The sequence below is a fragment of the Episyrphus balteatus genome, chromosome 2, assembly GCF_945859705.1.
Source record: "Episyrphus balteatus chromosome 2, idEpiBalt1.1, whole genome shotgun sequence".
Taxonomy (NCBI): Eukaryota; Metazoa; Arthropoda; class Insecta; order Diptera; family Syrphidae; genus Episyrphus; species Episyrphus balteatus.
The window spans coordinates 81,353,510-81,597,302 of NC_079135.1; the positions used below are offsets into that span (position 1 = coordinate 81,353,510).

A 243,793-nucleotide genomic window follows, 5' to 3' on the forward strand; every position below is an offset into this window, starting at 1 on the left:
AACATCTTTAAATCAAAGTTGTTTCAACTTTGAAAAAAAAGCATCAATTTATTAAAAAAAAAAAAAAGAAAATATTGGCTGCCGCTGGGCATCGAACCTACAACTCTTGGGTCTCTAGGCGAATGCTTTACCAACGTGCTATCTCACTGTTTAAAATAATGATTGCATTTACAACAAAAGCTGAAGTCCGAAAAAATGAAAAAAATTTCTTACGTTGTTTCAATTTTAATTTAAAGATATTTCATGTTAGTTTTTTCAACATTAAATCAACGTTGAACATATTACATTTTACGTTGCGTTTTTTTCCTCAGTGTACTGGGCTTGATTTTTGTATAGACCTTCGTTACGGCGTTGTAATGAAGATGTGAAAAATCGACATTGATATCGCGCCGGGCGTTAGAAGTTATAGAGGTCAAAAGGTCACGACAGTGACCTGTTGCTCGGAGGTCAATAGGGGTCTATAGAAAAACTGTTCGTCATAAAATTATCTACAAATTATGTCATATGCATTTTTCTGTAAAATCAACCGTTTTCGGAATAGAGCGATTTCAACTATTTACACTTTTTCAGAAACCGAAAGGTTTAATGTTAAGATCGAAATGAGGAAAATCGCATTGTGGTCATTTTGATCAGTTTTGCACCACTGTGATGATGTGGTGTAAACACCGCAAATCAAAAACAAGAAAACCAAACAGAAAACGAATTAAAAAGGTTGTTTGAAGTATGAATGAAGTGGGGGTGAATTTACGTTATTCTGCATAGGTACATTGAATAACATAGGTATGTACAATGTACATGTACATACATACTATGTATTTGTATGTTTATAGTTGGAAATTCCCTTCATTTATTATTTCAATTTTTTTTTCCTTATTAATTTCTTTGTTGGTGAGTGGAGTATTTTGACGAGGGACAAGGTCAAGAGCATAGATCATTATACAAATGAAATATTATCATATTTTATTTATGTATATAAACATACCTATCTACTGGTATACATATGTATAGAAATCATCAAAATTATTGATGTAATACTTTGTTAGAAAAAGGGTTCAATAGCATTTTTTTTTTTTATAGATAGGCAAATGCGGCGTTCGTTTTATTTGAATAAGATAATAAAGTGAAATATTAGGCTATTGATTATGTCGAAAAAAACAGGGTAATAAGGAACTAAGACGTTCACGGGTTTTTATTGCAGGAATCGTTCAATGGGTTATAAAAGAAGATAAAACCGCGGAGTGCTATTAAATGAGAGGGTGGAAACTGAAGATAGGGGTGCAAAAGCCCCCTTTTTGTTTTTTTCAATATACCTCGTAAACCAAGCAAAATTTTCATATATTGTATATACAACTTTTTGTAGAGAATTAAATTTCCAATTGGAATAATGTTTTTTAAAAATTGAAAAAAAAAAAATTCCATACCAAAATAGTCGAAACAATCATAAAAAAAATATCAAAAAAATCGATTTTTTGAGTTTTTTTGCTTTTTTAGTTGTACATTTTTTTTGGGTTGAGATAGACATAAACGTTGCTTCAAAGAAAAAAAGAAGATTAAATTTCCTTCAAAACCCTGTACTCACTAAATTTTTTCATTGAAAATTAACCGAAGTATGGCCATTTTAATCTATCTTTTTTTCGCATTTTTAGTTTTACTCAAGTAAAACAGAAACATTTGAGGGGAAAGTACGATAACTTAAGCACCAAGAACTGATAATGAGATTTTGTAGAAGGGTTAAATACAATCATTGTTTACTATGGGAGGGAGGGTCAATGTCCCCCCGTTTTGGAGGGAGGGGCAATTTTCTAAAAAAAATTCTTAAAATTAAAAAAAATTATTAAAAAACAACGGCAACACTTACAGTTTTGATTGATACTTTTTTCAAAAGCTAGAATTATTAAAATGGCCATACTTCGGTCAATTTTCAATGAAAAAATTTAGTGAGTACAGCATTTAGTAGGAAATTTAATATTCTTTTTTTCTTTGGAGCAATGTTTATGCCTATCTCAACCCAAAAAAAATGTACAACTAAAAAAGCAAAAAAAACTCAAAAAATCGTTTTTTTTTGATATTTTTTTTATGATTGTTTCGACTATTTTGGTATGGAAATTTTTTTTTCAATTTTTAAAAAACATTATTCCAATTGGAAATTTAATTCTCTACAAAAAGTTGTATATACAATATATCAAAATTTTGCTTGGTTTACGAGGTATATTGAAAAAAACCAAAAAGGGGGCTTTTGCACCCCTATCTTCAGTTTCCACCCTCTCATTTAATAGCACTCCGCGGTTTTATCTTCTTTTATAACCCATTGAACGATTTCTGCAATAAAAACCCGTGAACGTCTTAGTTCCTTTCTAAACTACATAATCAATAGCCTATATGTAGGTATAGGTACACAACTATGGACTGCAAACATTTTTGTTTAAGTTACAGGCAATCAACAACTCTTATAAGTTAGGTCTATATGCCTAGGTACGGGTACGCAGTACGTACTTTGGCCCTTTAAAAAATTTTAATGAAAGACATAGTGCGAATGAAAACGAAATATTCAGAGAAATCGTTTGCGTGGAAATTTCAGTAGGTAATAGGTAAGGTACGTACGTACTCATACATTTGACAGCTTTTTGTCTCAAATAAATAAATAAATAAATTGAATTTGAAGTTAAAGTAAAGCGAAGTATTATTTCATTTTATTATATTCTAATTACACTGGTCAACAAAATTGAACTTTTTTTTGCCACAAGAACCAAAATATGCTTTTCTAGAGGTTTTTGACGTGCTGAGCTCGAATCTGATGTCAGAAAAATTTGATTGGCCTCCGTTTTTGAGATATTACCGTTATAAAATGCTAAAAAATGTCATTTTGGCTGTTTTCGAGCTTCTAAGTTTTTGTGGGGTAATTCATTATAAACAAATTTGTACCAGTGATTATAAGAACAGATATTCTTCTTTCAAAAACTGTTGAAATTTTCCCGATATCTCTTTTATTGCCCGAGATATCTTAAGTTTCAGTTAGTAAGCCAAAGAGAAACTAAATTTAATCTAAAGTTTAAGTCCCTGGGCATACAATTTTTGCCACAAGAACCAAAATATTTTTTTCTAGAGGTTTTTGGGTCGCTAAACTCGAATCTACAATCAGAAAAATTCTTTTAGCTTCCGTTCTTGAAATATAACCGTTATAAAAAAAAACAATAGAATTTTTCTGATTGTGGATTCGAGTTCAGCAACCCAAAAACCTCTAGAAAAGTATATTTTGGTTCTTGTGGCAAAAAAAGTTTAATTTGGTTGGCCAGTGCTGCTTCTGAGTCAAAGACCGGTACTTAATTTTTTAATATCTCGGGCAGTAAAAGAGATATCGGAAATATTTAAACATTTTTTGGAAGAATAAAACCAGTTCTTATAGACACCTTTATAAATTTTTTAAAAATGAATTACACCACATAAAAACATAACCTCGAAAACAGCCATAATGACGTTTTTCGTCATTTTCTAACGGTAATATTTCAAAAACAGAGGCCAATAAATATTTTCTGACTTCAAATTTGAGTTCAGCACATCAAAAACATATAGAAAATTATATTTTGGTTCTTGTGGCAAAAACCTTGTTGACCAGTGTTGTACATAATCTTTCTTCACAGACAAATACAATCGTGTACAAAGACAATTTTCATACATCATAGGTTCTTATCCTGGTATGAAAGAACTTTGCCCAAGACGCAGTAGGTATACCTACATAATATGTTTGTATCGAACTAATGCGAACTAAACCTTAGTCTTGCCTTTCTTTTCTTAAATTTCTTTTTCTGGCGTTTATACCTATCAGATTTCAGATAGAAAATTTACCTAGGTAGGTACTTCTTGATTGATACAAATTTTATAGTTATATTTACATAATGTATACATTAACTAATCCAGCGATTATATACATCGAATTCGGAATTATAATTACAAACGCGAGTACCTACATTAGGTATGTATACGAAAAAAGTTTTGTTTAAGACTTTTGATAAAAGTCTTAATTTGTATCTGTTTGGAAATATAAATGGTCTCAAGCTGTGCCAGACTTTGGGCAAGTCTTTTCCCTTTTTTTCATCAAAAAAAGTTTTGCTACCCTTTTTTATTTTAGTTTTTCCCTTTTTTATTCACTATTAAAATACCTACATTATATGTATGTAAATTGTGACAAATAAATGTCTCACCCACTTCAACGGGGCATCAAAATTATAGGTTTTAGTAAATGGTTTAATGAGCAACTCATTTTCCTAATAGATTTTGTGATGTGTCTACTACTGGACCAAAGATGACCCGAAATTCGCCAGCTGCGTATCCAGAATGGAGGATTTGGGGACTGAACCCCCTTCCCACAATTTATTTTTATAAATGTGTTAACAGTTAAAAAAAAATAATGAAAGTTTCTGCTTTTGATTTAACTCTTAGAATTTCTATTTTAGTTTTAAGGTTTTCTCTTTATTGTCTTATTTTAATTGAAATTAAAAGAATAGTTAAGGTTGAGATCCTTTAGAGACTTTTTGGAGAGTTGATGCTATTTGATTTGATATAATACGAGTAAATACCTCTACTCCAATACGATGAAAAGTTATAAGTAAAATGGAAGGAGCATGCCCAGAACAATTATTTAACCTGAACTTTATGAGCTCCAGTTTCCTTTACATCGCTTATACATAAGTAGTATGAGAACGTCTGAATCTTTTCTTCAACAATCGGATAGGTGGTTTAAGATGAGTAAAGTCGCATTTCGACAGATTTTAGGAAAAAAGGACATCGAACTCCCCATTAATTGATTTATAAGCCGCTTACGACCTCTAAAGAGCTCTAGATGACTTAAATATTTCGGTATATCCCTGTAAAGGTCGGAAGGGAACTAAACGATACCTCTGATGTCGAAATTTGCCAATCCTTAACGAATTTGCATTTGATGGAAAAACTTAAGTAGACTGTTTTTCTCAGAGCCCAGTCAGGATGTACACAAAATTAAGCTGAAATGGAAAAAATTAGATCGTGCAATTTTTTTTCATAGGATGGTAGGGGATCACTGAGAGCTTAAAAACAGTTTTTCGGGAAAATCGACCTTGTGCTTAAGGATTAAAGGTAAACCACGTTTTAGTGAATAACTCCGCCATTTTTGATTTTTGACAGAAATTATATATATAAAACTAAGCTGCCCCACTCAGCTTAAACTTTATACCCGCTTTGATTATAGATTTTTAGATCAACGCAATATGGGAGTGTTTTTATATGTTTTTGGGGATGATAAATCTAGCTGCAATGTTAGTTTTTGCAAATTCCTGAAATTTTATAAACAAAAGGAACTATCTCAAAATAGGTAAGTGTCGTTTTAAACGAAATTAGTAAATATTATAATTGATGTCTAGCAAGACAATTAAATCTTTGAATTTTTCAAATCGGTTCATTAATGCCTGAGATATGACCAATTGGTTATAATAAAAGCTTAAAAGAGAGAGTGAGTTATAAACAATTGGTCATATCCCAGTCATTAATGAACTGATTTGAAAAATTCAAAGATTTAATTGTCTTGCTAGACATCAATTATAATATTTACTAATTTATTTTAAAACGACACTTACCGATTTTGAGATAGTTCCTTTTGTTTATAAAATTTTAGGAATTTGCAAAAACTAACATTGCAGCTAGATTTATCATCTCCAAAAAACATATAAAAACACTCCCATATTGCGTTGATCTTAAAATCTATAATCAAAGCGGGTATAAAGTTAAAGCTGAGTAGGGGTATAGTTTTTTCAAATTAACTCCGAAAATATGGGTCATATAGAAAAATTTATTAAGATAAAAGTTATAGAAAATAAAATTTTCGACAGGTTTTATACATATAATTTCTGTCAAAAATAAAAAATGGCCGAGTTATTCACTAAAACGTGGTTTACCTTTAATCCAAGATGGCGGCTTAAGCACAAGGTCGATTTTCCCGAAAAACTGGTTTTAAGCTCTCAGTGATCCCCTCTACCATCCTATGAAAAAAATTGCACGATCTAATTTTTTCCATTTGAAATGTTTAATTCGACTGGGCTATCAACTTTAATTCAATTTTAAAGTTCAAGTGACCTCAACTCCAAAGCGTTTCGCCAGGTACGATAGTTAAATAAAAAGAAATTTTATAATTAAAAATAAGTAAAAATAATTTCTATTATTTTTTCTTCATTTCTTCTCAACTTTATTCAGGAAAATTTTTATAATGTTGGTTAGTTTCTCCCTTATTTTTGTTCAATTTTGCTTATCAAGATTTCCGATGCTTCACTTCATACCAGCGTTGCCAGAATAATCTTGCCAGAAAAATCTTGGAGCCAAAAATAGCCGCTTTCAAAAATAGTCCAAAAAAACGTGAATCAATTTTTGTGGTATGAGATTTTTGGTTTTTTTTTTTAGTTTTCTGATAACTTTTGCTTATCAGACTTCAAGTACCTATAAATTTATTTGATTTTCATTTTTTTGATATATTCTGATTTTTATGCTCGTTAAAGGGTGTTAAATTAAATTTGTACTTATAATGAAAAATGTATGCAAATTAGTTGTCTCTGTTCAAATCTTTGGTGGATTTTTGTTGTAAAATCCTTTGATTTCAAAGGAGCCTTAAATCGCCATGTTCAAAATTAAAAGAGCCAAATTACGATAAATCGTAAATCAAAATTTTAAGGAGCGATTCAAATGTTCAAGGAGCCTGTTTGGCGATAAATAGCCGGCTCTGGCAACACTGCTTCATACTACCTTTAAAGGCTTGGCCACATTGGAGGGTATGCGGTAGCGGTACGGGTAGCGGTGAGGGTACTTGTATGAAAAAAATTCCAAACTGACACATCAACGTTCAGGTGTGGAATTTTTTTAGTACAAATATCGTTACCGCTATACCGCATACCCTCCGGTGTGGCCAAGCCTACCTCTTTGAAATGTTTAATTTTTTTTTAGAACTTTTTAAAATCAATCATATAGGTAAGTAATTTTTTAAAAAATGGTATAGGTATTCTCTCTTTTATTTTACTATAAAAATAGTAAATTTCAAGACATAAAAATAAGTACCTACTAAGTTAAAAGGATTTGGTAACACATTAGCTTTTAAACTTTCATACAATTCCCAAATTGGATTTGCTTGTTTGTACGTGACGGTGGTTTCTTCTGTTTAAATCACAAAATAAGAAAGGAGCTCATTTTTTTAGTTTTTCGAAGATGAAGGGTATCTTCTACAAATGCAATGTGCATTTGCAGCCTATATAGGAATTAGGAACAATCAACCACAGTCTGAAAATTTGAAAATTAATGAGTTATTTTTGATTGCGTATACGTATCGAAAGATTGATCTGTTTGAGACCTTGGAGTGCGGGAAAAGCTCATTTTCATTCAATTAGTTATATTATGTGGCCTTTTTTTTTGGTGTTGCTTATTCTAAATAACAGCCATCTAGCCTAAAATGGACTCTATTAAGAACTCTAATTTTATTTTATAATTTCTTACATTATTTTGACAGGGGGTGAGGTTCCCTACCTGAGATTTCAGTCGACCAGATTTCCATTTAATAGAAATTGGCCGGATACTGGCCGGGAATTTGTATCTACCTAAGTCTAGATAGGTACCCATTTATTCCCAATATGAATTGAATAAAATAGGTAGGTACCTAGGTTGAGGTTCATAGGTATATGAAGCAAGGAATTTTGCATGAAAAATGTAAAAATATGTATAATGTATAGTTATATGTAGGTAGGTTATCCACTACGTAGGGTAAAGGCACTAGTATCCGGACAGTTAAGGTACTTTTGAACTTTGACGTCGAATAGTTTTATTGTTTTTCAAGCTTTAGCAAATATTTTAGTAGTTTCTTAAAGTTTGGCATTTTTGTAATTATGTTACATTCACATAATTTTTAAATAAAACATTTTAGTATTTAAAAATAAAAATAATAAAAAAAAGTTCGATTTGCACTAGTGTCCGGACGCAAAATTTAGTTTCCGGACAAATTTATTTTAGTATCCGGACACGATAATTTTATATGAATTTATGGTTCTTTTTTCGTTTTTATGAATTAAAACATCTTTTGTTTTTGAAAAAAATATGAACATATAACTTTAATATCCAAAAAAGTTTATTAAAAAAATTAATTGTTGAAAAAAAACTGTTTGGTAGGTACTTTTTAAGGTTAAAATTGTTTTTAATAAAAGTTATCACTAATCAATTAACAAAAAGGACACACTAACAGCATATATTTGTTAAAAGAATTAATAATAATTAATTTCAGTTTAAAAAAATCCTATAGATAGGTAGGTACTTTTTTCATTGGGTACCTACAAAACAAACGAAAAATTGTTCTTATAATAAGGGTAACAATCCACTTTTCTTGGCAAACTTTTCGTTAAAACTATTATAAATAAGGACTTAGGTACGTTTATGTTAAAACGAGGTTCTTGGGATGAAATTGAAACTTCGTTCGGAATCGAAGGAATTGTCAAAATTGGTAGGCTTGGAGATAGATTGAAGCGCGGAACGAATATTTCCAGAATTCATAATTACTGAAGGGGTCCTCATTTCTCAATAACATCACATTGTTACCACCATATCCATATTTTTCATTTTTGCTTCATTTAAAAGTGGTGAAAAATTCAGTTTGGAAGTGCTTGGCCTACATTTTTTGCACCCTTATCATGAACTGTTATCTCCCAATCAGATTAGGGGGATTTAAAGACACTAACGTCAGCCGACAGGATGATGTGGGTTGTCTTCGGTGGCAATGCGTACAAAATAACTAGATTTTTGGAAAAAAATTCACTCAACTTTAGTGTTAAATGTGACTTATGTCCATCACAGGATTTTCCACTTTGTCATCAAGCAAGCGTTTGTGTCCGCAGTTTGCAACATAATCAAAAAAGGTTTCGCTCCTCATCCAGTAGTGGTCTGATAAATATTTATGTAGCCTAAGGAGGCTATACAGAGCAAATAACGAAGGGATAACTTTACTTCTGGTATATTTAACTTTATTTCTGGTACATTTTACTAATTTCTAATATATTTAACTATATTATGATTAAATATACCAGAAGTTATGTTTTTTTCCGTGATATAATTTTGCTAGTATTTGGGTAGAGACAAAAGCTGGGGTCGAATTACGGCACATGCTCGTTAACGTATGGGAGCTATGTGTCCCTCTTTTTTTTCTACTAATTAAATAGAGACAGAAATAGTCAAAATATTAACGTAGGTATGATCGTAATCGTGTGCCGTGATTCAACCCCTGGTTTCATCGCCATTTAATATCATACTCGAGTTATAAATGGAAATATGTTCCTGACCAACACTTTTCAAATAATTTTAGAGCTATTCAAACCATTTTAAAATGCTTTCTTGTCTAAAAACTGCTGTTCCTTGCCTACTAATGTTTTCAGCTTCTCTCAAAGCTAGAATTGGATTTATATAAATCCTTGTATCCTCTATGGTCTTTGATATGTTTTTTTTAAATTCATTCCTTATACCTAAGATAACAAATTTAAAAGTACAAAAACACTTAAAATTATATTAAAAACAAGGGTGTCCGGAAACTGAATTTAGTTTTTCAGTATCCGGCCACACATATTTTAACTAAGGAAACCCTGTCCGAATACTGAAACTTTGAGAGAAAAATGCAATTCTCTTGCATTAAAACCCAAAATATGTTCCAAACTACAATTTTAGAGCCTAAAAAAAAATTTTCAGTATCCGGACACTGTGTCCGGGAACTAAAAAAAGCCTTAAATTTTAGTTTTAGTATCCGGACACTAAAAAATATAATTAAAAAAAAAACTTTTTCACTATTTTATTAATAAATTATCAAAATGTATCATATTTACTCAAAACTAACAATTTCCTTTTATAATAAAATCAATAAACAGGTCTCAATTTTCTTAGTTTTTGCAAATGCTTCCCCTATTTTTTTCTTACACAAAATCATTTTCAAAACCTCACCCCTGATGTCGAACACTTAACTGAAGTATATCTCTTAAACCATTCAGGGGATCTGCTTGAAACTTTGCATTTATATGTGAAATACATCAGAGAAAGTATATTTGTGCTTTTATTCGAACTTATTAGGATGATTTACAAAAAAATCACAAAGTGTCCGGATACTAACACTGTCCGGATACTGGTGCCTTTACCCTACGTATCGAAAGATTGGTCTGTTTGAGACCTTTGAGTGCGGAAAAAAGCTCATTTTCATTCAATTAGTTATATTATGTGGCCTTTTTTTTGTGTTGCTTATTCTAAATAACAGCCATCTAGCCTTAAATGGACTCTATCAAGAACTTTTATTTTATTTTATAATTCGATTGAAATATTTTCTTACATTATTTTGACAGGGCGTGAGGTTCCCTACCTGAGATTTCAGTCGACCAAATTTCCATTTAATAGAAATTGGCCAGATACTGGCCGGGAATTTGTATCTACCTACAAGTCTAGATAGGTACCCATTTATTCCCAATATGAATTGAATAAAATAGGTACCTAGGTTGAGGTTCCTAGGTAGGTTGTAGGTATGAAGCAAGGAATTTTGCATGAAAAATGTAAAAATATGTATGTAGGTATAGGTAGGTTATCTACTACGTAGTTCGTAGTGCTTTCTTATTCCTACTTTTTTATTTATTGCATCCTAAATTAAGCAAAATATTCTAATAGGTAGGTATCAACGTTTATACCTAGATAACTATACCCATATTGAAGACCAAGGTAGCCGAAGTAGAAATTAAATGAAAAGGTACCTAACCCAATTCTTTTTAAAAAATTTGCAATTTCAAATAACGACGTCATCCGATCACTGCACTTTTCTGTACTATTCACTACAATCACACCAAAAAAAAATACAATTTTACCGTACCCTACCCTACCCACCTTACCTTACCTACCTGCAATAAAAAAACTACAAACTTGCACAATTCAGTCAGTCTACCTACCTACCTATCTACCTTTAATTATTTCTCTACATTGCTTCCCATTTTCCTAACATAAAATGCAAACATCAATGTTCTTGTTTTGTTTTTTTTTTTTTGTTTTTTTTTTTATAATGTCCTACACATATAGCTAATGTAGTACAACTATATTTGTATAAATGTATGTATGTAAGTATAAATCATTAAAAGCATGGTTTCTTCTTCTTAACAACTCTAAAAACGACGACTAGGTACAAAAAAAAAATACACACTCTTTTCCCCTTTGTTAGTGATGTATCTATATGTGTGTATAAGTAGGTAGGCAAAAAAAAAAACCCAGGCACAAAACTTGGTGGAGTGAAGTGCACGCAATCTTCTTCTATCTTCATCTTCAAAAAAACATACATACATTTCTCCCAACAACTGTTACTATAGAAAAAAAAAAAAATATAAGACTCGAAATAAATAAATAAAAAAAAAATTATAATTTTCACGCACACTAAATCCAGAAGAAGAAATAGTAAATAAAAAAAAAAGAAAACGAATGAGAGAGAATGGCAAAACAGACCGCCGCCGCCCGTTTACCCGTCCAGCAAAAAAAAAAAAAAAAAATAACCAAAGAAAATAAAGTTTCATTATGCGCCATTTTTATATTCCTTTCTCTTTTTATTATTCTATTTTGATAAGTCCATCTCACTCATCCAAACTTAATTCCAATTTTTTTTTTCGTTTTTTATGTCGAATACTTTATTTTAACCGATTCCATCTGTCCGCCTCATGTTGCTGCTGTTTCTTCTCTTTCGTCTTAAATTTTTTGTGTTCGCCAAAATAAAAATATAAATGAACTTTGTTGGGTCATTTATAAATAACAAATCATGTATGTTGGTAACATTGTTTTTTAGGTACACACCAATGAAAATTTATAGGCAAATTCAGATTTTTTCAAAGGAAAAAAAAATTATATTTTGCAAGTTTTTTTTTTTATTATTTATTCTATTCTTTCCTTCCCTGTCCATCTCCTGTCAATTTCGTGCATGTTGATAATTTTCTTGCTATTGCTTCTAGTTTTGCCAGTTCTTTGTTCTTTCACCACATTTCTTTCTTTTCTGGATTTAAATTCTAGGGTAATTGTGTTAGTATGTGTGTATGTATGATGATGGTGTAGAAGGAATTTTTTGCTTTTTTACCACACTAAACGGGATATACGGGTTATTTTTGTTCTCAACTCGTCCATCGTATAAAATTTCCCCTCCCTGCATGAGAGCTACACCAACATAAAATTGTCAATAGCAATGTTGCCATATTTGTCTAGAAAAAAATCATTTTTATTCCTCTCTCCATTTCAACAACGTCATGTGATGTTGATAACACAAAATATCAAATATAAAACGTCAAATGCAAATTTTACACATGTCATGTCTTGACTGAAAAATTATCATTTATAATGGTCAATAATAAATTGATCAAGTAGAATATTTAATTCCCCAAAACAAACCAGACGACACACATCACAAATAAAAAAAAAAAGAATAGAAAAAAAAAATATGAAAACTGACAACACATCGTGGTGAATTTCTTCATATTTCTCAGCATGAAGAAGAAGAATCCAAACACACACCAACATAAATTACACACTACTCTGAAGAAATATACACCACTTTTCTCGTATATATCTGATTATGCTGGGCTAAGTGTATGGTGTATATTCACTCTCTGCTTTAGTTGTATGTGTTGTGTAGCCGCGTATTGTCGTCGTCGTCGTGTCGTTGAAAAAAAAAAAAAACCACCAAAGACGTCAGCACCAGGGCAACCAATACCATATACACGTACTCCATCTATGGTGAATTTTTCGTTAAAATAAATTTTTAGCAAGATATAGATTCTCTTCGGCCGTGCGTTTTGTAATCCGGGTGAAAAAAATTCAATTTTTTGCGTTTAAATGTTTAAATTTATTGCAAAAAGGTAACTTAATTTATGCAATAAATATACGTCGATAATCCAATGCAAAAATTCACTAATTATCCCAATTAAATGAGATGAAAATTGATCAAAAATCATTGTTCTCTACAAAAAAAAAAAATTACTCTTTTTTTTTTCTTGCTACTGCTTAATTATTATCGTCTCGTATACTTTCTGTGTGTCCTTCGTTTTCTCTCGATGAGGAATTATATATTTTTATGTCCCCAAAACCATTTCTGTGATTCTTTTCTAAAATCGTAGTTAATTTTTTTTATACAAATATCCTCTTAAACTTAATTAATTGCTTTAAATTTTTTTTATGTTCTAAGAGCATTTTTTAAAGAGGATAAAGAGTTAAATCCCTGCAAATGGGAAGATAAAACGCAGAAAGATGGTTAAAGTTAGAAAAAAAGGGTGTTTCTCGTCGTGTTGAAAGTGTGTGGTGTATATTCGAAGATGTATGTGCATGGAAAAATCGGGCTTTTTCATCATTTGCAATGTGTTTTGTGTGGAAAAAAGAAAGAATAAAAAAAAAAAACCAAGAAAAGTGCGTTTTTTTTTTTTTTGTTTGTTAAAAGATTGTAGTGCTTTCAATTTTTTGCAACAAATCTAGTTTCTTTAATTTTTACAAAAGTTTTTTTTTGTGAGCAAAAAAAAAAGCAGTTGAGGAATTTTCTTTCGTTTCTGGATTTTTTTTGTTGTTGTTTCTTCTAAGCAGAAAAAATCGATTTTTTTCTTAATTTTCTTTCGTTTTGAAAATCAAGTGTTTTTGGGGAGGGTTTTTTTGTTCGAAAGTTTTGCTTGAAAAAATAATTCTGGTTCTAATAAATTGTAAGAAAATCGTGGTTTTCTTATTCAAGTCGTAAATTTTGATATAAAAATCGATATTTTGTTTTTTTTTTTCCTTTTGAGTGCGACCTCACCTTAAATTACATAAAAAAGTGCAATTCTCTTCCCTTTCTTTAGATCAAAGAGCCTTTCGAGGAAAAAGAGACTAAATTTCTAATCAATACAAATTGAAGTTAAGTTTTTCTTTTATTTTTTTTTTCAAAACATCTTTATTGTGTTAAAATAAAAAATTAAGAATTTAAATTAAAAAAAAAGTTAACATCTATTTGATTTGGGTGAGGTCACGATTCTTTTTTCGGGTGTAAATTTTTTTTTTGTATTTTGCTTCTACGTCGAATAAATGAAAAACTTTATAAAACAAAAATTTCAAAACCAACAACAACAAATTGGATACCAGAATTTGGAATATATTTTTTTCTATTTAATTGGTAAGTAAAATAAAAAAGTTTCTTTTTTAAACTTTGGTTAATAAATAAATTAGGATAAAAATTAAATAGGTGTGACTTTTATATTGAATTTCTTTTTTTGGGTGTTGTTTTTTTTTTTTTTTTTTTTTTTTTTGTGATATATTGTGTCCAAGTGGTGGGTCGAACTTGTATGTTACATAAGGGTTGGGGCAATATCGATTTTCATTGGGGTGTGCTTTATTATAAACGAAAACATACGACGACAGTGACTTGTGAAATTATTGATTTTTTTTTTTGGATGAAAATTTATAATTAATTTTTCAAACTTTATTGTTTGAATTTGTATAAATGTAGGATTTGAATTTATGGAAATTATAGAGGAGAGATTTATTTAGCATTTTTTTCTTAGTTTTATTGGATTGGACTCTTTTCATTTGGTTGAATTTTGTACACGTCATTTTATAGGAGTTTTTGATTTAGTTACATTTTTTTTTTCTTTTTATGGGTCATTTTATTTATTTACGTGAAACTGTGAATCCTTAACCCATGACAATAAGGGAATTAAAGCATTTGGAATATTGTTTTTTTTTTTCTTGTATCGATAAAATGCTTTTATAGCAAGATTTTTTTCTTTAAAATAAAGGCAATGGTGTGGAATAGTGAATTTAATTGTGTAATGCGTAGGTACTTACTTAATTTAATCTTTTTTCAAGTGCATTTTTCTATACTACGATGTTAGTAATTGAGATAGTCAACTAATTATGATTATTTTTTGGAAGGCTTACAATTAAAAAGTATCAGCGTAAAGGCTAAACTATATTGACCTAAAAAGTGATAAAGTACAAAAGTGAACATTTTCAAACTGATTTTGTGATTAATTCCCGAAATTGAAATATTACAAAAATGATTCAGAAAGCTCAATTTTTGGTCTAAAAAATTTGTATCCCTACTCTTTTTTACAAACAAATTGTCCTAGCGAGAAAAAAATATTTCCACTTTTTGACTTTTTCAAAAACTGGCAAATGCTTTATTTTTTTTCTAAAATCCTAACGGGATCCATATCTACCCTTGTTTTTTTTTTTTTTTTTAAGTTTTCATAAGAAGTGTCAAATGTGATTTACCTATTTTTGAAAAAAAAAGAAGTGGAAGTGATTTATGAAAACTTGTGCTTTTTTTTTTAAATGTTCATTTATCGTGAAACAAGAAATCGATACATAGCTAAGTGCCTATTAGAGAAAGTTTTGTGAAAATTTGAGAAAATTTATAATAGCCTACCCTTTCCTGCAATCAAGTTCCAATTTTGAGATAAAAAGAGGTCTTTTAATGTGCATGGAAATGGAACTTGACCAGAAAATTGACAAGAATTGTTCAAAAAAAAAAAAATAGTTTTACAACTAAAAATTATTTTATTAAATATTAAATTTATGTTTAAGTGAGTTGGAGGCAAAAAGAAAATAAATTAGACTTGAATTTGAACACTTTCTTCAGCAAAAGCATACCTATGTATGTACCTAGAACTCGAAAAAAAAAATCAATTTGCATCTCCTGTAGTGGGAACTTAGATATTTCTGCTTTCGAATGAATCAAGAAAAAAAAAAAATATTTCGATTGCCAGAATAGAGCCTAAAGAGAGCTTTCTTTTGATGTCTCATACGATGGATTTGGAGATTTTTTTTTTTGAAAATTCCTTTTTTTTTAGACAAGGATAATTACCTACCTAACTATCAAAAATCTTTAAAAAAAAGTTGTAATTTTTTTTTTTAGCTGAATGCATATGCCTGTTCACTGCAGGGCCGTAGATAGCCAGGGGGGCATTGAGGGGCAATGCTCTACCTTAAATTTTAAATGACCCACCTTAAAAATGCCCTACCTTGAAAAATACTATATATCCAAAAATACCCTACCATCAAAAATGCAGTACCCTCAAAAATGATCTAACTTTAAAAATTTCCTTCCTTAAAAATGCCCTACCTTAAAACATGCCCGAACTATGAAAATGTCCTTCTTACAAAAAACGCTTTAGCTCTTAAATGCCCTAACTTCAATAAGGCTGCACTTAAGAAAATGTTCTTTCTTCAAAAAAGCTCTAGCTTTAAAAATGCCCAACTTATAAAAATGCCGTTCCTTCAAAATTGATCTTGCTTTAAAAGTTCCCTGCCTCAAAATTGCACTACCTTCAAAATGTCATATTTGTGAAAATGTTCGACCTTCAAAAATGCCCCTCTTTTAAAAATGCCTTACTTATTAAATTAAATACATCTAATTATAATACATCTAATAACTGAAGATATCTCAGACAATAAAAAAAAATTTTGGAAAGATTTGAACAGTTTTTGTCAGAAGACATTTTTTTTTTTTTAAACTGGTACTTTAAAACATAACCTCAAAAACAGTAAAAACGCCTTTTTTGCATTATCCCAACGCAGAGTTAATATTTCAAAAAAGAAAAAAGTGACTAGGTAAATATTTTGACTTCGGATTCGAGTTCAGCACAAAAGTCTCAGATAAAAAATAATAAAAGTTTAATGATGTTAACTTTCCCAATAACAAAGCATTCTTTTATATTGGAAAAATGCTAATTTTTAATTGATTTTTAAGGTCTAAAAATTCCGCAGATTTTTACTAAAAAGGGTTTAAATTGGCCATATATTGTGCTTTATTTGGATTTCAAGAAAAAAAAAAAATGAAACTAAATTAGGCACTGTGTAAAAAAATAAATTTTGTTCGACCTTCGTAAAGCAATTGCTAAAATCCTAGTAGTGTCAATTTTCAACTGAATTGAGTATAGAAAAAGATATTAAGGAATACTGTTTTTAACTACATTTTTTCAACTTTTTTATCGATTAAAGTTATATACACTATTAAAAAAAATGTATTTTTTAATTTTTATATCATATAATTTATACACACTATAATTATTTTTAAATTCAACGAGGTACTTTTTATGAAAATAGGTTGAGAACTAACTGAGAAAAAAAAAAATATTAAACGATTATCTACTAATGACCTACCTGATAAGACTGTTGCCCTACCTTAAATTCAACTCTGGCTACGAGCCTGGTTCACTGTGATGTCATATCTGAAAACCAAAACTTGTTTTGGAACTTTGATCCGAAAAATAGTATGCCTTTTTTTTTAGTGTTACACTAGCAGTTATAAATTTTTATTTTAATTCATTTGCTTAAAAATTTTACAAAAAAAAAGCTTTGTCCATATTGCAAAATAAAATAGGTACATACCTTACTGCATGAAAAATAGGATTTTGCATTAAAAAAAATGCATTGAGAATAAAATTTCGAATTTTTTTAGAATTTGGCCTTATATTAGCTTTAATACCTACTATTTTAAGTTGAAATGTAGAGTAAATTAGTCAAAATTGAATGAAATTAGACGAAAAAAAAAAGTTAATGCACACATTTATTATAAGTACCCTACCTAGGTACCTTACTATCATATTCTTTTGCAATAAAATTCTTTTTAATGCAAAAAAGTTTTATTTAAAATAGGTTTCTACATTTTTTTAAACACAAATAGGTAACTATTTTTTTTAATGCAAAATACCTAATACACAATTAGTTATGGTTTTCTAATTTTAAAAGTGTTTCAAAGTTCTAAAAGTTTAAATTTAAATTTGTATCAATTACCAATTAAATTTTAAAAAAATGCCAAGTAAACAATCAAACACAATCATTGTGCCAAATTGTAATTTCTACGATAATACGAAGTTCTCCATAATTTTGATGATCTCCCAGTGAGCTCCGTGAAGCCAGAACTACAACCTAAACATTTTTGAACCAAATTTGTCTTTTTTTTTTCCTTTTTTGTCCACCCAAAATTTTTGTTTGTCCAGCCTTCAAAAAAATTTTAGGTCGACAAGTTTGGTTCAAAAATTTTAGGGTTGTGGTTTTAGGCTTCACGGAACGAGTTTGAAATTTCTGAAGTCTATGGTATAGAAGCTTTTTTTTTTGTTTTAATCTCCTAATATTACTTTAAATTTGGGGTAGTAGAACAATTCTGATAAATAAAATAAATAAAAATAAAATAAACAATTTTAAAGAAGGTTGGACGGACATGCGGTTTTTAGGTATGTAGGTAATAGAAAAATTATAAATATATGTGTCCTGTTTAGGACCAAGATTAAGAATAACGGTAGGTTACGGAAAAAATAAAAAAGCTCACTTTTCTATAAAACGGCTCGAACGATTTTGATTTTAACGTCTCAACAAAAAATCAATTTTTCTCAGGAGATCAGGCTTCAGGGGTTCCCTATCGTTTTGAGGCACAATATACCTTAAAGGTCGCAGTGCAACTTCCCCCCACATATATTCATTCATTATCGTTTTACTTACACTTATTGGAAGAAAAAAGTTCTTTTAAAACTATTGCCTGTTTATAATGCATAGGGGTACTCTTAACATAAAACTGAACTCAAAAGTAAAAGCCTCCTGCGCATTTCCATGAAAATTGAAAATTTCTCGAAAAAAGACCTCCGACTTTAGCCTCAAATATCTCTGATATTTTAAAAGGTATAATTCTAAAAAACACTTCAGTGAACTTTACTTACCTTGGCCCATATCTGATAATTTTTAGTTATTTCTATTTTCACTTAATACGAAGGAAAAAATTATATCCATGATTAACCACTAAAACTGGATGAAATCAATGGTATCAAACTTTGCACTTTGATGCCTCACTTTTTCAGCTGTTGTGCTTAAATTCATGATATAAAGCTTAGAAATAGATAGGGAAGAAACATATACCTACTCACGAAATAAAACAAAAAAAAAACATAAAAGTTATAATTTAAGAAATGGACTTTTGGGCATCCCTCCCACATAGTAGGCCCCAGTGTGTGACGTTCTACATGAAAATTTCAAATTGAATCCGGGAGAGGAAGAAAGTCAAATAAAAATCTAAAAAATTTAGGGAATTTGTTTCTCAAAATTTCCAACCGAATGGCGGCTATCCAAATGCATGTCCGGAATAAGAATCACCCTAATAATATGTTTCCACCTACCCTAAATTCCCAGATTTAGCTACATACATAGATTTATTCTATGAGACTAGGTGAAAATCTTGGATTTAGGGTAGGTGAACCCAAATCCGAAAGTAGACTTAGAATAAATCTCAAGATTACGATACAATCATTTTTTACAATGGCAGGGGGTGGTTTATCTCTCTCCGTTTGGACGGGACGGGAGGGTAGGGGCAATTTTATAAAATATGACGAAAAATAAAAAAAAAAAATAGATAGGTATTAAAAAACAACGCAACACTTACAGTTATAGGTCGTTTCAAATCAAAAGTCCCATGGAAAATTGAGCAAAAATAAAAAAAACTCATTCGCTTACTGGAAGGAAGCATTTATGAGGCGGCTGAACTTTTTCTAAAATTACGATAAAATAATGAAGAACAGTTCTTGATATGAATATTTTAATTAATTGATCCGTCTGTGAGATTCTCTGGGATAGCCTCAGAAAGCGAAGGCAAGTCTCACGGACTTGCATCACTCCATATCCGCTAACAATACCAAAAAACATACAATTATTTAATTTTATCATTTGAAGGCAGTTTGGATAACTTTGCCAAAGATATTGTTATAGGACTAGGTGAAGATGGACCAGAAATGTCCAGTTTATATGATAGCAATTCATAACTTAAAATTCTATTCACATCTTTTCATTTGTATAATTGGGCAGTAAATATCTTATTTTTATTTTTCAATTATTTTGGAGTCGTCACCATAGAAATCAATAATAAACAAATTCAGATTTTTCGTTTGCTTATTTTTTTCTCGAGCATTTCTTTCATTCAAACAAGCATGATTTGTTGCTATTTTTGAGTTGATTTGTCGCAATGAGCCATTAAAATTGAGTTTTTTGTTTATTTGTTCTCAATTTTATTGGAAGAGAGAAAATAAACTCTGAGTCAGGACTTTTGATTTGAAACGACCTATATGATGAATGATACCATTTTCAAAAGCTGGAATTGTACACTTATTTCCAATTTTTAAATAAAATTATTTCAATTTATTTGTTTTCGAAATACATAGTCAACTTCAAAGTAAAAATTTCGAAAAAAAACACTTTTTGTATCAAGACTGTGAATTTAAATATTAAATTAATCGACGAAGTAAATTGCCTTAATTAATTCCTTATCAAATACTGAAAACCATGTGCTTCCATGACTTCTAGTTTTTGAGAAAATTGAAAATTAAAAAACTACCTTTTTATCAGATTTGTATATTTTTCGTGTTTACATAAACAAAATTGACCCTCCCGCCTAAACGGGGGGATATAAACCCCCCTCCCATAGTAAAAAATGATTGTATTGAATTCCTCTACAAAAAACTCCATTTTTGTCGCCTAAGTTATCTATCGTACTTGTGCAAATTTTTGTGCACGTTCGCATCTTTATTTATTTTATTTTAACTTATTTATATTTTTGAATTATACAAAAAAAAATTTTCTTTTGTAATAATTTTTTGAAATCTAATTTTTAAATATTTTGGTTAAAAAGTAACAAAAAAGATAAAGCTAATACTATTTAGACCTACGTATTAGGAAGCTTAAGGAATCTTTGATTCTAAGCTTCAAATCCCTAAGGATGTTCCCCCTGATGGATATTTTTCTAAAATTTTCCATTTTGACTTTACCTCGGACATTGGCACAGTAATAATTCGCGGAAATATTATTCAAACCTAAAAAGCCATAAACTTATCGTCAATAAAACACAAATAAACATGTACTACACCCTTTGCTTAAAAGTACAAAGAACCCCTTTTTAAATTTATTGCACTTTATATTTAATGTTGTTTCTAGGAAAATTTATTGTTTTTGTTCTTATCTAAAAAAGATTACTTACTTATCAGTTTGATACAAAAATTTATTTAGAAAAAGATATTTTTAGCTTGTATACCCAGACATCTAACTTGAAATAACAAATTAAAGAAAACTTCAATGACGTAACGAAATAAAATTATAAAATAAATGTTCAAAAACATTTGCATGGTATCACGCTTGAACTCCACACTTTTCGTGATCATGGGTTATCGGCAAATACCTACCAAAGAAAAAAAAAAAAAAAAAAATGGGCCATAGAATGTCAGGAAATAGTTATTTAAAAAAAATACAAGTTCGTGTATAATTAATCATTTTGTAGTAAGCACGTTTGATTGTTAATTTGTTTTTCTTTTTTTTTTTTGTCTTCTATTTTGTTGGTATTTGTTTGATTAGCTATGTGAATATTTGTTTTGACTTTTGTAAATTTTGTGAAGGGCAATTCTTTGATGATGTAAATTTAATATAATTCTGCTACCTCATTGTTTTCTTGTAATAAAAATATCACGGTCATGGTCTAACTTGATAAAGATTTAATAGACTCTTTTGTTTACAAAAAAAAAAAACTTAGTTTAACCAAAATTTGAATAAATTAGTCATTAAAAATGCATTATTACTCAGTAAAATTAATTTCTCTTGGAAAATAACTATTGTCATAGATTGTGATTCCTTTTCAACATTTCAAGTTCTTGTTTTTGGATATATTTTTATGAAATATTTATAACGGGATATTATGCATAAAAAATAGTAAATGCTTTAACTTGAAAAATTGTAAAGTATGAACTTTCTCATCCACATTTTGTGCATATCGAACCTAGTTTATACTTATTAATTTCCTATTGCTAGTATTTATTTTTTTTTATGCATACAGGGCAGGATCTTGAGGATGATGATCTCGTTGCAGAAACTGTGCAGTGCAAGCGCAGCGCAGTGAGTTGGCTAGCAAAATTAACTCCCACTTGGTGGAAATTCAGAAAACAGGCCCAATAGACCAGCTTTTGTATTTTGTGCACATTCAAATCATGCAACGATCCTTTTCATGTTTTCAAATCCATAATATTTTCAATTGGTGCCGAGTATTATAGTATTAAATAACTGATTTATTCGTTGGTACATCAAGCAAACTATCACTCTTTTCAAGTTCGTTGAGTATTTAAAAAATTGTTGAACTAAATTGAATTAGAATCTCTGAATTAGGAACATGTGTCTAAAGTACATACATATTAGTTGTGGTCCATTGGAGGTGGTAGTCAACTAATAGTAGATGTTTTGGTTAATCTAGTACTATCATCTACTCATGGTCTTCTTCCCGAGTAGATCCGATTTCTATTGAATTCGTTGAAAGTGAGTTTCATTGAAAATCGCTACTAAAGTACTAGTAGTACTTTGCCATCTCCCAAAAGAACAGGGATATTATTAAGGTAAGATCTCTGCTCATATCTTAGAACATACATTTTTAATGAATTATAAGGTGCTTTTATGTTACTTACATGAAAAAAATGTTTAACAATTTTTTTTTCAACCTTTTCTTCTCATAATAAAAATTATTTCAAATCACTTGTAAGAGAAAAATATTCATTTTAAATTTTATCCCAAAGGCTTTAGTTCGATAATTACTGTTTAAGGCAATAAGGAGGCAGAAAATTGCCAAAACTCCATTTTTTTCCAGTTTTTACATCGAACATACAAATTAAAAAACTTTAAATGTAAAATTTTGAACGTGAACAAAATAACGAATATTTTTTTAAACAAAAACATGGCAAAAAACTGTTTTACTATTTACAAAAACTAAAATAATCATTTTTATCAAAAAAAAAAAAAAAAAAAACAAAACCGACTTCAATGGATCAAAACTGGGGTTTATGGTTTTTCTCATAGTTTCTATAGCCAGAATTGAACGAATTTGAAATGGAACCACACTGCACCAGCTTTTAATACAAAAAGAATTATCAAATTTGGTTCACTCAGTCCAAAGTTATGAGGTAACAAACATAACACAAAAAAAAAAAATACAGTCGGTAAAAAAATAAAATTTAAATAAAATAAAAACAAGTGCAAAATAAATTAAAAAAAAAAAATTAAAAAATTTTCAAAAATTAAAAAAAAAATATTTAAATTTTTTTTAAACAGATTTTACTACAAATTCAGTTTTTGTAAATTTCAATTCTTTTTTTCTTCAAAGTTTTATTTGAAACCCGTTTTTTCCTTGAAAGCAGATTTTTGTTTCAAACTTGGATATACATAAATTACTATGAGAATTAAAAAAAAAATTATTGATTTTATAATTATTATTTTTTTTAATTAAAAATTCGTATAAAATAAAAAATCAACAAAAATAAAACTAAAAAAAATTTTTTATTAATAAAAAAAATCAAAAACAAAAAAAAAAAACTGGAAAAAGTTGCTGTTTAGTAACAGTTACAGTATTTTTTGGAGACATCATTAGTCTTAAATCTTCTTATAAAATGAAGTTGTTTTGACGAATGGTTGCAGAAAAATTAATTATTAAACTAAAAATAAAAAAACAGGTCAATTTAATTGTTCATAACATCTTATTTTTAATTTTAATATTTTATGCTCTTATCGTTTTGTGGTTAAACATTAAAATATACATAGATTCCAAAATGATATTTCAAGGATATTTCAAAATAACCAATTCTGTTTTCATGAGCTTTAGGTTATTGTTTTTTTTAGAAAATGTTATTGAATTTCAAAAAAATATGGACTATTTTTAAATGTTTTTTTTTTTTTTTTTTTGTAAATCCAGAATTTTCAATTACGTTAAAAAAAAACTCCTTAATTTGAAATTTGAGGGTAAAAAATTAAATTTTTGAGGGTTTTGGCTATTGTACATCTTTTTTTACTTCCTATTTTTAAGGGTTGACAAAACAAAACTGTTGATAAAGAAACGTGGAGAGTCGAACAACATTTGTCCCGTTCATTTAGAGTTCGCTTCACGGAGCTAGATGAAGTTGAAAACGTTTAACTATTTTCATAAAAAATAAAAAAAACTCTGAGCGAATAAATGGTGCAATTTAAAGAAATTCAACCATTTCCTTTCATAAGCTTCAATATTATAGTTGAAATAGCTAACTAATATACATTAGGCCAAATAGTCAGAAGGAAAGAAATATAATCAATTCGAAGAATATAATAAATAAAATACACGACTGGATCGCACGTACTTGCTCTTGCAGTTCAAAGCACTTTTGTGTAATATTACGTATGCAAAGTTTTATCAAAATCGTTGGAGCCGTTATTGAGAAAATTGCAATAACTCATTAATGATGCACGGGAAGAGCCGACATCAGCGATTTAAAAAAAATGTAAATACCATATTTCCATTATGCGTATTTTTTGAGAAAAAACTAAAAACGCAGTTAATTTAGAACTATGTACAGCAGTTGTTAAATTTAATCAAAATCATTTTCGAGAATATTGCAGTAAATCGAAAATTTTTGTATGGGAGGTAGGAGGTATACGTTCTAAGCGATATATTTAAAAAAAAAACAACCTTGGAAATTACCAAAAAAAAAAACATCCATACCTAATTTCAAAGAAACCCGTACACCCGTTTAAGCTTCAGATTCATGTACAGCTTTTTGTAACGAAGCACAAAGGGACGGACGTCATGACGAAATTCACTTTTTTGGACTTCTCCATATCGTACAAAAAAAAAAAGTTGAGATTTTTCCATGATATTACGATGATAGAGAATGCCAAAAAAGGTGGGTCCCGGAAGTCCGTCTGTCTGTCAGTCTGTCTGTCTGTAAACGAAGCTACAGCCTAAACGTCATATATCGATTTTAGTAAAAATGAATTTGCTCGAAAACTTCTCCAACGATTTTGTTAAAAAAATTCAAATGTAAGTTTTAAGACAAGGTCTATGTTTTATTGAAAACATTTTTTTTTTGAAAATCATTATTAACGGTACCTGCCATAGAACCGTTTTTTTTAAATCCGATTTACTCCGAAACTTCTTATTTTATTTCAACGAAACAAATTTTTTATAAAAAACATTTATATAACTTTATTATAAGCCAAAAATAAAATTTTGAAAAAAAAAATTTTTGGATTTTAAAAAAATATTTGAATTTTTTTTTGAAAAATCAAATTTTTGAAAACGGGACATTGAATTTTTTTGAAATCTTGTTGTTAGATGTTGATCAGTGATTTCTACAAAATGGCATACCAAATTTATTTTAAAACTTTTTTCCAAAAAATTATTTATAAAAAATTTGTTTTTTTAAAAAACGGCTCTAACGATTTTGAAAAGTTTTTTTTTTCTAAAAATGCATGTTAATATATCAATCAAAACTGCATACTTGTTTTGGAGGGCAATTTCATTTCAGATTTTATTTTATTTTTTTTTTTAAACGAATTTTATTTTTTTTTAAACGAATTTAATTTTTTTTTTAAACGAATTTTATTTTTTTTCCAAATTTCTATATAAAAAGTCTTACAAATTTAAGCAACTTTAACTCTAAGAGCAAGTTCGTGCGACCCAGTCGTGCATTTTATTTCTTTTTAATGCAGACATTTTTTTGTATTCAATACATTTTTTTTATGGATTTTTTTTTTAATAATATAAATATATATAAAGAATATTTTTGTTTGCAATAGGTACCTACCTTATATTTTTTGAATGGAAAAATATCGGTTTGCATTGTTTTTGTTAATGCAATTTTTATATTTGCAGATTATGTATCGCTTCTTATTTAGAGAATAGAAGTTATGTTATCTTCCGCAGTGAGTTGTCAGCACAATTTTATGTAAATTCTGGTGTTCCACAAGGAATCCACTTAGGCCCGTTATTGTTCACTTCACGATGTGACCCGATTATTTAAATCTCTTAGTCATCAGTCAACGATGTAAAAATCCTTACAAAAATATATTCAATTAATGACTATAAAGCATATATTTGATAGGACTTTCACTCAGTTCCAGAATGATAGTTAGGTATGCCTTAAAAACATTGTCCAGCTAGATATCGCACGTTTCATCTACATGGTGGATTCGAAGTATATATTTGAAAGATGTACTTTAGGTAGGTAGAACAAATTTCCACAAAAACTAGGTATGTTTTACTTTTTACCAATTTGAAAAGTCAAACTTTTACGGCCATATTATTCACTAGTTTAAAAAAATAAATCTGGATGTAAAATTGTCAAATGTCAAAAATAAATCCAAATCCAAAATATGTAGTTACCCCGATTTTAACTATGAAAATAGTTAAAAATGAGTATTTTTCTCTCTGTGTGATAGTGAATACCTATTATGGATTTGGATTTATTTTTGACATTTCAATTTCTTTACATCCAGATGTATTTTTTAAACTAGTGAATAATATGGCCGTTAAAAATATTTCTGATAGAGCTCTGAAAAGTTAGCTACTTAAAATACCTTAACGGGGGCTTTTTCTATGTCATCGGATTCCTACCTTTATCAGGTGTTTTTTTTTTACAATTTTGCTATTTTTTTTTTAAGTAGGCAGGTAGCTATGGGCTACATTTCTCAATGGATATTGATCCATCTCCAAATATAGGGACAGGTATTACATGCCTATTACATACTTATCTTACACTTCTATAATACCCACCTAGAATCTTCACTTCTTTTCTTTGCTTCCTGAAAATAATTTGAAAAAAAAACTATGCCTACCTACATTTTGCGCATTAATCCAACCTAAGTTGAAATCTATACAAGTAGGTACCTAGGTTGTCTGAATTCAATACCGTTATCATTTTCATCATAATTCCTTCCCTCTTCTCTGTACGTATAACTACTTGGCTACTCCTCGTATAGATATACCTACATATTTATTTATTTTATATTTAACTTTTTTTTTATTATTATTAAAGATAAATCCTGTTATCAATTATCAATGTTCAAACAGCCATTCACCGTGAGTACACACAAAGTCACATTATATACATATACCAACTCATATAAACCAACGTGTATACGGATTGAGTTCAGCTGGTACATGCCACATTTTTTTTTTTATTTTGCTTTTTTTTTTTTTGTATAAATTCTGTCTACTTAATGCGATACGAACATGACACAAATCAAATGAAAAAAAAAAAAAAAAAAATAACTAGATTGCTGAATTATAAAATATATATCTACGTACCTATATTGTATACTATATACAAACAAACATACATATCTACCTACGTACGTCGTCGGTCGGTCGGTCGATTATAATATGATGTATAAATGTATGTAAATTGTAGGTAGGTGTGTTGCTGCAGCAGCAGCTCTGGCTCTGTGTTCTGTGTATTCTTATTTAATACTCTGTGTGTTGTGTATATTCGTTTTCATCGAACAGAATGGAGAATGCTACGTTGCCAGTTTTTGATTATATCAGCTTTAGCCAGGAGCAGGAGAGCACAAGAAACGGGGAAAAGCACGAAATGGCGTGTTGTCACATTTCATGTCTCTCTAATCTTTAGAAAAAGAAATTGTAGGAATCATGGTGTAGCAGCTTTTTTTTAATTCTGCCTATGTACTTTATTCGACCTAGGTATGTACTTGAGTGTATAATGTATTATGTGTGTATGTACATTAAGTACTATCTGCCGGTATTTTTTTTTTTTTGTTTAGTTTAGTTTTTTTTGTATGTGAAATAAGGGAAGACTGTGAATGATGCACATGTTTTGGTGGTCGGAAAAGTTTTGCAGGGTTGGGCATAACAAAAAAAAAAAAAAAATAATAATAATAATAAAATATGATTAGATATTGATTGTTCAATTCAATGCTGTTGTTCTCATTTTTGGAAATAGGTAGCTTATTTTCGTTTCGAATTGACTAGAAAAGCATCTACTTAGTTAGTATAGATGCTGCTATGCGGCTTCAGTTTCAGCTGCAGCCCTTTAATTGGAATTTTGATCTTTTTAAAGAAAGAAGATTGGTTGGAAATAGGAAATATTATAATGATACCTACATACAGCTATGGACAAAGAAATAGCACACTTTTGATTGTTTGGGTCATCGTCATGTATGAATATCTAATTAACTGGCGAGAAATATGGTTCCTCGGTATTCTAATGTAATATTAAGACAAAAAAATTTATCAATTCTGCCATCCACCTAACCAATAGGTCCTTACCATGCCAGGAAAATGCGCCCCAGACCATCAAATCCTATCCTCTTAGTTTCATCGTCTTGAGATAATACTTTGGCTTGTCCTTTGAACATTTTAGGCGATGGACAAATGTTTTGTCATCGGTTCCAATGCGGTTAACCTTTATTTCATCACTCCAAAAGACTCTCATTCAAAACTGCATGTTTTTATTCAGATGTTTTTTAGCTAATGTTAGGTGATCTTTCATGTGAATTTTTATATCATTGGAGTTTTCTAGCTTACCTGTCTATACAACTCAGCATTATTAAGTATCCCTTCTTAAAAGTCAGCTTGACACTTTTTTCACCGAATTCTATATTTACTTCGGGCAAAATCGTGCGAGATGACTTAAAAGGCCCACATTTGCGTTTTTTTGTGATCGCTCTATCCACTCGTATGGAAGTTTTGCGGGGAAGAAGTTAACGCAATTTAATTTCAGAGTTTAAATTTCTATTTGCTCTTATCTCTTATCTCAGTGGTAGGAAGCAGATAGTGAAAATAGGTGACTTGGTTTCTTATTCTATAATTGTGCACTCAGGTGTTCCAGAAGGCAGTCATCTTGGCCCGCCATTGTTCGATCTTTTTATAAATGATGCCCCATCTGTGTTATCTGTATCCGAAATGTTAATGTTTGCAGACGATATCAAGTTATTTAAAGTCATTGACACTTTGAATGATTGTCTCGAATTTCAGCAAGATTTATATTCGTTTGAGCGTTGGTGTAAACTTAATGATCTAATGCTCAACTTTTCTAAGTGTTCAGTTATGACGTTTTCTCGGAAACTTAGTCCCATAATTTTAGATTATAATATTAATGGAAGTTCCTTACGCAGGGTAAATGAATCAAAAGACTTGGGTGTTATTTTCGATGACAAGCTTACTTTTGAATCTCATGTTACTTACATCGTGTCGAAAGCAAACTCTATGCTTGGCTTTCTCAAACGAAATTCGTCGGATTTCAAAGATCCATATACACTTAAAGCTATATATTGTTCTATTGTTCGTCCAATTTTGGAATATAATTGTATTATCTGTAACCCAACTTCAAAAAAATTATCAGATAGGATTGAAAAAATTCAGAAAAACTTTTTGAGATATTCTTTGAGAACATTTCAGTTGTCTGGACAAACTCATTTGAATTATCAAAGTAGATGCTTGTTACTCGGAAAACAAACTCTTGAGTCACGGCGTAGAATGTATAGTGTTGTCCGTGATATACTTTGTAGTGATATAGATTGTGAGGATCTAATTTCATTCATAAATATCTACGCACCATCTAGACCACTAAGGATAAGGCAGTTTATTTTTGAAATACCTCATTCTACTAATTATGGACAGCGGGAACCAATTTCTCACTGTTGTAGATTATTTAATATGTATTATGAAGATCTTGATTTGTTTATGCCTAGATATCAATTTAAAACCATTCTTTTAAATATGATCCCAAACCACTTATAAGAATATTTTTGAATTACATAATTCTATTTATGTTTTGTTTAATTTACCTTATAATACATAATGTACATTATAATTTTATATTAAATCTAAGCAAAATCTGTGGATGAAATATCGTAGATTTGAATAAATAAATAAATAAATAAATAAATGGCTTTATCCATCATTTATACGAAAAATTTAGAGTTTAAGCTAATTGAGAAGGATTTTTCCCTTGACTATGAAGATCAAAAGTAATTCTCCCTTTTTTCGCAGTTTAATAATTTTTTCTGCCTATTTTTTTTTTTCAAAAATACTTGTTAATTAAATAGTAGCAATAAAATGAATGCATTTTCGTCTATAACTTTTGAACGCGGAATAAAAACTTAACGGTTAAACAAATGTGTGCTATTTCTGTGTCCACTAGCGAAAGAGACAGAAAAAGCATTATATTACTAGTGCAAATAAATATAGAAAATAACGGTATTTTTAAGATATTTTTGTCTCCATCACTTTATTTCGACAATATACCACAAAAAAAAAATTATCAAAAATGCTTCCTAATATCTAAAATTCGATTCGCATGATTTTTCTCAATAGTGTGCTATTTCTCTGTCCATGGCTGTAGTTAATATGTATATGTAGGTAGGAAGGTTACTAGGTACCTATAGGTAAAAAGTATTTTTACAAACGTTCTTTTCCAATGTTGGTAAGGTAAGGTAATGCATTTACGTGTTTCAAGCACGTATAAAACTTACAGACTTGTTTAGGCTCCAATTTGTAAGAAAATGGACAGAACTTAACATTGAAATTAGTGCATCTTCTGTTGCAAGTCATTATTTCGGTGTGTTTGTTAAAAAAATCTGTGACAACTGAATTTATCGCGGGAAACTATAAATTACCAAATATGAAAACACAAAAATATAATTATACTACATACTTAAAATTTACCACAAATGGAAAAAAAAATGAAAAAATGCACTAAAAAAAATAGACGCATTTTGAAGAATTCACTTTAAACCGCGGATTGACGGATACAGCTAGGTCATACCTATTTAAGTAGATACAAAGATTACACTGCCCAACACACAAAAATTTTCCAGACCGTTGTTTATCATTTCTTACTAAGTTTAAGGTGCTGATTCCAAAAACGACATTAATTTTTTTCTAGCAGCTCTAGTTTTTAAATTATTCATATACAAAAATTCATAGGAATTCATACAATTTTTTTTTTTGTTAGGTAGGTAAATATTTTTTTATAAAAAAAAATTTTTTTGTATTTTTATTTTACTTAGGTACTGAACCGAAATACATTACATTCAAAACAAAATTTTCCAACAAAACTTTTAAAACGCTTGTAATAAAAAAATCTAAAAAAAAATAGTATGAAATTAATGAAATTATGTTAAATGTGAAAAACTAAAATATTTCAAAAAATAGAGCCCCTAGAATAAAATGAATGTGATTTTTAGCCCAAATACATTGAGTTTAATATACATTTTTTTGGAAAAATAAGAAAATCTTAAAAATTAGTCTGAATATTTCCCGAAATGTGAAAAATTAAATATTTCAAAAACTAGAGCTGCTAGAAAGAAACCAATATTATTTTTGAGCTTACTGAATCCAAATCTATAAAATTTGATATAAATCTGTCTGGAAAATTTTAAAAAGTTGAAAATTGTTTGCCAGTTTTATCAATGAAAGTACCTATTCAATGTATTCCTATAAAATAAAGCAACAAAAAAAAAAAATCCAAAAGTCAGTCACCATTAAGTAAGTAGGTACACATAAAAATATGTATCTAATAATTTAGAAATTAATAACCTTTAATAAGGCAATTACATTTGGAGATACTCATGTATTGAACTATTCAATGAATTTGATTCCAAGGAATTTTTTATAGAACGTGTAAGCCCCTACAAGAATATAGGTACCTTGCTAATTTGAAAATAATGAATTTTCAGTGAATAAGAAAATTTTGAAAAGTAAAAAATGTTTTTAATATGTCTTGCGCGTTTGATTATTATAATTTTACAATTTATTACAAAATTAAGAACAAAAACCGAATTTTGAAGGATTTTCTCGATGTTTGGACCTGAAATATCTATTAAACGGTTAGATAAACGAAAAAAGTGTACAAGGCCTTTTTTGTATAGCGTTCAATTTCCTACAAGAATATGTAAAGAAATTTGCTAAAAAGTCGATTTAAAAAAAAAATGATTTTTTTTTAGTAGAAGCTTGATGTCTAGCAATCGATTTTTCGGAGTACCAAATCAAAAAAAAATTTTCGATTTTTTTTTGACCCACCCTAGTATACATATGTACATATTACATATTATGTACTAAGCAAAATTTTTAATATTTAAGTAATCAGCTTTTAGGCTTCATATTCTTAGTGTCTAACCAGAGGCAAAGCAGAAGAATAGATTTATTAACATTGATATACACCTACACACAAAAGGTAATTCAATGTGTTCGTTGATATTAAAAAAAAATTATTTTAAGTTATTTTGTGGGGATAAGAATAAGTATGTAGGTATCATCATAAGTATTGCAATTAAGTCAAGCAAAGTCAATTCAATTCGCATTAATATGAACTTTGAGAATCTTTTTCTCAGGAACTAAAGGATTTTTTGAAATAAATGTTTCACAGATCAATATCTATATGTCCAGAATTTCTTTCTCTCATTTTATTTGATATAAAACCCTTCATTTTTAAGACCTTAAAACATCCAACCTATAGGGAAATGGACTTGATTATTATTCTGAACTCCTCATATATTTCTTGTGGCGACAGATCAAGAAAAAATTAAAAATTGGTATTTAGACATTTGACTTTCAAAAAGATCCCATGTGAAAACAAAAATAACCAAACAAAACCAACCAAAACTAACTTCTTTTCCAAAATAAAATCTTACATTATCAGTTATTACATGGTTCACGAAATCGGTCAAAGCGTTGACTCTCTGACGTCACCAAAAATATTATCTTCAGTATGCCAACGCGCCGACATATCAAAACTAAAAATTGTGTGTCAGCGCGAGTGTCATCGCACCCGGTAACACGTTTACAGTGTTTTTTGTGGACGATCACACTTCAACACACTTTTGGGAAAGATATTTAACCCTCTGTAGGCACACGGCACACCTCTTTTTTGTGACGTGATGGGCACACGGGTGCGAATTCGGTTTATACTTTTCATGTCGCTAGAACTTTTTTCGGTCTCAATATTTTATAGAGAATCGTATATGAAATTGATGTAGAATTTTGCGAGGAATTCGAATATTGTATTCACATTTCCGAAAAAAATATTTTTACCCCTATAAAGAGACTTCTTTGTGACCACTTTTTTGAAAAATCGTAATTTTTGTATTTTTGTCCTGAAAAATTCGCACCCGTGTGCCAACAGAGGGTTAAATGACGTCATTTTTATGACTGAGTGAACGCGTTGACTGATTTCTTTAATCGTGTAATCCTAGCTTTAGTCATATTTAAGTTTCTTTTTAGTAAAAATATTCTTTAACTTATTTCCTTCATCTTGTTACCCCTTATTCTTGCTTCACTGAAAACGAAAATAAAAATTTCAATGATGCATTTAAATGATGGCTATATCTGGCCCTTTACTCCAAAAAATTGCGGTCAAAGTGAAACAGGTGCACGTGCGAAAAATAGTGGTTTAAGAGTCTTTACTATTGCTCTTTCATATTTCGAGTCCAGCATAAGTCTGAATATCAAACAGCCAAAAATGGCGTTGCCTAACACTCAACTTGAAATTGGAAAATATTAAAACTTTCAAGGTACGGGAAATTCAAAAGTAAACTCAATTTTAACAATGATTGACAGTGACCGCTGCATGGTCAGTAGATTTTCTGACAACCATATCATAATCCATGCCTGTCTGCATACACATACATACAACTTTATCTTATCAGATCACTACCTATCCTGGTGTCTCATTGAATTTCGTTCATAAAACATTTTTATTCAACAATAATGAAGGCTTTTATTTTGTCATTAAATTTTCAACCGTCACTGTCATTTGAAAATTAAAGAAAAAAAAAAAGAGACATGTCAGTCATTCACACCGAGCGCCTTGGCCCCGCACAACTTGCAAAAACATTTGCACACTTTCACATGACAACGTGCCGTACCATGTTCTGGCATCTATTGCTATAATTTCCCGTTCACGTTTTCTTTAATGTTAAACTTTGTTTTTTTTTTCCTTTATTTATTTTTTTTTTTCATTATTATTATTTCATGTCATGCCATGCCCCGACGACTACGACGACGACGGCAGCCATTTTGTTGAGCTTTTTTCAGCAGTGTGTGTTGTGTATCTGTGTGCAATGAAACTGCTGAGCTATGGGATTTTCTTTTTCGTCTCGTGTTTTTTTTTTTTTTTTGTATTTTTCTTTTTTTTTTTATTTATTTCACGTTTTTCTTTTGCCTTCATTTAGGTGGGTTGATAGTGTAGGTAGGTTGATCATTTTTTGTTTGTATCGAATTTTGTATTCCTTGCATTTTTTATTGCCCACAAAATGTTAAATTGAATGATTGGCATGACAGTGTCGGTCGAAATAGTCTTATACAAATGATGGGTTATTATACCTATTTTGAATTTTCTTCAACCTTTAATTTTTTTTTTTTACAGGAAGCTGAGAGGGTGTTTACTGGAATATATTATACTGTCTATATACTTAATTTTGGTCAATAGTACTTTTTTTGAAGGTACATAATGTACTACAGGATTGAAAATGTAGGTGAACTCTTAAGAAAGAGCAAAGATATAAAAAGTATTATAACAATAATAATATATTGAAACTGGAGTTTTCGAGTGCGCCTTGCATTTAGGAAATATTCAAAAACCAAAATTTGCTCTGAATAATTCAAAATCTCCAAAAATTATAAAAAAAAATTAAATTGCAATCGTTTGTTCACCCTCCTCAGAAAATATTAGAAAATATTTAAAAAAAGTTTCAAATATGTAGCTACATTTTTATTAAAGACCTTTTCTTTATAAAATCTTAAAAAAAAAAAAAAACAGTTTGAACTTTTTTGAATTCTGAAATTTAAAAAAATTATTTTTGCAGATTTTGAGGATTTTTGAAATTTTAAGTGCGTATTTTGGGTTTTGAATGTGTATTTCCGAAACGATGATTTTAGATGTGTACCAAGAACTAGAGGCAAAAAAGCTATTGCAAACGTTTATCTCTAAATTTAAGCGTTTTAGACGATTTGTTCAGACTTCTTAAAAAAATAATTTGCTCTTATATTATTTTGAAGGGTGGGTAAACGAAAATTACAAAATTTTGAGGTTGTAGTTCTGGCTTCATGAATCTTACAAATTAAAATATGATTTTTCAATTCTAAGGAATAATCAAAAATTTTCAAAATGTTTTTAAGAGTCATCTGAGAAAAGAAAGTGCAGGTAAAAATGAATGAGAATATTTGACTATGTCAGTGAAATAATCTTGAGGTCTGTTCGTTGTTTTCCCGCTCCAGGGCACTCTGAGTCATGTCAATCAATTGTCATAAAAATCAGAGTTTCTCGGGTTTTATTTTACATCCAACACCCCAGAGCTTTAGTTTCATCAGCTGATTTCTGTTTTGACATTTTTTTCTCAATTTAGTTTCTTATTTCATGAATTTCGTGAAAAATCTCATATTTACCACACAAATTTTGTATCCACAAACGATAAATCACTTTTCGCACTCTAAATAATTTTTTTTCTTAAATGACAACAGCTGATTTGATTTTGATAACTCTGAATTCCGCGCTCTGACAAAATACCCAGAGATGTTCAGGGTGCGTTCAGAGCGAACAGCGAACTTAGAGAAAATAACTCTGGTTGAAAAAGTAGCTACAAAAAACGCTTGACGTCGAATTCGGAGCGACCCAGAGTGCCCTAGAGCTCACAACGAACAAACCTATGGAAATACTTGATTTTAATGGAGCGATCTGTAATACCTGGGAAACCCGTGATTTTAGCAGAGGGATCTGTGAATTTCCTGCACGTGGCTTTAACGTGCAACGTAAGCCCTTCTAACGTTTTATTAATTTAAGACGGGGAAGTCACGGAAAGTCTTTTTTAAAACTTAAAGCTAGTTTAATTCAATTTTTTTTAATGTATACAAAATCGATATTTCAGGGTATGGCAAAATTTTCTTTAAGTTTTTACTTAAAATACAATTTTTTTTAAAGAACGTTTTCGAATATAGATTCAAGACTAAAGGCAAACAAATTGAACAATTTACCTTTTACGTTTTTTTTTTAACAAACAATACAATTTTTTGAATTTGGATAAGGACAACATCTTTTTTCAACAAAATATTTTTATCTTAAAATTGATGTCCAGATTTTTTGTTCACATTTCACAAAAAGCAACAATAAAAATGGACAATAAATAAAGTTCTTCAAACTTGAAAAATCTTTTGCTCAGAATTCGCTATTATTTAATGTCGAAATAAATACATTGTTTCCGTGTGGAATCTTCTTCACATGGGGTTGACACCATTCTTTTTATTAAATTGCAAAAAGAACATAACCTTGAATATAAACAGCATCATTGCATTCAGAAAACTTAAGTTTAAAATTAAATTAATGACAAAAAAAAAATTAAAACATCTTTAACACAATGTTAAGTAAAATGTTTTTCATTATAATTATTTTTTTTTCTTATAACGAGTGTGTGTTTCAATTTTCTTTTTTTTTTATCTCATTTAACATTTTTAATTCAACATCTGCACTAATTGACTTGCCATGACGTCAGTTTAAGTTTGCCAACACAAAATCCCACACCGCTTCAATTCATCATCCAGCAACAATCAATCAACCAAGTGTAATAAGTTAAAAAAGAAACAACACCAACACTAACAACAATAACAGCGAACAAAAAAAAAATAACAGAAAGAATTAATACTTTCAAGAAATAAATTGCAAACAACGGGTTAGTTCAAGACTTGAAAATAAACAACAACTTCCAAACAAAAAAAAAATAATGAGGAAAGTAAAATGGATAAATTACTTTGTAGAAGGCGTCAATTGAGATGTGCATTGCAAAGTTAATACCTAACACTCACATACAAAAACACTCTGAATCACTTGATTGGAATTAAAGTTAAATATACTTTTTAAAGCTTTTTCAAAACAAACTTATATATTTTCTATATAAAAATTCCCATTGATAAAAATAAGGTTTATTTCCTGGAAAGATATAACAAGAAAAACATATTTGGCCGGATAAGGGTTAATGAAAGTTCTAAGAAAAAGTAACTCCAATAAAAACGATAAGGCATATACATATAAAAAAAGTCAACGTTTTTGAGTGACGCAGAGTGTTCATTTACTTAACGTATTTAAACATAAGAGAAATAACAAACAAAAAATACACAAAATACATCTGTATCTAATGTTTGCAAAAAAACTGGAAAAAAAGAATTCGAATTGCACTTAGTCATCATGTGGCTTAACTTTTTTCTATTTATTTTTTATCAATTCAACTCTGTTATGTAGAAACACGAAACGAAAAATAATATAAAAAAAAAAATAGATAAATAAATAAAACGACAATGAATGCCCATTAAGGTGGTCTTTGGCGCGATTTTTTTTTTGTGTCAGACAGTTTGTAGTACGACCAGAGCCGGAAGAACCATTCATTTAAAATGAGTGATCGCCTTGGTGGTTGGTGCTTGCAGGGCGACTCCGTGCCGAACTTGTGATTTTGTTCCAAATATTCTAAGAAATTAAACTGAATTTTATTAATGTAAACGCCTGATTTATTGCAAACATTAAATTAAATTTTACTTTTTGCAAATGACAACATTGAATGGCGCCGGAAGAATAAAAACAATATTTAAGGCGCCAAATTCAGTCAAGGCGGCACTGAATACAATCTGATTTTCACCATGAAGTTAAATATCTTGTCATGTGTGTTCTCCAATTTACAAGCAAAAATGAACAACAACAAGAAAATAAAAAAAGTCTGTAGATTGAGATAATATTTTTTGTAAAGCTTTGCTCATGCAGAATAACGAACAGTTTCTTAGAATATTGTATTAACGAGCACCATTCAACTTGTGAGTGATTCTTCTAAACAGCAAATTTTAAGTGCTAGCAAAGATTTGGAGTAGGTAGACATAATGTACGCCTGTCTAATTTGAACAACAAAGAATTGATTTGGTGTTGAACCAACATCATCTCCTCAAAAAATTTAGGTATACATAACTGATATACTGGACAACACTGATTTTTGTTTTATCTGGAGTTTTATTTTTTTTGTCGATGATTCTTTTCAAGTTTATTTAAGTTTACTAAAAAACGAAGAAAAAAATTTCTAATAACACCGTACCAGTTTAAAAAAAAAAATTTTAAGACGTCTACACCTTTGACTGTTTTCCCCTATTTTGGACATGAGAAATCGATTGGCATTATTAGTTTTTCGAGTTATCGGTACGACTCACGGTGGGCAGGAGGCATCGACAGGTATGAGAAAAATGTCGACAAAAACTACAAGTTGGGTTGTATTTGTTGATGATTATACGTGCAAAATCCGTTGGAATTGAAATCCTAGCTGCTCCTTTTCAAAAGTTATTCATATTTTTGTATTTCTAATCGGGACAATTGGGAATAAAAATCTTAGGGAGAGTACGATAACTTAGGCGACAAGAATTGATAACGGTATTTTGTAGAGGAGTTTAATACAATAATTTTTTACTACAGAAGGGGGGGTCCATCTCCCCCCGTTTAGGCGGCAGGGGCAATTTTCTTAAATATCATGTTAAATACAAAAAAAAATTATTAAAAAACAATGGCAACACTTACAGTTATGAATGATACCTTTTTCAAGATACAGAATTGTACACTTGATTCTAATTTTTAAATCAAATTATTGCAATTAATTTTTCTTGAAATAATCAACTTCAAAGTCAAAATTTGGGAAAAAAGTTGAAAAAAAAACACATTAAATACTATTTTTACCAAGAATGCGAATTTAAATACGAAATAAATCAATGAAATAAACTGCCTCAATTAATTTATAATCAAATTCTGAAAATTATATGCTTCTATGCCTTCTAGTTTTTGAGAAAATTGAAAATTAAAAAACTACCTTTTATCAGATTTGTATTTTTTAGCTGTTAACGTGTTTACATAAACATAATGCTTGCAGTATGCCCCCTTGCAACCCCCTGCTTGAGCTCACTTCCTGAAAACCCGCGAAGCAAGCCAGTCATGATACTTTTAAGTTAAAAAGCTGTTCATATTGGTGAAAATAGTTAAGAAAATGAAAATCTGATAAAAAGATAATTTTCTTATTTTCAATTTTCTCGTAAATTATAAGGCACAGAAATATATGGTTTTCAGTATTTGATAAGAAATTAATTGAGGCAGTTTATTTTTTTGATTTATTTCATATTTAAATTTACAGTCTTGGTAAAAATAGTATTTAATGTGTTTTTTTGTCAACTTTTTTCCCAAATTTTGACTTTGAAGTTGATTATTTCGAGAACAATTAATTGCAATAATTTGATTTAAAAATTAGAATCAAGTGTACAATTCCGTATCTTGAAAAAGGTATCATTCATAACTGTAAGTGTTGCCATTGTTTTTTAATAATTTTTTTTTTGTATTTAACATGATATTTTAGAAAATTGCCCCTCCCGCCTAAACGGGGGGAGATGGACCCCCCCTCCTGTAGTAAAAAATTATTGTATTAAACTCTTCTACAAAATACCGTTATCAATTCTTGTCGCCTAAGTTATCGTACTCTCCCTAAGATTTTTATTCCCAATTGTCCCGATTAGAAATACAAAAATATGAATAACTTTTGAAAAGGAGCAGCTAGGATTTCAATTCCAACGGATTTTGCACGTATAATCATCAACAAATACAACCCAACTTGTAGTTTTTGTCGACATTTTTCTCATACCTATCGATGCTTCCTGCCCACCGTGGACTTCGAATAGAATCTTTTTCGGAAGTTTTTTTTCAATCATTTTCAGCACTTTGCATGGTTTAAATCATTTTTCATCCAAAAACAATGTTTATATGCTCAAACGTTATAATAAAAAGCTATATTAAATCAGTTATTTTATAATGACAATATGAACAATTTGGAAGAATTTATTTGACAATTTAGTAACTTTTTTTTTTTTGAAAAAATTCAAAAAATTCCGATTTTGATGTTTTTGGTTTCTTAAACGTCGATTATTAAAAATACATTAATCTCTATGGGTTAAAAATTGCCGGTGGCACTACTTGAGTGTACTACAGTTTTTTACATACTTATTCCTTAATTTAAACACTTAAAAAATTAATAAATTCTATTTTTTCTGTACAAAAATTATTATAATTGTTGTGTAAAACATATGCCATTAAATATTTTTCCAAAGCCAACGCCAACAGTTTTTTAACTAAACAGTATCTACCTTGTGGAACTAGGTCCCTTAGTGGTTTCAGTTACCCTAGAATTAGTTACCTTCACTAAGGATTTCTGCAGTTTTTCACTTATAAGCATCTCCAAAGTGCGTTATTTGTGAAATTCATTGCTCGAAAACTACCAGGCCTGTTTATTATTTACTTTCATTAGGTATTCTTACTTTGAAAAGACGTGATATCTTTATTGTCATTGCAAGAACCCCGCGGTGCAAGAAAATAGTAGCTTATAGCCTACAAAACCCAATTCCGAACTCGTGGTATCAATACGCTCTCAAGCTAAGATTTTGGTACAGCCTCAGGTCTTTTTCTGAGCTAAAAGGTGACATAGAAGGAACTATTTAAATTTATTTCTATAAATGTCTAAATCGATGTTAAAACTGTAATGGCACTTAAAATCTTTTGCAAAGACCAGAAAACATGCAAAAAATTCATCTACGTTACGATGGAAAGCCCCTGCAATGCTTCGTTATCGTCATAGTTCTTAATTTGTTTTTCTTTTCTTAGAATTATTTAAATTTTTTTTTCAGAAATCGTGTTTATTTTAATGAGGTCATGGAGATCTCGTTGAAGACGTCAATAATATAAGCGGACCTAATGCCACCTTAAAAGTTCTCAAAAATGTGACATTGCTTGTCTCAACAACATATTTTTTTTTTTTTTATTAATAAAGCAGTTCGATTGTTAAAGTTTGTATGTATTTATTTTGATCAAAACCAGAATCATTTCTAAAACTCTAAACCAAGACACACAATAATATTATATTGTTTATTCAGAATATTTTAATCCCCAAAAACCTGACACTCCAGATATCGTTTCGTAGATAATAATTTATTTAAATGAGTTGTCTTACTTTTTAAAAATTCCAACAGCCACTGGCTGACATTGAACCGCAAAAAAAAAAATAAAATACAAAAAAAAAAAACTCGAGTTACTCACCTCTGCGTTGACGATTCCATTAACCTTTTATCTTTTGTTTGACCTTAGCTTGAGTTTTCAAGTTCGGCATAGTGGCACTCCGTTCAATAATTTTGTTTGTTCAATTATATTCTCATTTTTTTTATATATAGTAGGTACGTGTGGATATATTTATGTACATTTTTGTATATAGTATAAAAAGTAATAAAATTTGTATGTACCTTTGTATACGAAAAAAAATATATGAATATTATGCCTCTTTGTGTTCACCTTATACAATGGATATTGTTTATACACATATTTTTAACAGAAAGCTAAGTTTGTTTATTTTAAAAATAAGTACCGTCAACAGCAGTATGGTAAGGTGGTGGTTGGTGGTAAGAGAGAGCAGCAGCTAGAGCTCGCGCTTACAAATTAATTTCGATTAATTATTCTCAAGGTGGTTAAACAAAAATTTGTTTTTAGCATGCAGCAGACCACCTATGTTTTGTGCGTATCAATAACAGTGCTGTCGTTTTGAAAAGAAAGAACTTTTTTTTTGTAGGGTAAAAGGTTATGTTTTCAGGTAGATAATACGATTATGCTGCTATTAAAAGTGACATCAACTTGTTTCCATTTTTGCTTCTATTTCTATCATTAATAAATAATATGTAGGTACAATTAATTAATAAAAACGAAAAATATTTAAAAGCACCTAAACGCAGAAAAGTATCAAAATGTGACCATAAAGTAGGTAGCTCTGTAGACAGCACTGTTTAAGCATTCTTCTTTGAAATTGGATAAAATGGAAATGTGTGCGCTAAGTGCGGACTTTTTTTTTTATCGACCTTAGTAATGCTTTCCAACTAAACAAAACAAAAAATGAAAAAAAAAGACGGTAGATACCCACTTGTAGAATGCTTAATTGAAATTCTTTATTTCATGCACGTCTCACTAAGATATTTTAAAACGCTTTGATAGAAGAATATACATACTTAAAAGCAAGTGCAAAAAAGTAGCTAAATTTTTTGCTAATTTTTTTTTTCAGCAGAATTTCTATTTAAACAGTGGCTCTTCCAGAAAATATATACCCATTATTTCTTTATGAGCTGTTGATTAATACCTTTGAGTGTTGCCAGATTTGCAATATTTTTTAAATTTTAATACCAAATTTTAAGTCTATCATTATATTTACCAGTGCCAAATTAGTTTTCAATGCTTCCATACAAAATAACAATAAATTACAGGAAGTTTTGAAGCATTTTTCTTTTAAAACGCTTTAAAAGACATAATTGGGAGGTGTATTTATGTAGCTAAGCCCAATTTATACAAAGCAGACATAGAATAGAAAGTATCAACAAAAGAGTGCATACTTTACAACAAAATCGTAACACGCATTTGTTCGTCTAGTTTTTTTTTTTTTTTTTATTTTGACTTTTTTGACCTTTCATTAGCTACTTCAAGTATAACATTAAACCTAATGTAAGCCAAATAGTCAAAATTAAAAAAAAAAAAATGGACGAATATTTGTTAAATTCAAATTTCGAATTTCTTTCAGAGTAGGTACTGTTTTACAGCTGAAAATTGACTTTTATTAAAACTTCGAACTTTTATTTTAATTTTTAGCAAAATTGCGTACGAGATAAAAAATGCTTTAGTAAATCAATTTTTCCAAACAATGTTTTAAAAATTGTTTGTAGGAATTTTGCAAAACTCCATTTAATCTGTTAGGCCTTAAGTTGGTTAGGTTATCGTTTGGTAAGGGTGACCAGCTCTGTAAGACTACATAGCTTTTCCAGCCAGCTCTATCCTTAGCTCTCTGCTTCCAGTTTCGGCCAAGTTGATTAAGGTCCCCTTCCACTCTTGGTTGCGCCACCTCAGTCGAGGCCTTACTCTACTTTTTCCCTTTGGATTGGAGTCCGGCCGAGTCCGACCGGTATTTTCAATATTTAACGTTGAACAAAATTGTTTGCACACGAGAGATTTTTAAGGACTTTTGATATTTCATTCTTAACCCTCTGTAGGCACACCTCTTTTTTGTGACGTGATAGGCACACGGGTGCGAATTTGGCTTCTACTTTTTTATGTCGCTAGAACTTTTTTATGTCTCTTATTTTATAGAGAAAACTTATATGAAATTGATGTAGAATTTTTCAAGGAATTCGAATATTGTTTTCACAATTAAAAAAAATGTATTAACACTATTATAAAGAGATTTTTTTGCACCCACTTTTTTGAAAAATTGTAATTTTTTCATTTTTGTCGTGCCAAATTCGCACCGGTGCGGTGTGCCGACAGAGGGTTAATGATGAACCAAATGTACCATTTTTAGTTCTATGCGAGATTCTTCTGGGGAAAATGTATGTTTTTGACTGCACAGATTGTAAAGAATAGAATTCATGTTACTCTTGAATAAAAGAAGATCTCATATTTTGAACTCGTATTTCATAAACGTGTTTATTGAAAAGCTATTCGAAAAGCTATTGACCCATAAATTTTGATGTCGTTGTTTTTTTCAAATGTTACTTGAATCGTTCTGTTCATAACTACCCGCTCAGAGCTTTCAATCGGGTCCTAATTGAGGACCTTGTATAAAAAGGAGAGCAATTTTCGTATTTCCACAATTTTTAAATCAAACTTTAGGTTCACAGAAATTTGTAGTTTTTTTCAAGTTTGGATCTGCCTAAATAAAAAATATGGACCTGTCCCACTTTTGCTGTAAGGTTCTCAATTTAAGTTGTATTTCTTTTATCAAAACTTTCAATATGTAATAATTTTACTTTTTTAATCATTTATAAAAGTAAGCCTTTTTATATCATTAAAAAGTAAAAAAAAAAATAAAATTGATTACAATGAATTATAATCAATTTTATCTAAAGATAAAATATACCTCCTAATAAAGCATAAATATGTACATAATCACATACATACAATATCTTTAAATCGATTCATGTCAACCGGCATCGGCACTTCAGACCCAGAGCGAGAGCACAGCTCATTGACCTACAAGTTGTTTCCATAGTCCACAGCAATTTAATACATAACACATTAAGAAAAAAAAAAAAAAAAAAAAATGCGCGCGAGATCGTTACATTAAATAAACTTATCAAAAAAAAAAAAAAATCATTCTTCCAATAATAATAATAAAAATAATAACAGTCCAACGATAATATTATTTATTTTTACATCACGCGCTTGTCGTTTCTAGAGGTAGAAGAGGTAGGTTGCTGTCTGGTACTTGAAAAACATCGTAACAAGCCGTGACTAGCAGCGGAAATGAAATTTTATTTATTTTTTTTTACTTAAAGTTTAATTGTTTTTTTTTTTCATTTATTAATTATATTATATTATTTTTTTTTGTTCTTTTGTTGTCAAGTGATTTTTTTGTTGTTGTTTTGTTTGTCGTTGCTGTGTTAAGTTTCAAGTCCTACTTTTATTGTAAAGTTGTTTTATTGAATTGTTGTTGTTTATTTTAAAATAAATACGACACTTCGCACAGACAACAATAAATAGTACAAAAAAATATCATTATTTATGTATGTGTGTGTTGGTTAATATTTATTTTGATTATTAACAAATTTTTTTTTTGTTATTTTATTTATTTGTATCGTGACTTGATCTAATCGTTGCTGGTCGTTTATCGTGTATTTGAATGAAGCTTTCAGGTATTTGTTTATCACGTGGTATGCATTAGGTTCTTATTATTATTATAGGGTAAATGCACGTTGCGATGCGAAAAGGAGAAAGTTTTATTTGACCTTTGGTGCGCATATTCACGCACGATTTTATTTATTTCTTATAGATCATCAATGTTAAAGGTTGTGCTTTCTGATTTGTGTTATATCTGAAATATATTAGGTACTTATTGTTGTATAATATTGTATAGTGTATTATTTTGAACTTTGTAGGGATTAATGGGAAGTATTATGTTTTAATATTTTAGTCTTAATGTGTTATGTATCGACTGGAGATTAGAATTTAAAAAAAAATATTACTAGCTAGCACGAAACAACTTTTTTTTTTATTTTAGGCGTATTTTTTCTATTACTCAGTAGCTACTCATTTTTCATTTTATTCGCAAAACAATAATAAAAATTACACAAGTAAGTATTTGTTTTTATTGTTTTTCGAATAAAATAAAAATATGAGTAGCTACTGAGTTGTAGAATAAACACGCCTTTTGTTAAATTTTTCCTTAATTTTGAATACCAGTATAGAATAAGTTAGGGTAGCTTATTTTATCCTTCGTTCAAATGTTACCACCAATAGGTTAATAAATAAAATATTTGCAAAAGTTTCAAAATTTTGTGGTTTGCTTGCTACCTAGCAAATAGATCTATGCAAAATTTTTTCAAGAGTACGTAACTTAGACGGTAAGAAATACGGAGGGGCAATTATAAAAAAATACTTGAATCAAAATCTAAAAAATATTTCAGTTATAAATAACATCTTTTTCAAAAGCCAGAATTCAAGAAAAAGTGCGAGGGTAAGAGAGTAAGATGTTAAAATTTGTGAGCTAAATATTTTCGGGGTACCTAATAATTTAAAGGGCCTTAAAATTATTAATTTATTGTGATCCTTACAACATTGCATATGAATTTTAGTGCTTTAATTACATTTTTTAATGCACCAAAACTTTGACATAAAATGTTCAAAATGTTGACATGAATATTTTTTTATTCTTACACTTTTCCCTATCATCTGTAGGTACTATAATGAGTTTGAGGAAGGATATCCTATGAAGTGACTTAAAACTTTCAACCATTCGAACGACTAAACAGAGATGCACTTTTTCATTACAATTATACACAATTTCTCGCAGTATCAGGTGGTGGAGACTGGAATTCGAACAAACCCCGCTGGCGTAATAGTCCATCGCACTAACCATTGCACCACCACCATACTCTGTCATCTATTGGGATTAAAATAAATCGATTTGAAAAATTAGGGCGGGGGAAGAGGGAAATGAACAACATTAAAATGGAAAGACAGTTCTGTAAATAATTTTTTTGTATTATAGGTACGCTACTCAATATTTAGAATAATAGTTGGTAGTTCAAATCAGCTGTTTCCTTGATTCTTTTAGAAAATTGTTTAAAATTACTTGAAAATTAAAATTTTCAAAAATGAGTAGGTAATGAGTTCTTTTTTTAAAAGATTTTTGAGTAGATATACCTATCAAATAAAAATTTGTAATTATGTAACTCTGGTTATCATCCTTATTATAAAATTAAAAAAAAAAATTTGCTGAAAATAGTTTTGTCTGAAAAAGAATTTTATAGTTATGTATAATAAAAATCGTAATATCAAGTTCCGAGAATGGTTTTTTGAAAAAAAAAAAAAAATCATATTTGTTATCAACGATCGATGCTTTTAAGCAATTTACAATTTTTAATCGATGCTGTTTTTAATGTACATAATTGCTGCAAAAAATGCATTTTTGTATGGAACAATTTTTTTTGCACTTATATCCCTATTATGTATTGTTGTTAAAAACTTTAAAAGGCTCTCCCAAAAATGGTTAAATTATAAAACATAATAAATAATTAAAACATAGTAAAAAGATATTTTGTATTTATTTAATCAATTAAAAGTCACATTTTTCTTAAAATTTAAATTACAATTATGTTAAAAAAATAGTCTTATCAATTTTTTTTTTCCTTTCTTTTCAGATACGATTAAACCAAAATGATGAATATCCAATTTTGTTTCTTCAAAACGCCCCCGGAATTCATAGATATTGAAACATTTACTTTGGACAAAACAAAAAGTACAAATTATGAAAAATTCCTGGTGAAAACTGCGACTAGATATAACTGACTCAAACTTTCCATGCACAATTACATCATTTGTTTAAATCACATTCTCAATTTTAATATTTATATACATATATTTTTTCGTCTTCAAACGATTGCAATATTCCTCAACAATTGGGATACATTAAAACACGAATTTTTGCATATGGATTTTTGTTTTCAATAACGCGTGTGTAACTTTACCCGCCAAAAAAAAAGACGACGTGATTTATTTTTAATCATTTTTATCTTTACCAATTGGTTTTTTGTTTTGCTTAAATATTTCTTTTTTACAGGATGTGAAATAGCTGGCTTGAAACTTGTGTTCCACTTTTTTTAAGTTATTTTCATAAATTTTTCCCATAGTTAAAAAAATATAAATAAATAAATGGCAATGAAAATTAGTAAAATAATAATTCAACATGTTAAGATAGAGCAAATATTCGCAGCAACATCCTGTCATTTTAAAAACGACGAAAGCTAAAATAAAATAAAAAAAAAAAAATAAAATAATAATATATAAAAATTAAAATATCCTCTACTTTAAATAAATGTAAATATTATTATGAATAAAATTTAAAAATTTAATACACAACAACAAAAAAATATCTGAATGAAAAAAAGAAAGAAATTCACTGCATCCCTTGCAACCGCAAAATATTCATTAATAAAAAGTGATTTAAAAATAAATTTAACGAATATATAATAATATGTGGGCAGTTTTTATATAATACAACAAAAAAAAAATATATATAAAATAAAATATTTAAATTAAAAATAAATATCTGTGTATAGTCTATTACTTTTAAGTCAAAATTAAAAGTAATTTTTTATTCTATCAAAAAAATAAATAAAAAAAAAAATAAGAATTGTTTAACCAGAATATACAACAACAAATAAATAATTATATATCTATATTTCAAATATAAATAAAGTCTGTGAAAAGTTGTATATTTAAGCTTAAAAATTTAATAAAAGCAGAGCCTAATTAAATTAATTACAAAATAAAATCAGATAAAGGAAATAAAAATAAAGTGTGTGTTGTGTTTGTGCTTGAAATTAAAAAAAAAAAAAAATATCTATTAAAAATAAAAAAAAAATAAAAAAATAATGTTATCACTTGCGTATCTTTATAATATGATTACGCTGTCGGCATGAAATGGAAGCAGCCATTCGGTCTTCAGTGCAGGTCGGTGGTCCACCGCCACCCGGACAAAGAGGTGGTGGCGGAAGTGATAACGGACCATCGTCACAGCAACAAAATCAGCAAGGAGGTGCTCCATCTTCATCACAGCCGCAAGGAAATATGTCGGCCTATCAACAAAGAATACCATCAGGAGCATCACCGATTCATAGGTTAGTTTTATGATTGCAGTTTATATTTTTCTTATCTAGGCTATTTCAGCATTTCATTTTGTCCAAAAATCAATTTCTCGAAATCTCGAAAAACTATTTTTTTTTGTACTGTAATAAAATAATTATGGCTAAAAAAGTCAGAAAAAATCCACATTCAAAGTCTTCACAGTTTTGGCACGCTACCAAGATCTTAAAAAATTGGCGATTTTCAAAAAAAGTAAAGTAATAGCTTTGTCTCAACTAAATCCCGGTACGCCTTTTTATTTTATTTTCGACCAATAATCAAATACTTATGTTGAAATGCTTTAGGGATTAAGGTAATAATAATATTTAAAAAAAGTACGGCAATAGTTTTTTTTTCTAGGCTTTTCTGAAACTTTTAGCTGAATTTTGTTTTGCAGTGAATTTTGTTGATAACGAAGGGATTGTCGTACGAACGAAGCGGCATATTTTTACGATTTTGGTAGTGTGCCAATAATTTTAAGGTCAATTTTGGAGGCCATATTGACTATCATATTTTTTTTGCCACAGTAAAGGAGTACCTACCGATATTTTGATGAGACGAAAAGATTGCTGCTTTTTGAAAATACGCTGTAAATTACAATTTTGATGGTCATCAGGCCATTAGTTTTTTGGAGCTATAAATTATTTCCAAATACAACAAGGTTTTTTTTATAAAAATCTGTAAAAATTGTTTAAAAAAAAAAAATATAATATTTAAAATCTAAAATCACATAGGGTTTTTATCCTTTATTTTTTTAAATATTCATTTTCCAAATTTTTGTATTATAAAAAAAAAAAACAAATTTAAAATTCTAAGCAGATTCACCCATATAAAAAAAAACGACTTGCAAGTTAATTTCTTAAATTTGGATGTAACCTGTAAGAAAATATTCTTTTTGATTTTTTTTTTCTAAAAATTCCGTTTGGATTCTCATAGTTGCAACATACACTGATATTCAATATGCTGAATTTTAATAATAATGCAATAAGATTATATACAGCATATTTTTAATAATTAAAAAATCTTAAATACCATCCTGTTATATTTATATTTTTAGATATTTTATAGATATCCACTAAATTAAATAAAAAACTAAAAATTTAAAAACAACTTAAAAATAAATAATAATTTATTTAAATTAAAAACATAAATAAGTATATTATATGGTTTAATATGATAGAATATATATGAATATCATATTCTGAAACAACATTCTCCCCCATTTTTTTTATACCTAGTAAAAAAAATCACATCTAACAAATCGGTAAGCCATTCACATTCCCCCACTTATAAAAAAAACCTACGTACCTACATATATAAAAAAAAAGAACCTTGACCGTTTATATTTGTTTGCTGTTTTTTTTTTCCTAATTTAATATACCACCGACTCATTAAACTTAAAAAAAAAAAAAAAAAAAAACTCCCCTCATCAAGCCATCAATCTTTTCTTCATCTTAGATTACAAAAACAAAAATAAAATAAAACAAGACTGAGAACAACAACAAACCTTGATATTCATTTTCACTTCAACTTTTTGGCGCGTCGTTGTGGGGTTTTTTTTTGTTTAATTTTTTTTTTTCTTAACAGCATTTGGCTTTATCTTTTTTTTTATAATTATCTAACATCAGTTTTGGGGTAAAGATACAACGAATGAAATATACTGTATGTATAAAAAAACCATTTTCAATGGAATTTATTTCTTTGAATTAATCAATTTCTTTGTTAGATATTGTAGTAGAGCCTCTGACTCCAGAGACGGTCTTGTGAAAAGCAAGAGGCTTGATTCTAATTTCTTAGCTAGTTTTTTGTTGTTGTTGTTGTATTGTATCTCATTCAAGTTTGATTGACTCATGCTTTGTTATTTCACTTTTTCTCTTGTTATAGGTTTGTTAATTTTAATGGTTTTTCTTTTTGTACTGTCTGCATTGTAGCACAACAAAAGTCATTATAATTGAGATAGTCTTTGTTTGAAGTAGTGTTTGTATAAGTGTCATGCCTATAGGGTATATTCATAAAAAATGGTTTTTGCAGAGAAAAAAAGTTAAGTTTTGACAGAGACAATACTTAAAAGACTGATATTATTGATCTTTTCCAAACTTGATATCTTCAAAAAATGGTATTGGAATAAAGTCAATTGAATTAAAAATGTAACACTTAATATTTTTCTAGTAAACCATGACCACGTCCAACAAAACGCAATTTTTTTGAAACTTAAAAAAAAATGACATGAAAAAATTTTCAAAGTGTGTTTTCCAAAACGATTTTGATTCAAGGAAACAACAAAAAAATGTTTTTTTTTTTTTTTTTGAAGTGTCTCTAAACTTGATAGGGTATTTTGAAAATCAAATGCAATTTATAATATCTACCAGTATTCTTTTGAATTCTCTTTCATTTTCCATAAGTTCATATTCCTGCCTCCTTGCATCAATTAAATAAAAAAAAACAACTTCCACAATTCTTCATATTTCTCACTTATCATCTTCGAACGTATATACATATGTTTGTATATTGTATTATGAAAAAAAAGAAATAAATGGTTGGTGGATTTACAATACGAATATACTGTATAAAGTCAAGGCCAGTACTAGTAGTATTATTGTCGGTGTTTTTTGTTGTGCTAAAAAAAATGGCTTGTTTGAGATCCTATGCTAACATATGGCGGATGTCTCGTTGATGTTGAATACAAAAGAGAAAAAAAAATAAATAAATTGCAACATAAATCAAGTTTTTTTTTTTATTTTTTTGAACTTTCAGTTGTACTTTACGCCGGAAATATTGTGATGATAAATAAAAAAAAAATGCAAGAGAAATAGTGTTGAATATATACTATGTTGTGTTGTTATTGTTAGTATAGGTAACGCACTTGAGTTAAAAAATTCACATGCAATTTAAAATTGAATGGGTAATTTAATTTTTTCATATAAATTGTTCAAAATAAATAGATCTCATGGGTAAGAAAAGTAAAAGTTTCAACCTGGAGCATTAACTTAATTTATATTATTTAAGATCTCGTATTTCAGAGTTAAGGCTCTTGGAATTATCTGATTATTTTGAATCACTCTAAAAAAAAAAACAAATCGCAGAATTAGTAGAAATGAAGCTTTTTTCAAAATTTAATTGTTTCGATTGCTTTAAGGTTACGTTTTTACGTAATGAAGTTTACAAATATATAAAATTAATATTTTAGGCAGGTTTAACCACACTTCTGTCAAACTGACTAAACATTGTTAAGAGGCAAGAATTCCTCCTTTTTTATAATAAAAAAAATGTTTTTTTTAAGCAAAACACTAACTAAATGAAGAGGTTTAAACTTAATCCGTTTTAGCGTTTCCGTTGTTTCATAGTTCTTAGGTTATAGATGACTCAATTTTAGTAGAAGTTAGAGCTTCATTTCCATATGGTACGATTTTTGGACTTTTTCTTTTCAAGTAATTTCTTCATGATGTTTCAAAAGTTTTTAACGTTCAATCATGCATTATGGAAATAATACAATAATTTTAACATTAAATATAAAATACCGTTAGAAGCTTTTTTTAATACGAATTATGGACTGAATTCAGCTATCAGCTGCTGCCTTAATTCTGCACTGAATAATTAACGTAAAAAGCAAACAAAGAGTGCATAGGTCTGAGGATACTTCCTTGTGGAACACCGATCTCAATATTGTTTGAGTTTGATATATTCTTGATGATACTCTTCTTTGAGAACGTTTTGTAGACATAGACATCTATAGAGTTCGTGTTCAAAATTTTCCTTGCAAACCTTTAAATATAGCAGAATAAATAAAATTTTGAATTAAGACGTAACTTCTATGTCATACCCGGAAATGTTTGGACACATTCGATCTAGCATTAAAAATACTCTGAAATTATCTTAAGTAATAATCTTCAAATAGCCAGATTTTGTCAACCTAAATTTTTCAGCGTGATAAACCATAATCTCTCGCCGAACTCTAGCGGTAACAAAAAATCAATTGGGTATTTTGTGGGACATTGGACCTGCTATAGAAGGTGGGATTTAAGTCGATATCAAAATTGATTACATAATTTCATTTCTTTCCTGGAATTAAAGTAAAAAGAATTAAAGATATCTAATGTTTTGGACAAGGCAAGGTCGACTAAATGAATTTTGAAATTCGTCGGCGTAAAGCAAAATTGTTCTAGATCCACTTTGTACCGAAAATGATTTAATGATGCAGTTTTAGGTACTAATTTGAGGGTGCTCTTTCCGAATTTGGTAACCTTTTTTGTTAAACAAATTTTATTCCGCAGATAATATAATTTAATGGGACATAGAACAATAAAAACAGGGAAGTAGCCTTTTGAAAATGAGCCCTAGTATTTTTGATTGTTCTAAGTCGAATCATATTTTGTTCTAAGTCCACTTTTTATTTAAGGAAAAAACGTACTTTTATAGGAATTGTTCTATGTCCAATTATGGGTTTTTAGTTTTAAAATTTTTTTTAAAAAAGTAGTATAAGGGGTAAACTTGTATATTTTATTCAATAGAAAAGAACAAACTTTATAAAAAACATAACTTGAATGGCAAACGAGCAGAAAATTTTTGTGACTTAGAACAATTTTGCTTTACGGCGACGAATTATTGAAAGATAAAAACAAAAATCTGTACAATTTTCCCACAAAAAACTCTCCATTTCAAAACCAGATTACTTAAAGTGAAACTCAAGTCTTATGTAATACTGGCGTCTTAATGTTGTCATAGGTTTCCCCTATACGATTGCTTTAATTTATTATTCTAGAAACAAAAAAAAAGTAGGTACGTGTTATTTAAGTGCTTATTTTTATTTCCCTTACTTTTTTTTTATATTGTAACAATAATTTATGTAAATATAAAAAAAAATCCACAAAGTCAGGTCTGTTACATTATTCACGAGTTATTATTCTCCTTAAACAAGTCTTGTTTTTTTTTTGCTTTGTTCATAAAAAACGAAAAAAAAAAAAACAAATAATAATAATAAACTTTCACCACCCTCAAAATTCTCCCCCAACCTTCTGATCCCCAATCCCTTATGTAGATATTTTCATTCAAAATTATATGTCATTCCAAAAATAGAATAATGAACAACTAAACCTACAGAAATAGTTTGGGTCATAATGTTACAAATATATGTACTATTAAGTCGGTTAAGTCAGCTTTCCTTAGTCTCATTTAACTTATTTTGAGTTGGAATTTATATTTCTGGTTCAAATATTTCAACTTTTATTAACGTTTTTCAAACTTAATTTTTTCTTAAAATAAATTAGGAATTTATTAGGAACATATTATTGCATGAGTGGTCTTTAAAGTTTTTGATTGCAATTTTGACAGTTTAATAAATAGATATAGTGTATTTATTGATTGCCAACTCAAAAAGCCAAAAATCAACACAATTTCTTAGACTATAAAATGTACATATGTACATTATAACGACGTTAACAATCACGAGAGTGTTCTACCTTTTAAGTTATTCTGCCGGGCACAAAGTACGGGTTGAATGTTCTGAACTAATTCCAAACACACGTATCCTATAGAAACACATTTTATACACCAGCCTTTGCAAAATTCTACAAAAAATAAGCATACAAACATATACCTATAATGTGTATTGAGTGTGGGGTAATAGAAAAAGCAGTTCTAATGGCCGCGCCATATTAGATTGAGTATGACTAGTTGTTGTGCACCAACAATTTACCCCTTAGTCACGAAAACATATTAAAATGAAAACGCATTTATAATAAGAACAACAACAACAACTAAAAATGAGTAGTTACCTACATTAGAGTATAAATATGGGAATCGACAATCTGACGCTGTTGTCATGAATATTATTGACGTGCGTAATCGTTAATCAATCGTCTATAAATAATCGATTGTGGCGGGACGACGAACAGGTAAAACGTGTATAGATAAAAAGAAAATAAAGTTAAAATGTGCTTTGTTTATGACGGTAATAAATTTTTACCGAAATTTAAGATTAAATTTGGTAGAAAAAAAAATAAAAATAACAACAAATTTATAGCTGCGTCGCATGAAATTATGGATTGGTATTGATAAGGTGACTACCAAAGACTTTCGAAAATTGAAGTATTTTTTTCAAATTCGGAAATTGTTCAAAATAGGGAATATTACTAATGTAATGTTGTCTTTTAAATATTATTTTTTTATCGAAATCGAAGGTATTTTTACAATACTTGCATCAACAAATTCTCAAACGGTAATTGAGGTGAAAACCAAATGTTTGTCAAAGTTTTGTAAAATTCTTAAGACAACGTTTGGAAAACGACCAACTCACATATTTTGATGTCAACTTTAAATATTTGTTACATAAATTGTTTTAATCCAAAATCGCTAAAATTGCCAAACAATTTTGCGTCCATCCCTCGTGGTCAAAAATTAAGATTATTTATTGATTCAGTATCCTAAGATGAAACAAAATACAAACTTGGGGATCATATTCAAGGGGGGAATTTTTTATTTTTGCATTATTTTTTTTTTTGCCTAATAAATTCACTTATCAACCGAAGAAACTATTTTCAGTGGTCTTAGCCTTGAATGTAGCATCAAAAGCCTCTAGATAGCCCCGAAAACTATGCGCTCCGAACCTACCACAGTACGAAAACGATAACTTTAAACGCATTTTTCTCGAAACACGTCTTTTTCCGCGCCGTGCAACGTAACTCAGAAACTAATGAAGCTATCGACTTGAAATAAATTGCAAATTACTTGTTATTGGCCATTGCATGAACATAAAAGTTCAATATAATTTTTACAATAAATATTTTTTTTTAACAATTTGTTTATAAAAAACATTGTGTTTTTTTCGTTTTTTTGATTTCTAATTTTTATTTTACACTTTTTTTTTTGCTAAATTTAGGTTCATGCAATGCGTATAAATATATTTTATTAGAAAAAGATTTCCTTTAGTATTATAAATAATTTTCTGGGCCTGGGCATTGCACGGCGCAAACTGTAGACGCCATTATGTTTTAGTTTTACTTCAAAAAAATTGTATCAATACTTCATAATGTCATTATTATCATATACTTTTCCAAATTTCAATAAATGCTTTCGGTTTTCCAAAAAAAAATTATTGAAAAAGCTGTCTTCCAGAGGGATTCCCCCTCAATATCGTACAATAAAATCATTTAAAGAATTTTTTTTTTTTGAATTGAATTTTGTTTGTATGAAAAAAAAGATGCAGTATTGTTCAAACATGCAAAACTGGACATAACCTCAAAAATATTATTCGCACAGAAAAAAAATTAAGTACAAAAATAATACTTTGAATTCATAGTTTCGAAGTGGAGTCCCGTACCTAAATCAGGATTTAAGCTTTTCTAGTACCCTTCCTGTTCTGATATCCGAACTTGTCTTAAGTTGTACCATTAGCTTAAATTTGATGTAGATAATTGATTTTTGACGCCAAAAAGCAATTAATTAACTTAAGGCGTGCGGTGCGGTAACGAACCCAACTCCAGTTAGTTGAGAATTATAAAAAAAAAAAAAATAGAGCGGTAGTGTAAAATCTTGGATTAGCACCATTTTTTCTCAATTTTAAAATTCGTTCAAAATCTTTTTTAGTTTTAAAATCAAATAAAATAAAGCTGTTGTTGACAAAATTGTTGAGCAAAATATAGGTTTTAGAATTTGGACGCCTTTATCAGAAGACAAAAAAATCCGAATTAAAATTTCGTGCTCTTATGTAAATATCTTAAGCAAGGCGATTCGAAAGAAGTTTGACCAATTAGGTCAGCAAAAGTACTTTGTTTTGTTTTAAGTTACACTCATTATATTTTTCTGAAAATTATTTAAAACACTAACTTTTAATTGTCACTTGAAATGATATTACACAATCAACTGCATGGACAGGTTTAAAGTTGCCATTTTTGTTATTTTTTTGTTCGTTATCTCATTTCTGCGACAACGTAGACGTTAGACTCTGTGTGTAATTTCCATTATATCCGCTGATGCTGCTGCAACTAGAGTCATTATACGACAACAATTTATTGCTGTGAAGATAATAAATCTTACAACTTTAAATAGTTCTTCTTATCTTGCGACTGTTTCGTTACAGCAACAACAACAGACAAATAAATACACACTTATCTGTTCTTATTTTCGATGTCAGGTAAGAAATTTATTAACACCATAAAGGCGTCATATCATGAAAACAAAAGAATCTAGCTAAGTAGAATAACTTTAGAGAAAAATATTTACCTTCAAATTTTTGCAAACTTTGACATCTGCTTAATGGTAGGTGTATATTTTTTTGTCTAAATGGCGATAAAACTTAAATATAGTGGAGTAAGTTAAGCTACAAAAATGGCATTGTTTTAGAACTGAGCCGTTAAGCTCCGATTTTACAGAAGCATTAAAGTAACTAATGTTAAAACTTTACAACATGTTCAAGAAACAAACTTTTTCGATTTAAACAAAAAATATTTATTTTTCAATTAATTTTTTTAACAACGGGAGATGAACTATTTGAAAAAAAATTTACTATACAAGTAAATACCATTTTGTTGAAAATGTGAGAACTAATTATATGTAAAAAAATTATTTAAAAAAACGGCTCTAACAATTTTCAACTTTTTTTTTCTAATTATTTCTTTTGACACAAAAAATCAAATAGAATTATTAGTTTTGTGGTCAAAACCTATTTAAATGGTGTTTGAGAAATTATAAAACTAACTTTAATTTTTTTTTACATACGAGTATCTTATGAAATTCCTTAAAAAGCCTAAACATTGGAGTCGTATATTTTATTTTTAATGCAACAGATTCTTCTTATTTGCAAAAATATTTTTTAATGCAAACAATTTCCCATTTCCTTTAATTTTTTTTTTAATTCAAAAAATTTAAATTAATATTTTTACAACCAAAAAAAGTGTGTGTCCAGGAACTTATCCCTTGAATTTGTAAGTAAGAGGGAGGAAGAGGGAAGATATTTATCTTAAAAAAGTTTATAAATATATCCCTAAAAATAGGTGCCTAAAGATAGTTTGCAAAGTTTCGTAAAAATATTCAGTATGTGTTAATGTTATTACATTCTCTTTCGCACTCGGTAAAATTAGGCGCCTAAAAAGAACGCATTTAGCCGCAAAGCATGTAGCTGATTTTATTGGCAGCTTAGTGTTGTACTTGTAATGCACTGAGTATAGCTTTGCAAAAAAAAAAAAAAAAAATGTGTACCTATACCTATGATTTTGCATGCTGGGTAGGCATATTTTTTTTTGCTAAGCCAACTTTGCCTCATATAACTTAAACAATAAAAAAAATCATTAATTGTTAATTGAATTTTTTTGTGAATTTACTTAAAGATATATGGAACCTTTTTTGAAAATATAACAATTTTACTCCACACAGATGCACAAAAACAATGAAAACTTTATTTTCTGTTTAACAGGAATAATCAAATCTTCCTGACTCCCAAGATTGTTATAATGCAGAATTGTTTGCTTTTTTTTCGTTTTTTTTTTTTTTTAGTACAAAGCAATAAAACCATAAAGTTTCCAGCCAATTTAATTTCTGCATTCAAACAAATAAGCCTATGGAATATGGAAGTATAGATATGGCAATATCTGAAGCAGATCCGCTCTCATAAGTACACTCTCTCTGTTGGTATATAATTAAAGTTCATGGCTGGAGGGCTTTTTTTTTTTGCTTTAAAACAACAAACACGCATGGAATTGCTGTGCAAAATAAAAAAAAAATAAAACTTGGCAAAAAAGAAGAAAATTCACATGAAAGGGTGCGGGCATTTTTGTTTAGTTTCCTTTTTTTTATACAATTTTTTTTCATTTTTCATTTCATTTTCTGCCTAAGTTTGCTGGTTTCATTCGGGCTAAAAAGCTGAGATGACAGGGGATGGTGGATAAATCCAAAGACTTGAGAGGAAAGGGACTGCCTGGTTATAGTAGCAGTAGCAACAACAACAAGCTAGCAAATACAAAAAAAAACCCTCTCCGTTCTAGTTTTAATTTTTTACAGTTCGAAGTTTTTCAAGCCTCTTCTCTATATATACACAGAGATTATAAATATATGATGGCGTAGGCGGTTTGGTTTCCTATGCAGTCGGGTTATTTTTATGTTTAGCGCGCATTTCCTCTTCCCTCTTCCCGTTTGCCATATTTTTATTTTTAAAATATAGGAGAAGAGGAGGTGATAATGGCTTTTTTTTCCAAAACTATACAGCAGTGTGTGTGTGTTGTGTGAGTGAAGGTTGGGTCGTGTCGACTATAAGGTGGGGTTAGCTGCCTTTATATTTTCATTTCATTTCAATGAGATTTTTGTTTGTAGGCTTTTAATATTTTTGTGCTATTCATTGTGATGTTAAAAAAAAAATTCTTTGAAATGGTTCCTGTTCCTTTAAATTGTTTGAATAGATTTAAGCTTTTAAAAAAATACTATAGGACTTTCAACAAAATGCCTATAGCTTGTGGTGGAATGGATGCACATTACATCAGAGAACTCCAGGGATCAGGAGGAGGAAGTTGCATTTGCCCGGCAGCGGAAACAAACGAGACAACGATCTGGATCCTGTAGTAGGTTATATAGTTGGGAAAACTGGTTTGAAAGCTAGAGCCCAGTCGGGGCAATACATTACAATTTTTGTTTTACAACAAGAACTGTTTTTTTTTTGTCACCTATGACCGGGACTTCGTGAAAAGCGTGATCTCAATCGTTTGTCTACCGTTTTTCTTCGTTTTTCCACATTTTTTTATCGGACATCTAAAAAAAAGGAAAGTTTAAAACGCTCAAATTTCGTCTTGGGAGTATTAAACCGACTGTAATCCACCTGTCAATCTCGATATACTACAAAATCCCCAGTTTAAGCAATATTCAAAAAATTTACACCGAAAAATTAAAAAATTCCCTCAACATGAAGTCGATTCATAAGGACAGCTATTCGTGATTGTGTTTTTTGACCTTCTTACCAAAGATAGCAGCGCTTTTCCAAGCTTTCCATAAAAAACAAAATAAATAAATTTATGGTGCGACCAGCCCACGTGGGACCAAGGTTGGCTTACAACTCTTAGCCATTCTTGTGTGCTTGGACTGAAAGACTTGCAATTTTCTGCCGATTCTGGACTGCTTAGGTTTTGCCAATTAAATCGTTGTGGCTGCAAAAATTCAATATCGCCTTCTTGATTTATTTGTTTTTAACCCTGAAGCGAAAACAATGTTTTTCAAAAATTGTTCTTTTGTTAGGTTAGTGTTTTTAAGCTGAATAAAATTAAAAAAATATAGTAAATTCTTTTATTGCATACTTAAGAATTTTAAACTTGTTCACTAAAAATATTTTCAATGTTTTTATATAATTTTATAGATTGTTTCTAATCACATAAAATTTCTCAAAAAAAAAAATAAGTTCATCGAATTTTGCTGCATCATTTTAATAAAATTTTTTCTATTTTTAATCAACCACATACCTCTGGATATAAAGCTGTTATAAACACTTTCATCACGTCGTCTTTTCTGAAGGAAAAATAATAAATAAACAAAAAATATTTTTATTTCCTTTATTAATTCTAAGAGAAAAGATTGGGCCACGTAAAAGCATGTGTGTGTTGTTTTGTCTTGTTACCTCACAATATTATGATTATTCTTTCTTTTATTTTTCAAAATTTAAAAATAATATCGAACTTTGTCGGTGATGCAAGTTTATTTCTTTAATAATAATAATATTTTATAAATGGCTTAATGGGTGAAACTATCGTTATCTTAATTTTATTTTATTTTTGTTCAAAGTTAAGTAGGTACATTGAGTAACAATTTGTAATAATTTTATTAGTTTACAGTCAATTTATTGAAGGTTTTATCAATGTTTTCAATGATTACATGAGTATAAATAAATTTTAATAATCAATTGTATCCAAAAAATAAACATTGTTTTGTTATCGAGTATATACGGCGTTTATAACTCAATGTCTTACTATCGACGATTACTAAGAAATATAGGTAATTTTATATGTTTGAAGGTCTTTCCCACTAAAGTTAAACTCGAAATTTTAGTGCAAACGATTATCAGAAATTCCTTCTTCCGACGATTATAAAATATCGGTTTTTCTTGTCATTTTTGCAATTTAAAGAACCTTAAAGTCTAAAACTTAAATTTAATCATGCCTCAAAATCTGCCTTCAAAATCCAAAGTAACCTTGAAAAAAGTCCAGCCGATACGAGTGCATTTAAAACTAAACAGTCTTAAAACGAGGAACTAAACAGATCCAGCCTAGGATCCATAACTCAGCTCAATTTCAATAATTACACTGGTTTACAAGGGTTTTGTTGCCGAAACAAAAATATACTTTTTTGAAGGTTTTCGTTGTGCTGAATTCGAATCCGAAGTCAAAAACAATTAATCAGCTCCCGTTTTTGAGATATTACCGTTAGAAAATGCAAAAAAACGTTTTTTTGAGTTCTTCGGATATTATTCTTTTGTATAAGCAAAAAATTGTTTGAGCATTTATACAAACGGTTTCTATAAGAACTGTTTCCCATCTTTCGATACCTGTTTAAATTTTTTCAATATCTTTTGTATTGCCCGAGATATTTTAAACTGAAGTCAGTGGGTTTGGCTTCATATATCATAAAGAAGATAATGACGTTATAAGATTTATAAAAATACCAAACAACTGGGGATATCTCGGGCATTAAAAAAGATATCGGAAAGATTTAAACAGATTTAAAAAGGTGGTAAATAGTTCTTATAAAAACCGTTACTAAATATGCTCAAACAATTTTTCGATGTTTTCAAAACATCGATGTTTTTGTGAAAAACATCGATGTATACATCGATGTTTCTTAAGCCGATACATCGCCGATACATCGACGTTAAATCTGCAAAACATCGACATCGTTCATTTTGTTACTCGTTTTTCTTTTTTTGCATAAAGCCTGGTACGCTGCTAGCGCTAAATTTTAGCTGAGATAAAATTCCCATACAAGTTATCGATAACTTGTATGGAATCCATTTTATCTCGGCTAAAAATTTTCGATAATTTGTATGGGAGCTAAAATTTAGCGCGAGCAGCGTACCAGGCTATAATAACAGAACTTGAACTCTCAAACTCAATCTTTTTTGTCTATGTCAAAGCTTCAAAGTTTTGTTAATGTTTTCATTCAAAAGACTGTTTCTGTGCTTCAGAAATCAGAACGCGACCATCAGAGGCGTACGTTGAGTTGATGGGGCCCCAGGACAATATTCATTTTAAGGGGCCATTTCGATATAGAAATTTTTTTTAAAAGGATATGTATACGCCTTTCTCTTTTTTTGAGGGCCCCAGAAGTTTTATTTGTTGGTCGCTTAGATTATTTTAGTAGCATTTTACTTTATTTATAATAACAGTTTCCTTCTCTGCATTGTCTCCAGTGAGGGCCCTAGCGTCAGTTGGGGCCCCGCTTGGCCCATGGTGTGTACGCCTCTGGCGACCATTATTAACATGCTTGTGAGTTCCGTTCAGAGCTCTGAACGTTAAAAAAATTGCTTCCGTTTGATTAGAATTGGTGGTAAAAACGAAAATCGTATTAAGAAAATATGTTTAATTTTGTTGATAAATTTGTCTGTTCTGTGGTATCAAAAAATTTAATTCAACTTAGGTTTTTGGGTTTTAAACAGATAAAACATAAATATTTTGTTCTTTAGATCGTATTTATGTCCAACAAAAAAAAACATCGGGAAAACATCGATGTATCGAAGATAGAACCGATGTTTTTTTAACATCGATGTTGTAAATAAAACATCGATGTATTCAAACATCGATGTTTTTTTTAACGATGTTGCATCCCTAATGTAAAGTAGAATTATACCAAACTCAGATTAAATTCCATTGCTAAAAATACTTCTCTCAAGTTCCATCTCGACGAGTTTAGATGCTTACAATGTTTTAAGAGAAAGAATCTTTGGCACCTGCTTTTAACTTGAACAAAGACAAATATATCATTTGTCACAAACCTTGCAATTATTATTTTTGTACCTAGATGTGATTTATTTACGACAAAAAAATAAAAAAAAAAAGATCAATGTACTACGTATAGATAGAATTGTCTGCAAACGCAGTTTATATTCATTGTTGTTTATGCCTTTGTATATTATGTACTTTTTGTATGACAGTCTGTTTACAATACGCACACAATGTGTACTATTCACAAGGCAAAAACTATCTGTGTTTAACCGAAAAGGTCATTGAGCCTCTGTTCACTTTTTACTTGCAGTATCGGTACCGACTAATATAATGGTATCTTATGGGTCTGTAAAAAAAAATTTGATTCCAAATTTCAATTTAAAAACTGAAGGAGCTAAAAATGTTTTTGAGAGATTTTTTTCAGGCAAATTTCAAAACTAATACCTTACGTTTTTGGGTAGACAAAATTGAATTTTGAAACAATAAATTCAATACAATACTGTCTTTGGATTTTTATTTTGAATGTTTTTTTAAAATCATTTCGATCAGGAACGTGCGACCCATTTGTGCACCTAAATTTATTTATTAGCTCTCATCTTCAGCCTCAGTCTTAGTACAATCAAAAGATAGGAAAAAGGAAAGACAAGAAGTGCAAAGTTGGAAACTTGATACATATACATAACCATTTGTATAAGTACAAATACAAACAGACTGATCGTTTTTCGATCTGCGGGTATTTTTTTTTTTTTTGTGAGACACTTCTTGGAAACGGATGGTGATTGTTCACCTGGAAGGGGATTTTCCGATTCACACAATGATCAATATGTATTTATCATTCATATACACTATTATATACCTAGAAGTAGGTATGTTTTGAATTTTTAATTCAAAGGTAGACAGGAAAACAAAAAGTTTAACAGACGATAACTATTCAAAAAAAAATAATATTAATATAATGATTGTGTGCGGATTGTGCGTTCGGCAGAACGAAAGGGAAACGGATGTGATGCGTCACTATAAAGAGAGGTGTATTATTGTGCATACTTTGGGTACACACATAATGAATATAAATATATATATACATATATTCACTTCGTTAGGAACTTCCTTTTATTTTTGTTCCTGTTTGGTTGAATTTATTTTTAGATTGAGAGAATGAAAAAAAAAAATATATAAATTAGGTCAACAAGTAGGTAGGTTGGTATAGTGCAGAAAATATTTGAAAGGAATGTTTTGCGCAGTGTAATCAAGGTGGTTATATTTCTACATGTTTTTTTTTTTGCTGTAGTAACTGTTTTATGGTCTTAAATTTTGTTTTTAATTCTTAAACACTTTACAGTTAGGTAGTTTTTTTTTCACCCCTTAGAAAATCCAAATTAATTTTGAGGTTGATATTCTCTTTCTCTGCTTAAAGTCGATAGTGGTCTTTAAATCAATAAAACTGTTGAGAGTTTGATAAAATAAAAAATAAAAATCGGACGATTTTTAGGTTTAATTTTATTTAATTTAGGGCTTTACTCCTCAATGAATTTAGGCCTTATATCCCTTTCGAATTAAAACAAATTGAGTGTTATTTAACTGGGAGTTTTGTCCTATCTCTACTTTTATTTTTACTTCTCTTTGTTTCTTAACATTCGGGCTTATTAGGCTCAATTGGGTTTTATTGCACTTCGATAAATAGCAATAAGGCCGAATGTGAAAATCAGGAGCTATTTCGTTTTTGTTGAGTGAAATAACGCGTTCTTCCTTTTTCGAGGGGATCATAACTCTCCCACATTTATCTGCTTCACCTTTGGGGTTCGCCAAATTGATCTCAGAAATCGGCGGCATTGTATTGTTCCATTTCTGAGGCCAACTGAATGCTGTTGTTCTTGATTTTTAAAAAAAAAGTGAAATAACGCCAAATTTTGAAATTCGGAGTGATTTAACGGAACCATTTGTTTTGGGTCGCATGTCTCACTCAAGTGCGACATTTTTATCAATCAAATATTAATTTTTGTATATTTTTTATTTGTTTTTGTGTTGAATTTATTAATTGTTTATTTATTACCTTATTTCTTAGTTTAGTTTTTAATTAAAAGGCATCTTTTTATATTTTTGAATATTTATTTATTTTTTATTCAATATAATTCGAGGTCATCATCAGGGTCTAAAAAACATAATAACAATGCGTTTTAATAAATTACATAAACAAGTGATTTGAATTAAAAAATTAAAATACAAATTAAATTATTTCTATCTTACCAATAAAATATTAATACAAAATAATGAACTGTTTTATAAGAAGTTTTATCGACATTTAATTTTAAAATAATTAAAAAATAAAAAATTAATTTCAACAAAAAATTTTTAAAAAATTTTGAAGGTAAGGTAGGTAGGTATTTTTTTTTAGAAAATTTAGAATTTGGTTATTTTGAACATTTCTATAAACTATACGATTATAGTGTTAGTATAATACTTTTTATCAGTTTTATATTTACATACATACATAACTGTTTGAATTTGGTAATAAATAAGGTACCTAATAAATTAATTTTTGAATTACGAAATTTTGTATGCCAAAAAGGAGTTTTTACCATACAATTACTCATTCGTACTAAAAAATCGTATTTATGGCAAAAAAAATAAATTTAGGTAATCGAGATTTGGAAAAAAAAATTTAATACCAAAGATCAATTGATTTATAACAAATAACTTATCAATAAACAAAAACACCATTCACAAAGTACACGTGCTTATCTATCTAAACAAAAAAACCATTAAAAGTACACGTACTCTAAAGATACAACCAAGCTTGAGATTAACAAAATAGTGATTAAGTATAGATAATTTTTATAATTTTTTTTTTTTTTGTATTTATTTGAATGTCCAAGTTTTTGTAAACAAATATTTAATACACCCCTTATATGTATAATGAAACATTCAATTTGCTTTCTTATCATTCATTGTTAGCGATAAAATTATTAATTGATGCAGTAAAATAAAATATAATTACACGGTGTTACAAAAATGAGGTTTTAAAATATACGCGGGCGGAGACCTATCAGGTTTTGTAGAGCTAGTCGCACTGAATACGAAACGGTATTTGAAAATCCCCTAACACCCCCAAAATCTGGAGTTACGGGCAAAAAACGGTTTTTTGGACCTTCACCCATTGAAAAAATTCTAGCTTCGACAATTTTTTACCCATTTTCGATTTTTTTACAGTTTCTGATAGAAGATAAATATACCTTTTTAACAATGTATAAAACATGTAACTCGGTTAAACCACTTAGAATTTATAAGATGTCAAAGTTCAAAAATTCAATTTTTTTTGTCATTTGCCCAACTTCGGCATCAATTTAAAGTATATGTTTTCAAAACAACATGCTATTTAAAAAATATATTCTAAAACTATATCTATTTCCCAATCGATCGAGGTATTTTTTATGAAAATCACTTCAAAATTAGCTTAGAAAAAAAAATTTTTCGATTTCAACCCAGATACAGAAATTCGAACTTTTAGGTATAGAACAAAAATGTTGTTTCGGCACGTAGTAAGATAAGTTGGGCGCCAGGATTTGATTAAAGGTTTTTGTAGAGGAGCTCAATACAAACATTTTTTTTCTTTGGGAGGGGGGTCTATCTCCCCCCGTTTAGGTGGGAGGGGCATTTTTCTAAAAAAAATTATCAAAATAAAAAAAAATTATTAAAAAACAACGGCAACACTTACAGTAATAAATGATACCATTTCCAAAAGGCAAAATTGTGCATTTGGTTCTAATTTCTAAATCAATATAATATTACCAATAGTGTTTGAAATAATCGATTTCAAAGTTAAAAATAGGCGAAAAAAAATTTGTAAAAACTCATTTTATACTATTTTTGCCCAGACTGTGAATTTTAGTAAATAAATTACTTAAACAGAAAACTGCCTCAATTAATTCCTTATCGAACAGTGAAAACTATATGTTTCTATGTCTTCTAGTTTTTGAGAAAATTGAAAAATAAAAACAAATAAAAACAAAAAATATTTTGAAAAAAGAAAAATCTGATAAAATAATTTTTCAATTTTCTCAAAAACTAGAAGACATAGAAACATATAGTTTTCACTGTTCGATAAGGAATTAATTGAGGCAGTTTTCTGTTTAAGTAATTTATTTACTAAAATTCACAGTCTGGACAAAAATAGTATAAAATGAGTTTTTACAAATTTTTTTTCGCCTATTTTTAACTTTGAAATCGATTATTTCAAAAACTATTGGTAATATTATATTGATTTAGAAATTAGAACCAAATGCACAATTTTGCCTTTTGGAAATGGTATCATTTATTACTGTAAGTGTTGCCGTTGTTTTTTAATAATTTTTTTTTATTTTGATAATTTTTTTTAGAAAAATGCCCCTCCCACCTAAACGGGGGGAGATAGACCCCCCTCCCAAAGAAAAAAAATGTTTGTATTGAGCTCCTCTACAAAAACCTTTAATCAAATCCTGGCGCCCAACTTATCTTACTACGTGCCGAAACAACATTTTTGTTCTATACCTAAAAGTTCGAATTTCTGTATCTGGGTTGAAATCGAAAAATTTTTTTTTCTAAGCTAATTTTGAAGTGATTTTCATAAAAAATACCTCGATCGATTGGGAAATAGATATAGTTTTAGAATATATTTTTTAAATAGCATGTTGTTTTGAAAACATATACTTTAAATTGATGCCGAAGTTGGGCAAATGACAAAAAAAATTGAATTTTTGAACTTTGACATCTTATAAATTCTAAGTGGTTTAACCGAGTTACATGTTTTATACATTGTTAAAAAGGTATATTTATCTTCTATCAGAAACTGTAAAAAAATCGAAAATGGGTAAAAAATTGTCGAAGCTAGAATTTTTTCAATGGGTGAAGGTCCAAAAAACCGTTTTTTGCCCGTAACTCCAGATTTTGGGGGTGTTAGGGGATTTTCAAATACCGTTTCGTATTCAGTGCGACTAGCTCTACAAAACCTGATAGGTCTCCGCCCGCGTATTTTTTGAGTGTTACACCGTGTTATTATTGCGTGGCAACCAATTGCCTATCGATAGCTATAAAACAGGAAACGATACAATGTGTACTTGGCAAAAAATTATCTCGACGCTAAAGATTCAAAAATAAAAACAATTTTTTTTTGCAAAAAAAAGAAAAAAAAAAAACTATAAATAAATTAGTAACAAAACTTAAAAGGTTCATTGAGGTTGAAAGTGTTTTTTTTTTTTTTTCTTCTTTTTTTTCTAATTTATTTATCGACCTTCAACGAGGTTGTATTTTGTAGAATCCAATTATCAATGTATGACGAATGAATTAATTTCACGACGAAGACAAGAAAAAAAAAACATTTTAATTAGTTGATTATTCATTGAAAACAGAACAAAAAAAAAAACATTTGTTTATTTTTTCTTTTTCTTTATTTTTTTTTTTTTTTCATCTTCAAATATCGGTCACAATTAAATTTATAGCTGCGCGCCTGAATACGATGCTATTTACGCAATGTGAGACAGTTTTTTTTTACTTATACATTGGTATATTTTTTTTTTTTTTTTTTTCTTATATCTTTTATTCGAATTTATTTTAAACGGTTTTGTTTAGAAAAAAAAAGTAAAAATAATTAAAAAAAAAAAAAAAATAAACTGTCTGGCATGTTTCCAAGATACTCATGTCTTTAATCTAAAAATAAATGAGTATTTCAAATTTTTTTGTTTGTCTTGTTGTTGTTTTTGCTGCCAAAAATAAGGTGATTTTCTTCTCGTTTGTCTGTGCTTTGTCTTAGGTGAGGTGAATTTTGATTTTTTTTGTTCGTCTTTGAAAAGCAATTTGGCAACATCTAGCAATTTTTGTAACGCCACATGAATCAACTAAATTTGAATATTTTGATTAAAGAAAAAAATAATATAAAAAAAAAAAACTGAAATATGCGCAATGAAAACTTTTGATGAATACCTGTACAATTTTTTGTTTTCAATACTTTGTCATATTAAACAAATCATTCTAGGGTTGTTGCCCCACATTTTAATTAAACTATGTTTAATTAGTGATTTGTTTGTTAACAGCTTTTTTCAATTCTTGAACAGTCTACTGAGACCTAAGTTATAACGTTATACTAGAAATGAATTTTTCACAGAAACAATACCTATTTTCTTAACTATTGTTTTCATAAAGAATTATTATTAAAATATTTTTATCAAAAAGTTATTTATAGAAAATAATTTTATTTAAAAAAATTTTTTTTTTTTAATACATCTAAATAAATGAAATAAAATTCATTTAAATAGTTGATGTTTCTTTTATTTGGATAACGAATATTATGTTTTTTCATATACTTTACATTTTTTAAATTTAAGCTTCGAGTATGACAGCAGGAGTTACAAAGCTTAATCGAATTAAAGATACGAAGATCAGAGGAAATCTTCATGTTAAAAATACCAACTCCCAAACAATAGAACACGACCGAATTGGTGCAGGGAAATAATTCCACGGGAATCTGCTCCACATGGGAATTTATTCCACTTCAAGTGGGAATCTACTACACTTTTTGAAGTGGAATAAATTCTCACCGTTTAAGGGAATTTATTACACCTTTTTTTTGTGGAATTATTACCCACCAAAACTTTGGAAAGTAGATTAATTTCTGAATATTTTAAGAACCATTTGAATTCATATTAATCAATATTTTATGTATACGGAAATAGAATGTTAAGCTTTAAAAAATATTTTATTTTTATAAAACGACGTTGTATTCTTTTTCAAAACAAAACGATTATAGAGTTTTTCCTTCAACTGAAGTTGTTTGGACGGGATTCTTAATAATGTAACTACATCTGTGGATATAAGCAATTATATTGATAATAGCTGTGTTTTCGTGATCCGGATCAGATCATTGTTTTTATTAGCTTTACAACAAATGCAGGATTTTGTTTTGTTATTGTTTCTCAAATAAATCAATGATCTGATCTGGATCACGAGGAGAATAAAACACAGCTAATGATGCTATGAAATAACGCCAAGTAAAATAAGGCCAACATTAGAATCCAAGCGGAAAAAAATTTTCTCGCATGAGAATCTACTCAAATATTACGACCCAAACGCGAAGCGGAAAAAATTTTTGACCACGGGAGAATCAATTTTGAGGTGTGAAAATAAAAATTCGCGCGAATTTGTTCCATTTTTGAGGCCAACTGAATGCTGGTGTTTTTGCATTTGCTTGTTCCAAGAGTTTTTTTTGCCTACTTTTCTTTTTACTTCGCAGTCCTATTGGACCTTGGCATTATGGCACAAAAATAGGATGTTTTAATGATCGAAGTCATGTTTGCATATTGAAATATTTTTTGCTTTTATTGTCATGATTTATTGTAAGCAATAAATATTTCTTCAAAGTTTTTTAACATGTTTGTATTGGAATAACTCAAAAACTTGAAGTGATAAAACATTGCTGACTTCGGGTTCCAATTCGAATCCAGCACACCTGTGTAATTAAAATAGGGAAACCGACGAAGTTACGAATACCAGAGTTACGGGCGACAGAGTTACGAGCGTCAAAGTTACGCGAAACCGAAGTTACGAAAAACTAGAGTTACGAATTCTAAAGTTATGTTAAGCTACAACAATTGCGAGGAACGATATCGTCCCGTTTCTGCCTGAACCACGTATCTACACAGCAAATTTTGTTCAGTTCTTAAAATAAATATACATTTTTCTCAAAGTTAAAAATATAAATTGAACAAAGGGAAATCAAGTTATGTTTATGACATATTGATTGAGTTGTTTCTACACTTAAACCTTTGTTTCTATTCTTTCTGTAAGTTTAAGAGCAATGTTTAACAGAAAATGAAATCTTTTAAAAAAATGTACTTACGAGGTTCAAGCAGAAACGGGACGATATGGAATTATGGAAATACAAACAAGAGATTAACATTTCTCTCATTGGTCAGAACTAAATGAGTAAAGCGAAAATGGGTGTTATTTAATCTTGTAAAATTTTGATTGGATAGGTATAGATATACATATATGGTTTTGTTTTTGTGAGAAGATCGCAAAAATGTTGAAATAGAAAAAAAAACATAAGTATACTTATGTAAGTTTGGGGGACATAATTGAAATTAACTTCTTATTTGTCCAACTAATATTGCACCTACGTATCGATATTCTCTTATTTATGTTTCCATAATTCCATATCGTTCCTCGCAATTGTTGCCAACCCAAAAATCACATGTCATAGCTTAACATAACTTTAGAATTCGTAACTCTAGTTTTTCGTAACTTCGGTTTTGCGTAACTTTGACGGCCGTAACTCTGTCGCGCGTAACTCTGTTATTCGTAACTCCGTTACCATTTCATTAAAATACTTTAAGTCAAAATTAATAGGTAATTCTGAAATCAGATTAGAATGGACATCAAACAAGTTTTAAAAATAAAGACACTAAATTACAAAAACCTGTCATTATTTAACGTTGTAAAAAAACTGGTTGTCTAGTAATTCTAGAAAGTTCAACTATTCATTTATTTCTAATGAAGTAAAGTTAGATTTAAATTAAGTTTACATTTTTTTATGAGAACATTATTCTAGGAACTCGATGCATTAATCACCTTGGTCTTCAACATCAAAGTACATACTCATTCTAATATGACTTTGTACTGATTATCTAGAACTCTCTCTATCCGATAAAATAACTTTTTTTAAACTTCTAAATCATATTCCAATTGGTGTAATTGTTATTGCACGATCTATAGTATATAGTTGACATAAATGGAAAGCCAATAATATAACACATCAACAAATTACCTACTTCAACGTCATCCATTCAATTCGTAATTATCATCAGTTATAATTATTTATCAATTACAATCTCATAAAAAATGTAAAATACCTGAACCACGAGATGATAATTTTCTAAAATAAAAAAAAAACAACAAAAAAAACGTAGGTAATAATAAAATCTTAATGAACCAACTCTCATCCACTTAAGAATTTCAATTTCTCCTCCCCCCCCCCTCAGTTGGTTTTCGTTCCTTGATGCCTATGACATTATTGTAATTGCAGGCAGAGTGTATTGACACTTTTAATGTCATCAATTAAGTAAGAATTTTCTATTTTCCTTTTGTTCGTTCTATATAGTCTGGGAGTTAGTGTTATAAATTATAAATCAAATTTTCAAATAATCGAAAGAAATACAAACAAACATGCTCATTATTATTCCCTACTCATTTCTTTTTAAAATCTTTAATTTCAAAATTTACAGATATTAAAATAATGACACAAATATTAAAAATAAATTAGATTAAATTCTTAAAGTTACTTTTAAATTCTTAATTCACCTTCCCTTAATGTAAAATAATGACCACCCGGACTATTAGCTTTGAATAAGTAAATCCCATTATCCGCAGTAAAAAAAATATAATCAAACAACACTAACACATGGAACTACTGCAAGCACATGAATAATCAAATGTAAAACTACCTACTACCATATACTTAAAGGTAAATATAAACATACATATATGTAAAGATATATATGTATAATTATATAACAATAGTTGCACGACACAATGCTTTGCATACCATGTGGCTTCAACAACAGTTCACTCAGGCGATTGTGATAATTTGCATCAAGGCCGTTGACATAAAAAAAAACTACAAAAAAAAACTGAAACAACAACAATAACAATAACGTATCGGTCGGATACACTTTTATAAGTTTTGCCTATTTTATAATAGCATTAAGGGAAGCACGGTTGAAGGTGATTTTCATTGCTTGAACTACGTAATGACGGCGCATCATTATTTTTTTTCTTTCAATGAGAACTTTTCATTTCTACTTCGTGATTGAATGACGATGGGATATACTTGTACATATGTATGTATGTGTATATGTATCATTGTAATTGCATTAAATATACAATAAGTTAATTACCATTGATATTGAGCTAAAAGAAAATACCTGCAAATGCAACTGAATTCATCGTGATTTTCACGTGTTCTATACAAAAAAAAAAAAAAAAAAGTGAATATATGTAGGGGTTCTTGAAATTAAAAAAAAAATAACATGAGATTTTAATCAGCTACATATATATTAATTTTGAGCTCCAATAAATTGGAATGTTCGTGAGTTGAAATGGAATTTTGTTGTTACACAAATAATAAAGAATATTGGAAAAACTGCCCTCAATATTTGATTTCTAAAACTATTTGAGCATAAACATTTTCAACTGACAAGATATTTTTGTATTTTTGACCGTATTGTTTGTTAAAAAAAAACTCGCCGTAAGGCTAAATTTGTAATAGAACTAAAATACCAAACAATAAATAAAATCGAGATTCACATAAAAAGAATCTATTCTTAAAATTTCAAAAAAAATGTCATAACGAACTGACTTTCACTTTGTGGTTTTATTATTTATTTTTTCTGGATTAGTAAAAAATTTCCGAAACGAATACGATTCATGATGGGGCCGAATGTTGAGCCAGTAATGAAAACTTTTAAATTACAAAATTTAATAGTTTAACAGCCGATTCTTGACAAAGTTCAAGCTTTTGAAACTCGGTATAAGGAAAAATTAGAACTCAATTTTTTTTAAGTTTTAAGACCTTAAAACTCTTTTTAGAACTCTTTAGTTTTTAAAAACCGGGAGCTAAAATTAAAAGATTTAAAATGATTTTAGATAAGAAATCGGCCGTAAATGTTATATCTTTTTTTTTATTTTTATTTTTTTTTTTTCATTATTGTCATTTAGGTAGAGTATTATCCTTCCAACTTGTAATTCCTGTCAGCAAAGCTTATGAATGCCGTATAGTAGGAGAATTGAGATGCAAATTGAAGGTCAAAAGACCATACCGCAAAGTTTTCACAAACAATCAACCCGGATTCGTTTTGTCTGAATTGAAAAAGTGAGAACACATTATTGTACCTTAATATTAAATTTGTTCAATTAAAAAAAAAAAAAAAAACTAAAACATTGGTTTCTGTCGACTAAATGAATGACTAAATCTCGAATATCTATCCTTGGTCGTTTATAAAATGTCAGCTTGTAGTTTAGGATTTTTTCTCGGCTAGTTGCGGTTTTCGGAAATTTACCTTAACATAACTTCTGAAACTATTGAATTTATGAAACTATGAAATATTAGCTGTGTTTTAATTTCCTTTTTTATTTACTTGACAACAAAAGCAGAGTTTTGTTGAAGAGGAATGCAACATTCAATGGCTTCGGGTTAGAAACAGAATTAGCTCAGTGCCGAAATTTGATTTCCAAAACTCTGCACTCCAAAATTTAAGATCTTAAAATATTTAAAATATTCTGTGTTTTAAAATTAAATTTACATTATTTTGCAACAATTTTTTGTTAATTACACCGGCATACAAAATAAAAAGTTGCATGTGACCAGACCTACCTACCAATATGCATTTGGACCCGCTGAATCCGAATTTAATTATATCAGTAAAAGTTATTTGTTATTCTTATCCTCCAGATAGGAAATACATTTTATAAATGTATATCTTTCAAGGTTGTAAAAGATGCCAATTTAATTATATGATAAACAAATTTGCAATTTGTGTGACTAATTTAAATTTTAATCTAGAAATTTGAAAAATAAAGGGTGTTTTGATTAAGTTGAAAAGTATTTTTAATGTTACTTAAAGTCGGTTAATTGTAAGACACAACATGGATATTCAATAACTAATATAGGTACCTTTTTTCAATTAAAGTAGAAATCACATTTAGGCTAGACTGATCTAGCTTTTCAACTGTCTCGTCTTGCTGATAATGTGGCGAAATTGCCCATTTGAAATTGTGTGCACGTTGTTTTAAATATAGTTTAGTTAAAGTACTATAAGTTCCGGGGGATTGCATACAAGAATAGATTTTGTTATAAAAAAGTTTTTAAATTTTTAGTATTTATACATACTTTTTAACTCGCTTTTTGACGAGCTCTACCTACTCGTATACTCTTATAAATTTCCTTTCCAATGATCAACGAGTTTATTTACTTCAATTAATTTTATAAAATAATTTTTCTATTAAATAAAAATAAAACAAATTCAAGATACAAAGCTCAAGTACACTTCAAACAGAAGCACCCTTTTGCTGCAAGCTATTTAAAACCAAACAATATTTACCTAATTAGAATTCCTTTCGGATGAATAACGTTTTCCATTGAAAAAGCAATGAGAAATAAGAAAACACAACCACTGACTCTTATTAAGTAATTAACTATAATTCACACAGTGCTGTAAAATGTCTCGATGTAATTATACTTTTCACTGAATAAAGCGCCTTTTTGCTCTTTTACAAATTTGTGTGCATTATTATTAAAGCCTGAACTACATAGAAACACAAAGTGAAAAAAGTACAAAAAAGTTTCTAATTTTTCAAATAATTTAAATTTTTAAATGTCATCAACATCAATAAATTTGTTTTTGTTATTCTGTACTTTTGTTTACTTTTTATACCTTTTTTGCTTTTGTGTTTCGATGTAGTTCTAGCTTAAAAACTAAAAATTAAAGGATTTTTATATTGAAAAAAAGTTTAGGGAAAAAACATTTTTATTTCAATATTCAATTTGCTTTAAAGTTTTATATATGTATGCATTTGACATTGTAGAATTTGCGAACATCGAACTTACTTAAGTGTTGCACTTTAACTTTAAAATTAAATTTCTCATAAACTATTAACTCAATCAACTTCAAATAAACATCAAATTGAAGGAGTATATTTTAGCTTTCCAAAAAGGTATAGGACATTATAATGTGCTTTTGTTTTTTGTTTAATTTTTTTCCCCATTCTAAGTGAAATCGAAATGTGTATGTATAATGCCTGCAACTCAAAAAAGGGATCAGGTACGATTTTGAAATTTACAAATTTGGAAACCTGAGATCATTTCGAACAAATCTGCATCAGTACTTTTGGGGTCCATTTTTGTAAAACCTGCTGCGTTTTCAAGACCACCGTGATGTTACACTTATTTTCATCAAAAAATAACAAAATCGTTCTTGGTCACGGAACATCCACGTCCCATACAAACTCTCTCATTGTCCTTTATTTAAAAAAAGTGTATTTTAGAATTATTTATTGAAGCATATTTAACTAATCTATTTTCTTTCGTTTTTATTTTCAGGTAAGACATTTACTCCGTTTTGTATAATTCTTCTTCAAGGCAATTTGATTGTAAGTTTTTATTCAAAAAAATACATATTATATCTTATCACTTATGTTTCCTACTCATTTATCATCAATTTATAGTAATTTTGAAAATGTAAGCAAATTTTTTTTTGTAGGGGTTCTATCTTCATGAATAGAATTTCGTTGAACGTTATCTTAGCTTACAGTTATCAACTAATATTTTGTTCAAAATTTTAATTTTAAGGTTCGGTTTTTTTTGCCGTGCAACATGACTAGATGACTTAACTACATTGCCAAAAAAAGTGAAAGTTACAAGTTTTGCAAATTTATTTTTTGATAGTGTTTCAAGCTGGAAAACTTACAAAAGTGATACAACCCAACATTGGAGTTAAAAGTATTCCTTTTTTCGTGATGGATTCTATCGTTTGTTAATATTATATTAAAAGACATAAAAAGCAAAAAAAAGACTACCATCATATTTGTTCTTTTATTTGAAAAAATACAGAAATTGCTTTCAATTTTTATTAATAAATAAAAATCAATACAAGATGAGCCAAAATTACTTTTAAATTGAACATTGAAATAAAAAACAAAATTGACATTAAATTTTCTTTGTCTGCTTGACTCTTCCGATCACTGTTTTTATGATTGCAATTAATAACAAGCAAAAAAAAAAAAAAAAACACGTGCACTTTCCTAAATGCTTTTATCGTGTACATTTATTCAATGGCGCACAGTTCCAGTTTTTCTTATTTTTTTTTGTTGTCTGTAGTATTCATAGACCCCTCGTTATTATTATTTTGCTTACAGTTATACAAAAAAAAAAAGTTCATAAACAAATACATTTACACAGAAAACAAAAAAAAAAAAAAAATTATAGAATAGAAACTCAAGTATATCTGCAACAATAACGTGATACCAGAAATAGATACCCTGTCATACCATTTGTTTGATAATAAGAAGGTTACTCATTCATTTGAAATCCATCCATACCGTTGTATATTATAAATATTTTTTTTATATTTATATGTATATGACATTTTTATAATACAACGTTGTCGTTTTTATTTTGTTTTGGGAATTTGTATTTTGCGCAACAAATAAAACAAAAAAAAAAAAAAAATACAATAACCTTATCACATCATCTTGAAAAAAAAAAAAAAATATATATATTACGACGACCGACGGGACTCAACGATGCACGAATGACGATTATGATTGTGTTATCGGCTGCTCGAAGCTATGTAATCTAGAAGTACGTTGTTGCTTGAATTTAATCTCTTTTATGATTTGAACTATGCAAACATATTCGACTTGGTCTTTGTTTGAGTTTAAATAAAGTGAAGTTTTTTTTTTTTATTTAACTTGGGATGAATTTGCACTTTAAGAAACATGCCACCGCGGGCTTCAGGTCGCTTCTGAGACTACAATTCTATATTTTTGAGTAGTCAAAATGTGAATTTAATGTCGTTTTCGATTGGCTCTCCGGAAGCGTCCGGAATCATTCAGAAGTCTTCTGAAACCATTTTATTGGCATGAAAATGACAGCTAGAACGATTCTGAGAAGAGAAATTCTCTTCTCGATTTCAAATCAGAATCCAATCAGTGTGTTTTTTTTTTTATTCAAGAATTAATTGTTTTCTGAGATTAAAATTAATTAAAAAAAGAGAAATAGTTGCATTAAAGCGACGGAATTATTTATAATCATCATCTTCTTCGTCGTGGACCTCATAATTATTATTTTTCAACATTAATCCATGTCATTTGTTTGCCAGAAAAAAAATTAATTCAAATTTTTGACATATAAAATTTTACACAAACGCAAAAAAAAAAACAGAATTGAGTGGAAGCGATTCAAACCGTTTTATTGGATTTCAGAACGAGTGAATCCTCGAGTGAAACCAATCGAAAACGACATAAGGCTACTAAAACTAGAAGTAATAATCTTGGTAAAGATTTTAGGTGTCAACGAATTGAATATTCTCAGTGCCACCGATGTACATATGTGTTACGCAATTCGAGGTTTAGGATATTTAGCTTGATGTTATCCGTTCAACGTTCGAAATCCAGATGACTGCTTCAAAATTCGTACATCAAGCCTTTTTAAATAACTTTTTTTTATGCGTCTATTTCTTTAAAATTATTTAAAAAAACGTTAGAAGCATTTGTAATTTAAAGATAAATTGATTTAAATGCCTCTTCAAAACGTTATTACAATAATAAAGTGGGGTGACCCGAATAAAGTGGGGTGACCCTTTCAATAAAAAAACTAATATAAAACAATATCGTATAAAAAGAAAAAAGAAAATATTATATCTCAAAAAAACAAAATAAAAAAAAAGCTTATGAAAATACCAACTTCCAACCACGCAGATGATGCATTCCTGTACTTTTTTTTTGTAGTATGATCTTGCCTTAAAGGTTTGAAGGGATGTCTCTTCGATGTTCTTTCAAAATATATGCAGCTCATACCTTTTTATTCTGCCTTCGGTATGCACAAAACTTCGAAGATACTAAAACCAGTCTATTTTTTTTTTTCCTGTTCCTTAGAAATATTAACTTTATTTTAACAACGATCTCTTTAGTTGGGATGTAAGAATTTAACGGATTCTTTAAGCCCCGCGAAATAGATGAATTTTTAGCAATAAAAGTAGTATTGGCATCTGTATATACAACCTTGTTTGGTCCCATCACTTTTGACTTCAAACACATTTTGTTTTTAATGCAGGACTTGTTATTTTGTTCCACAGTTTCTGGGAGATTTGTTGTACTGATTTTTTACTTTTATCCTATTCAATTCTTTTGGCAAATACCAACTCTTGTATGTAATTTTCTCATCAGAATTTACAATACAAAATTATTGCTGAATAAAAGTTGTTAAAACAGATGATGCAATTTTATTTGTTTGTATCTATACGAGTACATCTTAAAATATTTTCTCTTCTCTATTTTTTTTTTTTCGAACGAAACTTCTGCCCAGTATCAATAGAACTTTATTACTTAATTACTTAATTGTTAGTTTGAAAACAAGACAGGTGGTGAGCTAATTAGTGTCATATCAAACTGAGCGACCATCCGTTTCAACGTTTTTAATAATATAGTTTACAATCTAGTATGTATTTGATGTATGTGCATGAAGTTGGGTTGCTATTGTATATAGACATATAGTTTGCACAACAGATGCTGTTATTTCTGATGCGCATTTGTTGAAACATTCTTAGTAATTGCAAGAATAGGAATTTGTAACATTAATAGACTAATTAATCTATTTCACGGAGGTTTATTTATTTTTTTTTTTGTACTTCTTCTCAACGGAGAATCTAGTTGCAATTTTGTAATTGATGTTTCAGATCTTTTGAAAAATTTATTGAAAAAAAAACTTAGGTTGTTTAAAGGAAAAAATTGAAGAAAATGGTAAAAATTAAAATTCTTGCAGAATTTTTTTGAAAATACCTACAAGGACGCAATACAAGAGGAAATTGTTCTTAATCGACCTCATTGTGTAAAAGCTGGTTTAATAGACATCTTAATGTTCAATAAGTATACTTTGTCTTAAGAAAGTTCTTTGGTTTTCAAATTGTACCTAGATTGTTTGCTAACCTCATGGATGCAATTATTTTTATTATTATTGCATTAAAAACGAAATAAAATTTCTTTCCATGTGATAATTTTCTGGATTTCAATATCGGAGAACGAATAGCCATCTGATACTTTTCAATTTCAAGACCTTTTGACTGTATTAACAGCATTTTGAATTCAATTTGGGTCTTCTCTCTCAAAAACATATCCTTGCTCAGTACAATTTTCTATTCTTCTGTGTTCAATTAAGAAGGACTACCAGAAGTGGTGTCTAAAAAAGCCCTTTTATTCGAAGGACTTGATTGTATTTGAGGGTGTCAAAGTAAAAAAAGTCTAAGGTGTATTTCCAACTGAGGATGTAATCTGCTGTCACACCAAACAGCAAATCTATCAACATCATCTTGCAAGGATATGCGGTCATTCACAGATCTAATACTTTTGTAAATTGTCATATTTCATCTGCAAGAATAAGAATTTCAGTCTTACGTATGTAAATATAGTGTCAATGATAGCTTAAATAAAAAGAAGATGTCCTAGGTGACTGCCCTGTGGAACATCCGATTTGGCGATATTATTATTAAATTAAAATGCTGAAATTAATGCACAGTAATTTTAATGTAAATAAATTAAAAAATTAAAACTTGTTTTAAATTTTTTTTAATTCAATAGTAGGCCCTTGTTCGCAAAACCCATAATTTTTTGTTTAATCAAAATTAATAAAGATGTTCTTGAGATAAAGAAGGTTTTCCATGTTGTACCATTAATTGTGACCTTCAAAATTAAATTTCAATTTCCCTGCTATAAGGAAACTATTTAAACCCATAACTACAAAGTTTGAATTAAATCGCTGCAGTGGTTTAAGCTGTAGCTCGAGATATACATAAAGTATTGCGGGTGACATTTTTGGCATTTTCTATTATCGTAATCTCCGGTTTTGATTTTTTTAAGCAAGTTAAAATTTCGTATACAACGGTGATGGGGCCATAATACTAGGAATCTAGCCTTTAACCTTGTGTAAGGGATTCGACTTTTCTCAGAAAACGACTACAAGAGAAGTTGTTGCTTATGAAAGTGGATTTTATGATATAACCGTTCGATTTCACCAGGAAATTTAAGATTTAATCAATTTTCGCCGAGGTTTTGCTGAGAGTGTAAGTCACTTGCCCTTGGTAACCATTTACTATTTTTTTTATTCGTAATCCGATTTGTGATTTTCAGAAAATATTTTGAATTTCGCCCTAGTATCTCAGAATTCAGATTTTTCCACCATAATTTTAATCGTGTGGAACTGCTGAGCTAGCAAACTAGACCAGTTACTTAGGACTTTGCATGTTGTAGGTTTAAAAAACACTAGATTAGAAGAACAAATATTAAAAATAGAACGTTTATGGTTTTCAATTCTACTGCAATACAACAGATACAAAATCAATTTTTTTAACTTTCATCGTTTCAAAAAAGTTTAACTAAAACACAAATATTAAATTATTCATAAGTGTTAGATAACTCATTTTATAAACAATTATGTTTCACAAAAGTTTTTATTTAATTTTCCATTTATTGTATGCAAAAACAGAAAAAGAAAACAATTAAATTACCATTCAAGTTGTTCTCTCTAGAATTTAGCTCAAGTAAGCACAACTTATTTTATTTTGTTTTTGAATATCAAGTACGTAGGTAGGTAGATATCTTTATAGCAAGTTTCTGTGTATCTAAACAACCAGAAATACTGCACCCAGATAACTGTCTTGTGCTAGAATAGATACATACATATGTACATGTACGTTATTATGTATATTTGTTCTCTAGAAAATTGCATTTTGCAAAAGAAAATGCAAGAAAATTTATAGACAGAATATAAAAATATAGAAAAAAAATTAAAAAAAAAAAAACAAAAGAAGCAAAATGGAAAATGATCCCATAAAAACCAGAATACCGCATAATCAGCTTCAGTTTCAGAGCCTAATAGCCTCAGCTCAGAACAGCACAGCACTGCAAAGTATACACAGCACTCCTTCCTCGTTGTGTTTTCTCTGTTCAGCTTCAGTGTTTCAGGTTCTGTCTTCTGTGTTCTCTTGTTTTGCAGTTCTCCTCTCACAAAAAAAAACGGGCTAAAGAATGTCTGCTCGATGGAGGTAAACCAAATATACAAAAGACAACAAAAAAAAAAAAGATACAAAACCTTCACACAGAATACCTATAGATATAGATAGATAGAGAGATACAACATCTCCTTTCTTTTCTGGATTTTATGGTTAGATACAGTACCTACCTATACAGAGATTGGGAATTTGCTGCTAGGTATGTGGAGGAGAACTTTAAAAGAAGCACTGTCGGTTCGAGGAAACTTGGCGCCCTGTATAAATGAATACTGAATAACAATAAAAAAAAACAAAAAACATTACTCCAATTGTAATGTTTTTTTTTTTTTCATGTACAAAAAACACACCCATTGATATTGACTCAATGGTTTTTTTTTAATCCCAGGTTTTGCATCAGAACTTCTATTTGCTATAAATGTACTGTGCATATGTAGGCATTTTTTGCAAATGTTCTATAAAAAAAAAAACAAAAAATTGTACTCCAGATGTTGATCAAATGTAGTAGCTATTATGATGATAGAGAAAACAATAAGTAGGCCTTGCAATTCTATCGCTTCTGTCTGTACGGTTGACTCCCGAGCTATAGCACAGAGTTAAGATTATGCTTTTAAGAAGACATTTTCGATTTTGTATTTTAAACTTAAAAAATAACGGTGACGAAATAGAGCATGGTTTATATCTGGCTGGTTTCAGTTTCTGATTAGTAGCCGCTTTCTGGCTACCAACATATATATAAACATGCCCAACTTCGTCAATTATAAACAGTAAATATTTTGTATGTAAAAAGAACAAAATGTAACAGAAACTTTTATACTATTTTCATGTTTTCTTTTTGTACATGAATTAGAAAACTTTGTTTAAAGTTTTCTAACACAAAGCTTTGCGTATTTGTTTTTGAAAACTTTTTGATTTTTGATTTTCATGGATGGATAGGTCAGAACTTGACCAAATTGAAATTGGCACGAGAATTCTTGTGCTGTAAAAGCTGTCAAATAAAAAAAGAATCATCAAAACCGTTTCACCCAATCGAAAGTTCTGAAGTAACAAACATAAAAAAATAGAATCGTATTGAAAACCTCCTCGTTTTTTGAATTCGGTAAAAAAAAGCTTTCACAGTTTCTTAGTTTTAATACTAAATTATTTAAACTACAGTAGCGAGCAAAAAAATGCAAACAATAAAAACATTTGCATTTTTTTGCTCGTCTAAAAACGCATATTTAGGTAGACGTTTGACCAATAATGGTTTTGGAGTAAAATATTCCACAAATTGACTCTGTTTAATGAAAATAAAACAGTTTAAATATGCCAAATTTGGTAACTTATTTCTTGTTCAAAACTCTTTAAACCTCTTTCGTTTGCATTTTCTTTGCTCGCTACTGTAGGTATTCATTGTAGAATACACTTTTTTTTTTAAACAGTCTTCATTATTTCAATTTTTTTTTTTCAAAGCATATACCCAAGAATCAACTTTAAATTTTCCTTTTCTACTTACGGGACACCCTGTATGGATAAGATCAAAAGATATTAGTTAAAGATCCGCTGAATGAAATTAATATAAACTTAACGAGTAAATGTAGTCACTCCCTTTTTTTTGTTTTAAAGAGAACAATTACCAAGTTACAGTACTTCTGCTGAAATATTTTTTATTTAATTTTTCGAGCTATTTATAATTATTACCAAAATTCAAAAAAATTAACTAATTATGTATGACACAATTAGGATGTACTAAAAAACAAATTATTGAATAAATATTGGTTTCTGTTTATTGGGTTGCTTTTAAAAGTGAATTTAGACATATTTTGGTTATTTGGTCTCCTAATATTGAAAACAAAATAGATACCAGCCCGGTATCAGTTTTCCGAATGATATTTTTCTAAAGCCGTGGCTTAAAGAAGAGAATTTGTTATGGTAAAGGGAATACTTCAATTGAAATAAAAGCGAGCTTGTTTTTGTACTTGGAAGTGATCATGAAGTAGATTTAACTTCGAAACGGTACATCTTTGATATTCTGGTAGCTTCCGTGATTCTTTATCCTCGCTCGGTTGATTGAAACGTTGATTGCTTCGTTCAAATGCAGGATAACGCTCAGTGGGACACTGCGCAGGAATCTTCCGAATTCCTTAGGGAAGCTGGCATTGCCACAATAATGGCCAGCGCCAGTGATAAATGAGCAGGAATACTCAGATGCAGTCAAGGAACTTACCAGGTCAATGATAAATGGATTAGAAACTGTAACAGTGGACAAATACAAAAAAAAATAACAAATAAACTACACTTGGTTTTGTCTTAAATGTTTTAAACTTGATTACCTGATTAAAACCTGAAGTGATTTTCATTGGTTAGGCAATTTCTAGCAGAAACACCTGCTCTTAAAAGTGCATTGGTGATTGAAATTAAGAATTATTTTATGCAATGTAATGAAGACAACCACCACAAGTTCTATCGAAAATACTCAGATATGGATTGTCAAAGTTTTAAAACAAATTTTTAAGATTTAAAACAAACGGGTATGTTAGAGTTATGTCTCTCTGGTATCGGCCACATGTCTACCACTAACTTAATTGAAATATTTATAAAACTAAGACAATTTTCTTTTTAAATGTAGCTCTTGTAGTTATACCCTCTTATATATTTCTTGATTATTCATATTTAAAATTTCAAAAGCCTCATTTGCTAGTTAAATATTTAATTTCCATATAAATTTCTTTGTTCTACATTTTCTTCCCTCTTAACTGTAATATAAGAGCTTATGTTTGTCATCTATATTTTATGTTGGTATCAGAGTCTAAACTTTTTTTTTTTCTTTTTAATTTGCTGAAATTGTACCTACTATTGTTTAGTTGGTAGAATGTTATAAAATAGTATCGTTAGCAAAACTTTTTTCCTGGTTTATATTCTTAATCTCATATTCTGTTTGTTGGATATACCATTGCATCGATTACCACAACTTAACTGTTCTGAGATTGATTGCATTTAAATAAAAAAAATTAATTTTGCGTTGACTATACCTATTCACCTTGCTTTTGTATGCCCAACGTGAATGAAATATTATTATTTTGAAAATGTGTTTGTAGTGTCAAAAAAATATTCTTTTAGTTTATTCTATATGTGCAAAAAAAAAAAAAATATAATAAAAAAGAACACACAAACAAATTGATTTTAATGTTCCACGTTGGGCGCCAATGATTCTCTCCAATATCTTTGAAATGAAGAACCTTTACAAATGAGTCATTTTTCTAAAATATCACAAAAGTATCAAATTTTTAAACCTGAAATCATAGATTCTCAAAAAAAAAAAAATTAGAACAAAATCACAAGAACTTTAATAGCCCCTTTGAATCTAAGCGCCTCAAATTGTCTCTTTTTTCGCCAAACTGCACAGACTGGCCTTGATTCATGAGGCAAATACGGGCGATGATGATGGTGATAATGCTGACAGCGACGGTGAGATGCCACTTAAGCACCACCGCACTCCACATAGCCCATCTAGCAACACATACCTACTTTAAATAAGGAGTGAAGGTAGAAGATATTAATTTTTTTTTTTTTGCTGTCCCAATGATGGTGGTTCTCTTTTTTTTTATATTCTATATATATACGTAAAATACTCTTGTTTTGTTAAAGTAGATTGCAAAAAAAAAAAACATGAAAAAGAAATTATACAAAAGTGGCAGAACAACTTTTTATAAAAAAAAAGGAAAAAAAAATATAGGTACACAAAAAAAAGTATCTTCGCATTGGGTTTATGTATATATACACGAACAAATAAGGTATATCTAGATACGTATATTCTTGCATGGTTGGAAAACGTGTACAATTTCAACCTGTTTTGGTATTCTTATCATGTAACAGGGAATAACCTCATCTCTATTTTATTTTTTTCTCTTCTTCTCGTCTTACCTCTACCTTCTTCTTTTACGTTTAAGTATTTATTTCTGCGGTTTTATGTTTAGCAGGCTCGGTGTTTATGGATGTGTCTAGCTGTTGTGGCTTTAGATCGAAAATAAAAAAAAAAAAAAATAGGTATACAAAAAAAATTCTCATGAAGTTAAGGTTTGATTGAATTCTTAAAGACTTGAAATAAGCTGAATTATTAAAAAAAAAAAAAGTCAAGAAGAGAAAAAAAAACGGGTACCTTACGTACTTTATGGAGGTCATCAACCTGAATAATGTGTTCGACTTGACAGTTTGATTTTTTGAATGAATAGAAGTGAAATGTGACAAATAAGGTGAGAAGAGGCGTTTGGAATGATGTTTTGGAGGTCGAATAACACATTCGTCTTTCTTCTTTTTTTTTTTTAAAGTGAAGTGTTTTTTTAAATCTTTTGTTATTTTTTTTTTTTTCAAACGTATGTGGGTACTTAAGTCTGGATTGAATATATTCAAGGACAAGTTGTTTTTAACATTAGAAGTCTTACATTGATGTTAAAAACAAATAAAATTCAAAGAATAGACAATTATCGGAAAGTTTCTCAAACCTCTTTTTGAATAGTTTTGCGTTAATACGTAGAATAGATAGTGGCTTTAGGAAGTGGTATAAGGTGATTAGTTGAAGTATGGGAAATTGTATGTTTATTTTTGTCATCAACTTTTAAATGGTTTTTCGTTCGTTCCTTTAAGTTTAATTTCAGTATGAAATTGTGCCCCACTCATTTGGGACTCTTACTACTGTTTTGGAAAACCCATTCCTTGAAAAAGTTCAGGTTGGACATAATTCCACATATTTTTCTGTAGTATGTACATTAGGGTGTCCATTATTTCCCAAAGTGATGTTTTCGGGGGAGACACCCCCTAGATCGAAAGCTTAGGGCCTAAATAAGGGGAATTTAGCAAAAAAAATTTGTTTGGGGGTCATTAACCCGTGCCTCTAGGGTCATACTTTCCCCATACAAATTTGTATGGGAAATTTTTAACTCATACATAAAATTTTTTTTCTCTCGCGTTAAATCATATTTTTTTTAATGTTTGATAATTCTGGTTGGAAAACAGTTACTTTAAAAGATCACATTCAAAATTTCCCGTTAAAAATTTTTTTTATATTTTATTTCGGTTTTTGAAATTATTAGCTGTTTTCGTGGTTTTTGCTTTCACCTATCACACAATTTTAAATGCAGTTTTATTGTTTTTTAATTCTTTTCAAATATTGCATTCACAAATTTGTGAATAAATAAAAAATTTCAATTTTTTGAATTTTTTTTTTTTAGTTTTTGCACCCTAATGTACATAAATGTCCCATAAATATGTGACATTAGTCCATAATCTAACTATCAAGCTATATACAATATGTCACAACAGAGTAGGTAGTTATTAGCCCTGTTCAATTGGGAAGTGGTAAAGTACTACTAGTAGTTTGCTAGCGATTTTCAATGGAACGAACTTTCAACAAATTCAATACAAATCGTATCTACTCGGGAAGAAGAGCATGAGTACCGAGTAGATGATATTACTAGATTAACTAAAACATCTATTAGAAGTAAACTACCACCTCCAATGGAACAGGGCTGTTATCCCACATAGGTGAGACATAAGTCCATTATGGATTTATGTCCTGTAGAGCTAATAACCTGTAAAATTGTATTTATTTTTATTTTTGTGGTATTAAGTTACTAAATCATTCATAATAATTTAGAGAAAATGTAGTAGTGGCCGTGATTTTAAATCATCAGTTATAAATTTATTTACGTATACCATCAAATGTGCATACTTTTTTTAGAGAGTCAAAATGGAATGTATATATTTGTCATAGTACAAGTTAAACACGTGAAAATTCTCATTAAGAAAAATGTCAAAACCACACGTGCCTCAATATCAGTGTTTTCTATTTTAATTTCCCAAAAAAGTCACCAGAAAACTAGATTTATACCCCCCTTGGTGAACTCAACATCCATATGTATATTGTGTTTTTTAGTTTATATCTACTCTTTCGAAAAACCTATAGACCTCGTTTTTCATTTATTTATTTCATTAAACTAAAACTTAACGGGCAAAACACGTACATTATATACAGACTGTGCTCTGCTCTGAAGAATCCATTGCATTTCCACGGATTCAAGTTTATTTAATTTTATCTTCTTGTTTTTGTTGTTGTTGTTTTTATTTTTTTCTTTTTCATTTATATATCTCATTTTCATTTAATTGAAACATTTCAGTGCCATATGTGGTACTTGTGGTAGGTGGATATAGTGAATACATTTTTTAATGAAACTAAATATATATGACATGCTCTTAAGAATATTAAGAAACTGTGCATCTATACAAACTATAATAGTGGCTCGAGGTTAAAAGAGTTTTATTTTATTTTATTTTGTATGCATGGCATAGTATAACTTAACTACTATAGAAATATTTGTATATGTTTACATTTTGTTTGTTTTTCTTTTTCTTTCTGAAATGTTTAAATCAGTTTTAAAGTCATTAAATTTTGTATTAAACTCTGCGACTAATGGAAATTATTGGTTTTTCGTTTAAGTGCTTTTTAGTCGTAAAGGTTTAACGTAGAAAACATGATTTCACCATCATTCTTAAAACCTTTTTCTATTATATGAAGGAAAAAGTATATAAAAATTGTTTTGTGTCGCTCTTTTTTGATCATATAAGGTTTAAAATTTCTACCACAATACCGTGTATTACTGCTGTATTTTTACGAAGACGAGAAGTTCTTGAGTTTACTGTCTTTGCGATTTATCATTGTTTTTTTTTGTGCTTTGGTGCTGACAAGCTGCTTTATTCAGGAACATTGACTCCCATTTAGCTTAATATGTCTGTATCATCCATTTAGTCCACTGAATTATGAACAAACATCACCTGGAGAATCAGTTAAATTTTGATTCTCCCATTTTTTTTTTTCTTGGAGGACTAAATCTCTGCCAAAACTATTAAATTTTAGATGAATTTCACACAAAACCTGCTGAACCAATTAATCTCATCCAAACTGCTAAATTCATGCCTAAATACGGACATTTTTTAAAAACATTTAGTCTTAATCGAAATTGGTAAATTCAGCTTAACCAGCTAAATGTCATTGAAAATTGATCAGTTCTTGTCGAAGTTATTTTATCTCACCTTAAATTGATAACCCTATGCTGAAAATTTTATAGTTGAACACTGTAATACTATCGACGGAATCTTTAAGGTTACCTATTAATTTGGTCTCATTAGCTTTCACTTTCAGTTAAGATTTGATTCTCTGAATTCTCTTTCGTAACTGAATTCGTTTGTAAGACGTTCAAAGTTGTGTTAATTTGGCTATGGAAGATTTATTTACAGACTTAAAGGAGAAAGGACAGTAAGATGTAAAGTCTGTTTTTCAAATGTACACCCGGCTTTCTGTTTACTTCGTATATACAATGACATTTCCCCTTGAAGCCTTACACTTCTTTACGTAATACCAAAAATTTATTAACTCTTGGTTTACCTTTTTCATGTGACATTTTCATAAATAATTTTATATTCGAATCATCACGAATTCCATTCCTATCGGACTTTGGCTACGAATTCCGAAAAATCAATGAAAGAATCTGTTCATGACTTAGTGATAAATGAACTACTTCTAAGCCAATTCTAAGTTTAGACGTTAGATGTAAGTTTTATCACTATGAATTTTTTTTTTGTTAATATCGAATTTTGCTAAATTTGGGTTTATTACTAAGGCACAATGTTTTTATATGATTTAAAGCAAATTTCCGATAGGAATGGAATTTGAAATAAGGCCGATTAGATCTCATCCTGTTATTCTTCCTAATTTTTAAACAATCTAAGGAATTTTTTAACGAACTTTCAAAACTTAACTAATTTTTTTTGAACACATGCGCCATGTAACTCTTTGCGCGCCACAACAAAATCAGTTATTAAAACTAAGATATTTATCATTATAATTGTCGTTATCGCTAAGTATTCAAAAATAATAAAACATTTTAAAGATAATAAAATTAAAAATATTCTTGTAAAAACCCAAGTCATGCTATATTCTAAAAAAACAAAAATTATCGAAGGAAATCGATTCAATACATTTAAACGTTATCTCCATGTCTTGATAAGAATACCTGCGATACCAAGTATTTATAAGTATTTCAAATTGTATATGAATGAATAATTTTTAATTTTCAATAATTTTATCTGATATTGTAAATTAAAAACACTTTTAATACTTAAAACTGAGAAAAAACTGTTTCCAAATAGTAAACCAGACAATTAAACAATTTTGAGACTTGACAGGGAAATAAAGTCGTCAATGGTTTTAAGAAAATATCTTAAAACATTGAAAATATTACGAAATTACAAAATGGTCTGAACAAAAACCCAAAATTAACGAAATTTAAATTTATTATTTGAGTTCAACTCAGTGTCAGAAAATTTAAAAAGTTCAATTTTCTAGGAAAAGCTGAAAAAAATTTAAGTTTTTAAAGTTTTTTTTTTTTTTATTTTTGCATTTTAATTTCTTTTCCAATCCCAAATGGGATTCTTTTTTCTTTCTTTAAAAACTTTAATGCAGAAACTTTTAAAAGAAAGTCATAAAAACATAAAAGAAGTCTCGAGAACAGCAATAATAAAGATAAAAAAAAAACTTTTTCTGTGAAAACTTTTTATGTGCTTTTACATTGTATATAATATATTTACGAACATTATTATATACATACATTTATATACCTAATAGAACAAGTATGATTATTTCAACTTCAATTGACCCTCGTTAGTTAGAATTTTCTTCTCATTCCCATTTAAATTTTTTTCTTCTTTTTTTTTATTCTTTACTTATTTTTTTGGAAGATAAGAAAATAAATTCTCTAGAAAACTGCTATTTCATTCTGTATGCCATGTGCGATTATTGATTTTCTCTCTCTAAACAAAACTTCTTCCTTTTTTTTGTTATTTTTTTTTTTGTTTTTGCATCCCTCATCCCCGTTTCCAGTTCACTTGAAGTCTGCGCACGAATACCAAATAAAAACAGACAGAGTTCTTGTTGTAGTCCAGAAACGTGCACAGATGTTTAACAGCAGCGACAGCAGCCACAGCATCAGCAGCAGTAGATCTCTATGTAAAAATGGAATCAGAATAAATTCCCGGGGCAAAGTTACTCTATATATACAAAAACGAGACCACATCACCTCCTCCCATTTTATATACAAAAGTATATACGTATATAAAGTATATCCACCCAAAACTCTGTATATTTCTAAGAGAAAATAAAATTGCAAGGAAAAGAAAGAACACTAAAGTAGGTGGAAAGAAAAAAAAAAAGTTTCTTCGTGCGGAATCGAAATACTGCAGAAGTTGTAGAAAAACCAGACAAAGACAACACAGAACATAAGAAGAAGTGTATATTTACTAAGAAAACTTACAAGATCTTGGGTTGGTTTACATTAATCTCTTATCTTTTATTTTTCAAAAAAAAAAAGGTTAAGTAAACATACATAAAATTGAAGAAGAAGAAGAAAAACTACTTTTGTATGTTTGAAAATCGTTAAGATACTTTTGTTAAACAGAAACTTACATATATCTATGAGGAAATGTCAAAAGTCAGAACTATAGCTTCTGAGTAGACTAGGCTGTAAAATACCACTTAGAAACATAATAAAGCGTTTAGAGCGGATTCAAGTAATTTAGAGTTCAAATGTCATTGCATTCGCGTTTGACAAAAAAAAGTGAAAAACTGTTATTTAAGTTACCAAATTTGCAAAATGTTATTAACCCTTTCGGTACCAGCGTTACTTTCATGTAACATATGTTTAAAAATTCGTAAAAAATATTCCATTAAAAAATTTTTAAGGTTTCGATGGTTTAATTGAAAGATAATAATGTTTAGTTACTGGATTAGTACAAAAAGCTAGCCAAATATCATAGTTTTCATTTTTTTTTATCGAAAAAGGGACTGAAATTCACATTTTTTGTTTTTTTTTTTTATATATGTACATACATGGTCGTAATTTTGAAAAAAAGATATAAAAAATGTTAATCCATTAAGTGTTTTGTTTTATGGCTTAGAAGAAGTAGCATATATTATAAATAGTTATTTTCTCAGTTGTTCGACTTTTTTTGGTAGTCATAGGCTTGTTACATGGGAATAACACATAAGTTTTGCAATTTTTTATTTTGGAAAATAACTTTTTGCTATTCATATTTCTTAGTTGTGATGTTTTTGATACGATAATACTGAAAAAAAACATTTTTTAATATCGATTTTCATAGCTTGGGTTCGAAAGGGTTAAAATCTTTCGGCTACTTAAATTTACCCTACATTTTATACAAGAATTGCTTCTGCATGAATATTTCCATTCTATATGAATTAAAACGTGTCAATTGGTTAACTTTTTGAAGACAAACTTGGAATTATTACTTCATTATGTCATTTCATCACAAATATCATCTACATGGATGACAAAAAACGGATGGCAAAAAATTATTACGCGTTTTGTGAAAAAAACAATATTTGAAAAATTATCATGCAATGTGTAACGATCTTAAACTGCTTCTTATACTTTATTCAATTTCAAGAATCCATCTATTTACCCAATTGGTTTTTGGTAATAGTTTTCAAGTATTCTTTTAAAGAAAAAATAATAAAGAGAACAAACTTTGAAATCTGGAGTCTGTTTCTCATCAAGCTACATTTACTTTTAGGTTACTGTTGTTTGTAACAAAAAAAAAAAAAATGGGACAAACAGTTAAGTTTAAAATTCTTGAAGTAGCTGATGTAGTTCGATGAGAAAAAAGCCCCTGGCTTAAACTGGATTTCAACAATCGCAAATAGGCAGACATCCCACAATTTTAATACCTCTAACTAGTTTAAAAAGTGGGTAATTTTCACGTAGTTTTTCGGCAGCACAATGAACATATTACTGGTCTGAGTGTGTCAGTTGTTTTCCTGACAGTCACTTTGAACTTACTTAATAATATTCCAAAACTTCATTTTGTAGTTTCAACAAAACAAGAGAATTAAAAACAATTATGTCCTTCTTTCACATCTTTTTCTTGGGAAGTATTTCGAAAAAAAATGTCGGAAAATTTTCTAATTAAAACACGGAAAAATTGATTTTTTTTTTTGTGAGCATTTAATTTTTAGGAATTATCAATTTTATCTATAGTGAAAGTTAGCTAAAGATGTGTACGACTCTGTGTATTATTAATGGATTTTCCTTAATTTATAGTAAGAAGATAATTTTTTTCACGGAATGATTATTTTCAAACTACGGATTGACCGTTTTTACTTGCGATGAAAAAAAGTGGAACTCGAGATAAAGATCAGAGATGACAAAACGATGATATGGGTAAAAAAAAAGGGCCTAAAACTCTGTCTATATGTGTGTTTGTTTCTACCTTGTTCTACAGCCCAACCAGTGAATAGATTAGATTTAAACTTGGTAGTTATGACTTATGAGTTTTGGGAGATTCTTTAAAGGGGAAATAGAAACTATACCTATATTTAAGAACTAAACGGGCTGTTTTTTTTTTTTGCTTTGCACGGCCCAAAAAATTTTTTTGTTATTTTTGTACAAAAAAAAAGAAAACAAGTAGTTAAACCTTGCGCCCTGCAATCTAAAGCAATAAAATTTGTACATTTATTGTAATAACCACCTCTATTAATATAACTTCTAACGCATGAGTTACAAACTTTTTTTGAAAATTATTTAAGTAACTTTATGTAGTCTTGCTCCCCTGTTATTATTCTGACGTAGGTAATCGCTATTTTCAAAATGTTTAGATATCATGTTAAAACTTATATGTGTTTTTTTCATTGCTTTCTATGTGATTTTGCTTTAAAAAAAATCCTTCCATATTTAGAACATTTTATCCATATTTCATTACATTAAAAAAAAAAAACCCAGTTTGCAAGATTTTATCAATATTTTAGCAAAACTCTATTTTATACCTATCAAAACTTTTTCTATCAAAACTTTCAAAGTTTTAGTACATATATAAGTTCGAGTATGTTTTGTATGTTTCCTTTCTATATTAGAGAATGCCTACAAAAACAAAAACTTCATGACTTAAAGAAATTGTTAAAGCCGCATTGTTTGCTGTTTGGAATATAAGCCTTCAGCACCATTTGCAAAAAAAAAAAAAAAAACTTAAAGAAAAGAAGAAACAATAAACAAACTCAGATGAAAGCTACGATTGTTTTGCATTCAAGTTGTTGTTTTTACAAGCAAACAAAAAATTAATGGAATTCTTAAGAAGTCCTCCTACAGCACGGCCTATGCGGATGGATGATGTGTTTACCAACAGGGCTGTCGTAAGTTTATTCATTTAGTACGAGAGTAGGGAATTCGTTCTCCTTATTCAGACTATTTAGGTACTACATTTAAAACTCGTTGTTGTAGTAGGTAAATTTTGTTTAAGTCAATAGATTGCTTATTTCTTGCAATTTAAATGGCAATATTGCGCCAACGTTTAAAGGCATTGTTTGATTTTCATATTGAAGGTAACAAATTTTGACCGAGAGTGTATCAGTACTTGAATTTGGGAACAGTAATATCACTCTTGGACTTTAAAGTAAAGAATCAGCTGCAGTTTTTACTAGTTTTGGTATTAAACATGTTTTAAATTCGTTACGCAAATTTATCAGACTTTAAGAGAACTCCGCCCTTAAGTTGAAGAAAGAAGACATCCCTGTTGTCCGATTTGCGATAGTTGGTTGCTTTTGCTAATTTATTTTACTCCGATTTCTATCTATCTTCATTTTGGTTTTCGTCGGCGGTCGGTCGTCCAACTGATGTAGTTTTTTTTTTTTGTATTCTGCCGTCTTTCGCATTCATTGTCCTTGTGCGTGATTATTATATACTGGGCTTAAGATGTATATAATTTAATATACCCAAGTAAACATACATACAATGTATGTATTTTTTGTATATATGTATGTATAGTTTGTTTTTGTATTCTTTCAATGTTCTGTACTCTGTGACGACTCTTTGGTATTGTTCGTCCTTCTCTCTCATTTCAGTTGGCCTTCTCGACTTGACTTGCCCTTTATTATAGCCATATAACGGTATAATAAAAATAAAATAAATGGCTTTGTCTGCCAAATGTACCTACGTAGATACGAGTCACGAAGGGCAATGGGGATTGGGGAGTTTCCTTGTTGTTATTCTATTTTTTTTGCTTTCCTCTCTTATTGCCAATATAAAAGACCATCATCGGAGGAGTCAGAGTGGAGGTTGGAATTTCATTTCATACTGTTTAGCCCCCGCCGCCGCGCCGCTCGGTATATATACCGTTTTATCATAAAAAATTGGGTTTTGCTTGTTATACTGCTTTTTGATCATTCGTTTTTCTGTTCTGATATTATTATTGGTGCTTCTTGAGCTTCGATTACACAATTTGCTACTAAAAGAACGCCATCACATGTTCAAGATGATGACTGTCGACTGTCGTCGGCTATGACGACGTCGACAAAGGCGACGATAAAAGAGTGATTCAAGCTCATAAAAAAAACGAGGTTACACCAACACAAAATGAACAAAAAAAATAAGAATTGAAGCTGTCGAAATGAAAAAAGGGAGGAAAAACAGGAAGAACTCCAAGGACTTGAATACAATTAAAGTTTTTTTGTGTATTATGTTATGGATATATGTGTGTTTCTAAATGTCCATTTCCATTGAAAGTAGCTAAGAATTTTACCATTTTATTGATGTTTTGTTAAAGGACGAAAACATTATTAAGACGATGACACGAGGGCGATAATGTAAAAAACAAAATAAAATAGATACAACTTTGTATGATGTGATCTTTTGGTGGAGTTTCATGAGTAACATTAAAAGATTGTTGACATTTTTGTTATTGAATATTATTTAAGATTCTCACAGAAATTTTCGGTTCTGCATTGTGACGTTTCGTAAATGCATTACAATTATATATACTTTTTTCAAGGATGCTTTTAAATAAGCAACTTTAACTTCCTCATAATAAAAATTTTAACCTTCTTTACCACTTTGTAAATAAAAGATAAAAACAGGTTTGAGAAAATTTTTGCTTTGAGCTATGGATACTCTAATCAACAAGTAGGAACAATTTTTGCTTTTATTGTGTAAGGAAGGATCAAAAACCGACACGGCAGATCGCCCCTTGTGGTCGCAAGTTGGCCTCAGGAATAGGTATTCATGAAAAGGAAGAATTCTGGTGTAAAATAACTTGATCTGTGAGAATATAAGAATGTGAAGAATTCAAACTTGTGTGTCCCATATTGTATAGGGATTTATGTTCAAAATTTAAAGAGGAACAGAAAGATATGATGTACATAGGTAGGGTGTTTGTAATAAAAGTAAAACCTTTCAAGTTAACGAATACATTTTTTAAGTAAAAATTGTCAATTTTAGCCAGGGTTTTGGGTTTTCAATATTCTTAAGCATCTTGAATATGAAAGATAATAGATAAGTAATTCTACATTTGATGTGAAGAATTTTAGTTTGTCTTTATGGATTTAATTAATTTAGGTAATTAAATAAGCAAAAATGCTACGATTTACGAATTCTTTCAACTCACAAGAAACCTTTAGATACATACTGACATTTTTCATTCTTATTATGTTGGAAAACTATTTAATGACCAAATGGCATTTCAAGATATATTCGTTATACTTAAATTAGTTCACGTTTCGAATGAATTACCGTAAAACTCGGGTAAAGAAGAAGAACTATCCAGTTTAACAATATATTGTTTTTGTAAAAAAAAAAAATACAATGATCCTAATAGAGATGTAAACACGGCATAGTAAAAAGGCTACGGCCTATTAACATATAAATAAATTATACTACATACTTATTAAGCTGATCAGGATGGCTATGAGAATACGGAAAATATCCGTCTGGAAACCTGGTCAGGAAGTTATAGGACCACGGGGAATATAATTTGATTTAATATGATTTCTATTTTTTTAACTAGGAATGCCTCTGTTTAATAAGAATCCGGCACCGTCGATATTTTTTCATTTAACTTTTTTTTTTTTTAATGTACCTACTCAAAAACGATCTTAAAAACTTGTTTAAGTCGACCAGTTTTTGTACTATTGTACTTTCAATATTTCTCGCCAGAAATTGTTCATAAAAATGAGATAAAAAAATAATTACATATCTGTGGCAACAAGGAAAAACAACATAAGTCAGTTTTTACAACTTTTCAGGAGAGCGTTTTGAAAGTTTGGCTTCCCATAAGAAGTCAATGCTAATGTCATTTTTCTTTTACCTGTAATTCAAAAACTGCTAAAGATAAAAATACGAAAAAAATATGGTAGATAGAATCGCTTATTGTGCATCAGATTTAGTGAAAATCTCAATTTCGACATAAGTTGACTTATGTTGGTATTCCTTGTTGCCACTATAAGTAAGTAACAGTGTTGCCAAAATCTAAAATGACATATACAAGTTACCAGACAAACTTAATATAGACACCTACATAATAACCTTTAATGAATTTTTAATATTTGCCTCAGTCAGTCTATCATTTTTTAAAACGGTGACTGAAGCTGAAGCTATATTTAAAATAGGTAATTTCTTTGTAAATTCAACATCTATGTATTAGGTATATCCATTTTACCCGAAAGTTAATTTAGGTTTGACATGACATCTATCATTTCAGAATATTTATCAATATACAAAGAAATATTCATATTAAAGGCAACCCTAAGTAAGGATTGGTCCTTTTCCATACCTAACCTTGATACTTTCAGAATTCAGTAATTAGTTTGCCTGCTTTTAATATTATTTTTACATTGACGACGGTTAAATGACATTTTTTGTTTACCTATACCTTGTTCTATTAAGTTTTTTCTTCATATGCGTGCATTTTTTTTAATACACGTGTGCTTTCTATCTGTGTTAATAAATTTTGTGTTCTATCCTTCAGTAAGTTAAATTAAATAACAATTTTAAATTAAACAAATGTCGTCGTTTTCTAACGGTGGGATAATTTGTATCGTTAAAACGGTAACTTAAAAAAAATTTTGTTTAATTAGGTAGGTAAATAAAAATGTTTTTTTTCTCGGAAGTTTTCATTTAGAATAGGGCTGATTACAAATTTTGGATATATTTACATAAATTTCTAAATAATCGTTTAAATCAGCTTTCATTCTACTTAAACAGCTGACAAACAAAAGAAAAAGAAAAAAAGTTCATAACCTCAGACACTGAAATGTGATAGAATATTATGTTTTGGAACCAATTTCAAAAACAACAATTTTATTCTTAGAAAGACTATAAAAAGAAAATCGGAATATGTAGGTATATAGGTTGTTTTGTGACTATGACCTGAACAGATGTAAAATTCACAGTATTTGTGTCAAAAGCAGGTACTACTGTGTCATGCAATAGTTTCATTACGCAGAAAAACCAATTAATTTCTGAGAAAAACAAATGCTCTACCATTGAATTTGAATAGAAAATCAAATAAACTTTATAATACCTGCATACTCAACTCATAAACGAAAAATCTCAAATTTAAATCCAAAATAATGATTAAAATATCCTATATTCTGACAGTTTATATTACATGATATTCCAGGAAATTTTTAGTTAACTGCAAATTTGTCAATAATACCTTTATCATTGAGAAGTAATCTGTTAAAGTCGCCCTAAGCTTCAGTTACACAACTAACAATAATTGTAGGTTTTTTTTTCAATTTAAACTCATTTGCTTCCTTTAATTGAATCGTTTATTTCCAAAACATGATAAGTCCACTTTTTTTCAAAATTCGTTTTTTTAACTGAATATGTTCCTTGGGGATAGCCACACCTGCCTTCAAAATATAAAGCATCTAATCAGTCTATATAAAGGATTTAACAGCTAGGGACATAAAAGTCCCGGACTTATCATCTTTTGAAAATAAACATCAACTTTTTTATGAGTAATTGACTGACTCAAAATCTTAAGTTGAAAGCGTCTTTCGAGTAAAATAACTACTGAAAACACTATATTCTATTCCCAAATGCAATTGTTTGATAGAGTGAGGCTTAAAAAAAAATTTCTATTCATTTTAAAACTAATTTCACATTCGTTTATTTTCAAAGAATGATAAGTCTAAAATCGTTTTTATTTGTTATCTTTTGAACTATCGTTCCAAAAAGTAAACACCAAACGATATTCTGTAGCTAGGAAAAAGTTCTACATTATATATTTTTTATACATTTTGCTCGACTTAACAAAAGAAAATAGAACGTTTTTTTCTTCTTCTGAAAAATTTGAAATCATGGACTTATCATGTTTTGAAAATAAATGATTCAATTATTCTTGAAATTGCCAAAATGTTTATCAGGAAATACTAAGAGTGTAACTGAAGCTGTTTGCTGAGCTTTACTTGATGTGTAATTAAGTTTTTTCAATAATTATAACAATAATACAATAACTTACCGGACATCAGGCCAAATGACAATCGGTCTTGTCATTTGGCCTGATGGCGGAATTATATTTTTCGTTCACACTCATCAGACAATTTTCATCAAAACACATTTTTCAGCTTATTTTTAATGTATCTTTTGTCTATACTGCTCTCAAATTAAAGAGAATGGATTATCACTGTCTGCCGGACAGACATGTCCATCCGACCACCAACAAAACAAAATTTTTTGAAAACCATCCGGCAAACCGGACAGGCTGTCGGATGGGTGTTCACATTATTAAAACAGCATCAGATCAGACCAAATGGCGGCTGGTCTGTCCGGTAAGTTGATCAATGCGAACCCCCTTAATCCTATTCAACGTGCAAAACGACAACAAAATTTTAAGGATTATTTGTATTTTTAACCGACTTCCAAAAAGGCTTTCAATTCGTCTGTATTTTTTTTTTTGTTTGTAACCTCATAACTTTGGACTAAGTGAACCAATTTTGATAAGTTCTTTTTGTATTGGAAAGCTGGTGCCTGCAGTGTGGTCCCATTTCGTCCAGTTATGGCTATAGAAACTATAAGAAAAACCATAAAACCCAGTTTTGATCCATGGTCGGTTTTGTTTTTTGATAAAAATGATTATCTGTGCAACATATTGTACTATATTTGGAAGTAAAGTAAAAATCTAAAAAATACAACACAACCGTAAGCGAAAAATTTCGTTGTGCCAATCGTTTTCCAGTACCTATGCAGATCTATGAAAGAAATTCACATTTGTACATTTTTATTTTTAAATATTTAGGTAGGTACGTATATTCATTTATTTGAGATGAAAAACTTGCCTAAAATGTGCCGAATTACTTCATAAAACGTTAAATGAACGATTTTAGTTCAAATAGTTTTGGCAAGGTTTTTCCTTATGGAAAGAATATATTGCTTATTCTCCTTTTTCATGTGAGCAACTAATAAGAGAACTAGAACTGCATTAGGGTGTGTCATATTTATATGGGAAAACTATTTTAGTTTAATGTTGGTGTCTTAAGACTAACCTCTTTTTAATGTTCATTTTACTAAGATTACGTGTCCTGCAAAAGATCTTTAAAAAAAATGTCAAAATAGGAAACAGTGGTTTTCTGTTTTTAAACGAACGAAAAAAAAAAATGTGGTTCTCAATAATTTGTCTGTAATTTTTTTGAAGTGAAAACTTTTTTAGTATCGTAGTGATTTGAAACAAGATGAAACGAAAAAGCGACACGAAAAATCAATTGATCATAACTTTTTTGTTTTAATATATAGATAGATGAAATTTATACAGTAGATAGGTAATTAAATAAATTATGATTGTGCAAAATTTCAATTAATTTCATATTTAAAATTCTGAGATAACGGTGAAAAGATGTTCTTTTTCTAAACACGTTATATCTTTTGATCTAACATAACAAATTTATTTAACTTTAATACGAATGCTGATAATATTACCTTTTATTTAATATATCACACATAACGGTACGTGCTCTACAAGTTATTTATAATCTTTAATTTCAAAACTTGAAAAATACCTCAAAACACCTGTGAAGATTTGTTGCCGATGACCAGTAGAGCAAGTACATACCGTAATCTCGGTTTGAAATTTCGACATGGTTGGCTTTAAAAAATTCTTACTTTTTTGTAGGCATGGTAAAAATATGATTAAAGCGTCATATAAAAGTTGAAATAATAATGATATAAAATTTATTATAGGTTGTCTTTTAAAAAATGGATTTAATGGCGTTAGAAGAGAAAAGAGATTGATTGTTTTCCTTTTTGTATGAAAACTAATTTGGTTAAAAAAATTCTAGCTCTTTTTGTAGATGTTGTATAGACATGGTCGATAGGTATAAATATTTTGAGCTGAAACAATAAGCTTTCAGATGGTAAAAAATGTATTGTAGGCAGCGTTACCACTTGCAGAAAAAAAGTCGAAGTAGATTTGAAGAAAAAATGGAAGTAGATTGAGAAAAATCGAAGTAGATTTCAAAATATCATTTTTTAATAAAAATCCATGTTAAAAAAAAATATTTTCTTAAATTTATTTAAGTTAAATAATTTAATTGAATCATTTATTTTCAAAACATGATAAGTCCATGATTTCAAATTTTTCAGGAGAAGAAAAAAACGTTCTATTTTCTTTTTTTTAAGTGTAGCTAAATGCATAAAAAATATATTTTGTAGAACTTTTACCTAGCTACAGAATATCGTTTGGTATTTACTTTTTGGACCGATAGTTCAAAAGATAAAAAATAAAAACGATTTTGGACTTATCATACTTTGAAAATAAACGAATGTGAAATTAGTTTTAAAATGAATATAAAATTTTTTTTATAGCCGCAGTCTATCAAACAATTGCATTTGGGAATAGAATATAATGTTTCGAGTAGTTATTTTACTTGAAAGGCGCTTTCAACTTAAGAATTTGAGTTAATAGTCAGCTTCTTTATGTGTAGTCAATTACTCTTAAAAAAGTTGCTGTTTATTTTCAAAAGATAATAAGTCCGGGACTTTTATCATGTTTTGACAGTAAAAAAATTTGTTCGCTTAGCTGTAAAATCGAATATAGACTGATTAGATGCTTCATATTTCGAAGGCAAGTGTGGTTATCCCCCAAGAACATATTCAGTTAAAAAAACGAATTATGAAAAAAAGTGGACTTATCATGTTTTGAAAATAAACGATTCAATTAGTAAAAACAACTAAAACCAAAAATTTGAATTCCTTCAAACTCTATATTTTCGGTATAAATATTATTTCAATACATTATTTTATAACAATTTTTAGTCAAATATTTGGTTTTCTGCAAAAAGAAGTAGAATTGGCTTATATTTTGATAATTTGAAGTAGATTGTAACAGAGATTTTAAAATGAAGTAGAATTCGTTATTTTCGTGATGGTGCGAAGTAGGAAGTAGATTTAATTTTTTTTTTTTGGAAAAAAAGAAGTAGATCTACTTCAATTGAAGTAAAGTGGTACCACTGATTGTAGGTTGTCCTATAAAAAAAGTGATGGAATAAAAAAAAGTTATATTTTTTTGATTTTTTTTTAAATGATTTTTAAGGTTTCACTTCAACCACGTGTGAATTGCACACATGATTTTTTTTTTATTTTTGTTATCTCAGAACTTTCGACTGCGTGAAACGATTTTGATCATTTTTTTTTGGTATCGGAAGTGTGCTCCCATTTTAATTTGGTCCAGTTTGTATTATGGCATCCATGAGAAAATTATATAATTAGTTTAAGTTTCGTAGGTAATAATAGATATATGTATGTATTAGTAAAAGCCTTTTTTTTTATACAGGGTGTCCCACAGTCACCGCCCCAAATGAAAACTATGGATTTACGTGTTTTTTTTGATGATATGAAAGTGTAAAAAACAACTTAAAAAACGAAGAAAATTGTGTTTGATTCAAAATTGTTGAGAAATGGTTGTCCGCAAAAAAAAAAAGTTTTGAGACAAACTAAAACTGTAATAAATTCATTGGTTGTTTAAAAATCTTTCGAATCAGAGATAAATAGTTTGGCAAAGATAAAGCCAGTTAAAGGAAAAGAGAGCAAAAATCATAAAAATCGTCATAACTCGAAAACGGTACAAAAACGAGAAAATTGCCACTTAAGTTTTTCGACTTAAAATGGCAAAAGATAAAGGGAAATCTGATAGATTTTGTGGAAACTATTACAGATTTAAATCTGTGCTAACAAATTAACTTGTTCGTAAATTGTTTAGAATTTGTTTAAAAACATCAAAAATGATGTTTGGAATGACAATTATTATTTTAAATATTTAAATAGTTGGTTAAACTTTTTTTTTCAAAAACACACAAGAAAACCCAAAAGCGAAAAATATGAAAACTCTATATATTTTTGTGTCAGCTGGTTTCAGAACATTTAATATGCAGTGCTGCCAATTTTTCTCGCTAAGCCCCGAGGCGTTTTTTTTTTTTTTGTGCAGTTAAGCCCGGTGGTATTAAAAATCACACCTAATATCTTGAGAAACCTGCCTACGCCAAACCTTTTTGAACTTTTTGTTTGAGTTAAGGGTGGTATCTACCTATTTTTTTTACCAAGATTATGTTTTTTTTTTTTCGGACTCTCCAATAGCTAGTATTGGATTTTTTAAACACTTTTTTAAGGATTTTTGCGAATGGGAAAAATCTCAAAAACTTTCGGATACCTAGTAGGTGGTAGGCGGACAGTAGAACTTTTAACGTGCATTGTAAATGAGTACCTACACCTTTATTTGTAATTAAGTTAGATAACTACTACTTGACGTCATAGAGAAAGCTATAAGTAGCCGGCACAGAAAATTGCACATGTTGATGTTAAATTTTTCACGTGCCAAATCCTCTTCAATCTAAAATTCATTTATAGGTATAGTTCCCTGCTGTTTCCGTTTTTCGGAACCTGCTGTTTAACAAAATTTCTAAACCTACCTACTCTTCATGCTAAAATAGAACTCCCAAAAACGTTTTTCATAATAAGTAGGTACGTACATAAGTACCTTACCTATACCGGTATTTTTACTCATTTAAACAGAAATAGGTGAGTTTGAACCTAGGTTCATACCATTTCTTATGATTTATTGAGAAACTTCCCCTTCACTGGGCAAATCAACAAACAACATACAAACCCACGCTCTAAGCCTCCGGGGGCATCATCAAATTTTATTTAAATGAATTATTAATGCGATTCTCTTAGTCGTATAGGTATACAACTTTCCTGAGTCACAAGAGCATTGGTAGAGGTTCCTAGGTAGGGAACCTCTCTACCTACTTAAATTCAGACAACCATCACCATGAGTTCCATTCCCAGAACTCATGGATGAGTGTTTTGCATCGTGTTGGTCTTTCTTATATACCTTCCAACTATGATGAGCACACCATCAGGATAGGTTAGGCATAAACAACACCCCCAAGGAGCTCTAATTTTAAAAATAAAACCAAAAAAGAGAGGAATGAAAAAAAAAAAAAAAAAAAAAAAACGAACAAAATCTGAAAATTGCATGCATTGTATTGTAATTATGCGACACCTTAATCAAAAAAAAAATTGTTATGAGAGAAAGAAAAATAATTGAATGAATAATAATGCCAGCCAACATCACAAATTAAAATATAAAAAAGCCACAAAAGTAATTTAATCCACGCTGAAATGAAAAAAAAAAAACAACAACAACTCGCAAGTCTGCCTCAGTGCCTCAACTAGTGTATTTGTGTGTATGAATGGATGTTGTGTTGGAGTTCATTAATTTTCCTTATATTAAAACTTTTTAGCTACGTTTTTATTAAATGTGGCAACGTTGCAAGAAAATAAATACAATTCAACAAAAAAAAAAAAATTAGAAAAAAAAATCTGACTTCACCCGGGGGAATTATTGTTGGTTTTATATACTGCCAAATTTGTCCGTTTGAATGTGTGTTGTATATAAGAAATTGAATGTGTGTGTGTGTGTGTGTATAAGAAAGAACGATAGAGCTGGCAAGTGTGGTGAGTTTTGAATTAAAATTTCCCCTTCAAACGGGAAATTAGATTGTGTTAGTGCATCAGCAGTTTGTGTGCGATGTCGTGTCGTCGTTTTCGTCGTCATCCTCATCATCATCACTCTTGGTTGCGCATAGGCGGCCATCATGAATTTCTCACACACTCACATACTTTGTTGTTTTCCATATCAATGAAATAGAAAGAGATGTTAGGATTTTTGTTTATTATGTTGACTCTTTTCAATTGTATTCGGCCATCTTGAAAAAATGATTAAAGTTGTCTCGTTCTAGTTTCTGTTTTACTTGTTTTTTTCTTCTTCTTTTTTGCTGGGAAATTAAAGCAAAACGCACTTCAAAGGGTGACATAAACTGTCTCGTTCTTGTAATTTTAGCGAAACGGTTCACTAATGTTACACTACTCTTCTTTGCGGTTCATGCAGGCAATTTTCCTCTCATCTCATTTCCAACACATCCTCTCACTCTCATGTTTATTATTATTTTCATTTTGTTTTTGTTTACTAGTGATTTTGGTTGAGTGGAGTTCAGGAATCATCAGAAAGAAGGAGCAACCAGCAAGCAGCAAAAGCAGACAGACACGGTGCCGTGTGAAATAAATTGCATCCAACAGAAAACAAACGAAAAGTAAAAAAAATTATCGCAACTTCCTGGGCATTGAATCATTGATGGATTTGGATTATTATTATTAGGTGAACATTTTTCAGCTGTTTCGTGTGTATGTTTGGGTACCAACAACAAAAAAAATAGTGATGTATAAAAAAAAATTAAGTTATTCTGTGTAGAGTTGAAATTATTCCCGCCAAATTAATTGAATTGTTTTTTTTATATTTTGTTTTGTGTTTGATGAGGGGCTATAAAGAAATGATGATCGTTGTACTGGGTTTGTGTTTTTTTTCTCAACAAAGCATAGCTTTGTTTTGATTTAATTTTGTATGTGAAGATAAACTTATTTAAGTTTTGTATTTTAAGACCTAGATACAGACATATTGTACATGTGACCTGTTAATATTCTTTTACACCTGCCGCCTTGGACGTAATGGGGCCTACGAATTCTTTAATTTTCTTTTGTTCGAAACTACGTATCTTTACTCAAGTCGATATTTATCTCAACTCTCGTAAAGTGGGGGAAATTTTAAGCATTTGATCCAGCGAGATACAAGATTAAGCTTAAATCCTGAATTTTAGCTCACAAGAAATCTTGAGTTGAGTGTCGACTATAATTTCTGCCCTATACATAAATGTACTTCTAAGCTAGGGTTGCCAACTTTTTTAAGAAGGAATAGAGTATACCTATTTGATTTCAGAGACGAAAAAAAAGAGTACCATTTATTTCAAGCCTTGAAAATGTATTTTTTGGTGCTTCTTGCAGTACCAAGATATATTTTAAAAATATGTGTATAACTCTAAACGTTCAAATTCAAAATTCATATAAATTAAGAGCTCATTTTTGAACAATTTCAATGAAGCCCCATTCCTCTAATCTGACCACTTCATATTTATGACACAAAATACTCTCTCAGTGAATGCTGAAGTTGCAAGAACAGATATAGCTCACAATTTTTGCAGTTAAAAATATAATTCATCGAATAAATACCTTGATTTTTTACAAGAAAAAATCTAATGTTTTGAGGTCTTAAACAAAACAAGGTCAAATAGAGAACAAATTTAGAATTAAAAAAAAAAATTAAGCTATATTTCTGAAAAAGGAAAAAAATCCTTTTTAAACATTTTTCTTTAATTAATATTTAAAACCTTTTTTTGTAAAAAAAAATCAAGGCATTAATATATTCTATAAATTTTTTTATTTCGATGAATTATATTGATAACAACAAAAGTTACACCAGTTCAAACATTGCAAAATCAAGAAAAATAGCATCAGTTGCAATTCATTTTTTTTTTTTATAAAAAAAAAAAACAAAGTTTAAATTTTTGAAAAAAGCTTACTCCTTCCTTTTATTCAATTTCATTCCAAAATAGAATTTAAAAAAAATTAAATTTTAAGTCCGACTAAGAAAAGAAACAAACAAAACAAGTAGGTCATACTAAAACAACGACCAAAATTATAGTGTTTTGTACTCTCTAAAGAGTTATATGTAGATTATAGAGTACACATACGTGAAATAGAGTACAATACTCTTTTTTACAGTACGGTTAGCAACCCTATTCTAAGCTAATCAATAATAACGTTACAAGTTTAGGCTGGCGTTCTAGATAACTGATGGAAAGGCAGATATACCTACCTTCATACAGCACGAACTTAAATTCTGATTTTTCAAACTAGTGCCACACTCAGATTCATTAAATTTTTATTTTTCCCTCTTATTACACAACCTCTGTAGCGTAGCTTGCTTCAGAAGATAATTCAGGCTATGAATGAGCTCAAAGAAATCGTTCCGATCTCAAGGACAACGTGATATCAATATCTAACATCTACATCTTCTCAGACAAGTCGCTCTAGAATCACTAGACTGATTCTGCAAACTCAATATTTCCTCAAAACTTATTACTACTTATGCCTCGAAACAAAAATTATAACCCAAAACAAAAATTATAACTAGATAAATAGCTAGGGTTGACAAATACTAGCTTATTCTTTTAAATGGGTTTTTCGTTTGTTAAATTTATAGGTATATACATTAGACTGGGCCAAAAAAATAAAATATTTTTTTTTTGAAAGTTACTTCGAAAATCTTGTTCAGGATGATGAAAAAAAAATTTGGTGAAAATTTGAGCCGTTAAAAATAATTTTAAGAGGTCTATCATCGGTGTTTTTTATTTTTATACATGATATGATGTGTTACAACAGAACTGCTAGACGATCAAAGTAAAAAAAAATTCTGTTCATTTTTTCTTATATAAAATTAAATTTCCTACAAAAAAGATCTGATTGAAAATTTTCGTCAGACGAGCCTTATTCGAGTAATTAAGCTTTTTAAATCGAAGTGTTTTTTCAATTCGACTGTTTCACTTTGGAATTTTGTGATGAGCAAATAAGTGAATAGAAAATAAAACCACGACAGATTCTTAGAGGAAATTTAATTCTCTACAAAAAAGGTCTCTTAGTAATTTTCCCTAAATTGAGTTCTGAAGAAGTTATTCACGATTTAAATCGAGAAAAAATTAAAAAATCAATTTTCAATTTCAAAATTTTCTAATTCACTGAAAATTCAATATTTTCAAATTAGCAAGATGTTTTCTTGTAGGGACTTAAACGTTCTATAAAAAGTTCCTTGGCAGCAAATTAATTGCTTTAACCGTTAAGAAGATATTCGTATCAAAACCAATGCCCACTGATTTCAATAGTTTTCTTATGACAAGTATGCATTGCGAAAAAATATTTTATTTTTTTGGCCCAGTCTAATATACATATTGATTTTTTTCTTTACGAATCGAATACGTTTCCATATTGATTCGAACGTTGATTTTATTTAATTCGAAGATGAGCTGGACAAATAAATTAATTAACTTAAAATTGCTTCCATATGAACTCAAAACTATTTTATAATTTTTTCTTAAATCCGAAACAAATTATTTTACAAACAAAGACTTTTCAAACATGATGACTGAGGGACAGGGGGATAAATCTGCCGAAAATCCAGACCTGGAAAATTGATCTTAGATCAAAATATAAATAAATTGATTTTTGTACCAAACGAAAATCCCATAAGATTTACTTGCTTCATCCACTGATAACACCGATGCTGTCAGGCGAAGTATCTTTACAATTTGCACTTATAATTTAATTTTAATATCAACCAACACTGTCAACAGTATATTGGCCTCGTTTCGACCTTGTACAATCGAGTTAACTCGATACAATGGAGGAGTAGCAGTACCTATTTTAGATCAATCGAGCATTTTTCATTGAAAACTTTCGATTGAACAATTTTGCATTAGTCATGAAAAAAAAAATCAATAGAGTTTTTAGACATTTTGATTTTTATGATATGTTATTCCAAAATTATTCTAATAACAGTGAAAATATGTATTACATCACATTTAAATAATGTTCCATAAGCCTACGGAGGTTCGTAAAGTCCTATGCTGATTAAATAGTCGGCCGATAGTAATTTACCGATTATTTAGTTTAAGTTTAAAGGAAATCGTATAGGAAAAAAACCTTCTTATATGCTTACTATCATATATGTACATACATAAACATAGAATGTATTTATTTTTATACTGATCAAGAGCCCTGTTAAATTATCGGCCGATAGAAAGTCTGTGATGTGCGGATGCTCTACGTACTTATGGTTGAGTGTTAGGTAACTAGGTCAAGGCATGTTATCAAAATATAGGCGTATTGGCAAAGCTATCCGCAGAAGAATTACCCAAATATTAACACTGAACACAAATTTATATGCAGACACCAAGAGAAAGGAAAACTTAAACTTAACTTATCTATCTGTAGCTTGGTTTTTTAGCTTCTATCCTTATCGGCAGCTGCGTGTCGTTTTTGTAATGCATGTAAATGCCAACTGCCGATACGGATAGCAATGCTAAAAAAAAAACAGCTTATGCGTTAAATTCAACTGCAAAACGGCGTCCAAGGGAAAGTTTGTTGAATGGACCAAAAATGGTATTTATATAAACAATTGTCTTTCAAACTAATAGAAAATAAATAAAATTAAGGCCAACGAAAATTGGCGTACCACAAATAATTATATTTCTGGCAATCAGAGCCTGTTTCTGATCGAAATGGATTCATTTATTCATTCGCTAGCTTTACCGTTTAACTACATCAGCGATTTAATACTTAAATAGGTTCGTCTCATTAAACCTCATGTATAAAGTTTTAGACTCTGCGTTATTTCGACAACAAACAATGTTTTCCAAAAATACATAAATGGCTTTTAGGGTCTTCGGTGTAGTAACAATAGCTGATGTAGTTGACGTAGATTGATAAGAAACAGACCCCTAGTTGAAAAGAAATTAGTGCTGTCAACCAATTTTACAAGATTTAAACAGTTACAACTATTAAATAAAACGAACGGGAAGAAAATAAAGCCGACGAACTGTATTTTTGAAATCAAAAAAATTGTAACAGGGTATTTTCAATACAACTGAAATTATTTAGGCCATTAAAATAAAAATGGATTTATCGCGCCGCCGCGCCGCCGCCTTAACGTTAAAGAATAGGCGGTACGTGTGTATCAAGTACCTTTTACCTACGAGAATTCTAGAAAATTCACTCACATTTTTAGATTACGTAAGTTGTAATGTGAGAAATATTACTTAACTAACTTACAACTTACGGTAAGTTAAATTAGAATGCTTTTGTGGTTTTTGATTTTGTAGTTTTAAATATTTGAAGGGTCCAGAAGAAAAACGGCACATGCCCACTTTTTGTCTAAAATAAACTACATTATAATGAGGTCTTGCAGTGTATGTTGTCTGGCCATAGTAAAAAAAAACACTAACAAAGTCTTGCGGGAAGCAATTATGTATGCCACCACCACCATACAGAAACTAACCTGCAGTAATTTTAGGTCAAATTCGAAAGATGTGAAGAGATGCGCAAGTTCTAAATAATTGTTTTAAACTGAGATTTAAAGAAAATTCGAGAGCTTTACTGATACTTAACAAAGATATAAAACATTCAATCGAATCTATTAATTACTACCAATTTGATTTCGCATTTTAAAAAAATAATAATTTTAATTCAAATTTCTTAGTTTTTCCACAAAATTATTAATACAATCAAATTGCCTTTTTTTAAATAAATACTTTTTTTTTCAACATTAATTTACAAACAAATCTAATAATTATCTTGTTTTTTGTGATGTTCTGGTTTTACAGGCCGGTCGATACACCGCAATCATATGCGAAGGGTGGCATTGGACCGCCACCCCCGCAACAACAACCCCAATCACGATCGGCAACTAGTCCACTCTCACCACCGCGCCCAGGACCGGGCGCTACAGCCAATACCTATCCTAAGTTTGCGGACGTTAATGCAGTTCGCGAAGCACCTCACCGTTACATACAGCAAAGCTCGTACAGTATTGGTCCGGTTGCACAATACCGCGAGAGCCCATACACTCGAATACCTCCAATGCCGCCAGCCCAAGTCCAAGACTACCATCGTGCAGCAGCGGCCGCAGCCTCAGTCGCTTCATCACCGATTGTTGTGTCGAGCAGCAATAGCCTACCAACGATGGTTTCTGGCGTACCCACCGCCAGTACGATGGATGGTACCGTGCAATATTCGCACGCATCATCCGGTCAGTTACTTGGGAGCGTTGGTGTAGCCGGAGGAGGAGGCGGTGGAGGTGGGCCAGTTGGATCTGGAGGTATGTTAGCCGTTGGACGACAACGTATTCCCGGTGTATTGCTTTCGCATACGCAGCCACCGTCTGTGCAATATGCAACCAGTGATTACATTGTGCATGCGCGGCAACAGCAGCAGCAGAATCAGCAAGCACCTCCGGATCCTGGAGGACAACCGTATAAGAAAATGCGACTCAGCGACTCCAATCACCTGCCACCCGTTGTTTCAAGTATGAATGCTGCCGGACAACAAAGCATACCCACACAACCACATCCGCACTCGCAACACCATCAGCAACATCAACAACATCCGCCGACGCAACCCCCAACGCAGCAGCAACAACAACAGCAGCAGCAAACAGTCCCCCAACAGTCGCAGCACCTTTCGCAACAATCATCGCAGCAACAACAGTCCCAGCTACAACAGCAACAACCACCCACATCATCCCTCATAGTCAATCGCAGCTCACATATACTACAGTCGCATTCGCAACAGCCCCAGGTACCCCTTCCTCCAACTAGTATGAACAGCAGCTTACTCAATAGCGGCCACCAATCGGCGATTATAAATATTCCGGCGACACAACAGCTGAAGATTGAAACGCGAGAACAACAGCGGCCCCCGCAGACGACTGAAGCCTACCATCCCCAAGTAGAGGCGATCTCCCCCACACTGCCAAATGAAATCGGCGAAGAGCGTCGTACCGCCAAGGAAGACCTACTAATGCAAATTCAGAAAGTCGACCAAGAGATCGTCAACGCCGAAAACACCCTGGCTAGCTTAACCAAGAAGGCGGAGCTGCTGCAGGAGGCCTCGAGTAAGCCCAAAAAGGCCGAAGAGGAGAAACTGCTACAGCCCAAGCGACGCCATCAAAGTTTGGCTCAAAAGATCTACGATGAGAATCGCAAGATCGCTGCCGCCCAACATTCCATTCTGAGTTCGTTAGGTCCACCCGTTGAGCTGCCGCTGTATAATCAACCATGCGATGTGGAGGCCTGTGCGGAAATCATCAAACGCCACCAGGCGACAATAAAGTCGCGTTTGTTGGAGCATTTAAAAAAGGTTAAACATGACCGATACGTCTACAACACTGGACTGGTGGAAAAATACGCCCAAATGTCGCAAGAATGGCTTAAACGGGTCGAAAAGTCTGAGTCCAGCGCTAAGCGAAAAGCTCGCGAAGCCAAAAACCGAGAATTCTTTGAGAAAGTGTTCACGGAGCTGCGCAAGCAACGCGAAGATAAGGAGCGCTTCAATCGTGTCGGCTCACGGATTAAATCCGAAGCCGATTTGGAAGAGATTATGGATGGACTGCAGGAGCAGGCCATGGAAGACAAGAAAATGCGATCCTATGCTGTGATACCACCACTGATGTATGACGCTAAAAAGCGACGTGCAATCTACCACAATGAGAATGGCGCTCTGTCGGACATGGTGGCTGACTATAAAGATCGCCAAAACGTGAACGTCTGGACCGCTGGCGAGAAGGAAATTTTCAAAGAGAAATTTCTGCAACATCCGAAAAACTTTGGAGCTATTGCTGCGAGTTTGGATCGCAAATCTGCGCAGGATTGTGTTCGCTACTACTACCTCAGTAAGAAAACGGAAAACTACAAGCAGTTGCTGCGAAAATCCCGACAGCGAACGCGAAGCTCGAGAAACCCTCAGAAATCGCAACAAGCGCAGTCCCAATGCATTATCGATTCCCTGACGACTGGAGTCACGACTCGTCTGCAGCGTGAACAACAACAAAAGACTGGTGGACGTGATCGTTCTGCTGCACATTTGTCGTCGCATAACTCGTCATCGTCTTCAAACACTTCAACGGCTACGACAACAACGACGACAACACCGACGACATCAACTGCGTCTACTACGACACTTTCTTCATCCGTAGCCTCTACTAGTTCAACTACAACAACTGCGAGTAGTTCAACGGGCGCTACTGTTACATCTTCAAAAACTTCTGGTTCCTCGACAACGCCTACGACAACATCAACAACTTCGTTGTCATCAACGTCCAGCAAGTCGGCAAGTGATTCTTCTGCACCTGCAACAACGGCAACAACAACATCTGCGACAACTTCATCAACCACCACTACGTCTGTAGCAAACACCAGCAGCACCTCATTGGTGACAACTTCATGTACAATAACTTCAACAACAACAACATCAGTGACGGAACCATCATCATCAACTACCACCACGACTACAACCAGTGCATCCGAAAACTCAGAATCGAGTTCGAAAGCAACCAATGTGGACCGGAAGTCACCTTCGACAGCAACCACTCTGGTTTCAAACTCGACTACTGGAAAAGATGACAAACCCGAAAGCGTTGCCAACAGCTTATCGAGTACTGAAACCAATGGAACAAAAACAGCAACCACTGTGGATGCCATTGGTGAAAAATCAGATTCTACCACGAGTTCCACAGAAGCAAAAAGTGTCGAAGACAAGACTGGTTCTGTGTCATCAAATGTGCCGACAACCAGTGAGAAGGATGTGGCTTTGCCACCCAAATCTGTCACTCCCAATGCAGCTGGAAATGGAAACTCCAAGTCTCCTTTGGATGGTAGTGCAATGTTGGTACAACAACAAAACAACAATAGTGCGTCGATTAATTCAAATACACATACGGCTGGAGCACCAAATGGCATCAAAAGCTCATATGCTGCTGTGTATGCTTCATCCATTAATGCAGGCAATGAAGTTAAATCATCGGCAGTGATAGGAGCAGCAGCAGCAGGAGGAGGAGGAGGCTCTGCAACTACTACTGACAAGGACAACGTTGGTTCGTTGAAAATGACAGAAAGTGGCCTCATTCTACCAGGACAGAAAACAAAGGCAACCGATGCTGATGGTGGCAGTGATAATAACTCCGATGTTAGGTAAGTTGTTAGTCAAAATATTAACTATTATTTTTAGTTTTTCCATGGTAGGCATTAAACAGCGGTGGTGCAACGTTATGTGTTTGTTTTTATGCAGCGAAGGCACAAAATTCGTTGAGATTTTCTACTTACCACACTAATGAGAAGCTAACACTGATACTCTTATCACACACATGGTCTAGTGAATTTGTTTCGCGAATATGCTAGGATTAGCAGGGAAATTATGGCAAATATGAACTTGATTTAGATGTTTGTATTTGAGGGAATAGGCAGATGAAATATCAATAGCAGAGGGAGATTTATAGATTTTTTTTAGAACATTTTAAAAAGAGAAACGAAATACACTCATCATTTGATAGGTATCACACTTTGTATATTTTTTAAAAATTCTATTGAGTGGCCGTTTCAAAGACCAAATTAGGCTTAGTTCTCATGTTTTGAGCTCCAAAATTTAAAATTTGATGCTCTATCTTTTAGGAGAAAAAAAAATAAAAGGGGCGGAACTATGACATACAATTGTCTACATTTCGTGGTAAAAAAGGACAATGACAATGAGAGAATAAAAAATGTTATTTAAATCTTCAGAATTACATCCAAAGTTTGTTGCCTTGATTAAAGTTCGAATATCCAAACTTTGAGATCTTTGCCACTACGTCTTGTAGACATATTATGCAAAAAAAAATTTAAAAAATTTCAAGTCCAATACTTTTCCAGCTTATTTTTTCGCTACGAAATTAAAATATATATGAAATATTACCATTGAATAATTATATATAGAAGTGACACCGGAAAAAACATCCGCTTTGTTTGAGGGGTGGCGCTACAATCGTTACAAGAGTGGCGCCACAATCGTTTTAGGATTGTGTATTCGATGGCCGAAAAATTCCTTAAAAGGACTTTTGGTTACTAAGTAACCACAACTACTATATTATTTATATTTGGTGTATTTGTATTAGTTTTGCTTTGTGTTAGAAGTGTGTTTGTTTATTTTTGTTTCTGTAATATTCAAATTGAATTTATTTTTAATTTTTGTAATATTTTGAATTGAACATTTATTTTTGAATGTTTGATTCTTATGTATATTTGAAAGGATTTTGTTTTTTTGTTTTTATTAACGACAAGAAGATTTTTCTTCAACTATAGAGAGTTTATTTAATTTTGACTAGGGTGCTTTTTGTAATAATATCTAGCTGTAGTTCACATTATTTAAATGTTGTCTGCATGCACTGTAGCATATACTTATTTTTTTCTTAAACCCCATATGCAAGAGTAGGTAAGGTTCAAGTTCATACAATATGGCAATATTACACATTATTTTAAAGTATTTTAATGCATATTTCAAATATTTTAATACAATACGAAACTATCTCGATTATTTGCTTAAAATGATTTATGTATGCGAACAAGAACTTTGGATTTACGGCTTTGTTCAAATTTGCAGTTTTTACAAAATGTTAAATTTTGGAAAAAAAATCTTTTCGTACCATTTTTGGATACTTTTCTCTGTTTTTAATTTTTTTTAATCTAAAATTTAAACGATAATAATTAATAAAATGTTGAAATAAACTCACAAGAATTTGAGTTTATTTGAAAAAAAAACTGTAAAAAGGTCTATTTTGATCGCAAATGTATGAAAATGTGGTTTTGGATAGTTCCAATGATTTTCCTATTTCACCATTTGAAATAAAATATTTGGTTCTAATATCCTAAAACTAGAAGAATGTAGCTTTTACATGCTCTTTATTTTGTCATGATACTATATAGTCAAGCTATGCATTCTCACAAAAAAAAAAGTTGAGATAACAATCAGACATTGCATTACTATAGCCCTGTTCCATTGGAGAATACTAATAGTAGATTTTTTGTTCATCTGTCAGTCTGTCTGTCTATAGCTAAACGGATCTACCGATTAACATCAAACTTGGTATGAAGTATTTTTTGGAGACTCTCCAGATGGGTTTTTAGAACTAATTTTTTTTTACCAGGGGTGGAATCGGCTAAAATGATATTTGACTATCATATTTTTTACTATCAAATTTGATAGTCAACTATTTTCCATCTGTGTAAGGTGATTTTCTTTAGATCATTTTTATTTTTGGTTTAGTTGGTATCACTTCGGTATGACATCTGTCAAACGTCATTAAATTAAAAAAAAAACGATGCAGAGTTTCAGTTTTTCACTTCCATAGCTACAATAATTGAGAAGACAATTATTAAAAACGTAAGTTAATATTTTTTGAAACGCTTAAAATAATAATTTATAACTTTAATGTCTATCCAGCAAACAAAACTCGAAAAGGATCGCTTACAAAGAATCCCACAAAATATTGTATAAACTTTGAATGCAGATGGCAGATCCAAAATGTGTAATTTACTCAAAAAAGTATCTTATGTTATTCGAAAATTTTGTACGAGTCTATAAAAAGCACTAAATATTATTTCAAATTATTTTTTTTTTTTTTTTTGTACAAAGGTATGATTGCAAAGTACTTTGAGTCGGGGATGTAAAATATAATTTAATTTGTTTTTCAAGTCTGACTTCTATTTTCTATTTCATATTCAGTTACTTTCTTTTAATTTTGTAGTCTTAAAATAATGGCACGGGCACAAAAATATTCATTTTTCCCAAACAAAGTAAAAGCACAACGAAAACCAAGAAAAAAAAAATATGCTACAAATGTTAAATTGTATCAAATTGACACCTAAATAGGTGTCAGCTGAAAAAGTCAAAAAATATGATAGTCGCTTTTGACTATCATCTTACACAGACGAATTTTCTTGAATTTGACAGTCAACTATCAAAAATCAGCTTACACGATTCCACCCCAGAAATAACGATACCTGCCATATACCAATTTCGGAAATGTTTTATTTTCTCGAAAACGGTACCAGTAATTTTGTTTAAAAAAATTATAAAATAGTTTTTGGGCAATCATGGAAATTTTTTAAAATTATTATTAACCTACCGTAGAACCGTTTTTTTTCAAATCTGATTTTCTGCCAAACTGCCAATTCAATTTTAAAGAATTTTTATATAGTTTAAATATTTATATAGTTTAAATATAAAACAGTAAGACAATTTGGAAAAATAATAGTTTTTGGATAAAAAATTGAACACTTTTTTTTGAAAAATCAAATTTTCGAAAACCGGAAATTAATTTTTTTTGACATTTTAGTTTTGAATGTTGAATAGTGATTTCTACGAAATTGCATACCAATTTTATTTTTGATTTTTTTTTTGTTTTAATTTATTTATAAGGTTCCAACGATTTTGAAATTTTTTTCTACAAATCTTTCTTAGTAGAAGAAATCAAATTGAATAGGTACTTGTTGGAGGTATCACGAATTCTGCTTTGTTCCTTTAACTTTTTGGACTAGTGTATAAAAACAACTCAGGTTAAAAGCTGCACTCGTTATGAAACTCAACTATTAAATTTAGCCGAGCGTTAGCCTTGTACCTGAGTATTAAATTGTTTATTGGTAGGGTGAAATATATATAATTCAGTTAAATATTTAAGTCAGCCTTAAATTTGATTATTGGTAAGGCCCGTAGAAAATAAAATTTACTAATTATAAGTTTTGGTGAATAAAACTTCTTATTCAGATTTCTTTGGCACAAATTTATTTGTCATGAAGTAAAGTTATCAGGTGGAGTTTCGATTCAGCAAAAAAAGGCGCTAGTTGTTACGCATTTTATAATATTGCCAAAAAAAAATATAATATAAAAAAATAGCAATCTCTGTGGGGATACGAACTCAAAGAGCAAAAGTAAAGAGCAATCACCTTGTCACCTACGCTAATAGGACTATTGAAATAAGTGTAACTTTCATGCCCTATAAGCTATAACGTGCCTAGGATATACAACAATAATTATTTAATTTTGTTCAAATTCTCGTCGTTAATAAAAATGTTTTGTTTTTAGTTTCGAGTTACTATGGATACATTTATAATGTCAAATAACTTTTTAATATTTTTGTTTGATATTTGTGTAATTTTGTATGTATGAGTAAAATTTCCGTATTTTCTTTTTTCATTTATAGGATGTCGATGTGTCGATAAGATTTATTTTTGTTTGATATTTGTTTTATGTGTGAGTAAAATTTCCTTATTTTTTTTTTCTAATTTAGGATGTCGACATGTATATACGTTTTATTTTTATTTGATATTTGTTTTCTAATGTTTGTGTTAGTGAAATTTCCTTTTTTAAAAACAAATTTTTGGAAATATAATTTTCTAGGACAAGCCCCATTCTCTCTGGACATTTTTTAGTACATCTGATTGCCGAAAAAAATAAAATTCTGTGGCGCTAGAAACTATCGGTGTCACTTCTATATATAATTATTCAATGATATTACATAACAAAATTAGAAGCTACTGAAGGGCATTGCTTTTTTTTCTTAAGTTTGAGTTAAAGATACAAATAAAACGTTAAGACAGATAACTATAGGCGATTTTGAAGTTCTGAATATTAAATAACATAGGAAAATCATGCGTCAAATCCAAAAGTTAATTTAAGGAGAATGATAAAAAGGAAGCATTATATGTTTCTGCCCATTTTTTCTAAGTCTTGCTGATTCATTGGTTCCTTCGATTTGATTGTAAAAAGTTTTAGAGCAGCGCTTTGCTTTTTGTGGTTCTGTCTTAAAAGCTTTCTGACACGATTTATATAATTCTAAAGCCCAATTTTTTCACTCTCCACTATATTTGAATTACCTTCCAGTCAACTTTCCATTGAAATTGCCTAATTTGGAAGCATTTTGTCAATCAGAGACTCGAAACTTGGCTAACTTTTAAAGCCCTAAAGGTTTTAGATCCTACTCAATGTCTGCTGCTCAAACTTTGGGCTTTGGAAAAACGTATGTGCTATTCAAGATTAAAAGCCGTTGGAAGCATTGCAAATATTTCTGAACACTTCTTTTTGGTGTAAAATGCTATTTTTTCTGAACAAAAGAAAAAATCAACTCTGAACTCTACATCTACAGTTCAAATACTGGGCCAATATTAGCCAAACATTTAGAACCGGTCGAGAATCTGGTATCAAGCGTTTTTTGGGCATTTATCACCAGGAGTTTTTTTGATTCATAGAACCATTTTCTTTTAAATGTCTCTGCAGCCACGGAATGGATTTCTTATCATATTTTTTTTTGTAATTTAAAATTAATTATATTTCCTATAAATAAAATCTGTTATTAAATGCTCTTTTAATTGTTGCTTTGCAGTGAGCCGAAAAAGAAACATCTTGAAGTGGAAACTCCTTCGATTCCTGCCAACTCAATAAATGACGCTGCAACAGCAGTGACGTTGAACGATAACTCCTCAACTGAAAACAAAGGTAAGTGTACAAATTATTTTCCTAACTTTTTTGTATTGCCTATTTTGTGTATACAAAGCTCCGCTTATAAAATCAAGGAATTAATATTCTTTTTTTTTTTTATCGGTATATTAAAATATACGAGTATATAAATATATTCATCAAGGAGTACATTTTTTTAAATCTCTGCAACATAATTTAATTAATTTAATGAAATTGTCACTGTGAGGCATTCTTCATTTATTCATATTCCTCTCGTTCGCTTTCCTTTTTCTTTTTGTTGAGATTTTTTTTTTTTCGTTTTTTTTTTTTTATTATACGGAAAAAAAAGAGATAGAATTTTAAATTAACTTTATTGACAATTCGAGAATGAATTCAAATTAAAATTAAAAAGGACGAGCGGCTATTCATCAAAATGTAATAAAATGTTCTTACACACACCACCAGGGATGGATGATGTGCTGCAGAGAAAACACTTAACGCACTGGTTCGTTTCCGTTATTTTATATTTTTTTTTTTGGTTTTGTTTTATTGACGAGGACTTTCTTCCTTTATTTTTATTATATTTTTTCTTTTTTTTTTTTACTTTACTTTGGTGTTTACCCACCGCAATGCTTGGTTCTTTTTACCAATCAACCATCAAACCAGGGAAATAAAAAATAAAAATATAAAAAAAAAATCTCGTCAGTTAAAAAATATTTTAATTAACTGCCCAGCTCCGTTGAGCATGAAATCACGAAATTTGCTCAGAAAGAAAGGGCCTAGTTGAAGCAAAAGCAGGAGCTGGGGTTGTATAGCCGGGAGATAGAACAGTTCAGAGCTGAAGGTGAAGGTGGATGGTAGATGTGAGAAGAGAAAATTGGATGAAGGGATGTGGTTGATGGATCGTTGGCAAAGAGGTCCTTGCATTTTTATTTGATTTAAGGATATTTTAAAATTCCATAAAATATCCATATGGAATTGAGAGTAGGAATGGGAGTGGAAGTGGGAGTTGGAGTGGCAGGTATACTGGGGTATGAATTGGGATTGACTGGAGTTGGTTTTGGTAGTTTACTGGTTACGGGTTTCGATTGATTGCAACTACTTTATTCCCCAAACAGGACGAATGGACATATAAATGGACACAGTTCTCGTATGAATATAGAATGAATGAATAAAAAAAATAAAATGGTAAATCGTCCTTCTCTCCATTGGTGACCACCAAATTAAAACGCGCAGCTAAAAGAACCAATGAGAAATAATAATACAAAAAAAAAGAAATATGTTGGTACCTTCAGTGGTACATATCCTTCAAGCCCATCGAGGGCAATTTGTAGTTAAAAATATATAAAATTAATGAGTGACAGAACAGGAAGTATAAATGCCTATAAAAATACAAAACGCACGACAAGCAAAGGATTTCATTTTTCGCTCTCTCCCACAGCGCCATATGATATGGAAAAAGTTAATTAAATTCAATTTTTTAAATATTCATGCAAATAAATTGTCAATTAATTAAAAAAAAGGAGATCATACACATACATGTATGTGAAGCTACAAATATATGTGAATTGTGATTTTATACAATTTGTTGTAGGTCGATGGCAGATGAGCGGGTGGGATTGCGATTTTGGATTCACAGAAAGAAGAATATAATGTATGCTTTTTCTGGTACTACTATTGTATTCTCTTTTTCGGAACATTTGAGGTCTTATAAATGCCTTTTAACACGTTCGTTAGTTTGCTTGTGATGTGTTCCCTATATGTGACACAGTTGCTCATTAATCGGAATATTTATATTTGTATGCACTTTGATTCAATTAGTACATTGACTTCTGAGGAAACTTTGGAAGGTAACAATAATTTGATATCAGATTTTTTTGCCTTGACTCTTAAGGACGTTTCTCAACTCTATTTAATGAAATTGTATTGTAAATATGTGATTGTTTCTCATCAAAATTAAATTCAGAGAGCGAAATGTCAATAGAGTAATTTTTTCTTCCAAAGAGATCAAACTTTTAAATTGAATTGGTTTAAGCTGAAAAGTCTTAATTCATTCTTATTAACTGGTAAGAATATAGATTGGAAAGCCCCTATGTCTATACCTCCAGTTTAATAAATAAAATGTAACTGTATCAAAATAAAACAGCATTTTTTTTTTTTAAATTAGGATTCTTGGATTGCTTCAGATGCTTAGCGTAAAAAAAAATTCTTTACTTTGCTTAGTTCTCATGAAAAAAAGACTGATATTATCACTTCAATACAAATTCTTCAAGTATTAGAAAACGACATTTATAAAAAGACTAAAAAATGGCTCATGAAGGCTTTAGAAAAACATAAATCCTCAAATTGAGAAGAATGTAATGTTTAGGTAATTCATGAGCTGTTTTTTTTGTAGTCTCTAGGGTAATTGGAGGTTAATTTTAGTTAGTTAGCTAGCATCCCAAAAACTGTAGCTACCTCGCATGTGTCATTTTTGGGAACATTTCTCAATAGGACGAATAAAATTTTGATTAAAAATTCATATATACTTTTTTTTTGTAGAAGATCCATCTTATGTTGAAAAAAGTTTATATACCAAAATTATAACTAATTGTATCTCCCATAAAAACTTGTAATTATTTATTTTTTTCCTGAACGAATAGTTTATTTTCAATAATTTTCTGTATAATTTTCACTATCTGGAGACTTACAAATTTTCGTTTCGCTGAAGCTGCCCTCGGAGAGATCTCCAAAATATTTCACACCAATTTACTGTCGTCTTGTACCTACATTTTTCTTAGCCGAATATAAGTTTGTTAACTTTTTTTATTTTTTACTTTGATTGAACAATAGATAACGTGGTTTTAAATGTTTCCGTTTGGCTCGAAAGGACCTACTAATTTTTTGCATTAAATTTGTTCCGCGAGTAAAGTATCAAAGGAGTTAACTCCTTTACAATAAATATTTTTTTGGAAGCGATTTGTATATTGAATTCTTTCATATAACTTTGAAACTGATACAAAAAAAAGTATGATGAAAGAGTAACATGTTCCAGTAACCACTTCATTTGTATTCGCTTTTTGTTCTGTGACAGTATGCATATAAATTAAATGGGGTGTCCTAAGACAACAATGTTTAAGTTTTTAATTCTTTGCAAAAAATCACTGATGGAAATATTTTCTAAAATAAAATTAGATTGAATGACGGTAGCAGGAAAAAGTTGGTTCATTTGTATCCTAAACTATTATTCCATAGATATGAATTTTTTTTATTGCATTGCTCGAAAATGTTGCATCCCTAATTGAAAATACTGAAAACATTTAAATAATTCCAAAATTCACAAAATAATTATCATAGTTGTTATGCATTTTTTTTTTTCGAAAACGCCTTAAACGAACAAATGCTATAAATTTCATTTTGAAAATTGCCATGAAGCCCGAAAATTAGTTTAAAACTACAAACAACATTTCCTATTTTGTTATATTTTATTTAATAAAAAATTTTAATTTCTACACAAAATCTATTCACATGTTTTTTTTTAATTAATTTACATCTAAAAACGAATTATACATATTCTAATGTTCACTTTTATTGGGTTCAGTATTACTTGGAGTATTTTCTTCATTTGCATGACACATTTTACGATGTTTGTGCACAAAATAATAACTTGGAAATTTACTGCCACAAGTCTTGCACGGATAATACTGGACATTCATATCCAATGGGCGTACTTCACGTCGTTGCAATTCACTTGTAGACACTTCAACAACTACCGCTGGAATTGTTTTTTCCTCCTTTTCTATTTCCAAACATCCTATAGTTGATGATGATGTTGATGTCGCTGCTGCTGCTGTTGCTACTCCTGCAATAGATGGTGGAATAGGTCCTGATGATGAAACCGATGAAGATGATTTATTACTACTGGCACAGTCCAGCGATAGAGGATTCAAATGCCTCTTGGCATGCTTCTGATAGCAGTATTGCGACTTGAAAGTATGCTTACAATATACGCAATTGTAGATCTCTCCAGTTTTTGAATTGGAGCAATTTGTAGAACCACCACCTTTAGCACTCAAATCCTCGCTGTTCTCGGATTCTTCCGAATGCATTTGCCGTTGGCTAATTGTCTTGGCCATTTGTTGATGAAACGAGAACGATACACTTTGTTGAGTGCGTTCTTGGGCCGGGGGAAATTGCAAAACATCGGGCTTATGTCCGTAAGCGTCGTTGAGCACACGCCGAAAACGAATCGGACCATCACAACTTGCCACGTCGATTATAGTTTTATTTTCAGCTTCGATTTGAATGGGGACGGGATCCTTGGCTACTAATGGAGTTGGTTGATGAGAAGTGGTTTTACTACCGCGATGCTTGTCACTGGATCGTTTTGATTTATGCTGACGTTTAGGTGGATTTGATGAGTAGGATGTGGAAGGAGGTGAAGAGCGTTTAGGGAGTGTATCTTCTCGTTCGATTTGGATTGGTGTAGGGGGAGTCGGTCTAGGTGATGCTACAGCAATTGATTGGGTATCACTTTCGGAAAGGTCATCTGCGACAGATTGTAAAACTGGTACTCCGGGAACAAAAGTCTGCTGGAGGCTTTTAAACGGAGTTCCCGTACTGGGTAGTGATACATGCTGCATTGGCGGAGCAATAAATCCCAAATTCGGAGCAGATGCCTTACTGGCAATTGGACGAATGATTTTGTTATTGCTGTTGTTGGTTGTTGTACTTCCAAGAAAGTGTCCATTGCTTAAATATCCTTCAGATTGAGCTCGTGACAAAAAAGCCCTTGAAAAAATAAAATAAAAAAAGAAAATAATTCACAGAAACTGGCCGATATTCACAAGAAATTTTAAATTTACCGACAAATCTCGAGTGCCCGCGGCATGTGCAATACATGCGTGGCCAAAAGAACACCAAATATATTATCCACATTTAAATCCAAATATCCAGTATACATGTAGGTCAAAAGTGGAGCAAATTGATCCGCCGTCACATTGGTTAAGAATAGAACCATATCTGGAGAGTTTCCTCCGCTAACAGAACTATCATCTAAACGTATTGCCGACCGTAAATATCCACTATGCATGCTCAAAATTATGGTATGAGCTACAAATCGCACACCCGGAGAAGGTCCAACTTCCAGAACTATATCGGGTGGTGTTGATGCTAATGTAGGAGGCGGAAGTTGTGGTATAGAAGTTGTTGAGTTAGTCGATGAACTTGTAAGCCAATTAGTGAACATAATTTATTTTTTTGTTTAGTTCCAATGAAACACTTTTATATCCTTGTGCTATGAATGGGAATCACGGCAATTAACTGTCCTGTCGTGGTAATAACTCAATTAAAACTGAAGTCCTTTTCACTTGTCTGTCAGTTTTTATACGTTTAAAAAAAGAGGCATTCGACAACATTCACGATTCAGTTCAGACGGAAGGGATGGAATGTGGTAGTTGGAAAAGGAGAAGAATCTCGTATTCATTTTACGAATGCCCATTCGGGTGCTGCCGCCAGCATATTCCATCATCATAAATTGTACACGAAAGGACTTCTTTTTCTCTCTCTTCAAATCTGAGAGATAGAGCACTGAAAAAGCGAGCATCAGAGAGATTCTGCGCATTTAAGGGGGTTTTCGTATTTCACGTGCTTTGCGATTTTTAATTCTACATTTGAATTTCGATGGAGGAATGGTTTGTTTACTTTTCTGTGGTTCGAGTTATTTTTTTTTATTTTATTTATTTTGTTTTTTTTTTTTTTTGGAAAAACTCTCCCCTTGATTCATTTTATTTGAGGTTTATTTGTATTTCTTCTTTCAATTGATATAATTTAATTTGATTTCTTTTGGTTTTTTGGTTCAACTTGCTGGCTTTTTTTGGAAGCGGGTGCTCTTTTAGGGAGTTTTTCGAAACGTGTGTACTTGTTGTTCTAATCGATGTTATGGTTTTTAAAATGTTTACTTATTAGTTTTATATAAATGTTAGGGCACTTTTACCAGACATGTGCCAATTAAATTTACGTTTTTTTTTTTTGTTAGGATGTTTTTTAGCGAGGGAAATAAATTTTGTTTTTGTATTTTCATAAAAGCAAATTAAGTAAAAAGAATATCTAATTTTCTTAGGAGCAGTTTTTCAGTCTGAAATCATTCTAATGTTAGGGTTAACCCAAAACAAGTTTTAATGTCAATTTGGGAATCAGAGTTAGCTCAGAATTTACTCATCAAATATGCTGAGTTGGCCCTAGAATTTAGACAACAACTTAAAAATTAGTTGCGCCTGAAATGATAAAACTGGCACTTGGTAAACTTTGGGTTAGTTTGTTTCGCAGGGCGAGCTTATCCAGAGTTAACTCAGGGCGAACTCTGCAAATTAAATTAAAACAAAAGCAAATTTTTGAAAGATGTCCAAATTCTTATTAAAAAGAATGAACTCTTATTCTTTTTAATAAGAATTTTGATTTCAGCTTAAATTGAAACCGTACAATATTACACAGAATTATACAATTGCACAGCACCGACAGATGGTGCTTGTTAGTTCAATACAATTAGCATATTCTTGACTGCTCTCTGTCTCTACTGCTTTACAATTTTTTTATACCAAGAGTTTCTTGTGCATAAATTGATAAATCTAAGAATCATTTCAAAAATAAATTAAAATAAAATAAAGACAAGAACAAAAAAAAAGGAATTTGCAAAAACATTAAAGAAAATGAACAAATTTCATTTTGGGGACTTATTTTTCTTTTAATTCAATAAATGGCATTCGAATGCAAACAGAATCCTCAAGCAATCTCTTTTTTCCCTTTTCTACAATTCCCATTGATTCATCTTTGATTTTTTTTTTATATATATATATATTTATTTTCTTTTTTATTTCATAATTTTGATTTGGCAAAGTTGATATTCTTGAAGGAGGAAGAAGAGGAAAAAAGAAGTCCTCACTCCTCATCCTTCTCAATTTCTATGTTCGGCCTCACTCCAGTAGATATTGAACTAATGGAAATTTGTAGAATCAAACAAAAAATAAAAAAAAAATAAATAGAAATAAAAGAAAAGCAATTGAAAGTGCACCGCACTCTAGAACATTTGTCTCATCAAAAAGCTGCAATATTATTTCTTTCCTTTGCAATAAAGAATTGAGGTATAGTACAAAAAAAAAAGTAATCGAAATCCCAAAGCGCAATCATTCAGTGTTTTACTTTGAAATATTAATAGGTTTATAAGTATATTGGTATTTTAATAAAAATGACCATGATGGTTTAGAAAAATATGAATCCTTAAAAAATCTAATTAACTTAAACAAGCTTCATTATAGCATGACCTGTAAGCATAAATGATATTATTTTTACAAAACAGGAACTAAAAGTGTAACCAGATACAAATTATCACTCTGCTTCTACCAATAATTTGTATGGAAATGTGTATGTTACTGAAATTTTATTTTATTTTCGATTTATAAAAGAAAAATTAAAACAAAATATTGTTTATCCGTGAATGTACATTGATTTAAACTTAGCTATTTTATTAAAAGTTGGGATTTACATTAGACGATTTCTCTAGTGACGATTTTTTCTTTGATATTGTAATCTGTGGGAAAAATATTTTCCATTGGAACAAAATATCACAGGGTTGCGCAACTGAGAAATTTCTTCCTGAAGAAATCGACGAATGTATGTAAATCCCGATCCAAAGCATGCAGTGACTAGAACCTAGGCCAAACATTCCTGTCAACAATATTGTCTATCTAGTGTATCTTGGATTTGAACCCAGAACCACGGCTGTGGCAGCTCATAGCACTAACCATTACGACACGAGCGCTATAGAAGTGCTCAAAACGAACGTTAAGTTATCAATAATCTCCAAAACCTATAGCTATTACAACTCACTCTACGACGTTAATTTAATTAATTAATAATAATTTAATTAATATAGTTATGAATCCTTTTCGTGTCTATTTGAAAGTTAATTAACTAACTTAAATGTCCATTATGTATCTCCATATTTTGATATCAAGAATTTAGGAAATGTTATTTTATTTATAAAGTATAGTCACCACAATTGGCTACACCATCATTTCAATTACTTAAAATGCAATAAACAAATTAATAATTATTTTCCTATTACAATTTGAATCCGATACCAAAGTTAACCCCTCCCGCTAACATTTTCAATGATGTTTGGATTGTACGAACATAAAATAGAGTACACCAGGACAAATGGCATTTAAAACTAATACGCCATCAAAAACTGATTCGTCCACGCGATATCCCTCTAGCTGCTGCTGTCTCTTGAAGTAGATTATATGTATATTACGTACCCCTCATACACTTTATCTATGTCCATATCATCAAGTATCTGTTACACAAGTGTGAGAAGAGAAGAGGTAGATTCCAGGTACCTATAGTAATTGTTTTAAGTTCAACTAATCCCTTCACACAAAACAACATTTTGAATCGGCTTTTCCGCCAATTTCATTTCTGTAAGCTTTACCGTTTCTCTTCCTACAAAACCGAAACTTCTCCCACCCCTTTACCAATCCCAACTCCCCAATTTTGGACATCCATAAAAGGATGTTATGAACACAAAACCTTTATGTGAACCGCTCTAGCTCTTCTCTTGATGTATCATAGATTTGAGTGACATGCCAGGATGGACAAAACAAAGTGTTCCAGCAGCAAGAGCAGCGCTTCGTTGTCGTACAGTCGTCGTAGTACAAAATTTTGCTGAATTGTTCAAATCCTCGAGGGAGTTGATATGAGAGTCTGGACATTACTCTTTCCACAGCTTGGCAAAATCTGTCCTTCATACCAATGCTATATGTGATGAGAAATCATGGGTGTTTTTTGTACACATGTTCATTGTATCAATGGTTACAAACATTTATGTAGATATTCCATCAGTTGGCATAAAATTTTGAAAATTAGAATTTACAAAAGGAAAATGGGAGCGAGGATGGACGGACATCGGGGACATGTCAAACGAGCAAGCCTAGTGTATCTAGGAATGAGAAGCACCGTATTTACCCTTACAGTCGAGTTATTTATGTTGACCGTCAATTATGTTTTAATTGTCATAAGAGGTCGTTGTTAACGTGTATGTAAACATGTTCCGTTCATATATAACACATCGTTTGCTCGCTCCTCCAATCAATTTTATGGGTTACAAAAAAAAAAAAAAAATGTTGGGCTGAAGTGGAACGACACTATGTCGGTGCATATTTATGCCACACTTTTCGCTGATGTCAACTGAATTTGAAAGTTCTTTTTTTTCGGCAACAGTGGGAAAAAGAGGATTGAAAATAAATAGAAAAATAAAAGTTAAAAAAAAGGTTTCATTTTTTTTTTAACTTTAAATGGAAAAATAAGAAGTAGAAATCAATATTTCGATTTTAGGTAGATTGAGTTCGATACATTTTTGTAATCAATACATTATTGAATCAAAATTAAATTGATCTATAAATGTATTCGTTTTGTTCTTAACGGAAATCTTGCTGAAGGTGTAAAAACAGGGAGATTTTTGTTGATTAACTTTCTAGTCAGAAAGAATCCTTAATTATAATGTAAATATTTTTTTTCTTGACCGCTAACCAATCAGTGACGCGAAACTCTAATAACTTTTTGTTTTTAGTTACTAAAGTTTTGAGCCTGTTGTAAATTATTTACATATCTTAACAACTACTTTAGTAAAAATATTGTTTTTACAAGTTAAGCCTACGCAGATCGGGAAAAAACAAATTTTATCTCTACAATTTTAATCTCTACAAAACATTTTTTTATCCCGCGCAAAATTTTGAAGTTGGAGAAATCAAGTAAATTCTATCAATTTACAACTTTTTTTCTTCTTTCAAATTGAATTGAATTTTTTAAATTTGTGTCTGAGTTTTATTAATTTCGTCTTGGAAAGTGGTCCAAGTATTTTATTAGAAGGCTCCCTTAATTTTGTTTGAATTTTTTTTTTCAATTTTGTTTTATTTTTTTTTTTCTTGTCACAATTTTGCCAGCAGAATAATGCTTCGAACATTATTTGAGGAGGTGATTTCCAAAACCAGCTATCTGACCTGAAGGTAGTTTTGAGTAAAATGCCAAAAACCTGTACTTCGTAATACAGAAGATATAGAGCAAAATAATCTTCTACAAATTTATTCCTTACAAAATTGTAATAAAATTAAAGTTTTCAAACTAAATATATCTTAAGTCTTTTTATTGAAAATTCCTTATTAAAAAGTCGGTATATCTGCTTTTGGAAGTATAATTGAATTATGTCTTCTTTTGGAAGTAAAACTATTAAAAAAATCTTCTTTTGCAGGTAAAATCACGATTTTTTAAAATTTTTTATTGTAAATAAACCTTTATCAATATCAGTATTTTAGTTTATAACAAGAAACAAAAATACATTTTTATAAATGAAATTGAATTAAAATGCATTTCTGATATATAGAGTTATTTGAATAGCTCTATATATCATTTTTTTAAATGATAAGAAATAACATTCTGCAAATTTTGAAAAAAATTGGTACGAAATAAGCTTAAAAAATAAGTCAATTTTCGCAAAAAACCACAACGTCATTTCCATTATCCAAATTTTTGAGAAAAACTAAAAACATTGATTCTTAATATTATTTACTAAAACCCTTCAGTACACAAAATTTAATTAAAATCGTTAGACCGTTTAGGTCCTACCACGGTGCACAGATGGACGGACGGAACTTAGTAATGACGAAAACTACTTTTGTAACTCCTCCATCATGTGACATTTTATCATACACCAAATTGATATTTTTTATACTGAATAGGCCTTATTGGAAAGAACATTTTGCATAGGCCATTTTGGAAAAAACACTTGGTGTTCAATAGGCTGTTTTGGAAATAAAGTCGTTTTTTGACATTGAATAACTATCTCTGTGTGCTGTTTAGAAAATTATTTTTGATTGAATCAGACGCGCGTTGAAAAGACCTGAAAAATGACATGCATTTCTCATTTTCCGATTTTTTTACCGATAGCTGGTTTTGGAAATCAGCTCCTCATTTGTCCGTTCAAAATTAAGTGGAGACTTTTTCTTTACGGCTCCAAATATTTAAATTTTGCGCGTGAACTGCGTACTGCTTGGAAAAATATTCAAGACAAAATTTGTAATAATTTTTTGACGTTTAAAAAAGAGCTGCTCATTTTTAGTTTTAAGGGGTGATAAATTCAATCTTATGATGGATATATACGAGTGATAAAATGTCATCAAATTTATCATTTTTTGGCATTTTATTTTCCGTCGGATAAATGCTGTGCAATGACAATTTAGAGGCAAGTTGTTACTCGTACAAATCCGGCTTTAGCGTAAACTTTTAATTTTTGACAAATAGAAAATGACTGAACGTTTACATTCGGCGATTTTTTTTGTAACCCCTTCTCATACGATTTCAACAACAAAGAAAAAATCTTTGGAAAAATCGATATAACAGTTGTTTTGGTCCTTCTAGCATCCCTTGTATTTGTACGAAATTCAAGCGAGAGCTGTTCCACTGTTTTTTTTTATGGTAGGGTATTTTTTTTTTATAATTCAAGGAATATTGTCATTTAAGCATCAGATTTCGATTTGCTAATGCATCAATAAAAACAAACGAATATTTATATTCGCGGTTTGATATGTCTGTGACAAAATTAAATAATATTCATATTTATTTAATTTTATAAAGCTTATCTAAAAATGTTTTTAATTTAAATCAAAAATGTAAACTTCATAATTATTATTGTATTCTACCACCCACCAACCTACTAGTCCAACATTTTCGCCTTTGTTTCTATCAGAATGATGATGATTTTTATTCCATTTTTAATTACATTTTAACTGTTTTATTGATTTTCGTTAAATGCATTTGGTTTAAAAATAAATTGAAGGACTTTTGAGTGGTGATGGTGACGGTAGCGGTGGTGGTGGTTGGATGGGGGGGGGGGTAGAAGCTTAGTTTGAATAGTCCTAAACCCTTACATACTTTTTACCCAATGCACTCATCTCGATTTTGTTAATTAATTTGTATCAAAACATTGTGTTTACTGATCCAAACAATGTAAATATTTTATATATGACAAAAAGAGGGATGAGAGTGGTATGCATTACAACAGATTGACTATCACCCGTTTGCATCTGATGGTCATCCATCCAACCCTCCCCCAATCCACCCCGCGTGCAATACTCGTTGAGCATCCTTCGATAAAAAATGATTATGATGAATTTTTGATTTACTGTTATATAAAATGTATATATTTTATTTTATTATACATACATTTATATTTATAAATTTTTTTGTATTATTATTTTGACTGGATTTTGTTTTATCCTGGCGATAAATCCAATGTAATACTACAAGCAGCATAACATACACCCCAGCAAAGCCATCATCGTCAACTGTCGTTTCAGTGTGTAAATATATTTAATTGAATTTTTTAATTAATAAAATACTCGATATGTATGCAATGTATATATTGTGTTGGTTTTGGTGAAGAGAAATCATGGACTGTGAATGGCAAGTCGTTTATTTTTATATGTACCTATATTTTTATTTTAAATATGTACATACGGTTGTATTTATACTCGTATATTTATTATTTTAACATTTTGTGCAGATGAAGCATTTTTTTTTATGAAATATTCATTTTGAAGATACATTTAAATTAAATATATTCTCGTATATATTTTTTTTTTTTATAAGCTCATCACAGTTATGTTTGGACGTATATTGGTACATATCTTTATGCACAAGCAGAATTTTGTTAGGAAAATGAAATATGTATATCTGGTGTGACAATCGGAATAAATTACGAAGGAAGATAGTTGAAAAACTGATAAACGAAAGATGATCTGGTTAAGTGACAAACCAAACCACTAGATGTGAATTCGTTAAACCGATAATTGGTTTAAAACTTTTTAATAATTTCAACTTATATAGCCGTATTCTGTTATTTAAGAGAATCAGAAATTCAATACCCTTGAATTTTATCTTTTAATTATTATCAATCCTTATCATATTATTATTATCGACTTTTAAAGTTATTTTGCCCCATTTACATGACTGACAACTTACCAGTATTTTCATTTCATTTTTTTTCGTATAAATACTTTGCCTTTTTTTTTTAAATAGGTAATGAAAAGACGCCATTAAAGAATGGACCTACTCATTCGTTACCAGTTTTATGATAAGAGCATTTGCTGTGTGTCAAATTTACTGACAAGTTGTTAATAGTGTTAGGCCCAATTTATTCACCCTCCATTAAATATTAGATTTCATCGTTTTAGTTAACAACGCCATTAAACTATTGAAGCAATTAAATACACGCTATTAAATATTCTATTTATTCACTCTCCTTTAGTTAAATAGTTTGTTTTTAATGGGAACTTTAAGTTTAAAACTCCGTTAAAAAAATCCCAGGGAATTTTAATTTATTTTGATAAAAAATCTGTCAAAAGCTAAATTCTGTCAAGTCAAACAGATTTAATTTTTTTTTGTACATTTTAAAAAGGATGAAGAAGCACATATATGTTGATATTTTAAAGTGGGATATCCTCCGAAAACGAATTACTACATTATGCACAAGCACATGCATCGTTATAAAATAACCGTCGAATGTAGCTTGGAAGAAAAGACAACTGGTTTTGGAATATAAGCGATTTTCACCCGAAAGTGCAATTCAAGAATCAACTGGCTAGCTTGATTTTGGCAATATATTGAACACAAAAGGGACACACAGAAAAAATTGGCAATAGATTGAACATAATTTGATCTTTATCACGTCACAATATTTACACAAATGTTAGGCCTATCTTTGAAGAATGTAATTCATACCCATAATTTAATAGACATTTGTATCGGCCCATTTTTCTTTATTTATTCCTTCCATCATTCGATAGAGTTCTTATAAATTTTTTGGTCAACGACGCGACGTCACGTCAAGAAAATAAATTTTTTCCCATATTTATAATTTTTTTTTTATAATTGCTCATGTCAATTGACAAGCTTTCAAATAACAAATAATAAAATAGTATATAATTTGACATTTAACGCTAATGGAGAGTGAATAAATACAAATTCTGTTTAAAACCTTCATTAGCTCTAAAATTCCTCTTAAAAGGTCGAATTTGGTGTTTTAACTAAAACGACTTTTAAATTTAATGCTCAATTAGTTAATGATGTCAAACTTCAAAAAAATCCTTAAAAGAGACTGAATTAAATAAATTTGGTTTTTAATTTTAAAATTCCCTTTTTTAATGGCGATTTAAGTTTAATGGAGAGTCAATAAATTGGGCCTTAATGGGGTATTATTTAAAAACAAACTTTAACATCGCTTTTAAAAAGTCTAAACTTTCTCACAAAGTATGTCTAATCACATGTCAAAATGGCTGACAGATCTTTTAGGGTGAAAATTCGTCTGCTCTATCCACATCTTTATGTATGGAATTTATTCTCACATTTTAGGCACAAAGGAAGTGCACATTTAACTGTTGCCATTCATTACATGAATGAAATTTTATCCTTCTGAAATATGCTTCATATTAGCCCCGTTGCATTGGAGATGGTAGTTTACTCATGAGTAAATGATCTAGTACTTTTACTACTAGAACTGGTTATGCTCTTCTGCCCGAGAAAATGGGAATTGCATTGATTACGTTGAAAGTGAGTTCCATTGAAAATCGCTAGTTAAATACTAGTAGTACTTTACCACCTCCATGGAAAATTGCTATTAAGTGCTTTACCACCTCCAAAAAAAAAGCGATTGACAACAAAAAGGTAAACGTACTTGTTCGAATAATGTATGTATAAAAATGTCCAATCGTTCGGAATTGGCAGTCATATTTTGTCCAATGAATTTCCATGTTATTTAGGGTATTAAGAGAAAATGTTATACAAAAAATATAAAAAGATTAAACTAGGTGATATCATCGAAAAGTTAAATGAAATAGAATCTGGTAATTCGAAAAATTACGAAAAATTTTCCGTTGTATCGGAAAATTCTCCGATTTATTCAGCCCTATCGGCAATACAATTTCCCTGGAAAAATTTCTCTATTCCGAAAAATCGGTATCGGCAATACTTTTTGAATGGAAAAATTTCCTAGGAAAAAATTCCCACACAAAAATACCTATCGGGAATGAAGTTTCTCCCCCGAAGTATTTCTATCATATTTTTTATGGGGAACAGATTTTTTGAAGCCAAAATGTACGTGTTTTTCTTTCAAAATATTCTGTTAAAAATATTAAATTATTTACTTCCTTAATCCAACAAAAAGCAAATGATATTGCAACTGGATAACGCAATAGTAGACAAAAATAAAATATAAGAAAACCTTAAAAAAAAAGCATGGAACTAAAGGAGACCATTCCGAGAGCATTAGTTTGCTGCTTTGATCGAAGAAATGATCAAATTATGTGGAATACCTCAATGTATTACAGTTATTTGTTTATCATGTCAAAAAAAAACAAAGCTTAAGAAACTTTATTGATTGATTCTTTAATTAAAATTACAAACACAAAACTAATTACATGTCCATCTGAAGAAACAAACAAAGTAATAAGTTGGGCAAAAAATAAAAAAAAATATTGAATAAAAATCCACACATCAACACCAAAGAAAAAAATTATATAAATATTGACTATTAAACTTTTTAATTGTTTTTGTGCACTAAATACAATCAAATTAGAGTTGTCAAAATTTTCGAAGATATGTGTTCGAAGGTTTTTTTTGTTTTGTTAAGTTGGCTGTACTTCTTTCCCGAAAACGAAATTCCGATGGAGATTGCCGATAAGGAGAAAAATTCCCGGGAGACAAAACCTACTCCCAGGGAAATTTCTCACGTGAGATTGCCGATAGGGCTGAATAGGAATTATTATTCGAGGTATTTTTTTGACGGGCAAAAACCCTCCGAAATCGGACATATTTCCTCTCCGACCAGCGTTCTTTTGAAAGTGGTTCTCATGAACAGATAAAAATCATAATCTGTACTAAACTATCGAAATGACATAAGCTACATTAGCCGCTTAACTCATGAGTAGATCTAGATCTAGTACAATTATCTATACATGCTGTGCTGTTTAAGAAGATGTGAAAGTGTAGTTGGTAGTACTAGATTTAACGTGATTTCCTTTAATACATGTTTTATTGAAAATTACAATTTTAGTATTAACGAGTACTGCATAACCTCTACAGGAATGTGGCTACTGTCAATTGCTGATTTTTTTTGATTGAAAATCTGAAAATGTCATTTTTAATTCACTATCTTCAACCAATAATTGGCATGTAATCACGATTCTAAAAATGAAATACATTTCATTACCTACTTTCAACAAGATATACACAACGACAACATAACAATTATTTGTAATCAAATTATGACAGTCTTGACATTCATTAAGACGGTTGTGAAAATCCTTTCGACTGGTGCGGTATTTATTCAAAAGCCAATCAAAGCATAAAAATCAAAGAACTAGCACAACAACTCAAAGAGAAAAATAGATGAAAAAAAAAAGGAAATGTAATCAACAGTCAGTCAGCGTATTTACACATCACAACAATTTATTAATATTTAACTACGAAATTAGCTAATTAACTCCTACGGGGAGCAACCTCATTCTGCCAACAATATTATATTTCTTACCTCCCACCCAGAACCTTAAGTCAACCATATATACAAACCTTATTACGACAAAAAAAAAAAAGAGAAAAAGATTGGGGACTTGCAAGCAAGAAGAGGGTTTGAAAAAAGGTTCCCCTCTTTGTTAGTGGTCTGGTGCTGCTATATACTTTGGCAACAAGTGGTTGAGCGGTCGGTGGTAGGTTGAAGGTAGTAATATTCTCGTAGATAGGTAAACGCTAAAAATGAAAAACCTTTTTAGATATTCCAGAGTTGTTTGGGGGCCCGCAGCTTAACACAAACAAACCTAAAAGATATTTGCACACAAAGAGAAGACCAACGACCACCACCGCATCACTCAAATTTTACTCTGAAAAAACCTCTACTCTATTTGGATACCATACCACCATCATGGCACGCAGCAAAGGCAGTGCATAACTTATGAAACTCTACGAGGCGAAGTTATTTTAAAAATTCACCAAACGGCATATTTAATAATTCTATTTGCCAAATTAAACCTTGCCACTTCTTTACCCCCTTGTTTTTTCGAATAGGTATAGGGGTATATGGGTTTGGTATTTTTTTTTTCGTGGCAAAATGCGCTCTCCAACAATAAAAAGGAATTAAAAACAATTTACCTTATGAAAGAGAAATGGGAACAAAATCCCTCAAACGAAATTGGCGAAATGTAAACAAGTAAAATAGAAAGAAAGAATTAAAAGAACTTTCAAGCTGTATAGAGTTGTTGGCAAATCGCTGGCCGACAATCATAATTGGAAAAGGCTGAAGAGATAAAACCATATAATTCTCAAGCAGCATATCAAATTACAAAAAATGTTTTTTTTTTTTTTGTAATTGATAATACCAAATAAATAAAGTAAACGAACAGAATCCGAAAACAAAAACCCTGCATCTGTTTAATCTTAGCTAAACAAATGACGGTGTTCGCATTGGCCTCACTCTGCCGACTCATTTTGACATTACTGTTTTGCTTTCTGACCTGCACTTCATGGTGAGAAAGAGACAGTCAAAATAGGTTGAAAACTTTAAGCTCATTTTAAATCATCGGACTCACAGAAATGTAAAAATGGATCGGTAGAGTTAGGCCAATTCGAACACCCACTATGCTCAAACTGACAGATGCAAAGCTGCTTTTAAATAGAGACACAAATCTCAACTTTATCAAATTGACATTTGAAAAATAACCAAAAGCAAAATATTGATGTTGGCTTGAACTCGTTGTTATGGTGTAACCACATGTCATTATGCTTCCTAAATATTTTTGAACTTATTGCAAAAAAGTAAAAAATAAATTCTCAAATCAAAAAAGTTTTTGCTTACAATACATGACCCTAATTGAAGCAAATGAAAAACAAAAGTGAACCAACCCAAAACATCACAAAGTTGAGTTTAGAGTCGTATGAGTGGGTGGTGGTGGTACCCTTAAATTGTAGAATGAACAAAGAATAAAAAATAAAGAACTCTCAATGATTTCCATGCGGATAACCAAAGGAGTTTTTAAGGTGCACTAAAGAGCTGCACAAAAAAAATGTATATATATTTTGCGTAGGACGATAGAATACACCACTGTGGTTTGTCGTGTTCCCCTCAGCTCTTCAATTTAATTTCTTTTGAGTAAAGAGTCTATTGTATGTACCTACTTGATGTCGGCACACAAGTTATCCCTTTTTCCATTCGCGGCAATGCTAACATCAGCAGTAGAAACGACTATGGCGTGCGGCGGCATAGCCATGGTAGTTCAGGCTTAACTCGGAAAATAATGCTGGATCTATTTCAGGTCTCAAAGAGCAAATAGAGCAAAGTAAATTAAGGAAGAACAAAACAAGACAAAAAAAAAGCCTTCAAATAGGACGAAAGAAAAATTAATATAAGTGGTTTATTAAAATTTAAAACGTTTACATTATGAGTTTTCTCTGTTCTTTGTTTCTTTTTTTTTATATATACATATATTTCCATTGTTATTCTTTTATATTATTTATACTTATATTACTCCCTGGACAGCTAATTAAGTTAACGTTAAGCTTTTGGGTCAAATTTGGAAATACGTAAAAAAATTTACCAAAGGGTTTTCTTGTATGTTAAAATATCTAGGAGAACTTGTCGGGGTCATAATTTCGACTGGGTCAAAAAAGGAATTTACAAGAGTGTCTGCCTTCAATTTTTGTATATAAAGAGAAAAACTGTATGAAAAAACAATACTATCCGTTTCACATTCACACGTTGCCTTCATAGTTAAAACTAACTTAGTTTTCCCTTGCACGAAAAAAAAAAATAATTTTTCATGTATTTTTTTTAAGGACAGTAAAAAAAGATGTAATTAGACATTACTACTTTATGAAGATAAAATTTTTCGAAAATGTACGCTCGAATGAAAATTCAGCTTCTAATTGCTATAAAGATTTTACTTTACGTGACGACGGGTTCTTGTGTGGATCGTAGTAAATTATTGTATTTATGTGTAATTTTTCTTTGTCTCTTTCATTCTCTTTCTCTCCTATTTCTCATTTAAAATAGTGAAGAGTGGAGACAATAAAAAAGACCACTCATCCCACAAAATCTGGCAGTCACATGTGTTCATAAACATTTTTATAGATTTGGTCCTAAATCTACTGACGCATTCTAGTGTTAAAGTTATCAAAAAAAATATAAGTCTGTTCTCTGTTCCACACTTTTTGTGCATTAAAAAGAAAGTCTGACAAATCTCTGTGAGAAGGCATACAATTCTCTCAGAAGGAAATAAAATTGAGAAACACCATACGTCAATTTATCCTTTGACAGAACACATATTTCTACCCAAAGAAATTTTTGACACGAAATTTGTGAGGTTGTGGAATTTTTTTTAGTCTTTAGCGCTCTGCCGAATAATTTTATAGGTAATTATTGAAGTTGGGAACAGACTCAGACTAAAAATAACCAAAAATGAATAAATTCAGAAGTCTCAGACTAAATGAATGTGCAAAAGACCTAATTTATTTCTAGCTGCAAGTAGCCAAATACAAATTTGACAATAAACGGAGGTTTTTTTACGAATAAGACATAAACAACTATGACCCAACTTTTTGGATAAAAAATCCAAAGCATGTACATTTTACGGAATTAGAGATCGTAAAATGTAAAGGTTGGATCAAAAGATTTAATTCCAATCCCAAATACTTAAATTCAGAATCCTAAAATACCGTTAAATAAATAAATTGGTAGACATGTTTGCCTACATAAGTTTTCTGTAATAATACATTTTAAACGAAATACAAAAACCTCTATCCTTTTTCCAAACAACAACTTAAATTCGTAAACAATACTGTTGGTTTTATTCCCGAACTAACATTTGTGGATGAATTCTTTCATCTACAATTTTACAGTTACAAAAAAAAAAAAAACACAACAAGACTTTGAAAAACTAACAAAAAACCCAAAAACGAATTACAAATAGAAACGGAGAAAAATAAACTTTTTTTTTAAACTCTTTCCTAGTACCTACATCAGACATTACCATTATCCCGGGAAATTCCATCCATCTCATCTCATTCCATTTATACATCTCTACTACATGAATCGTTTTTCCGTTATTTGCCAAAGGAATTTTGTGTCAAGTTGGCGCAATTAATCTCATGCACACGTTAATTAGCACCGCTGGGAATTGAATCTCGCAGAAGGATTGTATTGTCTGTATGTGTGAATAACTGTTAAGGATAACACTGTACTGTGAATAAAATTCTTGCATTTGGTGCAAAAAACATGAGTCGATTAAAATACCCTGTCAACAGTAGTTCAGGAGAATTTTTTTTCCATGTTAATATATTTTTCTTTTACAAACGTGAATCTCACATATTTCCAGGGAACAAAAAATCCCATTAAATGACTTAAATTGACCCGGAAAATGTATTGCCGATACCAATCAGTTGCGGGAGAAACTTTTGGGGATCGTTGTCGCTTGTTTGCAACAAGGAAATATTTCCTTATTTACGGTACTTGGGGCTATCCCAATTAAATAATATGGAACATAACAAACAAGATGTGAATGCCGCAAGATGGCGCTAAATGCCATAGATCAAATTGAATGGACAGGTTCAGAAAAGTTAGGGACTAAATATTTAGTCAAGTTTCGCGTCTCTGATTAGTTAGCTGTCAAAAAAAAATCCTTACAATTCAGGCAATTTTATTGGAAAGTTGACTGAAAAGTTACGCAAGAAACCTAACTCGAGCTTTTACGTTGAGTCCAAATTCTGTGCTACAATCAATATCCGCTCAGATGTGGAATGCATTATCCGAGTCTGTCTACTTGTATATTTTTCCCGACTCCATGTTCTACTCGCAAAATAAGTCATAATTTTCCACAGCACTGTATAGTTTAAACGTTGGAGTTGATTTTGCTCTTCATTGCTATCACCATCACCATAACCATCATCAGCGAGTAACAATATTACAAATTTTGCAAATTTGAATTTGAGTTTACGAATACTAGAGGTACCTACGCCTTCTAGATCCTTGTTCTGATGGTTGTTCTCTTTGGCTGGCTATATTATTTTTGCAGAGTAATTTCTTAATCAAACAGATAAAGGGATGAATGAATGGTTGCATGTTTTTAATGACGATAAAGGATTAACGAGTGTAAATTGGGTTTTTAATTAGGCTAAGAAGGAAATAATTATGAACAAACAAACTGTATGCTTAATTTAATCCAAAATTATGAGATGCAAAGTTGCCATTCAAATGCTTAATATAGTTTGTATCAGATTTCTATAGGTTTCATCATTGAGCTAGTAAAAAACCCATAACTCGAATGTCTCAAAGTAAAAAGGAGTTTTTTTTTTTTTTGTTGGTGATCATAAGACCAATTTATCTTCAAGGGTTCACTTTCTTTTCTATTTATTCTTCTTCGAAAGTAAAAGGGGAACATTTTTGCATTTTGTTAAGGAAATATATTCCTAGTGAAATTTGCCACTAAGTCTTTCTACAGCCCTTTTATAAATCGTATGAAAAATCAATGTTAAACAGTTCCAACGACAATTCTCTAACCCCACTTAGGATAATAATGCACGAAGAACATTCCGTGTACACACAATATACAGGGTGTCCCAAAAGTAATGGATCAAACAAAACATGCTGATAGGCCATCTTTAGGGCTCTCAGAATTTGGTAACTTGTTCATCCCAAATCCTTACGGTTTTCGATTTAATGCAGTTTTTGTGAAATTTCGAAAAATCCCGACTTTGCAACAGTATTTTGCTTTCTCCGCTCATAATTGATTTTTGTTTTCTACAATTCTTTCACTAAAACATTGCCTAATAATAAGAAAAAATTAATTAATCAAAATATTTTTCATTTCATACGCCATTTTGCTGCAAATTAATTAACAGTTCCATGTTTTATAAAAACTCAATTTCTTTCTTTTATTTCAGAGCAACACCCTGAAAAAAGTTTGTATGGTATGGCACTGGTTTATTATTTTGAAAACTTGTCGAGTTATTGCAGTTTTCAAAAATGTATAAAAATTTCCAAAGTTGAAATTAGAACGAAAGATATCACAATTTGAATGCAAAAAAACAGACGTTTTCAGAGCAAAATAACAAACAAAAATCGAGGCTTTTGTTCAAAAAGAAATAAACAAACAACAGTCGAGAAAACGTGTTTATTTTTCTTTGTTATTTTTCTCTGAAAAGCCCTGTTTTTTTGCTTTTAAATTGTAATAACTTCAGTTCTAACTTCAACATTGGAAACATTTATACATTTTTGAAAACTGCAAAAACACGACAAATTTTCAAAATAATAAACCAGTGCCACACCATACAAACTTTTTTCAGGGTGTTGCTCTGAAATAAAAGAAAGAAATTGAGTTTTTATAAAACATGGAACTGTTAATTAATTTGCAGCAAAATGGCGTATGAAATGAAAAATATTTTGATTAATTAATTTTTTCTTATTATTAGGCAATGTTTTAGTGAAAGAATTGTAAAAAACAAAAATCAATTATGAGCGGAGGAAGCAAAATACTGTTGCAAAGTCGGGATTTTTCGAAATTTCACAAAAACTGCATTAAATCGAAAACCGTAAGGATTTGGGATGAACAAGTTACCAAATTCTGAGAGCCCTAAAGATGGCCTATCAGCATATTTTGTTTGATCCATTACTTTTGGGACACCCTGTATGTAAATCTTTGTCGTTTTATTGCCCTGGTGGAGTATTTTTTTTTATATCATCGTGTATTTTTCTTTGTATTTGCCATCGTTATTTGAACATCATTAAAATTAAAAAAAAAAATCCAAGAAGATAAGGTGACATTTACTTACACAAAAAAAAAAAGAAAATACCTCACTGAATCGCATCCTTGCAAAGGTGCACGCTCTCTTCTATTTCACGAGGGATTTTTGTTCCTTTCTTTTCTTGATTAAATATAATTTGTTGAGTGATTTCAAGTAGTTACGCTTCTTTAAGCATTACACAAAGTACATAATTAATAATTTTTCTTTCTTTTTTTTTTTTTACAGAAAAACTGAACCCTTGTTTTGTTTGCAAAGCTGAAGCGTGTCCTCGTACTCGTCCATTGAAAAAAGGACGTGGTCAACAATATGGCATCCCAGATGATACTATTCCGGCTGGAGCTAGAGTGTGCAATTCATGTCAGTGCAAATCGGTGCGAAATCGTCATCCCAATTGCCCTCTGCCTACATGTCCCAATTCCAAGGATCGTGCGAAACGTCTTCATAATATACCACCACGCTTGTTTGAACTGGCTTCGGATATACGTGATCCTATTATCCAGGAATTCCAAATTCCAAGTAATGCAAGTCGTTGTTGTTCAGCGTGTTTGATGCGAATCCGCCGCAAATTAGATCCACATGTGAATCTAACTGATGAAGAGCGCCGAACAGATGGCGATGAATCAGATTTGAGTACATCGTCGTGCGATGAGCGTGACGGTGGAAGTGATACGGCTTCAGTTGATAGTCCTGAAAATCATGGTCGCCATGGAAGTGTTTTGCAAAAAGACCAACTTAAACAAAAATCAGCGGATGTATCGAGTGCAGCGATTGCATTGAGTAAAATGGATGAGCGGTTGTTGCCGCCACAGCAAGCTCCTAAGAAGCAAAAAACTTCGGAAGAGTATGATAGCTCGGCGACAGAGACAGCCGATGAAGAAAATGAAAATTCTCCGGCGAATCGTCAGAGCCCCAAAGTGATATCAAGTTCCGCAGGATCGGCGAATGGTGCAATGGTTCCACCAGCTTCTGGCAATGGCCAACAGCAACCAAATGGTCCTCCACGCCCTGGCGAACAATCGATGAATGTTCAAGACTTTGTGTATAGTGTGATTGAAAGATCTTTAAAAACGGTTGGTCAACCGTCTTCGCAGATGAAAAATTCCATCACTTCGCAACAAGTGAAAGCCAATAATGGGCCTCACCAACAACAACAGCAACAACAACAACAACAGCAGCAGCAACAACAAAGTGGAGGAGCTAATAGCAATGATGTAACATTTGTGCGAGAGTTCCGCAGTGATGGTTCAATAGTGAAGCAACAACAATCGCTTCAACAACAACAACAAGCGCTTCACCAGCAACAACAACAGCAACAACAGCAGCAGCAATCGCAACATCAGCAACAACAACAACAGCAGCAGCAACAACATATGACGCAGTCCTCTTTACAACCTCCAACAACATCGATTCCAACAACAACGAATCTGCAGCAATCCTCCGTCTCAGCAGTCCCTATTTCTCGGCAATCAGTTTCTGCGGCGGAAAATCTAGCAACTTTATCTGTTGTCAACTCGCATATGCACATGCCACCACAAATCATTAGCCATCCCCATGGAATTGCTGCAACTATAACGCCTGTTAAAGTACCACAACCCCAGCCGCATGATCTAAGGGACAAGGATGAGATTATCTACAGTGTACGACCAAGCGAACCAGAACCACAGACTCTTGATCTTTCCATTAAGAAACCATCAAGAGATTCAGGTCCTTCACCTCAGCAGCATCAACAACAGCTTCAACAACAGCAACAACAACAGCACCAGCAACAACAACATCAACAGCCACATCAACAGCAACACCAACAACAACACCATCAGCAACAACAACAACATCAGCAACAGCATCAACAACAACCACCTCCTCAGCAGATGCACCTTTCGAAACACGTTGTTGGTAACAATTCCACGTCGATTTATCGCACTGGCTGTGATGCTCCTTCTGCACCTTCATCGTATATGGCTTACCATCATGCAGCTGCTGCAGCCGCTGCTGATCTGGGTCGATCGACAAATAAATCATCGGCAGCTTCTTCGCTTTATGTGTCCCAAGTACCTGTACCGATATCAATATCCCAGCAGCCGCCTTCAGCGGTCGTTAGACAACAGCAGCTGCCACCGCCAAGTCATGGACAACTTCAACAATCTGGTCCTCAGTCGGGGAAGAACAAAATGCCTCCAAAGTTATCTCCCCAAATGCATCATCCAGGTCATCCACACCAGCAGTCGCCGAGCCCCAGTCAACTGGTGTCTGCTTCTGCAGGTCCCAAAGGCTCAATTACGCATGGAACACCTATGAACAACGCTCAGCAGCAAATAATTGTGCAAGGTAGTGCTGCTTCCACCCTCAGTCCAAAATTCGAGGGAATTCTTCGGCAGACACCTCCATCAAGTAGCAATGATAGCAACAAATTGGGTTCCATCACTCAGGGAACACCAATACATTTACCATCGCATCATCTACAGGAGAGTAGCAAGCGAGTGTTTGAATACTACAAAACTAGTCGTCAAAGTCCAGCCCAACAAGGCGCTGGTAACTCGGGCAGTCAGCAACAACAACCGCAACAGTCAATGCCAACTCATTCGCAGCAGTCTAGCCCACAGGCGCCAAACTTTGTGAATTCACCATATGCCAGGCCGGTGTCCTATTCGACAATGGAACAACCACAGCCGGTTTTGAGTACGCGACAGATAGTAATGCATGACTATATAACCTCGCAGCAGATGCAGGGACAACAAAGGAATGTGTCGCGAAGCGACAAGGAATCTCCGTCGCCGCGAAATAGTGCCTTGGGTGGATCGCCTGCGTTGATTTATTACGATAAGGAACGTGGCCGGCCCACTGAATATGGGTCAAGTCGGGCCTCACCAGCTGACCATGCAAATAGGTAAATTAAGAGATCTCAATTTATTCTTATTAGTTTTTAATTATTTTTGTTTATATTCTAGTACTCCAAGTCCACATCGAACACCGCCACCACAACGACAAGGTGTCATTCAGCGTCATAATACGGGCTCCAAACCGCCTTCACCAGCAGCCCCGCCAAATCGTATGCATGCCATGCCGCACAATTATCCACCAGGTAAGTTTGTTCTCCCAGTTCAATATACAATTTTTTGAAAACTCATTTTATTATGTTTTGTATAGCTGGTCACGACGCCTTTTCTTCTTTCGTCGATGTTGCAGTTCAACAGCCACAGTTGCCCGTCCCGCAAAAGGACGAAAAACGTCAGATGCCTGATCATCAACCACCACCACCTCCGCATCATGACATTCGCTATCATCCGGCACAAATAGCTCGTGATCATGTTGCCATGCAAATACAGCAACATCAGCAACAGCAACAACAACAACACCATCAGCAGCAACAACAACATTTTCGTCAGCAACAACAACATATGGCTGATATGCATCGCCGTATGGAGCAATGCAAACGTGACCGTTTGCTGGAACGTGACATGCAAAAACGTCAAGAACAAAGAGAACAAAGGGAACGCATAGCTGAGCGCCAGAACCAAGAACGCCTACAAGCCGAACGCGATCGTATTGATAGAGAACGCGAACGTGAGCGTGAAAGAGAACGTGATCGAGAGCGAAGAGATCGCGAACGAGAGCGTCTTGAAGAGCAAGAAAGGGAAGGTCGTCGCTTGGAAAATGCAAGAATATACGCAGCTAATGCTGCACCACCCCCAGGAGGTCCACCGCACTATATGAGAGCTGATGGACCTCCTCGGGCAATACCCGACCGAGAACGAGATCCGTAAGTACCAATTTAAAAAAATAAAAAATGTTTTTCTTTATTATTTTTGTATTCATTCATAATTTTGGGGATTTGGTGCTTTGTGTGTTAATTGTTAAATCATTTTCATTTGTTTATACATTTTTGTAACACCAAATCAAAACTCATCGCTAATCAATTAACTAATCATCATAATTTCTCTCCCCGCTCTTTCTCTCTCATTATTCTGTGCGATCTGTCCCGATCCAAAAAAAAAAAAAAAACAAAAACAAAAAACACAAAAACAAAATTGTTACTAACTGTAGCTATCATAGGCCGCATACGGGACGTTCCCAAGAGAGTACCCTATCGGCAGCGTGCCTAATCGATGCAATCATTAAACACTCGATTAGCCAGGGAGCCTCCGAACCACCACCGGCTAATATGACTCGAGATGCTTCACGAACATCATTTGTAAGTTCTTAACTTACTGATATTTTATGGATTATGTCTCTACAAAGTTTTTTTTATTTTTTGTTATTTTACAGTACAACCCTCGTGATATTCCTCAACACCATCATGCAGCAATTGCAGCTGCAGAAAACAACGGTAAAGCCAATTCGCCTAATGTGATCAACATCGATTTAGATACCGGTGAACAACAGCATCAACAACAGCAGCAATCACAACAACAACAGCAACAACAACAACAGCAACAACAACAACAACAGCAGCAGCAACAACACCAACGTGTGGGAGTTAGTGGTCCGCCGAGTAATAGACAACCTCCGCCAGCTCAGGTTTTGACTAAGAACATCACTTTTGGAGAGTTGACCGAATCAATAATAGCCAAGGATTATGGACCAAATCCAATGCATTTACGTCCCTTCATGTACATGCAAGATCCACAAGCTATTGTAACACCAGATCGCTGGAAATACAATCGGCGTATGCAACAAAAAGAAGCCGAAGCGGCTGCTGCCGCTGCTGTCGAACGAGGTAAAAATTCATCGTCGTCCGGCTCCTCTTCAGGTGGACGATCGACAACTCCTGACGAACGACAGATTATTCGTATGGCACAGCCGCCTCTGAGTCCTCGCAAATTTATGCATGAAATAATGCCACATGACGGCGGCCATTATTACATGGCAGCCGCTGCTGCAGCAGCTGGTGGCAATCCACACGACAGACGAATGCAGGGTGGTGGAATTGTCGGCGGCAGCCTTAATCATCAGTTCGACACGATGAAATATGTGAAAAATCGCATTGTAGAAGCAATGCGCACTGAAGACGAACGTCGTCCTGAAGATTTGCATGCTGCTGCGGCAGCTGCAGCCGCCGTTCACCACGCCAATGATCATCGTCAGCCAGCTGGCAATGTAGGTGGTAGTCACAAGGATCAAGATGGCCTAATGGGTGGAAAGCAAACATCGAACTATGAAGACGGTCGACGTAGTGGTAATGGCCCGACACAAAATAATGACTCCCACCATCCATCTGCGTATCCTCAACCACCAGTAACTACCTTTGCAACTACAACATACACCTATCCATTTAATGCATTAAACGTTCATGGACCACCCCCAAGCTCTGCAGGGCTTGCCAAACTCCATTCGAACCAAATTGGTGATCCAAATGTTTCTGGCCATGGTATGAGTGGTATAAGCGGTCACAGTGGCAATCTTCATCAACAATCCTCCCAACAATCATCATCCGAACCTAAACCGTTGCTCTCGGCACAGTACGAGGCGCTCAGTGACGAGGAATAGTAGGCCAAGTATACAATTTATTTTGTTGTTGGCATACAAATTAACCTCTTTTATTAACACAAATTATATTTTATATTAGACTTTTTTCTTTTGCTCTTCTTTAAAATTCACATTCAATTCGATTTAAGTAGGACAAAACAAAATTGTACAAAAGAGACAGCAAATTATTTTTATATAAAGATAAACAAATTAGAAATATTAATTATCATTTGGAAATTTATTTAGGAGAAAACAATTACCTACACTGCAGATTTATTTTTCAATTTTATTTTCGATGACAAATTCTTTTTCTTTTTCTTTTTTTTTTTTTTTGTTAAAGCTCACGATCCACATAAAGTTGTGTTTAGAAAAAAAAATTTACACTTATCAGAAACAAATAAAACAAAGAAAAGAATACAGATAACAAATAAAAAACCTCGAGGATTGCTTAGAAAAAAAACGCGACTATGAAACGGCTAACAAAACGGTTGAAACAAATTTTTGTAAATTGAGCTGTACTTGGGGGTTTTTCTTGGATTTTTGTGATTTATTCTTGGAATGCTTTTTTCGTCTTCTTCTTTATATTCTAATATATATTTTTGTAAAAGAATTTTGAGCATACTTGAAAGCACTTAATTTTCCTAAACCTAGGCACTGTTTTTATCAAATCAATGATAATACATTTTTTTCTTGCTAAAATAATGCACGTTATGTCAAGAGTTTTAACGTTTATGCGTTTTCGAAACATGATGTTTTTCAATATATATAAGATTTTGTAAGAACTCAGACTTTAACACCTCGTTGAAGTGGTACTCAATTTATTACTATACTTATTCAATTTTTCAAACTTTTAATAGCATGGGCATATATTATATTCATTGCCATATCAATTTTTAAATTATTGGCAAAAGCCTTAGAAGAAAATCCATAATTTTTAATGCACGGATTGCAGGCTCTGCACAATATAAACATTTACATACAAAATTATTTTATTTCTATATTTTTTTGGAGACAGAAATTGAAGAAAAAAAAACATTATTGTTTTCGAACCAAAAACCCTTCACCCTGAAATTTGGCCCAAAGAAAAAGAATGCCTGCTTGCTTATTTTAAAACTTAAAACTTTTGTATCCAAAATATCTGGATTCTCGATATAAAAAATATCTTAATCACTTACGATCTGTTTTTGAGAGATTTGTGAACTCCAGTTGCCGAATTTCAAATAAGATAAAGAAAAATGTATTCAGTTGTTGCAAACTTAAATAATTAGTTTTGGGTATATTGATTAAATTTTAATCTCGCATCAATTGTTTTCTTTCATAGAACCTTTTAAAAAGAACAAATCGATTTTCTCATAAACACAAAAATCTGCTGAGAGAAAAGAGTTCGTTTTCGATTAAATGGCTATATTATAAATCACTTTTGGGTTCTAAGAGACCATTGAATTTATCAAAAGGACTTTTGCAAACTTGAACTCATTTTATTCTATCTTTCAATTTTAATTCGTATGCAAACAATAAACTTGTTCTAAGAAACACAAAACATCCGAATAAACTCCATTTCCAGCTCAAACAATGAAAACACGCAAATACCGCGCTAATCGTTTCTCAGAAATAAAAAACTTCACACAGTTACTCCTTAAAACATTACAAGAAAAAAAAAAAAAGTTAGAACAAAGCAAAGATTTAAGCTACCACACAAAAAAATATATTATATATACTATACATATATAAATAATTACAAATTTAATGTAAAATATAATAAATACAATAAACAATAAAAATAAAATTAACCGTAGATGGCGTACGTTTGTATAAAAAGTAAAAACATAAATATTCATTACGAAAAATAAGCAAAAGATTATATTTAACACATAAGTAAAAAAAAAATTAAAAAATAAAAAAAAAAAACAACAAAAATACCATGCATTAACGATTAAATATTGTACTACTTATATTACTAGTTTTTTTTAGTTATTTATTAGTTAAACAACAAAACTTAAAGAGAAAAACAAATAATTTTTTGTGCACATGTATAATAATAATAAATAAAAAAAAACAATAATTAATTATTAAACAAAAAATGAAAGCAACAACAGACTTCTAATTTCTAAATAAACTAGGATACGTATGCATATATATACACTTAATGTAATGAAGCAAAAAAACAAAAAAAAAATATATAAATATATATATATAAAAAATATATATCTATAAAGAATTTGTATAGTTATGTGAAGATAAAGGAAAGAAGAAATAAATATCTCTTTATAATTATTAAGTTAATATATAGTTTTCTCTTTTTTATATAAATACGTATCTTTACTTATATAAAATAAATAAAACTAAAAAAAAAAATAAAACCATAAATAAAAGTAATTTTTATAAGTGATCAGTTTAGTTATTAAATTAAAGAAAAACAAAAGAACCTAAATCTGTAAAAATTAGTTATAACAATTTGATTTTTATTTTAAAATTTTGTTTACTGATATAATTGTTTGTAGTTTTTTTTTTTTTTTCTTTTATTTAAATGTTTATTTTTTTTAATTTTTACATGCTATACACAAAATAATTTGCTAATCATAGTTGGCACGTATATTTAACGTACACAATACAAAAAACGATTATAGTTATCAAATTAAATTAAATAATTAAACAAAAAAAAAAAAAAAACAACAACAGACAAAAAAAATAATAAAACCATTTTATGTTTCAATGTTAAGTTTAACTATTATTATTTTTTTTATTAAGTTGGCATAAATAGTTTGATTAATATTGTCCTTGCATATATTTATAATATTATTAGTTATTTTTTCGTTTTTTTTTTTCACTTTAAACATAAACAATAAAAATGTAACAAGTAATTTGTAACTTTATTTTTTTTTTATCGGTAACAATATAACAGAATGCAAAAAAAAAAAGAAATATAAAAATAAAAAAAAAACAGCAACTGCAAAATATATTAACAATTTACGCTATAAGTATTGCAGTTAATATATATACATATATATTATATAAATACATTTTCTTTTATTTTTTTGTTTTTTTTTTTTATTTTTTTGAATTTAGTTAAGTTAGAATGTAATTAGGAATTTTTATTAAAATGAGAACATAAATGGAAAAAAATATGAGAAACAAAAAATTAATTAAAATAAAATTAATAATTAATTCTTTATTTTTTAATTATTTTTAACGATAAATACAAAATAATACAAAAAAAAAATATGAAATCTGCAAAATGAAAGAAATTATTAGAAAATAAATGAAAAGGAAAAAATTGAAAAAAAAATTCTTGTGTTTTTTTCTGGTTGGACATCTTTGTTAACTTGAGTTAAGTGGATTTTAATATGTCGTCGACTTAAAATGCAAACCTGCTAACTCCATATAAAAATGATTTCAAAAAGTGAATACAAAAACCTTTCAAAGTTTTTTTGGATTTATTCAAAAGTTTAGAAAAATGTAATTTTTTAATATTTTTGTAAGGAGTGTTAAAGTGGAGCTAGTAGATTTGCTAAAGATAAAATAGAGTTTAAAGAATGGTAAGAGTTAAAAGCTAAGATAAATTTTTTTATTAAAAATTTATTTTAAATATAAGAAAAGTCACCTAATTTGTTAAAGTTAAAAGCTAAGGTGCGTTTAAACGGAACAGAGGAACCTGGCTATAACAAAACTTTTTCTAATACTCAGTTACTCAGTAGCTTTAGTAGATTCCACTTCAGTATTTATTTAGTTTTAGTTTTACAGGATGAAGACATTTTCAGTTTTTATTATCTAGCTTATTTCATTTCCGCCCCAGTTGATACAAGCTTGTGATTCAAAAAGAAATGCGTTTGGTGCATTTTTGAATATTAGACAGCGGGATTTGGAATACTGTGCGCAATGGTAAGTTCATGTCCTTACCCTTATCTAGTTACAGACGAATAATAAACTTGTATGTAAATGTGAACGGCAGAAAAAAACAAATGATTTTTTAGCATTGGGAATCTATTATACGAAATACGAAACGAACGGCAAGTAAGCGATACTAGAGTAAGTGACAAATAACGATTTATAAAACGAGAAAGTCGCAAGGCCATACTTAACAGAAAAAAAAATAATAATTTTGAGGCTCGCATGCATTCTATCGGCAGACACAGCATTATTAAAAAATGAAATAAAATGCATACCGTACCCAGTTGAAAGGAAACTAAGTACATAGTTTCAACGATAATCGTTTTACAAAATAGTTCTCTTGTTTTTTTGGCTCGGTTAAACTTGCATATTGGATTGTTTTTGGATATTGCCATTCTTAAATACTTAAATTTATTTTAAGTTCAATTTTTTAAAATGTGAATCATAATAAAAAAAAAAAAAATAAATTAAACAAAAATTTAAAAAAAAATGTGTTACACAATTTTTGCTTCTACCAACTTATAATATGCCCCTGGCTAATGTCGGTAGCAATTATTTGTCATCGAGAGGATAGTGGTTTTTCAATATCCATGAACCCATGGTACAAAAAAACTCACAAATGTTATATTGGTAGGTATAATTTTTTTTGGAGTGCAATAACCTTTACTAAAATGATTGTCATGTGAATAGAGAGCTTACAAGATGACGCAGATAACTGGTTCCGGTATCCGATTGAACCTAGAATTTGAAACAATAGTAAAAGCACCTACGCAGAAGACATTTCTACAAAGCGTTTAATCTTTAAAAAGGTAATGCGACATTATTGGAGGCGTTCCACTTTTTTGTGGTGACATCGACAATAAAATCAAAGACATAAGAAACTTTTATAGATCATATATTCTGACCTTATATCATGTCAATGGCTTTTTTTTTATCTATTTTAAGTTAAGTTAATGTCTAAGAAAAATAAATATGTTGGTCAAAATGTACATGAAATTTGCCCACAGAATTGGACGCAAGAGATGTGAATTTATTATAGTGTCCCGGTATTCTGTCAGTCTTTGTCTTGAGCTACAGCCCAAACCACTGAAGCGACTTACTTCAAACTTTATCTTCTGATAGATTCCCTAAAATCGGAATTTAAATTTTATTTTTAGGACCAAAATTAACAAAACTAACCATATATGATTAATGTTTTTTGTTTAACCTTGTTTTTCTCAAAAACCGCTCAAAGGATTTGATTGCACTACATTTGTGACAATCAAAATATACGCGGACGGAGGCCTATCACGTTCTGTAGAGTTTTTTGCACTGACTACAAAACCGTTTGTAATAATTCCGTAACACCCTCTAAAAATGGACTTTGGAGCTTCATTCATGGCAAAAAACAATTTTTGGGTTTTTAAAAAAATATTTCAATTTTTTTTACATTTTTATTTTTTTTTTTTTTTCATTTTTCTTTTAAATTTTTACATACAAAGCTTTAACATTCAAAGCAATTTTTATAATGAATATGATGAATGACTTAAAAGTAAAAAGTCAGAAATTAAATCTTCTTTACGGTACGAAAAGTTAAGTTCAAGATTGTTTAATGTTGATGGTATGTGAAGCGTTTTGAACTTAAAAGAAACATCTATCTTGTGACATTTTATTGGCATCGTTATTAAATGAACGACATTGGTATTGCAATTTAAATTTGTTTATAAATATTTATGTTTCAAATAAAAAAATACAAAATACTTTCACAGAGATGAAAGAAGAAGTTCGTTTTTATTTCTCCCAAGGACTCATTTCAACACTCTATAGCTATCAGCTAAACGCTCCACCCTTTTCTTGACAGGTGTAAAGTGTAGTGTTATAAAGTCTTCAAAAAAGTGATCTGGGACTTTACAACAAATTTATTATTTTATCAGTAACAAGGACAGATATGACACGACAAATTCTAATTATTTCAGTTTCTGTTTATTTTGCAAATCCATTAATTGTTCAATGTTTTAATTTAAACGGTCACTGTGGCGTATGTGTAACATTTTATTTAACAAATTTCAATTTTTTCTTATGCTTAACAAATAATAATTATATTAAATATAGGCCATTTCCTGATCTCTAATTGATCGAAATTTAATATATTTGAAGGTGTTTATGGACTTTGAAGGGTGAAGAAAGGGCAAAACCTTTTTTGGGATGTGGAAATACTCCCTCTTCAGGTGGCCGTGTAATTTTTTAACATTTTTTTTTCATAAGGAGCTTTAAAATTATATTTACATTTACCTTAACAGCAAGTGCATGCGACCCACACCCAGGCGTTCATTTTACTTTTTCTTACTAACGACAATTTCAAGAAGTTTGATAACAAAATGATAAGCATTCAAAAGAATAGAAACTTGTACCAAATTCTACCATATCAACTTCACAAAAACCCCAAACACATGTTATAAAGCTCGATATCAAACCACCCAACTCAATGGTTCCGGTTTACCACCTTACTTCCAGTAAGATAAGAGAAGAGGAAGTAAACATAATATGCATCTTACGTAGTAGCAGCACATAATCTCTGTTTACCTTTCTCACTTGATAAAATGCCGACTGGAAAACTCGTATATTCCATTAAGGCATATGTACTTGAGATAAGCTTTCTGCAAAACTTAGTACTTTTACTCTCAATTGTAAGTTCAATTTTGCCTTTTGGCTCTCTGTTATCATTCATTCAAAAAAGAAAAAATGGTTCTGAGCTTTTTTGACCGTGAAGTTTAAGTGGTACATTCAAACAATAATATTGTGTCTCTCTGCTGTGAGTATAGGTACTATGCATACTGTATACTGCTTAATCCAGGGCCGTTTTTCTGTGGAATTTTTAAAAGGAATCTTTTAAATTAATCCAGGGAAATAAAAGAGACATGATACCTATAGTTATAATTGCTTTAAGGGGGGAAATCCCTCTGGACGACAGCTTTGTCAATAATTTTTTTTGGAAAACTGAAAGCATTTATTGAAATTTGGGAAAGTATGTGATATTATTGACATTATAAAGTATTGATACAATTTTTTTGAAGTACAAAAAAAAAAAATGGCGGCTCTACAGCTCTTTAAAGTTGACGCCTCGAGTTTGCGTCGTGCAATGTCCAGGTCCAGAAAATTATTTATAATCAAAAAAGAAATTTTTTTCCAATAAAATATATTTATACGCATTGCATGAACCTAAATTTAGTAAAAAAAAAAGTGTTAAATAAAAATTAGAGACCAAAAAAACGAAAAAACACAATGTTTTTTTATAAACAAATTGTTAAAAAAAATATTTATTGTAAAAATTTTGTTAAACTTTTAGGTTCATGCAATGACCAATAAATTAAAGAGTAATTTGCAATTTATTTCAAGTCGATAGCTTCATTAGTTTTTGAGTTACGTTGCACGGCGCGGAAATAAGCGCGTTTTGAGGAAAAAGCGTTTAAAGTTTTCGTTTTCGTACTGAGGTAGGTTCAATGGGCATGGGTTTCGGGACTATCTTGGGGCATTTGAGGCTCCATTTAAGGCTTAGGGCCAGTTTGTTCACAGTCGATTATGTTTTAATCAAGGATTATTCCATACAAAAATCCTTGATTAAAAGATAATCGAGTGTGAACAAACCGGCCCTTAGACTACTGCAAATAGTTTCTTCGGTTTATAAATGAATTTATAAGGCAAAAAAAAAAAATTAATGCAAAAATAAAAATTTCCAGAGGGATTTCCCCCCTTAAAGAATTGCTATTGTCTTTACTATTACAGGCTGTTGTAAATTTGGAACTTAAACCTAATATTTCATCTTTCGCTATTTTAAAATTTTTACGCGATTTAATAGATTTCTCATTTTTTAATAGCGACTTTAAATACAAAGAAGAGTGAAAAAAAATGAACCATTATAGGTTCACGAAAACTTAGAATAAATTTAACAAGAAGCAGCTTTAATTTTCACCCAGTCCCCCTTTACTCTCACCTCATGGCTACGTTCCTGCGCTTACCTATGTGCAGCAGTGTACTATACAATGATTAAAAGTTGACGTTGTTGTTTGTAATTCGACATGAATGCTCATAAGGGTGAAAATGAAACCCAAACGGTTGCTGCTTAAATGACTGACGGTAACTATGCCAGTCTCACTTTATTGGACCACGAATATGGTTGTGGAGGAGGCACATCTTTCGTTTGCATCATAAAATAATTTAAGGATATTTGTATTCCTATTTATCGTTGCCAAAAAAAATAATACAATACAAAAAGTTACAAAAGAAATAAGAAGAAATTTTAAAGAAACAACAAAATCGAACAGGAGAACAAAAAGTATATCAAACTTTTGTTTGACCTTGCGTATCTCTTTGATTATTATAATTTTTTTTTTTTTTACATTTTGTGGTTTGTGTCAATTCAGAAATAATATAAGTACCTATACCTAGATTGTGGGAGTGAATAAGTTTGTTATCTATCATTTTATAAAGATCCGCATAAATTTAAAAAAAAAGTTTTAAAGCAAATATACATCATTTGTATATTACCTATATAAGTGTGCAGTTTGGAATTGTGCCAAAAAAGTTTTATCTTCATAAATTTTGTTCTTTAATTAAGAAGCTAAACTTATCTGCAATTAAAAACAAGAAAACAAAGTGAGTATATACTTCTACATGTCCTTTTTGAAGCTTAACATTTTTAATGTACTTTTGCAGTACTATAATTTAAGTCTGTAATGAGAAAATATGCTTCCTACGTGATATTCGGAAACTTGAAAAAAAAAAATATAATTAAAGACTTTTTAATTTATGTATATTTCCTTTTCCTTTTCGTGATTTATAATGTTTCGTTTATTGAGTGTCCTTTTTTGTTTTTGTATTTTAAAAAGGGGTTGACACAAAATGCGCGTTACATAATTTACGAGTATGTGAGTTGTTGTGTTGAAATTGAGCGGTTATCTTGTTTAGTTTGTTATTTTTCAATTCTATATTAAGGAAAAAACAGACTTTAGAGTCTATAGAGTTTTGGCTTCAAAAACTGTAAGATAGAAGTAATAAGGAAGTAGTTACAGATAAAAAGGAAAAGTTTATTTGTATGAAATTGCTTATTAGCGACGCCATCACTTTTAGTAACCTTTAATACCTCAGTGCTTTTTAGAGTTAGACTTAATTCCAACATAGGAAAACTTGTCTTCTTTTTTAACAATTATGATTTTGTTGAAATTTCACTACTTTTTTGCAAGGAATTACTGCATCTTTTTAGTCAATTATTTTCTTAGAAAATCTCAAGATTTCAATATTGACTACATTTTTCAAATAACACTGGTCAACAAAATTAAACTATTTTTTTTTGTTACAGAAACCAAGGTATACTTTTCTATAGGTTTTTGGTGTGCTGAGCTCGAATTCGAAGTTAGAAAAATTCTATCACATTACGTTTTTGAGCTAATCCCGTTAGAAAAACGAAAATGTCGCTTTTTCCCAGTTTTCCAGCTTATTTCTTAGCGTTTTGTTATTTGTTTTAAATAAATTTGTAACGGTTTCAAATTTTGACACAACGTTCCATTAAGAATCTCGCAAGTTTTTATATTGGCGAAGGTGGTAAATCGCGGTGAGATACATCAAAGCGTGACCGTGTCAGATAGTTACACTAAATAATAACTAGTGAGAAAAATATAACTTTTTTCTTGTTAAAAATAATATAAAAACTTACAGGAATGTAAATGAAACGTAGTGTCAAAATTTGAAAACGATTGGCAAAGAACTTTTCGAGATTTGCTATTAAAAGCAAATAAACAAGAGGTATACCAATCACGTTGATTTCAACTTAAGATTTCTCGAAGAAGAAAAGAGATATTTAAGAGATTTAAACGGATTTAGAAAGACAAAATTTAGTTCTTTTAGAAACAAATAACCAAACGCTAAGAAATAATCTTGAAAACTGGTAACGAGCGGCTTTTTCGATTTTCTAACGGGATTACCTCAAAAACGTGATGTGATATAATTGCTCTGACTTCGGATTCGAGCTCAACACCCAAAAAACCTATAGAAAAGTATATCTAAGTGTCTGTAACAAAAACCTTGTTGACCAGTGTAATTTATGATTAGAAGCCTACAAGTGTAAAATATTTTTCAAAATGGGTGGATACCACGCCTTCTTATTATAAACTATCAGAGCTAACATTCAATTAAGTTTTAACACTTTACGATCATCAGAAATGCTCTAAAAACGCCACGCCCCAGCCTGAGTATAGAATCACAAACTTTAAAATTTGTCTATGCCTCCTAAGTAGAAAATTTCAAACTTGGTTTGTTTCATGTATTAACAATTTAGGTGTTAAATTCAACCAAGTGCTATAACAATGCTATGTAAAAGTTCAGCAAAAATAGGTCATTATTTTTTTTACCATTCCACCAAATTTTTAAATTTTACGATTTTCAGAAGTTCTCCAAAATGTTATATGATAGTTAAGTAAAAATGGGTTACCTACCACGCTTCCTGAGAAGAAAATCTCATATAAAAAAATATTATTTCCCTATAAAAACCACAAACTCTTTCACGTTTAAAACCCTTGCGACCTCTAAAATGTTGTTCTTTGTATACACAATAAGACTCATCATCATCACTGTGCAAAATTTCAAATTTTTACGAGAACTGCGGCATAGTTTTGATGATCTGTCAGTAAGTGAGTGAGCCAGCCAGTCAGTTACGGATAAGTATCTGAAATTTAATGATGTTTTTGAATATCACCTGCTAATAAAATAATACGAGCAAGAAATTTGAAAAATTGCCTGAGATAGTTCCTGTAAATAAGGTTGTTGTGCCGTTTTTATCACATAAATATTGCTTAAAATTCGTCGAAGTGTTTTATTCCTTAGGCGAAGTAGAAACTTTTTCACCTTACCCTTCAAATACAAACATTTTGGCGTATAGCGGTCGAGTTTGTGGGTTCGTCATTACTGTCAGAATTTTTACTTCCTTATCCTAGAATTATTTGGGAATAACGGTCCAACTATGTACTTAAACTTTAACTACACGGAGAAAAAAGACCAGATCCCACATTAAATTAAGCGGATTTCTGTATGGTTTTTTTTGCCAAGATGATGACTTCTGTCTTAAATTAAGCGGGCAAATATTCATAATTTCTTGAATGCGCAAAATAAAAGAAATCCACTTAATACTTAATTTAATCGGAAACATTTTAATAAAAAAAAAAAAAAACTGGCAGCCACTGGGGATCGATTCTACAACTGTTGAATCACCAGGCAAGTGCTTTACCATTAAGCTATCACCCTGTTGGAAATAAGTATAATAAACTGCAACTAAAGCTGAATTCTGACGATAATTTTTAAATTTTTATTTTTAATCGGTTTTTAAAAATGAAAACTCACATTCAAATGAAATGAGGTTCACTTAAAATTTAAAAGAGGTTATTGAAGCGGATTCGACTTATTTTAAGCGGAAATCCTATTGTTTTAAGGTGGTGAAATTTAAAGTGAGCATCTACTTATATTAAGGTACCCTTTTTTCCTCCGTGTAGTTCTTCAAGCATAATATCCTTTATTTATATACATTTATAAAAGTCTTTTACTCAAACATGTTCATTAGGGTGGGTCAAAATACAATTTTTTGGATTTTCAAAAAGGTTCAGCGATTAAAAGGTGCTAAATGGTTCTAAATGGTAGCTTATAAGTAAAATTTCATTTCATTATTTTAAGCCTAAGTGCCTCCGGATTGTGGTTTCATTTTTAAAAAGCTGATTTTTGCCTAAAAACCACACAAGTTTTGCTTAATTTATTATTATCTCATTTCTTATACAAGCGAATTCAGGAGGATGTGCCAAAAAGCTTAAGCGTGTAGGTTGGGTCGGGACAAGAAAAAATCCTATTGCAGGGGGTTAATATTCGCCAGGAGGGGCAATTTTCAAAAAAAATGATTTAATTAGGAACAAATATTTTTAAAAATCAACGGTTATACCTACAATAACATGTTATACCTTTTTGTTAAGCCCAAAATATCTATTTTTTAGTTTGCTTTCAAATAAAGCTGTTTTATAAAGAAGTTTTTGAAAAATTAATTTTCAAAATCAAAATTTTGAAAAAAGAATTTAATTTGCGAACTAATTTTTTTTCAAAATTTTATGTGATTAAGTACTATTTAAGTTTTCAAAATTCAATGCTCTTCTTTGTTTTTAAGCATAAGCAGAAAACAGGATGCAAAAATGTTTTGTTGTTTTTGACAAATTAAAAAAAAAAACCAAAACTACATTTTTCTAAGACTTGTTAATTAATTTATGAATTATTATATCTTTCTTTTATTATTTTTAAGGAGATACCACGTCTTCAAGGTAGAAAATCTTAAGTTTGAATATGTTTCCTTTGCATTAACTACAATTCTATAAAGTTTCAAGATTCTAGGGTATTCAGAAGTATACTTTTTTAATAATTGATATTAATTCTACAAAAATGGGCAGTTACCACGCCACCTGAATGTTAAATCTCAATTTTTTGATTTTTTTCTTTGTATGTACTTCAAGATCCATCACCATAACAAGTTTCTATGAAAACTAGAAGTTTGCCATAATTTTTATCGTATGTTAGTTAGTGTGTTAGTGAGTAAATCAGCTAGTCTGTGATTTTTGAAGGCCTTTTTCTCAGAAACTACTAATCCTACGTAGCTGAAAGTTTTTAAGGAGCTTGATTTTGACTATGTTAACAAATAGAACAAGTTTGAAATGTTTGACATTATTGAAATAAAAGTTAGAATGGTTCGAAAAAGGCCTGAGTTGTTTCCTAAGGGTGTAGGACCAAAGTTCATAGATAACTTGGCTGGGCAACCGGAGGCAGAATATAAAGTCTGATTATTACCAAACTTTATATTATTGTTCTATTCACAGTTTGGCACCTTTTCATCACTGTGCCCGTAAAAAAATAAGCAAATAAATTTATCCTTGCCCTCCAATTTTGCAGGGTAAAAAGTATAAGAAAGACTTATGTTGTTTAATTTTGATAATAAAAGAACTGATACTCTTATTTGTTTTAGCAAAAACACAAACATTTTCACACCTTGTCCATTGACAGCCATGAAATAAATATTGGACAATGCACGAGAAGGTAGGTATATAGTAAGTGCTAATAAGTTGTTAACTATTTTCAACTGATGGCTAACATTGATTAACATTAAGCAATACCATTCTAACCCCATTGGCTTTAAGTATTTATTTAGTGTTTAAACATTTTTTATTTTGTATAGCAAGAAGAATATTATTTGTTAAAGCTCAAAGCCAAGTTAAATCTTGAAAGCTAAGTTCGCTAATTTCAGATCTTAATTATGTTTATCTTGAAAATTGTTTGAGTAAACTTTAACAGAGTTCAATAACTTAATAGATACATTGTTCAAACAAAAATAGTGGTTAATTAAATAGTTAAGTACATTTAAACACAACATAGGCATTAGGCTGTCTTAAAACTGATTTTTTTCTTATTTTTTGCTACTACAACTTAGTAAAACATAACCCTGGTTATAAGTTGATTTTTTTGTTAAAATTTCGGTTCTGAATCGTCAAATCGATTGATTTTAAATTTAATGATGTAAAATGCCCTTACACAGTTGAATGGTATGATTGATAAGTAAACAAAGTGATGTGAATTTTTAAAATATTGATTTTGTTAAGGAAATTAAGTCGAAATAGAAATAGCCATTTTAAATAATAATTTAGTCGAAATTTTTGATTTACTCTGACGTGCAATTGAACAAAATACGTCAATTAAGCCCTTATTACACCGAAAAAAAAAATTTGATAATTGGTATGTTTTTTATTACCACCGGTCTTAACTGGACAAAAAAAAAAAAACGCCTCGGGGCTTAACCTGAAATCTTGGCAGCACTGTATATCGAATGTTCCGAAAACAGCAGACACAAGAAAAATTTAGAGTTGTCATATTTTTCGCTTTCGTCCTTTTCTAAGGTGTTGTTGTATTAAACATGTAAATTGCTTAGCCCAGACTGCGTTTTTTTTTTGTCTAGTTAAGAGACCGGTTGTAATAAAAAACACACCTAATAACAGCTATCAAATTAACATTTTTCAGTGACAAAATTCGTCCAACAATTAAAATATCAATTTTGATATTTTATCATATCATTTTGACATTTTTTAATTTCAGATGGGATAGTGAAAATTTCACTTTGACAATTAAAATATCATTTTGACATTTTTTTAAGTTTAAGTGGATATCGAAAATTTCACTTTGATAATTAAAATATCAATGTTGACTAGATTTTACGTTTTAGTTTATTATAATGAAACCTATTTTTTTCTTTTTTATTATTTTTATTATTTTAAGTATTTTCTTTCTTTTTTTTTCAAAACATTACTGAAAGTGAATATTCTTTACAAAATAGTGGTGATATTATTTTTTCTATTATAGGTGATATAATTGTTTTGTTATTTTCTCCCAAACTATGTGAAGTAAAATCTTATTGCCGATCAAATTTTCTCTGTAAATCATACATTTTACTTCGAAAAAAAAACAAAGCGCCTTTAAATTAGTACACATTAAGAATTTTTTATTTAATATTTTTCAATAATTTGGAATGAGAAATTGATATGAAAAAATGATAATAAAATATCAAAAAAAATTTCCAAAATGTGTCATTTAAATATATCCTGATAATAAAAATGTTGTTTTAACATTTTAAATATCATAAAACACCTTTTTTAGAGCATTTTTGGCTGATATTTAAAAAATGTTAATTTGATATTTAAAAAATGTTAAATTGATATTGGTTTTTTTTCGGTGTACTTTATTAATACTTTTAGTTGCAAGTGATTGAAGTTGATTGATTGAGTGTGTTAGGACCACTAAAACTGAAACGACTAAATTCATATTTGAAGAACATTTGATTTGATTAGTTGGAAGTTAGAGGAAAGGGTGGAAAACGTAACGTTATGATATTTTCAATACCATCAAAATCTTGGTTTAGGGCAAAACATTTCAAAATACCTTATATTTTGATTCCTTTCTCAAATGAGACAAAAACTAACCAAGGCAATTCAAGGGAAGGAGTGAAATGAGTGCGGAGGTTTGGGGAGAGATTTGCTGAAAATTATCAGTCATTTCAACACGTGAACCTTCTAGAGCAGGGATGGCGAACCTTTTTAGAGCCCCGTGCCATTAAAAAAAAAAAAATTATTTCAAGTGCCTTTGGCGTGCCATATAGTTTTGACCTAGTTTTTTAGTGACTACTTGAAGCAAAAATAGATAATTTTAAACTTCCCAGCATTTTATTTGTAAGCATACTAATTTATGTTTGAAAATTGAAAGTCAGTTTATAATTCATTTTAATTAAATTTTAATTAAATAACAAAACTTCAAACTAAAGCTTTAACTAAATTGACTCAAAAAGTGAAAAGTACAAAAGTGAAAATTTTCAAACACATTTTTGTATGGTTTTTAGGGATAGAAAATTAAAACAAATGATGCAGAAAACTTATTTTTTGCCTAAAAAACAATTTGTAAACTCTTTTTTACAAAAAAAATTGCGCTAGCGAGAAAAGTTTTTTTTTTCACTTTTGTACTTTTTCAAAAAGTGGTGAATGTAGTTAAGCCTTAACTGTTTTGTTGAGGCTTAACTACATTCACCACACAAAGAAACAAAATATAAAAGTAAAAAAACAGTGGACGAAATATTTCTATATTTCGTTACTTCAAATGTTTGCAAAATGCAAGCTGATTCATTTGACAACCTTTTTATAAGCGAATCTTTAATGTTATATATTTTGGAAAATAAGGTAACAAACGCCTACTTTTTCAAGCAGCTTTATCGGGAATTGAAATTCATTTTTCCTTTAATTTGGCATTTGCATTGTTAATCGTATTTCCATCCAGCCTCTCTATTTGAATTGATTTCAACTCTTTCCTTATTGCGACAAAATTCTGAGTACATAACGAACTAGATTGGAATTCATTCAACTGCATTTAAATGTCTTGAATTCCCAACCAATAAAATTTTGACAAGTTCAGTTTATCAAAGGGTGTCCGATAAAGCTTTCAATTGTGAAAACCTTGACGAAAAATACTCCAATTAAATATCTTATTACCGACTAAAACTCTTGAGTTAGTTTTTCTTCGAAAAATCTTTCCTAGAAAAATCGTTGAATGTCGCTCAAATGTACAAACAAATGTATTACTAAATTCGTGGTGTGCCAGAAATATTTCATGGCGTGCCACCAATGGCACGCGTTCGCCATCCCTGTTCTAGAGATTTGCTCCTAGAATGGAATGTGCTTTCTTAGACCTGTGTTGAATGTTTAATGGTACTTGGATTAATATTATCGAATTGGACCAAGTACGATAATGGACGACCTCTTACCTAATGCTAGAACGGTTTCTAATGAATATCTTCAAGGCGTTAAAATCCCAATTTTGGATTGACCACCAACAAGCGAAATTTAAATTTAATATGCCTGGGAAAGTGGGAAGTGCTGAAGAGATGCATTCGCGACCGAAACCAACCTAAAAGCAATCTTGATCAGCCGAAAACTGCAGTGAAAGTAAAGTCGGAGAATATTTCACAAGACCTTCCATGCATATGATTTCAAGCTGTCATACAAGCTAGAGGCAAAACAATCCCAATATAATCACGAATTCCAGTTGCATTGAAAACTTTCTAAGAATCCCGGAAAAAATATCAGAAAATACCTTTAGAAACATATGAAATTTTGCATTACCAACGGATTCTGTGATTGTTTTTGTTTTTGCAGGAATCGTATAGCAAATTTTCGATACGAATGGAATTCGTAGATCAATTTGCAACCAATTTAAATAAAAAAAATACAAAGAGTTAAAAGAAATAAGTGCAAAATTGTAAACGACTTCGTAAAATGATAAAGCCATTTTAGTAACTTAATAATTCAAAAAGCAGACTGATTTTTAACTTAGTACATTACTAAAACGGCTTAGCATTATACTTAATCGTATAAAATTTTGCGGTATTGCATCTATCTCGCTAAATTATAAATAGTCGTCAAATGGAATTTCAGGCATTATTTTTGGGCAACCCTGTATATTTTATACCTCCAGTATCTCTACTCCAACAAAACTAAGCCTACCGAAATGCTGATTAATTTAAAAAAAAAAAAAAACTTAAAATTTTTGCAATGAAAGAAAGTATCAATAGTTTTCTCAGCTCTTTAAATGTGGTTATGTCAGAATTCACATTACCATAATCATAACATCAGCATTCAAAAATAGCCTTTGAGTTGCACTTACAAACAAAAATTGTTTTTGAGCTTAATTAGTCTTTAGCTTAAATATAACCTTTAGTTTTTATATCTCTTATCTTCTACACCTATATATCCACTATATTACCATGAGCGGGTTTGTCATTTGTCCAGTTAGTCATTTACAGTAGGTACAAGTTTGGATTTTATTGTTTCAATCTTTTATATCCTCATTCATGGTCAATGAACTTAATTGCTTTCAAATCACAATTTTTAATTAAACTTGACTCAAAAGTATTTTTGTCTTCAAAGCACAGCTGATTCTAGGTTATACTTTCCCATTTAAATAATTTTTGTTATGACGATTTATTTTTGTTTATGATAAAACAAAATCATTCAAAATTGTTTCTTTTTATTGTCGCACGACAAACGAAACGTGCCTTATAATTGTAACTTTTAATAGACTTGAAACACAATAGATAAGACGTAATGTTACCAAGATGATGGTTTTTTATTTTGTGCATTATTTTATTTTATTTTTTTTTAGAACAAACAAAAAGAAAACCAAAAATATCAGGTTAATGAACACAGTGACATTGCTCTTGTTTTCTTAACTTGCTAAGAGATTAGGCATCGAAAGAAAGGTTAAGGTCAACTGTTGGTCTAAAACTGGAAGTCATTTTTTTGTTTAAGATTGTTATTATTATTTTGTTATTGAAGAAATCGTGTATTAATCATTATCGCCATTAAAGTTAATGGTATACGTAGGTGCAGTACATATGTACATATTTCAGACTGTATAAAAATTATATCTAAACATACATATATTTGATGACGAATTAAATTCGGTCCTCAATAAATTTTACTTTGGGCTAAGTCGCTAAGTTGAAGTGCTACAAATAATATAACCTATAACTATTAAAAATTGTTAAGTATAAATGACGCACAACAGAAAAGATAATAATGAAAATTGCAATCGAACATGGGAAAAATTATGTTTGGAGAATCTTCTCCGGCTTTAAGCTTTATAAGGTTATAAATCACGATTTAAATAGTATAGTGGTACAAATCCATAGATTGAGACGTCTAAAGAAAGGTCTCTTTATGCTCTATTAATGGATGAAAAATCAAAACATTATTTAAGGTCTTTTTTATAGTTATTATCTGCACAGCAAATATGTTTTTTTTTTTGTTTCTTTTATTTGGAAGCAGTTAATTTGGAACAAAGTTTCAAAATGAGTTTTGGTTTATCGATATGAGATCAAAGTGAACAGAGTGCATTTAGAAGATAAAAAAATTCAAATTTTGTTCTCTTTTTTAGATTTTCGGAAAAAATCCGAAAAAAATTGCTTTTAAAATGAATTCCTCCAAATCTATCGGCTTCCCTATTCATAACTGAAAACCAAAAGATTCTTACACGCCTGGTTCCTATATTATTTGCAAGCGAATTATTTTGTTTTCTTCTTACATTTGGAAGCAGATACTTTCGAATCATGGCCAATGAGCAGGCCTATCCTTTTAGGCACAAAAATTACAAATCTATTTTTTTAAGATTTTCGAGAAAAAAATCAAGGTTAACCCCTGCCTAAAAAATAAGCATTTTGAAAAATGTCTTCCAAATCCATCGAGTGAAACATCAAAATAAAGGCCTCTTTAAGCTCAATTCATGTCTGAAAACCAAAAGTTTCTTGCCTGTCTAGTTCCTGAATAATTTGCAATCGAAATATATTTTTTCTTACGTTCGGAAGCCGATATTTTCGGATAAGGGTCTCGAAATAAGTTTTGGTTTACAGATATGCGTTCACAATGAGCAGGTCTATCCATTTAGGCACAAAAATTACAAATCTATTTTTTTAAGATTTTCGAGAAAAAAATCAAGGTTAACCCCTGCCTAAAAAATAAGCATTTTGAAAAATGTCTTCCAAATCCATCGAGTGAAACATCAAAATAAAGGCCTCTTTAAGCTCAATTCATGTCTGAAAACCAAAAGTTTCTTGCCTGTCTAGTTCCTGAATAATTTGCAATCGAAATATATTTTTTCTTACGTTCGGAAGCCGATATTTTCGGATAAGGGTCTCGAAATAAGTTTTGGTTTACAGATATGCGTTCACAATGAGCAGGTCTATCCATTTAGGCACAAAAATTACAAATCTATTTTTTTAAGATTTTCGAGAAAAAAATCAAGGTCAACCCCTTGCCTAAAAAATAAGCATTTTGAAAAATGTCTTCCAAATCCATCGAGTGAAATATCAAAATAAAGGCCTCTTTAAGCTCTATTTATGACTGAAAACCAAAAGTTTCTTGCCTGTCTAGTTCCTGAATAATTTGCAATCGAAATATATTTTTTCTTACGTTCGGAAGCCGATATTTTCGGATAAGGGTCTCGAAATAAGTTTTGGTTTACAGATATGAGTTCACAATGAGCAGGTCTATCCATTTAGGCACAAAAATTACAAATCTATTTTTTTTTTAATTTTCGAGAAAAAAATCAAGGTTAACCCCTTGCCTAAAAAATAAGCATTTTGAAAAATGTCTTCCAAATCCATCGAGTGAAATATCAAAATAAAGGCCTCTTTAAGCTCTATTCATGACTAAAAACCAAAAGTTTCTTGCCTGTCTATTTCCTGAATAATTTGCAATCGAAATATATTTTTTCTTACGTTCGGAAGCTGATATTTTCGGATAAGGGTCTCGAAATAAGTTTTGGTTTACAGATATGCGTTCACAATGAGCAGGTCTATCTATTTAGGCACAAAAATTACAAATCTATTTTTTTAAGATTTTCGAGAAAAAAATCAAGGTTAACCCCTTGCCTAAAAAATAAGCATTTTGAAAAATGTCTTCCAAATCCATCGAGTGAAATATCAAAATAAAGGCCTCTTTAAGCTCTATTCATGACTGAAAACCAAAAGTTTCTTGCCTGTCTAGTTCCTGAATATGTAATTTGCAATCGAAATATATTTTTTCTTACGTTCGGAAGCTGATATTTTCGGATAAGGGTCTCGAAATAAGTTTTGGTTTACAGATATGCGTTCACAATGTGCAGGTCTATCCATTTAGGCACAAAAATTACAAATCTATTTTTTTTTTCAATTTTCGAGAAAAAAATCAAGGTTAACCCCTTGCCTAAAAAATAAGCATTTTGAAAAATGTCTTCCAAATCCATCGAGTGAAATATCAAAATAAAGGCCTCTTTAAGCTCTTTTCATGTCTGAAAACCAAAAGTTTCTTGCCTGTCTGGTTCCTGAATAATTTGCAATCGAAATATATTTTTTCTTACGTTTCCGAACGTAAGAAAAAATATTTTCGGATAAGGGTCTCGAAATAAGTTTTGGTTTACAGATATGAGTTCACAATGAGCAGGTCTATCCATTTAGGCACAAAAATTACAAATCTATTTTTTTAAGATTTTCGAGAAAAAAATCAAGGTTAACCCCTTGCCTAAAAAATAAGCATTTTGAAAAATGTCTTCCAAATCCATCGAGTGAAATATCAAAATAAAGGCCTCTTTAAGCTCTATTCATGACTAAAAACCAAAAGTTTCTTGCCTGTCTAGTTCCTGAATATGTAATTTGCAATCGAAATATATTTTTTCTTACGTTCGGAAGCTGATATTTTCGGATAAGGGTCTCGAAACAAGTTTTGGTTTTAGATATGAGTTCACAATGAGCAGGTCTATCCATTTAGGCACAAAAATTACAAATCTATTTTTTTTTTAATTTTCGAGAAAAAAATCAAGGTTAACCCCTTGCCTAAAAAATAAGCATTTTGAAAAATGTCTTCCAAATCCATCGAGTGAAATATCAAAATAAAGGCCTCTTTAAGCTCTATTCATGACTAAAAACCAAAAGTTTCTTGCCTGTCTATTTCCTGAATAATTTGCAATCGAAATATATTTTTTCTTACGTTCGGAAGCTGATATTTTCGGATAAGGGTCTCGAAATAAGTTTTGGTTTACAGATATGCGTTCACAATGAGCAGGTCTATCTATTTAGGCACAAAAATTACAAATCTATTTTTTTAAGATTTTCGAGAAAAAAATCAAGGTTAACCCCTTGCCTAAAAAATAAGCATTTTGAAAAATGTCTTCCAAATCCATCGAGTGAAATATCAAAATAAAGGCCTCTTTAAGCTCTTTTCATGTCTGAAAACCAAAAGTTTCTTGCCTGTCTGGTTCCTGAATAATTTGCAATCGAAATATATTTTTTCTTACGTTTCCGAACGTAAGAAAAAATATTTTCGGATAAGGGTCTCGAAATAAGTTTTGGTTTACAGATATGAGTTCACAATGAGCAGGTCTATCCATTTAGGCACAAAAATTACAAATCTATTTTTTTAAGATTTTCGAGAAAAAAATCAAGGTTAACCCCTTGCCTAAAAAATAAGCATTTTGAAAAATGTCTTCCAAATCCATCGAGTGAAATATCAAAATAAAGGCCTCTTTAAGCTCTATTTATGACTGAAAACCAAAAGTTTCTTGCCTGTCTAGTTCCTGAATAATTTGCAATCGAAATATATTTTTTCTTACGTTCGGAAGCCGATATTTTCGGATAAGGGTCTCGAAATAAGTTTTGGTTTACAGATATGAGTTCACAATGAGCAGGTCTATCCATTTAGGCACAAAAATTACAAATCTATTTTTTTTTTAATTTTCGAGAAAAAAATCAAGGTTAACCCCTTGCCTAAAAAATAAGCATTTTGAAAAATGTCTTCCAAATCCATCGAGTGAAATATCAAAATAAAGGCCTCTTTAAGCTCTATTCATGACTAAAAACCAAAAGTTTCTTGCCTGTCTAGTTCCTGAATATGTAATTTGCAATCGAAATATATTTTTTCTTACGTTCGGAAGCTGATATTTTCGGATAAGGGTCTCGAAATAAGTTTTGGTTTACAGATATGCGTTCACAATGAGCAGGTCTATCTATTTAGGCACAAAAATTACAAATCTATTTTTTTAAGATTTTCGAGAAAAAAATCAAGGTTAACCCCTTGCCTAAAAAATAAGCATTTTGAAAAATGTCTTCCAAATCCATCGAGTGAAATATCAAAATAAAGGCCTCTTTAAGCTCTATTCATGACTGAAAACCAAAAGTTTCTTGCCTGTCTAGTTCCTGAATATGTAATTTGCAATCGAAATATATTTTTTCTTACGTTCGGAAGCTGATATTTTCGGATAAGGGTCTCGAAATAAGTTTTGGTTTACAGATATGCGTTCACAATGTGCAGGTCTATCCATTTAGGCACAAAAATTACAAATCTATTTTTTTTTTCAATTTTCGAGAAAAAAATCAAGGTTAACCCCTTGCCTAAAAAATAAGCATTTTGAAAAATGTCTTCCAAATCCATCGAGTGAAATATCAAAATAAAGGCCTCTTTAAGCTCTTTTCATGTCTGAAAACCAAAAGTTTCTTGCCTGTCTGGTTCCTGAATAATTTGCAATCCAAATATATTTTTTCTTACGTTCGGAAGCTGATATTTTCGGATAAGGGTCTCGAAACAAGTTTTGGTTTTAGATATGAGTTCACAATGAGCAGGTCTATCCATTTAGGCACAAAAATTACAAATCTATTTTTTTAAGATTTTCGAGAAAAAAAATCAAGGTTAACTAACCCCTTGCCTAAAAAATAAGCATTTTGAAAAATGTCTTCCAAATCCATCGAGTGAAACATCAAAATAAAGGCCTCTTTAAGCTCTTTTCATGTCTGAAAACCAAAAGTTTCTTGCCTGTGTAGTTCCTGAATAATTTGCAATCGAAATATATTTTTTCTTACGTTCGGAAGCTGATATTTTCGGATCAAGGTCTCGAAACAAGTTTTGGTTTAAGATATGAGTTGACAATAACCAGGTCTATCCATTTAGGCACAAAAATTACAAATCTATTTTTTTTAAGATTTTCGAGAAAAAATCAAGGTTAACCCCTTGCCTAAAAAATTAGCATTTTGAAAAATGTCTTCCAAATCCATCGAGTGAAACATCAAAATAAAGGCCTCTTTAAGCTCTTTTCATGTCTGAAAACCAAAAGTTTCTTGCCTGTCTGGTTCCTGAATAATTTGCAATCGAAATATATTTTTTCTTACGTTCGGAAGCTGATATTTTCGGATAAGGGTCTCGAAATAAGTTTTGGTTTACAGATATGAGTTGAAAATGAGCAGGTCTATCCATTTAGGCACAAAAATTACAAATCTATTTTTTTTTTTAATTTTCGAGAAAAAAATCAAGGTTAACCCCTTGCCTAAAAAATAAGCATTTTGAAAAATGTCTTCCAAATCCATCGAGTGAAACATCAAAATAAAGGCCTATTTAAGCTCTATTCATGACTGAAAACCAAAAGTTTCTTGCCTGTCTGGTTCCTGAATAATTTGCAATCCAAATATATTTTTTCTTACGTTCGGAAGCTGATATTTTCGGATAAGGGTCTCGAAACAAGTTTTGGTTTTAGATATGAGTTCACAATGAGCAGGTCTATCCATTTAGGCACAAAAATTACAAATCTATTTTTTTAAGATTTTCGAGAAAAAAATAAAGGTTAACTAACCCCTTGCCTAAAAAATAAGCATTTTGAAAAATGTCTTCCAAATCCATCGAGTGAAACATCAAAATAAAGGCCTATTTAAGCTCTATTCATGACTGAAAACCAAAAGTTTCTTGCCTGTCTGGTTCCTGAATAATTTGCAATCCAAATATATTTTTTCTTACGTTCGGAAGCTGATATTTTCGGATAAGGGTCTCGAAACAAGTTTTGGTTTTAGATATGAGTTCACAATGAGCAGGTCTATCCATTTAGGCACAAAAATTACAAATCTATTTTTTTAAGATTTTCGAGAAAAAAAATCAAGGTTAACTAACCCCTTGCCTAAAAAATAAGCATTTTGAAAAATGTCTTCCAAATCCATCGAGTGAAACATCAAAATAAAGGCCTCTTTAAGCTCTTTTCATGTCTGAAAACCAAAAGTTTCTTGCCTGTCTAGTTCCTGAATAATTTGCAATCGAAATATATTTTTTCTTACGTTCGGAAGCTGATATTTTCGGATAAGGGTCTCGAAATAAGTTTTGGTTTACAGATATGAGTTGACAATGAGCAGGTCTATCCATTTAGGCACAAAAATTACAAATCTATTTTTTTAAGATTTTCGAGAAAAAAATCAAGGTTAACCCCTTGCCTAAAAAATAAGCATTTTGAAAAATGTCTTCCAAATCCATCGAGTGAAACATCAAAATAAAGGCCTCTTTAAGCTGTATTCATGACTGAAAACCAAAAGTTTTTTGCCTGTCTGGTTCCTGAATAATTTGCAATCGAAATATATTTTTTCTTACGTTCGGAAGCTGATATTTTCGGATAAGGGTCTCGAAATAAGTTTTGGTTTACAGATATGAGTTCACAATGAGCAGGTCTATCCATTTAGGCACAAAAATTACAAATCTATTTTTTTAAGATTTTCGAGAAAAAAATCAAGGTTAACCCCTAGCCTAAAAAATAAGCATTTTGAAAAATGTCTTCCAAATCCATCGAGTGAAACATCAAAATAAAGGCCTCTTTAAGCTCTTTTCATGTCTGAAAACCAAAAGTTTCTTGCCTGTGTAGTTCCTGAATAATTTGCAATCGAAATATATTTTTTCTTAAGTTCGGAAGCTGATATTTTCGGATAAGGGTCTCGAAATAAGTTTTGGTTTACAGATATGAGTTGACAATGAGCAGGTCTATCCATTTAGGCACAAAAATTACAAATCTATTTTTTTTTTAATTTTCGAGAAAAAAATCAAGGTTAACCCCTTGCCTAAAAAATAAGCATTTTGAAAAATGTCTTCCAAATCCATCGAGTGAAATATCAAAATAAAGGCCTCTTTAAGCTCTTTTCATGTCTGAAAACCAAAAGTTTCTTGCCTGTCTGGTTCCTGAATAATTTGCAATCCAAATATATTTTTTCTTACGTTCGGAAGCTGATATTTTCGGATAAGGGTCTCGAAATAAGTTTTGGTTTACAGATATGAGTTGACAATAACCAGGTCTATCCATTTAGGCACAAAAATTACAAATCTATTTTTTTTAAGATTTTCGAGAAAAAATCAAGGTTAACCCCTTGCCTAAAAAATTAGCATTTTGAAAAATGTCTTCCAAATCCATCGAGTGAAACATCAAAATAAAGGCCTCTTTAAGCTCTTTTCATGTCTGAAAACCAAAAGTTTTTTGTCAGCCTGGTTCCTGAATAATTTGCAATCGAAATATATTTTTTCTTAAGTTCGGAAGCTGATATTTTCGGATAAGGGTCTCGAAATAAGTTTTGGTTTACAGATATGAGTTGACAATGAGCAGGTCTATCCATTTAGGCACAAAAATTACAAATCTATTTTTTTAAGATTTTCGAGAAAAAAATCAAGGTTAACCCCTTGCCTAAAAAATAAACATTTTGAAAAATGTCTTCCAAATCCATCGAGTGAAATATCAAAATAAAGGCCTCTTTAAGCTCTTTTCATGTCTGAAAACCAAAAGTTTCTTGCCTGTCTGGTTCCTGAATAATTTGCAATCCAAATATATTTTTTCTTACGTTCGGAAGCTGATATTTTCGGATAAGGGTCTCGAAACAAGTTTTGGTTTTAGATATGAGTTCACAATGAGCAGATCTATCCATTTAGGCACAAAAATTACAAATCTATTTTTTTTTTTAATTTTCGAGAAAAAAATCAAGGTTAACCCCTTGCCTAAAAAATAAGCATTTTGAAAAATGTCTTCCAAATCCATCGAGTGAAACATCAAAATAAAGGCCTCTTTAAGCTCTTTTCATGTCTGAAAACCAAAAGTTTCTTGCCTGTCTGGTTCCTGAATAATTTGCAATCCAAATATATTTTTTCTTACGTTCGGAAGCTGATATTTTCGGATCAAGGTCTCGAAAAAAGTTTTGGTTTAAGATATGAGTTGACAATGAGCAGGTCTATCCATTTAGGCACAAAAATTACAAATCTATTTTTTTTTTAATTTTCGAGAAAAAAATCAAGGTTAACCCCTTGCCTAAAAAATAAGCATTTTGAAAAATGTCTTCCAAATCCATCGAGTGAAACATCAAAATAAAGGCCTCTTTAAGCTGTATTCATGACTGAAAACCAAAAGTTTTTTGCCTGTCTGGTTCCTGAATAATTTGCAATCGAAATATATTTTTTCTTACGTTCGGAAGCTGATATTTTCGGATAAGGGTCTCGAAATAAGTTTTGGTTTACAGATATGAGTTGACAATGAGCAGGTCTATCCATTTAGGCAAAAAATTACAAATCTATTTTTTTTAAGATTTTCGAGAAAAAAATCAAGGTTAACCCCTTGCCTAAAAAATAAGCATTTTGAAAAATGTCTTCCAAATCCATCGAGTGAAATATCAAAATAAAGGCCTCTTTAAGCTCTTTTCATGTCTGAAAACCAAAAGTTTCTTGCCTGTCTGGTTCCTGAATAATTTGCAATCGAAATATATTTTTTCTTACGTTCGGAAGCTGATATTTTCGGATCAAGGTCTCGAAACAAGTTTTGGTTTAAGATATGAGTTGACAATGAGCAGGTCTATCCATTTAGGCAACAAATTACAAATCTATTTTTTTTAAGATTTTCGAGAAAAAAATCAAGGTTAACTAACCCCTTGCCTAAAAAATAAGCATTTTGAAAAATGTCTTCCAAATCCATCGAGTGAAACATCAAAATAAAGGCCTCTTTAACCTCTTTTCATGTCTGAAAACCAAAAGTTTCTTGCCTGTCTGGTTCCTGAATAATTTGCAATTTAAATATATTTTTTCTTACGTTCGGAAGCTGATATTTTCGGATCAAGGTCTCGAAAAAAGTTTTGGTTTAAGATATGAGTTGACAATGAGCAGGTCTATCCATTTAGGCACAAAAATTACAAATCTATTTTTTTAAGATTTTCGAGAAAAAAATCAAGGTTAACCCCTTGCCTAAAAAATAAGCATTTTGAAAAATGTCTTCCAAATCCATCGAGTGAAATATCAAAATAAAGGCCTATTTAAGCTCTATTCATGACTGAAAACCAAAAGTTTCTTGCCTGTCTAGTTCCTGAATAATTTGCAATCGAAATATATTTTTTCTTACGTTCGGAAGCTGATATTTTCGGATAAGGGTCTCGAAACAAGTTTTGGTTTACAGATATGAGTTCACAATGAGCAGGTCTATCCATTTAGGCACAAAAATTACAAATCTATTTTTTTAAGATTTTCGAGAAAAAAATCAAGGTTAACCCCTTGCCTAAAAAAAGAGGCATTATTAAAAAATTTCTTCCAAATCCATCGATTGAAACATCGAAATAAAGGTCCCTTTTAGCTCTATTCATAACTGAAAACCAAAAGTTTCTTGCCTGTCTGGTTCCTGAATTATTTGCAATCGAATTATTTTTTTTTTTCTTACATATGTACACTTCGCGTCACTTGAATAGAAACAACATTTTTTCTTTAGAAAATAGCGATTGGCGCTTTGGGGAGGTAACTTAGTAGATTTTTGGTTTTGCATTTTCAAAGAGGAAATTTTAACAAACAATGTTGTAAAAACAAAAAACCCAAAACAGAAACCGTATGGCTTCTAGTTTTGTTTTTTGCATTACCTAACAAAAAACAGTGTTTTTTTTTGCGTCACTTGAATAGAAACAAGCTCTTAAATTAGATAAAAATGATGAAAAATCATGGACAACACTAATTTTAGTAAAGCAATATTAATCTTTGACATTATTTGCACATTATAACCAATTATGGGCTTCGAGCTATCAATAGGCACCACAGTAAATGCATAAATAGAATTTAACATTGAAAATGCACTTCTACTGTACACAATCGTGGACCCAATTGGAGAAAGTGATAAAAGTGTTTGGTAACTTCTTACAAATTAAGAAAATGACATTTTCTACAATTTAAGGATTGAATAAGTGAAATAAACTTTTGTTTTTATCCGGAATGCATCTGTTTTGTTTTTATTGCGTTGTTTTTTCTTGAACTATTCTTGTGCAATCTCTAAGACGGTTGATCTTCCACGTTCCTAAACTTGCCAAGATCTTCTACCATTATTTCTTTGTAAAAGTTAGCATCTGTTTTTGAAGCTTGAAGCTTCAATTTTGCCTTTGTGCATCATAAAAACAAAGCGTATTACTATAACACATTTTAGTGCCCTTTATTGGCGATGCGATAAAGGTTATTCTTTTATAAACCAATGAAATAGGGCTAATATTAACGTGGTCCATCTGAGTTTGTATGTTTTCCTTTAAAAACCACTATTTACCTAACTACTTTTCAGTTCGAATGCAACTATAAAATAGTTAACTTTTTTGTAATCTTAGTAGAACGTAAAATGTTGTTATTTTGCATTTTGAGGCTTTTTTAATGTTGTGCACCTTTTATAACTTCCAGGATGGAACAAACCAACACGTTTCCATCGCACTAACACCACGTTTTTGACCGATTTTAGCGGCAAAGTGAAGAAAATTGCAGCTAGTTTTTAAGTTATTTTTTTCTCTGCTCGTGACTTGGGTCTCACCTGTCTTATTTTTTGATTTGATCACTAGTTTACGATATTTTAAAAATTATCTCATCCAAATTTGGCAAATTTTCCAATATCTTTCGCGATTTTGCATAGTGCAGGTGCATTTCCAATGTTAGATGCTATTTATGGATTTTCTGTGGGGCCTATTGGTAGCTCGTAGCCCATAATTGGTTATAATGTGCAAATAATGTCAAAGCTTAATATTGCTTTACTAAAATTAGTGTTGTCCATGATTTTTCATCATTTTTATCTAATTTAAGAGCTTGTTTCTATTCAAGTGACGCAAAAAAAACACTGTTTTTTGTGAGGTAATGCGAAAAAACACAACTAGAAGCCATACGGTTTCTGTTTTGGGTTTTTTGTTTTTACAACATTGTTTGTTAAAAGTTCCTCTTTGAAAATGCAAAACCAAAAATCTACTAAGTTACCTCACCAAAGCGCCAATCGCTATTTTCTAAAGAAAAAATGTTGTTTCTATTCAAGTGACGCGAAGTGTATGTAGGTACTTTTGGACCAAGGACTCGAAACAAGTTTTGGTTTACAGATATGTGTTCACAATGAGTACATTTAAGTACAAAAATTACAAACCTATTTTTTTAAAGATTTTTGAGAAAAATTCCATTAGCATTACATTATTTTCTTTTTTTTTCAGATGTCATTTAAACAAATCTTAACAGTGCTATCAATAGTTTTAGTAATCTCAGGACGAGTACGTTTCGCATGTAGTTCGGCAGTTTTAATAGCAGACAATACAATGTCTGTTATGATTGAACTTTCTTCGCGGCATCCATTTTGCAAAATGCATACTGACAGGTACAGAAATTAAATTATATTTATTGATATTTTTTAGGCATGTATTTTTTCCCTTTTTTTTCAAAAATACACTAGAGGTGATATTCAAAGAATGCTATTGCAATCTGATCAACGGCGTATTCGACAAGTACCAAGAGAATCAGTTTTGGAATTGGAACACGTTTGCAAGGATGCTGGTTCGTATGGAAGTACATTTCGTGGAGGGCTCGGATTTATCTATCCCGGAACAAAATGGTGTGGACCAGGTAAATATTGGTACATGTTCTTAACTTGCTGTAAAACGTCTGTAATCTCTCGGTTTAGAACTGCGTTTTTGGTTTTTGTCAAAAAAAAAAAAAAAACTCTAACTACGACAAATACACTTCTTCCCGTTTATCTCATTGGGGAATCAATCGATTTTGAGTTTTAGTAATTTCTTAGCTTTGCTTATCTTTTTGAAAACTCACAGAGCTGCAAAATGTAATTCTTGGAAAGAGAATCTTTTAACATATAAACAAAAAAATAATGGTTCCCTGTGACCTTACAGTAGTGCAACCGTTTTCTTAGAAAACCTATCAGACTGTAACTCGAGCCAATTGCAATTTTGTTAACGGAGAATATTTAAGGTTGGGGTCTAAATTCTGCGGAGGTCCTATTTTTTAAACTTTGAAACTGAATTAGTTATATTCAATCGATCCACTTAAAATTAAAATAGTTTTTATTATTTTTTCTTCGTTATTTCAAAACACTCCTTTTGAAAATTCTGCTTTTCATAATTTTGTCTAACAAACAGTATGTTTAAAATTTTTTTAAATCCGACCCTTTCCTATACTATTAAGTTTTAAAATAAAACACTTAAGTATAAAAAGGATGTTAAAATAATTAGATTCCTTTTCATTATCGTGTAGGAACAGCCGCAGTTGATTACAATGACTTGGGATTACATGCTGAAGAAGATCGTTGTTGCCGTGACCATGACCTTTGTCCAAATGTGCTAAATGCTGGTGAATGTCGACGTGGACTTTGCAATACTGGTTCCTTTACAAGATCTCACTGTGATTGTGATGCCCGGCTAAGACGATGTCTTCAAGGTTTGAATACAGGTAATTTTCTTTTAATACCTATTACAGAACTATGTAAATAAATACCTACGATTTCTTTTTCATGATTTACTAAAATTTTATACAAATATGCTATAGAATCATATAGTTCTTTGTCGTCTTTATTTCCAGAGACCGCCAATACTTTGGGAGCAATATTCTACAACGTTGTCCAGGTGACCTGTTTTCAAGAGCGTAGTCCTTGTTCTGCACATCAAAGGTTTGAACAAAGTTGTCCAATCGATTTTCGTCCATCTGATTTTTATGTCCCAGCTAATATGGGAAACCTCATTTCGCGCCTTATTCAAAAACAATATTCTCATCAAGAGTTTCCACCATCAACCATCGGATTCGATCAACGATCAGTGGATCAAAGACCTATAATTCGTTCAGATTTTGATACAATTACTACTCGTTTAGGTGTTAAATTGGCATCAGTTGGTTTAGTTGCATTAAATATATTCAAAGAATTGAAAAGAAATTGGGGAAAACTTTTAAATGTTGAGCAAAATCACAACGATGTCCAATATTTTAACTCTCTGAATGAAGTTGATGCACATATTTACCAAATACCCCAAAATAGGTTATAGTAAAGTAGTCAACATTACCTTCAAAAATGTTCCTTTTTTAAATGTGATATTAGAAACCTAAATTCTCATATTCAAAACAATTTTTTAAATTTAAATGAAAACAAATATAATTAAAAATTAAATTATTTTAAAATTTAAAAAAAATGAATCAGGCCATTCAAATGTATGTATACAGTTTTTAAGAAATTCCAATTGTCGATTGTCCAGACAAAAATTAGTAACAACATAAGTACATCAACAAAAGTTAATCACTTTTAAGGTAAATCATTGTATATAGCTTAAAGTATTTCAAAAACTGCATTAGGAAAACATTATCAAATATACTGGAAACTTTTATCTCCACTCATTTTACTTTGTTTTTGAATAGATCTTTAATTGTAGCAAAATGAAGTGTTAAAGTTCTTGAAGCTATATTTTGCTTTCAAACTTCATGGGAACAAACATTTAAAACAAAAGAAGTTAGAGCGATTAAGCCATTTCAAATATCATGATTTAATCATGCCACAAATCAGAATTTTTTAAAAGGCTCTTCAAAAAGTTTACTATAGTTTATTTGGTTATAGAACTCTATATGGGCTTCTACAGCTTTATTGAGATTCTAAATCTGGTACCAAACTTTACGCAAGGCTAAATGTGATTAGAGTCTGCAAAAACCGTGTCAAAAATTGTTTTGAATTTCTTCGAATTCACTTTTTGTGACTTAATCCGGTACAGCTGTGAGCTCTACATAATACGACTAGATCTAGGAATTAGAAATTCTTGGGGGAAAAAGTTGAACATTACAAAAATATAAATTTTTTATTCCATTTATTTCCGAAAATGTTACACTTTCATTTACGACCATATTATTCACTCTGGATTAAGTTTGGATTGAAGTGAATTTTAAATCCAATCACCCGAATCCGAATTTCATAAATCCAAGGATTTAATTTTTTGTTCATATAAATAATAAATAAAATAAATTATGTGATTACCTACTCAATAAAGTTTGCATTTACTTTTATTTTTCCTTCTTCAAAATACTTGACAAAACAACTGAACACTGAAAATGAATTTTACATCTTGATTTATAAATCTAAATAGACCTCCAAAGAGCACTTTAAATTTGTTTGGATTTAACAAGATTGGATTTAAAAAATTATTTAAATTTCTTTACATCAATATGTATTTTTAAGCTAATGAATAATATGGCCGTTAAGAATGCAGGCATTATTTTCCAGAAATTTTATTATTTTTAATAGCCAAATGTGCTTTTTTCATCTTTTTTTTTTTTTGAATGTTTATGCATGTTGTGTATGTTATTTTTCAAGTTTTTGCCATATGTTATATTTTATTGTTTTGTTTTGTTTACTATTTGTATTATTTAAGTTTACATCTATAATTGTTACATTCATATGGTAAAATTTTAATTTTAAATAAAAGTCAATTTTATTTTTTATTTCATTCGTTGTTGTTTTATTTTTTACATTGTTTGTTATTAATTTCATTAAAATAAAATATAAACCAAAGGAAAAACAGAGTTTCTTCTATTTTTGTTTTCAGAGCTGGCTATAACAAGACAACTTCTGATGAAATATGCGCTCAATGGCAATATCAGCCAACAGAAAAATATGTCCCTAGTGCTCCGGGAAGGACTTAAACTGATCCTGACGTAAGACAAGCGATGACTGGTTTATAAAAACAATAATTATTGATGTGGTTTCAAATGGACTTTAAGGATGAACAATATTTTTATTATGTGTGAATATGGGCAAATGAAATTATTATTATACAAAAATGTATGTCATACATAAACAACTTAAGCGAAAAAAAAAAAAAACTATAAATTACAGTAAACTTCCAAATAACTTAAAAGCAATAATATTGTGTAATGAGTAGATGTTTAAGTAGAAATATAATACAAACCAAATAAATGTATATGCATGAAGAAAGTAAATATTAATACCTTAATTTTTTGAATTTTAAAGTAGAACCAAGTAAATTGGATATAGACTAACTATTGTGAGTGATCAAAAGATAAGTAGGTGAACATCAAAGGGACAACTTTTCAGTGCAGATTTTACTCGAAGATAGTAAATCCTGCAAACTCAAGAATCAAACTTTTAGTAGGAAATGAATGCCAAAATGCTACATGACCTTTTGAGTTCACTCAAAATAAAATGCACGACAGAGTCGCGCGCTCCTTTGGTAAAAGTTGCTTAAAATAGTAGGTAAATATTTTTAAAAATTATTTTAATTTCGAACTGAGGTTTCATGTTTGCTGACATACAGATACACTGCGGTTACTTTAATTAACTAAGCAGATTTTTGGTTTAGTTTTTCAAAGAGCATCTTTTAACAAACAATGTTGCAAGAACAAAAAAACCAAAACATAAACCGCGTGGCTACTAGTTGTTCCTTCTAAAAAAAACACTGTTTATTTCGCGTCACTCGAATAGAAACAATCCCTATAATAAGATTTATGGGCAGTATAAATTTAAGTGAAGCAATGTTAAACTTTGATATTATTTGCACAGTTTAACCAATTATGAGCTAAATGCTGCCATTAGGCACCACAGAAAATGCATAAATAGAAGCCTACGTTGAAAATCACGCAGTTGATTTGACGGTCCCCATCTTTCTACTAACAGCGTTTAGTGCACCCAGCATTATTTCGAAAACTAGGTGAATGATTTTTCAAAGTCTTATTTTTGTTAAGTAAACCAAATAATTAATTAAATAATATTTATCTCACCCTTACAATTTTTTTTTTAGAGTGAAGACCTTAGTATTAACTGCTGCGTGCTAACTCAAAATTATTTCAAAAAAAAAATTGAATTGCTCAAAAATTCATAAATCTTTTATTTTTAATAGGTGCAATCGAGAAAAAAAATTTCCTTGGGATTTTTCCATATTTCAAACATGGGAACGAAAAGGATCATAAAATGTTTCCCTAGGAATTTATTGGTATCGGCAATCAATTTTTCAGGGAAATTTAGATGTCATTTGATACGATTTTTTGTTCTCTGGAAATAAGTTTAGAGGGAGATTAACAATCAAAAAATAAATTCCGGGGGAAAAATATTCCGAGGAAAACAAAATTCCCCTGGAGATTCACAATAGGTCCCAATATTTTTGCCAAGACTGTTAAAATTGAGTTAGCTGTTTATCGCACTTTAAGCCGAAGAAATGAATTTATGTTTTTTAGTAGTAAAGAAGGCAAACTAAGCTCCTTTTTTCTCCAAAATAGACTTTCATATGATCATATTTTTTTTTTTGTACATGGATAAAAGGATAGATATAGATACCCAGAAAAAGGTACATTCTGAGTACAAGAAAATTATGTCATCTATAAATTTGTAGACAACAAGAGAGAACCTATGTACATACATTTATAAGCCGATTCTCCCCCACAGTCACAACTTTGAGAATTTTTGTGACTTTCATAAGGGGTGTTAGCGTGCATTGAGAGAGTATTTTTTATTGAGAGAAAAAAAAAAACAAGCATCGCAAGAGCAAATAGAATGTATTAGAGATGCCGCGAACATTGATTTGGCCGAATACCGAATATTCGGCCACGCTCCTCGGCCGAATATTCGGCCGAGGACACTCAGAAAAAAAAATTGGTAATTTCAAAAATTTAATACTCTGTCTCAAGAATAGATGTGGCTTAAAAAAATCCCAACAACATCGTATTGTAACGACGAATAGCTAAACTATTTTTTAGATAAATGTCTGAACACACTACCTACTATTGCAAAGGTAGGCATCTGAAATGGAATTGAGGACTGTTCGCCAAGATCGAACTTCGGACTCATACAAGTGGTGGTCAACCCATACTACAAAATTTACAATTTTGACAATATTTGCTAAAGCCTACCTTTCGTCTCATGGGACAAGTGTTTGCAGCGAAAGAATATTTTCCGAAGCAAGAATAGTCTACGAAGATAAACGTAATCGTTTACTACCAACAAATGCGGAACAATTAGTTTTCATTCACCACAACTTGCCTTAGTAGATTATAAGTACTAAAATTAAAATTTTTTAATAAAACATACATTTTGGTCTTTTTCTTCTCCATTTGGTATTCGGTATTAGTTTAACTATTCGGCCGAATACCAGAAAAATAGGCCGAATACCGAATAGTGGCCGAATGTTCGCGGCATCTCTAGAATTTATTATAAAATGATCAAAAATTTCTATTAGCAATCCAGAGAACACGAAAATACACTTCTGGTGATTCTGAGAAGAGATAAATTGTTTTGGTTGAAGGATACAAATATGTATACATATTTCAAATGACGAAACTATCTTACGCCCAAATTATGGAAAAAGAAGCAGTTTTGTATTTGCTGATTCATCAACATACATATACACTCCGACTCAATTGATTACGAATAGATTTTTTTTTCTTTTAATATAATGTATACACATTTTTCAAAATGAATGAAGATACATAAAAATATACATTAGGTTATTTTCATAGACTAGTAATTTTTCAATCCCAGGTTTTCTATAATTCAAAAGAGTCGACGAACAAATTTTCAGATTTTACTATAGACAATCCTGATAAAAACAGTATCAATTCTAACACTATTTGAGAATTGAATAAGTCCATTTCCAAAAACGAGAAGTCAGTAAGCAAGTGAGACGGAGTGTACCAATATATCGAAGAAATAAAAGAAATATGTATCTCAAAATACATTTTTTTGGAAATATTTACTATTTTAACCTAAATACCTATTATATCAAGTACAAAGATTTTGTCACCCATTTAAATTTTACCCATTTACGCATTTTAAATAGGTAGATAATATAAAATAAATACATATGTATATGTATTAATATAAGCTTACCTTTGGTCCTAATTTTTTGTGAAAAATTTGTTTCGTTTTACATCACTTGCATATTATTTTATTTTATGTATTTTTATTTTAGTTTTGGCACATATTTCATTTTGCTTTCTGCAAACGAAACACAACAACGATTAAAAACTTACATCACTTTTTTTTTGTATATTCTAGAAAAAAAAAAAACACTATTCACTTAATTCGCAAACATTATTTGCAGATGCAAACTCAAAAACACAGAAATCTAATGAACTTGCAGCAATGATATAAAAAACATGTAAAAAACTAACACAGAAATGGGTACACACGGTTTAAAGGTTACCTATTCCGTATAATCACTCGAAGATTCTGAAACTCAATAAACTGAACTTAGAATCTCAATGCTCTGAAAGAGAAAAAAATTTAACTTTATTGGATAAAAATTAGGAACAAAGAATAAAAGCTCACTGAGCAACTTCAATACATTTCTAAAGCTTTTTGAGCAAAAAAAAAAAAAAAAAAAAAAAAAAATAGGAATGAAACACTTGATTTTTTTTTTCGTGTTAAGATGATTTCAAAAATACCTTATATATGTATGTAGGTACCATAGGCAGCCTTTCCTCAATAGAATAAAAAAGCAACGATGTGAATATAATTTTATTCGTTAATAGAAATATGGACAGATTAAATAATACATACATATAACATCAAGACTTCCGATTTCTAGTCTTAAGAGCATGCGTTTATATCATGTATAAGGTTTATTTAGCTAAGAGCACCAACTTCATACCGTTGCAAGATACACATTTGTGATTATATGGTTTGTTGTTGATTTAAGGAGTCTGCGAAAGCTTATGAAAGATTTTATGTTCTTTTTGTTTATATAATAATTTACTGCAGTAAAATTTTAAGTTGAATAAATGGACGCGGTATGAATATTATTTTAACTACATACATACATATTATGTATATTTAATATTTATGTAGTATACATATTCACAGGGTGTCCAAATATTAAGCCTTTTTGAGCCCCCATTATGAATAACGAATCGAACTAAATAGCGAACTCGTTAATTTCGAATTTTGATTCCTTCTCTAATATAAGATTCATTTTAAGTTTACTGCTCACCGCAGTATTATGAATAGCCAAACACGATTCTTTCTTAAAGAAAAGCAAAAATTTTATCAAGCATTCGACTTGCACTTTCTGAATATTTGAAAAAAAAACAACTAACAACAACTATGCAATTTGCAATAGGACATTCGTTTTTACAAAAAAAAAATTAAAAACCTCTGAAAGTAGCTACTCAAAAGTTTTTCGACATATTAAGAAAAGGTTACGGCACTATTTTTCTTATAGCCTCAATTATGCCTGTAATAAAAACTGAGATTTTTGCCAAAAATGTAACAAACCTCAAAAGCTTCGGTTCAGCAAGAGGTAGAAGTTCGAAACCGAGATAAAATGTCTATACTACTTACTACTCTTACTGGACTATTATGTAAAAAATTTAACATGCGCTGTTTAGATTTTCAGGAAAAATTTGCTACGTGGCGTGGGCGTGTCTTAAAAGACTGACTTTTTTGTTATTTTGGTGTGAAAAAGATAAATTTATTTATCTCTGTTTTAAAGATTTGTTATTGTGAAATATTACGGACAAGATAGTAACGCTGGTACATTTTCGACCAAACCTGAAACATTTTTTATGGACTTGTTAAAAACTAAAAACATATATTTACTTAGAAAGCTTTTCGTGAAATTGGACATTAGTTTGTGTAGGTAAGTTTTTTTTTTTTTTATATTCCGTAAAATAACATCTATTTAGTACTCACCTTTAACTTCTTGTCTCGTTAATGTCATCGAAAAAGCTTGAGAAAGTTGATGTTACTTTTGACTATGGAATTCGAAGTCATGCGAAGTTTTTTTTTTCGTTTGTCATTGCAGTTCAAATATAAATGTTTACTATATCAAACAACGATTTCTGTATTGACAGTAAGTTATTCATTATAAGATCGTATATACTCGCAATTTAAAAGGTATCGTCTAATAGATTGAAACTTGTACAGGAAGTTATAAAACACAGATTAAAAGGTGATGTTTTTCATTTTGAGTTATTAATCCCGAACAACCCGATGTTTTATTACAAATTAAAATAAACAGCAGCTTCCTTATCACACACCTCGAGAGGACTTTTTGCAGTTACTATAAAACGGTTTCTATACACTTCTTCTTTAAGTACCAGTAATTCATATTGATCTGAAAGATCCATCAGCACCATTTTGTAACTGATGACAAAAACAAAATCAAATGAGCGTGTTTCATAATTGAGTTTTATCTTTGTTATATTGTACATACTCCAAATCGGTTCATAACTTCATTGAATTTTGAAAGAATGTTTTCTTACTGATCACTTATTAAGCAGTTTAAATTAAAAATAAGAAGTTCAAGTGAACTTAATTTCTGGACGAAACGCATTTGAAGTTGAGTTTAGTTGACCTTTTGAGCGTTAATTTTGAATGATTAGATTAAAATTACGATTTAAATATATGAACTCAACACAGCTAGAACAAAAACAAATGCTATTCAGTTACCAAAAAATCATTGGTAAAACATCATATTGATAATCGGCATTGGAAAATCTTCATACATACACATCTCTCTAATCCAATTGGGATTAGAATTGAAAACCTATAAATTAATTAAAACACAATTTATTTAATTATTAATTTCAGAAACTCTTAAGTTACCTTTGTTTATTTTGTTTTTATTTCTTCATCTCTAATATATTGGCTGTATTTAAAAAATAATAGTTTAATTCAATCTTATTATTAAAAATGAAATGTATAAATAGAATTTGAAATAAAAAGAAAAAATAAATCAAAAAGGAATAAAAAAAAAAATAAAACAAAACATAAAATGAAACAATTTAATCTGGCAATGCTCAGAAGCTTCAATTCGGTTACTTTTTTTTTTTTTTTTTTGAAAAAACATTTTCTTGTTTTCTTTCATGTTATGTATAACCACTTATTATTATTATACTAGAGAAAATACAACACAAAAAATAAATATACAATTTATTTACCCAGGCCAATTTTCTTTGCGTCAACTTCGTATATTAGCAATCGCCACATCTTTACAACAAAGACTTCTGCTTCTTCATCAAGAACCTGGTAGGAAAAATTTAGAAAGATATTTGTAGATTATGAAATAAATAAATATCAATATTAATTAATTGAAAATATACCATTTGAACATCATCTAAAATACTTTGAGGTGAACTACCCGCTAGGACTTTGGAGCAAATGAAATCAACGAGGGTTGGTTCGGGTTCGCCAATGTATTCGATTATCTTTTTATTAATCCAAGGTCGAATTTTTTTCTCCATAAGATTGGTGTCGATTTCATTGCGATCCAATTTATAGTTGAAAAGATCACTCTTTTGCGTTGGTATCCTATCGATTATGCTCTTGATGTGACGGCGTTTCTCTTCTTGTAGTTTAGTGGAATTGTCTTCTTTGTTATTGCTGCCACTGCCACCATTGTTTTCGTGTTTATCTCCACGCTTCTTTGAGTTCGATTTGGAGGAAGAGTTATTTTGTCCAGAGTGATGAGTTGCACTTGAAGCATTGGTTGGATGTGAACTACGATTTTGAGATTGGGCGTTTGGAAATTGATTTTCATCATAATCTGACGATAGTACATGAAATGAAAACAGTACGTGGTCATCATTTTATCAAAACAAAAACTAACAAAACTAGGATCAATCATTAAGTATGTCAAATAAAATTTTACCTCATGATGAGCGTTTAAAGCAAGAATACCGGTTTACCATGCTAATTCACCAAAATTGATATTAATGTGCAGTTTTGTTTGACAAGAAATTACCAAATTCTTAGTTACTGATCTTATTTCTCAAAAAGGACAGATAAAAAAAAGCAAATCAACATATTGAGAACGAGATGAGTGAAAAGGGTTTAATTATTTAATTCGATGACATTGCTCTGGACTGTTCCGAACGAAAAGAAGAGCTTTTTGTTGTTCAATGAGGTTTTGCTGCTCTAAACTGATCTAGTTTACTGGGCAATAACGGTGTCTGGAAAAGTTAAAAGCAAGATCAGAAAATACTGCTTTTAACTTTTCCGTTTTTATTGCGATCCATTGCGAAGAGGTTATAGATATTAATACTAATAATATTCATACTAATTCACGATAACAATCGATATATAAATGCGTAAAGAACGGTCGAATTCCTCGGTTAAAAAAACGTTTTTTATGACATTATGATTTCTTGTAATTTCCTCATGGAAATGAATTCAGGGATGTGTGGAGCTGGTAGTCATGGTAGCTTAAGCTCGCTAAACATACTAGCATTGTAATTTGTTTACGTGTTTAATAAATGTAATACAAAATTAATTCAAGGAAAATCTATATACATATGTGTTGAAATTGATTTTTAAAATGAGTTCTTCTATTAAAAAATTTATATAGTCTCCAGTTGAAAACACTTTTTTTTGGTAATGTGGTTAAAAGCTTATTTTAAGTGCTACTTATATTACTGCTGTTTTTAAATAATTGTGAATAGAGTTTTAAAAAATGCAGAGGGTTATTTCGTACTTTAAAAACCATTATCACAAAAACGAAAATCTTTGCCAATTCATTTGCTCTCCATAACTCTATACTATCACTATCGTCTCGTTTGCCATCATGAAATTGCATACTTTTGGGTGCTTAGTAAAGTACTAATTGGGTTTAAGCAGAAAAAATAAAATGGCATCTGCTTAAAACAATTCAAAACATTTCATTTTCAATTAGCCAAGTAGAAAACATGTTCTATTTTGAAATATAAACCGAAGGTAGAAGAACGACAGAAAAGAAAATAATCAGCCCTATCGTGAGTTTCACGTGGAATGTTTTCCGCCCGGGATATTTTTGTTCGCCCGGAATTTAAAAAGCTATCATGAGTTTTGGGGAACAATTTTTTTCTATTTTGTTTAAAATATTAAATTTTTTAGTGATTTGATGTGATTTTTTTCTAAATATTAGGTAGTTTTTTTTTCAATTTTTTTAAATGCATCTAAGTGCTTGATTTACATTTTTTAGATTTAAAAGTGATTGTTAAGTTGTAAATCAAATGATAGAACTTACCTAGCGGAACTAACTTCCGTTTTTTCGGATTGCTTGGATCATCGTTGTCTTCTTCATTGTTGAAAACATCCGAAGTAACCTCGATTTTTTTCTTCTTAGCATTAACTCCTAAATTGAGACTTATAAGTGGAGCGGAAATAGGAGGAGTACCAGGAGTTGTTACATTGTTATGACTATTGACAGGACTGAAACCATGACTGGACGATGCCATGGATCCTCGAGAATCCTCATCTTGGAAATGATTCGACACGCTATCTCTCGACTCTGATTCTTGTCTAGCTGGCGGCATGATGATTGGGTGATTGGTATTGGACTCACGATTTGATGTTAATGTTTCGTCATTTGAATCAGAATCAATAGGTTCTGTATGCATGACTGTAGCTGCAATCGCTGCCTCATGTGCCTCCTTCTCCTGTATGTATTTCTCCTTTGCGGCTGCAATCTTTTCCTTTTCCTTGAGGCGTTTGGCTTTTTCCATTTCTCGCTCTCTCTCCTTTTCAAGTTCGCGCTCCTTTCGTAGCTGTGCTTCTAAATTAACGTCAATTAGAATTTGAGGCTTGTATAGTTTCTCACGTTCCTTCTTCGCTCGTTCAAACTCTTGCGTTGGGTTCTCGTATTCTCCGCTAAATATTTTGTTCTTAAGCTCATCGAGTTCTTCTTGTTCCCGGTTGCGATCTTTGGCATCTAGATCAGCTTCTCGGACACGTTCAGCAAGTCTTCTTTGAAGTTCCCGGCCTCTATAAGACAAAACAACCCATATAAATCATTATATATTTTCTTAAATAAAATTATTAGAAGTTACTTACTTGTAGTATTTAGGGTCATCTCTGTCGTCGTCATAGTCCTCGACAAATTCCTTTAACCGCTTTGCTTCCTTCTCTCTCTCGTCAAGTTTCAGATTTTCTTTCATTTTTGCCTGAAATTAAAAAAACAAATACTGTTAGAAAAGATATTAAGAAAAAAATAATAACATTAACATTTAAACCTTTTCATATTCTTTTGTTTTCCGCCGTTCTCGCTGTTCCCAATTTTGCAGTCTTTCTTGGTATGCAGCTTCCTTCTCACGCGCCTTTTTCTCCAACTTTTTGCGCTCCCGCATTTCTTCTTCAATTTCTTTTTCACGCTGGATATCTCGTACATTTTTTACGATTTTTTCTTCCCTCTCTCTTTAAAAATTAAAAAAATAAAATAGATACGAAAAAGTATTTTTTATGTACACAAATTCTATTAAAAAGAACCCAGGGACCCCTGAAAAGTAAATAAAATGTTATAAGATAATAGAAATGCTTACCTATCTCTTTCACGTTCCCTCTCACGCTCTCTATCTCGCTCACGTTCCCTTTCACGCTCCCTTTCCCTGTCACGTTCACGCTCTCTTTCTCTCTCCCTTTCTCTTTCGCGCTCTCGTTCACGTTCGCGTTCTCGCTCTTTCTCGCGTTCTTTTTCACGCTCTCTTTCACGTTCACGTTCACGCTCTCTATCTCTGTTCTCTCTTTCACGATCTCTTTCGCGATCTTTCGAACGAGACTTGCTTCTCTTTCTCTTATCCTTCGAATCACGATCTTTTTCTTTCTTAGAAGGCGATGCATCTACAGTTTTGTCTCTTTTAACTTCTTTTTTAACAACAACTTCCTTTTCATCAGCATCCCAATCATTTTCATCATCCTTATCCGTTTCCTTATCCTTATCTTTATCCTTATCTTTATGATCCTTATGTTCCTTATGATCACGTTCCTTTTCATCATGTCGTTTCTTACGGTCTTTTTCCTTTTCTTTCCGATGATCATCAGCTTCTGCCTTCTTACGAAATTTACCGATCTCACTGCTAATCAAATTTCGTTTTTCATCTTCAAGATTAGCATCTTGTAGAGATTTACTCATCTTGATATCGGTGTTATCTTGCCTTCCTGTAATGTTGTTCTTAGAATTTATATTGTAATAGTCTCGTTTGTCGTAGTTACCATCATTTGCGGGAGGAAGTTCGTGTTTATGTTCTTCCATAATTCGACCCATAAGACTAAGAGCGTAAGCGTCTTCATCCTTTTCAAGTTCTACTTTCTTGCCGCCCAATTTTAACTCCTCTTCCTTATAATTATCCAATAAGAGTTTATTTTTTGCATCAACTTTTGCCACTAGCTTTTTACCATCGAATTCCATTTCGCTGAGCAGACGAACAGCACGCATTCCTGCAGTTGGACCGCTATAAATAAAAATTAAAACAAAGTGTAAATAATAAAAATAATGTTTTTTAAATCATAAAAAAAAAATCGTTTTAGAAAATATGAAAACACCCAAAAGAAATAATTAGTGATCAGCTATAATAGTTAACAAATTTATGATCTGCAATTAAATTAAAAACATTATGTCAACTGAATAAATAAGGCAATTGCTTACCTAACTGAAAACCAAAAAGCAAATAACGAAACATTTAAATAAATGGGGTCGAAACATTTAAATTTAATTAAAAATATGAATAACAAAAACCATTCGTGAATACTTTACCACTTAAAGGATTAATTCATCCGGATGAAATCTAATTGTACGAGATAAGGGGACGAAGTGTCAGTCTTAAACCTTACAACATTTTTTTGAGTTGAAGAATGAAACAGTAAAACTCTTACATACAAATCGTTTTCATATTCTGTAGTCAAAAACATATTTTTAAATATTTAGCAGAGATAATTGTAAATAGAAAGTTTTACATCATCTTCCCGTGTATGCTTAAATAAGGCGTAAAACCGGTTTTAATCCTCGTTGAATTACTTTTGTCTGTGATAGTGGTACGCCTATCACTGTGAGATTTTTTTTTGAGTAAAATTGGCGTATGTTATAATATGATTTAGGGGTGTATTTCAACTCTAATCTAAAAAATTGTTTCCAAGTAAAATTCAACATTAAAAAATTTTATACATATTTTTGCATATGACCGCCAAGTAAGGAATGTCTAAAAGCTCCTGGTACAAGTAAATGCAAAAACACCAGCATTCAGTTGGCCTCAGAAATGAAACATTACAAAAACGCCGATTTCTGAAGTCAACCCAACGAACCCCACATACGGATCACTAGTTAGAACCAGATGCGTGGGATGAGTTATGAAATTACCTGCATAATTCCGTTCCTTTTTAAAGCTCTAATAGGGTGATCGTAGTAAGCGCAATACATAGTTAAACCTCGTAGTGCGTTTACATTCTGTTATTTTTTATGTATACAACAAAAAATAGCTTACATTTGTCTCGTATTTTAATGAATTTTCCATACTTGCGCTAGGCAAGTTGTCTTTGTCGGATGAAATGGGAAAATTCATGAGTGGGTAAATACATTTAATTGGAGATTTTTTTTTTGCAATTTAGTATGGTGAAAAATATGACATGCAAATAATTTTAAAAAAGCTTTCCATAAGGACTGTACTGGCAATTGTTATTAGACAAAAACAATCATATTTATTTTATGTATTCTTCATAAAATCATCATAGTCAAGAATCGATGGGAAACTCAATATTTTGATTCCCGGACTTAAATCTATTTTCCAAAATGTCCCGACAACCTGAAAAGTTTTTTAAATGGTTGCTACCACCAAATTCAATACATCTGAATTGACTTGAATAGATGGGTTACTGTTACAAGTGTAATAATTACTCAATTAATCAAACTCAATTATAAAATCAAACATAATTCTATACGAATACGAATTACTAAATAATTTCTTATCTTTTTTTGTATATTTTGTATATCGTCAGAAACGCGCGCAAAGTGTGAAACTCAAATTTTTCGAAAAATCGCCCAAACGAGGAACTCTCTATTTATTCATAATTATAAAATAACAAAACTTACTTTTAGTAACTTTACACACTTTGCCCGCTTCACCAACGATTTATGGAAACCGGGATTTTTTTTATCTTGTTATCAAAAAGGATCCGGATATCCAAAAAATATATTTAGGGCCAGTTTGTTCACAGTCGATTATCTTTTAATTAAGGATTATTCCATAGAAAAATCTTTGACTAAAAGATAATCGAGTGTGAACAAACCGGCCCTTAATCTCATGCAAATCTACTATTTCTTCAGTTAAATAAAATGCACGACAGGGTCGCACGAACTTGCTCTTAGAGTTCAAGTTGCTAAAATTAAAAAAAAATAATAATACAAAAAATTAAATTCGTTTTTCAATGGAAAAAATCAAGATCTTAATTCAAATTGAACTCAAAAACTTGAGATTGAGCTAGAGGCGTTTTTGAAAAAAATATTCAATTTTTTTTTTAAATCCAAAATAAAAAAAAAACTCTTTGAAATCGAATTTTTAAATTTTGAATGCAGTTATAATGTTTATACCAAAATCGTGAAGTACTTTACCAAAATAAAACTATTTAGAAATTTTTATCAGTCGAAAACTGAGCTGTCGAAGTGAGTACTTCAGGAGTACTAAATACTAATACTCCTTAAGTACTCACTTACATTGACTGTACTTTTAAATCGTTTGCTTGCGACTTATAATACTGGCCAACAATTTTCAACTTTTTCAAAATTTTTCAGAAAGATTTATATCAATCGTATGGATTTGGGTTCACATTTTGGGGGTAATTTTACTAATTTTAAAGTTATGCTTATTTAACTGTTTGTTAACATTTTCCAGAAATTTTTTTTCTCAAACATAATGTAGCCTAAAAATCACGCTGTTTTTTAAGATATTTTAATTTTTCTAATTTTTAAGATATTTTCATTTATCACATTTTGGGGTAAATTCATACTATTTTTTTAGTTGTTCTTATCACCTGCGTTTTTAAAGTTGCAATGTATTTCGGTTCAGTAAATAAAATAAAAATACAAAAATAAAATTTTTAAATAAAAAAAACTTTGACGAAACTTTGTAGGTATGCCTTTATATGTATGAATAATTTAAAAACTAGAGCTGCTGGAAAAAATCTAATGTAGTTTTCGGAATCAGCAAACTCCATTTATTAAGAAATGATAAACAACGGTCTAGACCAGGGATGGCGCATATTTCCGGCACTCCACCAATTAAGTAATCCAATTGCCATTTGAGCGACATTCAACGATTTTTCCAGTAAAATTTTTCTTGAGATTTTGTAAAACTGTATAAATCTCTTCTTCTCAGAAGAATATACTCACGTTCTGAAGAACGGATTGAATTTACATGAAAAACCAGACGAAGTAAAATTAACAGAACAGTTTTTTTTATCGATAGGTAATTAGGTTTTCACAAATTAAAGAATTATCGGAAATGCTAAGTCTAATATGGACCCTGATACGACATACATACTTTGATAAACTTAGCATGTCTAAATTTTACTGTTTGGGAGAAAGAGTTGGAATCAATCGAACTAGAAAGGGTGGACGGCAATACGACGAACAATTCCAATTCCAAATTAATGGAAACATGAAATTGGAAAAGTTGGAGATCTTGACAATATTTTCACCTACTTACGCCCGTGTCATAATTTGTCCAAATGAATAACATTAAATATTCGCTTAGAAGCAGATTGTCAGATGATTCCAACTTTTTCTTTCAGTTCAGCCTGAATTTTGCTTAAAGCGACGAAACGAAGCCCTGATATAAACTACTTGGCATCGAGTTCACAACAAGAGAAGTCACACTACAATATGTATTTCTTTCACTTTTTATTTTTTGTTTCTTTGTTTTATTTTGTTGAGGTACATCTAAAAATTCAAAAATTTCAAACTAATTTTTTTCAAACTCAGTTTTTCCAAACGGAAAATTTAAAACAATGATGCAGAAACCTTATTTGTTCCAAAAACAATTTTTGTAGTTTTTTTTTCAAAAACAAATAGCGCTAAATTACATTTTCAATAATATTTTTTTAAAGTTTTTTTAATTTTAATTGAACTGAAACTTTTTTCTACATTTCTTAGTGAATCCAAGCTTAATTTTTTTAATTTATATTTTTATATTACAACTTAGTGGAGTAACTAAAGCTCAAAAATTGGCAATATTAGGGAACCCGGCCGAACAGCTTAGATTTTGATGATCTTTTTTTTCAAACGTAATTAAAAATACTTTAAAGTCTATAGATTAAAAATTGCCGGTGTTGCCGTTTTGATTTTTTAAATTTAATTGAAGATTTTTGTGAACAAAAACAAATTTTTTTCAAAAATTTTTCTTAAATTTCATAAATTAATTGATGCCAAAAGATTGTCTAGGAAATTCAAGGAAAAAAAATATATGGGAGTAAGGGACAATCTTCCATCGTTCAAGCGATAGATGCAATTTTCTTATTAATTGACTTCAAACACAAAAAAAAATATTTAAACACAACGGCAACACCTACAATATTCAAATATACATTTTTTAAAAGCTAGAAGCTTAGTCATATATGTAAAATTAAAATTAAGTTAATTGAATTAACGGCTATTGAAAGAATGGTAATTGAACTCAGATTTTTGAAAAAAAAATTATTGAAAAAATTTTAACATGTCGTTTTTTAAACTTGGTCGTAATATAAAATGCATTTATTTTCAAATTTTTTTGGCCGCATTTATTATGATTTCAAATTATAAAAGGAAATGTCAATATGTATTACGGTTTATGAAAAAAATTAAAAAGTATTTCATTTTCGAAGAACTTTTTTTAATAAAAGTTTTGAAAAAAAATGTAACTTATTTTTTTTTAAAGTTCAACATCTAAACGTAAAATTATTTTTTATTCATTTAATAACCCTTACTGTTGAAAGTTAAATAGCAAAAATTTAAAGTTCCTATTTACCACAGTCTTTGAGAAAATTAATTATTTCAATGCGAAAATTCAGTTTTAATAAAAAAAAAACCATTGAAATTGAAGTAATTTTTCATTTTTTTTTCAAAAGTGTGATATATTTTACCTTTTTTGCTTCGAAATTCAACTGATAATATTTATGGCCAAAAATTTTTTTTAAATAAATTCATATTTTATTAGAAAATGTTTGGAAAAAAGTAATTTTAAATTTTTCTAAAAACATTTTTTTTTTTAATTCTGAGTTTGAGGACCATTTTTTCAAAAAGTCTTCATTAAATTTAGTGGATTTAAATTTAAGAGATAAGAATGAGCTTCTGGCTTTTTAAAAATGTATTTTAAAATATTGTAGGTGTTGCTGTTGTTTTCAAAATATTTTTTTTTGTGTTTGAGGTCAGAATGTTAGAAAATTGCATTTATTGCTTAAACGATGGAAGATTGTCCCTTACTGCCTTTTATATATTTTCCTTAAATTACCTAGAGAATCTTTTGCTATCATTTGTTTTATGAAATTTAGGCAAAAAAAATGGTTTTGTTAAAAAAAATTTAATTTTAATTTTAAAAAACAATACGGCAACACCGGCAATTTTTAATCTATAGACCTTAAAGTATTTTTAATTACCTACGTTTGAAAAAAAAATCGTCAAAATCAAAGCTGTTCGGCCGGGTTCCCTAATAATTTGCTTTAGTTACTCTACTAAACTTATACGTAATGAGAAAATAAAGATAAGAGTTGATTTTTTGTTTTCAATTTTTTTTCGACTTAAGCTTCTGTCTTTTTGCCACTTATGTGTCCCTTTAAGGTTGCTAAGATTGCTATAGATTTTTAAATCGCCATTCGGCTAAACCTCTACCTACCCATTTTATTGACTAAGGGGCAAATTTTTCAATAGTCAGATAAACCTCAGATAGAGCTTATTCCTAGGAATATCAACTTTTTTATATTGACCTTTATTTGTTTGATAGCCTAACTGGTGATTGAAAAATCAGGGCTAAGAACTATTTGTTGCCATTGGAACAAGGACAACCACACCCAACGATACTTACTCGTATTCGCAAAATCCAAATGTTGAAACCCTCTTCCAGTTGACCACTTGTCCACATGCACTAAGAATTCTTTTAATTAATATTTCAGGTATTCGTTCACTTATGTTGCCTGAAAAAAAAAAAAATCAGCGAATATTTTTTTTTTAATTTGTCTTCATTTTAAATCATTTTTGAAAGAAAAAAAGTTTACTTACCCACAAATACAGTGATTATGGGACCTTTAAATTGAGTCTGCGCATGCGGATCTGGATTAATCCTTGAATAGACGGTCGGTTGAGAGCTAATAGTTGCAGCATTTCTAAATGATGGTCTAGTTGGCGGGGGTGGTGTTGATAAAGGAGGCATTATCTTTAATAGAAATAATACAACAAAAAAACGTCTCAATCAACTGGGTAAACGTTTAAGTAACACAAACTTATTACTTTAATTTTATTATAAACTTAATTGACTAACTTAAAACCTTCAGGGATCTATGTTCCCTTCAGAATTATAAACATTATTTGTGGACTCACGGATTTTATCTTTATTTACACACGCCAACCCCAACTCAACACTCTAATAAGGTTAAGAGTATCCCTCGAGCTACAAATACAACCACTCTTTCGCTAGAGCCGTTTTACATTGAAACAAAAAATAAAAAATTAAATTCAAAACTTACCCAACCCTGGGATATCAATCACACTAAATGAACACAATACAATTTAATGTCTAGAGTCGCGCTTTACAGCTTTTCTGAGATGGATTTTTGGACCTTTTATGGCAAGATTATGTTTTTTTTTTTTGTTTCTTTTTTCTTTTTTTTTTATAATAGTTTTTATCATAACAAAAATATTTAAGTGTAAGTTTTTAAGAAATAAAAGAGTTACAATATTCTTAGGAAACCTACGTGTGTGCCCATGGATGACATGACAGGCGGTGGAATCGGCGGCGGTGGCATAAATGACTGCATGGTTGGAACCATTGGGGGACGCGGTGGATACGACATCGCTGCCAAATATGTGACTTCTTTATTTAAAGCGGTCTTCCTTCTATGTATTCTGGTAGGAACAGGTTATCTAAAAAGGATACCTGGATATAGGAATTGAGAAAAAAAAAGAAATAAACCACGATGAGAAATTATATTTTTGTTCGGTAGTCAAATAAAGTTTCGGCAGATTTTTACGTTTTTTTTTGTGTTATATAGAGCACTTCTTATGGATAAATTTCAATAATAGAAGGAATATGTAGTAATTGATGGTTGATACTTTTCTAGTTTAAAAACGATAGTTTTATTTTAATTTCAAACACTCCTAGAAGTTTTCACGTTTGTCGCCATTTTTTCACACCTCTCACTCGCTCGGTTTTTTTTTTTTTTCTTTCCAAAATGCCATTTGACGTTAATTGATATGCCATCTGGTGGGAAATAGAAAAACTGATGGAAGATGCGTTTGATTAGTTTTTTTATTGTGCAGAACTGACATCTAAATGAAATAAGGGCTTGACAACACCAGAAGTGTATGCGATAGCGGTACGGGTAATTGTAAAGGCTTGGCCACACCGGAGGGTATGCGGTAGCGGTACGGGTAGAGGTAACGGTACTTGTATGAAAAAAATTCCAAACTGACATATCAACGTTCAGATGTGGAATTTTTTTCATACAAATATCGTTACCGCTACCCGTACCTCTACCGCATACCCTCCGGTGTGGCCAAGCCTTAAAGGCATGGCCACACCGAAGGGTACATGCGGTAGCGATACGGGTACTTGTATGAAAAAAATTCCAAACTGACACATCAATGTTCAGATGTGGAATTTTGTTCATACAATTACCCGTACCGCTACCGCATGTACCCTTCGGTGTGGCTAATCTTAAGGCTTGGCCACACCGGAGGGTACGCGGTAGCGGTACGGGTAGCGGCAACGATATTTGTATTAAAAAAATTCCACACCCGAACGTTGATGTGTCAGTTTGGAATTTTTTCCATACAAATACCCGTACCGTTACCTGTACCTCTACCGCGTACCCTCCGGTGTGGCCAAGCCTTTAAAGGCTTGGCCACACTGGAGGGTATGCGGTAGCGGTACGGGTAGCGGTAACGATATTTGTATGAAAAAAATTCCACATCTGAACGTTGATATGTCAGTTTGGAATGGTATGCGGTAGCGGTACGGGTAGAGGTAACGGTACTTGTATGAAAAAAATTCCAAACTGACATATCAACGTTCAGGTGTGGAATTTGTTTAGTACAAATATCGTTACCGCTATACCGCATACCCTCCGGAGGGTACGCGGTAGAGGTACAGGTAACGGTACGGGTATTTGTATGGAAAAAATTCCAAACTGACACATCAACGTTCGGGTGTGGAATTTTTTTAATACAAATATCGTTGCCGCTACCCGTACCGCTACCGCGTACCCTCCGGTGTGGCCAAGCCTTTATAGAAGGGATATTGTTTGTTGGGTGTACTACCCTCAGAAAATTCAATTCCCTTCGTGAGCATCTTCCCCCTTCACTCCTCATCCCTCTTGTCTTCAAGCTCACTTCTTAGGCGATTGAAAAATCACCGTGTAGCCAGGCACAAAGAGACATTTTGTTTTTTTTTACGTTTGGTTTTGTTTTTTTTTTTCAACTAAAAATACTTACAGTTTTGTTGGTAGCTTCGGAAGAGCTTGTATAGCTCATTTAATAGAGAACTTCCACCGAATGTCAGTTCTGGGCTGGTGAAGATGTAAACAAACGTTTTTTTGGACTTCAAAATAGCTTTTTTTGTTGTAATTAGCATTGGAAAAAATGTTTGTTTACCTCTTCACCAGTGCAGATTGACCAATGCGAAACAAGTACCCCATATAAGTCCAATAGAAATTATAAAAACAACTACAACAAAAATAAAAAATAATTTTCTTTTAAATTCGTTTCGATTTTATAACATGCATTTAATCTTTTTTATCTGAAAACAAATATTACATTTCATTAGGTTTTAGTATTAATAAATTTTAAAAGAATATTTTTGTTTTCCCTCACCCAGGAATCGGACTTGGTATATATCTGCTTGCTGTCAGCTCTCCGCTCTGCACACTCGGCTATCCTAGGATAATAATTAATAAAATCAAAAACTCTATAACTTCAAGAAGATAAAAATCCGAGATAGAATATTCCATGTTTAAGCCTGGTACGCTGCTCGCGCTAAATTTTAGCTGAGATAAAATTCCCATACAAGTTATCGATAATTTGTATGGGATCCATTTTAGCTCAGATAAAATTCATCGATAATTTGTATGCGAGCTAAAATTTAGCGCGAGCAGCGTACCAGGCTTTAAACCAAAAAAATGTCCGAGCTAGATTATTCAATTTCAAAAATAAAAATCAAATACAAATAGTACAAAATACTATTACATTTCAGAAACATCACGTGGTTTTTGACCACAGTACACATAATAAGGTAATATATTCCGAAAAATGTCAAAATTTGTTTGTCAAAAAATGGGCATCAATCTGTCAGGCCGGCCTTTAATTTTTATATTTCAATCGCGGTAAACAGGAAATTTGTTTTTGTTTTAATTTATAAAATGTTATTTGAAAAAATTATAAATTGAAAAATAACAAATTTTCTGTGTGTTTCTGTGTGTGTGTGTAAATAAATGTTCAAAAATTAGTTGTGTGCGTTGTTTTTCGGTTTTTGTGCGTTTTTCGTCCGTAATTTAAACAATTAAGAATCACGGTAGTTGGCATTGGTCGCCAAATTGTCATGTTTTGACAATTTGGCGACCAATGTCAGTTCGGAATATATTACCTTTTTATGTGTACTGTAGTTTTTGACAACTTGAGGGTATGTATTGTTGTAAACAAAAATTCTTAACTTTGACTGCGCAAAAAAAACAGATTAGGTCGTTGACGATGAGTTTGCTTTCGTCGGATTCCTTAATAAAATGCACAGAGCAAAGCCAGAGAGCATTGTTTTTTTTTTTTCATTTGTACTACCCAACTAACATTTCAGCTTCGGTTAAGGCATTACAAAAGCTACATTTCAGCTTCTTTTAAACTTTAGTAAGGTTGTTGGGCATGGAAAAAGGAGAACGTTATACAAGTTTGACCCTCTATAAGGAACTTAAACGAAGCTTTACCGAAGCTCTACAGAAGCTTTGAAGTTTGACAGATAGCTTCGGAAGAGCTTGTATAGCTCTTTAATACATGTTTTATCGCAACTTAAAAAAAAAAAACAACTACAAAAACAAAAAAAGAATTCTTTTTTAACTAGTTTTAAATCATGAATTTTATCTTTTGATCTGATATTATATATAACATTCCATTCGTTTTTAGTATATCTATTAATAATAATTTTTAAAGTATATAATTTGTTTACCACACCCAGGAATTGAACTTCGTATCTGCTTGATGGTAGTCCATCACTCTACCCACTCGGCCATCCTAGTATATTCATTGATGAAATCAAAAACTGAATCAGTTCAAATAGCAAAAAAATGTCCGAGCTAAATTATTCAATGTCAAAACCAAAAAGTGTACGAGCTAGATTATTTAATATCAAAACCAAAAATCAAATACAAAACTTGTTAATTTCTGTAAAGCTTCTATAAATTCATTAAACAGGATTATCCGAAAAACAAGTTTTTTTCGTTTAAGTTTCTTTAACAGTATTTAAACAACTTATTAGAAGTTGTTAAACAAGTCCGAACTTCTATAAGCAGTTAAATTCAGAAGCAAGCTCAATACAAGCTGTATAGAAAGTAGATCCTGCGAGATTTCAATTTATAGAAGCGCTGTTGTGCTAGTTGGGTAACCATTTCAATTTTTTTAACATTCTTTAATTCTTTGATTTGAATTTAAAATTCAAGCTCCTTTTAGGGAATAATTTCATTTCAAACCAAAATGAAGTCTTCACCCCACACCCTAGATAAATTAATAACATGATACTGAGCTCACGATCTTAGTAATAATTCATATGTGGTCAAATCAATCTTAAAATGGCTCTAAGCAAGCTCTAAACGTGGTGAATGTCGTTTAAGTTAAGCAATCGTTAAGCAACGTTTCTTAAATGGGTAAATTCTTTATAAATACACATTTTGTACTTAAAAGCTATTTAGAAGTTGTTTAACGTTAAACAACCTTTAAAATTCTTTTATAAATATGGCTGTTTGTACTTAAAAGCTATTTAGAGGTTGTTTAACGTTAAACAACCTTTAAAATTCTTTTATAAATATGGCTGTTAATATGCAGTGCTGTCAATTTTTCAAGTTAAGCCCGGAGTCGTTTTTTTTCCAGTTGAGCCCGGTGTTAATAAAAAACACACCTATTCTAGAGGTGTCTAGCAATCCATTTTTCGGAGTACAAAATCAAAAATGTACCTACTTCTCTTCAAAATCTCTCAATTTTTCATACCTGAATTCAACCATTATCTAACATCCACTGAATACAGCCAATTTTGACAGCGAACAAACTCAACGAAAATTCACCGAACAAAAATATCCACCTTCGATATGTTGCTTTTCTATGCTTCTCCCTCTGTGCTATGCTTGACTTTTTTTTTTCCATCTCGAGAACTCAAAAGGAGTGATGTCTACCAAAGACAAAAACGAAAATCCCCTTGTTTTTTTTGATAATTTCTGCACGGTCATCGCAATAATTTGTTTTCCTTTTTTTATTTTCCAATATTAGTAGTCGCTTGTTTCCATTTTTTTAAAATCATTTCACTAAAAATCGTCATTCATAATATACAAAAAACCGTATATTCGCTCATATATAAAATCTATGTATAGATAAGAGACACTAAAAAAAAAAGACAACGACAGTGTTCAGAAGAGAAAAAAAAAAAAAACAAATTTTTTGTTTGCAAATCCTCACTCATCAGAGCCATGTTCGTATCATTGGAAAAAAATGGGTACAATTGCTTCGGTGCTTCAATGGACATGTACAAATTGTAACATAATCAATCCAACTGAGTGTTTGAAATGTGTAAAATGCGGTAGTATCCGAAGAATTCTATCATCATCAACGACAACATTATCATCGGCGAATCATCTACATCATCATCCACCATCACAACAACATCCATTGTCTGGCAAGTCTGCGTCGTTGTCTGCTGCAGGATCATGCAATGCAAATGATCCTGCTGCTGCTGCTGCTGCTTCTGCTACTTGCAGCGGAGCATCCCCTTCTTCTAATGGTGAATGCCCCCAAGGAGGCTCTTGTCAAATTCGTGCTGCTAACATCGACAACGAAAACCATCCACAACAGCAGCAACAACAACAAATTGCCTCCTCCAATACCACTCTACCGGGATATGTTGAAATCAGTTCTCATGGGTAGGTTGCTTATACACTTCTTTGTTTCCTTTGATTTCCTTTCGTTTTTGGTTTTTTTTTTTTTTTCTATTTTACTTTTTTTTTTTTTTTGTTTCTTTGAAAACTCCTCTCTTGTGTGAGTGGTGCTTTTATGCAGCCCCCGAATCACAGAAGCAACCAGCGAGAAAAATCGATTCACCAAAATGACAACTGCTGTTTATTTTAATATTGATTTATTCAAATCGCGCACATAAAACTGTCAGCAGCAGCAAAAGCAGCAGCTCGGTTGTATACTTGGTAGCAGCAGAAGCAGAAAAAGAGCTCTGCTCTGCTTTTTCTTTTGTGTTGGATTTTTTTGGTTTTTTGTTGTATAAAAAAAAGATAGAAAGGAATGTCTTTGAGTTTATACCTAGTTCTTAATTAATCGGTTCGGACAATAATTAGGTAAAGTGTGATAATCTTCTCTTTAAAATAACAATTTTTAAAATTAAATTAATTCTTTGAACCACAAAGGATTGTATATGATGTCCTTTTTCTGTTGCAAAAAAAAAAAAGATACGAACGAAAAAAAAAATGAACTGCCATCGACCCTGAAGAGATCCCTCAAAGTTGTGTATTCTAGATACATTGAGGTTTTCGGGTATAATGAAATAACTGTGGTGAAGAAAAAAAAGATAACAAAATCAGAAAATCTATTTGAAAACGGTGTCAGAGTAATAAAAAAATCAAAAAAGGAAAAAAAGTGCAATAAACATTGATATATTATTGTTGTTGTTGTTGCTAAGGGGGTCACTTTCAGCTTTTGGAGCAAAAAAAAAAAAAAAATATGGGTTAGAAATTCAATTACCTACCTACACTTTGTATGTGGATATTATCTCTCCTCTTGTTTGTCCTCCTCTCTATTTCAAGGTGGTTGTTAAAATTGTGGTTGTTGTGTTACTATAGAGTAAGCAAATTAAAAAAAAAAAAGCAAGAATAACTTTATTTATCCAGTCCAAAGGAATTATGTAAAAACACAAAAAAAAAATGGTATGGTAATTCTAAATATGTACTTGGTTGGAGCTCTACTTAAAAATTTTGTTTTGATTTTTTTTATGAAAGTAAATTTATGACTTTAAATTGGATTAGAATACTAGGACATTGAATGGTGGTATTATATTGATATGTTGTCACACAAATTACTTTCTCTTCATTGATCTTTTTTGACCGATTTCTTATTGGAGCATTTATGGTTTTTTTGTATATTTTTTTTTTTTTTATATTTGTCAACTAAAGAAATTCTTTGTTGTTGATGTTTGATTGAGGTTGAAAAAGATTAATATACAAGTATGTATACATGCGTAGATTTATCTATATAAAGAATAAAGGTTTGTAAGCCTAGCATAATGAAACATAATGCTGTTACACTTTAATTTTACTTTCATTGGTTATTATTTTGGTTTGCTTTAAGAAGCAAGCTCTTCGAGTTGATGACTGTAATCTATTTTAGTTTGAATGTTATTTATTACAGTTAAAAACTTTTTGCTTGATTTTGAATTTAAGAGTTCCCAGACAGTACCTACAGTCAATCGGCTTACAGTTTAGTTAATCTCTATCAGTCAGTATGAAAATTTATTAATCTCCGCATACTACAACAGCTGTGTTTTATTATTCCCGTGATCCAGATCTGATCATTGTATTTGCTAAAAAAGCGAGATCCTGCTTTTGTTGTAAAGCAAATAAAAACAATGATCTGATCTGGATCACAGAAATAATAAAACACAGCTAACGATTCTAAGCTAACGATTCTAAGCTAACGTCTTATTATAATTAAAGTTTCAATATATTTCCTACCCGTTCTGATAAGAGGTTCTTCGTTGTAATAACGATTGGGTCAGAAAATTGGAAACTCCCAAAACATGTTATTTATAAAGGAATACAAATTTTTAATGATCTTCTTAATTATTTAAAAAATGAAAAAAATATTACAAAATTTAAGAAAAATGCTATACTATATTTTTCAATTAATATTATCTATCATCCTTTAATATAACCGTCATATTTAAGATATAAAGTTTCAAATAAATCGAACTTAAATGCTTATTTTAAATGATAAACGTAAATCAATGAGGTTTAATTTTTTGTGAAAATTGAGGGAAAATGCATTTTTGATTATCCAAACTGTTAGGTTTAACGGATTAATAAATTAAACAAATCACGCAATTTATTTTAACGTCATTCCGTTGAAAAGTCATTAATGGATTGCACTGTGTGACGTACCAAAAAAATAAAAAAATCTCAACTGAATACCCCGCACGTTTTTTAGGTTCTATTGAAGATAATAAAACGGCATATTATTTTGTTTTGTGTGTGTCTCCAAAATCTAGATTGCTGAGTGAAAGGTCGTTTTATGAGCGTTTGGGAAAATCTTCATCACTTTCTACTGTTTTTTTTTTTTTTTTATAAAGTTCGGGCGTAAAATCGGTTAATGTAATTTGTGATACTTTACACATTTTTTTCCCTCGAAATCTAGATTTTGGGGTGTAATGAAAAGTTTAGATACAGTTTCGTTGTCAATGCGACAAACCCTTCAAAACGTAATCGGTTCCCCTGCCCGAATATTTTTTTTTTTAGTTTCAAAAAGTATTATTATACTTCAAAAACCTACATTTCAAAAAAAGTTGTAGATATATGCAGCATGGAAGATATTTAAAATATTAGATTTATATCTAAATAAATGAAGTCTCCAAGGTATCTCATTCATATGGGCTTTAATTTGTATTGTTTTTTACCGATAGCAGTATTTTCCGATAAAAAGTATGTCAATTATTTTAAATAATTTTGTTTGTTTGTGTTTTTCTCTAACAGTTCTTTAAGAAAAACTTTAAAGAAAACCTTTAAAATATATAAAAGATTCAAACATTTCTACCATAATATTCAGATTTAATTACATTATAAAGCATATTTGTCATTGTATGAATAATATTTTATGACATACAAATGTGTGTATGTGATATATAAAATTTGCGTTACGTTAGAAATTTAGTTTAAGATTATATCAGTTTTGATGTAGTCACGGTATACTTATCCACACGCAAGTTTAATGTTGTACTCAAATGTTATTCAAAATTATTATAATTTTAATATTTTATGTACTAGGCTTATCGACAACATTATTGATGTTTTGTTTATATTACCTACTTAAATTGATGCGTATTTTTATCAACTAATTGATGCATATGATGTCTCTGACTCACCTACTTGGTTTTGTGCATTTTTTTATTTCTTCTTCAAATACTATGTCATAATATGATTCACCTGCCTTATCTTCAAAAAGTCATGAGAAATATCAGTCTATATTAAAGGCAATAGTTTCGCAGAATATTAGTCGTTGATCAGAAAAGCTGGCATAAGCTGTGTTTTATTTTGTATATAAACTATGTCTTAAGACTGAAAAAATTAATTAAGGGTCACTTTGATTGCAAATTATTATTGAAAGAGAGTGCTGAAATGATCGACTATAATCTGTCTACACTTTAGAAGAAACTCCAATTATTGTAGGTGGATAAATTTCAGTGCTAGAAATGAAACCTTTAATTTTTTCTAAATCTTTCTGATCTTCTTAAGCGTACTAGAACAGGATATATGCTGCAGTAAAACGACAATCTATTAGAACTACATACCATCATCAGCTTTTATTCAATCAAGTTGTTCAGGCATTCTGCGATCCCTTTATTTTATTTTCGATTAGCTTATCTCATTTCTTCTATTAATTGAGAGACATAGTAACCAGTTATCAACCAAAGATAAAGATAAAGTCCCAGTACTTAAGTTTCATGATAATTGTTGTTCTTATTATATCCGAATATCAATGAACTTTGTGTAATGGCAATAGGAATTAAGATAAATAAACTCTTGTAGCTTAAAAAGTCAATAAACGGTCTATTTTGGAAAATTGTCAATAGGATCCTCATTGGTAAATCATTGCTGGTGCTAAAGAGACATTAAGATAACAAACTTGATGGTTTAAATTCATGCAGTCTTTGACTACCATTTGAGGACATATATTTTTATTTTTGTCATGTTTTTTGTTTGAATTTATTTATTTCATAACAATATACATTATTTATAAAAATAATTATAAAACAAAAAAAAGTTTAAAAAGACAGACAAATCCTCATTGAATATTTCAGAAACGAGTCCCGGCGTGTTTACAAAACCCTTTTGCGTGGCTGTCTAAGGAGGCCACAAAGACAACATCCAAATGTACCCCAAGTCAATTGCATTATCTGCGAGGATACACGAAAGTATATAAAAAATTCAATTGAACTTTTCCATCATTTCTCGAATCCAAGTTTAAATCGTCGATGGATTTGCCAAGACTGTGAATTGGAAAATAATTCAGTTACATGGCATTGTGTAACATGTGATAGCGTGAGCTACTTAGCACCAATTTATAAGGAAACCCTAGTCTATCGCAAACAACAACATCAGCAGCAAAAACATTTGCAACAGCAATACCAGCAAAAACAAATACAACCCAATAACCAAGCAACTCCCACTACTACAACAACAACAGCAACAACAACAAATGCGCAACATAAACATCAAGCCTCGTTCGAGGATGATTTAACAGAAAAAAATGAAAGAAAAAACAAAGCAAAACTGCTGAGACGTACCCGTAGTCTGAGTATGGACTCTGGATCGTCGTGTCGAAATTTATTAACAAAAAGCTGCCATATTTGTTTCGTTAATAATTGCAAAAATATATTCAATTTGCCGGAAACGAAGGAATGCAAACATCCGATTATAACAACAACTCCAACAGCAACAATAACTGGAACAACAACTGCAGAAGCAACTAATATTCGTTTACCATCGATCGGATTGAATTCTTCTGGCGGGAGCGGTGGTAATGGTGCAGTAGCAGAAGTACATAATCGCGATCGACGGGTCAACTATGATGAAAGACACAATATTCGACCGGGTAACCTGTCAACGCATAGTATTCGAAAACCGAATAAATCTTTGAGCAACATTTCTGATACAGTTTTTGGTGAGAAAGAAAATTTTTTTTGTTTCTCTAAAATATATTTTTTTTTTAATGTAGGAAGATACATACATTTTACTTATTTTTTTGTTATCAATTGCAATATTTCTTTGTTTATAATTCCTTTTAATTTCTGCCTGAGTCAACCTTAGGTCAAGTTATGTTAACAAGACTGAAATGAAACGGTTGGAAGGCAAGTGATTGTGATATCACTAAATTGCAACAACATTTGCCTTACAAGTCAAACCATTTGAAGAGTCCACAAGAAAAAAAAAAAAACGTTTTAATTCACATTTTGTCAAAGTTAAAGTATGAACATATGCACTGAGTACATTCTGATGACAATACTTTACTTTTTGAAAGTTGTATCCTTTCTAAAAAAGTGTTAGAATGATAAACCTCGAAAATGGTTGCCACTTATTTTATTAATAAAACAAGGAGACTATTTATAAGACTGTCGTAAAACTCTATGTATTTTTCATTTTTTTTTTTTTCAATTTTGATACGCAAAAGCTCAAAAGTTTCTCAATAAATAAAAAAACTTAATTTTCAATGCTTCCATACAAAATATCGATAAATTACAGGTAGTTTTGAAATAAAACTGTAAAAGTTGAAAATTTTCAAAAATGGAAAATATCTTCAGACTTCCAGGTCCAAAAGGAATACAGGGGTCGAATTACGGCACACGATTACGATCATACGTTAACGTTTTGACTATTTCTGTCTCTATTTAATTATTAGAAAACGATAGGGACACATAGCAACCATTCTTTAACGAACGAACGAAACTTACATATTTAATTTTTTTTTTTGCATAATGAGAAACTTTTGACCCCCTATGCGTATGGTAATTAAAATTTTGAAAATCTGGAAAACTACTGTTTGTCTATAATGTGACATGTGACGAGAATTTCGATTTTTAAATGAATTTGTTTCTTCCCCATATTTATCAATTTGTAGTCAAACTATTGCTCGCTCGATAAAGAACGCATTTTTTCACCTCAAATTTGTTTTTTTTTTTTATGAAAGTCTTGCTTTCGTATAAGTTAATATGTACTTGTACATATGTATATGCAAATTCATAGCTAGATTCTTTAAGTAGATGGTTACTTTAGACTCCTTGTTCAGGATTCGTCAGATTTACAGATTCTCGGAACGTCTCTACGGTCCCATGTTTTAAACATATGAATGTTAAACTGCTTTGAAATCTCCGTGAGATGTGATCGACAATTTTCAGATGTTCTAGCGTTTTTAGATAAAACTTCCAGCTGTTTAAAAACACGTTACTATACAATACGAAGAGGAATTTTCTGCAAGTATTAACGAAACGGAACGGTAAAAAGTAAAGATGTAAAGAAATCACGTAACATCTATAGTTCGGATCATTTATGTGTCAGAATTCTTATCTTTACTTTTCTGTTTTTATAAAACTTTCAATGCTGTTTAAAAAAAATACACAAATAAGAGTTTTTGTTTTAATTGGCGTGCTACTAAAATTGAATTTATTCAAAACTCTGCCTCATTCGGCTTTAATTATTCTTCTCGTTAACAGCCAAACCTTTTTCGTCGTCTATGTTTCAATACCAGCAAACGCTCTTCTAACTTGTTCTTCTGATAATGTTAATATCATAACGTAAGTCAGGAGTTGAACGGACTTATATAAAATTGTGTCATTGTTGTTCACTTTTGAGCTACGCACAATTTTGTATCATTGCTGAAAAACAATAAGTACCTACATTAAAACTTTAAAAGTTTTCAGGAATCACATCTGAAAAACTACAGTTTCTAAAATACAGGTTCTTACAGTTCGTTAAAAGATAAAGAAGACCATTTTTTCAGTGAAAGACCAAATTTATAGCTCAAATAACACAACAAATTTTAATATTTAACACGTATATATTTGTGATCTTCGTGTTTGTTAGACTTTTCTGTAAGAATTCTTTACTGAAAAACTGCTTCTTTAACTGAACGCCTGAATTTTTTGGTAGGGTTTACTGTTAGTTGACTTACAATTTCAATTAAGTTATTTATAATTTACATTGCACTAAATACAAAATCTTTATACAAGCCAAATCTCCATGAATTAAATTGGCTGTGTTAATTGACTAACTATTTATGTTCATCATTGCCAAAGCTTTTTCATTACCTAAATTTATTTGTTTTTTTTTTTTTTTTTTGTTTTATTTGTATAAATCCCGTCATTACTTTAACCTCTTTTTCGAAAACACATTCATTTAAAACATACATTTTTTTATGGTTTTCTGCTTTTAATTAAAAAAAAAATTTGTACATTATAATATGAAATGAAAAACAAAAAAATATTCATCTAGGCGAACAACCAATACAACACATTCATCAATATCCCCGTCAGTCATCATTTCCTGACTCGCAAACTAGTTCTTTCAGTAGCATTTCCAATCAGCATCTATGTGATATTTGTGGTGTTTGTAATCGCACCAATGAAAATAGTAATTTGACAATAACAACATTGTCTAGATCGTATAGCGTCAATGCGAATCGTTCTTCGACTAATCCAACTGCACACTCAACATTTCCACGCAACGGTGTACTAATTGCCGTTAAAGATTGGTCGAAAAATTCAAATGACAATAATCGACCAACAATCACAATAGGCAGCAGTGAGGTTCCAACTACAGGAGCAGCAGGCAAGATCGTTGATACTACCATCTATGAAACCCTGTTTAATAGTCGCGCTGGAGCTAGTTCCGAACGTGGGAAACATTATCATCCAATAGGTCATCATATTCAACATATGTATGAAAATAGCACGATTATTCGACGGGCTAGACAAAATCTGGAAAAAATCAAATTAGTCAGTGGCAGTAATAATCCATCATCAGCTGGAACTGAAGCAGTTGAATCAACAACCGAACCAATCTATGCAGTGGTCAATAAATTAAATAAAAGTAAGAATAAAGCTAGAAATTCTCAACAACTGATGGATGAAATTAAACAACATACTCACATGGTGGGAATATCTGAAGCACAGAAACAACAACAACAACAGCAACATCAGAACGTAGACTCAATATATGCATCTATGAGTGAGTTTACTAGTTCGCCAGCAGCTAGAAAGCTATCCAATGTAAACAATATCAGCAACACTAACTGTAATATCAATAACAATAATAATTTTACATGTAAACTCCCTTCAATTGAGATAATGGGAAATATGAAAACTACAACTAGTCATAATAATTCAACAGCTGGGACGGCATCGTCTGCAGTAGCTGTAGCAGGGGTGACAGATTCAATGAATGCTGCATTATGTGGGCAATCAATAGAATCCGGAGCTAGTGATAGATCCGATATAAATAACGAAAACGAAGAATATTCCATCTACGCCAAGGTTTGGAAGGGTCCCAAAAAACCTAGTGAATCTAAAATGTACGTGGTTTTTGGATGTTTAAAATTAATAACATTTGTTTTTATTTTGTTTGTTAATTAATTTTTTTTTCGTTCAGGTGCATGTTCTATTTAATTGAATATAATACGGTGTTATGTTTGGGGGACTTTTTGTTTTAATTTAGTTTAAGTGAAACATTGTTATTAATTTTGTTAGCATGTGTGATTTTTTTTAAGTGATGATATAAGTTTTTTTTTATCCGAAATCATGTATAATAAGATCTTAACCAAAATATGTCTCACTGTGACTACCTACTCTAACATTTTGTTAGTTTTTTCTATTTTTTTAGAAAGCTTGTTGTCATTTCGACTTCTTCTTATCAAGAACTTATCGAAGGGTACTACGTGATCTCGTTATATCCTTCACATTTTTCAATTGCTCATTGTTTCCAAAAACATTTTTTTTCATATTGAAGTCAACTTGAAAAAAGTTCTTAGAAGTCTATTTGTATATCTTAAAACATTCAGTTGACTTTGTTTACTTCTTTTGAATTAAGTACATTATTAAGTACATTAAATGCGTCTTAAAATCCTTATAAACTTCAAGGATCAATGCATTAATAGATTTCATGATGAAAAATTCTTATTTTCGTGAAAGCTTCTAACAGTTCAAGTAAAAACCTAGAAGTTTTTTTTTTAATGTTTTAATGTTTGCCTCGTGCATAATTATATTCAAAGAACTAAGTGGTATGGTCCACTAAGTCATTGTACATTATTTCGGATAAAAAATTATTCTTATATTTATTTTAGTTTTAAGGATATTATAATTTAAGAAAAACATTGTCATTATAATTTCATTCAATAAAAAAAAATCTAACAAATTAATTATTGGTTCATTTTTATTTTCATTCATTTTAATTTTTTTTCTGTTATATTTATTTTTATATATTTTTTAAATTTTGTAATAGGTAATTTATATTTTTGTTTTATAAATAACTAACATTAATTATTTCAGTTCTTCATCGCATTTGTCAACTAAAAGTATTTTAACAAATTCTACAAACTCTAACAACGGTAATAATCCAGTAACGAATCCTCCAAGAATGTGGACATGCACAAAATGCTCATACGCTTATAATCGTATTTGGGTAGAACAATGTGATATATGTGAATCAACAAGGAGTCAACCTTCATTAACACAACCAAGTTTGATAACTGTAACAAAAATTGGAGATACAGTTGCTCCATCGATAGGTATGAATTGATTTATTAAAATGTTTTTTGTGTTAATATTTATCTTTATTGTTTTCGCAAATAAAGAGTCACGAAAGGAACTTAAGTGCAGTACGAAAATGGGACAGTCAAAATCATCTCATGCATTTGACGAAGTACCATCGATTGTAGAAGTACCAATTGCAACATTTGAACAGGATTTGGAAGACGATTTTCATTTTATGACAGGTACGTTGTATCAGTTTATGAATTGTTTAAAATAAACAGTTTTTTTTTTTGTGGAAACAATGGGCCCTTTTTTATGTTTTATTGTAAAATTAATGGTTTTAAATCCATTCTGAAAACAAAAAAAACCGATCTCTAAAAAATTTCTTTGCACTCAAGCATTTATTTTTTTTTATTCCGTCGTGCAAACTTTGTTTTAAAATAACGGAATACAGGCTTTGTGACACAAAGAGCATTTTTTATCCCGCCTTGTAATTTTTGCATTTTTCGATATGAGTACCTATTTTGACTTCACGCATTTACCACCGTGTTAGAGTTCTGCCCATTGGTAAGGCTCACTGTAAGGACACATTGGGTCATATGCAATGAGCTTAAGCTCTTTCTCACTTTTTAGTACATTTCATGAGATTCATCTCAAGAAAATGAGATCGATCTCAAGAAAATGTAAGTTTTCTTTAAAGCGTCCTGTATTAACATAAGTTAAAATAAAGCGATAGGTATACCTATAATGTTCCGTTCTGATCGTACAGGAGTCAGTGTTGCCAGAGCCGGCTATTTATCGCCAAACAGGCTCCTTGAACTTTTAGCTCGCTCCTTAAAATTTTGATTTTCAATTTATCGGATTTTGGCTCTTTTAATTTTGAACTTGGCGATTTAAGGCTCCTTTAAAATCAAAGCATTTTATAGTAAAAATCCACCAAAGATAACAGAATACCAATTTGCATACACTTTTCATTTGATTTTTCGCCCGTAAATGAGATTGAAAACCAGAATATATCAACAAAATGAAAAAAATAATTATACTTGAAGTCTGAAAAGCAAAAGATATTTGTAACTTAAAAGAAAAAAAAAATTTAAATCAAATTTTTTGCGTTTTTTTGACCATTTTTGAAAGCGTCTATTTTTGGCTCCAAGATTTTTTAAAATCGGCTCTTTGCCTCGAAAATATTCTCGCAACACTGTCAGGAGTCGTTATTCCTTTTTTTGCTCTATGGCTTGTATGCAATAAAAATGAGCTTAAGCTCTTATCTCACTTTTCAGTATATTTTCTTGAGGTCTATCTCATTTTCTTGAGATAGATCTCTAAAAATGTACTGAAAAGAGAGATAGAGCTAAAGCTCATTTTTTTCGCATATGAGCCTATGATTCGGCACATCTCCCTAGAGATGTTTGGCACTCTAGGACCGTGTTTGATTTTGTAGATACAGAGAAGATATAAGATAAGATGAAGAAGATATCCGTGTTGGATATCACGTTTTGTCTGAGTTAAGATTTTATCGGCAGTATTTCCACTTGCAACCCGCTATAATGGTCTCAGAGGCAGAAGAAAATTGCTGGTGTTGCTGGTATGACTTGAAGCAGTTCATTAAAATACAATTCCTTAAGTCTGGCAATATAAACTACCAATTTAAAAATGTATTCTGGTACAAACTTATTTTCTTCTGGTCATTTCCTAAGCAATAATTTAACATTTTGATCTAACTCACTTAATATTTTCCAGGTGATCCATCTGCACATCCAGGACAAGAATGGACATGTAAAAAATGCACACTCGTTAACTCACATTTATCTATGGCATGTGTAGTATGCGGTGGATCAAAACTCAAAAGCATCACATCAATTGAAGATATGACTTTAAGAAAAGGCGAATTCTGGTCGTGCAGTCAGTGTACTTTAAAGAATTCTTTAAATTCAAATATTTGCATTGCATGCAAATCAGTTCGAACTATACCTATAATATCTGGACAGCAAACTAATTTTCGACCATATACATCAACACCAGCTAACAACAGTAACAGTGGCCATCATCATCATCAAAACAATAAAACACACACTTCGCTTCATAATCGGCATGTGTTGGCAACATTAAATACCAATAACTTAGGAACGGTGTCGCCGTCTACGACATCACCTTCATTAAATAGTAATAACCAAACGAATGCATTGTCGCCGCAACAACATACTTCAGGGATTTCATCCTCAAGTCTTGTTCCACCGACGGCTAGAACATCAAGAAGCCCATCGCCAAGGCACGACAGGATTTCATCAGGAGCAATTCCAAAGGTAAACTTATTTTACTTTTATAAATTTACAACAGATTTTTAGCTTGTACTATTTTATTTTTAGCGTCACAGTACTGGAGCGGTTGTTACACGACCATCTTCCTCATCATCATCTTCAGTAAATGTTAATCGTCATAGCAGTAGCGGTTCCTCAACTTCAATTAAAACTTGGCAATGCCCGGCGTGTACGTATGAAAACTCCTCAGCCAGTGTTGTGTGTGACATATGCTCAAGTCCACGTGGTCTCGCAAATACTCTTCCAACAGAACCAAATATAACAAGTGGCATCATAGTAGACATGAATCGCCAAGAGAGTAAATTGATGGAAAACTTGCGCCAGATCGAAGAGAGCGAAGCTCGTAACAAATGGGAAAATATTATTCAATATTGCAGAGAGAACAATGAACTCTTCGTAGATGATTCATTCCCTCCTGCTCCGAAGAGTCTGTACTACAATCCGATTACTGGAGGTGATGGAAATCCAGTTGTTCAATGGCGTCGACCGCATGAAATAAACTGTGATGGTGGAGCATTTCCCCCATGGGCTGTGTTTCGAACTCCACTGCCATCGGATATATGTCAAGGTGTTTTGGGAAACTGCTGGCTTCTAAGTGCATTGGCTGTTCTCGCTGAGCGTGAAGACCTAGTGAAAGAGGTTCTGGTGACCAAAGAAATTTGCCCCCAAGGTGCTTATCAAGTGCGGCTGTGTAAGGACGGAAAATGGACGACGGTGTTAGTGGATGATTTGTTGCCATGTGATAAAAGGGGCCATCTTGTGTATTCCCAGGCAAAAAGAAAACAACTTTGGGTGCCCTTGATCGAAAAGGCAGTAGCAAAAATTCATGGATGTTATGAAGCTTTAGTATCAGGACGAGCTATTGAAGGTTTGGCGACTCTAACAGGTGCTCCATGCGAAAGTATTCCGCTGCAACCAAGCTCTCTTCCAATGCCCAGTGAAGATGAACTTGATAAAGATCTTATATGGGCACAATTGCTAAGCTCAAGATGTGTGAAGTTCCTGATGGGAGCAAGCTGTGGTGGTGGCAATATGAAAGTAGATGAAGATGAATACCAAAGAAAAGGACTGCGACCGAGGCATGCATATTCGGTGCTAGATGTAAAGGACATTCATGGTCATCGACTTTTGAAATTAAGAAATCCATGGGGACATTATTCGTGGCGAGGTGATTGGTCGGATGACTCAGATGTTTGGACTGACGAGCTAAGGGAAATTTTAATGCCCCATGGAGCATCGGAGGGAGTATTTTGGATATCGTTTGAGGATCTTCTCAATTACTTTGATTGCATCGATATTTGTAAAGTTCGATCTGGTTGGAATGAAGTGCGACTTCAAGTAGGTTTCTTTCAATTTAAACTTTAAGGGTCTTTTTTATTTATTTGATTTTGTTTTTTCGATTTAGGGAACTCTTCAACCACTGTGTTCATTGTCATGTGTATTATTGACTGTGCTAGAACCAACTGAAGCCGAATTTACACTCTTCCAAGAAGGACAACGAAACTCGGAAAAATCACAACGATCACAACTCGATTTGTGTGTAGTTATTTTCCGTACTCGTTCACCAGCTAGTCCAGAAGTTGGTAGATTGGTAGAGCATAGTAAACGGCAGGTAAGATCTTATTTTTGTTTCCTTATTTGATATAAATAATAAATTATTCTTGTAATTTATAAAAAAAAAAAACAGGTCCGTGGATTCGTTGGCTGCCATAAAATGTTAGAACGCGATATGTATTTACTAGTTTGCTTGGCATTTAATCATTGGCATACTGGCATCGAAGATCCTCAGCAATATCCTCAATGTGTGCTAGCAATACATAGTTCTAAGCGTCTTCTAGTCGAACAAATTAATCCGCCATCACATTTACTAGCCGATGCCATAATTAGTCTGACACTAACTAAAGGACAACGACATGAGGGCCGTGAAGGAATGACGGCGTATTACTTGACGAAGGTAAGTAAATGAACATGATATGCCCTACGTATATCCGACAATGCACGCCGTATTTGTGCAACGGATATGAGTGAAATCTCATGAATGCAGCGAAAACCAGGATTTAGCTACATTACTGCATCAATCTAGCCTATTCTTGAAGTTGACCACCTAACCTAGTAGAAACGATTGTTAGAATGTAGAACTCAGTACTCAAGCTATACGACATACCAATGTATTCCGAAACAATTTACTTTTAACCCTTTTACAATCCAAGCACAAATGTCTCACAAACTAAAAATTAAGAGAATTAGGAAACTATGAGAGTGAATGAATGAATTTTGGGGTGTTGTACTGCGACCTTTAAGGTGTATTTTTTTTGGTTTTGGTTTTTTTTTTCAAAAAAATCCTCAAAATTCATCAAGTGAAACATCAAAAGTAAGGTTTTTTTAACCTCTATTTACAAATGGAACTCAAATTTCTTTGGGGTCTGGTTTTGGTCCTCAACTTAACATATATTAGAGATTAGAAAAACGGCTCTAACTTGCCTTAAACTTTTGTGTGTATTGAAGCAAATAAGGTTGTTATTTTTTGATAAACAAAATATTATTTGCTATTTTCCGTTGTTGGTTTTCTGGTAAATGATTTATCTGATTTCAAGCGATTTTTCAAAAAAAACATGTTTTTAGATTTTTTTAAAAAGTTAATTTTTTTTAATCCAAAAAGCGGTTGTTGATTATTTTATTTCGTTTTCAATTGTTGATTAATATTTTCTTCTGCATCTTTTTTAAAAATTTGAAAATTCTTTTTTACACAAGAAATCAAATGGCATACTTCAAAAATCATTTTAAATGGTGTTTGAGTAAGTATAAATATGAAGATCCTCAAAAATCCAAAACATAATTATTTCTTAAATTTTTTCATAAAAATCTTTATCATTAGTTACTTTAACTACATATAAGATCAAGTACTGGCGACCCAAAAGTGCATTTTTAAAAATTTTAAATACCGAAAATATACAAAAATATTTATAAAATAAATTTAGCAGGACAAAGTGTTTACAATTAGCCTTATTCACCATTATACCCCTTGAGTCTATGAGTATGTATATGAAGGGTCCAGGGGAAAAACGGCACATGTCAACTTTTAGTCAAAAATTAACTAATGATGAGGTCTTGCAGTATTTACTGAGACTATCAGATAGCATCCATTAGTACTAAGCTAAATGGAGAACAAAACTTTAAATTGCGTTTTGCTCGGAATGAGTTGGAATTGTCCAAAAATTGGTATGCCATTTTAAGAAATTAATCATTGTTTTTGAAAAACTTGTTTAATTTTAATATGAGGTTGGTAAAAATGTTTCTCTACAAAATTTTTCATTGAACTCGGATAAGTCTTTTATAAGAATGGAAAGGTTCAGCTACGTTAGGGATTAAACGGTTCTGAGACAGGTACCGCTAATAAATAATTCAAAAAATATTTTTTTTTTTAATTTGCAAGTATATATATGCAATTTTTTTATCAAAATCGTTAGAACCGTTTTTGAGAAAAGAATCTTTTCCACTATTATTTAAAAGGCAATTTAAAAACCAATATTTTCATCCTGTCTAGGGTTGGGCTGGTCTGGTTGTGATGGTCGAAAATCGGCATGAAAATAAATGGATTCACGTGAAATGTGATTGTCAGGAAAGCTACAACGTTGTTTCAACGAGAGGAGAATTGAAGACTGTCGACTCCGTGCCTCCATTACAAAGGTAATTTTTATTTCTTTTTTTTTTTTTTCTATAGAGTCTCAAAAAATGCAACTTTGTTTTCTTTTTTATATCATAGGCAAGTGATAATAGTCCTGACCCAACTTGAAGGAAGTGGGGGTTTTAGTATTGCCCACCGGCTGACGCATCGATTAGCAAATTCACGTGGTCTCCATGATTGGGGTCCACCGGGTGCTACACACTGTCCCCCTATTGAGAATGTACATGGTTTGCATGCGCCTCGTTTAATAACGTGATTGATTTAAACAAAAAATAACAATTGAACAAAACAAAAATACAAGGAGATTAATTAACTAAAACAAAATAAAAATAAAAAAAAAGAAAATACTAGTCGCGAGGCGAAGCTACACACAATACAAAGAATATTATTAAAAAAGTGTTTAGAATTATTATATATTAGTGTATCCATTAAGATTAACGTTAAATACCGATAATGTTTAAGAATTATAAAATATACTTCAATATACAAAACAAAGTCTTGTGTGTTTTTTGTTTTGTTTGAGCATTTCAATTATTATTTCTTTATTGATAATACTTCTGATATCAATACAAAATAAATGTATGTACATCATTTCAAAACTAATTCACTTTCTATTTTGTTGTTTTTTGTTTAATCTGGTTGATCTTTTGTTGATTTGTTTATTCTTGCATTTTTTCCGTCTTTTCCGTCTTTCGCTTCTTGGCTGGTGTCTCTGGTTTCTCTTCTACTCTTAATCTTTTTCCAGCTTTAGCTTCTTCTTTCGATGGTTGAGTGGTTATGGAACGAGTTTTGGGTTTAACATAGCTACCTTGGCCAGCGGCCCGTTCAGCTTCTTCAATCGTGTATGGTTCAACTTCCAAAGCCTTTAGACGACGCTTATGAACCTAAAAATGAAAATATTTTTTTTATAAAACGAGACAAAATTAGAAAGGAAGATTTTTTAAGTAAAATATTTTCCAAGCGACAGGTTATTCACTAACGCGAACATAAGATATCGTTATGAGAAAGTATTTAGATTTGGCGATGTTAGTTTCAACGCATATCTATGAAAACTTGTAAAAACAAATTTTTTACGAGTTTTGCACAAAAACCATTCAATAATGGCAAAAAAACGGCGTACTTCTGGGAGCTTTCAACGTTATTTATTTATTTTAATACAGATTAATAGATCGTAATGGTTATCCCCAGCCTAGGCCTGTCAAAGCGAAACTCAAAAATCTTTGTGGAACTCGTTCCAACCTTGCTATATTATTACACTCATAATCAGGTGGCCAAAACTCACAAGCCTACTCCGGGATGGTCTAACAAAAGCTCAAATAAGACACCAAGGAAAGAAACTTGACTTATTCAAAGGAAAATCCATATAACAAATGGCATAACATTTGAAAGGAATTTATGGAAGTTTTCTTGTAAAATTCATAAAATTACAAATATTGATATGAAGGAACAAACAGGTACGAACACACCAGTGGAAAAATAAATTACGGTCACATTGCAACATTTTACAATCACAAATACTAGAGACATTTTTAAAGATTGTAACATCATCCGCATAAATCAGGTAATTCGAATATTTAAGCACAAAAGCTTGTCTTGTAATATTCTAGATTTCACAAAAAAGTATTTTGATGAACAACCGTTGAAAAGCACTAATATGATCTATTCAATAAATACGATTGAAGCCACATAACAAAGCTTTCAATATATCGGTTTGCTTTAACCGTTCCGAAGATAATAGTATCCAAATCCAGATGTTACAAAAAAAAAACTATTGAAATCAATAGGCTTTGGGGTTTGGATACGAATTTTTCAATTTGTTATAAAATTGAGAATAAAAAAGCGATTTTTTTTAAACTTTGGGCCTCGAATATCTTTTAAACGGTTATATAAACGAAAAAAGTGTATGAAACCTTTTTTGTAGACCGTTTGAATTCCTACAAGAATATTTAATGAAATTTGCTAAAAGGTCGATTGATAAAAAAATGATTTTTTTTTAATATGAGATTCATGTAAAAACGGAAAACTGCGAGAGGAAGATTTTCCCACTTTTATTAAGAGCTCATATTTGGTGAGTATCTTCTAGAGGTGCCTAGCAATTGATTTTTCGGAGCATAAAATAAAAAAAATATTTGATTTTTTTGACGTACATATATAGGAGTTTAGCAACAAGGCAAAAGCAACAATAAATAAGGTAGTAATCCGGTACCTACATCCAGGAAGTTGGAAGTGTGTTTGGGGACAATCTCAATGTGATTTGGTCGACTGTTAGTTGATCTGGAGACCGACAATTACTTTCGTGAATATATATATTGCATTTTTTGATATATAGTAATATTATAATGGTAAAGTCGATCAACCTACATTCAAAAGTCGATTTTATGAAAATCAAAATTGACCTAAAAAAAGTTGGCAAAGTGGGTGGAAAATAAACATGGGTCAATATCCTGCACTTATTTTTCGATCGTGTCTTGGTATTGAAGTGTTGTGATAACTTAAAAAAAAATTAAATGGAGAATTCTTCTTCAGTTATTTATTAACGATATTAATAAAATTTTGGAAATATTAGATGGTGTTTTCTATTTCAATTCGGGCAAGCAAATAAAATCTTATTATTTTTGTTAAGTTATTTTTTAACTTTAATGATTTTGTTTTATTATACACCGTTATTCCGATATGAATTGAAACTTATGAGTTAGTTTATATATTCCTTAAACCAATGCAACAAAAATTGGGTGCTCTTATGTGCTCTTTAGAGAATTGAGGGTCAATTAGTTTTTCACTTTCTGATAGAAAATACTGCTTACTTTATGAAATGTTTTTTATTTTTAAATTAAATTTACTTATGTTATTAGTGTATTTTATTATGGGCGATCTTAAACAAGGTTGGGGATGAGGAAAAAAATTTGAGAAAAATAATGTCGACAGGCGGAGTATTTAATCAAATGGCTATTTAATCAAATTTATGAGTTTTTGAAAAAAAAAAAAAAAACAACAAAATGCTTCCTTTGTTGGGTCATTTTTTTCTCAGACGCTTTTAGATTTTGACTGGACGTGCTCATGATAAGACCGTCTTATCATAATGCAAAAAGCCCATGGTTTTTTGAGACTCTTTCTTATCACAAAGCCACACCCGAATAACGACTGTTTTTGTTTGCTTTTTCAAGAGCAAACAATTATGAATAAAAAGAAACAAAATATGATGCTACTATCATGGAACTGCTGCAATAATGTTTTTGAAAAAAGTTTATACCTATGCCAACAGAACCAGCACAATCTTTGGAATACCATTAACCCTCTACTGCATACTTTAAGTGTTAATTACTGCGTTTGTTTGGTAAGAAAAGTGGAATTAAAAATTTATTTTTGATCGATTGTCTTATTATGTATGCTATGAACCAATTGAAAAAGAATTATTGGCCTGGTCTTGAGAGGGCAAAAAGTACGGAAGCCATATTTGGCTTCGTATGCATTAAGGGGTTTTAGGGTGATTTTGTTCACTAGAAGTTGAACATAACTTGAGGATTTTTATCTTCAACTTCTGAATTTGGTTTTATTCACTCGAAGTTGACGTTTTTAACTTTCGATTTTCAACTCGAGAGTTTATCAACTTTCGGTTTTCTCAACTTCCGGAAAAAGTAGAAGTTTGCCGACCAAACTTGGGAGTTTGCTTCAAAATGTTTTTTTTTTTTTTATTTTTCTGTCAAAATTTTGTTTGTTTATTGTGAAAACAAAAATAATAATCCAAAGCAACACAATTTTGGCATTACCTTTTCTTTTTAGAGGAATCAATGCAAAATGTTGCCCCGCTAATTTAAAGAACAAATTCATAAAACAAAATTCAAGAACAAAACAAAAACTAAAACCATTTTTTTTTTTCTTATGCATTTTATTAAAACCTTTAAATAAAAACATTCTGTGTACGAAAATATTCAATATTTTTTTTTGATGATATGGGTTTGCAAGAAGTTATTTTTCTAGTTTTCTTGTTAAAAAATTCTGCTTTAGATCACTGTGGACGCGACGCACGGACGTTTGAATATTTTCACTTCTATCCAATTACAGGAACTTCAACTTACAAACTCGAGAGTTGAGAAAACGATAGTGAACAAAATCAATTCTCAACTTTTGTTTTAACTCTCAAGTTATAGTCAACTCTCAAGTTTGTCAACTTGGGAGTTTGCTACAAGTTGAGCAATAGTGAACAAAATGGCCCTTAAATCTACACAATTTGTAAATTTTTTTTGTTGAAAAATGTTGTTCCTTTACATTTTTATTTTGCTTTAAAGCTATGTTTTACTTCAGAAATGGAGCCCCTTCACTTCTAGATATTTTTTTTATGTTAACCCCATTTCCAGGGGCGTAACCACAAAAAATTAAGGGGGAGGGAGGCTCACCTATAATATTTTTCAATCATTTTATTACTTTTAAGTTTTTTTTTAAGATCTAGGAGTGGGTGAAAATGTTGGAGCAAGACTTACTTTGACAGTGGAAAGAATGTGAATCAGAAAAAATATATATAACGGAAAAAACAAATTGCTTTTCTCGGTTCCATGGCTTAAAATGAGCCAAATTTGAATTAATTCTTAACCTTTAAATATTTATCTCTTGATATTTTTAATTTTATTCTTTACATAATCTAAATAAATAGAATTAGTAAAATTTCTTACTTCTTAATGCATACGAAGCCAAATTTGGCTTATAAACAAATTTTTTAAACAAATTAATTTAAACAAATTTTTTTAATGAAACCCGTTTTGAAACAACCAAAAGAACCCATGTAAAGCATTTTTTAATTTTTTCGTCCGCTAATATTAATTCATGCAGTAGAGGGTTAATATCAAAACAAAGTGGATATCTTATGCGGAACATATGAAGCAAAGTTTTTGCCCCGTAAGTAAAATCATGGTTGAAACCAACACTTCCCAATTTAGCCAAAACATTTATTTATATATTTTTTGTATTCTTACCTTTGTTCTGAAATGTGCTTGAATAGCATGATCATCGGTAAAGTACTTAGCACAATGTACACAATAGAATTGAGCGAAACCGGGTTTATCTAAATCAACTTCTTGATTAATTAGTTTTTCACCTCCAGTCTGAATGTCCTTATCAATCTGTTAATTTTATAAAAATACATTTTTTTTTTTCATAATAAAACAAAACTTGTTTTGGTTTTGGAAGAAAACAAAAATACCTGATCAAGGTCCCTTTTGCGATTACGAACTCTCCATCTACGCTGCAAATGGGTATCCCCATAATGCATTTTTTTTCGTCTCTGGCACATACCCATGATGAATTTTTTATTTTATTAAATGCCTACACGAAATAATTATTTTATTAGAAAAATTAAATATTGTTTTTATTGCGTCTTATTTATGAAAATACACACGTGTTAAAAAAGTTGAAACTTGAATTGAATTGAATTGAATTTCTTTATTGAGTCTTTTAGGTTACAGTTGCTGTCTTAGTCTAAAAATAACAATTCTTTACTACTTTACTTAAGTTAAACTGGCGGCTATAATGTATTGCCTGCTCTTTCAGTTGCTTTGTAATGAAAATGAATACAATGTTTGCCTCATGGCGGTCAGTAAAATGTTTTTCTTTTTTTTCTACTCTTGCTCATGACAGAGAGTTTTGTTTACGTTAACTGTGTGACGTTTTGTCACCCTCTTATAAACTAGGATACATATATACAATAAAAAAACTACAGATACCTTACAAACTAACCCTACGATAGAATGCCTTGAACATTTGTTAGGTTTGTGAGATACGAATATACATAGTATGTACGGAATACAAATATACATTTTCTTTTTTTTTTTTTGTTAGAGCGAGAGCTCAGTCAGATTCTTGTGAATACATTGTATGTTAGGTTAACATTTTCGTTTATAAGAGCGAGTACGCCCTTAGATTCATTATTTATTTGTTTTTTTTTTTTTTTTTTTTCCCTTTTTAGTGAATATTATTAACATGGAGGAAAAAGGCATTTATCGGGGAACACATTTATACTTCGATTGTTGTGTACGAGACGAGATAAACATAGATACACAGAGGGTGTTACAAAAGAAAAAAAAAAAGAAACTTCATTAATGAAGATAATGAATGACAGATAACATTGATTATTACAATTATTTGTTTTATAAAATATTTTTACTTTTGATTTGTTGTTCATTTAATTGTCTTTTACATTGGTGATTTTGTACTTATTTATTTTATAATAATACCTGTTATATATTGTTTGATAAATACTTGAATTGTATTTTATTTCAATTAGAAGATAACTAAATGATAAGTTGAAACTTGAAAGAAAAATAAACCAAAAAGTCAAGTCAAAAACGTCAATGAAATGTCAAAAATTAGCTGTTAACTGTTATACAATTATCAGGGATGGCATTTTATTATGTTATACAAAGACGGTAATGCAGTATTCTGAACTTATTAGTGCTTTTAGACGATGCAACTTTTTATAAGGAGGTGATAAAGAAACTTGTGTGGTGGCTATTCATTGAAAGAAAGAAATAGTCGCTTTTGTACATGGTATAAAAAGACAAGGTATGATCATTAGAGCCGCCATCTTACAAAATGGGGTAGTAAGGTTTTGACGTTTGGCATTTGGCAAAGTCAAAAGCAACAACAATTTCCAAGACAAATTTGTTTACAACAACAATTTCAATGGGCTGGGCTGTCAAAACCTTAAGTAGCCATAAGTTTTGACAGTTCTCGATACTGAGTTTTTTCTAATGATCATACCTTCTCTATTTATACCATGGCTTTTGTATACTTTACTAATTTTTTTTTTTGTATAAATAATAAATTCAATTGCGTTTTGCCGACAAGAATTTGGTAATTAATTCACAATATTGGTAACCACTCCCTTCACTCATTAAAATATAAGTATGAAGAGTTCACTCAGATGGTCAGAAATGGTTTCTGATTAGTGTTTATTTTCAACTCAAAAATGCCTGAACTAAATTGTAAAAATCACCATGCTATCAGAAAAGAATAGAAGCAATTTCAGTTTCGCCGTTTTATGTTAAAAGCTGAAACACAATCACGCTTTGCCGTCGATTTTGACAACTGCGAAAAGTTCAACTATAGGAAATCTGTGTATCCTCACACAATGACGCTTTTTTTACGTACGCTTTTTTTGACAAACGTAAGGAAACGTAAGAAAGCGAGCAAAAGTTCAACCAGACTGAACTTTTGCTCGCTTTCTGACATTTAACAGACAAATAATTTTTTTTGTCAATAAGTAGGTATTGAATTTCTTCAAAAGACTATAAAGACATTTTACTAAAACTACATTCTCGTAATGATTGCAACTAAGCTCAGGTCGAACTTATTTAGCAATTGAGGACTTAGCAACAAAAGGGGAGCTGGCCCATATTTTGTTATTTAGGCAAATCCAAAATTTAAAAAAAATCGAAGTATAACTATATTATATATAGTTTTATTCAAACTTGGTTAAAAAAATGTAAAAATATATGAAATTTTTTTGATAGCATGTGATTTTTAAACATTCGTGAAATAATTAATTTTTCAACGTTTTTTTTTGTAATTTTTCACAAAAAGTTAACTTGGCTTGGATTTGCCCCCTTTTGATGCAAGGTCCTCAATTCACCTTTCTTGAAGTTAGTTACGTGCTTCAAGTAACTTTCCGGGCTAAAGTCGTTAGAGAAATCGAACTCGGGTTTACAATGAGACATGAATTGTTTTAAACAAACAAAAAACATTTTTTCGATTTTTCAAACCTCTTTGAAATGAATGGTTGAATCTGTAATTTTTTCTTCGTTTCTTCTATTTTGCAATTAAAGGCTTACTTTTGAAGTAATTCAACAGTTTTAGTAAAATCACATGTTTGAGAAATTTTGTCGGACAACTTCAGATCAGAAAAATGTTCAGCAGCACCTTTTTTAAAGTGACTTGGTGTTTCATCTATTTCTTAACCCTCTGTAGGCTCACCTCTTTTTTTGCGAATTTGGTTTATACTTTTTTATGTCGCTAGAACTTTTTTCGGTCTCACTATTTTTTAAAGAATCATATATGAAATTGATGTAGAATTTTCCGAGGAATTCGAATATTGTATTCACAATTCCAAAAAAAAAATATTTTCACCCTTATAATAACACTTTTTTGTGACCACTTTTTATTTTTGTCCTGCCAAATTCGCACCCGTGTGCCGACAGAGGGTTAATAATAGAAAGTTGTTTTTGGAACAACGAACGATAAAGCACGGTTCTATCTGGTTGCCACTGCACCGTGCTAATAATTAAGACTTGGCAGTTTCGTCAGCAAGATACTCGGCCTTAGTGAAACTCTCTGATTCGTATGAAATCTGATAAATTTGTGCAACGACGGATACCTCGCTAGGGCTGACTATTTATTAACGGCTGACAAACTTTATTATAGGGTTGGTAGTAAGCAGGCGCTTAAAACTGCCGAAAATTAACAGAAATACGTTTACTTTTGAAAACCAGAAAGCGATGAAATTTCAATGGCTAGTTTCAGTTAGGTGTAACCTATAATAAGTCTGTAACGAAAACAAAATCATTTTTTTTTTTCACAAAATCAGATTGATAGATACAATCTTGTTTTTTTTGGAAATACATACCTGTTTCCAATTAAGGCAAAAAATACGTTAACATAAATGTTACAAAATAAAACATATTGCGATTATAATAATTATGAATAAAAAAATACTTTTTTATTATTATTTTATAATATCCAATTTAAAGTTTTTTTTTTTTAAATAAGGTACGTTTTTAATAAAATAAAAAACTAACTCAACTTTTAAAGAGTTACCATTCCAACAGAATCCCATCCAACAAATATATAAAATTACCCACTTAACTTAACGCCAAACATAATAAATCAAACTATGTTGACCACATATAAAAATATGTATCCTGCCATTGTGGAATGTAATCTTTGAGTGGTTCACAAATAGCTTTGGCAAATGGTATTCTATTTGCAAACAAATCAATTAAACAATCAATTTTACGTTTGCTTACAGCCTCATAAAATGGTGATCTTAACAAGAACATCAACACACTACACGATCTCCGTGATAATTCCAATCTTTGTTCTTTTGTCAATAAATGTTGTTTTTTGTAATATAAACGAATGCTTAAAGTATACAAAAACAAATTCAAATAAATAAATAAGAAAATAAAGTAAACAAATCAAAGACAATGTATACCTCATAATATCCAAAGCTAATGCCATGGAATAACTCTTCCAACTCTTTGTGCCAAATAATCCAGTTGACAACAAATGTAAAAATGGTTTGGCAATGTATAAGGCTTCTGCTTGATATAAAACCACAGTTTTTTGTTTTGCTGTTTCATCACTTTGTAGTGATTGCCAATTTCTAAAGTGCAATGGAGGAGCACCTTCGACTTTTCGAATGACACGCCCAGATCGTTCCAGTTTAACAACTCCATTTTGTACATCATTTAGGCCGAAATCAGACTGTTTTTGTTGTTGGATAGTTTTGCGATTTAATTGCTTAATTGGGGGCGATCGAATGATGCTTTCGGAATATTTAAAAAGAAGCAAATATCTTCCAAGTGCTCTATAAAACAAAACAAAAAAAACATACAAATTTCGAAAATGTGCATTAACTTTCTCTTTTCCTATGAAGGTTTAAACCTTAATAAACCTTAAATTGAGTTAGTAAAAAGGAACACAACTTTATATGGTCTTAAATTACAGAATTCATGAAAACAACTCACTTAATTGTTTGAATAGTTATAATAACTGTCCATCTGACTTTTTCACCATAAATTCTTCTTGCTGATGTTTCCAAAAGCACCTCACAATATTCCAATGTAGTTAGAATAACCTTTAACCGGTAGCCTGACTTTTCAACAACACTGTTTGCCTCATGAGCTTTTTCAATTATTTTATCATTAAATAATATAAGCAAATTGGAGAGAGTATAAATTAATTCAGTGCCAATTGATGATTTCGATATTCGTCCTAGAATATGTAGAAAAATTATTATTTTTGTGCTGAGAAAATTTGAAATTGAATTTTATTATTTTTTTACCAGCAATGAAGTAGGACACCCATTTGGCTGTTGTTTCAACATCAGTTATTACTTGGGGATTCTGGGCAACCCATAATTTGTATGATTCAAATAAATGTTTTAATGTGTTAATATATGTTGCCATGATGTGATAAAATTATTTTTTAATTTTTGTATTATTATTAATGGAAAATATTAATATTTATTTGCATTGGATAATTATTTTATGAAGGAATTCTACACAGCCATTTTTTGATTCTGACACTAAAAAATTAAGTTGGAAACAAGTGATAAAAAAGTGATGCCAATACACCTCTTTTGAAATATAACAGTTTGTTGAAATTAGATCTGTTTGGATACTTTTTGTAGCAAACTGAAAAATTCTCAAAATTTGTGAACGAGAGTAAAATTATTTCAGATCTTGTTGAACAAATATTTAAACCATGGTTAAGCAATTAAAATCTTCTAAAGGTTATTTGTAAAAACATGGTTAAGCCTTGGTTCAGGAATTAAACTTGACAATTTCAGTGGATTAGCTGTGGTTTAACTTTGATTCAATCATGGATTTGACTATATGGACTTTGAAACAATATTAAACATCAACTGTTTACCACCGATTTCCAAAGATAAAATTTGCTGAATTACGAAATACACATTTTTTTTACAACTGGCCCTAAAACCTATTTTATTTCTGACGTTTATCTCTGATGAATAGTCTGTACAATTTTTACCAAACGTATCAAATAATTGAATAAATGGGTCTAATGCCGATTTTCACCGTGCGGCGAAGCATTTCGTCGTAAGTCAACTCGTGTGAACGTGAAACCGCAGGTGACTAGAGTGGAAACACCCCCATATTAGAATGTATGTATATATTTCTTATTATGTATAATTTGAAAGCCCATCGCGCTACAATATTTTGTTTAATTATTCATTCTTCAGCGAATTTGAATAGTTGTTTTGTTTGACATCTGAGAATAGATCAACGCATTCTTTTAAGCCCTTAAATTATGTCGAATTCCTTTCAATTTTTTGAATCGCCTCAAAAAAATCGAATTTTTGGTGTTAAAAAGGAACATGAAAACAGACCGAATTCTTTTTGCGATTGTATGTGTGTCATATGACAACAATTTTTACACGAACGTCAAGCTGAAACCAAAACAATTTCTATAAAATCAAACCAGAGATTCCTTTGATCAATAATTTTGTTTATTTTCTTTAATCAGAATCAAAGGGAAATTGCAGTTATTATTAAGATCTGAGTGAAGATGAAGTAGAAGGTTATTATTTTGGCCGTATGCTGTGGTTTTACAGAAAAAAAATTCTCTGATGATAATTACGAGAAGAAAAGTCACAGTTATTTGACTTTTTCACAAGAACTATGCCAGGAAAAAATATTAATTAAAATTTACTCTTCATTTGAAGTTGATGTTCTCAAATAAACAAACAACACGAAGAAAACTGTCAGCTTGACGTTTGAGAAATGTCAAATGTTCCAAGTGTGTGTGCAAATCCGTGTAAATCTCTCAAAAAAGAGGGATTAAAAAAAGTTCGAATTCCGCTTTGTTTGAGGCGAATTTTTTTTCTATGGAACATGATTTTCAGAAAAAATTCGCTTCGACATCGCCGAGAATTCGATTTTTCAATTGAAAGGAATTCGACATCATTGTATATATATTTCCATAGTACTATCATGAAGTAAAACGATCTTAGGAACTCTAGTGGTGACTTGAAAAATCAGAATTTGTATGAAAAAAACACACTGAGCGCCACCTCAAAAAAGTGGCGACATGAACTAATACTAAATTCGACTTCATGATAGTACTATAGAAATATATATACAATGTTCGACATTAGATTCAGAACAAAACTTCAAATTCATGTAAGTGAACACAACTATTTTATTTCATTGAACATAGCACGCATAAAATCAACAAAAAGAGGAAAATTTCTTGCATTTGCTGTGTTTTATTAATTTTTCTTTAATATAAATAAACAAAAAAAACTTAAACTTAAACTTAATTTATAGAACATCAAACAAATGAACAAAATTCATATTTATCATGCACATAAAACAGGTAAATTGGACTTGAATTTGTGACATCAAAGTGGCATATTTTCATCTACCCAAACGAGCGCCATTCCTAAAGACGCTTCCGTGGAATACAATTTTGTGAAATTATCGAAATAATAAACATTGAAATTTCATATTTTATTCTATTTTACAGATTATTATTCAAGGATTTAAATCCTATAAAGATCAAACTGTTGTGGAGCCATTTGATAAAAGGCACAATGTAGTCGTTGGACGAAATGGATCGGGCAAAAGTAACTTTTTCTATGGCAAGTATTTTTTATTTGTTTTGTTTGCTGTTGTTCCTGGATTTTGTTTTGTTGGTGCACACAATTTAATGTGTAATTTTGATTCTATTACAGCGATCCAATTTGTATTGAGTGATGAATTTACACATTTGCGACCAGAACAACGTCAAGCCCTATTGCACGAAGGTACTGGAGCTAGGGTTATTTCTGCTTATGTGGAAATCATTTTTGATAATTCTGATAATCGTGTACCTGTAAGTATAGTTATCCATTCGATGTTTATGTCTATAGTGCTATGCTTGTTTTTAAAGATCTTTAGGTAGTTTTAAAATTTACATTATAATCTTTGTTTTCATAAGATGGATTTTAAGGGTATGGTTTAGTCTTTAGGAAGCTTATATCGAGAATCAAGAGTATATGCCATTTTATCTGTACTGATCAAGTTCCTTCCTTACTGCTCAGCATTGTCTCCGTTACTTAATTCACTTCAGCTCGGAAATGAAATGTTTGTTTCCCAACTAATTTTTTTTCAAAATATCAGGTCATCTTCTATTGTACCCTTAAGTGCAAATACAAGATTATTATAAATATGTAACAACCGTAAGTCAGGTTTCCGAAATATATGGAGTTCTTTATTTACGTACCAGAATGATTTTTACTATTATTTTAGCAACTGCGGGCAAACCCCGAATTTCTCTTCTTTTTTCACACTTTGACAAGTCTACCTTTTTTTTCTTCGGGTAAGCGTTCGGTGACGAAGTCTCTATATTTCACTATATGCGTTGTCGCTGCTTGCAACAGTTCAGCGGAAATGCCGTCGAATCAAAGTGCCTTGTTGTTTTTAAGTGCTTTGATCGCAGAATAAATAACATCTTTACTGGGTGTGTGGTACGCAATCGGGAATATGTTGCTTCGGACATGTCAGCAACTGTTGGTTGTACATTTTCATTGAAAACGCGATTTAAAACCGAAACGAAATGCTTCTTCCACTTCTGAGCTGGTCCTCATTTGAACTTAGCAAGTTACCATCTATATCTTTCACCAGGTGTTGTTTTTATCTTTGAACAGCTGTGAGCTCCTCTATAAATTCTTTTGCTATCACAACTGCTTGTAAAATCTTCTGGTTTCTAAGCCAACCTCCTTAATCTTCATGCGGTAAGTAGATTTTAGCTCGGGCCTCTCTTCTCCTTGTGGTATCACAACAGACCAACCATGGTCTAAGTAAATCGGCTTTTCTGCTGATAGCCACGTTAACCTAACCTAAACTCTCTTTTCCTTATACTTTTATTATCGGATACTTATTCTTTTCTAGAAAGCAAAGAATTGGCTCTTCCTTGCACAAGACCGCCCATTTTTCACAAAACTCCTGTGCTTTTCATTGGAGTCGGGTTCTGAGCAACAGATTGTTCTCATTTTGTGAGGAAGTTGTTGACGACTGGCTATATTCTACAATTAAATTTTGGTCTCAGTCGAGCTTTATGTCGGCACATCGTCTTTTTCGAACATCTAGAAGCCTGCTTCTAAAACGTGGGGTCAATTTTATTTAGAAGATACTTTCCTGTTCGTAGACACCTTGCTTATTTTCTGACCCGTCTATTGTTCAACATATTGCCAGAAGACGGTATGTGCTGCTCAAATCCACAAATCTTTCGTTATTATTGCAATTGTCAACTTCATGCTTACTAATAAAATGTCTTAACCCTTTATTATCAAGGCAAAAATTAGCATTCAAGTCTCCCATTTCCATAATGATGTCTCCTCGCAGTGTTAGTTTTTTATAGGCGACACCTAGCTCGCTTCTTCCGTAGCGAGCCAATCAGGAGGGCCAATCCTTTTGTTGTGTTCAAAACCACTATGACCTGGTTTGCAGTTTGTTGAGTAAGTGTTACTTGCGAATTCATTTCTGCACTGTTGGACTTATTTGTAGATGTCGTGGACGATGCTATTTAATAGCTTTGCAGACACAGTTAATATGTTACGGTCAATTAATCCAAAATTAAAAATCAATTTTTAAAGGTGAGGTAACTAGGTAAAAAGAACCAATTTTTCAAATCTTCCATTTCATATATAGCTTTTGATTGCAACAAATTTGTTTTCATTTATTTGTTTCTATTTTTTTTAGATTGACAAAGATGAGATCTACCTACGACGTGTTATTGGAGCCAAAAAAGATCAATATTTTCTTAATAAAAAAGTTGTCCCACGTACAGAAGTTGTCAATCTACTTGAATCAGCTGGATTTTCTAATTCCAATCCATACTATATTGTGAAGCAAGGAAAAATTAATCAAATGGCCACAGCAGCTGATTCGTATCGTTTGAAATTACTTCGTGAAGTTGCTGGTACAAGAGTCTATGATGAACGCAAAGAAGAGTCTCTTAACATACTTGGCGATGCTGTAGGAAAAGTTGAAAAAATTACCGAATATCTTAAAACAATCGAAGATCGGCTACAAACACTAGAAGAAGAAAAAGAAGAACTTAAAGAATATCAAAAATGGGACAAAGCACGTCGTACATTGGAATACATTATACACGAAACTGAGCTGAAAGAAACTCGACGAGCTTTGGAAGAGTTGCAAGAGCAACGTAAAACATCTGGAGATAAACAAAAACAGTATAATCAAGAAATTCAAAAAGCACAGGAAAAAATCAAAAGTATTCAAAAATCCTTAAAAGATGCAAAGAAAGATGTCTCAACGACGAAAGATGACCGTTCAGTACTGTTGACTGAGCAACAGCAGCTTTTGAGAGAAAAGACAAAACTCGATTTGACTATACTTGATTTAAATGACGAAGTCCAAGGAGACAATAAGTCGAAAGAGAGGGCTGACCTAGAACTCAAACGGCTAAAGATAACAATTGCAGAGAAAGAGAAGGAATTAGAGGATGTGAAGCCGAAATATGAGATGATGAAAAGAAAAGAAGAAGAATGCGCCAGAGAGTTGGCTCTAAAAGAGCAAAAACGAAAGGAACTGTATGCAAAACAAGGGCGTGGGTCACAGTTTGCATCGCGTAGTGAACGTGATAAATGGATTCAGACGGAGTTGAAATCGCTGAACAAGCAGATTAAAGATAAAATCAATCATAACACGAAGCTTCTGGATGATCTGAAGCGAGATGCTAATGCAGAGAAAGAATTAGGAAAGAAAATCGAAGAACAAACCGCTGAAGTAGAGCAACTTCGTTTGCAGATTGATGAGCATAACAAGCAGTACTATGAGTTGAAAAAAACAAAGGACACATATCAAGCAACTCGGAATGAATTGTGGCGCAAGGAGACGCAGATGACACAACAACTACAAACTCATAAAGAAGAACTTTCCAAGTCCGACCAAGCTTTGCGTAGTATGGCTGGAAAGCCGATTTTAAATGGCAGAGACTCGGTACGTAAAGTGTTGGATAGTTTCTTGGAACGTGGAGGACAATTTCCTGACACAGCAAGGGCTTACTACGGTCCCGTGATTGAGAATTTCAGTTGCGACAAAACTATTTACACTGCAGTAGAGGTAACTGCTGGAAACCGTCTTTTTCATCACATTGTTGAGTCCGATCGAGTTGGTACGCAAATTCTTAAAGAGATGAACAAACTGAAGCTTCCTGGTGAAGTAACATTCATGCCCCTTAATCGTCTGCAAGTGAAAGTTCATGATTATCCAGACGATCCGGATTCAATTCCGATGATTTCAAAATTAAAATACGATGAGCAGTACGACAAGGCATTGCGTTATATTTTTGGCAAAACTCTCATCTGTCGTAATTTGGAACGAGCCACTGAGTTGGCAAAAAGCACTGGTCTTGATTGTGTCACTCTAGACGGAGATCAGGTATCTTCGAAAGGTTCTCTAACCGGTGGTTATTTCAATACTTCGCGATCCCGTTTGGAAATGCAAAAAAAGCGAACCGAATACTCTGAGACGATAAAAACATTCGAAGAAGAACTAGCTTCGTTACGTAATGAGTTGAAACAAACTGAAGCTAGCATTAACAAAGTTGTAACAGAGATGCAAAGAACCGAAACAAAACAAGGCAAAGCAAAAGATGTCTTCGAAAAAGTCCAAGGTGATATTCGTCTAATGAAAGAGGAATTGTTGCGAATAGAAAAGTATCGAGCTCCAAAAGAAAGATCGGCAGCACAATGTAGAGCCAGTTTGGAGGCTATGAACAACACCAAAGCTGGTCTTGAATCTGAAATACAGCAAGAGCTTATGTCTACATTATCGGCGCAAGATCAGCGTGAAGTTGATCAATTAAATGATGATATTCGTCGATTGAATCAAGAGAATAAAGAGGCATTTACACAACGTATGCAATTGGAAGTGATTAAGAATAAATTGGACAACTTGTTGACAAATAATTTGTTTAGAAGACGAGATGAATTGATACAAGCCTTGCAGGAAATATCAGTGGAAGACCGAAAAAGGAAGTTGAATAATTGTAAAAATGAATTGGTCAGCACCGAAAAGCGAATCAAGAAAGTTAATCAGGATTTGGAGGAAATGGAAAAGAAGTGAATATGAATTTAAATTACAATCAAATTTTTAGTTTAGCTTAATCCTTTGCTGATTATTGACAATATTGTTTAAATTTTGTTTATACCCTTTTTCATATCCCTTGAATGGTGTTTGTAAAACGGTCATCATTTCTTGCTAATAATACTTTACTTATCATATTTTGTTTTCTTTTTTTTTAATAATATTTAAGAGTTCAAGAAGCAGTTAAGTCTCAAAAAACACTTCAAAAGGACTTAGAAATATGGACACAAAAAGAAAAAGAAGCACAAGATAAAATCGGTGAGGATTCAAAAAAGATGGAAAAATGGGCCGCCAAAGAGAATCTCCTACATCAAAAGATCGACGAATGTACGGAAAAGATTGCCAGCTTAGGAGCCCTCCCACAAGTTGATCCAGCTTATCAGCGTATGTCTTTGAAAAATCTCTTCAAAGAATTAGAAAAAGCAAATCAGCATTTGAAAAAATACAATCACGTAAACAAGAAAGCTTTGGATCAGTTCTTAAGTTTTTCCGAACAAAAGGAAAAACTCTATAAACGTAAAGAAGAACTTGATATTGGAGATCAAAAAATTCGAGAATTGATGCAATCGTTGGAAATGGAAAAAGTCGAAGCTATACAATTCACATTCAAACAAGTGGCACAAAATTTCACAAAAGTTTTCAAAAAACTCGTTCCTCAGGGTGCGGGTTATTTGCTTTTAAAAACTAAAGACAATGATGGCGAAGATGCTGAACAGGAAGTTGCTAATTCAGATGCATTTACTGGAATTGGTATTCGAGTGTCTTTTACTGGTATCGATGCTGAAATGAGAGAAATGAATCAATTGTCTGGTGGCCAAAAGTCGTTGGTTGCTTTGGCACTAATATTTGCCATTCAAAAGTGTGATCCAGCTCCATTTTATCTATTCGATGAAATCGATCAGGTATGGTTGATAATTTTATTTTAATATTATAAATGATTGATTTTGTTTGTTTTTTTTAAGGCTCTCGATGCACAACATAGAAAAGCAGTTGCAGACATGATCCACGAATTGAGTGACAAGGCACAGTTTATTACAACAACTTTCCGACCCGAATTGCTTGAGAACGCACATAAATTCTATGGTGTACGTTTTAGAAATAAGGTCAGTCACATCGATTGTGTTACAAGGGAACAGGCAAAGGACTTTGTGGAAGATGACAATACACATGCATAATTGTTTATTTATTGTATTTTTTTATTTTATACTTTTCAAAAGGAGCCTTATTGACAGTTCAATAGCGAAAGAAAATTTAAAATATTTAAAACAGTCCACTATGCAACAGGTTGTGAATAGAACTTGTTTTTTATCGCTAATTTAAGAATTGGTCGCCACTAAAAATTTCTTGTAGCTAATTTACCAGAAAAGCTAAAAGGAAGACAAAAAAAAAATAATGGCCAACAATCAAAGTTTCGCAATAATTTTTTATTTTAATTTTACAAATCAAAGTGGATTATAACAATCAGCCCTATTATGAGTTTCACGCGAACAAGATACCACCCGGGACAATTAAATTTCGCTTTTCGCCTATTGTCAGTTCTGGTCGAAAAGCTGTTCACGTTCGACAAACTTCCAGCATTTTAAACTTTTTTTTTCATGTGAATATTTTGGGTGGAAAAATTTCCATGTGAAACTCACAATGGTGCTGAATGTTCTAAGAATATTTTTATTGTTTGGTTTAAAATAAAAAAAAGTAATGAGCAACTTGAATTGATTAGCCAATTACGCAAAATGTTGGAATCGCACACATGGTGTGCATGTGTGGTTTTAGATATTTCCCATTTTCTCGCAGGCGAACTGTTAACTAGGTATCAATAAAATGCAAGTTATTTAATAAAATTAATGACATAACGTCGATCTTAATGTCGAGAAAATGAATTTTAATTTTCGGATGGTATTCTTCGTCACTGTAACAATATAATTTTGAAATAGTCGCACAATGACATCAGAAGGATAACTCTTGCTCATCACTGTTTCTTCAGGCTAAGATAGCAGATAAAAGCAGTAAAGCCCTCTCAAAGAACCAACGAAGACATGTATAAGACCTTAATTATCCCTGTCTTCCTGCTGTATTGGGCGGTGGCATGAACATTGACAAAAGTGGATAAAAACCTCCTGGGTTGCTTTCAGAGAAAAATTCTTGGAGTTATGTATGTTCGGGCCAGTGTGCATCGGCGGAGAAGATACAACCACGAGCTACGCGGGACTTACAGCGACAACGACCTGGTCAGAAAGCTGAAAATTCGTCCGTTAACATGGCTAGGTCATGTGGAGCGTATGAACACCTACGCACCAACCCGACGAGTTTTCGTATCCCAAGCAGTGTTGTTCCTCTACGCGTCGACTTTGATTGTCTACATTTATACGTAGACAATTGTGTCAACAATGTAGACAAAGTCGACAATGTAGACAATGAAGACAATTCATTTCAATCTGTCATTCTTGATGGTTGTTTTATGTGGTTTATTTCAATTTATAAAACGATTTAAGTTCAATATTGAAATATTCAGTACTTTGTTGTTGAAATATGTCGGCTCGAATTCAAAAATAAAGGCTTTGATGAACTGGGTTTCCTTTTAATGAAATATAATAACAAATATGTGTAGTGGATGGATGTTGCAAATATATAATATCTGTGACTGCGCTCTGCGCAGGTGGCTCCAGCGGGAATCACAGGCAAAAGTAAAAATGTATAAAGCAAACTATAAAATCATATTATTTTTAATAGCATAATGCTTCAGTTGGGAAAGGAATGCTTGCAAACCATCCAAATCACCAACGCCATCTGAATCTGTAGATGTTAATAAGGCAACAAAAACTTGAAAAGTTAAAATAAAAATTATTGTCTACATTGTAGACATTGACATGTTGACAATGATGAATTGTCTACGCGTAAACAATCGTGTAGTCTACATTTTTTGTCTACATGGAACAACACTGATCCCAAGCCCTATTCGCAACGTGGAAGACGAAGCTTAAACTTATTATACCAGGGAACTCTTTCATAAAAAAAGGTCTTCTGTGGTCTTCAGTTCAGAGTGAAGTTGCTACCAATATCACCCCTCTTCACAACGAAAGTGTTCCCAGGATGGCAATCGCGATATATAACGGTAGCGAAAGAAGTATTTTATAGAATCAATAGTAGCTTCATTAGTTTGAGTTAAGTCGAACACCTTGTATGAATTACCCCGAGCACAAGAAACGGGTATTCTGTTGGGTTAAATAGGTCACTATAACTATAGTTAACTATTTTCAGATCTACCTCGTTGGAGACACTTCTTGTTGGTTGAGGCCCATTACATAACCTGATACAATCGAGTATCGCCACTACCTTACTTGGTTTAATCCTAGGTTTCCAATGGAGAACTTATGATTGAGCCAAATAAGCTACTAACGTTGCTCTATAGAATCGATTTAACTCGATTTAACGCGGTCAAGTTACGCGTTGTTGCATCTGATTTTCAAACAGGTCCTTAATTGAGTTTGTGAAAATTGCCACTGAGAAATATTTAAATCTAACCTTTCTTAAAATAATCGGTCAAGTTTTAGGTTAACTATGGGTAAGCAACAACTAAAGTCTTATATTTCAGTAAGAGTTTTTATTAACAAAAAAAAAATGAATAATTAGTTAATTTTAATGTGCTAAACAATGCCGTCCTTTTAAGATTCTTCTCATTAAAACTCTTCTTCCTTCGGGGGTGGACATCCTAGTATCCCATCCATGAACTTTTACTCTTTTAACTTCTCTTGGTTTTGGGAAGTGACACCTAACCTTGGTTTTCAAGATTCCGCGGTCGAAAGCATGAGCCTCTCGGGTAAACAACAATTGTACCGAAACGGTAGCACACCTTAAATTTAATTTGTTTATTAGTTATTATTTAAAAATTATAGTAAATTTAAATAATACCTTCGCACAATATTTGGAATAAAATTCATGATGGAAATTTTTCAACTTATGTATAAAAAGTCAAAATAGAAGTGTCAAAAGAAGAAACAGCTGTTTATGAGGTTTGAGAGCAACTGGATCAGTATTGTAGTAGATTTTTCGAATATTTGTTATACTAAAGTGATGCCACTTTATTTTCTACAAAAAGAATTTTTGTGTTTGTTCCTTTGTAGGCCATGTTCCATTGCAGGTGGTAGTTTACTACTAGTAGATGTTTTGGTTAATCTAGTACTATCATCTACTCATGCTCTTCTTCCCGAGTAGATACGATTTGTATTGAATTCGTTGAAAGTGCGTTCCATTGAAAATCGCCAGTAAACTACTAGTAGAACTTTGCCACCTCCCACAGAAACAAGGCTAATTAGTAGACTACCACCTCCAATGGAACAGGGCTTATTAAACACTGGATATGAATGCCCTACATAAAAATTAAATCAAATTGAAAAACTGTTGTTGTATTTATACATAAAACGTTAAAAAAATGAGAGGGTACAACTGTCATCTTCAAACATGAGATATCCTTTTTAATTATCGTCTCACGCAATGAGTATAACAGTTATACACTGTGTGATTTTCTAGCTGAATAATCTGTACACAACAGGGCTAAAATGCTCAAATAAATTTTAGCTCAACTAAATTTTTGAGAGAATTTTGTATGGGAGATTAAATTTATCTCGATATGTGTACTATAGGCCTTCGGGAAAAGATTTGATGTTTTCAAAGCCTTTGGTTATCATATCCTCTGGATTATAGAATATTACCGTTAGTTATTCTTTTTTTTTTTACGGCTGTGATGTTTGAGAAATCCAAAATTATTTCTTAAGAGGTATACAAATTGCTTTTGAAACCAAAATCTAAGATTTATGCAAAGTTTTTTTTTTTAACTTTTCCAGCCTTAAAAAACTCTATATGTAATTTTAAAAATCTTTACTCTTGTACTTTTTCATTTTTTGAACCAATGTAGTTGGCTTATCACTTGAAAAACTACAACGAAGACTGAATATAGAATATAAAACTATGATATCAGACTGATTTCGTTTAAAATTTTTGTTGTGTAGGTACCTAAATATTTATGTGAGATTTTTTACGCAAGTAAGTTATAGAATACTCAAACAAGTCATTTTCGATAATCTCACTAAAAAACTCTAAATGATATATAGGTATGTATTTTTACATCGGCCTTTCTAAAAATAAAATAAAAATAAAAAAATAAAAATAAAAATTAAAAAAAATAATATCAGAAGATAGACGTTCTTGAAAAGCTACTTTTTTATTTTTTGAAATCAAAATCGGTTGATTTTGACCGGAACAATTGCAATACATAGAAAAAGTTACATTGGAGGAGGTACCCGTTTTCCAGTGGCTTATATAAGACTAATTTCTTAAAAAAAAATTAAAATATAAAGCTGTTCGTTGTTCGTAAATAGGTATGTACCTACATTGGTGGTTCAAACAATTAAGATAAATTACACTTTTTACTTTTTGATTGTTCTTTGTACTTGCTTACTAAATTTAATTTAGTAAGTAAACAAATCTAGTTATCTTTGAATTAAAAGCAAAAATATTTTCGTTTTTTCACTTTGAAGTTTAATCAATTAAAAAAAATAAGTATAATATCAAGAACAACCGCCTATTGTGCTAAGAAAATTAAAAATGTTTTGCTTAACAAAAAGTAAAAAATTAAATATATCGCATATTCTTAAAGTCAGTAAATTTTCAAAATCAAAAGATGGAATCATTTTTAAATATTTCGGTTTCTTCCAGACATGGAAGTCTTCTAAAAACACGAACACTTTTTCTTCAAATGCAACTTTGGAAGTTCCAGTGAGTAAAAATTGATTTTAAAATTAGTTTTTATATTTTCTTGTCGTAAAGTTTTTAATTTTTTAATTATTACTTATGCACATAATCAAATATTTTCTTCATTTTACACCAAAATTTTGTTGTCGCATCTTTCGCTTTAGAATACCAACTCACACTGTAAAAATATCTATATGGTACACTAGGGCGTATGAGTAATCAAAACAATCAAATCATATTAATTACCAAATAGTATCTAGTGTTGAATGCCTTAAAGCTACATTTTGTATTTGCTAAACCAAGAAATTTATCAGTGGTGGGAATAAATGAAAATTGTGGCACTAAAGTAAAAAATAGTTGCGTCAAACCAGATTGATTACCTATGCAAAAATTGCTTTTGATTTAGCTTTAAAACTGTGCTTATTAAAATTGAAAGAATTACATATTCCTATATGTACATATTTCTTTATTGTTTAAATAATTATTTTTATCTTTAGCCATATAAATTATATAAACTGGAAAATGGACCCTCAACAAGTGTCACTCTTACTAAAGAGAAAGCTAAAAACTATTATCAACAAATGCTTGCAATTCGGCGAATTGAAAATGCTTCATCGGCTTTATATAAAGATAAAATCATTCGTGGATTCTGCCATTTGTATAGTGGCCAAGAAGCATGTTGCGTTGGTAAGTATATAAAGAAGTTTTTAATTACACACGGTCAAAATAAACACATGAAAAGTATAACACTTCTTACAACATTCATTTTCATCGTCAATGGACAATTATTGTTTAAATGATGACTAAACAATATCCAAGTGCATTAGCGACATCGACATGTATGCATATCCTCTAGCAACATGTTTAAAACTTTCTCTGTTGATAGGAATGAAAGCTGCAATGCGTAATAGTGATAGTATAATAACATCGTATCGAGCTCATGGCTGGTCATATGTTATGGGAGTTTCGGCACATGGAATTTTGGCTGAACTTACTGGACGCAAAACAGGCTGTGCACGTGGAAAAGGTGGATCTATGCATATGTATGCTCCGGGATTCTATGGTGGCAATGGTATTGTTGGAGGTCAAGTAAGTAAAACTTCAATTTTGTTAGTTTGATGATACTTATGTATTTAGATGAGAATTTTATTTATAGATTTTAACTTAAGCTTTCATATAAAAAGTGTATTTTAAGCGATATTTTGAAGTTAAAAATTGTAATTTAAAATCCTGTATTTCAGTAAATTTTTTTTTTACCAAAACATAAAAACAAGTTCCAAAAACCAAAAACGTCTTTTGATCCCTTGCTTAACCGTTTTGATTAAATGTTAAAAAAAAAATTGCAGGTTCCATTGGGAACAGGAATTGCATTTGCCAGCAAATACAAAGAAACTTGTGGTACATGCTTGACAATTTACGGTGATGGCGCTGCCAATCAAGGACAAGTCTTTGAAAGCTACAATATAGCCTATCTGTGGAAGTTGCCAGTTATATTTATCTGCGAAAATAATAAATACGGTATGTTTGGCAGTTTTATTTCTTTTTGAATACCTATTATCAACTCAATTTTTGAATTTGCAAGACTTATTTAAATCTTTAAAGTTTCTTGAATTCATTTTCAATTTTCCGTAAAAATACAAATATAATTATTAGAACCCGCTTAAAAATTAATAGTTTATTCTTCATTCAATTCAACTTTACATAAGTTCTTATTCATAAAACATAGTTACGTATACATAGTTATAATGAGCTTGTATACAGGGTGTCCCAAAAGTAATGGATCAAACGAAGTATGCTAATAGGGGATCTTAAGGGCTCTCAGAATTTGGTAACTTGTTCATCCCAAATCCTTACGGTTTTCGATTTAATGCAATTCTTGTGAAATTTCGAAAAATCTCGACTTTGCAACAGTATTTTGCTTCCTGCTGCCATTATTGATTTTTGTTTTTTACAATTCTTTTACTAAAACATTGACAAATAATTAGGCACAATTAATTAATTAAAATATTTTTTATTCCATAAGCCATTTCGATGCAAATTAACTAACAGTTTCAAGTTTTATAAAAAATCAATTTTTTACTTTTATTTGAGAGCAACACCACAAAAAAAATTTCTATGGTGTGAGAATGGTTTATTAATTTAAAAAGTTGCCCTGTTATTGTAGTTTTCAAAAATGTATAAAAGTGTCCAAAGTTGCAGTTAGATCGCAAAATATTACAATTTGAATTCAACAAAACAAGGTTTTTCAAAGCAAAAATACAAACAAAAATAGAGGCTTTTGTTCAAAGAAAAATAAACAAATAACAGTTCGAGAAAATGTGTTTGTTTTGGTTGTCTTTTGCTCTGAAAAACCCTGTTTTGTTGAATTCAAATTGTAATATCTTGCGATCTAACTGCAACTTTGGAAACTTTTATACATTTTTGAAAACTACAATAACAGGGCAACTTTTTAAAATAATAAACCATTCTCACACCATAGAAATTTTTTTTGTGGTGTTGCTCTCAAATAAAAGTAAAAAATTGATTTTTCATTAAACTTGAAACTGTTAGTTAATTTGCATCGAAATGGCTTATTGAATAAAAAATATTTTGATTAAATAATTGTTCCTAATTATTTGTCAATGTTTTAGTAAAAGAATTGTAAAAAACAAAAATCAATAATGGCAGCAGGAAGCAAAATACTGTTGCAAAGTCGAGATTTTTCGAAATTTCACAAGAATTGCATTAAATCGAAAACCGTAAGGATTTGGGATGAACAAGTTATCAAATCTGAGAGCCCTTAAGATCCCCTATTAGCATACTCCGTTTGATCCATTACTTTTGGGACACCCTGTATAAAAAGTACTGAAAAGGCAAAAATCTATTACATTTAGCATTCATAACAAAACTTTTATAGAAAAACCTGAATGTAGTTTTTAACATAAAGTTGTTCTGATGATAAAGTATTTGGACATTAGGAATGTCAGCTCCTGAGCTACGCTGAGGTCCAAGAACCATTTTTGGTTCCTTGAAACTCATATGAATTAGAGCTACTAAGCTTTTGAATTTGAATTTATTTCTATTATTATTATTTCTAGGTATGGGCACTGCAGTAGAACGTGCAGCATCCAATACCAATTACTATACTCGAGGAGATGTTGTGCCAGGTATTTGGGTAGATGGAATGGATATTCTTGCTGTGCGCAATGCCACAGAATTTGCTATTGATTATGTTCTAAATAATGGTCCAATTGTAATGGAATTGTCAACTTATCGTTATTCGGGACATTCAATGTCCGATCCCGGTGTTAGCTATCGGAGTCGTGAAGAAGTACAAGATGTACGTGAAAAACAAGACCCTATAGTAAAATTTAAAAACAAATGTATTGAACTTCAATTGATAACAGATGAAGAGTTAAAGGTAAGAATTAGTGATTCTATCTTCATGACCTCTTTTTCAAAAAATAACTGTAATTCTATGTAAGCTTAAAGATCGAATTTGTCCTTTATTTTTGTTTAATTTTAAATAAAATAGATACCTGATTTTGTTTTATTTTTTTTTTTAAGGAAATTGACGAACAAGTGAAAAAAGAAGTTAATGAAGCAACTGAAAAAGCAAAATCAGATCAAGAAATTGATCTGGACGAATTGACTTACGATATCTATGCAAATAATTTGGATAAAAGTGTTCGTGGACCAGTTGGACAGTTTCTAAAACATGAATTAAAAGGAAAACCTGTCAATCTTTAAGAAATAGGATGATAATTTAAATATGCCAATTTTATTCTTAAATGTTTCACAATAAATTTGTCAAATTAAACTCTATTTTCAGTTTGAAAGACAAGTACAATAATAGTACAAACCAATTTTGTGGTCCGTCTTTTTACTGAACTATTCTCATAGACCTTCCCCAGACATCGCACTTTAAATGGAAAGTTATTTGAAGACAATGACATAATAAATATGTAAGTATATGCAAAAAAGACGTGTGGTAACATTAATTATTTATTAAGTGAGTATCCTATTAAGGTACATTCAACTGAAAATTAATGCAGAAAAGTAGGTTTAGATTCTAGACCATAGTTGTATATGTTGA

General features: G+C 30.8%; 9 protein-coding genes and 1 long non-coding RNA gene across 19 annotated transcripts; 6 read left to right on the top strand and 4 right to left on the bottom strand.

Moving 5' to 3' along the window:
- Nucleotides 1–47,564: 47,564 nt before the first annotated feature.
- Nucleotides 47,565–149,042, top strand: LOC129911347 (protein split ends). Of its 2 annotated transcripts, none has more exons than XM_055989112.1 (8): nucleotides 47,565–48,031; nucleotides 109,376–112,738; nucleotides 117,958–118,070; nucleotides 141,129–143,787; nucleotides 143,849–143,982; nucleotides 144,048–144,660; nucleotides 144,945–145,092; nucleotides 145,167–149,042. In XM_055989112.1, the coding sequence occupies exons 1-8, from the start codon at nucleotides 47,835–47,837 to the stop codon at nucleotides 146,385–146,387; spliced, it is 8,448 nt and encodes a 2,815-aa protein (XP_055845087.1). In that variant the 5' UTR covers nucleotides 47,565–47,834; the 3' UTR covers nucleotides 146,388–149,042. The 2 variants fall into 2 exon arrangements, with proteins under 2 accessions (XP_055845087.1, XP_055845088.1); XM_055989113.1 differs by having other exon boundaries at nucleotides 144,954–145,092.
- Nucleotides 118,342–123,432, bottom strand: LOC129911348 (uncharacterized). The gene is made up of 2 exons (XM_055989115.1): nucleotides 122,876–123,432; nucleotides 118,342–122,801 (listed from the first exon to the last, which is right to left on the bottom strand). The coding sequence occupies exons 1-2, from the start codon at nucleotides 123,256–123,258 to the stop codon at nucleotides 121,586–121,588; spliced, it is 1,599 nt and encodes a 532-aa protein (XP_055845090.1). The 5' UTR covers nucleotides 123,259–123,432; the 3' UTR covers nucleotides 118,342–121,585.
- A 5,324-nt stretch (nucleotides 149,043–154,366) lies between the features above and the next one.
- On the top strand, nucleotides 154,367–179,386 carry LOC129908597 (acidic phospholipase A2 PA4). 2 transcript variants are annotated; one of them, XM_055985215.1, is made up of 6 exons: nucleotides 154,367–154,886; nucleotides 175,621–175,781; nucleotides 175,857–176,026; nucleotides 176,669–176,863; nucleotides 176,993–177,080; nucleotides 178,993–179,386. In XM_055985215.1, the coding sequence occupies exons 2-6, from the start codon at nucleotides 175,621–175,623 to the stop codon at nucleotides 179,087–179,089; spliced, it is 711 nt and encodes a 236-aa protein (XP_055841190.1). In that variant the 5' UTR covers nucleotides 154,367–154,886; the 3' UTR covers nucleotides 179,090–179,386. The 2 variants fall into 2 exon arrangements, with proteins under 2 accessions (XP_055841190.1, XP_055841191.1); XM_055985216.1 differs by lacking the exon at nucleotides 154,367–154,886 and adding an exon at nucleotides 157,450–157,496.
- A 4,724-nt stretch (nucleotides 179,387–184,110) lies between these two features.
- Nucleotides 184,111–196,539, bottom strand: LOC129908596 (RNA-binding protein 25). 4 transcript variants are annotated; one of them, XR_008771303.1, is made up of 13 exons: nucleotides 196,356–196,539; nucleotides 196,080–196,261; nucleotides 195,388–195,541; nucleotides 195,194–195,302; nucleotides 188,693–189,601; nucleotides 188,387–188,567; nucleotides 188,208–188,317; nucleotides 187,402–188,138; nucleotides 185,501–185,943; nucleotides 185,339–185,423; nucleotides 185,004–185,046; nucleotides 184,612–184,944; nucleotides 184,111–184,541 (listed from the first exon to the last, which is right to left on the bottom strand). XR_008771303.1 is itself a non-coding variant. In XM_055985212.1 (13 exons), the coding sequence occupies exons 2-12, from the start codon at nucleotides 196,176–196,178 to the stop codon at nucleotides 185,021–185,023; spliced, it is 2,799 nt and encodes a 932-aa protein (XP_055841187.1). In that variant the 5' UTR covers nucleotides 196,179–196,261; nucleotides 196,356–196,539; the 3' UTR covers nucleotides 184,565–184,944; nucleotides 185,004–185,020. The 4 variants fall into 4 exon arrangements, 3 of the variants coding, with proteins under 3 accessions (XP_055841187.1, XP_055841186.1, XP_055841188.1); XM_055985212.1 differs by lacking the exon at nucleotides 184,111–184,541 and having other exon boundaries at nucleotides 184,565–184,944; nucleotides 188,693–189,308; nucleotides 189,363–189,601; XM_055985211.1 differs by lacking the exon at nucleotides 184,111–184,541 and having other exon boundaries at nucleotides 184,565–184,944.
- Nucleotides 196,540–200,695: 4,156 nt separating this feature from the next.
- LOC129908496 (calpain-D) lies at nucleotides 200,696–217,348 on the top strand. 2 transcript variants are annotated; one of them, XM_055985015.1, is made up of 11 exons: nucleotides 200,696–201,491; nucleotides 205,643–206,505; nucleotides 208,830–209,907; nucleotides 210,881–211,119; nucleotides 211,186–211,326; nucleotides 212,825–213,387; nucleotides 213,451–214,740; nucleotides 214,808–215,014; nucleotides 215,090–215,356; nucleotides 216,947–217,089; nucleotides 217,166–217,348. In XM_055985015.1, the coding sequence occupies exons 1-11, from the start codon at nucleotides 201,064–201,066 to the stop codon at nucleotides 217,341–217,343; spliced, it is 5,397 nt and encodes a 1,798-aa protein (XP_055840990.1). In that variant the 5' UTR covers nucleotides 200,696–201,063; the 3' UTR covers nucleotides 217,344–217,348. The 2 variants fall into 2 exon arrangements, with proteins under 2 accessions (XP_055840990.1, XP_055840991.1); XM_055985016.1 differs by having other exon boundaries at nucleotides 201,050–201,151.
- A 237-nt stretch (nucleotides 217,349–217,585) lies between these two features.
- Nucleotides 217,586–223,445, bottom strand: LOC129908497 (zinc finger protein 593 homolog). Of its 3 annotated transcripts, XM_055985019.1 has the most exons (5): nucleotides 223,378–223,445; nucleotides 222,477–222,485; nucleotides 222,282–222,403; nucleotides 222,055–222,201; nucleotides 217,586–217,971 (listed from the first exon to the last, which is right to left on the bottom strand). In XM_055985019.1, exons 3-5 carry the CDS (start codon nucleotides 222,375–222,377, stop codon nucleotides 217,747–217,749), a joined length of 468 nt encoding a protein of 155 aa, XP_055840994.1. In that variant the 5' UTR covers nucleotides 222,378–222,403; nucleotides 222,477–222,485; nucleotides 223,378–223,445; the 3' UTR covers nucleotides 217,586–217,746. The 3 variants fall into 3 exon arrangements, with proteins under 3 accessions (XP_055840994.1, XP_055840993.1, XP_055840992.1); XM_055985018.1 differs by lacking the exon at nucleotides 223,378–223,445 and having other exon boundaries at nucleotides 222,477–222,500; XM_055985017.1 differs by lacking the exons at nucleotides 222,477–222,485; nucleotides 223,378–223,445 and having other exon boundaries at nucleotides 222,282–222,470.
- On the top strand, nucleotides 222,507–223,335 carry LOC129908498 (uncharacterized). Of its 2 annotated transcripts, none has more exons than XR_008771289.1 (2): nucleotides 222,507–222,959; nucleotides 223,044–223,335. It is a non-coding gene; the product is annotated as an uncharacterized LOC129908498 (long non-coding RNA). The 2 variants fall into 2 exon arrangements; XR_008771288.1 differs by having other exon boundaries at nucleotides 222,507–222,950.
- Nucleotides 223,446–225,801: 2,356 nt separating the features above from the next.
- On the bottom strand, nucleotides 225,802–227,364 carry LOC129909874 (peroxisomal membrane protein PEX16). The gene is made up of 4 exons (XM_055987001.1): nucleotides 227,139–227,364; nucleotides 226,822–227,068; nucleotides 226,287–226,661; nucleotides 225,802–226,213 (listed from the first exon to the last, which is right to left on the bottom strand). Exons 1-4 carry the CDS (start codon nucleotides 227,260–227,262, stop codon nucleotides 225,964–225,966), a joined length of 996 nt encoding a protein of 331 aa, XP_055842976.1. The 5' UTR covers nucleotides 227,263–227,364; the 3' UTR covers nucleotides 225,802–225,963.
- Nucleotides 227,365–229,026: 1,662 nt separating this feature from the next.
- LOC129910049 (structural maintenance of chromosomes protein 3) lies at nucleotides 229,027–235,155 on the top strand. The gene is made up of 6 exons (XM_055987294.1): nucleotides 229,027–229,195; nucleotides 229,346–229,460; nucleotides 229,554–229,693; nucleotides 231,562–233,948; nucleotides 234,143–234,875; nucleotides 234,936–235,155. The coding sequence occupies exons 1-6, from the start codon at nucleotides 229,181–229,183 to the stop codon at nucleotides 235,146–235,148; spliced, it is 3,603 nt and encodes a 1,200-aa protein (XP_055843269.1). The 5' UTR covers nucleotides 229,027–229,180; the 3' UTR covers nucleotides 235,149–235,155.
- A 4,317-nt stretch (nucleotides 235,156–239,472) lies between these two features.
- On the top strand, nucleotides 239,473–243,563 carry LOC129910048 (pyruvate dehydrogenase E1 component subunit alpha, mitochondrial-like). Its single transcript, XM_055987293.1, has 7 exons — nucleotides 239,473–239,622; nucleotides 239,683–239,742; nucleotides 240,216–240,405; nucleotides 240,605–240,807; nucleotides 241,065–241,236; nucleotides 242,796–243,118; nucleotides 243,265–243,563. Exons 1-7 carry the CDS (start codon nucleotides 239,572–239,574, stop codon nucleotides 243,445–243,447), a joined length of 1,182 nt encoding a protein of 393 aa, XP_055843268.1. The 5' UTR covers nucleotides 239,473–239,571; the 3' UTR covers nucleotides 243,448–243,563.
- Nucleotides 243,564–243,793: the final 230 nt, after the last annotated feature.

Bases quoted from the DNA above. Each gene is read 5' to 3' on its own strand.
- LOC129911347 (XM_055989112.1), top strand. From the start codon at position 47,835: ATGGAAGCAGCCATTCGGTCTTCAGTGCAGGTCGGTGGTCCACCGCCA. The intron at 112,739-117,957 runs GTAAGTTGTTAG...GTTGCTTTGCAG, and splicing joins GATAATAACTCCGATGTTAG to TGAGCCGAAAAAGAAACATC. The intron at 145,093-145,166 runs GTAAGTTCTTAA...GTTATTTTACAG, and splicing joins ATGCTTCACGAACATCATTT to TACAACCCTCGTGATATTCC.
- LOC129911348 (XM_055989115.1), bottom strand. From the start codon at position 123,258: ATGTTCACTAATTGGCTTACAAGTTCATCGACTAACTCAACAACTTCT. The intron at 122,802-122,875 runs GTAAATTTAAAA...TATTTTTTCAAG, and splicing joins CGGGCACTCGAGATTTGTCG to GGCTTTTTTGTCACGAGCTC.
- LOC129908597 (XM_055985215.1), top strand. From the start codon at position 175,621: ATGTCATTTAAACAAATCTTAACAGTGCTATCAATAGTTTTAGTAATC. The intron at 175,782-175,856 runs GTACAGAAATTA...AAAATACACTAG, and splicing joins TGCAAAATGCATACTGACAG to AGGTGATATTCAAAGAATGC. The intron at 177,081-178,992 runs GTTTGAACAAAG...TTTTGTTTTCAG, and splicing joins CCTTGTTCTGCACATCAAAG to AGCTGGCTATAACAAGACAA.
- LOC129908596 (XM_055985211.1), bottom strand. From the start codon at position 196,178: ATGTCGTATCCACCGCGTCCCCCAATGGTTCCAACCATGCAGTCATTT. The intron at 188,318-188,386 runs GTTTAAATGTTA...TTTTAATTTCAG, and splicing joins AAACAAAAGAATATGAAAAG to GCAAAAATGAAAGAAAATCT. The intron at 185,944-187,401 runs GTAAGTTCTATC...TACTATCGTCAG, and splicing joins ACGGAAGTTAGTTCCGCTAG to ATTATGATGAAAATCAATTT.
- LOC129908496 (XM_055985015.1), top strand. From the start codon at position 201,064: ATGGGTACAATTGCTTCGGTGCTTCAATGGACATGTACAAATTGTAAC. The intron at 201,492-205,642 runs GTAGGTTGCTTA...TGAATATTTCAG, and splicing joins GTTGAAATCAGTTCTCATGG to AAACGAGTCCCGGCGTGTTT. The intron at 215,015-215,089 runs GTAAGATCTTAT...AAAAAAAAACAG, and splicing joins TAGAGCATAGTAAACGGCAG to GTCCGTGGATTCGTTGGCTG.
- LOC129908497 (XM_055985019.1), bottom strand. From the start codon at position 222,377: ATGGGTATGTGCCAGAGACGAAAAAAAATGCATTATGGGGATACCCAT. The intron at 222,202-222,281 runs GTATTTTTGTTT...TAAAATTAACAG, and splicing joins GCAAAAGGGACCTTGATCAG to ATTGATAAGGACATTCAGAC. The intron at 217,972-222,054 runs GTAAGAATACAA...TTTCATTTTTAG, and splicing joins AAGCACATTTCAGAACAAAG to GTTCATAAGCGTCGTCTAAA.
- LOC129909874 (XM_055987001.1), bottom strand. From the start codon at position 227,262: ATGGCAACATATATTAACACATTAAAACATTTATTTGAATCATACAAA. The intron at 226,662-226,821 runs GTGAGTTGTTTT...TTTGTTTTATAG, and splicing joins ATAACTATTCAAACAATTAA to AGCACTTGGAAGATATTTGC. The intron at 226,214-226,286 runs GTATACATTGTC...GTATACTTTAAG, and splicing joins TTAGCTTTGGATATTATGAG to CATTCGTTTATATTACAAAA.
- LOC129910049 (XM_055987294.1), top strand. The intron at 229,461-229,553 runs GCAAGTATTTTT...ATTCTATTACAG, and splicing joins CAAAAGTAACTTTTTCTATG to CGATCCAATTTGTATTGAGT. The intron at 234,876-234,935 runs GTATGGTTGATA...GTTTTTTTTAAG, and splicing joins TATTCGATGAAATCGATCAG to GCTCTCGATGCACAACATAG.
- LOC129910048 (XM_055987293.1), top strand. From the start codon at position 239,572: ATGTTTTGCTTAACAAAAAGTAAAAAATTAAATATATCGCATATTCTT. The intron at 241,237-242,795 runs GTATGTTTGGCA...TATTATTTCTAG, and splicing joins CTGCGAAAATAATAAATACG to GTATGGGCACTGCAGTAGAA. The intron at 243,119-243,264 runs GTAAGAATTAGT...TTTTTTTTTAAG, and splicing joins TAACAGATGAAGAGTTAAAG to GAAATTGACGAACAAGTGAA.